This window comes from Caretta caretta, chromosome 3 (genome assembly GCF_965140235.1).
Source record: "Caretta caretta isolate rCarCar2 chromosome 3, rCarCar1.hap1, whole genome shotgun sequence".
Classification (NCBI taxonomy): Eukaryota; Metazoa; Chordata; order Testudines; family Cheloniidae; genus Caretta; species Caretta caretta.
Window position 1 is genome coordinate 157,081,159 of NC_134208.1, and position 243,937 is coordinate 157,325,095.

General features: G+C 41.7%; 1 protein-coding gene across 3 annotated transcripts; it reads left to right on the forward strand.

The window, feature by feature from the left end:
- The first annotated feature begins 35,243 nt into the window (after positions 1–35,243).
- On the forward strand, positions 35,244–240,665 carry LCLAT1 (lysocardiolipin acyltransferase 1). Of its 3 annotated transcripts, XM_048843402.2 has the most exons (7): positions 35,244–35,440; positions 40,501–40,634; positions 119,646–119,814; positions 127,495–127,693; positions 141,397–141,543; positions 165,389–165,505; positions 236,452–240,665. In XM_048843402.2, the coding sequence occupies exons 3-7, from the start codon at positions 119,650–119,652 to the stop codon at positions 236,952–236,954; spliced, it is 1,131 nt and encodes a 376-aa protein (XP_048699359.1). In that variant the 5' UTR covers positions 35,244–35,440; positions 40,501–40,634; positions 119,646–119,649; the 3' UTR covers positions 236,955–240,665. The 3 variants fall into 3 exon arrangements, with proteins under 3 accessions (XP_048699359.1, XP_048699358.1, XP_048699360.1); XM_048843401.2 differs by lacking the exon at positions 40,501–40,634; XM_048843403.2 differs by lacking the exons at positions 35,244–35,440; positions 40,501–40,634 and adding an exon at positions 126,925–126,989 and having other exon boundaries at positions 119,725–119,814.
- Positions 240,666–243,937: the final 3,272 nt, after the last annotated feature.

The window sequence follows — 243,937 nt, forward strand, 5'->3', positions numbered from 1 at the left end:
AAAAAAAAGATACCTATGTCAGACACCAGAAAGTTTTAGACCAATTGGTGAAAGTTTCAGAAAGCTATGAACAACTGAAAATAGTGGGTTTGAATGGAAACTCTTATGTAGCCTTAAAGCATATCACATCCAGAGTCTTGATGCAATTATTCTATGTTTGGGCTTTTTTATATTTGATTTCTTTTGCACCTCAGTCAATACCCTTGAACTAGAGATGGGTCCGAAACAAATTGTCATATCCAAACACCCCCAAACTTTGGTAAAGTTCAGATCTGGAAGGGATCTTAACCCTGGCACTGGCCTGTATTTTTATAATGGATGAAACAAAAACCTGGATCCAAAATCCCCTGAACTCCAGAAGAGTTTGAATCTAATCCAGATCTGAACTTTGGCTTTTGAGTAGGACCACTTCTTTCTTGAACTCATGACATGCACAGTGCAATGGACTAAATTAGGTGGCGCAGACAATGTGACATAGAATACAATACAAAGAAAAATGCTAATATCAGTAATTATTGCAGTATGTCACTGTGCTATTTAAAGGCTGCCCACTGCATGCCAAAGAGTGCTCTGGGCAGAGTTTTCATTACAAAATCCTGCCAAAGCACTTCCTAAGGGGATAATGACAAATATAGATAACAGAGAGCCAGTCTCAATCCATTGCAGTGTATAGCAGCAAAGCACATGCCTTAGGGTCCATAAGTCTCATAAACCAGCAGATACTTGGGTTGGCTCAACTCCCTGAATTGTTTCTGAATAATTTGGCAGACTCCAGTGAAGGATTTTCAGGTAGCCTTGTGATATCATATATAACTCTCACGAGGGAATTAGCCACAATCTCACAGCACCAATGCTGCAAGGTTCACCTTTATTTCTAGACCTTGATTAATCAAGATGGACTCCTGTCACATGTCATAGGTCCAGTCATTTATTTTAAAATATATTTTTTTATTGTTTATCCAATGTATAACTCGGCTCTTTGTACCTCATCACCACAGGAAAATCAACAGCAAGAAAAATGTTGTAAAAAGTCATCCTTTGTAATAATATCCAGCATGATTCCCACTCATTTGCATGGGCACGAGTGCTGGTAGTTTTGTTACTGGTATTCTGGTCTCTTCTCAATCCCCACGTTAGTGATGGGGGCCCTGCCCCTGCTATTTGATCTGATAGTGCCAACCCTGTCCTTATGCGGAACCTTAAGGGCACAGGGGTTCTGTGCCAGCAGCTCAGATTGTAGGACCAGGGCCTGAGATTATTTTCTGCCCACAGAAAATAGTGCCAGTACTTACAGAGCAAAATGCTAAATTGTAATGGGGCACCACTGCAGTCATAATCACTTATTTTCATGGCCAGCATCAACCAAACTAGAAATGCTTCCTAACAGAATGGCGGAAAGAAAGCAGAGGTGGTATAGTCCTTGCATTGATGCAGTGGCAGAGGGATAGAAGGGAAACAGATTGTGCATTCTCTGTTCGGAGACTAATGGAGGCAGGTGCAGTACCTGCCACAGATGAGTGCAGCTCTGAGGGTTGTTGTAACTTGTGCCATTGCTTCATTGCCCCTGATGGGACATTGCCAGGGTGCAGAATCAGTGGGGCATAAGTCTGCCCCTGAAACACATGCTCTTCCACTCTGATCCACCTGCACCGTTCTCTGCTCTGCCTGCATCCCAGAATAATCCCTGTGCCTCAGGTTGCTGTGGAGATGGCCCAGAACTGCCTCTGCACCTGACATGTGGATGGGCCTTTTCATTTGGGAAAATTCCCAAGGGCAGGGGGGTGCAGGAGGGAGGATTATGTCTGCTCTAACGCCAGCCTATCTGAATACAAAGCATCTCTAGGGCAATAGCCCCAAGAGTTTTCATTCACTCTTTAGCTGGACAGTTCTTTATTCTGAAATACTCTTACTTTAAAGTCTGTCACGTTTGTCTCCAGAGGTTTGTCTCTGTCAAGAAGGGTATCCAGAACCTACCTGACCTGAGGAGAACTTATTCAGAAGTGTGGGGAGAGGACCAAATACTCCTTTCTTATCCTCCCATCCATCCAGAGAAACCAGAGGAGGTTCCCTTTCTCAGAAGTCCTTGCGTTTTTTAACTATTCAATTTCCTGCCTTATAAGTGGTTTAATCTTCAGCAAACAACTGAAACAAGGGATCTGCCCTGCAGACTAGAACACCTGGCGCAGAAAGAGGAGGAAGTTAAAGAAAATACAGACGTGTAGAAGAAAGGGGCCATCCCTCCTCCAAGCAAAGAGTGCTATTGCTTTAGGAAAGGCAGGTCCTCTTTCTCCTACATTCTTGTGTTTTCTTTTCCCTTCTTCCCACATCACATTAAAGTAATGTGGCCTGTAAGGCTCAGCATGAAATAATCCAAGGGAAGGCACAGCAGGCTTCAATCAAGACCCTTCTTTCATCTGCCTCCTCTCCTCCCACTCCACTGTTGTTGCAAGGTAGGTCAACACTTATGGCAGCATGTACAGTATAGACACTGCATGTCCAACTAGCACATGTCTAAACAGCAGTATAGACGGTGAGGGACTGCTTAGGCAAATAGAATAAAGTGACACCAGAACCTTAGGGTATTTACCTCATGGGGCTCTCCACAAACCCAAGCCATGTCTTGCCTGTCTACACTGCTGTTTTTAGCAGTATGGTGTCCCGTGGCCTCCCCACTGCTGGAGCCTTTCCCTGCCTCAGTTAAAGACTCCAGCAGAGGCAAAAGGCTCTGGCAATGGAAAGGCAGCGAGGAAAGGCTCCAGTAACTCCCAATGGGAGCCTTTCCCAGCTGCCGGAGCCTTTCACTGCTACGAGCAGCTGCCCACAGCAATGTGGACACAGTCTGCCTTTCACTATGGCATGTAGCTAAACATACTCTACATACTGCTGCAAGTGTAGACAAGGCCTCAGTGAGATGGATTGCTCATCATATTTGTATTTCAGGCTTCTCTCTAATGCATGCATTGTGAGCAAAAAAATGGTAGAAAGTCAAAATTTCACATTTTCATGGAGATTTTGTTTTTTAAATGTGTTCCACAAAATACATTATTATTGTGAAAATAATAAAGCCATAATGGCCCTAAATGTTTGAGAAGAAAAACTACTAGTAAGTGTACTGAAGGGAACTATTTTGCATTGGCAGGGCATATGCTGGATGACTCAATAAGTCTTTTGTGTCTCTTACATCTGTGATTTCATAGACCTGGGGACTATAGAGAATGGTACTAGTTCCACTCGTCTAATCTTGGGAACAAAAACCCTGTTCCCTTGACTTTAGAGGGCAAGATAGTACCTATGACTTCATATACTCCGTAAGCTATGTACTGTAGGGAGTGTGTGTATATTTTTATTATTATTATCTTACTATCAGTGCCCAGAAGCCCTGATCAGGATCATGGACAATTGTGCTTGGCTCTGTGCAAACACAGAGGTAGACATGATCTCTGCCTCAAAGAGCTATCTATATAATGTATGAGAGATTATAAATTGCCCATAAACCTGCCTAAGGGCAATGTATGCAGAATACAGCTGAGTAATCAGTCTGGACAAAAATGCAATAGAGGATTTTTTTGATGAGCTGATGATGACTATTTGCAGCACCTGCAGTGATTTAAGTATTATGAACAACAAGAAATTCTCAGCTGGGAAAATGTCTACTGTAGCAGTTCTGACATTAGAACTCTATAACAAATTCTTTGTACCTTCTGAAAGTCTGCCAGGAGAGCTGGATTAGTTGTCTGCTGCTTGCTTTATTAAATCATCTGCTTTTCTGAGCTCTTGGAGCTGGAAAACAGGAATAACAACATGTTTAGAGGTGTGATCCTTTCTCATGACCTACAAGGATTGTTTCCACCACTCATTCCAGAGGGAGTGTTGCAGGTAGAGGAAATGGAAAAAGCTATCAGGGGAGATAGCTATGAAAGTTGGTTTGGACACATTGATTTGAGGTAAAAACAATGATAATTTCCACTGCCCTCCCCTTCTGCTCGAAACAGCAAGTGGACCCCTCAATTAAATTCTAAGATATGTCCTTGATATACTTCTTTCCCTTCATGTTCATGACAAAAGGTAGGTCCCATCCTAGGTACTCTGAGTGAAAAGGGGATCTGGTGTTCCCTGCTAGTCCCCATTCACCAACCCACCCAACCCCTGGTCTCATTTCGGCCTCCAAAATGCACTGAAGCTCCTTTGCATTGTGCTTCAAAAGAAGCATCATTGCAGACAACACAAAGGATTCCTGGTTATTCTAGGACTCAGAGGCCCCTGACACCCATGGCTATGCAGAAACAAGGATGACACATTTTGTGGGGAGGAGAGGACTAGATGAACAAGAACTTTTGAGCTAGAAAAAATCATCCTGATTCACAGCTGGCTGTGTTACTCCAGTTTTATGCCAGTATTCCTTTGATTTTATATAAGTGGAGGAAAGCTGTGGTGACTTAGGTCGGAGATGCGCAGAAATGGTTTTGGTGAGAACCACCGCTGTCCCAACGTGATTCTGGATGTGGTGGTCTAGGTGACTTATCTTGTACCTATGGACATCAATGGCCAAGTAGCCTCCTGAAAAGGTGACCCCACCATTGATCTCAGTGGTGCAAAAAACATGTTTTTGTGGGAAAATCTAAATATGGGAAGCAAAATCTTGAATTTTGGTGATGGGGAGAAAATAGGGCAGTTAGCCAAATTCAAAATACTGCCCCAGGAGAATGTGATCATTTTTGCCACGCAAAGCTGTGTATTGGCAGATCCCAGATTAGTGGAGAAGCATCCAGACTTGAGGTTACTTGTGTAAACCAAAGGGCACATTTTGAGTTTCGCCCTTCATTGGATAGAGTGCCACCCAAACTCCACTGTCACCTGCCTGGAAGATCTTCACATTGCCGAAGAGCAAAGGCTGAGGAAGCAGCAGCTGGTTGGTTTTTTTTTCCAGCTCCTGAAAGCTCCCAACGTGCAAAGAGTTGCTGCCCAGGTAGAGTGTGAACTACGTTTGAAATGAGATCTTTGGCTATTTCTGATCTTCTTTTGCCATGGCAGTGCTTTTTTCCAAGGGCTCAGCATCAGGATCATCTACCAGTTTTCATCCTGCTTTATCACATGTTCAAGAATTTAAAAAAAAATGCTTTCATTAGTTAAGCAAAATGTCTAAAGTGTTTTTTTGCTGTCAGAGTTGACCTGGTGTATTTGAGTCTGAAACGGCATCAAGGTCACTGTGACCATTAGGTAGTCATGCCAGACTGATCACAGTCACTTGGCTTTTCCTGCTTCATTGACATAGAGCCAAGGCAAAGCAAATGAAATTCATCTTGGGGAAAATGCAAGCTAATACAGTTGGAGAAAAGTGATGTGAAACTCGCAGACTAATGGAACCAAGAAACCCGTCCCTTCTGGAAGCAATGAACTGAATACAAGGCTGGGTCTCTTATGTTCGAATCTTGGCCCTGCTGATGACCTGCTGAGTGATCTTGGGCGAGCCACTCAACCTCTCCAGGCCTCTTTTTCCCCATTTGTAAAAGTGGCATAACCATAGTTACCAACCCAGAAAGTTGCCCATGGAAGAGCCAGTACATTGCTGTCAAAATTTTGATCCCTTCCGGTTCTACAAATGTAGCACAACAACCCGTTTCAGTAGCTTTAGGGAGCTGTGAGGATCAGTGAATATTTGTTTGCATAACAACTTGAAAATGTTACACACTATTCAAATTCTAAGAATGATTATTATTAATTGTTATTATTCTCTCCTCTTCTCCTCCTTCCTTCATCTTTTTTCCTTCCCTCATTTTTTTTCTTATCCTCTCCTCTCTTGTCTAGTAAAACCCACCCAATAAGTCTAGGAGAAGGACCACAAGATGAACGGAGCCTCTGCATAATTACATTCTTTGTGCACTGTAGTGATCCAAATGGAGCTTCATTTGCAAACACTAGGTTCTGTCAGCCTTTGATAAATTTGGAGTCTAGTTCACTACTTAGCACACATTTGAGGCTACACAACTGCATAATAAAGAAATTGATTCACATATTACAGCTCTAAGGCACATGCTCAGAGTTAGCAATTTACAAGCCAAAGTCTGTGGTAGCCTGTGGCTTGAGTGCGGGTTTCACGCCTTCCCCTTTTCTCATTCAGAAAGCAAGTGCCAAAAAGTCATTCTGATAACAAAAACAGAGTTGAATCTGCAATTGCTGCCATTCTCTGTATCTAGTCTGCAGGCTTCATTTTTCGTAGGCAGCTGATTTGCCCACAGTCCATGTGGTTTTTCTACAGCGACAGAAACTGGCCATTGCTTTGTCAAATTGAATTAGTACACCACTGTGGGGGTGAAGGTCAAGGTCAAAGTGTATCTCGCTGTGTCAATTGTGGAAGCAAGAGGTGTGGGACTAGGTGTGGGACTAGGATTCCTAACAGGGTAGGGGAGAAAGACAACACTCAATTTTAGATCCTGGATAACTCTGATGTTTAGGATCCCAAACAGCATTCAGAATGGCATAGAGTTCTGCTCTGTGGAGGTCACGGTAGCACAGATACTATAATACTCGCTTATAGAAATGGGAGGATTTATTGGAACACTGCACGTAACAATGCAAGCACACACAGGCAAGAATTGACTTCCTCCTAGCCCCTCCTCCCCAAATCAAAACAACATCATGCCAAAACAAGACAACAACCTAACAATAAGAAAAAGATACAACACTACCTATTGGCGGGGGTGCTGTCTGCATTGATCATTACAGCTTTCCCCCCTTTCGTTTAATAAGCATTTGAAACTAGTTACAAAGATGCCTATAGCTGGACAGATGGATAAGCAGAGACGCCCTGTTTCATAAATATTATCCAATTAATCTTCACCGCACCACTTCAAGGTTGGGAAGTGGATATTATCTCCATCTTACCAGATGGGAAATTCAGTCACAGAGAAGTTAAGGTCAAAGTTTTCAAACTTGGAAGTCAGAAATTAGTTGCCTACTCTACATTTACGAACCTAAATCAGCAACCTGACTTTCGGAGGTGATGAGCACCCACAGCTCCATTGGTTTCAATAGAAGTTATGGGTGCCCAGCACCCCTTGGGTGTTACCCTAAAATTATTCAACAAATTAATCAGAAAAAGAGAATCAAAAATGCGTTCCTCACATTAAACATTGACTCTGTAGTTGATCTGACCACACTCCCTCCTGGAACTTGGGCTCTCGGCCACATGCAGGAGTGTTGGAAGCAAGACACGAGGAGTAATTCTTCTGCTCTACTCTACACTCGCTGATTAGGCCTCAGCTGAACTGTGTCCAGTTCTGGGTGCAGCATTTCAGGAAGGATGTGGACAAATTGGAGAAAGTCCAGAGAAGAGCAACAAAAATGATTAAAGGTCGAGAAAACATGACCTAGGAGGGAAGACTGGAAAAAATCGGGTTTGTTTATTCTGGAGAAGAGAAGATTGAGAAGAGACATGATAACAGGTTTCAAGTACATAAAAGGTTGTTACAATGAGTAGGAAGAAAAATTGTTCTCCTTAACCTCTGAGGATAGGACAAGAAGCAATGGACTTAAATTGCAGCAAGGGCGGTTTAGGTTGGACATTAGGAAAAACTTCCCAACTGTCAGGGTGGTTAAGCACTGGAATAAATTGCCTAGGGAGGAACTGACAGCTCTGCCAACTTGGAGTCTCTGTGTTCCCATAACTCCTGGATTTCTCCCAGTTGTAGAATCTGTTTTGTGGTATTAAACCTCCACTTTGCCCGCCTCCCCCTACAGGGCTAAATGAATAATGAGAGGCTCTTGCTCACCCTGTCTATTTTGGGATCTCAAACAGTTCTCCCGATAATCACTGCACTAAATGTTTACACTGATAGGAAGCTGGCCCATATTGTCTGGAGATAATAACAGCACGATTTGATATTCAGGAAGTGCTGATGATCTCTAAATATAGAAATAGAGTAATTATTGCTGACATGATTGGTTTGAATTCAAAAGCAGATAAGAAGAATATCCATTTCTCCATTTATTTGTAGCAGTTTTTGTGGGGAGAAGGGGGTGAAGCCCTTGTTAGGCAAGCATCAGAGCTGCACAGTGCAAGGGTTCATAATGAGGGGGTTGTTAATGATGGCGCATGATACTTTATCACTGCAAAAAAAGCACAGAAGCCACCAAAAACTATATTTACCAGTGCATGGCACCTTGTGCAAAGTGACTTCAAAACTCTGCCAAATCACTCCAGTGTCAAGGACTGCACGTGGTGCAAGGCAGCAAGGAATTCCACCCAATCAGACCTTACGCTGTAGGATGTATTGGATCTACTGGAAATACAAAATGTTGACGTTAACTGTAGAGGGAGTTACAGAAACCCATTGTACAAATCCAAGTCCTTGGGGAAGTTGCATAGCCTTGTGCTTCAACACGTAGGTCTGCAACTGGATGAGGACAGCCAGGGTGTACTAAGAACACATCAGACACAGACCGATGCCCTTGAATGCTACTCACTCACAGGGGTTGCAGATGGTCCCTCAGTGCTTCTGAAATGCCACACAATAGAGTATTATCTTATCCCTCGCTGCTGTGGGTGGAGTACATACTCACTGTCATAGATGGCATCACATGCACACCATGTGTGTCAGTGGAGGGTTTTGGGGGAGATAGTCTTTCTGACCCTGCATGCAGTCTTAGATCCTTAGAAATCAACTGTCCTACAAAGGTAAGTCCACTGAATAACACTGAATTGTTGTTGGCTTGTTGTTGTTTTTTAAAGACTCTTCCTTCCTGTAACATAGATGGGATTTTGATGCTCCAAACTTGCATACGCCACTTGTCCCTGCTGCACTGGAAATAAACACATCTAAAGCTCCAGAGATCAGTTAGAGGGATAAGTGGCTTTATTTCAAAGTGATGAGTTTAGCTGCTCTTGTCTTAAATATAACCTTGTGAGGAAGAATTCAAGTTATATTTGATTCCATAGAAACCTGCCCCCAAATCTCTCCAGGAGGGCATCAAGTTAAAAGCATTACATCAAACCCCTCATTGGCTGCTCCTACTTTGAGGGTATAACATTGTTGCTGGCTGCTTGTGGTGGCAAAAGGCTTACACAAACTATTCCTTTCATAGGTGTTGCATACACCACATTCCTCTAGCCTGGTCTGCAGGCTCCAATTGTGGTCCGTCCTCCACAAGATGGAAGATCTAGCCTGCATTTATAACAGTTCCCCTGACTCTCAGAGGTAACCCACACACCATCTGCTCTTGCCTCATCAGCAGGGCTGTATTAAGCTTAGCAACTAGGTAAAATTGCAGAGCTCCACCTCCTTAAAGGTACACAACCCTTTTCCACAGAAGTGTTGTCACACATTCAGAATGTGTGTTCTTCCTTTGATTATCTTGGACCACTGATTCTTTCAGTAGTTGCCATATGCCACACAGCACTTGTGTACCTCAGAAAGTTAACAGGCCCCTTCCGCTGTTGAGAGCAATACAGTTGGAATGAATTTGGCCTGCCTGATGGGTCTTCTATGGTGACTTGAAATTAAACCCTCATCCTGGTTGTGCTCTGAACTCAGGCAAATAGCTGTTTTGCAGATGGGATCATAGTTAGATTGCACTGTTACATTAAGGATGCGGGTGAACCCCCATGTATTTTGCAATCATCTGCTCTGCTGCTGAAATGGAACTCCTGAAATGTGGTAAGGTGGGTTGTTCTAGGATGTGTCTGTGAAAGCTAAAGCTAAGCAGCAGTGGCAGTACCATAAGAGACCCTGTTCTCAGGTTCCCAGCCTGATTCTCCAACTAAAGAGGTTCTAATTTAAGATGAGGCAGGTTGAGTCTAAAACTGGAGTGGATCCTGTTTTCCACATGCAACCCAAAATGGCAACATCTTGCGAGAACACCTGATACTGGGAGAATACCAACATTTTGGGCTTAAATCTCACAAGAAATTGAAACCATTAAATGAGAACACAAGCCCATGCCTTGGCCGCCAACCCAAATCTCCATCTCTTACTTAAACCTAAGCCAGATCCTAACACCATTTCCTTGTTCCAGCTCTACTCCAGATAGATCAGGATAAACTTTGGATAAAAATCCAGATGGTTGGATGAGTATCAGAACCCTATCTCTGGAACATCTGAAATATACCCCCCACGGCATCTCCATACCAGCAAGCTTCTAGAATTAGAAATCCTTTCAAAGAAACCTACTGCATGAAGAGGACCTGACTATGTAACAGGGGCAGCTTAGCTGCAGCAAAGCTGTGTAATAGCGTGAGCATAACATAGAAAGCATAACTAGTTATGTCTCCGGGTGTACTAGCTCTCAGCCAATAAGTGATCCTGTAAAATAGCTTATCTAGAAAAACAAACAAAACACCAAAACAGGAGTTAGGTGCCGTGAACAGTCCTTGGCGTTCTTAACCCTTACATCTGTCTCATGAGTGGATGTATCTTTCCTCTTAGGGTGTGGGGGTGTGTGTGTCTTTCCTCTTAGGGTTGTGTGTGTGTGTGTGTCTTTCCTCTTAGGGGGTGTGTGTTTGTGTGTTTTGTAAGAAAGCTTCCTACGTTTAGTTGCTCTCTTGACAAAATCTGAATCTAGCCCAGTAATCCTTCCACACATCTCAATGGCCAGATTGGAGCAGCCTGTGGAAAACATTCCTGTCTATTTTCAGAAACAGATAAAAGCATTCAGATTACAGAGCACAAATCTCAGCTCGAACGGCTGGAAAAAGCCACTCAGCACCGCTGTCACTGACCCCCACAAACCCTTTCAAGTAATGAATTTCAGTTGCCTCGCCCCCTCCTTCCCTCCTTCTTCCCCTCCCCCATCACCAGTCCCGGAACGGCTTGCGCTTCCAACATCTGCAAAATGTCATAATTCTGTCCAGTTGTTTACCTCACAGGGAACTGGGTGGGAGGTGTTGTGTAAAAGAGGAGAGTTTGTGGAAATTACTATTGATTCAGTTCTATTTTTAGGGCCTTCAGTAGGATCTTTGTTTTGTTTCAGGTACAACAATAAAAAGGCCAAACAATGTTGATGGCCTATTGAGGAAATACATACACTCACAAGGATTACCCCAGGAACTGGGTACAATAGAAACCTCTCAGAGATAGCACTATACAATGGAGACTGTTTGACCCAGGTCACAACAAAAGAGCTTTCCAGCAAGTTGGAAGAAGATATAAAAGAGGGGAAGTGACAACATGAAGGAACCTCACTCTCCCTACAACACAACAGCTGAAAATATCAGAGGGAAAAACTGAACTGAGGGGAAGGGTGAAATTTGTTTTGTTTTGTTTGTTTTGAAATTCCATCTATCTCAAAAGCTCCAAGGAGGGAGTGCTCTTTGCAATCAGAAGATGACTGGAATCTGCCCTTTCATCTGAATGCATCTCATGCTCATAACAACTTCCTGCGCTAGTTCCAAAGTCAAATGCTCCATTGTCATGAGCTCCCATGAGCCTTTCACATCATGTCTTAGTTCTTAAGATTAGGGATTCAGTAGAGGAAATTATCCCTGATTTAAATGGGTTGTGTGTTTTAGGGAACCCCTGCTGCTTGACGACTCCTGTTCACAATGGATTAATCACACTAGTAGCACACAAAATATTGCACACAATTGTCGCGACCTTATATTGCACTAGCTTGCAGAGTAAGCATTAGAAATTATCACCCAGAAGCAGGGCATCCAGCTGGACTCCACCCCTCAAAAAATTAAACTGGATGAGGATTTACTTTTTAATTGAAAACTTTTATTTCTTTCTGATAAGTTCTGAATGGACCTCAAATAGTGGTGGCTCTTGCCAACCAATAGCAGTGCCCAACATTCATTCCTGACTTCTCTTCAGGGAGATTCTCCCACTTCTGCACACACTGCATGCCTATTGTTTCTAATAATATTGGGCCTGTTCCTGACAGGTGCTGAGTAAGCACCAACCCAGAAGCTGAAGATGCTCAGCACTTACCTTCTTATATACCAGGGCAATGAGCATGGTATAAAAACCTAGATTGGTATCACACTACATGATCATGCCATTAGCAAGGGACTGCATTCTAATAACTGGAGCAGGGATTCTAGAAGCTAGAGCTCTTGATATTTAGTCTTAGCTTTGCCTCAACAATGTGACCTTGGAAGAGCCCCTTGTCTTGTCTCTCCTGTAAAATGGATACAATAATACTGGACTATCTGATAGGGCCTTTGAGAGGCTAAATTAAGTAAGAGCCTGTCCATACTACAGGTATAACTGGCCACTAGTACAGCTTTCTGCCATGGTGAGAGGCAGGTTACATAGCCTAGGCTGTATTGCTGATCCCTACCATAGTTACAGAATTGTGTTGAATTGATCAAACTAGCAATAAAAAAAATTGTTAAAACATGAAACTCCCAATGAGACAAGAAACGCTGTGTTACCCCATGATTATAAGTGTGCAATGGATTATACTTGTGATATTAAATGTCTGCAGACACTTTGAGATCTTTAGTTAAAAGGCATTATAAAGTACAATATAAGCACAAAAAAAACTGTGCATATTATTGTATGGATGTGTATATAGATGTGTATGTATAAACACATACACACCCAAATATGAGCCCAGCTGAATAAGTGAGTGTGCATGTATAGAAATATGTATATACTATATATATTATGGATGAAGGCCCACATGCGCACATGCTGCCTAAAAGCCTAATATTGAGGATACATCCTTCTTTTCCTCTCCCTGACTTGCTTTTAATTCCTAGGAAAGCACTATAGCTGGTCAAAATTTTATAAATTTTGAATTTTTATAATATTGGCGGGGGGTGGGGGGGGCATTCAGCCAGCTATAGAGCTGGTTGAAGTTTTTCAACAATCGAAAAGATTTGTTGACGTTTCAAAAAATGTCAGAATCACAAAATTTGAACAATCATTAAAATTGGAAAAAATCTTGCAAAATTTCATACTTATTTTTGACCAGCTCTAGCAAAGACCATTTCTGTATAGCGAATGCCATATCTCAGGGAATGCACACAGCTCTGATTTTTCAGCATATATGGTACCAGTGAGAGATGGTATAGAAATTCCAGTATTGCTTATGTAACATTATCTTAATTTCCTTTAATGTGGACAACAAGATTTGTTGCCCTGAGAGATAAATACTGACACCAGACAATGTTTACCTGTAACAATAAATTAAGATGTTCACAGGACTGTGAAACCAATATATCTGTTTACTCATATATTTTGAATGTTTTCATCAGAAAGATCTGAAGATTTTCTGCATTATGGACATGAATTTCAAACATAGAACAGCTTTTTATATAAGCAAAAAACCCTAATGTACTAAGGGCAAGATGAAGAAAAAAATGAAGAAAAAGATGAAGAAAAAATGTTTATTCTCCTCTGATCCAGTTGGAAGCAAAAATGTGCCAATGATAGCTGTTGGTTCATTGAAAGAAAATAATACTTTTCACTTAGCAGTTACAGCTAGTCAGGATACATACTTGCTTAGATTAAACTTGCTCTAGACTTCAGTATATTGACTTCAGAAGAGATGAACAATCAAAATTTACAATATCATCATTCCCTTTGTGCATAACAAAATTAAAAATGTATTTTATTTACATAACACCTTTTCAGTCTAAAAGCTCTCAAAGCATTAACGTGTGCTCCACAGAGAAGAGTCATTTTAACTACTGCAGACACGCTGTACCAGCATGGAACGTGGCAGCAGTTTAATAGTGCACAGCATCATTGCTCAGCAGGCAAGTACAGTAGGGCTGTTTGGATACGTGCCTTTAAAAAAAACGTTTGTTAACAATCCACAGAAATAAAAACAAATAGCGTAGTATGGATGGGAAAATGAATCTTGAAATTATCCAGCTAAATCCTATTATCTTTAAACACATCACCAAATGTGTTTGGACAGCCAGGAGAACGGAGTCCCATTGATTTCAATGAGCTTTGGATCAGACTCTAAATCCGGGATGAGGTGGACCGAATAGCGGGTAGGGGAGAGGGAGAAAGGGAATTTCACTCCATGGCTAAATACCCTTCAGTCTCTGTGGTTAGATTGTTTGGGGCTCTGAGTTGAAAGCAAAACCTTGTTCTTTCCCTGGAAATCCGTTGGAAGTAATCGTAAATCATAGGGCACAGGTGTAATGTGCTCCTTACAGGAAATACTGCTTAGTAAGTAGACCCCATTCTGCACTAACTGGGTCTTCCGCTCCAGGTCTTTGGTGGCAATTCGGCAGTGGGGCTCCTTCCGCTCCATGTCTTCGGTGAAGTGCCCCAAAGACCTGGAGCGGAAGGACCCCCGCCGCCGAAGACTCCAGGCCTCCTGAATCCTCTGGGCGGCCCTGGGGGCGGGGCCTCAGAGAAGGGGCAAGAGTGTTCCGTTTTCTGCAATCAGAAAGTTGGAAACCCTAGCGGATAGGGAAAGATACAACCTCCTGGTCAAGCACAAATGGGGAAAAAATAATAAAAACACTCTTGGCAATTACCGCTACCCTCATCTGTCTGTCTGAGTTCCCAAAGCCTTTCAAACCCTTGTGCCTCCAAAGTGTACCAACATGGCCGTACCTTCTCTCTGATGGATAGTCAGTATTCATCCTAATATGTTAACACATCCTGAATGGTACATTCTAATGAGACAACATCACAATCACACACCATGAAAAACTGGGCCTACCTACACAAGCTGAATTGCTCTACAGATGTTTCATGAAATGCAACTATTGAAATGTTGCGTATAGTAGGTCTGATTCCTGGGGCCACTGTGTCCCCTTTGTGCTGCTCGACTTGTAGCCATTAAAGATTCCATGGCAATATTTGGAAAAAGGAGGGGTGCTTTCCATATTCCTTAGCTAAAACAAATGACCAATGTAGTTTAATTACATTCTGCTTACCTAAATCCCCCTTGCGGTATCAGCTGAATGCTGCAGTTGGCCTGTCCCAAAGAGTGTTGTGTAGGGTTACTCTGTGTTATTAAACTGCCCTTTGGTTCCATTGCAGGGGTGGGTAAATGACTTTGGTATTTGTAACATTTATAAGGTATTTTGGGATTAAATACAAACTATTATTATGTAAACATATGACCATAAACTCCAGAGAGGAAAAAGCTCTCCAGTAACCCTTTTGGTGAAAAGGGGAAAGTGCTGCCATACAGAGTTTCATTTGCATATGTAACCCTTCTGCCAGTCAGAGTTGGCAGCAACAAGGGCCGGGTTCAATATCTAGGGGATCCATTCCAATAACACAATGCAAACTGGCTCGAGCCCCCACCCAGTGACCTGGGACAAATATATACCACCCCCGCTGGGCGCCTCCAAGAGGCGATACTTCCCCTCTCGCAAGCACATAGTCTGAGTGTAGCAAAAGCCTTTTAATACCAGAGAGAAACAATGTGGCATTATGTTGGGGAAACACCACCAACAGGATTCATAACACAACCCATGAGCAAAAAAAAACCCACCCCAAGCAAATTGGGGCATGCCCTTTTCCCTTTGGTTCTTGAGTCCAGCAACCCCAAATCACCCAAAGTCCCAAAAGTCCAATGCCCCAAAAGTCTCTGTCCCTGGTCAGGGCAGCCCCAGAGTTCGAAAGTTTATCTGCGGAGCTTTACCTCCCAACCTGGGTGGAAATGGGATGGGGGTAAGAGGCACCTTACATGATCTGAAGCTAACCGCCCCATAGCTCCATAGCGGCGCTCCGCTCCGCCAGCCGCCCCACAAACTCCTTCGCTCAGCTGCGCTCCGCTCCGCCAGCCGCCCCACGAACTCCTTCGCTCAGCTGCGCTCCGCTCCGCCAGCCGCCCCACGAACTCCTTTGCTCAGCTCCACGGCCCACAAGCAGCTCCTGCCATCCACAAACTGCTCCGCGTCGAACTGCTTCACCAGCCGGTCCGCAAGGCACTCCAGCCGTCCCGCAAACTGCTCCACAATATATCTTCAGGCTCCCCCACTACTTAACACAACACTCAGTGATTTCAGCTCTTAGGTGAATTCAGCTTGTAGTAGGGGAGCCCCAGTTCTGGTGCACTGTCAGCCCAAAGTGAGCTCAGCAGCCTATAACTAGACTTCTAATGAAATCAAAATTAGCTCTGATATTCCACAGTGGAGAGAGGAGGAAGTGCAATTAGCATGTAAGGCCCTCACCAAGGGGCCCATACCACCAAGTATTAATACTTGTCCCCAGCCTCTCTCCCTTCACACAGTTTTGGAACCCATGACCCTTGCCTAGCGAGTGCTACTTAGTTGATGGTGAATCCCTCCATCATAACAAAAGGCCACGTACAGTTCCAAGCACAGTTCCCATAATCAGGGTAATAACAATTTATTCTTCCTGCCCCAGTAACAGAGACACTGGGGATCCCACAGCAGCCAAAGTGACCATTTGGGCAGCTATGGTCTCATTCTAGGCGTGGTGGGTGTGCCTATGCAAATGAGATCAGCCCCTGAAGTTCTTTTCCACAACTTGCCACACCTCACCACCAGATGTCAGGGTGGAGCTCATCCTGACACGGCTTACACATAGATTGCCTACCCACAATTTCTCTAGTGACACTTGGAGAATCACCATAATTATACATGAACTAGAATTTTGTGGGCTGTGGGCTCCCAGAGAGGCATTTATAAGTTATGGTGAAGAGCTTATTTCTCAGTAGCCAGGGTTGTAGGTGCTCTTGGGTTCCTTTGGTGGGGGCTTTACTGCAGGAGGTAATGCAGGTTGAGGATTTTGTTATGAGAGATGGTACAGAGGACTCCACGGGAAGAGACAATGCAGACTAACAACTTTGCTGTGAAAGGAAGAATAGAAGATAGCCATAGAGCTGAGCATCAGGACCAGCTCTTAAAACCAGGTTCACTGGGTTTTTGGGAAGTAGCCCTGGTCATTGTGCCACATGGACACATTGGATTACCAGGGAATTCACAGACATGGGTAGGCCAACTTCTAGGGTTCTGAAACCCACTTCCTGATTGGCTGATGATTATATATAAACTTCCTGCTTCCCTTGTGGCTTTGTTTGAGCAATAAGTCGTTGCCTGCTAGTTGCTATTCATACCTGCTTCCCCCTGCCTTGTTGTCTGACCTTGACCCCACCAGCTGCCTGGCTGTACCTTCCCCTTGGGTTGGATTGCCTGGCATGAACTCAATGACTTGTATGAACTCAATGGCTGTTTGGGACTGCCCTTTGACCTGCCTGACTCTTAGGCATTACATTCAGTGGACTCTTATCCAGCACCCTAATAAAGCTGCACCACTAAGCTTGGTTCAGTGGTGGTGCCTCCAGGCAGGTCCAAGCAAGCAACTCCCTTGTGACTGGACTGGAGACTGACACTTGGAGTACTCCTACTTGCTGATCCAAACTGTGAGTGGGATGACACAAAGTGCCCCCGGTGCTACCCGGTGTGCCATGCTGCCTAGTCCTGTTCTGGTGCCTCACACTCACAAACATGCCCAGGCTGTTTGCCTTCCACCGTGTGTATCTTTTATTCCTCTGCACTTTTACACACAGACCATAACATGGGCATCTTGTAGCAGGAGCTTTCCATGCAGCCTTCCTTCTCAGGACAGCTCACCGTCTGAGTTTCCCCCATGAGCTCCCCTTGCTACCTGTTCCTTCTACTGATATCCCCCAGTTACATCATTCGCCCAATGATTACCATGCTGGTGCTCATAATCCCCCAACAGAAAGTGTGTAGTTGCCCGCAGCTGAGGTTGCAGTCTTCTTCACAATGTAGCAACCTCAGTGATCAAGGTGTTGCTAATAGCACTCTGTCATATGGGGATTGGTGGATGGGTGAGGTGGCCAAGGCCCTATTATCTGTGGGATGTTCTCCCTGGTAGCTGAGAAGGCAGTTAGATGGACTGTGGCTGAAGTTAGTGGAAGGGGAGGTATTTTACTCTCTATTTGCATTTATATTCTGTTGCTGTGTTTTCCCAAGTTTCTGACACCATTTCCTGTCCCCTAATAACGATTTACATGTTTGTATACGGCTGGAATGCTTGCAAGCAGGGACGTGCTGCCAGGTAAGGATCCCCAAGGGTGTGTGGTTAATGTTCCTAGGTTTCTGGGTGGAGGTTTGAGTTTAGTTATTTGTCAAGAGGGACCTAGATATTTTGAACCTGGCTCTTTTTGCTGCCATTAACCACCTGGCAGAAGAGTCACAGTAATTGCAGCTGGCTAATTTCCTAGGTTTTATCAGCTTCTGCTAAGAGTGGTGTGCTGATGCAGAAGTTTTTCTGGTTGCTAGGAGATGCAGCAGGTTGGGACTTGCCTCGCCTCGTGCCCCACCTTACCCTCCTCTCAGTTCCCAACCAGACAAAGTTGCTTCAGGAGATGAGAATGGGGTCAAGAGAAGAAGAGGCATGGAGCCAGAAGTGGCGGCAATGTAAGATGGGAGGTGATTGTGAGGCGAATGGTCTGACGGGTGGGACATTGTTATGAGAGTGCTCTGGGTCTCTACAGTAGACTTTTGATTATCTGAATAGCACGGGGTATGTGGATTTTGTTTGAACAACAATTGAGATGGCAGGAGCCATTCAGCAATGAGGTGGCCTCCTTGGCAGTTGGGGGCTCCTCCTCTTCCTCCTCACAGTCCTGACTGGGGATCTCTCCTCTCCCCCGCTCAGCCCCCAACAGCAGGGCTGCAGAGGGATGCAGCCTATGCTGCTGCAGGCACAATGTGTGGGAGAGAGACTGCGATCTTGGAGGGGCAGAGTAGAGACCCCTTGCTGAGACGGCAGCCTTCCCTGCACCTTGCGCCTCCAGGGATTGGGCATCACCAGGCCAGCAGCAGTCCAGGGAGAGCTCTGCTCTCACAGACCCACTCACTCGGTTCCGTGACAGTGGGGCTAAGGACGACGTCTTGTGCTGCGCAGGAAACATTCAGCAGCAAGGTGGCCTCCCCCACAGCTGGGGACTCGTCTTTCTCTTCCTCACAGTCCTGGCTCTGCTCTATTATCCAAACCTCTACAATATCCAAATCCCTTCCTTATCCCCCAGCATGAGCTACATGTCCGCTGCAGCATGGATCTCATGCTGGGGCTGGGGACAAGGACATCATTCAGATAATGTGGAGGTTCATAGAAAAGGGTTTTGGATAAACGGGAGTATGCCGCATATATTAGTTGATAAGGCGCCGTCGAAGATGCTCAAGAACATGGAGTATAGTTCTTGGGTTTTGTAGGCCCAGTCAAACTTCTTCTTGTGCACTGCAAATGGCTCTCTCTATACAGTTCTTTCCACCAGCTCGTAATAGATGAGTTCCAGCATTATAGTGGTGGGAGTGATGAGAGCAGTAGTCAGGGGGCTTGCTTCTTTAATGGGACAAAGAGACAGGGCAGGGAGCAAGGGTACAAGAGTCAGCGCTGTGCTTACTGAAGACTTAGAATACTCCTTTAATAATTCAGTGCCCTTGTAATAAATACCACTGTATTCTACAGCAACCGCCCCAGACCTGCTGCATCAGTAGTGTAAGTGGGAGTCTTTGGCCCTTTACTATCGAGTATTGTTGTAGTTGTAGGACACATCATAGCATGGACAAGTTTATGCTGTAGACTAAACTGTTAGAGAAGTTGAAGATGCTGGTTTCATTCAGTGAAGCTGCAATGCTAATTTTTATCTCCATCCAAAAATAAATTGCCAAAAGGCGAAAAAGACAAAAGCAATTTGTGGAGGAAACGGAAAATATTGTCATGTCAAGGAAATATAAACAGGTACTGTTAAAAGTGGTGGGGAGAAGAAGAGAGAATAAAAATGATTTGACCATGGCCTTTTAAGATGAGACTCATGCATATAATTGCTTTGTGGGTTGAATTCTTCTATGTAACGACAGGCCTTTTGTCTTTGTTCAGCTGTCTTCTTATACAGATTGGAAATGAGCAACAGGGAAGAAATATGGTATTTTCTTACATGATGCAACAAGATGTTATTCTTCCTGGCCACATGTAAAATAAATGTATGGCAAAAACATGCCAGAAACGCCTGAGGAAAACATTAGCCTTAGCAGAACACTGGTGTATATATATTCTTTTCAACACTGAATAATGGAATTGAAAGCCATTTTTCTTAAAACAGAACCAGGATGAATGGCTGCATTTCACTGGAGAGCAAGATCAAAGTTACACATGTTTCATATGGTGCATCAGGAAAAAGTTATTAAGAAGTAGAATTTCACATGCAACAAAGATAGATATAGATATATATAGGTTATTCAGTATGCTGGGAGCCCATAGAGAGAGAATTTGATTGTTTTTTAGGTTATTATTATTGATTATCAGCATTACCTGCAGCAACTGGACATGCTTCACATGGTTTGGACTGAGTGTACTTAAAGTTCCACAAATAAAGGGAAAAAAATCATTACTCTCTGCAGCGTTGTCACTAAAAGAAGACAGAGTTGGAGAAAACTAAAGCCTTAGACTAGGGCTCTGATCCAAAGCTCACTGAAGTCTATGGCAAGACTCCCATTGACTTCACTAGGCTTTAGATTTAACTCAAAAAGCCCAGGAAAACAGGACTCACAGTTAGTGCAAAGACTGGGTAAGAGAGAGAGACATCTCATTAGGAACGAGCTTTAAAATTTGGTCAGGTTCAGGCTTAGATGTTTCTCCCACAGGAATTAATTCCAGTGGGGAGGGTCCATTAATGACCTGCAATATTCAAGATGAGAGGTGATGAAGAGACAAGAGGGCCAAGGTGTAGGTCTGTTACACCAGTGTAAATCTTGAGGTAACTCCATTGATTTCAGTGCAGTTATTCCAGACTTATGATGGTGTAACTGAGAGCAGAATATTGCTCTCGCCTGCACCTTTTAATAGAGGTATAGGTAAAAATAAAATACACTAGAAGAGAGAAATTAAAACAACCCTTCCCAGACCACTGATATACACATGCCTCATTACCATAGTGCAATCCAAAGCCTCCATGTTGGTTAAAATTTCATCATTCACACTCTGGGAATTCTCATTTCCTCTGGACATGCTGACAAAGCTCATTGTTTATTGCTCACAGCATGTCATAACTGCTGGTTTTGCTTTAGATTGCAGTTTGTTTGAAAAGCCACATGCCTATTCTGAAGCCAGCTTGCAGTTGTAAAGTCCCCCAGCACCTCACTTGGCTGGTGTTCTCTCTCTCATTCAGGACACTAGATCCTGTATCAGATGAGCTAGAACAGAACTACCTTCAAAGCAGTTCAGGATGTCAGATTGAAACAGACCAAACAAAGCTAGATTTTCATACAACCAGGGACAAATTCTTGCTGGCAGCTGCATTTATAGCTTTTCCAGAAAAGCCACAGACTAAGGGGGAAAAGATGGATGGAGCTTTTTCTGCCTCATTGTTGCTCCCCTCCAAACCCACACAGAGTCTACTTCAAAGGCCATTCATAAACTGAACCACGGAGAGGTGATTTGGAGATATGCTCTTCATGTTTTCAGTGTACCATTTTCCTGACCCATCAGTGCTCCCCACAGACATCCTGTGCAGATTATTCCTCCTCCTAGCAAGAATGCTATTCAGAGAGGGGCTATCCCTGGTGGAGACTGCTGCACCCATACTGGTGACAAGTTGGCAAGGGTCCAGAACTTGGTCTTTGGGACTGAGGACAGGAGTGGAAGGGAGCAGAAATTAAACGGATGTGCTGCAGCAACAAAAAAGGAAAGAGAGGGCCATATAGATTATTTTGTCAGTAATAATATAGTTACCATTAAAGCCCCCCCTCCACACCAATGTGTGGGGGCGCAATGCAGATGTTGAGGGCTAAACTGTGCACATCAGCAGATTGATAGCAACCTGCATGCATAATTGCGTATGAGGAGATAAGTGAGCTTGCAGAGCTGGGATTTGGGACTAAGGACTTGCTTTGTGATCACAGGCCAATCAGTTAGGTCTTGCACTGGACTCATTTTTTTTCAGTGTCCAGCTTGAGATAACAAGGACCTGATTTTCAGCTGAGTACCTGCAGCTACTACTGAAGCCCCCTCAGCAACTTTGGCAGGTCAGTACATTAAAAAATTAACAATAATGTTATACCTTGCCTGATTATAGTGTTTTTTATCCAGGGAGCATCCGGAGCTGCAGGTTATTAGCACCGCTGAATATCAGGCTCTAGGTGTCTCAAGCTGGGCATCCAAAATTAATGGATCCTTTTGAAAATGTAGGCTCTAAGCTCTCTGTGCCTCAGCTTACGCATTCATATATGGGGATAATACTTATCTTGCTGCGGTGTTGTAACATTTAAATCATTTGTGCTTGTTAAACACTTTGAGATTCTGGAATAGAACATGGCAATAGAAAAGTAAAATAATAATAGTGATTTCATATCTGCCAGGATCTGTATTTCCCCTTATTGCTAATCTCATTAACACCTAAACCTACTTCCTTAAGGCCAGGGAGGGATGCAGAGTGTTTTCTGTTATCAACTTCAGATCTGGATCCAAACTTCCCCAAATTTGAGGACGATTTGGATCTGAGGTTTTGGCTCATCTCTAGTTATCACCTGTTACACAGAAAACACTGAACTCTGAACTTGGGTCTCCACAGATAAAAGCCCTTTAAGTTCGCCCTGAACCATAAGTGCGGGAACTAGGAGAGCTGGGGGTGCTGCCGCATTCCCTGGCTTGAAGTGGTTTCCATTATATACAGAGTTTACAGTTTGGTTCAATGGCTCTCAGCACTTCCACTATAAAAATTGCTCCAGCACCCCTGCGCTGAACAAAGTTTTTCTGCACGCAGTAGGTATGATAGGTGAGAACGCTCGAGAGAGTGGTTATCCTGATGCAAAGGATATGAAGTCAGTTGAAGGCAAACGGTGAAGCTTTCTGTCTACATAGAAATAATGATGGACACACAGAGTGAGACAGTCAAATGGCTCACTAACTGATCTTCCAAATCTAGCTATAAATCAGGCTTACTGCTGCCCTACCTATTTAGTAGCTTGTTGCGAGGACTGAACAAAATATTGTCAGCAAATCTGATAAAAAGAGGGAAGATGTGCTGTAAGGCACTGAAGGTCTCACTGTACCCAGTAGCAATGCTCACTATCTGTATCACTCTGAGGTGTAGTGAGGCTTCCAATGTTAACTCCTTAAATGCCTACCAGCACAGGATGGCTCAGATGACTGGACATGGGATGCACAGACTTCCATCTCTAGGATGTTGATCTTAATCCAGTCCAGGTCTGTAGTGACCAAAAGCTGTTACCACCAGACAGGTATTGGATGGCTTTGTGAAATGAGCCAGTGGTCTTATACCTGTTCTTAATGAATGGAAGTTTCCTGATAGTAAACACCTGTAAGATTGGCATTAATTCAGCAGTGAAGTTCTGAGGTGGTTCTGAACTGGTTATATTCTAGTGGTGGTCCTTGCTTCAATCACCCTTTCCTAGGTCCTTATTTTATCTCATTTTACTGCCGTTGCATGCCATGACTTTACATTTCCTGTCTTTCTCTTTCCTCCAGTAGCTTGTTATCTGATGCATTACACTGCATCTGCCCTGGTGACTAAACAAAATATTTTTTTTATTTTTATTATTATTGCATGATTGCTTTGTCCTTTGTTATTGCTTTGTCTTTCCTGTTAGTATACTCTCTGGAAACTTGGATAGGACACCTTTACGAATATCATGCAAAGGTAATAAAACTCTGGAAACCAAAGTTCTCTTTTGTACATCACCAACCACCTCTTCCCAACTCAAAATCGCTCTGATTTATTTCTGGCCCTTTTGCTAACTTGCCACCCAACATGACAGTTTTCTTGTGTCCCATAGACCTGCACATGTGGGAAGCAGCGTGGCCTAATGGTTAGAGGGGTCTAGAGCCATGGGTTCTGTTCCCTTCCTCAGATCTCCCCATCTGTCAAATGATGGTATAACATTTTCCCACCTTTTTGAAGTGTTTTTAGATTCCTGGGCCAAATTCACTATGAAAGTGCAAAGTATTATTATTTTCCTGGGTGTAACTTTGAGAAACAGTTTCTGCAATAACAGTCCATTGTCCCTTCTCTGTCTATTGTTATGGTGCTATATCCTCAAGGGATTATAATAATTCAATTGCAATTTTTCACTACACCCACAGGCCCTTACCTAGGTCATGGAGCTTGGGTAATAACAATCCAATCACCTATACTTCTATCCAGGGCTCTCCAGCTCTTGAACTTAATGAACTTTCTGTTTCTATGGCTGCTTTCTGCATCTCTTGTTAATGTTTTTGTGTCTTAGTTTCATATCTGTTTTCGGGTCCTGTGGCAGGATCCAGTCTCTATGATCAGTAAGCTTCATTATATGACATTTCTGGAAGCACCTGATCTGCGATATCAGTAACTGTTTCACTTGTAAAGACAGATGCACAACAGTTATCTATTGACTCAGCTGTTTGCTTATCTTTCTGAAATTCAGGCTGTAATTATCAAAGAGGATGTTTGTGACTTTTGATCCCCATGCTATCACAGGGTGATATCCAGCCATATGTCTCAGGCTAAGGAAGGTGGAGCTCTATTGGTAGCTAGATAACTATCTACATTCTGCAGAAGGAAGCCCTTTCCCTTCTGTACCATTTCTGAAGAAATAATCCATTTTGGTACTGGTCAATATCTTGACCTCTTAATGTTAAACAGCTGCTATGTTTCATGCCAGAAGTGGCTGCATTTGGGTGATGAGTGAATTGACTCCTGTGACCGAGTGCCGGATTCTGATCTCATTTACAGTGGTGTCAGCCTGGAATGATTCCCATTAACTTCAATGGTGTCACTTCAGATCAGAATTTGGCCCATCATTTGTAAAGCTCTTTGGGATCCTGAGCCATGAAATGTAAAGTGACTATTTCATTATAATGGATCCATTTATTCTGTAACCAAATTAACTCTCTTCTCACACTTTTTTGTTCTCACTCTCACAGCCAATTATTTAGAGGAGAAATGATGAATCACAGAAATGGTTTTATACTGTTCCCATATGACCACCAGTAATTTTCTAATGGTGTAACCTAATCGCGAATATTCTCCTAAAAGGACTGTTGGAAGCCCCACAATAGGAGACCTGAGAATCAAACTTAAAAACTAAACAAACTGCCTCAAAACTTGCATCTGCAAATTGTTGTGTGTCCTGACCCTTTGCATTTGCACATTCTATCATGGGCATGCCTTTTGTAAGGAGTAGTTAGAAGTCTAATTGCTATGCATTTGTGTGTGCAAGTTTGAAGACTGGATTTGAAGCCCTTTTGTAATTTTGCCTTTCAAAACTGACTGGACAAAACATTAAAAATATGTATATACTGGAGGAGCAATCCTGCATTGCCTGGGAGATGGCATGGAGGACTTAATAGGTCTTTTCCACTTCAGAGTTCTATGATTCATGACAAATGGAATTTCTTAGTATTTGAAACAGGAGAGAGACAGATTTAAAATGACCAGAGAGGGCTGCAGTGTAAAGTCTTTGTACTATTTTAAAAAAAGGCAGTGCAGGATTTTAGTGCCCTTGCTGAGAGTCTAATCGGAACCAATTCAAATAAACATTCCTGAATTAAGCCATATTGTCTTAACAGATGTGCGTGTGTGCGTGTGTGCGTGTGGGGGGCAGTTAAATAAATGATCAGTTATTTTATTGTACTGCCTCTCACATGTATACCTGAAGATACCTTTGTAATCTGACAGCAGAAGCACTAGACTCATATTGCTCTCAGACTCTGGTGTATTCATTATCCCACCCGTTTCAGTCACTGGATCTGTTGTACAACAAACAGTGGATTTTATTGTTTGTTCCTATGCATGGTCTAGTGAACAACAATCTTTAGTGTCTCCAGAGATATGCACCTTCCTTATTGGCACCAGAAAGATTATACCAGATTACATTAGTGGAGGCTTCCAGCACAGTAAGGATGGTCATGGCCTTCCCTGTTTTGAATCAATGATGGCTTTTTACTTACTGCTGTGCTGATGTCTTTGAGTCAGTTCTGATGTCTCCAAACTGGTTAAATAAATGTTGGTTATTTATGTTATAGATAGGATGGAAGAACACAATAATTTGATAACTCAGTTTGCACATCCTGGGAGATTAGTTACTACTTTTGTTTTGAAATGTATAACATAAGAAGGGTAGAGAATATTACTGCTTTGTATTGTGGGCATCATGGAAAAGGTGAGTTTTCAGGAAGGTTTTCAGGAAGACCTATTTAAAAAGGTGAGGAGAGTGGCTTCATAGACCAAAGTACAGAGAGTGTTTCACATATAGGGGACAGTATAAAACAGGCACAGAGATGCCTTTGGGGGAAACAGGTCACAGGCACATCTTTACATCTTTGATTTCTTTGGCAAAGCCAGAGGTAGGGATAGCAGGTGGTGACAAAAATAAAATAAAATAAAAAAAGACTAGTTTGGAGGAAAAGGTGCAGGGGCAGAATTATGTGAGTCCTTGAAGGTGAAAACAAGGAGTGAAATTCTGGTTCCGCAGAAATCAGTAGCAAAACTCCCATTACTTCATTAGGGCAACGATTTCTCCCAAGATTTAATTTAACATAATGGAGAAAGGGGAGGCAGTGGAAACCTTCAGTCAGGACCTTTGGATTTGGCCCTCTAATAAGAAGACATTTATAATACCTTACATTTTCCAGCTACGTTATGAACATCAACTAATCCTGACACCACTCCTATCAGGTACCTAGATGGTTGTGTTTCCATTTCACAGATCAGAAATGGAGATGCACAATCATGCAATTATTTGGCCAAGGATATGCAATGGGTAAGTGGCAGAGCATGGGTTAGCACATGAGAAATCTTGGCTCCCAGCCTTGTGTTCAGAGGCCACAATTGTTAAGATGTTACAGTTGTGATCATAAAACAACACAGTAACTTGGTAATCAATCAATTGGAGAGATTTATTAACCCATGGGAGCAGGGATCTGTTTTGTCCTACAGGCTTGATCCTGAGAGAGCCTAAGCACTTTCACCCAGTGTCACTCCAAATCAGGCCCATGATGATCTGTGACCTTCCCTGCCTAACCTTCAAGGGGCAACATGTTAATTCACCCTGGCTAGCAACTTTACACTGCAGCTAGAATGGTCCTCTATCTGAGGCTCTCAGGTTTCACCCCAGGGGCGGCGAGTTATATGGGCCTGTGGTGCCCAGGCTCCAGCAATAGTCAGGGCCCAGGAGTCCAGCTCCACCAATGTTTGGGACCAGGTCTCTCCCCCTACCCTGCCTGCCGCCTCACGCACCTCCCCCGAGTGTCCCCCGGCCCCCACTTGCTGCCCCCCCGGGGCCCCAGAGCATCCCTGCCTCTCCCCTGCAGCTCCTGCTGCCTCCACTCTGCTGGCTCCCCTCATCAACTGCCACCGCAGGGTCCTATTGCCCCCCATCCACTAGTGCCAGGGCAGGCTGACCCTGCCCCTGCCCTTCCACCTCAGGCCATTCCCTTTTCCAGTGGGACCTTCCACCAGCACAGCCCCCTCCCCCTGCAGTCACCGCTCCTGCCCCACAAGGGCAAGGGGCAGCCCCACCCCCAGTGAGGCTACAGTGAGGGGCAGCAGCAGGGGAGGAGGCACACATGTGATGGCAGCTCGCCCCACCAGCACCCACCACAGGGGAGGCGAGGGGGCTTCCTGGACCTGAAAGGGGCCCTAGGAGCACGTGCAGTGACAGTGGTGTGAGGTGAGTGTGCTGCCAAGGGGGTACAGGGGGTCCCCTCTCTCAGAGCTCACTGCTGCTGGTGGGGAGAGGCCTGGGGGGAGTCCTCCTCTCTGGCCCCAGCCCTGGGGCAGCCTGCCTGGACTCCAAATGCCTCATCCCTAACCCCGCCCCACCCCAGAGCCCGCACCCCCAGCCAGAGCCCTCACCCCCCGGACCTCAACCCTCTGCCCTAGTCCTGAGCCCCTCCCACACCCCAAACCCCTCAACCCCAGCCCCAGCCAGAGCCATCATCCCCCCCGCACCCTAACCCTCTGCCCCAGCCCTGAGCCCCCTCCTGCATCGTGAACCCCTGATCCTCAGCCCCACCCCACAGCCCTCATCCCTGCACCCCAACCCTCTGCCTGAGCCCATCCCACATCCCAAACCCCTCATCACCAGCCCCACCCCAGAGCCCTCACATTTTTACATTATTTTAAAATATATATATTGGCTTACAAGGCAGGTGTGTGGGGGCGGGACTTGGACCTGTTCTGGGCACCATCAAAAATTATACAAACCAGCTGCCCCTTTCACCCCTTTGATAAGCTGTAACGCTGTGCCACCTAAACACACAATAGTTCTAGTGTAAAAACTCTCCTTCCCTGTGCTACTAAGGGCATCATTCTAATATACTTTCCAGGCTATTTGTTAGGTTTTTTTCATGTGTGGATGGTGAAGCTACAGAAGTCAATTTCATTTTTTATTTGTGGCCCATTTCACTTATGATTTATCATGGGCTAGCCCAATTTGCAATTCAGGATCATTTTTAAATCCCTCCCAAAGAAGTTTTCATGGAATATTTTTTTTCAGTGTACAGTAAACATGCCCTCCCCACCATGCTCTATTTATGTATTTATTAAAAATTAAACCTAGATTCAGGCCATTAATTTGTTAACCTTTGAACAGATCTAAAGCTTCCCTTCAGCTCCAAACAGCTTTCCATTTGTGGGGTGAAGCCAGTACCTTAATATTATTGCAACAAAGCGATTTGAATTATGCATGCATTTCCAGTCAGTTGGATCCTTCCTTTTTGCTGAATACCGAAAATTCTTTTCTTGCCCTCGCTGTTGTCTTTGGCTGTAGAAATTGTACTTTCCATTTTCACAGAAACCATAGGGGTATTACAAATGCATATATAATTTCGGAGTAGATATTTTGGTTTCTAACGCAACAGCTGCACTAATTCATATTATTGGAAGCTAATAAGTTTTAAAATTATTTAGAATTAGCACCATACATTTACAAGGCATCTAGGTGCTTACCTACATGCCCTGCTTTTTCAATTGGATATGACATTCTACTTCATTTTCTGTAACAAAGTGCTACTGTAAATTGTTAAAAATCTGCCATGTTCTACCTCAGAGGTGGCATTTCAATGTGGTGGATAAAGCAATACCTATACAAACTGTGTGACATTTCTTTGGGATCCATAAGGATGATAGACAGAGCAAGAAGTTATTTTAAATCTTCCTGGACAAATTGTTTTCCTCTCAATTATGGACAAAATCCTGATTTCAGTAGGAGTTTGCCAAGTCAAGACCTTTGGATTTGGCCCTCTAATAAGAAGACATTTATAATACCTTACATTTTCCAGCTACATTATGAACATCAACTAATCCTGACACCACTCCTATCAGGTACCTGGATGGTTGTGTTTCCATTTCACAGATCAGAAAATGGAGACACACAATCATGCAGTTATTTGGCCAAGGATATGCAATGGGTAAGTGGCAGAGCATGGGTTAGCACATGAGAAATCTTGGCTCCCAGCCTTGTGTTCAGAGGCCACAATTGTTAAGATGTTACAGTTGTGATCATAAAGCAACACAGTAACTTGGCAATCAATTTCTGAGAGATTTATTAACCCATGGGAGCAGGGATCTGTTTTGTCCTACAGGCTTGATCCTGAGAGAGCCTAAGTACTTTCACCCAGTGTCACTCCAAATCAGGCCCATGATGATCTGTGACCTTCCCTGCCTAACAAACACGAAAAATAATACTTAGATATGGATTATAAATGTCCCCACTCCTCCCTCCCTTACATGCAAAGTGAATATAATTTCTAGATAATGAATTTCTCACACTGTTTAATGTTCCTGACTTTTTATAGGCAGAGTTTGTCTGCCATAGGTGCACATTTGAACCTGCCCAGGAGGCCTATAATTAGTCACCTGTGTAATCAATGGTTGACACTTGCATTTTAATCTGAAGTGTATGTGCCTTTGAAGTCATTCTGTATATACCACTTCTTCCCCTAGCTATTTCTCTCTACCACTTCTAATACTGCAGTTTGTCATCCTCTCACTCTTATTTACACAATAAATAGACATTGCATTTAACTCGGCAATAAACAGACACTGAAGGGACAATAAGATCTAATGGTGTCCAGGCTCTTGGGTGGCATTCCCACCTCTGCCACTATCCTACTGTGACTCTGATTCTGAGCAGTGAGGCACCGAGCATCTCTTGATTGATGCTGAGCATCCACAACTCCCTGTGATTTGAGAGGGAGATGAGGGCACCCAGTGCCTTGCAAAATCAGGCCCTGTGTATCTTAGGAACAGTCACTTATGTGGGAATTTTCAGAAGTCTGTGTGTGCATAAGTGGCCTGCTGAGTGCTCCAACTGAGGCTCAGCTCATGGTTAGGCACTTAGGATTTTCAGAACAGCTTGTTAGTCATGCCCCAGTCTCTTGAGAAATGTGAGGACTAAGTGCTCCCAGAAGGCAGGTCTGGAGCATGGTTAAGGGGCGGGCCACTCAATCAGAATTTTCAAAACTGCTAAGAGGTCCCCGTGTGCTCCGCCAGATGCTGCTGATCTAGTAAACCAGCCTTGACTGACACACAACCAAACACTGTTGCTTGGCAGAGAGGTCTTCAAGAGGAGGGTAGTGGCATTACAATTTAGAAAGGTTGTGTGAGAAGCTGAAGAGGCAGGCATTGTTGCCAGAGTGGAGGAGCGAACGTAAAGAGAAGAGAAGACAGGCAGGGGAAGGAAGAGTTGTGGTTGTGTAGGGTAGGACTTTTTATCAGCTCTGAAAGCATTCCGAGACTTCAAATGGGTATTTTGTCGTAAAAAGTGCAGCATTCCTACACAAAATGAGTAGAGATGGAATTCCAACCATTCCCTTTTTTTGGCTGAAATTCCTAGAATGTCCAGTTACTAGTAAACAAAACTAATATGAACTTCCGCATTGTCATCTGTAGATCTCAGAATGCTTTACAAAAGAAGGGATGTAGCAATATCCCAGTTTTACAGATGAGGAAGCTGGAGCCCAAAGAAGTGACGTAACTTACCCACATTCTCTCAGCAACCTAGATCAAGTTGCTTGGATTTTACTAGATTTATTAATTTTGTAACATAAATATGGATGGATGGAAGGAATAAATGAAGGTTAATTAAGTCACAGGACAAAGAAAGGCACTAAAGGTCAGTACATTAAAATCTGAAAGTTTTGGCAGTTTCAGGGAAAGTTAAGAATAACCATCTCCAGTACTTTGTTTTAAAATACTAATGGCAGTGGAAATCATTATATGATGATTTTTATATTTCTTTTATACTTGACAGACTATTTTATGGAAGAATCCATGCCTAATAGTAGTAGGCTTTCCCTACCCCCGCAATACAGCACTATGGGGCTTGATTAATCATGGTCCCCATCCGTTTTAGCTGAAAACTAATTTAAAGAAAGTATGAGGAGGAGGGAGGGTTATTAATTCCCAATACTTTTTCTTACATTGGCAGGCTTATGGAAACCAGACTGGTTCCATTTTCTTTTCAGCCTTAAACCAAAGCCCATAAAGTTTGAGGATCCCAATGAAAAACTATAGAAACGTACTTGTTTTTAATGGGATGATAATAAAAATCAGGTGATTCCCTTAGTGAAGAAAACTGTTTCCAGATGCGGTGGAAAATATGGAATGTAGCTTATTTGGGAGGGAGGGAGTGATGGTGGTGGTGGTGGGGAGGTAGAGATGGGAACTGTGAGACAGGCTTTAAAAAAGGGACATACTCACTTTTCAAGGACACCTGAGTACCTATGTGATTCATCTCCTCATATTTTGCCAAATAGGAAAAGAACAAGTTAAAGAATATTTAGATAAGATAGATGTACTCAAGTCGTCAGGGGCTGATTTAAATGCATCCTAGGGTACTTCAGAAACTAGATGAAGCAATCTCAGAACTATTAGCAACTGTCTTCAAGAACTCCTGGAGATTGAGTGAGGTCCCAGAGGACTGGAGAAGGGCAAACAGTACCTATGTTTAAAAAGGGGAACAAAGAGGACCTGGAGTATTCTAGACCCGTCAGCCTAACTTTGATACCTGGAAAGATTCTGGTACAAATTATAAAACAATCTATTTGTAAGAACTTAGAGGATAATAGGGTTATAAGGAATAGCCGGAATGGAGCTGTTGAACAAATCATGCCAAGCCAACCTAATTTTCCTCTTTGATAGAGCTACTGGCCTGGTGGATGGGTGGGGTGGGGTGGGGTGGGGTGAGGGAGGGAGGAGTAGACGTGATATATAGAATAACAGAAATGTAGGGCTGGAAGAGACCTGGAAGGTCAAGTCCAGCCCCCTGCACCAAGTAAACCTAGACCATCCCTGACAGGTGTTTGGAGGCTTTTTAAGAAAAGGTTGGACAATGATGGGGATTCCACAACTTCCCTTAGAAGCCTGTTCCTAATATCTTGGTTTTAGTAAGGCTTTTTGACACCATTTTCTCACTGTTTATAGAATCACCACTGAAGCATAAATCTGAACTGTAGTTCCTAATGGAGATCTAGATCATACCCCACCATGGAAATACCTGCATCATCATCATCATCACTCCCATAACCACATTGGCCTGCATGGGGACCAGGAAACTCTGCAAAATTCCCTTTACAGAATTTCCTCTAAATGCTTCTGGTGGGGAAAGAAGGGTGGTAAAAAAAGAAGGAAAAGGTAATATTTAGCCTACCAATTTTATGGATCCCCTGAGATTTTCACAAGTCTGCTAGGGGTACGGAGTCCTATTTACAGAGATGGAGCTCAGTGTATGTTCTGGGCTTTCTATGGGTATGTCCCTGCTTCCTAGCAGTATGGCTCCTATCCACATGCTAATTTGTTGTTGGAAGGTTGTACCTGCAGGGTGGGCTCCACATGTTGGCCCAAATCCTGCCTCAGGACCATTGAACCATAGAATCATAGAAATGTAGGGCGGGAAGGGACCTTGAGAAGTCATCAAGTCCAGCCCTCTGTGCTAAGGCAGGACCAAGTAAACCTAGAACATCCCTGAAAGGTGTTTGTCCAACCTGTTCTTAAAAGCCTCCAATAATGGAGATTCCACAACCTCCCTTAGAAGCCTATTTGGGACTTAACTATCCGTATAGTTAGAAAGCTTTTAATATCTAACCTAAATTTCCCTTGCTGCAGATTAAGCCTATTAATTCTTGTCATATCTTGAGTGGACACGGAGAACAAGTAATCACCATCCTCTTTATAACAGCCCTTTACATAACTGAATACTATTATCGGGTTCCCCTTCAGCTTGGGTCTTGGGGGAAAAGGCAGAGAGGGAGGTGGGCCTCGGGGTGGAGCACGGGCAGGGCCATGGTCTGGGTGCCGGTGGCTCCCCACCTTCTTGGGAGCTTCCGTCAGCAGCGCTCCAAAGGCGGTGGTCCAGCATACTTCCAAAGGGAGGTGTGCTGCATCTGACATTTCTTGCCCCATTTGGGGAGGCTTAGCTGCCCTAATGCTTCCGGGGGTAACCCAGGCTGAATCTGTGAGTTGGATCTCAGTAAGATTTGCTATAATTTTACAGAAGTCAGTAAGATTGAGACTGGTGGGGGAGGGGACGACATACACACACACCATAAAGGAGGAACCACAGACCGAAGGCCAAATATTTTCAGGAGGTGCACTGCATCATTGCGCCAAAGATGTGTGTGAGCCTAACGGCTACACTATTTGTCAAGTTTTCTTTTCTTTCTTATTTGAAGTTGTGTCTGTGCTCAGTAGTAAGGATGCTGAAACAACTGGCTATGTAATACAACTAAATGTTTTATTTAATTGTCAATATAATATCCAAGGCGACCCTATGTGAAAGCAGAAGATCTCCGATTGTCAGAAATCCCAATCTCTATATATTTATTTTGTAAGGTGTTGTATATATTTGGAGGTTTAGGCACTGTGTTATGGTCTTCATTTTAAAGGAAAATAACAAATCTTTAGTTAGTGATGTTAGTCTAGTTAGGGTGTATTGTAATGGCTGTGCTGTAATAGGTTATCTTTTGTACTATTGTTCATAAAAAGGAATTTGAAATCATTGTGTGTGTGTGCGCGTGCGTGCGTTTGTAATAGTCTTACGGTAAAGACTGGTATTGGATTCCTAAGAAAAAAAAGAAAGTGAATTCTCCTGTTAAATAATATCTACTTTTAGTATGTGATCCCTATAGAAAATCCATCTGCGGCCTCTTGCACAGATAGGAATTCATGGTCTGTGCAATTACTTTGTCAGACAGAGGAATTCTGTAGCATAGAATTGGTGAGTAAATTGACTTACCTCCCCTCTACATAGGTAACATTCAGAATGCATATACATTTCAAGGGCAATCACCCCCTTGGTGTCTTGGGGTTGCCATCCTAATATCCTCACAGAACTCTCATAGGCCCAGATCCTCAAAGGTATTTAGGCTCCTAACTTCCATTTATTTCAGTGGAAGTTAGGAACCTAAACAGAGGCGCCGAGTTCCCCAGTTCCCTGAGGGCTGCTTGATCCCTACCCTGCCCCACTCCACCCCCTGCCCCTTCTTGTCCCCTCCCCTGCCTCTTCCTGCCCCTGCTCCTCCCCCTCTCCCCAGCACCTCTTCCCCTCTGCTGATCAGCTGATCGCGGGGGGCAGGAGGTGCTGGGAGGAGCTGCAGATTAGTGGGGCCCACTGGTGGGCGGGAGGGCTGGGAGTGGAGGGGGATGAGTTGATCCGCAGGGCTGCCCGGTTGGCATCTATGAACCTAAAAGCCTCTGAGCATCTGGGCCCTGCCATCCAAATCCATAAACCTGGGCTTGTTTGGACCATCAAATCCACAGCATGGCAGGGAAGTTTGGGTCTGAATGTGCCATTCTGCTGAGTGGAAAGAAAGGCAACACTTTTCTCTCCCCTCCTCCCCCGTGCCCATAGAAATCTATCCCCTGGCACTACCAGTGTCTCCGTTTTTTATACTGAGGCTGCATTGCCAACTCTTGTGATTTGAGGGGGAGTCTTGCGGCGTTGGGTGATTTTCCTAAAGCCCCACCGTCTGGAGTCAGGGGATGACGTGAGACTCGCAACTTGCATGTAAAATAAATACGGGTGGAGCCCGTGATGGTTGTGGAGAAAAGCAGGAAACGGTGACCACCCTCCCTCCTCCCCGCCCCAAGGCCCCCAAAGGCAAATATAAACAGCCCCCGGAGTGTTGTTTCTGACAAGTCTCTTGATGGCTTTTAAGCCAGGCCCAGGTCTGTTGCGGGGGCCGGGAGGGGAGGGCCAGGCTCGGCATGTGTCAGCACTTGGGTGTTAGCAACACGCGGTGGGTGACCGCCTGGCCCCCGAGCTGGGCGCTGTCCCTTTAAGCAGGGAAAGTGGAAGACCACATCTGGCACAAGTGACCCGGAAGTGACCTTTGGGAAGAGGTCGGAGGTCAGGGGTGATCTCGTGGAAGATGGCGGCGGCCTGGCTTGTCTCCCCCGCACCGCGGCGGCCCGGCCGCTGTCACCAGGCCCCCGGCTCCATGAGGGGTTGAGCCTCCGGCTGCGAGGGTGTGAAGGGGGCGGGGAGCCCCGGGGGCTGCGGCCTCCTCCCGCTGCCGCGGCGCAGGTAAGGGAGCGCCCCGCCCGGAATTGGGGCCGGTGCTGCGGGGCGTTCCTCGCTGCCCCTGCTCCCAGAGCGGCGCCGCTTCGCGGGGTCCCGCTGCTGCGTGGTCTGGCACGTCTGCTCCGCCCCCGGTCCCGCTGCGCCGCGGACACTGACACACCTAGCGGGAGACCCCCGCGCCCGGCCCCCGGGTGCTCGTCTCCCCGGGCCCGGCTGGCCTCCGCTGCAGGCTTTATTCGGCCGCGCGCCTGGCATGCTCTTGGCGGGCGCCCGAGTGACTCGCGGGTGTTGTTGCCCTGGGGAAACAGCTCTCTGGAGTTGGGCTCCGTGGCGGGAGGCTTGATCTAGACAGTCTTACTGTGTATTCACTGCTGGTTTTGTCGTCAGTTTTTACGCAGCCTGGGTTTTTATAATAAACTCTTAAAACTTTTTGGACCCCATGCTAAATCTCTGTGGTAGGTTGAGTTTTTGCGGTTTTTGTAAATTTAGTAGAATAAGGGGCTGGTACTTCTGTGTTTTGTACAGCAGTAAGCAGTTTGTCTGTGATAAGCAGACAAACTTTAGTATCAGAGAATGTATTTCCAGGTAGGTGTCTAATTGCTGAGTTTATTTGTTTCCTTAGTATTTTAGTCATATGTCCTATCATCCAGATTTCCCCTGGTACTTGATTCTTTTTATCCTCTTAGTTTTCATCTATTAATTTATAATTACTGTCTACTTAATTCTCTTATCTGCAGACATATTTTCCTTTAGGCACATTCTCTTTAGGAAGGCTGAAACCCACAGAGACACCAAATGAAGGAATGTTGAAGGAGAGAGCTTGACATTAAATGGGGATACAGTTTATATTTATGAAATTAAAAAAAAAACCCTTTCATTTTAATATTCTTATTTCTGACTGTAGTTTATAGGAATAAATTGAAGTTTTAGGTTTACAATCTTTTTTTATAACGTCTCTTCTTCCAAATGAATTAAAAGCACTGATTATGATTTACAGTATATATAGAGATGAGTTACAGTTTCCCACATTTGTGTTGCCTTACACATACCGACACGGAAGAGAAAAATTTCTTGAATATTACGACAGTTATCCATTTAGTTCTGCTCACTTGTGAAATCTCCACTGACTGGGTTTTTGTGTGTGAGGAGTGCTAATCTGGTCCCAAAACAAATAAGGCATTTAAAACAGCTACTTCTGTTAAACACATAAAAACTGTTGAAAATGTTGTTAAGGTTGCAAAGTCAATCACTCAGAAGTTAGGAAATGCCAGTATTAATGTGCAACTTTAATTCAGCCCCCCTTGTGCATATGTCTTACGATACAGTTTTAATTACATGATCACATACTATTTTTTCCACAGGACCCCTCCCTTATACTGTGCACAGGATGGAAGGTCCTTATTCAGTGAGCAGCAACTGAATATTTTGTTTTAACTTCACTGTTCAGTGTGTGGCCTGAAGCCTTATTCACTGTGCTTCATCCAAATCCTGCTCTGGAGACTCAATTAATTTCCTTGTCGGCTCTTCTGTGGTGTTTGTCACTGTAGTATCTGAGTGATTCACAAACATTAATGAATTCATTGTCACAACTCCTCTGTGAGGATGGGGTAGTATTATCCCTGTTTTATAGGTGGGGAGCTGAGGCACAGAGATTAAGGTGAAAAGTTTCCACTCCTTTTGAGTACCGGATTTGAGATACCCAGGACTTGACTTTTTCCTAACACTGAGCATTATATAGCACTTAATGTTCAAAGCACACCACTAATTAACTTCAGTTGCTTCTGTGAGTGCTCAGCACTTGTGCAAATCAGACACTAGTGTCTCATGTTAGGCATCCAGAAAATGAGCTACAACAGTTAGTGACTACCTGTGAAAAGTTTGGTTTGAGAAACTTGCCCATCATCACATAGGAACTCTGTCACAGAAAGGGTTAGACTCTAGTTCTCCAGTGCATTATTCAATTGGCTTACCTATGAGACTGTCCTTTCTGTTCCTGCAGTCTCCTGCCTCATTCACTGCAAACCTTCCAACAGCTCATATTCGCACCCTAGCTGTGGCCCTACAAAATTGTGGGAACTCCTCGTCAGGCTTCTCCGGGCACTAACCAAGATGGTCATCCAGCACTCCAGGAGGAGGAAACCTGGACGGGGAGAGGGGGATACTCTGTGACTGCAGAGCCTGTTTCTGCTCACGTCTCCAAGCAGAGTTTGTCCGGGCAGTGTCCACTGACTCCTTGAATGCCTTTGAGGGGCAGTGGGCGCTGTCTGGGCTTCTCTGCTTGGTGTCTCCCTCTGGATCCCTGATGTTTACCGTATGACTTTCCGTCCTGATCCTATTTTTTCTCTTGTTGTCCTAAGAAATAAATCGTGGCTTGGGCACAGTGGTTCCTCCCTCTTAATTGAGGGGGCAGGCCTTTACTTATGGTTGGGCCTAGACCCATCTGCTCCAGTTGAACAAATAGCACATACATTCCAGCTTATGCAATATATGAGACTGAGGGCCTAGAGATCAGGGTGTAGTGAAGGAGACTGATTTATCCTCAGAGAAGGTCCATCCTGTGCACTGAATGAGATAGGGGTCCCGTGGGGGGCAGTAAGTATGTGATCAGGTAATTAAAGATTCTCCCACCCCTGTTCCCCTATGCTGGTTCCTAGTCCAAATGCCTCTCCATCTCTGGTTCCTACTGTGTTCCTTCCACCCCGATTCCCCTCACAGCTCTTAGTCCCAGCCTCTTCTTGGTTTCCCTTCCTACTCCTTATTGCCTCCTCCTTTCCAGTGTCCTTGCCCGGCTAGTCCCTGTTTCTCTCCCCACCCCCGAAGTCTCAAGAGACTTCTTTTCTCAATTTGCTATCGCCCTCCCGCTATCTGACTTTTATGTATTCTGTATTAAACTCTGTGATTTGCTTCTTCTATGCTGTCTGGACACTGCGGGTGGGAGGTTGGGGGGAAAGGGGTAAGGAACTGAGCATCAGTTCCACTGTCCATCTCTATCCTGGTCAAGGAAAGTCCAGCATTAGCCCTGGGCTGGAGATGACTTAGTCCGTTACTGTGTAGGGATGGTGCATGCACAGTCTGCTCAGTGTTAGGAGCTAAGAGAAGCTTGAGATGCTCGGCAAGAATATCTTTAGAGATTTTACCTGATAAAATCAAAGTCCTACTGATGACAATGGACCTTGTGTTTGTGTGTATGCAGCGGAGGGGTAGGACTCATAACATCCCAGTTGCCGCCATAAATGTGGAACCATAGTATTGGGTCCATAAAATGTTTTAGTTTTGTCTTCTAAATGATTTGGCAGGTCTTGAAAAAAGTCTGCACACCAATGATGGTGTGGGAAAATTTGAGAATAAGCCATCAATGTAAGCCTTCATTGAAAAACAAGTTTCTAGCCCTAAGAATCATGAATAAAATATTCCAAAGGTGACCAGATGCACTGTTGTTTCTGGATAAGTAGCCACTGCTCACAGTTCTCTCATGGTACCTATGAGTAAAAACTCGTTCACTGTGCACTTGCTTAGTGTTTTTTTTGGGGTAGGGAAAATCTTTTTTTCTACATTATAAAAAAACAAAAAAGGCCACAACCTCTCTCCTATCAGGGCAAATTGAACTCTTTATAGGAAAACCTACAGTAGAACCTCAGAGTTACGAACACCAGAATTACGATCTGACTGGTCAACTACACGCCTCGTTTGGAACTGGAAGTATTCAATCAGGCAGCAGCAGAGACCCAAAAATACCCAACCAACCAGAGTACTGTTAAATATAAACTACTAAAAAAACCCAAAAAACGAAAGTTTTTAAAAAAAAAAAAACATGACAAGGTTTGGAAAGTGTTTCTGTGCTTGCTTCATTTAAATTAAGGTGGCTAAAAGCAGCATTTTTCTTCTGCATAGTAAAATTTCAAAGCTTAAGTCAGTGTTCAGTTGTAAACTTTAGAAAGATCAACCATAATGTTTTGTTCAGAGTTACGAACATTTCAGAGTTATGAACAATCTCCTTTCCCGAGGTGTCTGTAACTCTGAGGTTCTACTGTATATGCACTTATTTCCTATTCTCTCCTGAATGCAGTGTGAAGCAAGCCAGCAAGACTGAAGACACAATAGACTTGTGGGGCATTAAGGAATGCTTGGGTAGCTTGTTGCATATTACTTGTAAAATGAGAAGAAATCTTCTCAGGACCTTCCCGAAGTCAGCTTCCCCTGACTTCTCCAAGGAGGAGAAGCTCTCCTGGAGCACAGGTCTCTCTGTATCCCAGCTCTGTGTGGGTGGGTGTGTGTTGTGGTGTGTGGAGAGGTGATGAAGAAGAAAAAACACTTCAGATTAAAATTCTTGGGTTTCTGTGTATTTAAAACAAAATTTACAAAACCTTTAGACATTGCCCACCACTGCTTGTGGACCTAACACTTTGACTTTGCACTACTGCAGGGGTGGGCAAACTTTTTGGCCTGAGGGCCACATCGGAGTTCCGAAACTGTATGGAGGCTCGGGTAGGGAAGGCTGTGCTTTTCTCCCCCCTGCCACCCTCCCCGGCCGCTCCCTGCCCCTTCACCGTACCGCTCAGAGCAGCAGGATTGGTGGCTGCGCCGCCCAGCTGGAGTCAGCTGCACTACCCGGTAGGAGCTCGAAGCCCCACTGCCCAGAGCACTGGCAGCACGGCGAGCTGAGGCTGCGGGGGATGGGGGACAGCTTGGGAGGAGTCGGGGGCTAGCCTCCCTGGCCGGGAGCTCAAAGGCTGGGCAGGATGGTCCTGGATGTGGCCCGCGGGCCATAGTTTGCCCACCTCTGCTCCACTGCTTGAGAACATGAAGTGAAACTAACCATAAATGAATGGGCTAGTTTTACTATTCAAACCAAGTGAAATGTAAGAAAATGGCATCAGTAGTAAATAGGGCCAAGATATTTTTTTAAACCTAGATGCCCATTACAGTTAATCTCCTAAATAGAGCTGTGTGAAATTTTTTGCAGTTTATTTGTTGAAAAATGCAGTTTTGGATCAGCCAAAACTATTTGCAGATTTGATATGAATTCGCTGTATAGTTTGGGCCAGATTTTTTTTTTTTTTCAGGCTAGAGTCACAGGGGGATGTCGGCATCATGTACAGATGAAGTCAGTAAGAGCAGCTGCTCGCTACCTCTGAAAATTGGACCCATACGGCCTTATATCTCTGCAAAACTTAATTTACACCTTACAGTACCTTCTGTGAGTTAAGAATTATTTCCATTCTGTTTTCTTATGAAACTGGTGGTAATAAACTACAAATTTGTCAGTAATAGGTATGGCTTTGGTTAGTTTCATAAGAAATTTAAATAACTTTTGGAATCTGATTTTATAAAAAGTGTTAGTATTTAGATCCCAAAAATGAGTCATTAGTTTGGGAAGTTGAATTTATAAACAATGTTTTGTTAGTTATGGGCAACAAATCAGTAAGTATGTGCTGCCTCTGCTTTATTTGTTGAAACTAAAGTATTTTATAGTTGATCTGCTAATCAAAAGGCTACAAGATTGAGTTACAAGTTCAAGAGTATCTGAAAACAGCGGGTACATGTAAATCTCGTGGTCTGGCTTTCTGCTTGGTAATAAAGCACTTCCTCAAAGATTAATTTTGGAGACTCTGGTTTATTTTCACACAGACAGACAGACACCCCCCCCCCCTTTAGTTACCATATACTGCTGACACTTAGAATCATAGAATCATAGAATATCAGGGTTGGAAGGGACCTCAGAAGGTCATCTAGTCCAACCCCCTGCTCAAAGCAGGACCAATCCCCAATTTTCGCCCCAGATCCCTAAATGACCCCCTCAAGGATTGAACTCACAACCCTGGGTTTAGCAGGCCAGTGCTCAAATCACTGACCTATCCCTCCCCTCCCTACCAGAGCTGGTCCGGGAAACAGCAGGGCCGGGAATGGAGCACCAGGGCCAGACGCTGCAACTGGGGGTGAGGCCAGAGCTGTGGGCAGAGAGGAGGTTGGGTGGCGTTCCCTCCCCACCCCTTCTGGGGACTGGCCTGGGCCGCAACGTGGCCCCTATGCAAATATTCCTCCGTTCCCCCCCGAGGGGGGCATGCCCCATAGTTTGGGGACCATTTTCATAAAGAAATGTATGGGACACATATTTGAGACTCCCAATGCCTTGGAAGAATGCGAGAATTCTTGTGCAAACACGAAATGCAGCAATAAATGAACTTCAAAAACATGATCAAAATTCTCCATAAGGATGGTTCATTATGGTAACCTTCTAAAATAGGATTCCGATTTGATTTCATTCTTTCCCTTTTTAAGAAACATAGGACTCTATTGTAAACCTTTAAGAAACTGCAGTGTGGTTTTGAGAATGTATAAAGCTGTTTGCCCCATTTCATACAGTAGAGTGTTTGGAAAACTTACATGCAAAGAAGCCCTTCTCCTGAAGTATACATTCTTAAACGTAGCTAAATAATTCTAATCTGAGTTTGCTCTTGATATCAACCATCTTGCAAAAAGGTGAGATCTTATTTAACATCAACAATAGCAGAGAAGTGTCAACCTAAACCAATTCTATCCTACATTAAACATGATCTAACATATCAAATTAATCATTGCAACATTTACAGTTGTAAGTGATGCAGCATCATTAAATTATGGTGGAACGTGATTTAGGGCTGGTCTACACTACACAGTTAGGTTGACATAAGGCAGCTTACTTTGACCTAATTATGTCAGTGTCTACCAGTACTGCCTTGTCCTGCCAATATATGTTCCCTACTACAAGGTCATAACTCCACCTCCACGAGAGGCGTAGGGCTTATGTTGGTGTAGTTAGTTACAGTCTCTACGTAAAAGAATAAATGGACACAAATCAGATGTCAAGAATTATAACATTCATAAACCAGTCGGAGAACACTTCAATCTCTCTGGTCACGCAATCACAGACATGAAGGTCGCTATCTTAAAACAAAAAAACTTCAAATCCAGACTCCAGCGAGAAACTGCTGAATTGGAATTCATTTGCAAATTGGATACTATTAATTTAGGCTTAAATAGAGACTGGGAGTGGCTAAGTCATTATGCAAGGTAGCCTGTTTCCTCTTGTTTTTTCCTACCCCCCCCCCCCCCCGGATGTTCTGGTTTAACTTGGATTTAAACTTGGAGAGTGGTCAGTTTAGATGAGCTATTACCAGCAGGAGAGTGAGTTTGTGTGTGTATGGGGGTGGGGGGGATGTGAGAAAACCTGGATCTATGCAGGAAATAGCCCGACTTGATTATGTAAAGAGTTGTCACTTTGGATGGGCTAGCACCAGCAGGAGAGTGAATTTGTGTGTGGGGGTAGAGGGTGAGAAAACCTGGATTTGTGCTGGAAATGGCCCACCTGTTGATCACTTTAGATAAGCTATTACCAGCAGGACAGTGGGGTGGGAGGAGGTATTGTTTCATATTCTCTGTGTGTATATAAAGTCTGCTGCAGTTTCCACGGTATACATCTGATGAAGTGAGCTGTAGCTCACGAAAGCTCATGCTCAAATAAATTGGTTAGTCTCTAAGGTGCCACAAGTACTCCTTTTCATTATGGAAAGCGAAAGTTAAGGTTCAGAACTCCCTTCCTTGCTCCCTAAAGTTTTAAATAAGACCTGCTTCTTGACGCTTCTGCTTTGGATTGCTTTTGTGCTGAACCACTCACCACTAGTCAGAGTGAGTATTGCCTGCCAGGGTGAGGAAAATGAGGAGAGTATTGCATGGTTTCATGAAACGATGCATATAGGATAATGGCACTGTATATGTTATACCAATAAAATAAAAACCAGCAGGATCTTATTAAAGGGAAAAAGGCAAAATACCACATTTACTGTGAATACAGAAAGAATCATAGTAAGCAGTTAGTTATAGTTATAACATTCCATTCAATCTCATATTTATTCACACATTCATTCATACAAACATACACACACACACACACACACAGGTTCTGCAAGGTTGTTATCATAGTTACCAGCCTTAGAGTTGCTCATGCCAAGCCACTGGCCAGGTGGCCTGGACATGAGGAGGGAGCAGGGCCTTGTCAGATGCTCATCTGATGCTCCTGGAAGTTGGTTTGCAGAATCAGACCCCAAAGTTCTCACTTTTTAGAGTCTATTTTTATAGGAATTTCTTCCTATGCCAGTCTATGGGAATTGCTTCATCATGCTGTTGCTGAATCAATCAGCAGATAGCACATTCCTGACGGCTCCAAGATGTTATCTTGTTCTTTGGTTCTCCCATTCTTGAGGCTGTTGGGTGGATTCCAGTCTGCCCTCTGGGGGGTCCTCTGGTTATTTCCACTTGACGCCTTCTTCAGCCGATGGACACTGGATTCTTAGGCTGGCACCTCCCTTATCATTCAGTTATTATCCACACCAAGCATCCATCCACATACATCCTCTATCTCTATTTTAATCACAATTGTTAATACAACAAAAGGGCATGAAAGTCTCTGGGTGCTGTTTCTGTTGTTAGAGTATTGCTTTGAGTCTCTCTCTCTGTGAATTGCTTTGAGAATAGACTCTGTCTTAGAATGTACTAACACAATTAGCAGCTTGCAAGTTTCACACATAGAGGGAGAGAAACAGTACCAAAAACCAAGAGACCTCTTAATTAGTAATACCCTGGAATTTGAACTATGGGGAATCAAACTCATTTGTGATTTTAATACAGAACTTCTTTAATATGATCCAACATATACTGGTGTGACGTTGCACTCATTAGCATATTTTTATAAAATCATATAGAGTGTGAATATAATGTAATTGGAATATGCTTCATGCAAAAAGTCTCTTGTAAGGTATCATTACAAAGCTTACAATCTGCTGAGTGTGGTCATCCTATTTGTATAAATGTATCTGAAACTAGAAATACGAAATATACCTCTGAGGTCCTATTGTAGTTATGCAAAGTGTGGGCCATTAATGGTGGTTTGGAATCTTAATGGCTCCCATTAACCAGGACAATTGACTGTAGATGGCCTGTTTTACTTGTAAGTCTTCCTGTATATGTGTGTGCTGGCAAGTGGGTAATGAAGTCTAACAGTGACATGTGATCATGTCACCGGAACTGGAATCCATCTTTAACCAGGTGCTTTTCCATTGAGAAGGAAGGGTGGGAACCCAGAGGGACAAAGGATTCCCACTTTATGCAAAAGATATATAAGTGGGTGGAACAGAATAAAGGGGCAGCCATCATGAGAAATCCCCTAACTACCACCTGAGCTGGAACAAGGGCTGTACCAGGGAAAGGGTTGTGCCCAGACTAGGAAAACATCCAGTCTGTGAAAGAAACTTATTGAAACATCTCTGAGGGTGAGATTTTATCTGTATTTGGTTTTATTATTGTACTAGGCTTAGACTTGCGTGTTTTGTTTTATTTTGCTTGGTAATTCACTTTGTTCTGTCTGTCACTACTTGGAACCACTTAAATCCTACTTCCTGTATTTAATAAAATCACTTTTTACTTATTAATTAACCCAGAGTATGTATTAATATCTTGGGTGGGGGGGGAGCAAACAGCTGTGTACATCTCTCTATCAGTGTTATAGAGGGCGAACAATTTATGAGTTTACCCTGTATAAGCTTTATACAGGGTAAAATGGATTTATTTGGGGTTTGGACCCCATTGGGAGTTGGGCATCTGAGTGTTAAAGACAGGAACGCTTCTTAAGTTGCTTTCAGTTAAGTATGCAGCTTTGGGGCATGTGGTTCAGACCCTGGGTGTGTGTTGGAGCAGACTGGCATGTCTGGCTCAACGAGACAGGGTGCTGGAGTCCCAAGCTGGCAGGGAAAGCAGGGTCAGAAGTTGTCTTGGCACATCGGTTGACAGTCCCAAGGGGGTTTCAGTGATCCAACCCATTGCAGCTGGTACTATTGTTTATAAGCCGAGGTGGTTTTAGCTAACATATGAATCCCGAGGGTAACAAAGCCATAGAAAGTACAGGTTCTGCTGGCATCCCAAAGCAGTCTGGGCCCAAATACTGCTCTTCTGTGTACCACAATGGTGCCTGCCAAAGTTATCGCCAGCTGGTATGGGAAAGTGTCCAACCATGGAGGAAGAGATAAGGCTGCCATTCCTAAAACCTTTGGGAGAGGATTGCAGAGTGCCTCCATGAAAGTTTCATTGAGATCTCTCAGGAAGATTCAAGGGACATCGCTGTGTACATAAGCTGCTCCACATGGCCCTCCCTGCCTAACTGTACAGGGGATTGAAAAGCTGATAATGCTACCTCCCTTTGTTATACCTCTACTTTTTCTAATAAAAAGTGGGTAGCTGAGTGTATCTCCCCTTAGAATGATGCATTTACACACTTACCTGAAGGGTCCTCCAAGGTACCATGCTTGACTGACTGGACTGCAGTGGAGTCATAAACAGGTCCTGGCTTGCAGCATAGCTGGAACCCCTAGTCCCATGTCCCTTCTCCTTGTCCTTGCTGTTCATAGCAGGAGTTTTTGCCCTTGGAGATATCCGCGGTGGTCTCCAGTATGGTGGTGGGCTCTCCTCCAAGTATGGCATGCAATTCTTGGTAAAAGCGGTAGGTCTGTGGCTTGGCACTGGGTTGACTTTTGGCCTTTCTGGTCTTATGGTATGCCTGCTTCAGTTCCTTCACTTTCATGCAGCGCTGTTGCCGATCCCCATCACTCCCCTTCTCCTACATCTCCCATGTGGTTTGCCTGCAGATGTCCTCATTTCTGTCTGGTTTGTAGTTGTGCCTTTCTCCCTGAGGACCAGGAGATCCAGTATCTCCTGCCTGTGCCAGTCCAGAGTGCGTCTGGACAGCTGCATGCAACAGTGGAGAGCTGCTAGGTGTGCTCACCATGCTGGGCAATCAGTTTGTGTGACAGCAGCTGGAGGACTGTTGGGGTCGACATAGGTAATGCAGTGTCTGCACTTGCACTGCGTTGATCTTAGTATAGTGACTCTGTTCGTGGAAGTGGTGTTACTGTGTCACTGTAATGAGGCACTTACATTGGTGGGAGATGAATTTAAGTGTAGACACATGCACAGCTAGTTTGATGCAAGGTTGTTGTAACCTGCCTAACTTTGTAGTAGAGACATTAAACTGTTTTAACCCATGTGTCTATTCATGTTTAGCATCTGGGTTAAACTGGTTTTTACATTAAGGCATTGTGCTCATTTTAACTAGACTATTTTAAAATTAATTTAATTAAACCGGTGCACTTTCCTAATATAGACAAGCCATAGCCAGAATAAAATTAAGGTAATTACATTGTACTTAATTCACTCCTGCATTTAGGGATTCTTACTACTTGCACAGAAAACTGCTGTACAGTGTTAAACAGTTACTGCATCTACACCATCTTCCTTTCCTACTGTATCCTCTAGGCTGCTTGATTTCTTTGTGTATCCATTTCAGTTTGTAGAATGTTTTGAGATCATTTTTGATAAGGTTATATTTTGTTTCAAAAGAGAGAACCCAATTTAGTGGGTTCTCTTTACATTTTTATTCTTTTGAAGTTTTTCGGGTCACTCTAAAGTAATTACACAAACATATATTTGAAAGTTTTTGATATAGAAAAATTAGGCTCTAATTTCCATCTGTAAGTGAAAACTTTATTCTAACAAGTTAAGGGATATAGTGAGACATTAAGACTTTTGTTATGTTAATTAGGAAACAATAATTTTTGTTAACTTGAACTGCCTAGCAGGCATTAGGAATGGGTGGAGTCAATAGTGGTTGAAGCAAAGGATGTGGCTAGTAGGTGGAATCAACTGCTGAAGAAATGGATAGCTGGAGTTGTGGACTGGTTTGGTAGACCCTACGAATTTTTGATAAGATGCTCCAATGAAAAGCTGGCTAGTCAGTTTACTTTTCAGTGTTGGATTCAGTAGGTGGTGGTTTCTCTTCTATACCTTATTAACATGAAGGCTTATCATACTGCAGACAGGTGATTAGTGATTGAATCAGCATGCTTAAAGATGAAGGAATTTGTAGGAAACAAGAAACTGAATGGATTAAAGTAATGAAAACAGATTGTACATTTTTCTGTAAAATAATTTACTACCAAGAGTTGTTAGCAGCAAAATAGAAAGCATTGGTGCTCATCTTAAAATACAGACATTTCTTTGGATTATTTTATAATGTTGTTTACATAATTTTTCTTGGCTGTGTTTAGATTATGTCCCGGTTCTGGCCTTCCAGCAGCTTTTTAACATCAGCTTCATCCTGGAGCAGTCTGTTGCCATTGTTGACGCTTCAGGTTCGCCAAGATCAATTTGTGACTATATCAGTTTTAAGAAAAAACAACCTGAAAGGCAAAGACTTGAAAAGAGAGATGGTGCCTTCTCGGTTGCCTTTGATAGGCTGTAATCCTGTGTTTCTTCCTTTGCTGTTTGCAGTTAAAATAGACAATCCAGACTTCTACCCCACATCTCTCACAAGAGTTTGTGTCATAGTTAATTACGGAAAATTGTAGAAGTATTGCAAAACATGAAAGGACCGGACAACTGATTTTAGAATTGTCAAGTTTTAAGAGCTCCGTGTTCCTCTCTAGCCAGCTGAACATCAGCTGAGCATGTTTTTGACAACTTTGAACTAGTTTGACTGTAACTTCATAATAGCCATGAAATTTCAGAAAAGTATGCTTATTGGTAAAAGTGTATTGGGATTTAATCATAGATGCAAAAGAATAGTCAACCTGACTAGTAGATAGTACTACTGTATGTGATTTATAGAATTGCAAGACTTTCATTTTGGGCAATACCTCTTTAGGTTTCAAATGTGCATATGTCTGCAGAGTGCCCGTAGCATGTGTATGGTGTTCCATTTAATAAAACCTTCATTTTATTTAGTTTTTTTATGGGAGTAGGCCTTTCACTTCCCTCCCATAGTACTCACCCTCCAGTTTGGGTAAAATCACAACAACCAGAATTTTGCAAGACAAGAACTGTCAAAATTTGGAGGTTGTCTGAGCTGCACATCTCTGGGTCACGATTGGAATCTACTTTGGGAATTTGTGGCGCTCTGGTTTCCTTTGACTTCCTTTTTTTGAATCTTACAGGATGGATTGATTTAAATTGGTGATCTAAATCACCAAATGGAAAGCCTCAATGTAAATCATAGGTTTTTAATCAATTTTCCTATTTTTCTACTTCATTTATTTTCTAAAGAAAAGTGCATTCTCCTTGGTTGATATAGCTATTTAGAAAAGGTTCATTTACAATGATGTAGAGCCTTTGTACCAAATCTAGTGTATTTTTTTTTCTACCTATGAGGGCACACTATATGTATATACATTTATTTAAGCAATTATATAACTTAATATTTTTAGATTCTTCTTGTACATTTTTAGAATGTTAGAAAATGGTGAATTATGGGGTGGAGTCATAAATAGTAATAATTTGAAAACTGAGCCAGTCAGAGCTCAGGTAGAGAGAACCTATAAAATAGGAGTAAGAGACCATTACAGTAGTTGATCCTGATGAGATGCATGGTGGTGTCTCCTGGAGTCAGAGACCTTGTTCCAACACCTGTGATGACTTTGCCAGTCTCTTGCACCCAGTAAGCACAGCTCCTGGGTCCACCCACAGGATCAAGCTCCTAATACAGTACGTGACCTATTGTACCGTATTGATAAAGATTGACATCAAAAGTTATGTTTTTCCCCCCCGATTCTTTCTTTGTATAGAAAAGTAGCCGTTAAAGTTTTTGATAGAGGTTCATGGATTCAGCATATTTATTTTTTATTTAAATGTTTTAAGAGATTATAATAATTTTATGCCTTCACATATTTTGTATTAAATTCAGATTTCATTTTTAAACAGCATTTTTTGAAAAAGAAAAACCTATTATAATTTAAATAAAAAATCATTTTAAAAAATCTGTTGGTTTTTTCCCAAATCAATTTTTATCCACCTTGAAGTCTTAATTTGTCTACTACACATTATGTGATGCCTGGTTAAACTTCTTTATCCTATATTGTATCCAAAGCGCACACTAGATCAGAATTAGCATGGGGCCAGAAGACTTGAAGTGACTTCTCAGTCTCTTGGAAATTGGTTTCTTTGTAGTTAGAGGGGAGGCTTTCCACTAAACTTCATGTTTTGGGTCCTTTCTCTAGTGGATCTCTTCCTATTAAGGTAGTTGTGTGGTTCTAATTTAGTTATTTCTCTTTGAGTGACAAATTAACTCTCTTTCTGGACATCTTTCCCTCTCCATCCCCCTCATCAAGTTAATCAAATCAGACTGGGGTAGTTGTTAATGGCCAAAATGTAACTGTCGGCATAGGGTTGAGCTGGTCCAAAAATAACTGGTCAAATATTGGTCAGATATTTAAAAGCATTAATTTACTAGAACAGTAACAACTAACCAAAAAAAGAGCAAGGTTTCATGGTTTCCAGTAAGTTTAGCCTTAGATATTTATGGCTAATTATGTTCAAATAAATTTGTTAGTTTCTAAGGTGCCACAAGTACTCCTTTTCTTTTTGCGAATACAGACTAACACGGCTGCTACTCTGAAACCTAAAAAACCAAGTTACTTTTAATAGTTATTTAACTCAGAAAAATGCAAAAGACAATGAAATAAAGTTTTAATAATTACATTTTTAGCAGTGTTAGGTTAGCATTTAAATGTAAGCATCATTCAAGACTGAATAGTTACAAAAGGAAAATGAAATTAAAGAAATAAAACAGACACATAGTGAATATAAAAGAAAAGTCATTTTTATATGTACTTATGCTAGGTAGGCAGCAGGCCAACTCTTCAAGCATCTTGTTTTCGTTATTTTCTTTATCAGCTTCAAATGCTTCATTTATGTCTTGTCTAGGACTGTCGATTAATCGCAGTTAACTCACGCGATTAACTAAAGAGAGTTAATGACAATTCATTTCAGTTTCTATCACACGGTTAAACAATAGAATACCAATTGAAATTTATTACATATTTTGGATGTTTTTCTACATTTTCATATATATTGTATTCTGTATTGTAATTTAAATCAGTGTATATTTGATTATAAATATTTGCACTGTAAAAATGATAAACAAAAGAAATAGTATTTTTCAATTCACCTCAGACAAGTACTGTAGTACAAGCTGTTTGTTGTGAAAGTGCAACTTACAAATATTGATTTATTTTTTGTTACATAACTGCACTCAAAAACAAAACAATGTAAAACTTTCAGAGCCTAGAAGTCCACTCAGTCCGACTTCTTGTTCAGCTGATCGCTAAGACAAACAAGTTTGTTTACGTTTACAGGAGATAATGTTGCTCTCTTCTTATTTACAATGTCACTAGAAAATGAGAACAAGGCATTCGCCTGGCACTTTTGTAGCCGGCATTGCAAGGTATTTACGTGCCACATATGCTAAACATTCCTATGCCCCTTAATGCTTTGACCACCATTCCAGAGGACATGCTTCCATGCTGATGATGCTTATTAAAAAAAAAATGCGTTAATTAAATGTTGTGACTCAACTCCTTGGGGGAGAATTGTATGTCCCTGCGCTGTTTTATCCGCACTCTACCATATCTTTCATGTTATAGCAGTCTTGGATGATGACCCAGCACATGTTGTTCATTTTAAGAACACTTTCGCTGCAGATTTCACAAAATGCAAAGAAGGTACCAATGTGAGATTTCTAAAGATACCTATAGCACTCGACCCAAGGTTTAAGAATCTGAAGCGCCTTCCAAAATCTGAGAGGAACAAGGTGTGTCACATGCTTTCAGAAGTTTTAAAAGAGCAACACTCCGATGCGGAAACTACAGAACCCGAAACACCAAAAAAGTAAATCAATCTTCTTCTGGTGGCATCTGACTCAGATAATGAAAATGAACATGCGTCAATCTGCCCTACTTTGGATTGTTATATCAGCACCCATCATTAGCATGGGCGCATGTCCCCTGGAATAGTGGTTGAAGCATGAAGGGGGACATATGAATCTTTAGCGTATCTGGCACGTAAATATCTTGTGATGCCGGCTACAACAGTGCCATGAGAACGCCTGTTCTCACCTTCAGGTGACACTGTAAACAAGAAGCGGGCAGCATTATCTCCTACAAATGTAAACAAACTTGTTTGTCTGAGTGATTGTCTGAACAAGAAGTAGGACTGAGTGGACTTGCATGCTCTAAAATTTTACATTATTTTATTTTTGAATGCAGTTTTTTTGTACTTAATTCTACATTTGTAAGTTCAACTTTCATGATAAAGAGATTGCACTACAGTACTTACATTAGGTGAATTGAAAAATACTATTTTTTTTACAGTGCAAATACTTGTAATCAAAAATATAAAATGAGCACTGTATACTTTGTATTCTGTGTTGTAATTGAAATCAATATATTTGAAAATGTAGAAACATCCAAAATATTTAAATTATATTCTATTAGGGCTGTCAATCGATTAAAAATCATGATTAATCACGCGATTAAACAACAATAGGATATATTTATTTTAAATATTTTTGGATGTCTAGTCTTTTCGTCCTAGGCACCAACTCCGTGAGTGCTCTGGGGCTCAAGCATGCATCCCCCCTCCCACCAAAATGGGGGGTGCTCAGTACCTGCAGGGGGAGGGAGAGAGGAGAGCAAGCACCTGCTGGCAAAAACAAAAGTCAGCACCTGTGCTTGTCATCATCAAATTCCTCAGTATCTCCTTATTGCTCTTCATCTGATGAATATTGAGTCAGCTGTCACGTGCCATTTTCTTCACTAATCTTAAATTGTGATATGTGGTCACAAGATTCCTAGCAGTGGAGGTCTTTAGACTGTTTCTGGTTTTTGAATATATGATCACCCAAACTGACCAATTTCATTCCACATGTAGTAGTACACAGAAGTGTTAAAATAATTTGTGCCACTGTAGAGTGCAACGACACAATCTTTCCCACCATGATGAAGGAGAAAACAAGCTGCTTTGATTCAACTGCTGGGATTGCACTCTGCATTGTTTTATGACTGAATGGGCTGCTTCTTGCTTTAGAACTTGTTACCTCCATCAGAATCATTTGTTGGTTATAGCCTTTAAAATTTGCAGTAGTCACTGAGGTCAAAAGTTGGCTCTGGAAGCATGGTCAAGAAGGTAGGTAGCATTGTGTGTGGGAGTGATCACTTGATTTTTCCATGATATTAATTTGTCTGTTTCTCTTCAACTTTTGTAAGTGGGTTGTTCAGTATTCTCACAAATGTTTCTTAATGTTCAGTAATTTGTTCTTGGCGTCAGGCAATGTAGAACTATAATTTTTCCATATTCAGAATGGATTGAGCTACAGATTCAAGTAGTGAAATGAATTTTGAGTTTCACATCCAAAAGACACCATCAAGAATGTCAATGGGATTTACTCAGGGGCAACACCTGGCCACCCCTTCTTCAACAGCAACTGGTTGTAGAGCCTTCTTGAATATTGGAAGATCTTTGAGACATTTAATAGAAGCTGCCTGTCAATTATGAGAAGTCTTAGTTGGTGTGGATGAAATTGAGCTGTACTAAATGATGCTGAAAATCGCTACTGATGCTTGGTTGTTTTTTTGAAAACCTTGACAATGCTGTTCACTTTTGACTTGTGAGGAGAAAGTTGTAAGATCTTAAACATCACGAGTGAAAAGCTGCATGGTGTGGGCTGCACTTCCATAACACGGAAGGTGTGGATACTCATTTTATCAACTAAGGCCAAACAGCTTTCATATTAGCTGTGTTTTCAGTCACAACTGAAATAACCTTACGTGGACCCAATTCATTAATTATATGTTTAAACTGATCAGCAATGTATTGAGATGTGTGGTGAGGCTCAGTTGTGCACTGGAATTAGCAAAACACTGGTGGTGGAGTTAGCGCCATGACACTGATGACACCCTTGTTGTGAATACTTCTCCATCAGACACTGACTAGAGACTCATGAGGAGCTTGTGCAATAACAGCAACTTTTTTCACACCCTCTGCTTTTGGCATTCGGAAGCCATTTCCTACTTGTGACTTTGTGAATTGCATACTTGTGGCACCTTAGAGACTAACCAATTTATCTGAGCATAAGCTTTCGTGAGCTACAGCTCACTTCATCGGATGCATACTGTGGAAAGTGTAGAAGATCTTTTTATACACACAAAGCGTGAAAAAATACCCCCCCACACACCCCACTCTCCTGTTGGTAATAGCTTATCTAAATTGATCACTCTCCTTACAATGTGTATGATAATCAAGTTGGGCCATTTCCAGCACAAATCCAGGTTTTCTCACCCCCCCACCCACCCACCCACACAATCTGACATCATAATCAAAAAGGCTGACAAGGAGGTGCTGTTGTTCATATTCCGACCTATTCATGATGACAACAGCACCTCCTTTGTCAGCCTTTTCGATTATGATGTCAGAGTTGTTTCTGAGGCTGTGGATGGCATTGTGTTCTGCACAGCTGAGGTTATGGGGCAAGTGATGCTGCTTTTCCACATTTTCAGCCCGTGCACGTCGGCGGAAGCACTCTGTGTAGAAGTCCAGTCTGCTGTTTCGACCTTCAGGAGGAGTCCACCTAGAATCCTTCTTTGTGACTTTACCCATAACTATTTTACATTTGGGGACAATGTATACCTTCAGATCAGCGGCACTGCTATGGGTACCCGCATGGCCCCACAGTATGCCAACATTTTTATGGTTGACTTAGGGGACGAGAGCTGAGGAAGCGTTGTTCTAACGCCCCTACTCTACTTGCGCTATATTGATGACATCATCATCATCTGGACCCATGGAAAAGAAGCCCTTGAGGAATTCCACCACGATTTCAACAATTTCCATCCCACCATCAACCTCAGCCTGGTCCAGTCCACACAAGAGATCCACTTCCTGGACTCTACAGTGCTAATAAACGATGGTCACATAAACATCACCCTATACCGGAAACCTGCTGACCGCTATTCCTACCTACATGCCTCCAGCTTTCACCCTGACCACACCACTTGATCCATCGTCTACAGCCAAGCTCTGCGATACAACCGCATTTGCTCCAACCCCTCAGACAGAGACAAACACCTACAAGATCTCTATCAAGCATTCTTACAACTACAATACCCACCTGCGGAAGTGAAGAAACAGATTGATAGAGCCAGAAGAGTTCCCAGAAGTCACCTACTACAGGACAGGCCTAACAAAGAAAATAACAGAACGCCACTAGCCGTCACCTTCAGCCCCCAACTAAAACCCCTCCAACGCATTATTAAGGATCTACAACCTATCCTGAAGGATGACCCAACACTCTCACAAATCTTGGGAGACAGGCCAGTCCTTGCCTACAGACAGCCCCCCAACCTGAAGCGAATACTCACCAACAACCACATACCACACAACAGAACCACTAACCCAGGAACCTATCCTTGCAACAAAGCCCGTTGCCAACTGTGCCCACATATCTATTCAGGGGACACCATCACAGGGCCTAATAACATCAGCCACACTATCAGAGGCTCGTTCACTTGTACATCCACCAATGTGATATATGCCATCATGTGCCAGCAATGCCCCTCTGCCATGTACATTGGTCAAACTGGACAGTCTCTACGTAAAAGAATAAATGGACACAAATCAGATGTCAAGAATTATAACATTCATAAACCAGTCGGAGAACACTTCAATCTCTCTGGTCACGCGATTACAGGCATGAAAGTTGCGATATTACAACAAAAAAACTTCAAATCCAGACTCCAGCAAGAAACTGTTGAATTGGAATTCATTTGCAAATTGGATACAATTAACTTAGGTTACCTTGCATAATGACTTAGCCACTCCCAGTCTCTATTCAAGCCTATTTCCCCTTGTTTTTTCCTACCCCCTCCCCCTGACGTTCTTGTTAAACCCTGGATTTGTGCTGGAAATGGCCCACGTTGATTATCATACACATTGTAAGGAGAGTGGTCACTTTAGATAAGCTATTACCAGCAGGAGAGTGGGGTGGGGGGAGGTATTTTTCACGCTTTGTGTGTATAAAAAGATCTTCTACACTTTCCACAGTATGCATCCAATGAAGTGAGCTGTAGCTCACGAAAGCTTATGCTCAAATAGATTGGTTAGTCTCTAAAGTGCCACAAGTACTCCTTTTCTTTTTGCGAATACACACTAACACGGCTGCTACTCTGAAACCTGTAAATTGCATGTTACTTGCAAAAAAAAAAATTCTAGCGTGTAAAGAATTTTGGACCATATGAAGTGGTGTATTACTGTTATAAATACCTCTAGCAAATGTACGGTCAAATTAATTTTTCTGGTCACGGGATGTTCTGTTCAAATTGTCTTTGTACCAATTTGATGAACATCTGAAGACTTTGCAAGAGTAGGAGTTTTCGATGCTGAAGGAGGCAGAGTAGCAAAATTCTTATTAGAAGATGAAGAAATGGAATTAGCTTCACTTTCATTGTTACTCATCACTGACTTAATTGAAAGACTGCATGCTTCATACTAGTACTGCTGAAGACATCGGGGAAGGAGAATGTACAGAAGAAAACAAATTTTGATGCAGACCAGCCTTTTCTTTTTTTGTGTTTTGACTGCAGTAATCTAGCTTTTACAGTAGTTGGACACAACACAAGAATTCAGCAAGTGTTTGTCCGTTCTAGCTACATGCGTCACACATTCAAAAGAACAAAATTTGCACTTAGCTTTAGCTTTGCAGTTTTTCCATGTCTAATAAAAAAATTTTCTATACAAATGATTTTGGCTTTCCCAGATTCTGCATAATTTGTAATGCTACTGTTAATTTCTCACTGTTTTTGGAATGTTCTCTAGATTATGAAGTATTTCTAGTATTGCAATCAATCAGTAGCCATTCACTTCTATTTTTAATTGCTGCTGTTCCAGCCAATCAAAATGTTTTGAAGATACCATTTTTATTCTAGAACATTCCAGCCAATCAAGATGCTCAATGTTCAGTTAGTTCACCTTTTTCCCAGCAGGTGGCATTAGCATATACTAAAATGAGTGATCAAGACTTAAGGGCTTGTCTACACAGCCCAAACTATGGGGATGTGAATTGTAGAGCGTTCTAAAGTGTTGTTGTCTAACTGCTCCACGTAGACCCTGCTGGCGTGAACTAAAAGGTACCTAGTTCATGTTGATGTAGTCCCGAACAGGACTTGAGCTGGAAACTGTTTGGACTTCTTTGTTTCTCCTTTTGGTCTCTTTTTAGCTAGGGACATTTAGCCTGGGTAACTGACATGAATCATCTGGTCAATGCTGCAGTTTTAACAAAACTTTAAGTGCCCGGGGGCTCCATTCTGTAGAGATTAACATGTCCAAGAATGTATAACCCCATCAGGCTGAATCAGTGAAAAGCTAATTTTTCAGGAAAAAAATACTTTTGTCTAACACACTCTTTCCACATCACTTGGTATATTTTGCTCTAAGATTTCATTATGGTTTCTCTTGTCTGGTGATATTCTAAAATTTTAATTGGCCTGCATCCTACACTGATTTCTTCAGTACCTGCATAAGCTGAAATGGGTAATTTGCATTTTTTTATGGTAAGTATTAACATTGTATGTATTTGAATTCAGAAGATAATTGCATATCTTGCAAATTACTCAGTGGCTAGTTCATCTTGAAACATTTAGAAATCCATTTTGGTTTCTCATAATTACAGTGTTTTAGTAAGACATCTAAATGTGGGACAGCATTTGGTAGCAAGATGCTTGTTTTTCTAAACTAAGCATGGTTTCTGTGGCTAAATTTTCCTTTCATTTTATAAATATAGATTTTAATCAGTATAGATCAAACTTTTCCAGGCATGTTAAAATTAACATAAACCATACCCTTTCTAAAATATATATTACGAACATAATTGCACATATCTTTGTACAAAATGAAAAAGTGAAAAAGTTACGATGTTTGTAAACTAATGAGGTTATATTCAGCACTTTTGACGCGCCTTTATGGTTTCTGTGAAAAATGTTTGAGAAATTGTATCAAAAATATAATTTGGTATGGTACTAGAAATCTTGTATTAGTACGATTGAAAACATGAATTCTCTGCTGTTGAAGTTTGAAAGAAAGAAACTGCATGGGTTCACTAGTCTTAAAACCAGATTATAACCCCAAGTAAAGCAACGTGAAGCCTATCTAGTTCTTTCCAAACATGTCTGAGCATCTTAAAGACATTTCTTAAATTTTCAATTTTTATTTTGCTCCTGCTTTAACAAGCTAGTGTATAATTAAATTATTTGTGTTCTTAAAAAAAAGTTTCTATGCAAATGTACAGTAAGCACTAAACTTTTTATAAAAATACTGTTGAATATAATGTGTTCTTCTTCTGGGAAGAGTGAGATGTATGTAGCAAGAGAGAATCAGATGGCAATGTTGAATGGATTTGGAAAGCAATCACAACTCTCTTAATTATTATCACAGTTCCAATATCACAGTTCCAAATCCAGCCTGACTCCCAGCAAGCTATAGCCAAGCAAAATAAAAATTAGAACAATCCCCATCCTGTTCCACTAGTGACCACACCCTCATTTTCCTCTTTCCCAAAACTAGGAAAAATTGAAACTCTTTATAGTACCCCCCAAATCAACAAGATTAGGCTATTTTGGACCAAGTGAATCCAGGGACCCTCCCAGAGTGTATCCTGCCAACAGCCCTCTCTCACTTATACCTAAACAGTTTCAGCTCAAGTATTTCTCCTGATCCTAACTGTGATGGTATGGGATCAGGGAGATAGAGATCCTCTCTGAAGTAAGTTAGAGAGAGAAGATGAGTGAGGTAATATCTTTTATTGGACCAGTGTCTGTTGGTGAGAAAGAAAACTTCTGAGCCACACATAGCTCTTCTTCAGGTAACTAGCACTCTATCTGGTCTATGACCTAACTTTAGAAAAATGCCTCTAACTTCCTGTGGCATTTATCAAGGAGATCAGTTGTATGTAGTTCTACCATATGCTGCGACTAGCAGAACAATCTTTCAAATGGGATTAATATATTTTAAATAGTTAATTTTAACTGGGAATTAAATAACATTTTGCCTTTTTAGCGGTCTCATTCTGAAAAGTATAGAAGAGGACTGTCTTCAGGGTTTAAGCATAGTATTGGGCGGAATCTAATAGCTGTTGAAGTCATATGATGCTCTTAAACTTTCTACAAGTTTGAAACATGTCCTTGGAGAAAGCATGTGACCAATGCCAGACAATCAATGACAAGTGGAATTCATGTGATAGTTGGGAATAAAGGTGCATGATTGTTTCCGTTTCATGTTGCTTTACCTATTAGAATGTAAAGAATATTGTTTGAGAAATCTAATCATGATACCATTTTGACTACAGCAGTAGAAAATATTACGATGATTTATATCATACAAATTGATTGGAAAATTTCTTGGAACCCTTCTTAAATTTTTCCTTTCCTAGCAGGCGTTATTGTTGCGTTAGTGGCCTTTGACTGTTCCACTTAAATATGCCTTCAAACAATTGTTCAAAAGTTAGACTTGTACCTTTTTTCTTCATGATACAATAAAGTATAAAAGCTTGCGGGGGGGTTCTGTTTTTGCTTTAGAATTCTCAAAATTTTCAACTATAATCTTTCCTAACTTTGCTGTGAATCTGTAGGTTTTGGTGTGATGGAGCATTGAGCCACATTCCAGTGGGAGATGGGGCTGTACAAACAGGGCAGCCTGCCTTTCACAAGTGCGGGGGGTGGGGGTGGGGAGGGGAGGGTGAGCTAACCTTCTTGGTTGGAAACTAACTGAGGATGATACAGGGTTTTTTTTTTTTTCTAGGAACAAAATAAATCCTAGCATGGTAAAACTGTTGATAATGATGCAGAAAAGGCAGAATTTTTGAATAAATATTTTTGTGTTGGAAAGATGCAGGATGATGTACTTTTATCACATGAGGATGATGAAATACTTTCCAGTCCACTTGTAAATAAGGAGACTGTTAAGACAACATCTGCTAGGGATAAGCATTTTAAAGGTTTGTCTACCCTTAAAACGCTGCAGTGGTGCAACTGCATCACTATAGTGCTTCAATGTAGACACTACCTTTGCCTACAGGATGGCTTCTCCTGTCAGCATAGGTAATCCACCTCCCCAAGAAGTGGTAGCTAGGTCGATGGAAGAATCCTTCCATCAACCCAGTGCTGGTCTACACTGTGGGGTAGGTCTGTATGTGTCATGGGGGTGTGGATTTTTCACACTGCGAGAGGCAAAGCGACAGTAAAGTAAATTCCTAGTGTAGACCAGGCCTTAATCCAAAGGACAGGATAATGTGCCCTCAAAAATCTTAAAGGGGTTGTGTGGTGTAATATCTGGCCTGCTGGTGTTACTTTTTAATAAATCTTAGAATACTGAGCTAATTCCTGTCAGCTGGAAGAGTGCTGATTTTGTGCCAATATTCAAAAAGGGCAATGGGATGACACAGGTAACTGTAGGATGTTTAGCCTAATGACAGACCTAGGTAAAATAGTAAAAAACTCAATATGCTTTATTCAATTGATAAAGAACTAAAGCGTTGGAATATAACTAAAGCCAGTCAATGTGGTTTTATGGAAAATAAGTTTTGTCAAACCTGATTTTATTGAGCTTACAAGTTTGATTGTTAAAGGTAACTGTGTAGCTGTAATAAACTTTTGTAAGGCATTTGAGTTGGTACCACATGACATTCTGATTAAAAAATTAGCACTATACAATATCAGTAAAGCAACATGAAATGGATTAAGAACTGGCTAACTGACAGATCTCAAGTACAGTAGAACCTCAGAGTTACGGACACCTCAAGAATGGAGGTTGTCCGTAACTTTGATATGTTCGTAACTCTGAAAAAAAGCACAGTTCAGGCTCCAGATCTAGCAGCTGACACTCCAGGCCAGGCTTCAGCAGCAGCTGAGGCTCCATACTCAGCCCCCTCATGAGTTTGCAAGCTTATCCTCCTCCTGGCAGAGGAATGTGTGTGTGTGTGTGTGTGTGTGTGTGTGAGAGAGAGAGAGAACAGCGCATCACCTGGCAGATGGGGGGTAAAAACAGCTCATCCCCCTCCCTGCGGGGGAGGCGGGGGGTTTGAAAGTGGTGCAGATCCCAGCCCTGACACTACTCTGCTGGTCTGGCTCCAGCTGCCTTGGGCTGGCAGCTCCAGCATCTTGCTGTAAGTGGCTGTCCTGTGCGTGGGAGTGGGGATGGGGACAAGGATAGGCAGCCCAGATGTGCCTACCTTTAAGATGCAATACAGGTACAGTATTTCCTTTTTTTTTTTTTTTTTTGTCTCTGCTGCTGCCTGATTGGTAACTTCCGGTTTCACTTGGTGTCCAGTTGACTGGTCAGTCCGTAACTCTGGTGTTCGTATCTTTGAGGTTCTACTGTCGTTTATAAATTATATAGATTATATAAAAGAATGCGTCTTCAAAAATATAGAAATGCGCAGTGTAAACAACCTGTGACATTTATTCAAGAAAACTGAAGACCTTGGTTTAAAGCAGGGTTGGATCTATTTTCATAGCTATTAAGGAGGATGTGCATATGTTGTAGTATGTTGTAGTTCTTAATTATTTTTCACATTTTCCTAAAATATCTGTACTAGAAAACACATGTGCCAAACAAGTCATTAATAAAATTAAATAAATTTTTGCAAGGAATGATATGGTAATGACTGATAATGGAACTCAGTTTCACAGTTAAGAGATTTTAAAAGTTTTGCAATAACATATGGTTTCAACGCTATTACATCAAGTCTAGGTAATCCACAATCTAATGGCCTAATTGAAAATGATGTTAAAATAGTAAAAAGATAACTAACAAAAACTGAAGAAATTAATACTATTTTATATATGGCATTATTAAATTACAGGTTTATCCTGTAATTACAAGGTTTATGCCATTACAACAAGGTTTATCACCTGCATAGTTGTTGTTTAACAAAAGCTTAGAAACAGATTACCTATGTTTTTTCAAGAAGGATGTAAGGAAAAGAATAATTATAAATATCAGTCAAGTTTGTGTCAAAATAATTGTTATGATAGAGGATTTCATGAACTACCTTATTTGACACTGCATGGTAGAGTACATATTTATAATGGTACAAAATGAGCTCTGAAAGCCACTGTAATTAGAGGTCATGACCTTATGATGCCATGACTAATAATGGTCAAGTCTATAGTCAAAATCTAAGATACTTGCAGTTGTTACCTGCAAGACCAGACTCTGCTGAAAGAAGAAATGATATAGTTCAGCAAGAAGGGCAGCAAGAAAATGAAAATGCTGTCATTCCTCTAAGTAGTAAGAACAACTTCCATAATATAGCAAATATAGGAGTTAGATGGTTATTGCATCATAAGAGACCTGTAAAAAGACTTAAAGAAAGTGTTAAGAGATATTTCTGCTATATGAATAAATGTGTGCTTTTAAAAAATAAATTAAAGGAACTGTGGTGTTTCTGTAACTTTAAGGACAAATTTCAGAGTAGCAGCCGTGTTAGTCTGTATTTGCAAAAAGAAAAGGAGTACTAGTGGCACCTTAGAGACTAACCCATTTATTTGAGCATAAGCTTCATCCGATGAAGTGAGCTGTAGCTCATGAAAGCTTATGCTCAAATAAAATGGTTAGTCTCTAAGATGCCACTAGTACTCCTTTTCTTTTTAAGGACAAATAGGATCTTCAGAGTGTGGGAGGTGACAGGGAGAAGAGGCTTTGGTTTTAGGTTAGGCTGCTAAATTGACCTTAGTTAAAATGCTCTGTATGTATCCAATAAAGACTGTTGTTAAGTTAGTAGCAATGAATAATTAAGTCTAGTGGATTTCTTGAATATAAAACAACACAACTGCAATCTTTGGATGTATAAACATGGGAGTAGTGAGTAGGAGTAGGGAGGTGATTTTTATCTCTGTGTATCATATTGGTGAGACCAATACTGGAATACTGTGAATAGTTTGGGTATCCATGTTTTAAAAAGGATATTTGAGGGAAAAACTGGAGAGGCAGAAAAGAGCCACAAAAATTATTTGAGGCGTAGAAAAAAATGCCTTACAGTGACAACTGAAAGAACTAACTCAATCTGTCCAATTTATCAAAAATGAGATTATGTGACTTTATTATAGCATATAAGTCTTTTCATGTGGAAGAAATACAGGGTACCAAGGGGCTTTTTCATCTTGCAGAGAAATACAGAAACAAGAACCGATGCCTGGATGCTGAAGCCATATAAATTCTTATAAGAAATTAGGCTCACATTTTTAACAGTGACGGTGATTAACCACTGGAACAAACTGCCAGGGGAAGTGGTGGGTTCTTCATCTCTCGATGTCTTCAAGTCAAGATGGGAAGTCTTTCTGGAAGATAAGCTTTAGCCAAGTTATACTTGAGTCAAAAACATGATCATGGCCTCAATGTAGGGGTAACTGGGTGAAAGTTAATGGCATGCAATATACGGGAGGTCAAACTAGATGATACAAGGATCCATTCTGGCCTTAACCTCTATGAATGAATGAAGAGAGCACAAGCCACATATTTGTTTTTTTTTTTCTTTTGCAGGTTGCTTTTAAATGATTTATTAAGTGGTTTATTATCAATGAGCAGTTGAATGTAGCATATCTTCAAATACGGGAAGCAGTTAGCTTTCTGAATTTAACATGTCTTATTAGAGAAAGGGGTGTATTTGGCCTGGTTTAATCTCTCTATTAATCTCTGCAAACTGTCTGGGAAGGTGGGAGTTTAATGTTCTTGTCTATGTTTGATCTTTTTGTAAAGTTTGGGACTTTTAATTTTTAAGAAAAGCACCAGTCTGAGTATGTCTTGCCCTCTCCAGTAGAAAAGTAGATTTTACACTATAGTTTCCTTAAAATCTACTTTCATGTCTATTTGATTTATAAGGAGTGTTTCTGCAGAATCATCTCTTTCTAACCATCGCAAGTGGTAGAGGGAGTGAAGATTTCTCAGAATTATGGTTTTGCTTAGAGGACAGAGTATTAGTTTATTAAGAACATAAGGTTTAAATTTATTCCACTTGAATACCAAGTTTTAAATAACAACTTGACAATTATCCACTGTTTCCACTGTTTGTATTTGGCAATATTTTCACTGAAATATGAACATTTTCAGTTCATTTTGTTCTTTGACATCAGTGGTTTTATCTTGGATTTCAGTTCCCAAAACTTGACTTAAAATAGCTGTTTAATTTATATAGGAACTAGAGGCAAACTTTTTTTCCACACTTACATTTGTAATAAAGCTAGGCATGGTGCCTGTTGCAATTCCCCTAATCTGAAGGGAGAATGTCTTACTTATTTCTTGACATGGAGAGACATCTTAGTTTTGAAACTCTACTGGGTGCAAATAGCTGTTTGTGCCAGATGTTGAGGTGTATTCTGGTAATTGTGTACAATAATGTCAACTTCAGCAAGTAAAAAAGCAAAAATCCCAATTGTAAGAGAATGAAATAACTAAATTGAATGAAGTTTCATTTGGGTCTTGCCTGTGGGTGAAATAACAATGGTTATATCCAATCACACATCTTAATAGCTCTTGAATGACAAATACATGCAAGCAATGCCCAGGTTTAAGCAGCTGTTTCCTATCCTTGTTATAGTAGGTAATTTGAAGGATACTTAGGAGATCGTTTGTCTGTGAAACCAAAACAGTTTTGTAGTTTTGCTGTTACGGAAATTAAATGTAGGCAAAAGTTAATTTAGTTACCATTCACTAGCCACCATTCCAAGGATCCTGTTCCGTATTGGTAGACCATCAGTATATTCAGTTCTGCCTCCCTTCCTCTTGAGAGGAAGATAGATTTAGCAAATTCTCTTAAAATGTATTACGTCTTACAGCATATAATTCTTATGGAAGATGTAATAAGGTACAGTAGCATATTAAAATATGTAGAGTGTGAGAATACTTTTGAGTATCCCGAAACTTTATGGTGGAATATTCCAGAATAGCTACAAAGTTCCCAAGTATGTTAGAGATTCTTTTCTTGAAATAGAAGCCTGAACCATGCCTCTGTGCGGAGTCCTGCACTCTGCTAGTATCTCCAGACTTTGCAATAAGATAGTCCCTACAGTCCAACTGCCATGTCCATTTAGAAGCGGTAGGTCATCAACTAAGTCAAAATCTTCAAGGTGAATTGAGGTTTAGGTGTCTTTGGGCACATGAATGCGCCTGGCCAGCTGTGCCAGACTGACTTGTTGGTGGAAAGTCCTTTCCACCAGATCTCTGAATGGTCAGTGCTGAGAGGCCTAGCAGCCCTCCATGGTGAGAGGTTTCTCATCCTTGTGGTCTGGCACTGCGGTGTTTAGACCTTCTTCCCAGAGAGGCAGAGAAAAGTCTCCTTCCTCTTTCTGAAGTTCTGCAGCCACTGCTGCTCATCCTGGTCTTGACTACAGCTCTGTCCCAACAGTCTGTAATCAAGGTCATCACTCAAAAGCTGTGCTTTGCTTGTTAAATGTATTTCACAGAGCCGGTTGAGGCTAGGGTTGGGAGCACAACATTTGTCATTGAGTTGCAGCATGAATTCCATGTATTTCTAGGCTATGTCTATCCCCAGGAATTATTGCCAGAACCCTTTACACCACCACTGAAGCCACATAATTTGCAAGACCTCAAGAAAACAACTGTGTCTGTGAACAAATAGTGAGCTCTAAGTTGTTAAGTCAATCCTCTGTTTTGAAAATAACTTGTGGAAATGACATAATTTCTTAGGGAATTTTGGGAATTTGACCCATTCTCACATAATTCCTTTGGCCTCCTGGAAACCCTTTCGAAATATATCACAAGCCAATGATTCAGGGAGCTGTCAAACTGTGGATACTCAGAAGGTAGTCCACCTCACTACTATGGTGCTTGTGGACATGTAACAGAATGGTAGATGAAATAGTATGTCTACTCTGCAATGCATGATTGCTCTTTATGTTGGTGCAATCATACGAGTTGAATTAGCTATGGTTTCATGCTCTAATATAGACATGCCAATGGTTTGTGTCATGTCTGTTGCAGAATCTCTTCCTGAGATGGGGTGCCCAAGCTCTCTGAGTCTTTATTCATGTCTTTCTTTTAGTTACCTTTGTAAAGTGTTTATACTGAGGAGCCTTCTATTCTGTGAGATAATAGTTGAACCTCACCTGTTTTGGTTGCATTTGTGCGTATAAATATAACATTGTAATATACTGTTATTAAGTAAGCTGTGTCTGCTCAGTTCAGTTAGGTTTATTTTAGAAACATCCCTTGAGGTTGTTAGACATCAGCAGTAGAAATCCAGAGAATATGGCTTCTTTAAAAAAAGAAAATTTACTTTTTCCTTTCAAAATTCAGCAACTATATACTGAAAATGTTATCTTGATAATTAGAAGTTTGAATATGTAACTTAAATGGTGACTTGTAAAATACACTATATAATTACATGTTAGACACTCACTTTGCTGAATTCACTAACCCGCGTGCCTCCCTCAAGAGGTTGGAAGAGAAATTCTGAGTCAGACTGTGTGTGTGTGTGTGTGTGTGCTGTTTTTGTTTGTTTGTTTTTTGTTTTTTTGTAGTTTGTTCTTGTTGTTTGGTTACAAATATTTACATCGGGAGCTGGTTGCAAGTATTTGTGAGCTTGTAAGGACCTGTGCTTATATTAGTAACTTGAAGAGCCAAAAACCTGAGCCTTGGAGTTTGTACCTGAATCCTGAAATAGCAAGAGACTAGAGTGAGAATCCGGTATATACAGGACTTTCAATTTGAAGGGATGAAGTTTGCTGAGGTCATTGGGGATTGGTACACCAAAACCCCACAAAAATCCCTACAAATATCAGTCCCCCACAGAAGCAATGGCCTCAGCCATGGTAGAGAGCTGGAGTATCAATGACAGAAGTGATCAGATATTCGAGGATAAGCCCATCTTCATTCTCTGTTGCCCAATCTGCCCTTTCAACTAGGTAACAGACTTGATGACCGTGTTGGGAGCCACATCAGAGCTGATTAGGAACCAGCAACCATCTTTGGGAGATACCTTACCCTGTCCTCTCAGACATGGTCAGCTATCACTTCAGACAAATGGTTGTTGGATAGAGGTACTGTCATACAGATTCTTCACAGCACTGAGAGTCTTTACAAAATGCCAAGCAGTGTGAGCAGCCTACCTGAGAAGACAAGGCATTCATGTCTATCCCTGCTTGGATGACTGGCTGATCAGAGGCAGATATCAGTTGCAGATAGCAGTGAGCTTGGAATGCCCTCTATCTCTTTTCATCTGGCTGGGTCATCTAGTGAACTATGAAAAATAGTCACTTACCACATCACAGATCATAGAGTTCATAGGAGAACTGATTGAGTCCAGATCACAGAAAACATATCTGCCTGAGGACAGCATCCATTCTTTACAAACACGCATATTTCAGTTATATCCAAACCAGCTATGATAGTATGGGTATGCATTGCAGTGTTAGGCCATATGTGGGTGTGCATGTAGTGATACCGCTTGCCAGACTTCACCTGTGGCTCCTTCAGCTCTGGCTCAGGTTAGTCTAATCTCTGAGATATCAGACAGAAAGGTCACAGTAACACATTGTCATTGCAGAACTGGCTTAGGGGCAGGAACCCACAAACACATGGAAAAGGGTATCTTTTTCAGTTTTCTCCCAAACAAAGCTGCTAATCACGGCTGTTTTAGGGACGGGTTGGGGAGCTCATTTGGAGCACTTACAAATTCAAGAAACTTTGGTTCCAGATGACATGGGACTGCACACGAACATCCTGGAGCTTGGAGCTATCAAACTGGCCTGTATGGTGGTATTCTCTGTCTTCCAACAGCAGATCTTCACAGACAACATGACAGCCATATACTAAATAAACTCACCTCTCGGCTTGGAGGTTATTGAATTCTGGACTTGGTGCTCTCAAAACAGGGTAAACACACTGGCACTTCATCTTCTAGGAGTCAGCAACAGCCTTGCAGACATCTTTAGCCGGCAGTCTGATCTGGTCATGAATGGCTTTTGTACAGATCCATCATGGGAGTGGCATTCAGTCCAGTTGGGATTCCCATTGTAAAACTGTTTACCACTAAGTACTATGCCAAATGTCAAACTTTTTGTTCCAGAGGAAGTCTGAGACCAGGATTGTTGCTGGAAGCCTTCCTCTACTGCAGTGGGACAGAGGCCTACTTTATGCCTTTTGACTGATTCCCAAGTCAGAAGGGACAATGCTGCAATCATTATTGTAGCTTCATAGTGACAGATATCAGCTAAAACTGTCTTGTTACAGATATCCATTCAGCCTCCAATCTAGCTCCCAGACCGTGGTGCTGTGGAATCGGGTTTGGACAGTTAGACATTCCATCCAGACCTGAAGTCTCTGTATCTGACGGTGTAGCTGTTGGCTGGCTAAGTACCACGGACAGACTGTTCCTACAGCCCTTGGTACTAAAGATTGTTTCTGCTTACTACATTTAAAACAAGGTGGTCGTTTGTCTGGGTCTCAGCTTGCCATCTGCCCATGCATTCATGTTCTGTCTTTTCTCACAGCACAATACCAAAGTATCTCAAAGGATTAATGCACACTTATCCACCAGTTAGAGAGCCTACTCCTGCCTGGGACCTCAATATAGTCTTCCTAAGATTCATGGAAACTCCATTTGAACCTTTCTCAGAATGCTGCTTACACTACCTCTCTCTAAAGGCTGTCTTCCTAGTTTCCTGTCACTTTGGCTGGAAGAGTAAGCTAGCTTCAGGTGCTTCTAGCGGAACATATTCCCCCCTCCCCCACAATATTCCTTTGAGAGAAGGTGGAGCTAAAGTCTCACCCAGAATTAATTCCTAAACTAATCTCTCTGAATTTAATCTAAAACAGTCAATCTAGCTGTCATCTTGCCAAAACCACACGCTGCACCAGGAGTAAAGGAATTGCACACATCAGATGCGCAGGACTTTCCTTTATTACATTGACAGTACCAAACCGTTTAGATGGTTGCCCCATCAATTTCTGGCTAGGACTGGGAGATCTAAAGGTCAGGCCATCCCACCACAAAGAATATCAAAATGCATCACCTTGTCTTATCAGTTGGCTGGTTTACCTCTCCCACCAAACATCAAGGTTAACTCCACCAGAGCTCAGGCAACATTCCTCCACCTGTTTCAGAAATGTCAGTATCAGAAATCTGCAAAGCAGCAATGTGGAATAACCCACTGAACTTTCTTAAACACTGTACTTTGGACTTAGCTGCTAGGTCAGATGCCAAGTCCAGAAGAGCAATACTTCAATCACTGTTCAACTGATGCAATAGATATTCCTGAAGAAGGTGGGAATGAGGAGCTACTGCTTGCCAGTCACCTACACTGGGTTCTACATTGACATATACTCCAAGAAGGAAGAATGGTTACTGTTTCCTACAGTGACTGTAATTCTTCAAGAAGTTGTCAGCATAGATCCTGTGTCCTGCCCTCCATCCTTACATTTTGGAATCCTCACCTATCACAGGCTTCAAATGGCTGCTCTACCCTTTGTGACAGGGTCAGGCCAGATGGCTATAGGAGAGTAACAGAAGGCAGATATCTACTTAGCCTGGGGCTAATATCCTTTTTCCCTGGGTAAGGTAACAGGGGAGGTTCCAGAACAATCAGGAGGTTCCAGAACAATTAAAACAGACAGGCTGATTGGCTGCAGGTGTTCTAATCAAGAAGCTGCTAGAATCAATTAAGGCAGGCTAATCAGCACCTGGGTTTAAAAAGGAGCTCACTTCAGTTTGTGGTGCATGTGAGGAGCTGGGAGCAAGAGGCGATAGGAGCTGAGAGTGAGAACATGGACTGTTGGAGGACTGAGGAGTACAAGCATTATCAGACACCAGGAGGAAGATCCTATGGTGAGGATAAAGAAGGTGTTGGGAGGAGGCCATGGGGAAGTAGCCCAGACAGTTGTAGCTGTCGCACAGCTGTTCCAAGAGGCACTCTAAACAGCTGCATTCCACAGGGCCCTGGGTTGGAACCTGGAGTAGAGGGCAGGCCCAGGTTGCCCCCAAATCCTCCCAACTCCTGGTCAGACACAGGAGGAGTCGACCTGGACTGTGAATTCAGAAAAACGGCCAAGCTGAAGGCTGCCGTGAAGCTCCAAGGTGAGCAAATCCACCAATAAGCGCAAGACCCACCAAGGTAGAGCAGGAACTTTGTCACACCTTGCACTGATGGACATGGCTTTCAAACAAATCTGATCACACACCCATGAGGCACCTGTGCACCCATAGTGGGATCCACACTGACAATGTCTTGAAGAACCAGAGTTACTCTAGGGGAAGTAACTGTCCTTCATTCTTTCCTGCAAATTGCACTTAGAAGTTTGCCCAGTAGTGCTGACTTTTCCCCCTTCCTCTGCTTGAGACCATATTTTTTTAAATTTTTTTTTTAAGATTAATAATTTCACCATGTTCATTATTTCTCCGCTCTGAATCTTGAAACACAGGGTGTAACAGCCAAAGAGAATTTTTGTGGGAGCTCTTTGCTAAAATATTGGAAGCACATTACATCTTTGACTAATTAAGAAATAGGAAAACTTAGGTTTAGAAAAGCTCCTTCTTGGTAGCTTTAGGATTTAGTGGAAGTTACTCCTTTCATATGAACAATAAGGCAGCTTTCTTACCATTCTACGTGGCAAAATAAAAAAATTATTGGGAACCAAATACCTAAAGTTTTTGCAGAATTTCAATTTAGGAAATTGTGCTTCATTTGTCTATATTGCATGTGCTTTATTCCTATATCAGAGGGATAGGTGTGTTAGTCTGGATCTGTAAAAGCGGCAAAGAGTCCTGTGGCACCTTATAGACTAACAGACATATTGGCGCATAAGCTATCGTGGGTGAATACCCACTTCGTCGGATGCATGTGACATGCATCCGACAAAGTGGGTATTCACCCACGGAAGCTTATGCGCCAATACGTCTGTTAGTCTATAAGGTGCCACAGGACTCTTTGCCACTTTATTCATATAGACTTTTATTGTAGAACATTGCTTTAAGAGAAATTTCCACTTACTGTTGACTTGAAAAAATGGTCTGATCTAACAAACTTAAAATGTTTTCATGAGAGCCAACGGGACAACACCCAAAAAAATTTAACTTATTGTTGGGGAATTCTTCTTTCTGCCAAGACTGATCTTACTGTTACAGCCTACCAGCCAGTTAGCTAAATGTTCACAATCTGTACTGAAGCTTACCAATTGCATCTGCTATAAGGACTGTAATAACCACCTTCTGCAAATGTGTCATTTGCCAGGATTCTCACTCCTGGGTATTAGTTTCTTTGCACTGAGACTGATAGAGTTTTCCCAACTCTAAAAGAAACTTTGCAACAGCAAACTTTGAACAGATATCAGGATAGAGTGTGAGGCAGGTATGCCGTCCCCTGTAAATGCTTCTCCTCCACTGAAGAAGGCTTCTCTATGCCAGTCCATCTTGTATAAAAGGTCTTAGTAAAGCTAGGAGAGATAGTGATTAAGAAGAATGCAATAACCTCGTACTGGTTCAGGAGGTACCAGTCTATTGCAAATGGCCAACATTGAGCTCATCAGGTTGAGAGTCTGGCCTTTGATCACTCAGAAATGAGGGCACCTCTCTTCATCTTACCATGGGAGCTCTTTCCTGGACATCCTTTTTACCCCTGTTGGGTAGAAAACCATGGACATGTTATCTTTGCATAGGTAACGGTAACAGAGTAGCAAAATCCCTACTCTTACTGTTTGCCCATCGAGGTTTAACATTATCAAGAGCTGTTGGGTTTCCACCAGACTTATGCTACAGAGGTAAGAACTAAGAGTGAAAATCCTGTTGGAATTCGATCTACAGAGAAGCAGAATTGCAGTTAAGCATTCCATTTTTCAAACACTAAATTACAGCTGGGTGAGCATTTCTACAAAAACATTCAGATAGTTTTAAAACAAAACTTGTTGGTATATCCCACAAGGCCTAAAACATTCTTGTTTTCTCTTGCTGTATTAACTTCTTACATAGAAAGGAAATGAATTTTAGAAAGAATGTTTTATATAAGCCATTTGAGACAGTCTGTTAAGGAAATACCAGCTGTCAAGAAAGATGCAGCCAATATTGAGTTATATTAAAAATATTCTTAAGGAAGTATGCGTCCAGAAAAAGTGGCTTAATTAAAGCATTTCAACTACTCCTCTGGAGCAAGGTCACTTAAATTCCAAGTAAATCTCATAAATGTGAAAATCAAGAGGACTTATTTTTTTCTCCCCCTCCTCTCACCTCTCCTTAAGGGAAAAATATTTTGTTTTCTCTTAAGATTGTCTCTTTTAGGTTCTGATTGGGAGGTGGTTCCCCAACACAGCAGAATGAGGAAATGAGTATCTGGTTAAAAATTTTAGTTAGCAGGAAGATCATAAAGGTAAACAGTCACAATGCTTTGTCTTTTAATCCTCAAACTCCATAAATTTGCATTCATCAATACCTTGTAGTTTTAAAATAAGATAAAATTAATGTTTTAACAAGAGAAAAAAATAGGAAGATTAAATTTCAGTATTATCATATTACCTTTTTTCTGTCTAAATCTGCACCTTAAGAGTAATTAATAGCACTATGCAGTATTGTGTTGCTGCAGCGGAAGAATATAGCAAAGTGTGTTAGATACCCATGTAAATATAATGAGCTAGGATTTAGATAAAAAGCTACAATTGGCTTGTGAAGCATATTAAAAAACGATTGGATTTACTGTTTTTTTTCCTTTACTTTTTTAAGTTCAGTCTGGTCTGTTGGTTAAGGGGTTATACTCTGAATACACAATTACACTGTATTAGCCTGAAACACAAGCTTTTGGGTTAATTACAGCTTTAATGTTTGGTTTGTGCACCCATTAATCTGCTTGTTTTGATCAGCTTTACTCTTTTCAATATGTTTATGGTATTTGAAATTATGCTTGCTTTCTTTCTAGGGGGTATTTGTAGAGCAGCAGTCACTGAAACATTTGTGTACAATTCTAAGCATAAAGAGAAAAAAATAGGTGCCGAGACCCATGTAAGTACCTAGATATTTATTTTAAAAAATAAATATACAAAGGGCAAAACTATAGGCAGAGTTTGTAGCTGTCTATCGTTAAGGCTTCCGAATGCTTTCCATGATAAGACTGTGTGTTTAATGCATTTTGCCATCCCTGTGAAAATCTGTCCAAGTTATAATAAGCCTCTGAAAATCTCACTTAGCACATGCTCCCCCATACCATCTATGCATCAACTAAACTGTGTGTGCGCCATCCTCACAGAGTGACTGAGCATGCTCTATCCCAGGGCTGAAGGGGTTGAGAAGGCATTTCCCTGCACTTCCTTCCCATGACTACCAGGGGCTGCTGTGGTGCGAGGCAGCAGAACTGACTGTAGGGAGACTCCTTCCTGTGCTTTCAGTGCTGTACCTGCTAGTGCCCAGACAGCATGGAGGAGGAGGAAACAGCCTGACTGGAATATAGAGGGCTAAGGGGCAGAGGTAGTAGGGACAGAAGGGGAAAGGGGGAAAGTAAGGGGGAAAGAAATAAGAGCCGGGGAGAAGGAGGGATAGGAACAGAGTGAGGCATGAGCTGGCTGGGGATCAGGGAGTCGGAGGTAGGGGCAGAATAGTCTGTAACCACTAGAGTACAATTTCCTCTAGAACCTGGAATTGAACCTAGGACACTGTGTGGCTGGCCCATATACAGGATAACAGCCTGCTGCTGCTTCTACCATTTACTTGATTGTCTTGCATTGTAGAGGCGTGTGCTGTAAATCTAAAGGTTCTGACTCTGCTGATGACCTGTGTGAGGATCGTTATGGATCCACAATATTAAATTCTTGGGTTTTTAGCTTGCTTTTTATTTTTCCACGTAATATCCTATGTATTTAATGTTAAAAGAATGTTGAGGTTGCAAAGTCAAGCACTCAAGATGCGAGAATTAGTGTTGCTTGTAGAATCTTAATTTGTAACTCTTGTTTGTATGTGTTGCAATTCAGAGCTGGCTGCACCTCTGATATTTTCGTGCATCACTGAGTGTGCCTTCTCCAGGTTTTAGACTTTTACCTTTCTGAGGTGGAATCTTGCAATTCTTCCACTTCAAAGGGTACTGGGCTGCAGCGCCTTGTGTACCAACTGTGATTACTCAGCAGGCCTGACTGGATTTGGCTGTCCATAGTCTTTGCTTGAGATCTGTGACCAGTGTGATCCAGAACAGGTTTTTCAAAATATAGTATTGTTTGTTCTTAACAGCAGGAAAAAAGCATTACAAGAAAAAAGGCTTTAACTGAATAGTCTATCTGCTTTGTCTTACCTAAAGCTTAGGTAGGCTTATCTTCTCCCAGGTACCCCATTCTGGAGGCTGCGGTTCAGTCTGTTCCTCTGTGGTCCCTATGTCATCCTCCCTGTGCTTCAATGTCTCTGAGTGCAAAGTTCTTTGTTCTATGTTCCTGCTTGAAGGCTCCCCACTTCTGAGGTTACAAGTGGGGACCTCCCACTGGGGTCAGCAGCCAGACAGTTGATCTCATCGGGAATAGATGTAAACTTTAAAGGGCGCGATTGAAGGGCACGATGTCTGCATTTTCCTGTTAAATACTGATTATTGGGGCAGTCTGAAGCTATGGTCCCGTTCCTTGGGAGCATGCCAGTACTCCTGCTGGAATTAACCCTTTGTAATTGTATATGAAACAATACAATAACAATGAAACGGATGGACATGTTTATAAAATGTTACATACATCTCCCACATTCTTCACAGTATGCAGTATGATTCAGCTGTAATCATATACTATTTTTTCAACAGGACTCCTGCTTCTATTCACTACACAGGATGGGCCAGGCTCTGGGGATGAATCAGGGTTGTGTAGTGAAGGAGATGGTTGTCTGTAAGACCCCTGCCTTATTTATTACAGATGTTGTTGGAAGGTGTGTGGTGAATGAGGTCCAACATTTCAGGAAGAAAAAGGATGATTTCTTGGTTCCAACAGTTGAGTGCCACACTGGAACATTTAATTCAATCCCTGGCTCTGCCAGAATTCTTATGTGTTGTTAGGCAAGTTATGTCAACTAAATGTTTCCCAGGTCATCACTAATTGTGTATTCCTTATTTTCTGAGTGCCCAGCTCTAGAGCTTGGTGTCTGATTTGCAGAAGTGCTGAGCACGCACAGCTGCAACTGAAGTCATTTAGCACTGTATTTTGATCATTAAGTGCTATATAATGCTAAGCACCTTGAAAAATCAGGCCATAGGCATCTCAAATTGGACATCAGAAATTAGTCTTTTGACCTTACTCTCTCTGCCTCAATTCTTGAGCTGTAAAATGCGGATTCTATCATCTTATCTCACAGAGGGGCTGTGAAAATAAACAATTGTGAAGCATTTGGATTCTATGGGTCTCATAACTCTATAGTAAAACATGAACAAATTACTAATTTTAATAGTCCAAGTGTGTGATTAGTGAGGATAAAACAAAATATTGAATAGCCACTCATTAAATGTGTGGTCCATTCTATGACGTGAATGAGGTGGGCATACTATGGAAAAAATAAAATCTGATCGAGTAGTTAAAGACGGTAGCACAATGCATAGGCAAGAGAAGCCTTAATACTGTTCGTTCTTATGTCTGCTTGACTTTTCTCAGTCTTAATATTCTTTAAATGTATTTTTGTGTGTAATCTAAATATATAATTTAAAACAAGTACGTTGGGTGAGGTTAAACCCATCTAAAGCTGACAGTGTTAGCACAGTGTTATGATATTAAAACTATTGTTTCCTAATGCTGAACTCTGGATGGTGGTATATCGAACCTAGAATGGTCAGTTTCAGACTAAACATTCTGTGGAAGCTTGCCTTAGAAATGGTCATAAACATGATCAGTCTAGAGAAATCTCTCATGTAACTTGTAGATGGAGATTTCTCTGTTCCAAAGAATGAGCATGGTTAGGCAAACTATTTCAGCATATACAAATTGTCAAGAACCATAAGACCATTACTGAATCTGAAGAGGGCTAACTAATTTGTGGGTTTCTTTATAGAGCAGTTGATCTGGACCTGAAAAGAGAAAGTAATGATGCTCTCCCGGTTGCCTCGCTTCTCAAATGCTTTGATGAACAGTAAAATAGCGAAAGCCATGTCTACGCTACAAACTTGGGTTGACACAAGTTATATTAGAATAAAGATGCTGCTGTCAGTGTATTGCTTGTGCATGTACATATTTGGCTCCTTGTCTGTGCTGTGTGTACTCATGAGGAGTGCTTGTGTTGATGCACAGTACGGTGCACTATGGGTAGGTATACTAGTGTGCCGTCTGCCACTGTCCAGCGCACTGTCTTCTGGGAAGTTTTGGCAATGTGTGGTAGGGCAGAAATGAGTTGTAAGTGGTGACTAAAATGGTTTCAGTCCTTCCTGAAGATAGAAACCCAATAAGTAACGATGGGAAAACTGGGCCCATCATAAACCTCACCATCTTTCACTCAAAGTGCATTTTTTTTATCTTTGCCTTCTCTAAAGTTCAGGGGGCTTTAAAAGGGACGGGGGCCTTGTGGTCTCTGTGACCAGATATTTTTTAAAAAAGCAAACAAAAAACCCTCCCCAAATCAGGCACTCTATTGCATACGCTTCACCACTAGGGGAGTGAACAAATATGTGGCAGATATTAGTCATGTTGCTTAATGCACTAACGGAAGGTGCTTACATACTATGGTGATGAGTGTGGAATAAGAAAACTTGTTGAGTAAACAGGCAGATGTCACTGCATAGGTGACTTAGTCACATTTTAAAGCATTTCTTTGCAACCATAGTGTTTTAAAGAAGATGGTACTCAAACAAAAGTACTGTTACACCCACCCAGGATAACAAGACTCTGTTTGAACCTGAAGTGAAGTGATTTCTCACTTTCTTTCCCAGTCAAGGTGAAGGATGCTTATCTATATTCAGAATTTATTAATAACCATATATTTGCATTGAATACATTTTCATTGTGTATTTAGTGCCAGTCAAACTAGCTTCATCTTTCATGCTTTGAAAGTTAAGGTAAGCCTAATGGCAGACATTTGATTTGAATGTATTTTAATTTAGATGACACATGGATCAAAACACAGTTTTATTAATAAAAGTGATAACAGGGCGAGAGTTCTTCAAACTGTAATCCAAAGAGAATTATTGATTTTTTTTTTTTTAACACGGTAGGGAAGTACTCTAGTTTTTTTTTTTTTAGTTTGTTCCCTCATCTCTAAGTGCTTCATATGACCCCAGGGTAAAGCTTTTCTTCAGTTGTTAGCTAAGGCAAAACTAATCATCTTTACAGTTTTCTCTGATAGTAAATTAGAGTAAGACTACTGAACTGTCTCTGCCAGTCAAAATATTGTATTTGGTCAGACTTCTTTAAGCTTTTCCTTTAGAGACGTAATGTGAAAAAAAGCTGCACCAGGGCTAGTTGTCTGTACATTGCTTTTGCCTCTGTCCTACAAGGCTGGTGGAAGTTAATTTAAATCACTTTAAGGGTCAGTCTGTATCACAAAACTAGATCAAAATTACAAGTTATGCAAGGCTTACAGAGCAGTCTCTTTGCTCTGCTCAGTTGAAGTATGTGGCAGGGAGAGGAATTATTTAAGCTCAGTACCAATGTGAGCACAAGAACAAATGGATATAAACTGGCCATTGGGAAGTTTAGACTTGAAATTAGACAAAGGTTTCTAACCATCAGAGGAGTGAAGTTCTGGAACAGCCTTCCAAGGGAAGCAGTGGGGGCAAAAGACCTATCTGGCTTCAAGGTTAAATTCAATAAGTTTATGGAGGAGATGGTATGATGGGATAACATGATTTTGGCAATTAATTGATCTTTAACTATTCATGGTAAATAGGCCCAATGGCCTGTGATGGGATGTTAGGTGGGGTTGGATCTTAGTTACTACAGAGAATTCTTTCCTGGGTATCTGGCTGTTGAATCTTGCCCACATGCTCAGGGTTCAGCTGCTCTCCATATTTGGGGTCAGGAAGGAATTTTCCTCCAGGGCAGATTGGAAGAGGCCCTGGGGTTTTTTCGCCTTTCTCTGTAGCATGGGTCACGGGTCACTTGCTGGAGGATTCTCTGCACCTTGAAGTCTTTAAACCATGATTTGAGGACTTCAGTAGCACAGACATAGGTGGGAGGTTTATTGCAGGAATGCGTGTGCAGGAGGTCAGACTAGATGATCATAATGGTCCCTTCTGACCTTAATAGCTATGAAAAAAAAAAGTATTTGAGTGCAAGATTTGGTTCCTATACTTAATAAATATGTAACAGAAGCTGCATTTAGTTTGGAAAGGTCAGATGTAATATGTCCTGGAGTAATTTTCCATCTGTATATTTGGTTTCTTTATCTGAGAGTTTGGAAGTAAAGAACTTTGAAAATAAAAAGACAAATTATTCTACTTCATTAAGTGCGACAGGAAAAGTGACAAATGGGTGTTATTACTCACCATTAAATTTCAAACTGCAGCCTGCCATTTTGAAATATCTAAAATCTCTCATATCCCTGGCGTAGCTGTTGGGGGACCTGTCTACAACATTACCACTAAAAAGGGCTTTTATTTATTTAATTGCATTGCAGTAGCACCTAAGGGCCCCAATCAGGGATGAGGACCCCTTTGTATCAGTCACTGCACAAAATGTCTGTTCAGTGACTAGTACAATGGGACTCTGATTAGAACCCTTAGGCACTACTGCAGTACAAAATACAAAAAAACAAACCCGAAAACCCACCAACTTTCTTTTTTAGAGGAATTTCTATAGAAAGGATGTTCATTCTTCCCCTAGGATACCTGATTACTAGAAGTCCCCCCTAGTTCAGTCCATGAGCCCTCCCTATTAACTACATGTTTGGTTATCATAATTTTTCCACTGAATGCATCCGATGAAGTGAGCTGTAGCTCACAAAAGCTTATGCTCAAATATACTTGTTAGTCTCTAAGGTGCCACAAGTCCTGCTTTTCATTTTGCAGATACAGACTAACACAGCTGCTACTCTGAAACCTATTTACAGAACTGTTAGTGATAGCTGGTCTTACAGGCTTTTTCATTGTTACTAGGAGGTTTAAGAAACACGTATGGGTTTCTAGTTTGCCAACAAAACAAGCAGTCATTATTTGAGATGTGGGAGATGTTGCCTCCTGTAATCATGACACAGCCTGTCTTCAGCTCTATAGCTGTGGATTAAGTCAAGATGCTGAAAGATTGTGAGGCAGTTTACACTGGGATGCCAGACTAGTTTTCTCCACTTGATTTCAGGAAAGCTTACATTCTAGAATCTTGGATTTATCCTTCAGTACACCAAACAACTTCTATCCTTCTCCTAGTCTTTTCTAAAATTTTACTGCTTCCATTACTAAATATCCACTCTTGCGGAGGGGGAAAAAGAAAATATTGTCAAGTAAAAAACCCATAATTTCATAAAATATGTATCATATAACCTGTCATGCTCTTGGCTGTTACATCTCTTCTTTATCCCATTTCCACACCCCATATCTCCTGTCTGTATTTGTTCATTTAGATCATTTTAAACTGACGGCTAAATATATGTAAATGAAAAGGAACTTAAAATAGTTTCTTTTATATCCTGTGGACCTGTCTAGAAAAGTAGACATTACATTGGTGAAGGAGAGCAAAGAACTGATATCAAGAAGGCTGACGTGTTTCATGCATGTTTTGCTTCAGCCTTCACTAAAAAAGGTAGATTATGACCAAATATTCAACACGATTAATATTAACAGCAAGGCGGAAGGAACACAAGTCAAACTAGGGAAGGAGTGGGTTAAGGAATATTTAGATAAGTTAGATGTAGTGTATTCAAGTCTGCAGGGCCTGATGGAATTCATCCTAGAGTACTTAAAGAACTACCTGAAGCAATCTCAAAACGGTTAGTAATTAATATCTTAGAGAACTCCATGGAGGACGGGTGAAGTCTCAGAGAAATGGAGAAGAGCAAACATAGTACCGATCTTTAAAAAAGAGAACCCCGAAATTATAGACCACTTAGCCTCAATTTGATATCTGGAAAGATAGTGGAACAAACTATTAAAAATCTATTTCTAAGTCCCTGGAAGATGATAGATTTATAATAGCCAGCATGGCTTTGTCAAGAACAAATTATATCAGCCAACCTAATTTCTTTCTTTGACAGGGTTACTGGTCTAGTGGATAGGAAGGAAGGAGTAGATGTGATACATCTTGATTTTTAGTAAGGTTTTTGAGACAGTCCCACATGGCTTTCTTATAAGCAAATTCAGAAAAATTTGGTCTAGATGAAATTACTATAAGGTTGGTACACAACTGGTTGAAATACTGTACTCAGTGTAGTTAATGGTTTGCTGTGAGGGTGTATCTCGGGAGGTCTTGCAGTGGTCAGTCCTGGGTCCTGTACTATTCAATGTTGTCATTAATGACTTGGATAATGGAGTGGGGAGGATGCTCATAAAATTTGAGGATGACACCAAACTGGGGGCGGAGGGATTACAAGCACTTTGGAGGACAGGATTAGAATGTAAAACAACCTTGACGAAGTAGGGAATGAGTCTAAAATCAACAAGATGAAATTCAATAAAGACAAGTGCCCAAGTACTTAATGCAGAAAGGAAAAATCAAATACACAACTACGAAATGGGGAGTAACTGGCTAGATGCTAGTACTGCTGAAAAGGATCTGGGGGGTGTAGTGGATCACAAATCAAGTGTGAGTCAAGAGCATGATATAGATGTGAAAAAGGTAAATATCATTCTGGGGTGTATTAACGGGAGTGTTGTATTTAAGATACAAGAAGTATTTGTCCCACTGTACTTGGCATTGGTGAGGGCTCAGCTGGAGTACTGTGTCCAGTTCTGGTTGCCTAACTTTAGGAAAAATGTGAATTAACTGAGGAGAGAGTCCAGAGGAGAGCAACAAAAATGATAAAAGGGTTACAAAACCAGATGTATGAGGAAAGGTTAAAAACCTGGGCATGCTTAGTCTTGAAAAAAGACTGAGGGAGGACCTGTTCTCCATGTCCACTGGAGATAGGACAAGAAGTGATGGGCTTAATTTGCAGCAGGGGAAATTTGGGTTAGATACTAGGAAAACTTTCCAATTGTAAGGCTAGTGAAGCTCTGGTACAGGCTTCCAAGGGAGGATGTGGAATCCTTATCACTGAAGGCTTTTAAGAACAGGTTGGACAAACACCTGTGGGGGATGGTCTCGGATACAGACTGACATGGCTGCTACTCTGAAACCGAGGTTTACCTTGTCCTACCTCAGTTCAGGGGGCTGGACTTGATGACTACTCACAATCCCTTCTAGCCCTACATTTGTATGATTCTATGATCTTTCTAACAGACAGTGGATACAGGAAATCAGCAACACTTGTAGCTGGATAAGCTGTTCCTTTTAAACAAATACATCTGCTTTTAACTAGTATCATTAAAAAAATATTTTGTTAGGCTGCATTATGATACAGAACTATTCAGACCTCACACAAGGTTAGAGAAGCTTTTAAACTAGAAACATTTCTGTCTATTTGTATTTTATTTTTATTCCTTCTTGTTTGTTTTTTTGTCAGTGACCGTTGAATGAAAAGTCTCATTTTACTGTGATTTCTTCATATTTCCACCCTGAAGACCTGATCCTCTGTGACATCACATTTTATTCCCTGAACAACCTCTTGCAATATCATAAACAGTATTATGGGCTACAATAGTGGTTCCTAAACTTTAATGTACCACTTTCTTAAAAAATTGAGGTTTGAAGTACCATATGCAAATTTCTCCTTTTTATGCACCTTTATTTTAGGCCTTAACAGGGTTAAATATTTCCAGACTCTTTAGTAAAATAAATGCCTACGGAAGTCTAAAATATTCCATTCTAGCAAGGGCTGGTTGGAAAGTGAAAATTCTGTTTTGCAAAAAAATGTAAGGTTTCAACATTTGTTTTCGTTCCAATATGGAACGAAACCAAGACCTTTTGGGAAATTTTTTGCAAAAAAGAGGCCAACCCCACACTAATCAGTGGTTAGGGTACTCTTATCTTGTTTTGACCAGATCTTCCATTGTGGACCTGAGAAGCCTTCCTGACGAAAGAGTCATCAAAACCTGTAGGTTTCCCTGAAAAGTTGTGGTTTTGATCAATTAGCATTTTCCAGCAATTTCTTTCATGTTACTCAAATTACAAGAAACAAACGACATTAGATATACTGGCAACTTAAAAATATGATGTTTTAAAACTTATTACCTGCTATTGTTAAAAGTGACATTTAAGATTTCTGATCTTTCAGCTACAGCAGAAAATTATTTTTCTCTCAGGTTTGTGCATTTGATAGCACTTGTATGTTCAGTTTCACTGCTTTGCTACAGGGTTTTTCATACAGTAACAAAGGAGAGAAAAACACCTTAAACCTAGGAAAATGTGGTTATAAAACCACAAAAATTGATAGAGGGTTTAGGACTAAGTATAGTAACTGACACCACTTTATTTGTGTTTTAAAAAAGAGCTAGCTTTCATTTTGACAGTGACTCTTTATTAAAGAATGAGAGCAAAGAAATGCAGAAAACATGACTTTTATAGACTTGTTTCTCAAGAAAAAACTGTTCAGTCTTTCTGTGAGGATGTCGCTGCTCTTTCAGGTCCCTGTTCTGAAATACTCCTTTTCCTACCCGGATAGAGCCTTTTGGTGCCTGTAAATTCAGTAAACTTTAAAAAGTGCCTATACATTTTAATTGCCCTTCTTGATGTACTTTTGTTTCATTTGATAACATTTTCATTGGCACATCAAAATATTCACCCCACCTATTTTCATTTGCTAACACTGAGAAAAGTAACATTAAATAACGTTAAAATAAATGGCGTGAGTTCTAGGGTCATTGCCCATCTGTTATTTATTTTGATACATGCAAGTCCACTAAAAACTGATCACGTCAGTAATATTTCAGCAGCTAAGCAGTGGCTTCAGAAACTAACCCTGGTGAAAATCCTGTGAGATGCAGTTTTGGACAGTGAACATATCAAGAAACTCAGTATCTTCAAACAGTACTTAGGACTCCCTAGGATAGTGCACATTCTACAAATGTGGTAAAGGTCACTTTCTGACCTTGAAACAACCTTCTGCTGTAGATTGCATTGAATTATTAAACCAAATAATATAAACAAAGTAAAACCTTTGATTAACCTTGCTTCTCAAAGTGTCTTGACCTTTATGGAGTCCTACTGGTTGACATTTTAAAGATTGTTTTAGTAATATTTCCTTCCTTTATAAAAGGTTTTATTTGTGTTCTTCCATCTTGTTTATATCTTTTTTTTTCATTTGATATTTCTTCACAGATAGAGCGGTATCTGCATTATGTATCTACTTTGTTACTGTAGGAGAGTAATGATGTGGGCCTTTGTATATAAAATTACAGTAATGTAATTTTATAAATAGACACATTACAAATAAAAGGTATAGCAAATAATTACTGAAAGACTTAAAATATGAGGGAAAAAAATAAAGGCAGATAAGCAACTACATAAAACCATTTTAAAGGTCAGATACATATCTACAAGTAAATGAGTGATAAAGCATATAACATCTATTTAATACTGAAGGTATTGGTGATAACTTTAAATCAGGAAAATAGTTTAAACAGAGATATGTTAATTTTACTTTGTGGTTTATTGCAACTTAATTTTTGTTTAAATTTTCTGTAATACTGCATAAAATACCATTGTTTCCTGATAACTTTGATTCTTACACTTCACTAGATTCTGTGGGGAAAATGACTGTGCAGCCACTTTGGGGAGTTATTCCATGTCCTGGCCACACCAATCTGAAGGATAGGTAGGATAGTGGTACTGATGAGACAGACTAAAGGAACACAGGTTCTTTGTTTGCCCATAAAGCAGAGCACCGTCTCCCTTCTGGATTTCTCCATTTGGCTTCCTTTTTTTTTCTTTTCCCAGTGGTAGCAGCAAAAGCTACAGAAGGCCACGAATGACCAGTTAGCAAAGAGTCACTGCAGGCGTGGTCTATCTACTACTCTGTACAAACTGTGGTTTTGCTGCTTGAGATTGTAGCTTCCAACAGCTCTTGAAAGGTCACACCAGCAGTGTCTGCTAATATGGCTCCACGCCCCTATCCTGCTGTGGCTCCCACAGGAAAGGAACTTTTCAGCACTATCGGTGGTTAAACCTTAACACTTGGGACTTAAGCCAGTCAGTAGTCCCAACAAGGCCTTGCTGTCTTGAAAGGACAATTCCTATGTGCCTGCCCTTGCTAGTTCTGTCTTATAAGAAGCCTAAGGAAAAACTAAATCCCTCATGAGAGATCAAAGCTTTTATTTCTCACTTCATCCACTGGTTTGCAGGTCTCTTGTCACCTTTTGTCCTAGAGCCAATCTGGAGGACTCAAGAGCTAGACCCACCACAGCATTCAGTAAGATAGTCCAGAGGAATGGCAATTTTTACTTAAACAAGTGGGTGAGGCCCTTAAAACTAAATGAAACTGAGCAAAATTAAGATGCTAGTTCTTGTTATCCCTACTCTCTGTGCCTTTCATGGTAGATTCCAGAAAGTAAAAATCATTGCTAGTCTTCTGTCACATTACCGATAGTCTTCTCTCTGGCACATTAGCATTGTAAGCCACCGACTCTTTGGGCTTAGTTAAATTGACTATCAAGCATTAAAAGATGACTGTGGAGCTTTGGGCTCTTAAGTAACTGTGTCCTCTAATGACCCTTAAGTATTCTTTTTTAAAAAAAAATCAAAGTACTACCAGATCCTTCACCTTCACTGGGAAGACTTTGTGATTTTGTCACTGGGTGAGTGAGTTATCTGATACTGATGATGGCAGTCCTTTTTTGTGGATCCAGATTGTTCAGTGACAGAGTGAATACTGCTTTAAAGGAAAATATGAGAATGACGGGATTAGATACGTGTTATGGATGACCTGAATATCAGTGTTGTAGTAAATAAACAAATGAGTCCCTCAGGAGTTTTAGCACATCTTTGTTTCACCGGAAATCACAAAAATAGTAAAGCTCACCAGTAGCTTCAGTACCAAAGATACGTTAGGTTTTTTATCACTTATTTAATTTGTAGGTATCTATCTGACCTTTAAAATGCTTTTATGTGGTTGTTTATCTGCTTTTAGTATTTTGTTCATATTTCAAGTCTTTCAGTAATTATTTGCCATACCTTTTATTTCTGCTTTTCTAGGTACTGGGTCTATTTATAAAATGACATTTCTGTAATTTTGCTTCAGGGCTTAAGATGACCTCTATCTAATGGAGCCTGGGAGGAAACTTTTCTGGGGGAAGGTTATCCCATAACTGCCTATTTCAGGGTTTCATGTACCTTCCTCTGAAGCATCTGGTATGGGCCACTGTCAAACTAGAGGAGTAAATGGACCACTGGTCTGATCCACTAGTCAAGTTCCTATGTTTCATCCACAGGTCACTTCCACTGAAGCACTTCTTTCATCAACACAGCATAAGAGATCAAGTCTTTTAGCTCTAGACACCACAGAGCCTCATTCTCCATAACAAGTTTTTTGTTAAGCACAGAGAAGTTGGATTTCAATTTCAGAATCAGCCCTTTCATCAACCAGGAGAGTCTTCCATATCCTGGTAGGGGAGGCAGCCCAGGAAAGAGTCCTTCAGACCATTCTAATCTCCCTCACTTCTCCAGAGTGAAACTCCGAAAACATCAACAGCATGGGCCAAAATAACAAAGGACGAATTGGGTATTGTCAATACTTTAAAAGAGTTTATTTAGTACAGTTCTTCTCCTTCCTTCGCCCTGGGATAATTTTATCAAACCTCCAATAGAATCAACAAAAGAGAAAAGTGTTTCTTCAGGCTCTAAATTATCTAATTTGGTTAGAGGCCATAATCTGTATCAGAAGGAACAAGAATTATCAAGAGTATACCAACCCTTCTGCAGTCCCCCAAAAAATCCTAGAGCATGTGCCTGGTCTTGAAGTGGTTCAGTGAATATATTTGTTGCCAGAAGATGAAGATAGTAGCTACTTGGATCCTATTCTGTTTTATATAGGTGTTCATACTGCGCACATCTGAATACCTTCTGGTAGTGCATTGAGCAATGTAACAACTCCTCTGTCATGTGGTGTTTGCTCTCTCCTCTTCTCCCCAGAGGGAGAAGCATGTGGAATGTCATCTTGTGGTAGGTTTTAGATTTGTTTTTGTGTTGGTTAAATATACCTGTTGCTATGTGCTTATATTGGAGAAGGCAGGGTCAAAGAAGTGCACCTTGCATTTGAAGCAGAAAGTGGTAAAGTTTGTGATAATCCTTAGTTCCTGGGGGAGTTCATTCCACAGTCTGAGACCAGCCCTGGAGAAAGTCGTGACTCCTGCACAGACAAGCTTTATTCTTATTGTTGAGAGTTCCATTGTGCCAGAGTGTGAAGTTGTTGACCACGGTCTTCATTCTGGAGCTTTAAATGGCATTTTAGATATCTTTGGGCCCAGGCCATAGAGCACTTTGAATATAAGGACTGAGACCTTGAACTAAATCCTAAATTCTATGGAAAGCCAATATAGAGAGCAGAGGAAAGGCGTGATGTACTATCCGTAGCGCCTGTTGCTAAGGAGACATTCTTCAGTGTTTTGTACTAGCTGGACTTTCCTAAGTGCTTCAGGTTTCATGCCCCGGTATGTTGCACTACTGTAGTCGAGCTGAGGGGTGACAGAGTCATGAATAACTGAGTCCACATCTTCGTCTGCCAGGATTGGACAGAGTTCCTTCCCAACTGGAGGGATAGAAAGCATTATTAACAGCTATTGCTATATGAGAATTCAGCATTAGTGAGGAATCCAAGAGAACTGCTAAATTAGACTGAATTGACCAATTTTGGCTTCAGTTCCATTGGCCTGTAGTTAGTTGGCTTTTGGCTAGATTCTCTGTGAGCTTGCTCAGGAATGACCGATTTGACACCTGGACAATAGTTGGCTAGGACTGAAGTCTCCAGGGTGAGTAGGGCAGCCTGTTGCATGTTGGAAGGAGGAAGGGAAGATTCTATATCTGTATGAAGTGTTGGTTATTTTGGAAAGGAGGGCATCAGTTGTTCATGGCTCTTTTACGAGCCAGGAAGGGCCTGAGATAGGATTCACAGCTTTTGGGTCAGGATTCTTTTAGGGTGTCCAGAACCTCTTGATGAGTGAATGTATTGAACTCAGGGACTGCAGATAAGCTGCTGTTTGGTGGGTGCCGACGGAGCGGATCGATGCTGTTTGAGAGGGCTTCCCGAGTGTGTGTGATCTTTTCAGTGAAGGAGGATGATAGCTCTTTGCAGTACTTGATGCTTGGATCTGCAGATTGTAGGTAGATACTCAAGGTTGATGAAATGATTTACTGTCCTGGATAGCTCCTTGAGGCAGGATTTGGCAGCATCAGGGAGGCTGATAGGAAGGTTTTCTTGGCTGTAATACAGCCTCAGCACAAGACTTGAGGAATTAATTGTATTTCATCCTGTCTGAATCAGTCTTTTTTCTCTCTTTATGGAGCACTGAGTGTCAGAAAACCAAGGAGCTCTGTGTGGACAGTGGGGAGGAAGAGACCATTGGGGGACCAGCATGTCAATGGCCAGGGACAGTGTAGAATGGTGATGATTCACCAGTCCTCATCTATGACGATGTTCCACTTTGTTGGAACTCTTAAACTTTTCATTCCCCAGCCACCTGGGAACTAAGCCCTAGTCTACACTACCAAATTCCTTCAGTATAACCATATTGCTCAGGGATGTGAATAATCCACAGCCTGGAGCGACATAGTTATACTGACCTAGACGCTAGTGTAGACAGCACTATGTTGGTAGAAGAAAGTCTTCCATCAGCATAGCTACTACGTCTCATGGAGGTGGCGTTATTAAGCCAACGGGCTTAGAGTGTCTTCATCAGAAGCGCTACAGTGGCACACCTGCATTGGTGCAGCTGTGCTGCTGTAAATTTGTAGTGTAGACCTGTCCTCACTCAGTCCAGGAACCCTCTTGGGCACTCTCTGTAGTCAGAAACCTGTGGTCTCCTGATTGATGTCCTGAAATGTTGGAGGGTAGAAGAACAACAATTTAATTTAAATTTTTAATCTATTCGTTGTAAACCAGTCTCATGACCCTTGGGAATCAGACTCTCACTGTGTTTGAACACTAGGAGTTCATGATACTGCATATAGTGCATTTTCTGTTCTAGGCACAATATCAGCAATGGTCAAATCTCCAGAGCCTCAAAATGTGAAACTAGGAGGGGCCTTTACATTTCTCATCTTGGATCAGGAAGATCTGTGTTCCTTGTCCTCTGCTGCTGGGGCAGACACCCTAGCGGGAAGTTTGAGCGTGGAAATGTTTATGAAATTGCTCATTGATTTACTTCTCACAGGTGAAATTTCTTTGGAATTTACCCCTTGACTCACTCCCTCTTTGCTTCTATTCAATTAAGTGCATTAAGCTGAGGTGTCCTTAGTGACAAACAGCTAGCTTTGCCTGCCTGCTGTGACCTTAATATTGCAAGCGTAGGTCCTTTGTGGAATACAGTGTGGCTGCTCTCCTTCCACTTACCGTGATTGGATACTACTCTCTATCCTCTGTAGGAGGGGTATGCCCTCTTCTTTACTCCCTCCCTGCTTACAGTCAACCTGTTGGTACAGATTGGACAGTTGCTAGAGGATGAAATCTGCTGTCAAGATTCCACAGAGCAAGTAGTCCCAGTGAGACACCTCCACCTGTTACCCTCATGGGGAATTGAGTGGGCTTTACCCCCATTTAAGTCAGCCATTACCCACTGATATTTGCAGTCTCTTGTGTTGAGCAAATGTGGAATGTGAGGGAATTCAGTGCAGTGTATAGTTACTGATTCAATGAGAATTTTGTTTTCAGTTCATACTAATTTCATGCTACCCGTTGGAATTTCAACACATTTCCTGTGTGTTGGATCCCTCTCTTACACTCCCCCAAACTCCATCTGACTGTTTTGTGTCTAGAAGCTGGCTCTTGTCAGATTGAAAGGTGCCCTAATTTAATTCCTGTTTCATGGCAGAAAGAACATTGTCCAGTCTGGCTGTGTTTTGTAGCAGTTTCACAAAATACTAGCTTACTCAGTTCATTCCCCAGCATATACTGCAGAAACCCCCCTAAACCAAATGATGAGAGCCATAAAATCCACTGCTCCTGCACCAATCCCTCCTGGTCAAACTCCTTAAAACACTCAAAGCATCTAGAACTGGAGTTCTCACAACAACATTTTTGGTGGCCCCAGAGTGCAGCCACGAGCTCTTGCTGGTGGCTGTACTGACACTCCTGTGAAATTGACAAGACAGCCAACAGTTGATGTAAGAGATGCAGTGTCTACACGGACACTGCATTGCCCTAACTACACCGACGTAAGCCTTACACCTCTCGTGGAGGTGGTTATGTTGGTGTAGTAGGGCACTTACATTGGCGGGAGGAAGGCTATAGTGTAGACACTGACATAATTAGGTCAACATAATCTGCCTTAATGTTGACCTTGCTGTGTAGATGGACCAGATGAACAGTCACAGTCTTACTAATCTCACCTCATATAGAAGCTGTTCCATACCCCAATCATTTTTGTTGCCATTCTCTGTACTTTTTCTGATTCTAATATATCTTTTTTGAGATGTGGTGATCAGAACTGCACACAGTATTCGAGATGTGAGCGTACCATAGATTTATATAGTGGCATTATATTTTCCGTCTTATTAGCTATCCCTTTCTTAATAGTTCCTAACATTCTGTTTGCATTTTTGACTGCTGCTGCGCATTGAGCAGCTGTTTTTTAAAGAACTGTCTGCAATGACTCCTAGATCTTTCTTGAGTCTAAATTAACTATTACCACTCATCATTTTGAACGTGTAATTGGGATTATGTTTTCCCATGTGCATTACTTTACATTTATCAAGTTTGAATTTCATCTGTCATTTTGTTGCCCAGTCACTCAGTATTGTGAGATCTCTTTTTAAGTCTTCACAGTCAGCTTTGGATTTGATTGTCTTAAGTAATTTTGTATCATCTGCAAACTTTCCCACTTCACCGTTTACCCTTTTTCCAGATCATTTATGAACATGTTGAACAGCACTGTTCCCTGTCCTGCTCCTTGGGTGACCCTACCACTTTCCACTGTGAAAACTGACTATTTATTCCTCCCCTTTGTTTCCTATCTTTTAACCTGTTACTGATCCAAGAGAGGACCGTACCTCTTATGCAGCGACTGCTTACTTTGCATGAGCCTTTGGTGGGGGGATCTTGTCAAAGGTTTTCTGAAAGTCCAAGTAAACTGTATCCACTGGACCACACTTGTCCACATCTTTGTTGACACCCTCAAAGAATTCTAATAGATTGGTAAGGCATGATTTCCTTTTACAAAAGTCATGCTGACTCTTCCCCAATGTATCGTGTTCATCTGTGTGTCTGATTCTTTACCAATTTGTCTGGTACTGAAGTTAGGCTTACCAACCTGAAATTGCCAGGATCACTTCTGGAGCCTTTTTAATAAATTGTTGCATTAGCTATCCGCCAGTCGTCTGGTGCAGAGGTTGATTTAAGGAATAGGTTCAGAGTTAGGAATTATTTTACTCTCTTACTTTTGATGGGGAGTCTGTTACTAACTGAGGAAGTCACTTCTGTAGTCCCTGCTTGATGAGCCACATGTGGAAATGAAGCAATGAAAAATGTCTTCTGCTACCTAAATACACACATGTATATGTAATTACATGCACAGACTACATTAAAAGAACATCAATTTTGCAAAGAAACACTCAAAAGTTAGGAAATAACAAAATTAAGGTTGCCTGTGCAACCTTAAATTGGCCCCCTTCACTGTATAAATTATTATTAATACAATCTTTGATTAAATGATTCCTTCCTTTCTCTGAAGTTATAAGCAACTGAAAATGATCCCTAAGTGGCGCGGATTGAGGGATGTGCTGGCCGCCACTTCCCACAGCCCCCATTGGCCTGAAGCGGCGAACCGCACGGCCAGTGGGAGCTGCGATCGGCTGAATCTGTGGACACAGCTGGTAAACAAAACCGGCCCAGCCCTCCAGGGGGTTTACCATGGCGGGCCATGTGCTAAAAGTTGCCAATCCCTGTTCTAGACTGTGACAATGCTGGCTGAGCTTCCTCTGTTTTAATTTAAGAGAGTTTTACCTGTACTTGGACAAAAATCGCTGACCATCTAGTTAGGTTTCTTAAAAAAGCATTATTGGTTTTGCTTAAATGTAAAGTATAAATGTTCAGGCCTCTAACTAGCTCAGTCTTTTAGTTTTGATATGCTTGCTGTACATTCTACTGTTCAAGCAAAAATCCTATCTGAGAAAAAACTTCTGTTAAACTTGAATTTTACAATCTTGTTCTGTGGTGCTGGAACAATTTTTATTGGGGGGATGCTGAAGGTGGAAACCATGTATTTGGATTGTTATTACTACTTCAATTCAGGGGGGGTGGCAGCACCCCTAGTTCCAGCACCTATGATCCTGTTTGTCTCTGAACATACAAGCAGATGTAACTATTTGCTGAGAAGCCAAGTTTTTGTAAATAAAATGCATTCTGCCTGGAGTGTCCCTCGCTAAATTAAACAAATGGAATTTCCCAGCTTGGCCAAGTGCTTTATAGTTCACGTCAGTGTTTACTCTGTGCATTTTAGATGACAAATACTCTGAAGTTAGATAATGCAGTTGCAGCTGAATTAGGAAAAAGTTATGTCATTAATGTGTTTCATGGAGAAGTAGAAGTAACTGGTGTCTTATTGTACTCAAGACCCTACACAGAAGGACATGTAAAATATTGCCCTTTAATGAATTATCATATTAAAAATACCATTCTTGAGATGGCCCAGTGGCAAACTGCTTTGAGACAATAGCTGCCCTATGGTATTTAGGATATAAGATGAAATGTGTATGTGGAAAAGTACTTGGAGCTCTGACAGTGATTTGGGTGACCCCTTTAGGGATGTTGTGGGTAATGGATTATTTTCTGACAAGGACACAAAGTGGAGTAGGATGCAGGTTAATTTCTAGGTGACTTCATTTTTAATTCTTCAGCCAATTTTCTTAAGTAACATTTGCTTTTGAAAAATAGAACTGTATAGCCAAATAAAAAATTTTGATAGTCTAGATGGTGCTTTTCAGAGATGGTTCTGGTTACTGCTGAGTTGCTTAATATGAAATGATAGGTCTGGAAAGCTTTTTATAACAGCTTACCAAAAGTGACGGGTTTTGATATGTGATTCACTTGTTAAAGAATTAAAGGCTATCAGTATAATTAATGCCAGTTGACATTATTTTATGGGAAATAGGTCCTTCGAACAAACCTGATTTCATTCTTTGACATTATAAGTGTGGTTGATGAAGGTGGGTGCATAAGTGTAATAGTTACACTTTTGCAAGGTGTTGCCTTAGTTCTGCATACCATTCTGATTTAAAAAAATTAGCATTGTACAATATTAATAGAGAACATGTTAAATGGATTGAGACCTGAGTGACCGTTCTCAAAGTAATTGTCACTGGGGAATCATTGAATGGGGGTATTTTCAAAGGGGTTCCACAGAGATCAGTACTAGGCCTAATGCTCTTCAGTATTTTCATCAATAAACTTGAAGGAAATATAAAATCACTGCTGAGAAAATTTGCAGTTTGGCGGAATAGTAAATAACAATGAGGACAAGGCGGTCGTACGGAGCAAGATGGTTTGCCTAATAACCTGAGCCCATTCAAACAAAATGCCTTTTAATACAGCCAAATACAGAGTTTGATGTCCAGGATCAAGGAATTCAGGCCATGCCTATAGAATGGGAAACTTGTATCCTGGACAGCAGTGTGACACTTTCTCAGGGTGCCCAGGACTGAGAGTTACCCCTGCCTTCAGCGAGAGGAAGATTTGCCTGTGTTTAACTGGGTGCCAACTCCCTGATACCAGCAGTCTGTTAGCCACTCAGCCAATCTCCTCGGGTCTCCTCGGGTTACTCGGGTCTTTGCTAGCCCTTACTTTGCTTTGCAGGTTAACAACAAATGCCTCCCAACCCCAGAGCCCCTAAAATCATTCCCCTGCAGTGTCCAGCCCCTGTCACTGGACACTCAGAAATTACCAGGTAAGCTGTCCCCAAAGGACCAGTGCACACACCAGCTTATTTGCTTTAACTGAGGATCAGCTCCAATATAACATCACAGCACTGAGATTATGTTTATAGCGAAAAGTCATGAGGTTTTTTTTTTAAAATCCAAGGCTAAGGTAATAGGGATAGTGAATAAGGCTAAAAAAAGAAACACATAAAACAAAAGTATAACACTCTTCTTAAAATCCAAAGTTACTTTAATAGGCTAAACCCTCATCTACAGTAGTTTCTCACCTAAAACAATCTTCCACCGACATGTGTGGGAACCCCCTTTCACTAAGGCAAAAGGGGTTGTCCTTTTTTGCTTCTTCAATGAAGGATAAAGAGAGGTTGTTTTGCCTACTTCTTATATCCCCAGTGTTCATAGTTTGGTCCCCAGAGTCACGATTTCCCATGGTATACTGGCTCCATGTTGCCTTCACATCCTCACGGTGACGCTGTGTGCAAATGGCCTTCCACTGTGTTAGCTTACAGTGCCACTTTTCTTGTGAACCAAGGCAGACAGGTGAATATACATTCTTTGTCTGGTCAAAACCTTCTTGACAACCCTGCTTTGATTCAGACTTTAAAACATATTATATATGTATAGCAGATACACAGTATATAGTATATACACAACTCCTTAAATATCATCAGTACATACATCTCACAACAATTATGAGGATCACTGACATAAGAGATCTTTGTATTAGAGACTTCACTTGACCCTCTTTGGAGAAAAACTGTGAAAGCAATGTGTTGAATGTAGTGAGTTTGTGAGGCTTGTCAGGAGTTACTGTTGCATTCGATGAAGTGAGCTGTAGTTCACGAAAGCTTATGCTCAGATAAATTTGTTAGTCTCTAAGGTGCCACAAGTACTCCTTTTCTTTTTGCGAATACAGACTAACATGGCTGCTACTCTGAAACCTGTTAAAGAATTGTGAACCCTTTGCCAGTTGGCATCAATAGGCCTCTGTATCACAAGCAATAACTGTGAGAAGGATTTAGGGGTCATAGTAAATAGATAACTGAGCTTGAACTCCCAATGTGATAATGTGGCAAAAAAAGCTAATGTGATCCTTGGATGTTTAAACAGGGGAGTAGTGAGTAGGAGTAAGGAGGTCATTTTGTATTTGTATACAGCATTGGTGAGACTGATCCTAGAATATGGTGTTCAGTTCTGATGTCAACGTTTAAAAAAGGATGTTGAAAAATTGGAGAGGGAGCAGAAGAGAGCAATGAAAAGAGATTAGAGGGCGGGAGAAAATCCTTCACAGTGATCAGAAAGAATATTAAGAGGTGACTTGCTTAGTGTATGAATACCTTGACGGGGGGCAATACTGGGATATTAATGGGCTCTTTGATTTAGCACAGAACAGGATAACAAGAACCAGAGGCTGGAAGGTGAAGCCTGACAAAATCAAGTTAGAAAATCCACCACTTCCTTTGGTAATTTGTTGCAGGGGTTAATCAAACTTGCAGTTAAAAAATTGTGCCTAGTTTCTATCTCTCATTGTCTCCAGATCATGACTGGATTTCTTTTCTGGAATATATTCTTTAGCCAAACACATTATGCTTCAGTCAAACACAAATTCTTGGACTCAATATAGGGGTATGTAGATAAAATATAATGGCTTGTGTTATATACAGAAGATTAAATCAGATGATCAGATGTCCTTTCTGACCTCAAACTCTGTGAATTTGCTTGTAAGCGAAGCTTAGGTGGATGTTCCAAATACATAATTATATATGTATGGCTAGGAACTGGATGACTCTGGAGACTGCTCTACAGTTAGGTAGATGCCTTTCACTTTCAGGTTACTGATTCTAATGAAGAGTTTATCAGTAGTAACCAAAATTTTACATCCAGTAAAAACTGCCAATTAGAAATTGAAGGCAGAATGCAGAGGTTTTCTTCATATACATCTATTAAATAACTAGGAATGCCTTTTTAAAAAGTGTCAGGAGTGCAAATAAGGATCATCAGCAGTCTCTCAATATCAGTTTTATAAACTGAAAATAATTTTTCGTACGGCTATGTATTAAGGGTTCGTATTTTTTCACTTTGTGTTTTTGCAAGTAGTATGGGTAGGAGTAGGCCCATGTCAACTGAATTATAATAAACAACTAGAATTATAACATTTTCCAAATCTTTTCAGGCAGTCATGTCATATTAACATAAATTCAGAGAGGTGAAGGATGTTCTTGTTTGTGAAAGCAGAGAACTAGACAGCCAACCACAAATCCACATTAAACTTAAAGAATATTGGGCTGGAAGGAATTCAGAGTACTGTTTTTGCAAAAATATCTCATTTTGGAAACCAGTTATTGCGTTAAGTTTTCTGTTCTGACTCTCTACACTTGGTTGTGTGTACTTTCCACCGACATACAAAACCGACGAGACCATGCAGATCGCTATTGGCACTTCTTATAAGTCCTTTTCATGTCAGTACTTATTCTGAGAACTCAGATCACAAAAATTAGTCTCAATAACAATATGAAAAATAGGTTATCGGAAACCCCAATTATTTTCTTAAACTGTCTTTATGGCAGTGGTTCATAGAGTGTAGGTGTGAGGCAACAGTAGCTACATTTGTCTTATGGGGAAACCTTTAAACAATAACAGGAAACCCTGTTAGGGTACCCTTTTCAAACAGATGGGACTTGTAAGATATGACTTACATAATGGCATTTTCCATTTGAAAAGATTTTGTTCTAACGTAGGTGGGATGGTTAGGGAAACCCTGACATGAACATCAGTTCAACTTTTCCTATTGTGAATGCAGATTTTGCTCAGTCTACAATATTAACAAGCATGGATTTCAGGCCTCTGAAGCTTTCGGCAGGTGAAGCTTATGGAGTTGTTGTATTTAAAAAAAAAAAAAAAAAAAGTGAAAGGTTTTCAAATCAACAAATTGCAATATGGACATGCTGAATTCATATGCTAGGTGACTAACTACAAAGCTGCTCCTGCCAGTCCAGTAATGACTCCTATGGCTGATGTTTAGTTATAGTTCAAAAGTGACCTGCTAAGGGACATAAATGTTTGTTGCCTTATGATGAATAAAGATGACTGGCATTCTTTTTCATTTTTTTTTCTGCTTATGATTTTTATATTAAAAATTTAAATCTTGTCTACTCTGGAAGAATCTGTAGACAACTCATGACACCTGGTAGGATTATGGCAATGTGTATACCAATAAAAGTGAAACCTGATTGAGGATGAAATAAATTTAAGACTCTCTAAACTCACTGGTTTTTGTTAACATTTATTTAACATAAAAGCTTGGAGAAGAAGCTGTTTCTTACATGGGCATGTAGTGGTCTGGACACTACTCAAAAAGAAAAGGAGGACTTGTGGCACCTTAGAGACTAACAAATTTATTTGAGTGTAAGCTTTCGTGAGCTACAGCTCAGTAGCTCACGAAAGCTTACGCTCAAATATATTTGTTAGTCTCTAAGGTGCCACAAGTCCTCCTTTTCTTTTTGCGGATACAGACTAACACGGCTGCTACTCTGAAACCTGGACACTACTCATGATTCACACCTACACATGATTCATTCCACCACAATGAAGGCAGTTTATGTGTATCCCTACTCACCCCTTTCTTCCTTGCAATTCACACTCCCCTTGTGGGACCGAACATTCAAGGTAAGAAAACCACTACTTAAAAATCAACACCACTCCCTTTTCAATTAAGGGCTGAAACAGCTGTTTGTACAAGGAGTTATTCAATTCTTTGAAACAAAAAATGGGAAGACCAGAGCTAACATTCCTGATATTTCTGAGGAGCAGAGCAAAACATTTCTTTTAAGATTAAACAAACTTTGAGATTTCTTTAAAAATACCTACAGTAAAGTCACTTTTTCTTTGCATTAAATAGACTTAATTTGAATTACTTATTAGAATTTATGACAATGAGCAACTCTTAATATATACACACAATTTTGTTTTGTTTTCTGCAAAGAATTAGAGAGGAAGTTTCTTTTCACTCAAACAGAAACCTCTATAGAAAAAAGAGAACTATCCTATTAACATTTTAAACGTTAATCTTTTGCCAGAGCTTTGCTTGGTTTTGGGACATCTTTCTTTTATATAGGTGCTTTTCTTGACACTTTTCGCACTTTCTCCATGCCAAGTTGTCCTCTGGATGCCTCAGAATCATTTGCAGTCTATCTTGAATATAGACTCCCATTGACCCTTACTTGCCTGAAAAAGTTTCAAGGTGGTGTTCTTGGTTCATTTACAAGTTAACACATTCAAGTTTGGGGTGGCTTTGCTGAGATGGTACTGTCTGCTTTCTGCATTGTTGCTGCTGTAATTTAGTCTCTATTTCTGTTACAAACGCCACACTTCCAGAGGGTTTAAACAGGGCTACACTATTTTCAGAAAGTTATATGCAGGGCAGGAGCAGTTACCAGTCAGGTGTAAGGATTTTGGTGCCCTGTAAGGATTTTTCTTTACTCCCTTACTTTGTCTCCTTAAAAGATAGGAATCAGTCGTAGGGAAGTGATCTTCAGCCACCTGGGCTGCTGTCTTGGATCCAACACATTGTGTAAACTATGCCTGTAAAGGCTTTTAAAAAAAAAATATCTAGCTTCTGTTTTCTGCAGCCATGTTTTACAAGCTTCTATACCTCAGTGCCTTCGGTTTACACTGTGAGCTTTCCCCGCAGCTGCATTATATCAGACAGCAGGAAGTGTGATGAAGCCTGAGGTAGGGTCTGGGTTTTTTTTGTTAACTTTGCATGAATACTGTGTGTATGCTGTCAGTATGTCCAAAAGGCTGAAGCATTTGCCTGACCATTTTTTAATTATGGATGTGCTGGTAATGAGCTCCATAGTTAAGGTTGGGTTCAGTTTTTTTACTTAAAGCAGGGACTGAACCTTCTGTGTTGCAGGAAGAATCTTCCTCAAATTTATAGCATGTAATCGATAAGCGACTGTTAATTTTCTTAATATTTTTAAGTAATTGTACGAATTAGTTTGAGTGAAAATTTTCTTAAAGGGCTCGATTTTAATTTTAAGAAATTACTCTTTTGAGCCTCATGGGTTTTTTGGGCCCTTCAAACTAACACTTCTTACTAATTCTTCAAACTTTCCCTATAACTAGAATTCAGTGGAAAGGCTGGGAATTGGCATGTTTTTTGGGGAAAAAAAATAGCCAGCAGAACTTTTTGCTTAATAATGAACAGTGTGATTTATAACTTTGTCAGGGCCAGTGCAGAAGCTTACCTCATTAAGTAGTAGTGTTGTGACATCAGAGGTAATTCAGCCAATGACTGCCATTCCTCTCCAGTTAACTTACATGCTGCAGTTCTGTTGGGTGGTGAAGTGATTCTGTGAAGTGATGGGACTGAACACGTCAAGAGTTTTCATTGGTAGATAACATGATAAAACTAAAAGATAAACTTGGAAATTGGTATACAAAACCATCATATTGTGTATCAATTAAGGTTGGTCTCTATATAACATACGTAACATAAACCACAAAAGCAAGGAAATGAACAATTAAGACATATTGTAGGTACCATTTACTGCTTCTCTTTACTGCTCAGAGAAAGTCTTCAATAGCACAATCAGCATACACCACACATTGCAGTCTTAAATCTGCCTCTGTGGGATGAGGGAAACGGGAATATGGGGACTTGGGTACTAAAAGTCTGGGATCCTCACAGGAGCAGAGTCAGTAGTGTGATGTGTTGGGCTATGTAGTGGATTTGACATTAGTGAAGTCTGTGTCAGTTGGTGGAAGGGTAGTGTGTATGTACTGTTAGATGTCTCAACTATTCTGTACTTGCTTTTATAGGGGGTATAGAATCATAGAATATCAGGGTTGGAAGGGACCTCAGAAGGTCATCTAGTCCAACCCCCTGTTCAAAACAGGACCAATCCCCAATTTTTTCCTCAGATCCCTAAATGGCCCCGTCAAGGATTGAACTCAGAACCCTGGGTTTAGCAGGCCAGTGCTCAAACCACTGAGCTATTTCCCTGCCGTCCTGCCCCCGTTATGTTTAGAACACCCTTAACTAATCACAGCCTCTTAATATTTTAGGAATCACTGAAAAGTACCATCTCAGTTTAGTTTTAAAAAAAAAAATCCAAACAAGCCTCTTGCATAGTTTAAATCAATTGTCAAAATTACCCACTTAAATCTGACAGGGTTATAATTGCTTGTGATCCCATTTAGTTATTTTACTGAAGATAATGTCTGTTTTAATCTTGTATCCTCCAGAGTACTAATTTTATCTTGTGTAAGTATCTAAGTGCATTGTGTTTCAAAGATTAATTAAAATCATTGTTGGCAAGGATGGGTGAAAATGGGGTTTGCTGAGGATCTAATCTTTTTCTTGCTTGATAAATGCCAGTGACTTATTTTGGAGAATATTGTATCCATGATGAAAATTTTTTTTCAGTAGTTGTAAATCTTAAATGTTGTTGGAAACCCTGTGCATACCAGTAATTCACTTCTACTCAATTTATCTTCAAATATCTTTCTCGTCACATCACTTTTTATGCCTTTACAACCAATTCCACCACTTCTTTCCCTCATCTAATTCATTGAAAGAAGGGTGAAGAACATGGTTTTTTTTTGTTCATCTATATAGTGCCTCAGTCTCTATAAATTAAGCTTCTGGACTGTTAATTGAGTTCAGGCTGATTGTGTAAAAGAGCACATTGTACTGCTTCATGTAACTGTGATCCAGTGCCTTTCCATCACTTTATCTTTTCCTTTTGGCATTGAGATGTTCCATTAATTCTGCTTTGTTTTAAGTCCATCACTTACTTCCCTCCTCGTTAACATATGGCAACAGCAGAAACAAATGGAAGCAATGATTTGTGGGGCAGAAAGTGGTGTTAAATTGTTGAGTGCCAAATAATTTTAAATAACAAAAATTACTAAGTATACAGTCCAGAGAAACAAAAACAAGCAAGCATTAAACAATGGTTACTTCCACTACAATCCCTTCTGTGTATCTTTGTGGAGAGCTTTTGACAGATTAGACTGTAAGAGTGGGTCTACTGGGTATGGCAACTCTTCTCAAGGCAAGTTGAGACCAAAGTTTATTAAACCCCAAATGGGTAGTGAGTCCTGTCTTAATGTAAGAGAGATAACTGAAACAGTTTATAAATGGACTAAGGAATTTTATTTAGGGGTTGGTGACTCCTGTCTGGTTTATCATGGATAACCTAAACAGTTTATAAATGGGCAGAGGTAAGTGATTTTAACTATAAAACCGAAGAAACACTTACTTCAGTTATATTTAATTAAAAAAAAAAAAAAAAGGCCACTCAAGGATTAGTCTTGAGACTGGCACATTAATGAATATTCAATCTTAAATTTACGTTAAATCTTACTGTTTCTCTCTGTTTATCAAGGTTAGCTTATGTCTCAGGAGTAAATGGTCTAAACAATTTGGTGTTTGAGGAGAAGCTGTTGGTGTCTTTTAACTAGAATAGCTAGTCCATATCATGGTAAAATTATTAGAAGAAAAATGTAAATCCAAATCCCTTGGCAGTGCTTTTGCGAGCACCACTCACCATGGATGGTGAAGTCTCTGTGATGCTGTGTTGCAAAAGCAGTGCAAAACTGGAAGGTTGGTGCTGCTTGGGATGATGGGTGGTGGCTTTTGATTCTTCTTAGCTATCTTGCTTGCTGCTGCTGCTGCTTGCTTGCTTCTAGAGATAATCATTGCAAATGTAATAATACATAAGAGAGTTAAGGTATGTAGGAGTGCATATAGGTAGGGGAGGGGAGTGAGAGTGTGTCAGTTCAGGGGAATTTATAATTTCTGTAGTCTCACTGAAGATGGAAGGCATACCTCTTTCAAATATCAGCTGGAGTTAGATATCAGCTGCTTCACATTTCATTATCTCAACACCTTCACGGCATAGTCATAGTGGCATCTGTCACTGTTACCAGACTAACTGCACTGCTGAGCACCCCTTCCATGTCTAAAGCCTTGAGCTGCCACCTTCTTTCTAAGTGGAGCCATGTGATTCTCCTCCTTTCAGAACAGGCTTTGGACTGCAGCCTCTAGGTACTAACTATGATTGTGTCAGCAGGTCCAAGTTATGTTCAGTACTTGCAGTTCTGTGCTATCTGGGAGTGGTTAACAGTGACCAGACAGCTTTCTTAAAGCAAACTAATTTATTTAGAGCCAAAGTGTTTAAAAGAAAAATACCTTTAAAAGCAATAAGAATATATAAATGTCTGGCTCACCAGTTGTCTACCTGTCTTGCACATGGCAAGTGTCTGTCTTGGGCTCCAGGGTGGTCTGCATGGTGGCGGTGGGATCTCTGCCAAGTAGGGCGTGCAGCACTTTGTAAAAGTGGCAGGTCTGCAGTTCAGCCCCTATTTGACTGTGTACCTGCCTCGCATTCTGGTGTGCTTGTTGCAGTTCCTTTGCTTTCACACACCACTGCTGCCGATCCCTGTCATGCCCCATCTCCTGCATCCCCATGCAGTCTGCTCACAGAGGTCCACATTTCTGTAGCTGTGTCTGCACAGCCTCTTCTCCCACAGGTCCAATGTTTCAAATAGCATTATATCACTGCATGATACGGAACTTAGCGCAAGGTAGCAGAGTCCATGCGTCAACTTAGTGTGCGGCAGGCTAGAGCGCTGTGCATTCACACACTGGCTTGCCATGCATTAAGTCTCTTCCTGGACAAACTCTTAGAGGCACAGAACAAAATTTCACCATTTACTGGTGCACATTTAGATAAGTATTAATACTAGCTAAAAATGCCAGATCCATACATCCTCTTGGCCATTTTGTTTTGGCCTTGTCCACACGACAAACAAACCAACAACTCCCCCTTGGTTTATGTGTCTCAGTATTTAGACCATATGCAAAGAAGCCAGCACTGTTTGTCATGGGAATGAAGCAACAGGGAGTTTCCTTCAGAAGTTTTGCTGTTGCTTCTGTGGCTGTTAAGTAACAAATCTATCATTTCTAATGACTGAGCAGTCACCTCTTAAGCATAAATGATCATTAGGAAAATATTGCAGTTTACATGGCGTTTGAAATTATTTTAAATTGGAACAAGTTTTAGTTTCAAAGTATTATGCATTTTAGCTTAATTTTTGAGCCTTATTCCTAATAGCTGGCAACCACCTGCCAAATTTCAAGTTTCTGCTCCAAAGCATAGAGCTTCTCAGTGCAACAGTTGTAAGAATTTTCTTAATGTTGGCAAAATAATTTCTTTTCCTCTGATACTATTTTTGGAAATGGGTGTCTGTCTCAGGTTTTGTTTTAGCTGACATGGAAAATTTCAGCCTGAACAGTGTGTTTGGCAAAGCAACTAAAAATAGGGTCTTATAATGGAAAATGTTAATTAAGGTGGCCTGCAGGACGCACTTCCATCTGTACCAACATGCTTAGTCAGCGTGACCTGTGAGATCAGTGAAGATGTCTTTAGTTATCTTTTCTATTCAATCTCTAAATTTTACTTGACATTGAAAACCATTCAAGCCCTGATCCTGTAAGTGGCTCTACATTGACTTCACTGAGGCTCAGTGCCATAGCCAGGGGTTTCCCCATAGAGATCTATTTGCAAAATTGGGGTTTAATTGCTGTTGTCACATGGTAAATTAATAGGCAGTGGGAACTTAAGCTGGTGGCATCAGAAAGGACCAGCCCAGTGGGCTTGCTTAACAGTAATTCTTTTAAGTGTTCTTATAATCCCTCCCCAAATGACTTAAAAATAAGTAAATGAGAGCTGGTTGGGTATACAAAGGTGGGGTCTAGTATGACCAGTCTAAATCCCCAAATTATTCATTTATTAAAACACACACATTAAAAAATGAAAAAATAAAGGTCAGTTTGGGTACTTGTTTATGATCTTGAATTTTTGTATGGCAGAAGGGGCAAAGCTAGGTACCCAAATTCCATTGAAAGTCATTTTGAGTAGGTTGCCGTACTCCCTTTTGTGCCTTCAAAAATCTTCCCTTCCATTTTCATGACTCTTGCACTTTTAGGCTACATGATAGCAGTCATAGTAAAATTTCCCATGACACAATTACAGCCTCAGTGATGGTTGATGGCTTTCATAGTCTGTTACACTGTCTGGGTGAACTGTGCTCTGACTCCTGGCTTCATTTTCGCCAATTCTCTTGTGTTAATAATGCTGAGCATAGAATGCCGATCAAAACTGGCTTCAAAACTTCTATCACCCTGTTGACCTTCTGCTTAGCAAAGTTATTAAAAATAAAGTAATTCCTCGTGGATGTACCATTACGAAAAGGGGAGAAATGCAAGTTATGGTTTCACAAGCTGTCAGCCAGACATTCAAAATGGTCAAACATAGCAAAGGCATTAGAATCTTGGAAACTCAAAACCTTAAATCAAGCTTAAGGAATGTGTGCTGGCTCAGATGCAATGTATGTAAGGGAGAGCTGAAGATCCTTTACTGTTTTTGGGGACATTCGTTTTGACCTTTGGCACTAGGAATTGAACCAATGTGCTGAGCATCAAATTTAAATCTTTGCCTCAGACTAACTATGCTTTAGGGCTTCTTTGTGTGTGTGTTTAGCAATGAAATCCTCGTTCTGGCGGAACAGAGAATGGTGAAACTGCTACTTTTAATGCCATTACTAGGTATAGCTGTGAACTGAGGCTCTAAGGGTACTATGGTAGAGGGAAGAACTGCTTATTCTAATAGTTCTTTCAAAAATGTCTCCCATTAAAGATGATAGCTTTCTTTGACAGGGCATAAAGGCTTGTGGATAGCAGGGAAGCAGTAGATGTGGTATATCTTGACTTTAGTAAAGCTTTTGATACTGTCTCGCATGACCTTCTCAGAAACAAACTAGGGAAATGCAACCTAGATGGAGCTATTATAAGGTGGGTACAAAACTGGTTTGAAAACTGTTCCCAGAGAGTAGTCATCGGTGGTTCAGTCATGCTGGAAGGACATAATGAGTGGGGTCCTGCAGGGATCAGTTCTGGGTCTGATTCCGTTCAATATCTTCATCAAAGATTTAGATAATGGCACAGAGAGTACACTTATAAAGATTGTGGACGATACTAAGATGGGAGGGGTTGCCAGTTCTTTGGAGGATAGGATTAAATTTCAAAATAATCTGGACAAATTGGAGAAATGGTCTGAAGTAAATAGGATGAAATTCAATAAAGACAAATGCAAAGTACTCCACTTAAGAAGGAACAATCAGTTGCACACACATAAAATGGGAAATGACTGCCTAGGAAGGAGTACTCCGGAAAGGGATCTTGGGGTCTTAGTGGACCACAAGCTAACTATGAGTCACCAGTGTAACACTGTTGCAAAAAAACCCGAACTTCATTCTGGGATGTGTTAGCAGGAGTGTTGTAAGCAAGACACGGAAAGTAATTCTTCCGCTCTACTCTGCACTGATTAGGCCTCAGCTGGAGTATTGTGTCCAGTTCTGGGCGCCACATTTCAGGAAAGATGCGGACAAATTGGAGAAAGTCCAGAAAAGAGGGACAAAAATGATTAAAGGTCTAGAAAACATGACCTATGAGGGAAGATTGGAAAAAAATGGATTTGTTTAGTCTGGAAAAGAGAAGATTGAGGGGGGACATGATAAGTTTTCAAGTACATGAAATGTTGTTACAAGGTAAGGTGTCAAGGTTCCTTCCCCACTCTGAATTCTAGGGTACAGATGTGGGGACCTGCATGAAAAACCCCTAAGCTTATTTTTACCAGCTTAGGTTAAAACTTCCCCAAGGTACAAACTATTTTACCTTTTTCCCTTGGACTTTATTGCTGCCACCACCAAGCATCGAACAAATATATAACAGGGAAAGAGCCCACTTGGATACGTCTTTGCCCCCAAAGTCCTCCCAAACCCTACACCCCCTTTCCTGGGGAAGGCTTGATAAAAATCCTCACCAATTTACATAGGTGAACACAGACCCAAACTCTTGGATCTTAAGAACAATGAAAAAGCAATCAGGTTCTTAAAAGAAGAATTTTAATTGAAGAAAAAGTAAAAGAATCACCTCTGTAAAATCGGGATGGTAAATACCTTACAGGGTAATCAGATTCAAAACATAGAGAATCCCTCTAGGCAAAACCTTAAGTTACAAAAACAGGAATATACATTCCATTCAGCACAACTTATTTTATCAGCCATTTAAACAAAACAGAATCTAACACACATCTAACCAGATTGCTTATTAACCCTTTACAGGAGTTCTGACCTGCATTCCTGCTCTGGTCCCGGCAAAGGCAACACAGAGACCGAGAGAACCCTTTGTCGTCTCCCCGCCCCCCACGGCCAGCTTTGAAAGTATCTTGTCTCCTCATTGGTCATTTTGGTCAGGTGCCAGGGAGGTTATCTTTAGCTTCTTAACCCTTTACAGGTGAAAGGGTTTTTTCCTCTGGCTAGGAAGGATTTAAAGGTGGCTAGCCTTCCCTTTATATTTATGACACGAGGAGGGGAATTTTTTTTTCTTAATCTCTGAGGATAGGACAAGAAGCAATGGGCTTAAATTGCAACAAGGGAGGTTTAGATTGGACATTAGGAAAAAACTTCCTAACTATGAGGGTAGTTTAGCACTGGGATAAATTGCATAGGGAGGTTGTGGAATCTCCATCATTAGAGATTTTTAAGAGCAGGTTAGACAAACTCCTGTTAGGAATGGTCTAGATAATACTTAGTTCTGCCATGAATGCGGAGGACTGGATTAGATGACCTCTCAAGGTCCCTTCCAGTCCTTTGATTCTATGAGTCTGTCAGTGTTCCATTATTTATCTGTTTTAATCTTCTGAATTACTGTAAATTCTTGAAGTTTGCTCAGCTTTTTTTGTTGTAGAATAACATTGCTGGCAAAGTAGGAGAAAAACTTAATGTCTTAGAATCATAGAATCATAGAATATCAGGGTTGGAAGGGACCTCAGGAGGTCATCTAGTCCAACCCCCTACTCAAAAGCAGGACCCATACCCAATTAAATCATCCCAGCCAGGGCTTTGTCAAGCCTGACCTTAAAAACTTCTAAGAAAGGAGATTCCACCACCTCCCTAGGCAACGCATTCCAGTGTTTCACCACCCTCCTAGTGAAAAAGTTTTTCCTAATATCCAACCTAAACCTCCCCCACTGCAACTTGAGACCATTACTCCTTGTCCTGTCCTCTTCCACCACTGAGAATAGTCTAGAACCATCCTCCCTGGAACTACCTCTCAGGTAGTTGAAAGCAGCTATCAAATCCCCCCTCATTCTTCTCTTCTGCAGACTAAACAATCCCAGTTCCCTCAGCCTCTCCTCATAACTCATGTGTTCCAGACCCCTAATCATCTTTGTATGACATAGGATATGATCTTCAAAAGCTCCATTCTGATTGGGACTTTTTGCTTGAATGGCTTTAGTTTGGGGTCTTGGGATCTCGTCACTGTACAAAATAAGCCCGTCTATGAGAACTAGTTTGTTTCCTTTTACTTCTAATATACATGTATTATGATTATTTTGAAACAGACTCTAGCTGTCTAGGGGGCAAAAGCTGTAAAACCCTCTTTCAGTTTAAGGATAACTTAGATTTACATTAAGGGCTTATTCATCTGAGGAAGAGTGACTTGCTTTTGGTAACTGTCAGTCAGAAGTAGCTTTTTCCTCCTGTAGACTGGACCTAGCTTTGAGCCTTAGATCTTCTATTATCTACATCATAAAACTTCAGAAAGTGCCCTCATTCTGTGTTTGCCTGTAGGTTATTTAGAGGTCACTCAGAACTGACATTTAGTAAACACTGAGCTTTTTTGACTGTTTCCAACCTTAAAAATAAACACACCTTGAGGGTTAGTACAGTAGCTATTTTTGCTGTGGTTAAACTTCCTATCCTTGATGCATGGGCAGCCAGGGGGCTCTTGCTTCCTAATGCTTGTAAAATGAAAGCTCACTAGGCCATAGTAACTTACAGGGTAGCCTGCGTAGAGTAGGTTTGTATTTCAAAAGCTGTGAAACAGATACTTGGAATTGTTCATGTATGATTCTGTCGAACTTAGGCAGTTTTATATAGCAAAAGTTAGAAGCCGTGTTTGATTAGTTTTTTCCTCCCTTGGCATTTCTGTCTACTGCTGGTCAAATGCAGATTGGACTAGATTTTGTGAATTTATTTAAGAATAAAAATAGGCTTCTTTCCATAAATCAGTTTTGAATTGAGCAGTTGTATTCTCACCATAGGATTGCCAACTTTCTAATTGCATAAAACCAAACACGCTTGCCCTGCCCCTTCCCCAAGGCCCCGCCCTTGCTCCCAGGTGGGCTCCGGGATGGGGCCAGAGATGAGGGGTTCAGGGTGCAGGAGGGGGCTCTGGGCTGGGGAAGGGGGTTGGTGTGCAGAAGAGGGTGCAGGCTCTGGGAGGGAGTTTGGATGTGGGAGGGGGCTCAGGGCTGGGGCAGGGATTTGGGGTGCAGGGGGGCTCGGGGTGCGGGCTCCCAGTCGGCAGCGCAGTGGGACTAAAGCAGGCTTTCTGCCTGCCCTGGCTCTACACTGCTTCCGGAAGTGTCAGCATGTCCCCGGCCCCACTCTGGCTCCTAGGCATAGGGGCCAGGAGGCTCTGTGCCCTGCCCACACCTGCAGGCACCGCCCCTGCATCTCACATTGCCTGCAGTTCCCGGCCAATGGGAGCTATGGAGTTGGCGCTCAGGGTGGGGGCAGCGTGTGGAGCCTCTCTGGCTGCCCCTGCGCCTAGGAGCCACAGGGACATGCCGGCTGCTTCTGGGAGCCGCGTGGAGCCAGGGCAATCAGGGAGCCTGCTGTAGTCCTGCTTCGCCGCCAACCAGGCTTTTAGCAGACCGGTCAGCGGTGCTGACTGGAACCACCAGGGTCCTTTTCCGACTGGGTGTTGTGGTCGAAAACCGGATGCCTGGCAACCCTAATTCACCACCTGTTGCTCTCATGAAGGCTGTATTAGTCTAATGAAAGGTTTTGAAGAGTAAAGGCAAACGAGTGGAAAAAACATTGTACCAGTTTGATCTTTTCCCAACTGAATTACCTACTTACAACATCTAATGGCTGAATTGCAAAGAATAGCCAGAATTCTTTACCATTGGAAAGAGATGTAATTGCTTAGCAGAACAAATTAAATATCCTGTTGAATCTTTTATTGAATTATAATAGTCAGATTAAGTCTTGGCAATCAAAGTGAGACGATACATTTTAAGATGAGGTAATATTTACTGAGGTTAGTTGTACTCTTTATTTTGTGCAAATGTAAGCTAGTGTCTATGCTGTGGGAGAGGGTCAAAGATACATTTACTGTTAATTATAAAAATATAGGACTGGATACATTTCTCTTAATCCTCTACTTTTATCTCTGATGCCTGGGTTTAAAAAAATTAAATGAAGTTAGTTTTAATGATGTGGCACGTGTTTATTCCACAGAAGCAGTTTGCCCCACAGGGTAACAGACTTGGTAGGCCTGTTTTGGAAAGGCCAGGTTTTAAAGAACAGGATCAGGAGTAAGATGTGTTGGAAAAAAATGGTTTGAGGAAACTTGCGAAGCAACTTGGTTGCATTGTGTGGGCTGCTGTGTCAGTCTGTGTTTGTAAAAACCATTGCGTGTTTTACAAAAGGGCATGCTACTTTGAAATCGTAGAACTTTGAGGATCTCAAAACAATATTGTCTGTCAAGTTCTCCATATAAATTATATCCATTTTACAGATATATGAACTGAGACACGGAGGTGAAGTTACATGCCGAAGTAGAGCTTGAAATGGAAACAAGTTCTTCCTCTCAAAGTGTTGTATGGAATTCTGACATTAAAACATGGTGCTGTCTAGGTGCCAGTCTCCTGTTCTAACCCCAAGGTTAATAAAAGAGCTGGTCAAAAAGTTTCTGACAGATCAGTTTTCCACCAGAACATGCTTATTCAACAGAATTGAAACATTCCACGGGAACGTGTCGACTCCGCTTAAACTTCCTGGCTGGTTTCTTGTCAGCCTGCCTCGCTGCCTGTCTCCCACGTGGCCTAGTTGGTGGGCAGCCAGTATCCCCATATCTCTGGGTTGACCGCTTGGTGGGCTGCCCAATTCCCGTGCTCCTGGAATTGTCCACCTGGCAAGCTCCCTGGGATTACTGGGCTATATAAACTCCAAGGCTTTCTGGCCATTTGCCTGGTGGGCTGTTGAGCTCCCCTGCTTCCTACCCAGCAGATGAGTGGAGCAGGCTGCCCCCTCAGGTGGCCATGGAACTGTCCAGAAATTTAAGAGGAAACCTGTTTTTCTTCCAAACCAAATTTTTCTAACATTTCTGTTCCATGAAAAATATTGCATTTCCCTCTTGTTCTGATTTGAAACTGATGTTTTTCAGAAATTCAGAATCCTCTATCAGAGGTGAATTTTGATTCCAGTACAGCTCTAGTTAATAGTTTCTGAAAGAGATGCTGGACTAAATAAACATCAGTTTGTAGCTAACTCACCTACTGCTGGATAAGATTTCTGTGGGAAGGTGCTGTAAATTGAGAGTGAACTGGGTTAATGAAAGGGATTCCAGGCTTGCTGTCAAACTCTCTGGTTGGTTTTAATTGAAAATTGTTTGTAGTATTTGGGTGCTTAATTAAATAACCTTTAGTCAAATAACTATTGACTAAAAAAGGATGCAATTGAATCCATAGTGTTCCCCGAATCAAGAGGATTAATAAGCAGGCAGTTTTATTGCCAATGGCTATCAAACTGAAACATTATACTGACTGTTAAGAATTCACGTTAGCATTGTTGCCTTAGTAGCAATAAAGAACATTGTTTTGTTTATTTAGTGATGTAATAAAACTTGATTTGTCAACTGTGAAATTTCAGATATTGGACCTGTTTGTTGGGCAGTGTTGCTTGATCCATATTGTAGGTTAAATCTTGTTTACAGTGAATTTGGCAGACAATGAAGCTTAATCTGTTCGACTTTTTTTAAAAAAATTTTCTTTAAGAACTTCAAATCATTCAGAAACGGGCAATGAAATGTGAACTCAGACTTGACTACTGTGTAACTTTTAGCCACCTTTAATTTTAGAAGCAGATGAGCCATTTATTTTTAACCAAATAATAGGAATATATTTCACATCCTCTCCTCCCTTCCAAGCCATGGAATTCTTCACGCCTCAATTCTGGTTTGTAGCAGAAAATAGACTTTTCAAAAATCCTGTTTTAAAACATTTTGGAAACATCATCATAACAAGTTCTGGTTTGGCAGTCATTTCAGCTGTACCTTGAACAAAAATATGTAACTAATAGGCAAAACATGAGCCAAAGACTGACCACAACAGAATACCCCTGCTTTATATTATTATTTAAAAAAACACTGTTCACATAAAATATTCTTAAGTGGTTCAATAATGGATTCTCGTAAAACTGAAGTTTACAAAAATGCAACTGTTTTGGAAAGTTATTTCTGTCCCATCTTAGCAAAGAATGTTTAAAATTAACCGAAATATAAAACAAAAATTATATTTTAGGAATTACTGTTGCCCGTTACCTGGAGACAGAAAATATTTTTGTTCTGCTGTGACAACAAGAATATGTGAATGACTCCAATAACTTGGAGTTCTGCCACAAAATAGGTGAAAAATTACAAGCCCAGTACCAGGGTAGCCTCTTTCTAATAGTGTGCAGCTTCAGACATGAATCGTAACCTAATCCTTTTCTGTCCTTCTGCATGCACCCCCACCCCACAAATGGAAAGTGATTTTGGAGTAAGCCAAAGCTTTTACGCATTACTGATAAATCAGAAGTGCTGAGAATATCATTCCTACCATAGAAAGATATGGTTGTCAACAGCAATAAAAAAGTACTTTTCTACTTGAAAAACATTTAGCTGAGGAACGGAACAGAACTTCCCTCCTGATCCTTTAACGCATGAAGCATGCATCTTCCTTATGAAGCAGTGATGATGATAATTGAATTATTTTTCTAGGTTTTTTTTGAGATTTGCAATTTTTAGTTCTTAAGTCAAAAACAGAAGGGACAGTTATTTGATCATGTTTTGCAGTTACAAACTGATGTTTTTGCATTATTTTGTATCTGGAATCGATGTTTGTTAAAGGAAATGGATGGGTAACGTAGTTCTCTGGGCTAAATATATATTTTTAAAAAAGAACAAGAGAGAGGGCCCCTCTCTGTTGCTGAATGTTAACTGTCTGAGCCTTGTGTTGACTGCATGGTCAACCGGTCTTCATAATGATGACCCATGCAGGTACTGTCTGGGAAAACAAATATGCTCCAAATCCAGAAATGCAATAGCCTGAGACTCCTAATGCAAAGTAACATCAAAAAGATGGTTGATCTTTTTTCTAGCTTAGTTGACAGGTTTGTTCTATGCCATATAAACCCCTTTGGTGGGAGAATCATTTATTAGTATCTGCTGAAATGTTGCCTTTAGAATTACAAATGTAATGCCTTAAGTTTATGGTTTTTGGTGGTGAGGGAGTTTAGATATTCATGCTTTCCATGATTTTGTAACACACATTAATATCTGGCCAATTTAAAATAGTGGTTATAAACTTTGCCTTGAATTTGCCTACTAGTTTTATATCAAATGTGGGTGGCACATAACAGTTCTGTATTTTTTGTAGCCAAGTTGTTTTTGCAATGTAGCAAGAAGTTAGTATGTAAGTGAGAATCAGATTTTGATAACCAAAGAATAGATTCCTAGTAAACTTACCTCTCCAAGTTGAAGTAAGAATTTGATTAGTATTTCTTGTATGGTGTGTTGTAGCCATGTGCATACCAGGGTATTAGAGAGACAAGGTGGGTAAGGCAGTATCTTCTATTGGACCAACTTCTATTCGTGAGAGAGACGAGCTTTTGAGCTACACAAAGCTCTTCAGGTCTGGAAAAGGTACTTAGTGTGTCACAGCTAAATACAAGCTTGAACAGATAGTTTAGCATAAGGGACATATTTTAAGGGGCTATTCAAGGAAAAGTTTGCCATTGACACCCCTAGAGTCACAGGAAAAAATGGAGGTTTAGTGGGTGACAAATTGTTGTAATAAACCATAAAGCCAGTGTCTTTCAAAACCAAGATTTTTAGTCTCTAGCAAAGTTATGAATTTCAGTTTCCTGGCTTGTCTTTTAAGAGTTGTGCAGGTTTCTTTTGAGGATGAGGACTGATAAGTCAAATACAGAGTGATCACTTCGTGAAAAGTGTTCGCCCACAGGTTGCATGGTATTTTTGTCTTTTATCGTTTTCCTGTGTGAGTTCATTGAGAGTGTAGTGTTTTGGTTTTAGATTGGACAGAGAAGCTTTGCAGAATGGTAAAAGATTGTCTGCCATTTTCAAATGTTTTGGGTTTATACTTGCTGCCTCTACGCCACTTCCAGCTGGTCGAAGAGATTTTATCCCAGATCTCTGTCTTGTAATAGTAAAATCACAAACTCACATGGCTGGTTAAAAATATCCATTTTGAAATGCACATCTGAATGCTATAGTTGAAATTTGAAATGCTAGATTAAAATATTTAAGGCTTTAAAATATTTTTAGGAAGTATGTGGAATGCTATATCTGACCTCCCTGTCCTAATCTACAAAGGAAACCTGCATAGTACCTTCAAATGATGAGCCTGGGAGCTTAAATTCAAAACTCTGCTAGACACCAAAAATCATGGACTCAATAGAGACTCTGGGCAGGTATACATTCCAGATTTACAGCAGCACAGCTGCACCACTGTAGTGCTTCTGGTGAAGATGCTCTAAGCCAGTCGTTCTCAACCTGTGGCCCATGGGCTGCTTGCGACCCAATCAGCGCACAGCTGCGGCCCATGTGACATCCTTAGGGCCATACAGGTAGTATTGGATGTGGCCCACAATGGTAAATAGGTTCAGAACCACTGCTCTAAGGGCTTGTCTACATGACCAAGTTTTGTTGACAAAACTTGTGTCAACACCCAAAAGTCGACAAAAATTGTCGAAGGGTGTTCACACCTGCTCCCTCTGTTGACAGATCATGTCCACATTGGGGACACCATCAACAGGGTGAGCAATGCACCCTGGGTTTGTATCCCACAGTGCAGTGTTGTGGGAAGGAAGAGCTGATCGCTGCCCATCTTGGGATTCTCTCCGAATTCTCCCACAGCCCCCTCAGCTGCTGCGAGCAGCATCATGAATAGCTCTGTGAGCTCTCCGTGCTGCTGTGTTCCTAGTGCAAGGCAGAACAGGAGCATTCCAATTATTTGCTCTTTGTTCGTTCCCCAAACGGAGCTTTGAAAGAGGACGGTTGCATGCCTGCAGGGTAGCAGATATCAAAACACTGAGCAGAGCAATCAGGGCAGGCATTGTGGGGTACTGATGGAAACCAGTTCTGTGGACAAAACAATCAGCAGTGTCTACACTGGCTGTTTGTTGGCAATAAAGGGAGGAGTAAAGACGAAAATCTCTCGTAGGGGTGGAAGTTTTTTGTCACCAAAACGGCGTTTTTCGCAACAAAAGTCCCATTGTAGTGTGTACGCTCTTGCTGTTTTGTCACCAAAAGGCAGTTTTTGGGGACAAAACTTGGTAGTGTAGACAAGGCCTAAGCTAATGGCAAAGAGTTCTCCTATCAGCTTAATAACTCCACCTTCACGAGAGGCGGTAGCTATGTCGGCAGGAGTCACTCTTTCATCGACATAATGCTGTCTACATTGGTGTTTAGGTCTGTATAACTACGTCGCTCAGGGATGTGGATTATTCACACCCCTGAACGACATAGTTATACTGCAGTAATTTTGTAGTGCAGACCAGGACTCTAGTTTGTTTTATCACAATAATCTATAACCTATTAATTCTCCTTTGTCCTATGACTATATTGCCTCGTCTTTTCATTGTGTGTTAATTATGTCGATTACTTATGAATCCCCAAGTGACAAATTAACAATCTGAGGTTTGGAAGGTTCTAGTCCCAAGATCAGGCACAGTGTTGTTAGAATTAATTGTAAATTGGGAATCCTGATATGTATAGTTGCAACATCTTCACACTTAGGAAAAAGCTTCAGAATTTTCAGTAGTTTTATTAACACAATTAGCAAAATCACAAACACTCCAGCCCAGCAAGGTAGGTAGAGATAATACACAAAGAGTATCTGAGCATCATATACTCACATCATCCCTTGCAGAAAAACCTAAGGGTTAGTTGTCACGATCATCATCATTATCACCACCACCACCAGTGGTTGTCAGCCTGGTATCTCCCATGGCACACAGGCCGGGATACAGCTTTTATAATATGTTACGCTGATGTAACTATGCCTAGTGCACATCCTTTTCCTTATTTGGACTTCCAGACCCCACTGATGTTGGGGTGCCCTTCTCCTGTAGGTTACTAGAACTTTTACCTCAAGCTTATTAGCATATATATTAATTCGTTGCCATAGCATTCTTGTGGTTGGACATCTGCTGGTGTTGCTATCTTAAAATATCCCAAGCTGATAGCAACTGGCATCTTGTGCCATCTTCCTGTCAGCAGTTCAGTCATTACAGTATTCTTTCTTGTGATACCTTATGATCTAGAATTACTTGTGGCTAGCTGCTTATGCTAAGGCTTTTTAGGCCTTGATTAGTTTAGCTAAGCTATTGTCTTACAGGTCTTGAAGCTTGTAGGCTCATTACTTTACTGCCTTAACTTATACCTATGCCTTACCTAGCAAATACCTATTCTATGGGCTACGCTGCAGTTGTATTAATTGCCCAATTCATTTTGGTTTCTTGCAGCATGTGTTAACTCCTTGTGCTTAACAATCTTGTATTTATCTGTGACCTCTGATTACCTTTTCCAGACCTGAAGAAGAGCTCTGTGGAGCTTCTCTCTTTTGCCAAAAGAAGTTGGTCCAATAAAAGATATTATCTCGCTTACATCATCTCTCTCAGAGAATCGGGACTCTTTTTAAGCACTATAACTTTCTGAAAAGAAAATTCCCCTTGTCTACTCTAACTTCCATTGTTGAAACATTCTCTAGTGTTCTTGTACTTTGCTATGTTGTCTTTCTTTTAATAGTCCATAGTCTGTTGTGTGATCACACAGTCTGATAATATTGGCTAAACCAAAGAAATATAGAAGTTTTTCAAAACTCTAAGGGAATACATTAGAGATTTGTTTTCTATTGCTTGCTTGCCTATTTCCTGCTACTAAATGTGATCTAAAGAGGCCGTACTCTATCTCTGTTCTCATACAGAAAGAAAGTTGAACTGGAGTTTGGGGTGAGCATACATATCAGTAATTTCAGGATAAAAAGCATATGAATGTTCTAACTCCAAAAACAAGTATTATAAATTCATGAAATTAAGATATAAGGTTAAGCTAAGAAGAAATCCAAACATGTAAAAGTCGTGAAAATTTACCATTAAGGTATCCAAATGATCTTAACTCTGCCTTGTAATGGCACCAATCATACTTTATCTGTAATATTTTTTTAGTTAAGGTTTGTAGGATAAGACCTTTTCTCATGTGATTGAAAGTAGGTCTACACGGCAATTAGACACCTGTGGCTGACCCGTGCCAGTTGATTTGGGCTCACAGGGCTAAGGCTAAGGGGTTATTTAAGTGTGGTGCAGATGTTTGGACACAAGGCTGGAGCCCAAGCTCTGGGGCCCTCTGACCTTGTAGGGTCCTAGAACCCGGGCTCCAGCCCAAGCTCAAATGTCTACACTGCAATTAAACAGCCTATTAGGCCAAGCCCCATGAGTCCGAGTCAGCTGGCATGGGCCAGCTGTGGGTTTTTAATTGCAATGTAGATATACCCTTAGTGTTTTTCAGAATCTTCTCCATACATTTTAGTATATGTTGTTTAAGATTAAGGACTCCTTTTTGTCGATCTAAGAATTTTATGTTTTGTAAAGCCAGTAAAAATATGCAGTGACCATAGCACTTCCATTGTCTCATCTTTCCTTTTTATCTTTTTGATAACATCTTAGAAATTCATATTCTGTGTCTGAAGAAATATTGAAAATCCCATATTTATATAGAAGGCTTCCCATCCAAATATTGTAGGGCCCATTTCTGTTTAATTGATATGATCTGACAAGATCAAAGAGCAAAGTGGTATGGCTGCAAGGTCTTTCTACAGGCAAATATAGATAGAAACCCTGGTGTTTTGAGCAATGTCCTATCCATGAATAAAGTGAATTTACTGTCTGAGATTCCATAGTTATTTTTCATCAATAGCAAGTAGTAACAGAACCTGTGAGCTAGATTGCTCATTCTGAACTGTGTTCGGATTCTAATGTAAGCAAAAGGCTTCTTTGGAAAATAAACAATTCTCTGTTCTCTACCTGCCCTCTATCATTTGCACTATATTGTCTGTGGGGCTATAGCCAGATGCCAAGAACCATCCTAATACATTAAATTAATTTGGAAAGAGAAGCCTTCCCAAAATTTTAACCTCCAATGATATTTTGTGCAGGAATTGGTATAACCATAACATGAATAGTCTGAGTTTTTCTTTTAAACTTTCTATGCTTACTTGACTTGGAAGCTTCAGCAGAATACTGTCCTTCAGAGGCACTTTTTGTGTAGTCTGTAAATTACTAAATAAGACATTTTTGCCACCTACATACCTTGGTACTTCTAAGAGTAAAACCTCTGATTTACGACAGCAAATATATTGTACATAGTATTTGACATACGTATCATCTTAAATTCCATTCATATTCAAATCCTGCTGGAGGCCCATCGATTTCAGTGGGTGTAGACTCAAGCTCGTCGAATGGAGCAGCTGAAGTGAGGGGCAGAAGCAGCAATACTCGTTTTGTACAGCGTGTTTGGTAATGTTGTTGCCACATACTAGGGCCCTACCAAATTCACAGCCATGAAAATCGAGTCACGGAACTTCCATGGGGGAGGCCAGCGTTTCCCGAAGTGGAGGTCCTGACCCAAAAGGGAGTTGCAGGGGGATCACAAAGCTATTTTAGGGGGGTTGTGGTATTGCAACCCTTACTTATAAGGTGACTTCAGACCCGGGTGGCTGGAGAGCGGCGGCTGTTGGCCGGGAGCCTGGCTCTGAAGGCAGCGCCTCGCCAGCAACAGCCCAGGAAGTAAGGGTGGCAATACAATACCATGTCACGCTTACTTCTGCACTGCTGCTGGCAGCGGCTCTGCCTTCAGATGTGGGCTACTAGTCAGCAGCTGCCGCTCTCCAGTGGCTTAGCTCTGAATGCACTGCCGCTGCCAGCAGCAGCGCAGAAGTAAGAGTAGCAGTACCGCAACCCCCCCGCCACAATAACTTTGTGACCCCCCCCCCAAACTCCTTTTTGGGTCGGACCCCTACAATTACAGCACCGTGAAATCATGACATTTATGATTTTTAAAATCCTATGACCATGAAATTGACCAGAATGGACCGTGAATTTGGTGGGGCCTTACACATTGTAGATAAATAGAATCCAAGTAATGAAATAAAAGGCTTTTTTGTCCCTTTTAATTAGGCAATTTCAGTGGACTTCAAAATCAGCGTGTGCTTTGTCTGTATAAACACAATGAAGCATACTGAAGGGCAGAAAATGTTGAGATGTAGATAGAAGTGAAATCCTCACTAAAACAGTATCAGTAATGGGTAGTGGTTGACTGTAGTCTTCATCTAGAAAAGTATACCTGAAGGCAAGAATAGTATCTGCATAATCCAAAAATGTTTTGATGGAAAAGTTCAGGACTTCTCCTAAAATTTTAGAAAGGGGTGGGAGTAAGCCAACGAATTACCTGTTCCAACACTAAAGAAAATGGGAAATAAACTGCAGTTTAAATGGTTGAATTTTTGGAATTTTTCTACAAGCTGGTGAGAGAGGGACATGTAGTTTCCACCCCAAGCAATCTTTCTACTGAAAGAGTAGTGTGGCCACTGCCTCTTAAGTATTTGGGGGAAATTTGAGTTGATTCCAGCTTCATGTCACACAGGCATATCTCTGTGCTTGGGGAATCCCTATCTGTCTGCTCTGGGCAGCTTTAAGACCCTTTGCGCAACTGGAAGAGTGTGCAGGAGACGTAGCAAAGCTGAAGATCTGTCTCAAGGTCTTTAATTTCATTGTCATATTGCTAAGGGAATCTAAGCCATACAGGGGACAGGGCTCTTAACATTCAGTAAGCTTTTTCTTCTTCCAGTCCAACTACAGTTAGCATGTTTACTTCTGTCTTCTCATCTCTGTGTGTGTCTCTCTCTAACCTTTTTTGCTTCCTGTATTTTTTTTTCTTTCCTTCCTTGACTTCCCTTGTCTTCTTTAATTTTCCCATCTCCCCCGCTACCATTACTTCAATTTGTTCCCGTGTAGCTTCTTCAAAGACAGAGAAACTCCATAACACAGTGTAGATGGGGAGATGCTCTTGCATGACAGTGCTGTTCAGGTGATACCAGCAGCAACAGTTTAAAATTTGAGAATTAATCCTAAATTGTTTTTTTAATTGATCTTGGTTATATGACTGGGCATACGCTCCAGGAAGGCAACCTCAATTCAGAGTTATTTCCCCAGAATACGCCTGCTTGAGTGAGTGAAAAAAAATTCTGTGAAACTGTGGGTCCAGTTCAAATAATTGAAGGTGACAGAAGAAAAGGTCTTAAACCTGGTCTCTGTAGAATTTTAGAGCAACACCATGAAATACCGAAGCTAAGTTTGCATGCATGACCTTAACCCTGCACTCTTTTGTGAATGCTTTATGACAGTACTTAATTACATGGTCACTACTTTTTCTCAAACGCAACATATGCAATTTTATAGCCTTAACTAGATATATGTAGCAGCTTGTAACATTTCATTATTGTATGCTTTCAGTATTGTCACTGTCAGAATAGTGCCACTATATCTTGGACATTTAATATGAATTCTCTTTTATCAAAGTATTAAAGATAGGCACTTTAATAATTTTGTCAGTACAACTGTACTGTGGTCTTTGTTAGGTTTAGTTCTAGGTGTCTGAAGCTTTAATTAGAGGTTGTGTACAGAGCAACCTTAATGTTTGATTATTATTGCTGCTATGGAATATAAATAAGGCTTGAAAAGATGCTTAACATCAAATATGTGTATTGCAGTGTACAAGGCTTAATGGCTTACTTTTCCATTGCTCATTTTAAAATTGAAAGGTCCAGCTTCCTGTTTTCCTTATCCTAAGTGATTGTCTGTCTGAGCTCTTTTATAATTCCTAAAACTGCCTGTTGGAGAGGAATTTAGTAAAGTGGCTGAGAAATCTGACTTCTACTTAACCGTTCATCTCAGAAACAAACAATTTGGTCCTAAATAGCTGAAAACAGACTATTTTTAGATTCTAATTTAGACAACATTTCCAGATTTGTTTTGTCATAGCATGGTGTCTGCTAAATTGGAAAGGCTCAGAGCCAACAGAAACCCTTGGGGTTTGCGTTGATTGTTCTACACTAATCCATTAAGAATCTCTCTGCATTATATAGTTTAGATTTATAACAAATAGCATGGACACTAGAATATTTTAAGTCTAGACTACTGATTTATAAAACCAAAGGCCCTCTTATGTATGCAAAGATCAGAAGTTAGCTATAGTGAGTCATTGCAACCTTTTGATGATGATTCTCTTCATCTGATGGCATAATCTGGAAAATAATAGATAGGACCACAGTAGAAATGTGGAAGGAGCTTCAAACTGGGTCACAAGCTCCGTTGGCCAGAGTGGGCTTGGAATGTTGCAGAGGAAGTTCATTTAGTCCCTATACAGTGTCACGGGGAATAACACTTTGTGTTGCTCTTTACTGATCCCTCTAATCTTTACTTGGGGTGTTGATGTGTTCTGAAGAAAGCCACATGTATTCATTCTGCAGGTGGAAAAAGGGGTTATTGTAACTTTGGAAGAGAAAACAAAGGGGGAAAATAGGAAAACCTTGCAGGAACCTCCCTGTCCTAACCTCTCCCATCAAATAAGCTTAGTATTTTGGCAGTGTTAGAGGCAATTGATCAAAAGTGTTTGACAGGACAAATATCCTTCTGGTTTTCTGTCCTCTTTGTAATTTTATTTAATAAAAAGAGCATTGAGGAGACTTCAGAATGCAATGCATTTTGTATTAAATGGAGGAACTAATTGAAGATAAAGTTGATATAATTTTATGGCTCTCTTACTGTCCCAAGCACCTTAAAATTGTGTTTGTTGATCTCAATACCACTGAAGTGTTGCCATATCTGAGGTAGAACATTGCAGTTATTTAATAATGCATCACAACATTATGTAATATTTTAGGACAAAAATGAAAAGCACCATATCCAACTGAAACTGTAGGTGTGAGATGGTTGAAGATTAAGTACTGTAGGCAGAAAGTAATTACAAGTGTTTATCTAACTGAATGCTCACTTTGTCTTTCAGAGCCATGGTGTCATGGAAAGGGATATACTTCTTACTTGCCCTGTTCTTGGCAAGTTTTTTTGGGAGCATTTTCATGCTCAGTCCTTTTCTACCTTTGATGTTTGTCTCCCCGACCTGGTATCGCTGGGTCACGGACCGCATTGTGGCCACCTGGCTCACACTCCCAGTGGTAAGTTGCAAAGTCTGTGTAATAATTATAGGGGGAGCTGTTAGTTTCCCTGTATTTAAGTTGCCTAACACTTTCCATTATAAAAGATTCTTGTGGATCTTAGTTCACTGTATTATACTGTTATTCAGTATTATTCACTGTGGATCAGAGTTCACTGTATTATACTAGATTTCGCTCTTTGAACCATGGGAAGATGGAAAGTATCTCCCTTGTAGTATTGGAACTATCCCTCTTGTACGTACATACATACAACATATCAAACTTTTAGTATTACTCTCAATGAGAATACCGTTCAGTTAAAGCTTCTCTCCTTTTTGGCACTTTTATCCTTCAGTGATTAATTCCTACTTTTCCTTCCTTTCTTTCCTCTACCCCAACCCTCATCCAATCTCCCCAAAGCAGTGCAGCTGCAATCACAACAGCAAGTGGATATCTGATCATGTGACTTTTTTAAAAAAAAAAATCTGTTTTGAGTTTTGAAAAAGAATGATTTGATCAAGGCCCAAAGCAGGGTTGTAAGAGGGGACATGGTGGAGTAGCTCAGCGAACCAAAGAGAACAGAGCATAATATAGTACTTAACTGCTTGGAAGTAAGTGATGCTGCTTAGTGAGAATGGCTGGAGTACTAGTGAACAGGTGTTTTTTACTTCAGAACTTACTAGAGAGGGTCTCTTTCCCATGCCCCAAGCTCCTAAGAATCATGCTTGGATACATGTTGGTGACCTTAGCTGTTCTTAGTTTAATCCTTTTAGGATCTACACAAGCATTTTAGTTCCTCCAGCCAAATTACAAAGGCAGATAATATCAGGTCAGCAAAAGGAACCTTGTCTCAGAAGTGACTTTTTCCTTGGTTACTCTACAGCTATAAGAGTCAGCAGACCCATTAACAACACACTTTCCTCTGACTCTGTTACAGTACTGAAAGTTACTGTGGACAGGACCTAGCTGTGTCCCTATGGCTGGGCTTAATCAGTACAGTGGTTCTTTTGCTTTTTTGTGCCCCTTCCCTCAGTTTGTGTTGTCTTTTGAGGGCATTTGCACATGCAAATGCACCATTTGATGTTTCCTAATTGTGAAGAGGCTTTTTCCCTTCAGGTAATGAACAGAATCTCAGGAGGTCTTTTAATCTTTCTGAAATAAAATGCTACTATGGCTATCAGCACTTTGTTGCTTCCAAGGCATCCATTCCTCCATAGGAAGATTAATATCTTTATTGAGTACAGATCAGTTTCTATTTTCTCTGCCTTGAAGTATTTGGGCTACTTTATGTGCAGCTCATAGTTTGTTTATTCTTCCCACCATTACAAGGATTATTACCATGCTACAAAATCAGGAATTAAAAATTAACAGCTGGACAAAAACATTTCCCGTTAATAGTTGAATAGTATAGGCCACTTTAATCTTTTGTGGACATGTTTCAAATTCAGTTGGTAGTAATAATGTCAGAAGTCTGACCCTGTGCTTGTCTACCAGATTTCTTAAAATAGCTAACTCAAGAAACTAGGTACCAAATTTCCATTCAATTGTAGAGTTGGTGTTTTTGTGTTTGGAAATCCATAGAAGCTCCAAAGTTTCCAATACTGATTATGACATAGCTGCTTTTAAGATTTTTTTCCCTAAAATGTCCCTTCAACTTAGAATACTATTATGTATTAAAATTTCAATGTGAATGGCAGCTTAGTATCTGGAAATAGTAGCAGTGGTAGTTAGAAGTATTGCTGAGAACTATCTTAAAGAGCCCTTAAGGAAAGACAGAAATAAAGCTCTGACTCCTTATATAATGGAGCTTGGTCTTCATCCTGCATCATATCCAGCCTTGTGCGCCTCCCGCCCCCAGACATCGGCCACTGAGCAACTGCAGTGCCCTATCAACTTCCATGGCTCACTTGTCCCCCCAGGTCTTCAAGGGATAGACCTGCAAGCAAATCTGGAAGACCTTCATCCAAGAGGAGTGGGGCCAGGTCTCCTCAGAGAGGCCATTTGAAAAGGTCTATGACTCCAAGGAGCCTAAGCCCTGCAAAGTTTCCACAAAGGCTTCAAGCAGTCTCGGTACTGAGGAATCTTCTGTATCTAAGTCCTCGTCTGCTTCCAATGTACCCATCACTCAGTATTGAAGCCATTGGTACCATTGAACAGTACCCATCACTCAGTATTGAAGCCATTGGTACCATTGAAACTTGGACTAGAGTCTACTGATCCTCAGCACTGTACTAAGAAGGCAGTATGCTCCACATCTTCCACAGCCTCGTCGGTACCAAGACTATTGGTACAGCAGGTTCCGGAACAGTCAGTAAAACACTCAGTATCTCTCACTTCTATGGCTGGGACTTACCAAGTCACCATGCTGGCTCACCCAGTACCGCAAGAGTTCCGGTTCTCAAAGGACCTGCTTATTTCCGAGGAACCTGAGTCTCTTCTATTGAAGTCAAGATTCCTGGTACCACAATCAGCATTATCCTGGTATCCCCCCTTTCACCGGGATTGCCTACCTCCCTGGTACCAATACATTATGAAAGATGGCTGATTCCTCCTCCACCACACTATGAAGAGGAGGGTTCTTCAGATTCCCAAATTTTTGTTCAGGGTTCTGCTGACTACCTACATTTGACTACCTGGAACCTGCACCTCCTTTGAACTTCTTTCTCCCTAGATGAGGCTATCGTCCCCCCTGTATCACATTGATGATTTAAAATACTTCCAAGATCCAATGAAGAGGGCAGCAGACACCCTTCAGATCCCATTAGAGGAAGTGCAGGAAACATCGCACAAATGGCTTGATGTCTTGCAGACATCATCTTCAGCATGGGTTGCCTTCTGTATAAATGAAGCACTATTAAAACCTGCCAAGTCCATGTGTCAGTCTCCTGCTATTGTGTCTCCCCACCACCACCCAATGGCAAAAAGACCAGACAAAAAGTATTATGTCCCATATAAAGGGCTTGAACTTCTTATTTTCCCCACACTGAACCAAATCCTCTAGATGTGAACACAGTAAATGAGTGTCAGAGGCAATACTGTTTGGAGACTACACCCCATGACAAGGACCACAAATCCCTGGAGTATTGGGGTGCAAGAGTTACTCTTTTGCTACTTCACAATTTCAAATTGCTAACTTTCTGTTGATTCTGGCAAAATACAGTCACGTTAATTTAATTAAGTTTAGCTCTTTCATCGAACATCTACCACAACAGCACAAAGAACAGTTCCAAGCCTCCATTGCAGAAGGGTGGCTCTTGACTAGAACAACCCTGCAGGCTTCTCTGGATGTGGCTGATATGAAAGCTTATTCCATTGTTATGGCTGTTATGCAGGGTATCAAGACGTCAGTCCCTTTCAGTGGTTCCTTTCATGGTCAGTGACACCATGTATAATTCGGTGAATACTTTGAAGCTCTCCAGGGTGATCCTTTGTTTGCTGGATTTATATATATAAATAGATATATATATATAAGCCTGTAAACAAAAAGAGGCTTAATCTATCTCAGGTGGCGCAAAGATAATCTCCTTCTCAATTCTCCACTTTCCATAGAACTTTGGAGCACCTAGGGAAGAAAAAAACGCGTTTCAAAGGGGAGAATCTTCAACTGCTACAGCAAACTCGACTCAGCCGCTAATGACGGCCAAATGTTCCTTTTGACTCCTTGGTCAAGGGCCACAATGTGCTGATTTCAGACCTTTGTTGCACCATCTTACACCAGGCAACTTTCCTCCTTTTGGGAATGGTCTCTCCCATTTTCACGCCTTAGAAGAGCAGATTACCTCTGACAGATGGGTCTTGGAGGTTATAACTTTGGGAAACTCCATTCAGTTCCACTCCATGGCTCTTTCCTCATCCCTCTTCAGGTACCTCTCTGAAAGCAAGAGGCTCTGTCCCGTCTCTGTGTAGGAGCAGTAGAACCAGTTCCCACTTCACACAAGGGGAGAAGGCATTATTCTAAGTACTACTTAATTCCCAAAAAGAAGAATGGATGGAGACCAATTCTAGATCTATGGATGCTGAATACCTTGGAGTCAAGATGGCGACATTCTCAGTCATCATCCCATCTCTGGATCCCGGGGACTGCTTCGTGATCCTCAGCCTTCAGGATTCATATTTTCATATCACAATACACCCTTCTCACAAGAATTTCTGCACTTCATGGTGGGGCAGGACCATTACAAATATCAGGTCCTTCCCTTCAGGATAGGCACTACTCCCAGGGTATTCACAAAACTCATGGCAGTGGTGGCTTTAAAACTTCTAAGTGGGGAGTAATAGACTTCCCTTCCCTTGCTGATTGGTTTATTAAGGGATGTTCCTTCACCATCAAACTGGCATTCAGTACTATGATTCTGTTAAACAGTTGGTTTCCAGCTCACCTTCATGAAATCCTCCTTCCCACTGATTCAGAGGTTAGAGTTTATAGGGGCCATGCTGGACATCTCCACAGCCAGAGTTTATTGCTAGACAATAGATTCCTTACACTGTCACATCTGATGATGTCTGCAACTTCTCAGGCATGTGGCAGCATGTACTTTTGGCACACTTCATGACTGATCCTCTATATGCTGTCTTTTTCAAAGATGGTTTCTCTTTGACCACATCCATACTTTTAACCCAGAGTTACTTCGGATTTTCATATCAATTCATCTCCCAGTATTCTACCCCAAGCCTCGCTGGTCAAAACACGAAGTGATCCTTCATAACTTTTATGTCAGGAGAGCATTGGTTTAATTATCTGGACAGGACTAGACTTTTTTGATCCTCCCTAGGGTTGTTTGTTTCTGTTGTGAACAAAACTATAGGGGTTGCTGTGACTACCCAGAGGCTTTCTAAGTGGGGGTTTCTATTTACATACTCACCTCTTGTGTGGATGCTAACATATCCTGCCCCCCAAAGTCATCGTTCATTCTACAAGATCGTACTCCACATCTGTAGCCCTGCTGGAGGGCGCGTCTATTACAGAAATTTGCAAGACTGCTACATGGCCTTTGATTCACACATACTTGTCACACTATGCCTTGCTTGATGCATCCCAAGCAGATGCTGTCTTTGGCTCTATAGTCCTACAGACAGTCTTAGACCGAGCTCCAAAGAACCTCCTTCCTTTAAAGGGTGCAGCTAGGGAGTGACCTCAAGTGGAACACCCATAGGGACACTACTTGAAGAAAAAGAGGTTACGTAGCTTGTTCGGTAACTGAAGTTCTCCAACCTGTGTGTCCCTACAGGTGTTCCACTACCCACCCTCTTTCTCCTCTGCTTTGGATTCTCATCTTGGGGCTTTGCAGTGCAGAAGGAACTGAGGGCATTTAATCTGCGTGGCCCTGTATATCCTCGGTACAGGACAGGAGAATGTGTAGGATGTTTGCACGAGCCAAATGACCACTGCTACTGAAAATCTCTTATTGAAGGCGCATGCAGTATGTGTACACCTCAAGTGGCATGCCCATAAGGGGACACATCTCGAAGAATTCCAGTGACTACACAAGGTAGAAACCTGTCCTTTTGGCAAAATTCCATTTAGTTGAAAATGTTCCAACCAGCTCTACTTAGGTTCTTAAGTTTCTAATCACTTATTAAAATGATACTTAGGCTTCTAAGTCACGTAGGCACTTCTGAAAATTTTATCCTACATCTCTTCAGATGTGGCAGAGCTGCTTTAGTCTGAGAAGAATCTCATAAATAGAATTGTTATTAGAACAGTGTGTGGCCAATATTGTAATTTGCTTAGAATGTTTTTAAAATGCTTAGAATGAAAGCTGCTAATGTCTCATTAATAAGATATAGAGAACTATTAGTGTTTCTCATAGACTTTAATTGCAGGAAGTTCAGATGATTTATTTTTAAAATGATCCAATAATTAGTGTTTTCATCTAATTCTGTAAAAATAGAATTTAAAGTAATTAATAAGTATTTCAGAGTTATAAGCAATTCATGGTGTGGCACTTATTTCCTTAGGGAAATATTACTATGTAGGGAATATTCATCATAATTTGACCATTACTTTGGATGCGGGAATAATCTGTTTGACTCCTTCAGATACATTATTGCATGGTAGCAGACTGGCTAAATTTCCTTTTCTGTGTTACCTTCCCAAACATTTTCACAAACCCACAAAATAGCTTGGGTTTCCAAAATTTTCTTCTTGTTTTGAGAAATGAATTTTTAATTTAAAATATGTATAAACACAATCTGTGCTTCAGAACCCTAAAGGAGCTGAAAAAGCGGATAACAATTTTTGTCAAACTGACTGCTTTTTCTTGTTGATTAACTCCCCTAAGCCTATATTAAGCCCCTTCTTCCCCACTTCCCAGGGACTTTCTCCTGCTTCAGGGTTTCCTCAAGACTGATAACATCTGGCAGAGAGCACACAGCTCTCTTATTGTTTAAGTGATATATGTACACACTTTCATCAATTTGGTCAACATCTAATATGTTTATCAAACCCATCCAACAGAAAATTAAATTAGTTTTAGCGATGAGAAAGATCACACACTGCAATCAATACATCTTAACTGTTTTCCACTCTGAGGCACGTAACTTGCTCTACTTTTACAATTGTTCATTACTATCCTTTAACACCAACAAGTTGCCTGTACTATAGTTGGTTGAGTCACTTGTCATTACTATTTGGGACTTATTATATAGTGCTTTTCATCCAGGGATCTCAAGCTATTTGCAAATATAAGCATTGTACCAGTGTTACAAATGAGGCATGCTGAGACACAGGAGCTAAATTGTCTAAGGACTCATAGCACGCCAGTGGCAGAGTCACAGACAGAAACCGGAATCTCCAGACTCCCAATCTTGCATTCTCGCCTCTTTTTTTTTGAGTCCGAAGTTTTCCATTTTGTATCAAGGACATATGAGCTTGAAAGCACTTTTCCACTTTGGTTGTTTTACTTTTTCACAAATTGCTCTTTTCACTGTAATTAGGTGTGTGGTAGGTTATTCTTTAAAAAAAGGCTTTCTTTTATTGTGCAATAGAAGTGGCTGAGTCACCCGAATGGATGGTCACCAGGCTGTTGTAATTGTTACAATTTGAAACTGACATAAATCAGTCCATCACAGTGTGTTCAAGTTTGTCTGGGATTTCCCATTTTCAGACTCATTTTCTGTCTTCACTTCTAGCCATTCTTGGGGATGAGAGTGAAGCATGCTGTCGTGTTGACCCTTCTGGCTGAGGGCATGACTTGGTACGTTCTAGAGCTCTTCAATGCCATGCTAGTATTGACCGTTCAGTCACTCACATGATACATGAGGCACTTTCCCTTTTCTGCTAGGGAATTTTTGCCCTGCAATGCTCCAGACCCTGCTGGATCATATTAAAAGCTGCATTTTGATTCCCACATACCAGTGCAATACACTATTGGGTTCACAACTCATTTTAAAAAAGATTATTTTTAGGCAAAAAAGGTATTTGTATATGATATCCAGATCAGCAAAAAGTGGCTATTTGAGAAGTTCTGATTATCGATTCCACCTCTTTAATTAGGGACAATAGCAGAGAGCTATTGTGTAAAAATTGACTGACCTTCAATAAGAAAACAGTTGAGAGAAGTTCACTGTTTTCTAATGAAGTTGTGTGTTAAGAAATTAGTCAATGAAAATTTATATCTGTTGTTAATAGACTAACAGACTTGCTTCCCTTCCTCCCTCCGCCTCGAGTGGAAAGTCATAATATCAAAATCTTTCTTCTAGGCTTTGCTGGAGATGGTGTTTGGCGCAAAGGTGGTTATAACAGGTGATGGGTTCATCCCCGGAGAAAGAAGTGTCATCATCATGAACCACCGGACACGAATGGACTGGATGTTCCTATGGAATTGCCTGCTGCGATACAGCTACCTCAGACTAGAAAAAATCTGTCTCAAATCCAGTCTCAAAAGCGTTCCAGGATTTGGTAGGTCATCTACAGTTTTAATGGATAAAAGAGAATTAGTAATAAAATACAATATTTTGCTTTTCTAATACCACCCTAACCTCCTCTTCAGCTTCTACTTCAAATTTAAGATCAGCGTTTTCCCACTCTGTACAGCTGCACTTGTCAGGCTTCTTGTTTCATTAACTAGCATGTGCTACCAAAAGAGTGAGTGTGTGTGTTGTTGTGGTGGTGGTGGTGGTGTTGTTGTGTGTGGTTTTTTTGTTTTTAAAGCTTCCTGTGGACAGGTCAGAAAACAGTGTTCTTTGTAATAGCTGTAGTTTTAAATTCAGGTGACAGAAATACACTGTACAGTATATTAAATAGCTTAGTTTTGTCCTTTTGTTTGAAATTGTTACAGTGACGTAGGCCAGAAACTGGTTTGGGCTGAAGATACTGAACAGATAATTTTTTTGGCTGATTTGAAATAATTTTTCATGCAAGTCGTTTCAGAATAAATATGCAGATTTATCTGAACTAAACATGTCTTTTTGCATTTTATTAATTTTTTTTAGATTTGTTTGACATCTCTCACAAAATTACTTTGTACAGGATATGTATCAGCTTTCTGAAGTCCAAAGAGTAACCTAATTTGTGATTCCCTTTTATCAGTCCATGTACTTGAACAGATAATTTTTGGCAGTAGTGCATATAATTCTGGGAATAGTGAGTGATTTGCTGAGCAGTAGGGGGAGCTCTCATATTGTGCCACACCAAAATTACTTAAAAAAAAAACACGGTTTAAATAAAATTGTGACTGTATAAGCGATGTTTTCGACCAATATATATAAATTCTGTGGTAGAGTAAATAGTTGTTTATTCTTTTAAGTTACAATAAGTCAGGATATAGTAGATGCATCTTGTACTCTTGTATTGCATTACAAAAGATTTTGAATTTTTTTCATAATTTGAAAAATGATTTGGAAGTAAATTAGAATGGGCATATTTTTATCTTCAAGTGACAGCTGTACTTGTTTGTTTGCTTCTATGATATTTTCCAAAGGAATTTTAGGACATGGTCCATGTGTACAGTAGGCATGCGGATCCAAAGGATATTCTCCCAGTTAAGTACTGTATATTTTTATAACATTCAGGGTTTGACAGAATTAGAATTCTCTAAACATACATTTGAAGAACAGATCCTGAGATTGGAGGTTATCCATGCCTTCCAGTCATGTTTGTCAGTGAACAAAAAGGCTAAGAGGTTATTAGGAGGCTCTGAAGGTAGCTTTTCCGTCCAGTCTTCAGTGTACAATAATTCCACACATCTAAATGTACCTTCCAAAACACATAGCAGTCTCTTGTGTATGTCCGTTATAATTTCAGGAACAGTAATTTATTTTTAAATGACATGGAGCTAACACCATATTGATCAAAGCAGGAGATTTCAGTTAGACTGCATCCTTACCTTACAACATAGTTGTGATGGTCTTAATTCAGTGCATGATCTGACTTTAATATAACACTGTAGCAGAATAGAAGGTTAAAAGACTCTGCATAGGATTACAAGGCTCCCATGCTGAGCCAGCCTAAATTCAAATGCTTGAACACTTCAAAAAAGATGCAGAATATTGTGACATACCCCTGGGGTAGAACCTGAAACTGTGGGACCTCTGAGTCCCCTTAAACTCTTCGTCCTGGGCGTGCTCTCATAATGCTGTGCTAGTGATAAGCGGCAAACCCCTCTAGATGCTGTGATCAGTCAGCCATCAACATGTGGAGGCACACATCTACCTAACTTGCATGAATGCTTTCTAAGCCACTCATGAATTATACACGGAGAGACTCCAGCCAAGTTCCCAAGCCCCCGCCCCCCTTGCATCCCTGTGATGTACCATCTTGCACTGCTCAAGACCTTCTCTTGAACAGTGCAAGCTCATTAATTAGTTTGCCACTTTGTCAAAGGAAAGTGGACATGCACCGGCCTTCGTAATCTGAGCAGATTCCCCAAACGCTCTCTAGACAAACTTAGTGGTAAGGATAAAACATTACAATAAGTTTATTAACTACAGAAGGATAGATTTTAAGTGTTAGACATAGAGGTCAAAGTTGGTTACATAAGAAATAAAAATAGAAATGCAGTCTAAACTTTCACAGACCAAGCAAGATTTGAATCAAACAGCTTTTCTCACCCGACTGGATGTTCCGGGCAGTTTACAGTTCTTAAAATGCAGGCTGAATTCCCTTCTCAGCCCGGGACCAGTCTCCCCAGTTCGAGATCTTGTCTTCCAGGCAATCTTCCAGGTGTTGAGATGGGGGAGGAGAGAGACCAAGTGGTGATATAATTGACCCTCATTTACACTTTCTCTGCAGGTGCTAGAAAGATCCTTGTTGTGATGTGGGGGTTAGGTAGCCCCCATTGTGTAGTGCCTTCTCTGTGGAATCTCTGGGAGAGTAGATTCTTCTTGATGAGCCATCAACACGTCTGGCTGGTCCTGATGTATATCTGTCTTGTCAGTGTTAGTCGCCCTTTTGTTGCCAATGAAAGGCTAGCTGTGGGCGTTTTCCACTTACCACATATTTCAGAAACAAACATATAGCAATATTTCATAACCTCACATACAATGATAGTATGTACAATTCAACAGGATATTAATGTTCAACAGATCAAGACTTCTTAAATGATACCTCACAAGGCATGCACTGTACAAAACATATAATCATATCACAGGGGTGAATATAGGGTTTCCAGGGTGCTATTTTGAGATACAGTGTCACGAATACTTACTGCTGACACATGCAAGCAAGTGGATTTTGTTCCTTCCAATCCTTATCTAAGGGGGCAGAGAGAACTAATAGCTGACATAGAGGAGGTTCTGCAGGGAAAGCTGAGGAACGGCCAAGTGTGCAATTTTAAGTTTAAAGCCAAACTCTTGGAAAAGGGAAGTTTGGACAATTCTGTGCGTAAAGCGGGTTGGTTTGTTCAAAGCAGGACAGGCACTGCACCTCTTTCAAAATAGTTGCCTCCTCTCCTTTGTTAGCCTGTGAGAATTCTCCCTCATTCCTGCCCATTTTACACGTAACTAGTTACTGTTGCATATTTTGTAAGATATATGGAAAGGAAATTCATACAGCAAAAACTGTGTGTTTAATGAGTTCAGGATACAGCAGGATGCACTCCACGCAACCAAAACCTTAAAAGTCGGGAAATGAGAAATTAAGTCTCAGACACCCTTTGCCACCTTCACGTTGCCTACAGTTGTGGAGGTCAGTAACACTCAGCACTCAATAAGGTATTCACTTTCATCTAAAACAGATAACAGAGCAATACATACCCCAGCTTAATCAAACTCTTGTTCTTAAAGCAAAATCTTAACTTTCTTCTTACTCTGTTATACCAAGAAATTTCCTGACGTGAGCTGCAGAAGAACTAATGTTCTTTGTGTACATTAATCTAGAGAAGAGCCACATGGAGTATCTTCAAAGTAGGCTTGATGAATTATTAGAATATAAGCTAATGAATAGACCCCAAAATAGAAGGGATATACTTCTGGCCCTGTGTTTAGAGACCGACTAGTAAATCGAATGCACGGCTAAAAAGGCAGTGCTAATAGTAGGGTATTAGTTTTGTGGCACAATGGAGTTCATTTACAACAGTTCGGCTGGTTGGAGCTGTACTTGCTACTTGCTGTGAGATGCTTTAAATTAGCATGCAAGAAAATGCTGTGCAGAATCTGGGAAGGAGTGAATGAAAAGTGAGGTCCATGAATCCAGCAAAGATATGCACATGGAGACTTTCTATAGGAACTTGACTGAAACACAGTGCAGCAGCAAAAGCTGGTGATGGTTAAATACAGAAGAGTAGGGATTGTTAGACATCAGTGGGAGCAGTTTATGCTTCATGTCAATCCTGTGCTTTGCTTTTCAGTGCAGATTTTTAAATCCATGTCAGGACTGCAAATGTATATTCAGTAGGTCTTGTGATAAATATCAGTAGGAAATTGTGGCCAAGGAGTGTAATTATACATTCAGCCAGGCAGTGTAGAAAATCTCATATTTTACCCCCATGGCCCTACCATGTGATATGAAAGGCTTTTAATTGGTACTAATAGCTGAAGAAAAGTCTTCTGCAGTTCTGTTTTAAAAAGCCTTTGCCCATTTTGTAAGCCTTTAGCATTTAACCAAATCTTTTAAAGGTCACAAGGAAAGACCATTTAGAAATCCATGCAATGCCTCATCAGTGCCTTGCAGATGTCATTGCCCCCGTTTGTTAGTCGTCAAAGTATAATATTTCAAGCCAGAAATTATTTAGAATTCTGAAATTAAAATAAATTCTTCTCTCCTAGTACCTTTCAGTTTAATCTTTTCAGATGAATACCTTTACATGAACTAATTGTACTTGATTAAAAATAAACAAATACAGAGCATTTGATACATTTACAAAAGGCAATTGTTTTCATTCTTAGGCAGCTACATGGTGATCAATACTTTAAGTATTTCATTCAGAATTGTGTACAGCATGGGGTTATGTGTAACACATTCATCTGAGTATCTCTGAGTACTTCATAAACATTAAGCCTCGCAACATCCTGGTGCTAAGTACCATCCCAATTTTAGAGTGGGAAAATAAATTTGAGAGGTTAAGAATATTACCCAAATCTGATAAATTAGGGGCAGACCTAAGGCTTGAACCCAGGAGTGCTGATTCCTAGTCCCCATCTTTAGCTAATGCACTCTTTGTGCTTGGGGTTTTATTTGTATTTGGAGGCTTAATATGCAGAGGAATGTATGTTTGGAGGTGAGCAGAGTTAAAATATCTGCAACATGATTTAACGACTGCATACTGCACATATAAGGACTTTCTATTTAAGAAATTTATATACTTACTTTGCTGGTAGATGATGCCTCATTAGGAGTTTTTGGGTCACTTTTTATAGATGTTTACAAATTATTAATTTACAGTACTTTAATATACAAAAAAACCTTTGAATTGATTATATGCGAGTTGTTTCTTTTTTAATGAATTGTCTTTTTGTTCCCGGAGACTATATCTCTGGTTTAATAATGCATGCAATAAAGTTTCCAAAATGCTATATTAAATTTCAGAAATCTCAATTTCAGAAATATTACTGCAGCATTTCTCTACTACTTGCCAAAGGCATGGTCCCCAGGAATCACTATTCACTCTGTTGTTCAGCTGTTGCTGCAGTTTCTTATATCAGTGGTTCTCAACCAGAGGTCCGGGGCCTCCTGGGGGGGCCGTGAGCAGATTTCAGGGGGTCGCCAAGCACGGCCAGTGTTAGACTCACTGGGGCCCAGGGCAGAAAGCTGAAGCCACACCACACAGGGCTGAAGTCCGGGGCTCTAAGCACCAATACCTGAGGCCGAAGCCGAACTTAGCTTCACGGGGGCCCCTGTGGCATGGGGCCCTGCTTGCTACCCACTAATGCCGGTCCCGGCTTTTATACGCAGAAAACCAGTTGTTGTGGCACAGGTGGCCCGTGGAGCTTTTTTACAGAATGTTGTGCAGGGGGGCTCAGGGGGGAAAAAAAAAAAAAAAAGGTTGAGAACCCATGTCTCAGATGACATCATCAAAAACTACTCTGGCACGTTTTGCAATCGCAGTTCTCTAGGAGGGTTTCTAACAGCACTGGCAGTTTCTTGCATATTAAAATCAAATAGAATTTCCCTAACTCTAGTCTGAATGTGCATATACAAACCTCTGTTCTCACCTCGCTTTTTAGCAAAGATTTAATAGCAGATTCAATGATAAAGTGCAGGGTGGGCGTCTCGTATTACTAAAACTTGATTACTTTCTCAAAATATACTGCAGAATGCATACTAAAATTCACTTACTACTTAGTAAAGTGTTGTAAATAATTGGCAGTAAACTGTAATATCAAACAGATGGACAAAGAATGATTTCAAGTATTGTCTGTCTTTTTTTAATCACTTAACTTGCCAGTTCTCAAAACTTCTGACGTTCAGAATGCGTCTCCCTTTCACAAATATGAATCAGTGAGGTTCTGCTGGAAGCAGAATGTGTATTTTAACCATCAGTGATTTTCATAGGGTTATAATAGTGGATGAAGGGACTGCAATGATACCTGGATTTTAGGGGAGCATTTGGTACAGTATCTCAAGCCTTAATCGAAAAAATAAATTAAAATTGGCTTTAATCTGAGCACAGTTATATGAATTGAAAAGTGGCTGAAGGACCATAATCCAAGTATATGTCAGTGAGTGAAACGAGGTATCCAGTCGCAGCTGCCTGGATGCGTATTGGGCCTTGTTTCAGTTTGTCTTTGTTAATGAGGTAGAAAAGATTAAATAGTACATTGATTAAATTCACAGATGATAGGAAAGAGGATGGTGCTGCAAACATCATTGATGAATTTAAGAGAAATGAGGAGTAGTGTCCACTATGGGCAGTTATTTGCAAATCCTAATTGCTATATTCAGCACTCAGGTACTACTATGTTGACTTCTAAAATGGTCTTCCATACAAAGATCTCAAAGCATTTTACAAACATTAAGGACTCCATGTTTCCAAACACCCCAGTGAGATGTGTGTGTGTGTGTGTCTATCTACAGATAGATAGATATACACACACACACACACACACCATTTTAAAGATGTGTAAACTCATGTATGGGAAGGTCAAATGATTTGCTCAAGGTAACACAGCAAATCTAGCAGAACTAAGACTAATTTTTTTCCCCAGACTCCCTTTCCTTTACCTCTTGACTATGCTTCCACTTCATTGACCAAACCTTTGGCTCAGTTACATAATCGGAGTAAGGGACCTGTTAGCTCCCTGTTCCTAAGTATGGTGGTTCTGTAGTGGCCTGAACACGATGATGATTGGTCTTGCAGAATGGAAAGAAAGGACTCAATGCCTGCTCTATGGGACCAAGGTGCAGTCACAGGACATAGATTGCTTGTAAATTGTATCCTCATCTCCCACCCATTAGTCATCCCTTCTCCACAGAAACCCTTTCTCCCCCTTTCCTCATAAAAGGGCTGTGGAAGTAAATATAGACCCATGACTCCAGTAATATCTGAGGAGCAATTGAAGGGGGTGATTCAGGGTGCAGGGTCATGGACTCTTCTCTGATTTTTTTTTTTAAACCCATTTTTGTGGATTCACTAAACAAACCAATCCTCACTTATTTTTAATTTCTCTATTGCAGAGGAATATGCCTGTAAGGAATAGAATTTTTATGTAGAGTGGGAAAACACAGGAGTTACTTCGTTTCTAGTTTAAAAAACCCAAAATTTACTGTATGTGTGTGCACATGTGTGTAAAATGCAACTCTCAAGATAATGCTGTCAAGGTAATTTTAAATATATATATTGGAAACAAGGGTGAAAATAGCATTTTACATTCAACTCTGGTGAAAAGGGCCAGGCAATGTGTAGCAAGATTGTGCTGGTGTTCAGAAACACAACTATTATGAGATTGAGTATCTACTGTACCACTAGGCAACTGGAAGTGATATGAACACTCCTGAGTCATGCATTTCCTCTCTCAACTAATTGCTGAGTGATAATTCATTAAAGGAATGGACCAAGTCAAATGACAACTGTTCAATTCATTATATACCTATTAACTAAGCATTAGAGATGAACATGGTAAAAACATTACCATGAGAGGATACTCTGTATCACAAAGACTGGTACAAGAAGAATTTCTTAATTAATGTTTTACATGCGTCAAATTAGAAAAATAATTTAAGAATTGCAATGTTTTAAAATGTGATTTGATTATGGTACTTAGAGCTGACACTAACTAGAGGAAACAGTTAAATATCTCAATTGAAGTGGCTTTTCAAATCTATTTATAACGTTCCTTTACTAACCAGAACTTGTACAAATCAGAATTAAATACAGTGCAACTCTGTGTTCCCATCTCAAAAACCACATGATAACATTTTTTCACTGTAACATTCTTCTCTTTGGCAGAGCTTGTAAATGGGAAGTATAAATGCTGCTGAGAGTTACTTTTAAATCAAGGAGATCCACAGTTGTGCCCCATTTATAACCGTCAGTACAATGAAACAAATTACATAACTGTTAATGAACCACTGCTATAATCAATATTTTGTGTACACAGAAATCAGGCATGTGCAAGTGACTTCTACCGATCTTTGTGCCTATGTGGTGGTGGTACATCAGAGGCACGGATTAGAATCAGGCTCCATTGGGCTAGTCTTGAACAAACTTATACTTACTGCCCTAAAGCGTTTCTGATTTGAAACAAGAATCAACAAGTGTGTCTGACAAACAATAGAAGGGAAAGGAAGAGAGAGAATGGCTGACAGTGATAAGATCCCACAGCTACATATGTTAGTTCTCTGCACAACTTGGTAAGTCAGAATCACTGATTTATGGGGGAAACGTTTTTGAATTTAGTATCCGATATCCCAGCGGCCCAAAACTGAGTGCCTGCTGGTTTGCTGGGTTTCTTATTGACCTCATGGCTTTTGAGGGGTTTGAAAGAAGAGAGTGTAGTGGCTGTATGGGTTCATTCTGTGAAGACTTTCAATGTGTAAGGGACAGCTTGGAAGAAAGTATGGAGACATGCAAGAGCGAATTGGACAGCCAGTTCAAGATTGGCATAATTGACAGAATGGAGGAGGAAGGTGTGAAGTATGATTAGAAAAAAGCAAATAGTTTGGATGAGGCAGAGTTGTGAAGAGCCTTAAATGTGAGCTTAACTTGTATTTGGTGTGGTGGAAAACAGATTCTGGAGAAAGGTGTGGGGGTGACAGACCAGGAAAATGAACTTAGTGGCTGTGTTTGCCCCCTCCTCCAGTCTGCACTAATCTGGGGGTTGGAGAGGCCAGAGAGGTTGGCAGTAACCAAGATGTGAGATTCTGAGGTCTTGGACAAGAATTCTAGCTATAGGGACAGGATTCAGTTTTGCTTTAGAAAAATATGGAGAAAAGAGATGCCAGGACTTGAGCAAAACTTGGATCTCTGGCTTGCTGAAGAGAGTCAAGTCAGATGATACCCTGGATGTGGGTTTGAGGGTTAATGTTAACAGTGCCAGAGAATAGGCAGAATAGAGAGGATTTAGGAAGATATATACTATTTTGTGTATCACATTTTAAAATTTAAGGTGGTGTATCATGTTATAGTAATTCCTATAGGAAAACCACAACTTTGAATTTCCTGCCATATTTTCTGGTTAAATATCAACAATAAATGTTGCAATAGGGGAGGCTTTGGCATTTAAAATTTTTTAAAAAATCTGTTTTTGAGACACTGTCTTAAAAATGTTCAGTGAACTTCAAAGAATGACTGGCTGTTTTTTACCAAACTTCTCCCTCTCTGTGCTCCCTTCTCTCCTCCCACCTCCCCCCCCCCCCACAAAAAATGAAATGTTTGGATTAAGAACAAACATGAGAAATTTCATCCTGAAGTATGTTTTGTCCCTGTCTCCCTCCACCCATTGAAAATAATGTTTTTTGGGGGGAAAGGGGGCTTTGAAATTAAAATGTTTCCTCAGTCGTAACTATAGAATTGTTAATGTAATAATGTTGTGTGACTACTGGAGAGTTATGTATGCTAAAGTTGTTTTATCCTCACCCCAAGTCCCCAGAGCAAATTACTGCCTATATGCAATATATTTCTCCAATTCAATAGTAGCATTTCCTCTCCCTTGCATGTATGATCATGTGATGGACTACAGTATGTAGTCAAGCCACAATAAAACCAAGATAGGTGTGAAAAATAGACTGTGAGCATATGTGTGCTACTTACTCTAGCAAAAAACAAAGGTTAAATGTCTTTAATCAGAATTACCCTGGAATTGAAACCAGTGTCTATCTTTTGAGTCACAAAAAAAGGTTGATTGAAAAGGTCATTGTGCCCAGCTGCTGCATGTTTCTACAATGCTAACCACATAGCAAGCTTTAGCGAGAGTTATATAATCTATGTTAGTGAATGCTTTTGAGTACATCTGTGAGTTAACATTAGTTATCAGAAATGTCAGGTATTACAGTCCTAGTATTTGTTTTGGCAAAGAAATGGAATTGCATTATTTGGTTTGGACTAACTTCCCTGTTTATTTGTGTTCCATATTTTCCCGTTTATCTTTCCTGTGAACTTACAAACCCAAGGGCAAGCTTTTGCTTTCCAGTAAAAATAAACATTGATTTCTTTCAGACTAGCAAAATTCCTGATGGCCAGGAGTCCCAGACAACCAAAAACACAGTCCATACAAGAAAAATTTAATTACTGCCTATTAGACAGTATGTTGAGCTGAGCTTTACAGGTGACTGAACAGCATGCCTCACCTCAAACTGCAGATGAGAAGGTGCTTCCTACTTGTTTATTTTTAAATACCACTTATAAGCAGCAGTTATCAGTTGACACATTAATGAATTCCTCCCATAGATCTGCCCATCCTATTTCACCCCAAAATACATGATGTACGTGTTCTTCCAATGGTGCAATGTGGGCCCGTTTGCCTTCATGTGACGGAGACAAGAAAACCAAGATGGCACATTTTCACCTTACTTTTTTTACTGTAACCTTACTGTTAGTTTCCTGTCTCCCCTGTAAACTCTGTACTTTTAAACTCCAGGCAGAGCTCTAAAACCCTCCCAGATCTGCAGGATGTTTTGAGTTTCAGGCGCAGCTAGTACCATCCACATAACTTCTAGGGCCTAAGCTGCCTGGAGGAAATGGTGGGGAAGGTTTAGTGGCAAGTTTTCTCCCGTCTCTTTCCAGCAGCAGGTGGGACCAGAGATACGTCTCTCCTAGTGGGTTGTTGTCAGCACACTACCAGCAGGTCTCCAAGTGAGCACTTTCTTTGCCTCTCGTTTTCCTCAGGCTCTGTAGCTGTGAGAAATCTTGTTCTGAATAACTCAGACCAGACAAGCTAGTTTCAAGACTCTGTTACCAACCAATATAATAATTTCATAAATTGTAGTTTTGTATGAGTTAATTTAGTGGTGGTAGTAGCAGGATATTAAATGTATGAAGTGTATTGGCTGAAATAATTACACAAAAGTGAAAACTACCAGAAGCAAAAGAGCAACATTTTTCTTTCATTAAGGTGCCTCTTTCCACCTTGTCCCACTTGCCTGTTACTTCCTCAAAGTTCTGCAAAGGGTATTCGTTTTACGTATATTCCCAGTTTTGCTTCTGTGGGGTTTGTGTGTGGTTGGTTTCTAGAACTTGGGAGAAATTTGAAACTTTCCCTTTCTTAGTAGGGTGGACCTGTAACAGGCAAGACACAACTTGCAACTTCTTACCCTGTAGTCCTCCTCCTCCTCCTTTTGTTGTCACATTGTGTCAAAGTTGATGTTAATCACTGTGTTGACCAGTGACAAAAAAGTAATTATGCAAGTAATTTTGGGCAGCATTTTGAGGCGCAACACCAGTTAGCTTTTCCCTCTGGTGCACACTGAATGTCCAGTTTTGGCATCAGTTTCTTTGTTGTATAATATCATATATGCTCAAATAAATTGGTTAGTCTCTAAGGTGCCACAAGTACTCCTTTTCTTTTTGCGAATACAGACTAACACGGCTGTTCCTCTGAAACCTTTAAAAAGTGTGTGTTCGTTATTTTCCCCGTTTGATTAAGTACATCCTTGTAGTTTCAGTACACTCTTGTATACAAATTATGGAGTTCAGATAAGATGAGAACAACAAAATGGGATAGCTTTTAGCCTGTTTGGGAGAGAAAATAGGTTTTTGAAACTAGCACAAGGACTGTTTAAAAACTAAGCTCTGAATAGTTCATTTAAAATATTTATGGCACATTCTTACACTATAATAAAGGCCAGTGCTAAGAAGAAATTGTAAATAAAGCTACAACTTAATTTGGGCATGGTCATGTGAAGGAGTATATTAAAAGAAAATTTTGTTTTAGTTTGTCCTTCTAATTATCACCCCAAAATGATCCTTCTAAACATTATATCCATATGACCAGGTCTCTGTTCTTAACTGCCATTGTTTTGGCACAATTTGTACTGATTGTAATATGTTGTTCACGTTGAATGTGGAAAGCTGACTGCTTCCTTTTGAAAGCAGTTTCTTCTGTATATCCTGAGCCATGTCACTGAAAGTATAGCATGGACATTTAGGCTCTGTCTACGGTTAAAATACATACTGAACAATGTTCCCTCTAATTTTTGACAGGCCATGTGCGCAAAAAATTTCTTCTGTGCAAATGTTTGTGCGCGCGGTGTTTTGCCATGTGCGCTGGGTTTAGGATCTGTGTGCTCACGCACACACACGCACAGCTTAGAGGGAACAGTGGTACTGATACAGCAGTGTCAGTCAGGGGTATGAAAAAACCCATGTCCCAACAGACATAGTTATGCCAACAAAAACCCCAGTGTAGAAGCAGATATGCTGATGCAAGAGTACTTCTGTCAGTGTAGCTAACGTCGTTCAGGGAGGTGGAGTCCCCACACTGGCTGGGAAGTTCTTCCTGCCAGCGTTTGTTGCATCTACACTGGGAGGCTATGCCAGCATAGCTGTTCCATCATAGACTCTGTCGTGTAGACTAAGGCCTGGTCTACGTGGAAAAAAAATTAGGTCATCTTAACTATGTTGCTCAGAGGCGTGAAAAATCCACACTCCTGAGTGGAGTAATTAAGATTCTTCCATCAACCTACCTACTACCTCTTGGGCAGGTGGATTACCTGTGACAATTGAAGAACCCCTCCCATCAGCATAGGCAGTATCTACACTGAAGCACATATTGTTGTGTAGTAAATCATGCCAAAAAGATGCACAAGTGGTTTGAAAGAGAATTGCATGTGGCCCCTAACTTGGAGATTATGTATGGTTATGTCAATTCCACTTGTTTAATATATCATCTTGATGTTAGGCATAAATCCTCACAACTGTATTGGGACTTGCATGTGCATGAGGAAAGCTATACCTCAAATTATGCTATAAAGTAGTGCAAAGGGAGTACTGCTTTATATTATGACCTATTAGTGATAAAATAATTTATTGGAAGTTGTATGCATCAGAAATCTTGTAGCACAAATTTCTTGTAATGTCATAAATATTTTCAGTATGACACCTATTTACAAATATTTGAAATCCACTTGTATATACTTTTTATTTAATTGAGAAAATGTTTTAAACAAAATATTATGCTCTTACACTTTAAAACTTGCATTGTGCCATCATAACCACTTACATTTATATAGTGCCTATTCTTCCAAAGCACTTTACAAGCTGAAAGTGACATGGACTTTGCTGACCACTGAATAGCAATCACCTCTGGTTTAAGAATGTTATAGCAACTTTGCATAACAACTTCAGACAGAAAGTGAAAAATACAATATCCTATTGAATTTGCAGTGGAAATATAGGTTGGCAGAACTTGGTTACCAGAGTTAGAAATTGTTTAGACACAAAGACTAGTGTCACTGTTGTGAACAGTGAATTGAGGTCTTTAATACCACATCCGCAGCATAGTGTCCCCTAACTCTGTTCTGGGGCTTGGGTTTAATAAAGGGAAGAGTTTTACCATATGGGTAATGAACACCTCTTCCAGCAGCACCAAAGTCCTTCTTGAAAGTCCACCCCTTCAAGTAAGGCCCCTATTACAATACAAGATGGCTTTTCTTATGAAATTCCATTTAGCTGGAGGCACAGTTTTTCTTCAGTAGTTGGGAAATAAAAGTTTAACCTCATGGATGCAAGCAAATGAAAAACATACAATGAAATGTTACTAAATATATATATATTGTTAAACTTACTCTAGGTTGGGCAATGCAAGTTGCTGCCTTTATTTTCATTCAGAGGAAATGGGAAGATGACAAGAACCACTTCGAAAATATGCTGGATTATTTCTGTGACATTCGTGAGCCACTGCAACTCCTCATCTTTCCTGAAGGAACTGATCTCACAGGTAAATTAATTGTTGTCTCCTCTTGGATGTAATTAGGTAGAAATTTGTATGTATTAAGGAAATAGTTCCAAAATGTAAAAAAAAGTAGCAAGTGACTATGGATTCTCATGAACAGTAAATGTTAATAGATAATCTAGTATACTAGTGTGACGTGTTGGATCACAGAAACCCCTTGGGACTGCTACCTCATGTGCTGAGACTACCTCTAAGCCCGTTTTCCTTGGCAGCTCGGGACTTGAGTACGCTGCCTGGTTGTGCCAGACATGCTAGCCTGCTACACACACAGATCCAGGTCTGAACCACATCCCCCAGAAGCTGCAGGCTTAACTGAAAACAGCTTAAGAAGTGCTCCTGTCTCCAACATCCAGATATCCAATTCCCAATGGGATCCAAACCCCAAATAAATCCGTTTTACTCTGTATAAAGCTTATACAGGGTAAACTCATAAATTGTTCTCCCTCTATAACACTGATAGAGAGAGGCACAGCTGTTTGCTCCCCCAGGTATTAATGCTTGCTCTGGGTTAATTAATAAGTAAAAAGTGATTTTATTAAATATAAAAAGTAGGATTTTAAGTGGTTCCAAGTAATAACAGACAGAACGAAGTAAGTTACCAAGCAAAATAAAATAAAAACACCCAAGTCTAAGCCTAATACAATAGGAAACTAAATGCAGTAAATCTCACCCTCGGAGATGTTCCAATAAGCTTCTTTTACAGACTAGACTTCCTCCTAGTCTGGGTCCAGCAATCACTCACACCCCTGTAGTTACTGTCCTTTGTTCCAGTTTCTTTCAGGCATCTCTTTGGGGTGGAGAGGCTATCTTCTGAGCCAGCTGAAGACAAAATGGAGGGGTTTCCCAGGGCCTTATACAGTCTTTCTTTTGTAGGTGGAAATCCCTTGTGTTTTCCTGTGCAGAATCACAGCTACAAGACAGAGTTTTGGAGTCACATGGGCAAGTCACATGTCCATGCCTGACTCAGTTCTTTACGGCCAATGCCATTGTTTACATGAAAGCTCAGATGTGGATTGGCGTCTTTCAAGGTCCATTGTTAGCTAAGTACACCCAATTACTTGAATAACCCCTTCACACTATGTTGACCAAATCTGCCTTATGTGCTTCCTACAGCAAACACTTTAAATACAAGCATAGAGCCAATGCTCATAACTTTAGATATAAAAATGATACATGTAGACAAATAGGATGAATACATTTAGTAGAACATAACCTTTCCAAAGATATGTTACATGGCATATCTAGCATAAAACATATTCCAGTTATGTCATATTTGCACTCATAAGCACCAGTATGTTTCAAATTGGTACTATATATGACTTCACTCGGGGTTTAACCAATATTTTCTACTTCAGATGAGTTTTTGGTAAACTTCTGTTAAAACTTTCAGTTCCATTTGGATGTATGATGCTTTGAATAGGATAGGTTGTTTTTTAAAGTCTGACAAGATTGTGCAACCAAGGGTAAGTCTTTTGGCCTATCTGTTCTTGAGTTTTCTCCACTGGTGGGGGTAATAATGCTTACCTCCTTTTCTAAAATGCTTTCAGACCTATGGAGAAAAAGTGCTAGATAAGTGCTTATTACCTTACTTTTCTCTGCTTGATGTTACAGGGAAAAACTGCCTCAGAATATTGGATATAGTTGTTCTTAGAGTTATACAAAAATTGTATAGCTATCTTTTTTTGTAAAAGGCAAACTTTTTAAAAGCATTTCTCTAAATCAAGTGTTAACACATCTACTCCACTGAACTAATTTATATTGAATTAGAAGTTAGTAGTATTTGTTGAACTGACTATATAGTATATAGTATTTGTTATTTGTTCAGTAAAAATAACCACCTTTTAAATATAACTAGTTTAGGAAGTCCTGTGGTAAGGTGCTAACCAATGTTGGATTGAAATGCTGATTATATTATAGCTCTTTTTATAAATTCTTTTTTTCCTAACACTTTCCCATTCTTTAGGTATGGCTTAGGCTGTGTCTACACTAGGGAGCTTACAGCGGCGCTGCTGTACCAATGCAGCTGGGCTGCTGTAAGCTCTATAGTGTAGACGCTCTATGCATAATCTACTCTAATCAACATAATTAATCCACCCCCAATGAGCAGCAGTAGTGCTATGTGGGCAGGAGTTCTCCTGCCCACATAGCACTGTACGCACTAACGCTTATGCTGGTGTAATTTATGTTGCTCAGGTGGTGGAATATTCATACCCCTGAGCAACATAAATTTTGCTGACATTAGTGATAATGTAGACATAACCGTAGTAGTTGCTTTTGGTAGCAGAGTCATGAGGATTTGACTAAGCTGGTCTTTCACCAATGAGCATGTGATTTAAGAGCTTTGCTCTAGATTCTACTCCAGCCACATACTCTGATTGGATTTTATTTTGAAGCCAGGTCGGAAAATATTTTGCTTGATTTATCAGTATCTAAAGTGTATTGCTAATTTTTCTCCCACTCCCCATATCCCCAGTGAGTTTATAGTTGTTTCTGGCAGATGAGCATTTATAGTGCCCGAAGGTACCGTAATCAGATTTTAGGAGGTTATAGAAATTTTCTTAATCTGATCCACGCTCCCAAAGGATAATGAATTGACTGACTATACTTAGACAACTTCACCTGACATCCTCTTGTTTAAATTTAATAAATTTGCATGTAGAGCAAGGAAGGAAGATAGAAAAAATAAATGCATCCATTCATCAACACCTTGCTGTAGGTTTTTTCTTCCATGGAGGGAGTAGCTTTCCAAATTCTAAATTCCTGGAGAGAATTCCCTTCCTTTAGCTTAGATCCATGGGTTGAAATCCTGGTCCCATTAAAGTTAATAGCAATCCTCCCTTTGACTTCATTTGGGTCAGGATTTCATTCCTGGCTTTCAGAGCTATTGTTGCCTCCTCTAGAATCTTGAAAGACTTTTTTCCCTACTATGCTTCCAGGCCACTTCACTTCTAATCCTCATCATTCCTTTGCATGAAAAATAGATTTTAAAGAATGGGGAAGAGTTTCCTCTTTGTTTTTCTGATTTGTAGTTAATAAGGAATTGGTTGAACACTGAGACAACAATAGCCTCTTCACATCCATGCTGCTAACGTTGACCAAGGGCATGGCTGCCTTGAAGGATTAAGTAAGTCACTGAGAGCCCATACATTGAACCAGTTAAGGAAAAGAAAAGGGCAATGCATATGCCCTCTGCAATAATAATACAAAGACCATAGCCTGAACTTAGACAAATGGCACAAAGACCACCAAATAAGAAATTCATTGTGGTCAGATGTTTCACCTATTATCAGAGTTTCTGTGCATATTGTTTTTGCTGCAAAGAATAGAAACTCAAGAAGAATTAAGCTATTTCTCTAGTAGCAGTTGTCTTTTGCTAATGTGCACATATACTTACATCTCTCTGGTTCTGATCCTGCACTGTGTTCCATGTGGGCAACTACCTGCGCCACCCAGTGTCCCATTGTAACCTGTCTAACCTTCCCTTTCTGGGGTAGGTTATTGAAGAGGTATTGAAATTCCATCTTCAGCAGCATCTGATTATTCTCCATTTTTTAACATTCAGTTTTGGTCTCATTAGTTGACAGACTGCAAGGCAATAGACCAACGTCATACTGATATTGTTTAGACTATCAGCGTCCATCAATACCATTGACCTTATGGTGTGTTTGTCTTGTATCACTGCTCTTGGAGAAGTCCCAGTGGGTTGGTGGGCAAATGCTCTTCTTCCCATAGGGACGTTAGTTAAATCTCATGGGATTAAATCTAATGTTCAGTTTCTTCTGGCTAGCACGCTTCTGTCGGCTTTGGCCCTTTCAGAGTAGTTGGATTGCTCATTCTGGGCAAGTGAGTGTGGATGGATGGATGTGCTCCATAGTCTTGGGGAAATGTTGAAGTCTCTTTATCTAAATGTTGTGAGGGGCAACCAGATCCTTTAATGGTCTGAACCTTGATGGACCAGCTTGTGAACTCCTTGCTCATGCTCATGAGCAGTTGTTAATACAAATAATCCCTTTGATTTCAGTGAGTTAACTGCTTTCCAGTGAAGGCTTGTAGTCTGGCCCTGTGTGTTTAGTAGTGATAATTGTTTTTAAAATGGTTTAATGTTTATTCTACACATCTATAGTTTTCTGTGTGTGTCTTGTTTCTTATTGGCACCTGAATTACTAGTACCCTCAGTCTTCACACTTCGCTCCACCAATCAGAAAATCCCTATGCCAAAATTTTTCTAGAACAATCTTACTTCTCTGTCAGAACTGAGCATGTCTACACAAGAAGTTATATAGGTGTAATTACAATGATGTAGTCTGACCTCTATAAATATACTGATATAATCCCAGTGTGGGCACTCTTATTCTGGTGTAAGAATGGCTTTTTTCCAGTTTAGAGACCCAAATTAAACTGGAAGAGGCACTCTTATACCAGAATAAGAGCGTCTATATGGGCAGTTATACTGGGTTAGCTATAGCATTTCAAATCCACACCCAGCCTTATACTGATATAACTTCCCCATGTAGTTGTTCCAATCACAAGTTAGAAGCATTCCACAGAATCATGTCTCATTGTGTACAAAGCAGTCATTTTAAAAAGCTAAACCTGATGTCTTGCGTTCTAAACTACCAAAGTGATTGCTACCTTGTACAATATTAAAAAAAAACATTCTGGAGTTCTTGCTATTAAAGTAAATATCTCTCCCTGTCTACCAGTGATTGTCTTTTTATGTGAACCATTAAAGTACGCATTTTAAGATGGTATAGAAGACTTGGCAACACCCCTTTGCCAATTAATTCTGAGCAAGAAAAAAGGTATGCGAAAGTTATCAGTGATATTACATTTAAATGAAACATTACGTAAAAGTATAGAAAAATCACTTTCAGGAAGTTGTTATACTATTAACATATCACCACTCATTTAAACCCCACGTTTCATTTTTTAGATGATATAAAACAGAGTTTCTGTACTCTTGTGGTCACTACAGATTCCATGGCACATTTTGCAAGAATAGAGGCATTGTCCTGGCCAAATTATGAGTTTGGTGGCTACTTCTGATACTGGGGATTATAAGTAGAGAAAACTGGATACAATAATCTTCATGTACTTCGCTGTATGATTGCTGTGCACTGTTAAATGGCTGCCATTTTCCATCCAAAGGTTATCTTCATGACAGTGGTAGCTGAAGTGACTTCACCTTACGTAAAAATTTTATAATGCTTTAAGATCTTTTGGGCAGGTCTTACATAAATATAAGGCATGGCTGTGTTTTACTGTTGAAGTAATGATCCATGCATAAAGTTTGTAGGGCACTTTTAGAATGAAATATGCTATATAAAAATATGAATAATAGTAACTGTTTTCTTTTTCATAAACAATTTGCAAACTATATATATAAGGGCTGGGGAGAAAATTTTTTGTTTGGTCATCATTTCCACTTTGAAATACTTTGAGTTTGGGCAAAATGCATCAGATTATTTCCCCCTTCTCTTCTCTTCCCTCCCCCCCCGCCCCCGAAAATTCTGTTGCAAACACACTACAAAAAAGAACCCCCTAACAAATAACAGAAGAACAAATAGTTACTCTTTCTGAAATCCAGAGCTCTACAAGAATTCAAAGGAATCTTATGTCCAGTGCTTCAGAAGCTTCAGCATAGCCCACCTTTTTACGTGTTCTCTTGCTTGAACTCTTTGCCCCCTGTCCCTCAGCCCCAAAGAATTTTTAATGACTCCTTTCTATAAAACGGTCTAGTGAGGCACAGTGTAGCCCAGATCTCTTCAGGAGTGTTATGATATGAAATACAGGCTATACTCTCTTAGGAGTAACTGCAGTGCCCCATTTGTTCCCTCTCTTTATGGTTTTCCATTGAGCACTGCGTGCCGTGGGACTACAGTGAATGTTCTTATGTATTCAAGGGCGCTGGTAATACACGATCTGATGCGTAATAACTAGAAAATGGCATTAATGTCTTCAACAGTTCTCAGATAGTAAAAATAAGAATAGTTGCACAACGTGTCCTTAAGTAGAATGTTAACTGTGCATAAATACGACTGTGATGGACACTGTGCAACCTCCCAAAATAGATGGATAAATGAAGCTCCTTAATTAAAAGGGAAACCTAACTGAGAGTGGTCAGTTATTCAGGTTTGTTATGTGGGACCAATGATGGTTGGAGAGTATATGAAGTCTTGAGAGTAGTGGCATGGGTTTTCAGCCAAGGCCAGATAGGAGGAAAAAATGTGGTGCTCCTATACTTAATTCTACTGGCTGGTGATGCCAGAATGAAATGCCGCTCACAGTTAGTTGATCAGCTCTTCATGATATGGCTGTCCTCCTTCTTGATTGCTCTGATCAGGACCACAATAGCTGCATTTAAATGGTCATAATTGAACTTCAGCTTGAACACCTAATTCAGATGAATGGGGCAGTTCACAACTCTTATGTTCCACTTAAATAAAGCACATAAAAATGTGCATAATTTTAAGCATGTGAGTAGTTCTGTTGACTTGAATAGGGCTACTCAAGTGTTTAAGGTGAAGCCTGTGCTTAAGTGCATTGCTGGGTGGGGGTTGTGGAACTATTGTTTTAGGTAATCTGCAGATTATGCATACACAACCTCATGGGTTACACATGGTTCATGTTTTGAAGGCTTTTTCTGTGACCCTGAAATGTAGAGAGTTACATAAAAAAAGTAGATCGTGGATTACAAAATTAAGCTATCAGGGAAAAGTGTCAGCATGCTAAAATGCTCTGAGTTTGTACATTGTTCATTGTTTGGTTTTCAGTAGTAAAACCAGCTTAATGGCTCATAAAAGCCCATAGCTCCCAAAGTGAATTGAGCCCTGAGTGATTACTATGAATTTCTTCCTCTAGCCTCTTGAAAAGTTCATGAATTTCTTGTTGCACCCTATATAACACTATCCAGAGTAACACAACAAAATTCAGTGAAATATGTGGATTTCATTATGATAGTCTCAAACTTTGAGTGCAGGGCTTTACAAAATCCCACAATCACCTTTCGAGGTAATTATCCCGATCTTACAGATGATAAATTGAGGCACATAGTGAATAAACTACTTTCCAAAAGTGGCAGAACCAGGAATAGGACTCTGGTCAGAATACCCAGATCCTTATGCCGCTATGTATTATTTAACATTTATACTGTAGTAGCACCTAAAGGCCTCAACAAGTCTGGGTCCCATCTTGCTAGGCATTGTACAAACATAGAGAAACTGATAATTCCTACCCCTACGATTTTATAATCTAAAATACAAGATATAACAGCTGGATGAGACAAACAAAGGTATCAGAGTAAGGGCAGAGGGGATACTTTTTTTTTAGTCTAATAGGATGTGTGAAATTTGTAGAAAAAGTAATCTCAACTTACCCCCTGGTTATTTACTGTAAGCATTAGAGATGAGGCATTCTAACCATTAGAGACACCCCCTCCCTTTTATAGTTACCCATTTAGACTGCCTAGATCAAATGTATTTCTGCCTATGTGAGTCACACTTTTAATACAATAAATATTTTAAAATATACACAGATAAAAATAACAGTGTACGCACTGAAAGACATCACAGAAGCAAACAGACTCTGACAGGAGACACCCGCAAGCCTCAAATAATGTCAGTGTATGTTTCTATCAGACAGTGAACGTACCCATGTACAATTTGAGTACACAAACTCAAATGCAATGTGCATCTTTGTTTTTAGGGCATGTTTCTTTAGGATTTACTTTATAGAGAAACTGAAACAATCCTAAAGGCTTGGTCTACAATACCAACTTATGTAGGTATAACTATGTGACTCAGGGATGTGGAAAACACACCCCTTAGCAATGTAGTTATACCGACCTAAGCCCTGGTGTACACAGCGCTGTGTCGATGGGGGGGCTTCTCCTGGTGGGGCTTCTCCTTCTCGGGGAGATGGAGTATCTATGCCAGTGGCTCTCAACCTTTACAGACTACTGTACCCCTTTCAGGAGTCTGATTAGTCTTACATACACCCTAGTTACACCTCACTTAAAAAGTACTTGCTTACTTCAGACATAAATCAGATATAACAATGCAAAAGTGTCACAGCACACTATTGCTGAAACATTGCTTCCTTTCTGATTTTACCATATAATTATAAAATAAATCAATTTAAATATAAATATTATACTTATATTTCAGTGTATAGTATATTGAGCAGTATAAACAAGTCATTGTCTATCTGAAATGTCAGTTTGTACTGACTTTGCTAGTGCTTTTTATGTAGTCTGTTGTAAAGCTAGGCAAATATCTAAATCATAGAATCATAGAATATAAGGGTTGGAAGGGACCCCAGAAGGTCATCTAGTCCAACCCCCTGCTCGAAGCAGGACCAATTCCCAGTTAAATCATCCCAGCCAGGGCTTTGTCAAGCCTGACCTTAAAAACCTCTAAGGAAGGAGATTCTACCACCTCCCTAGGTAACGCATTCCAGTGTTTCACCACCCTCTTAGTGAAAAAGTTTTTCCTAATATCCTTTTCCTAAAATGAGTTGATGTAACACCCTGGAAGACCTCTGTGTACCCCCAGGGGTACATGTACCCCGGGCTGAGAACCACTGATCTAACGCCAATAGGAGAAGCCCGCCCATTGCTGTAGGTAACGTTTTCACTAAGCACTACAGCAGGTCAGCTGCACCCGGGCTGCTGCAGTGCTGCAAGTGTAGACAAGCCCACAGTTAGCTTTTGAGTCAAACTGCTGCATACTGTATGTTTAATTATGTTGTCAAACATTTACTAACTTCAGTGACAGTTGTAGACAGGAGGCTCAGAAATACTCTGTTACTATGTGAACTTGAAGATTTTATAATTAATTCTTGTAATCTATTTTGGTATAGTTCATAGCTTCCAGAACAGAATTTTCACTTAGAAACCAATACTCCATGTACTTTTTCAATGCTCTGTCATCTGAAGTTCTTATGCCAACACTTCAGACTGCAGTTCATAATACCCATCAAAGTGAGTCTTATGGATATCCCTGTTACATTTTAGCTTGGAAAAGACGTCATTAAAATTCCATGGAATGTTTAGTCTGTTTTACTTGTAAACGGTGAAAGTCTTAAAAGAATGGGAACCATTTTGGCTATCTGATAGGTGAAGGGTAGCAGACAACCTCAGTTACATTGTACATTTTAGTATTTGAAATGTTTACATACCAGACATTCATTAAGTTCCAGTTTTGCTTTACTTTTGAAACTGCAGCTCATTGATTTCCATAAAAATAGATCATTCTGCTTATTGCTTCTCTCCTTCTTCTTAAATATTTACTGTATAACTCGAGCTTCCTGTATTTAATTATCTAAACTATAATGCCTCGGTAGAAAGGAAGTATCATTAATATGAACTACCAAGTTAATGTCACTTGCACTCCCTTCGTCTTGAGGGTTGCCTTGCATGTCACTCTGGCTGCAGCAATGCTTGGGGGATGCACCTTCTTGTTCATGACATTTTGACATTACTCTGAATGGAGGTAAGATTCCACACACTTTTTTCCTCCCTTATCTACCTCTAGGACAGTTTGTTGGAAATGAACCAAGCAGAAGTCTGAGTCATATTCTTTTGATAAAACAAGCTTTATTATTAATAGAGGGAAAATCAAATTAACACAGAGAACTTTGCATAACATACCTCATCTGAATTCTTTGCAAAGCTCAGTGCAGTACGTGCACCTGGCTTAGTTGCAGTGAAAAAAGAAAATGCCTTACGTTTCTAGAGACTACTGTCCACTCTTTCCCCTTTCATCAGGCAGCCTGAGCCACTTGCTCTTTCTGTTTCTTAGGCCTTGTCTAAATGTGCAAATTGACAGATTTGGGTTAAACTAATGCAGTTTGCATGTGTAGACAAGGCCTTACGCCCCTCTACCAAGACCTATTTGTCAAATCCCTACTCAGTAGATTTATTTGATCTTGGAGGTGTTCTTTCCTGACCCTTAGCCACCTTAATAAGGCAAGGTGATTGAATTTTGATTTGTGTGTCCATTTTTCTCAGCTTAGGTGTTAGGTCATGTTAACTCAGTCTATCTGTACACATTGAATGTTAGTCTCTCATCTAAATAGAATGTATTTGCCTCATAAGTTTCTCTTACCAATGTTTCCACTTGCTATGAAATACAAATTGACAGGTATGAAATTCTGTGTCTGGTGTGATAGATATGGCAATTTCCTGCAATATCCTGAACAAATCTTGTTGAAATAACTTTCATGTATCTTAAGAGTTTGTTATATTAAAAATGAAAATGTTCATGTATTATTGTGGGATTGTATGTTACATCTCTGGGGGAGACACGACTAATGTAAACCCTGAGAAGTATTATAAGCTTCAGGGACACTTTTATTCAGGGACACTTGTTTTTAATATGTTTTCTCTGTGCTTTCATCTGAGGAATAAATGTGCTTGCTTAGAAGGAGCTGTGTGGTAACTTAACTGTGGGCAATTATGCCGTTTATAGCTTCCGGAGAAAAGGCAAAGCAGGCCTGTTTATGCATCTGATTTGCTGGAGAACTCACAGTGTAGGCAGGGAACTTCTGCAACCTGGAAAATCAGGAGGGAGACACAGAGACAGAGAGTGACAGCTGAGGAGCCAGGAGCCTAGAATGGGTGCCCTTGCTAGACAATAGAGGGGAAATACCAGCTGCAGTTACCCTGAACTATGGTGGCAGTGTATTTGGCTCTGTAACAGTGTGAATTATATGCCAACAGCTGTGAAAGCAAATATCCTAGAAGGAAATAGCACAGAGAAAAGTCTTGATAGTCTTTTTGGGGAAGGAATAGCAGGAAAAGAGAGAGGGAAAATGAATTATGAACAGCTGAAGAAATATCGGCTGGTTGAGCTATGCAAAGAAAAGCAGCTCAAAACTGCGGAGCGGACAAAGACACAGCTAGTCGACTTGCTGTATCCTAACGACCAGAGGAGGAATTATGGTCCAAGTTCATGGGGAACATGAGCCCACTGGCAGAGGGTTCAGCAGGCAGGGAAGCTCTTGGAGCTAGAGCGACAATGTCAGCTCACGTGAGAAGAGGAGAGCAGGAGAGCCAGTGCCAGCACAAGGAGAGGGAGAAGAAGGATCATCAGCTTGAGATGTAAAAATTGCACCAGCAGGACTATAGTCTGATAGATGAAGCCAGATACTAGGAGCCTTTCCCAATGGGTGGCATGGACTCCAAATTACTTCCCTGCTTTAGGAAGGGGGTTCACATGGATGTGTTTCTGAAGGTTTTTGAAATGTGGTGTAAATTGAATAAGATGGGGCAGAAGGAATGGTACAGTATCTAGCTCCACTACTGTTAGGGACAAAAAGCCTTGTCCATTTTCACACATACGGACAAAGAGGACTATAAAGATTATGAGCTCAAATTAGGAGTTAGATAGCGGTTTCAGTTCAAATTAGGGGTTACGTAAGGAAATGGGGAACTGGTTGGGGGGGTGCAAACTCAATGAGGCCTACGAATTAACAGGTATTGAACGGTTCTATAAACTCTGCACCTCGCCGCTCCATTCTTCTCTCCCCGCTCCCTGAAATCATGATTAATAGACAAGAATACTAGAGAAGTGACCGAACCTGGGAAATGAGCTAACCAATATGCAGACGGTCTGAGAGGAAAATCAAGGGAGATGGGGACAAAGCTGACCCACCCAGAAGGAAGAGTCAAACTGGTTAAACCAGACCTGGGGAGGAGGCAAACCCTAACAGGCCCAAAAAAGGAACCTGGGGAGTTGATATATTTTTGTTGCCACAAGTCTGACTTGCTGGGTAACATACAGTGTAGGCAGGGAGTTGGGCAGCCTGGAAAAGATAGTCAGGAGGCAGAGAGACATGGGTCTCCATCCAAGAGTGGTGTTGGCTGAGGAGCCAGGAGCCTAGAGTGGGTGTCCTTGCTGGCCCATGGAAGGGGAATACAGGTGATAGCAGGTACTACCATATGTTCTATCATTGTGCTGTCAGAGGTAACCTTTTTTCCCCCTCTTCGGTCTTTGACTTATAAATCAATTTGTGTGCGCTTTATTTAGTAATTTAAGGCACAGTTTGGCAGTCTGTTCTCCCTATTCAGCCCTCCAGAATATGCTAGGTGTCCTCTCAGTATGGATGGGACATGAGGCCTGCTCCAAGCTCACATCTTAATTACCAGGAGGGGTACCAAGATGTACAAAGGAGTAGGGGAGGTGGGATGACGGCAATATCAGTAACATGACCTATTTATTCAGTGATGACTGTTGCACGGATCCTGGGTGGGAGGGAGGAAATTAAATGTCACAACTTTAACGTTAGTACCTACTTTTGATCATTCAACTAAAAATTAACTCCTAAAAGTAGCTTTGGGCTATTTTCTTTACTGTTTCATTTGAAATGGGTTCTTTGATTTTGTTGTTGTTATTATTATTATTATTATTATTATTATTTTGTTATGTAATTCCACAATAGAAGATTGTAGTGGTGATGGGGAGTCCTGAGAGGTGGCATGGTGAAACTAATACCGAAGTAACTGCAGTCCTTTCAGATTAACTTATTACTAAAGTTCCCATTTGATATTAAACACATTTAAATAACATTAGTATAATTTCTAAAGTATACTCAGTCCTGATCAGTGCTTCTCTCCCAAAGACACATGAAAGAGAAATCCATATTGAAAGCCATGGAAAAAATTGAGGTCTGCTGCCTTTAAGCCCATTAGGTTCAGTTTTCAAAAGCATCTTAAGTGACTTAAATCATTTAAGGTATACTTGAAAACTATATCCATCACCAGTATGTGTCTGTACCTCCGTTTTTTTTTTTAAATACATCAACAGGTATTCTAAACACACTAGTAGGTCTTGTCCCATAAATGTCAATATACAGAAATACTTTGTGAAAACTCTACTGGCCTATTTGATATTGCATGTGGGAAAGGTGGATCAGGTTGCCCAGCATTGCTATAATATGCAGCAGTAAGGTATCAAGTGTATATTTCTCCCTTTACATGTGCTATTATGAGTCAGTAAAAATCATTATCCAAAATTAAATGTTCACAGTTTACACTGTTAGTACTTAGAATTATTTTGAAGCCAAACTATGAAATGCTGAATGGCCACCAACAAAAAGATGGATTGCAAAGACTTTTGAATTTCTTTCCAGCAAAAATATGGCAAAGGCTAGGAAAGACTCTCATACAAATCTTACCATAATCTCATGAGCAATGCGAAATCCAAGTGTGAAGTATTTCCATGTGCTTCAGACTTGATGTTTGTTGTAGTTTCACGAGATTGATACTATCTTCTGCCAACTTTTTCCTTTCTTGACTCTTTACATCTTTCAGTATTCTTTTGGGTAAAATTCCTGTATACCCTAGTTGGCTCCATAGATTCATAGATATTTAGGTCAGAAGGGACATTATGATCATCTAGTCTGACCTCCTTCACAACGCAGGCTCCAAAGTTTTCTGAAAAAAAAATAGTTCATTTTTTTAAATAGCTGAATGACATCTGACTCTCAATGAGCAAAATTCATATTTTTGCCTCAGCAGTTTATCAGATCACTACATTTTTCTATCTTTCAATTCAGAATATTCAAATTAAAGGATGTCTGACAGTAAATCAGCTCCAGTTCCAACTTCTGTGGTGGTCTTAGCATATATAATTTTAAAGTGACTTCTTGAAAAACACAACGCTTAATTTCGAAATAAATCCATTGGGTGGAATGGCAAATAGCATGCTGTCCGTCCGTCCTTCCTTCCTTCCTTCCTTTTTTATTTATTTTTTTTTAAAGTAACTTGTTGATTCCTGGTATTCCAAGTGGCAGAGTCTAAGAATAACAGAGGTGTGATGCTTACAGTTTCTATGATAACTTTTATGTATATTAAGAGCATCACCTAGCCACCCTTCAAAATCGGCATGGAAACTCCCTCAATCTTTGTCACTTGCTAGTATAAATACTGATCCCCAACAAACGTATGGAGAGTGCTCACTGAATGAATGGCTGTTACATTTTAATATTAATTATTTGTGTTACCATAGCACCTAACCACCCTCATCGTGGACCAGGGCATCTTTGTGCTAGGCACTGTATAAACAGAACAAAAAATGGTCACTGCCCCAAAGAGTGTATAATTGAACGACAAGACAAGAGACAACACATGGATACAGACAGATGAAGGAGAACAAGGAAACAGACCTTCTTCTTCGAGTGCTGTCCCTGTGGGTGCTCCATTCCAGGTGACGGTGCGTCCCAGCGCTGTTGATCGGAGATCTTCGGTAGCAGTGCCTGGTCGGGACTCATGTGCTCAGCTGCTGTCTCACAGTCTCGTTAGAATCTGCCTGAGTGCGTGGGTCCCGCTCCACCCATAGTTCCTTCTCAACCGTCCTCGGCTGAAGTCAGGACTCAGGGCAGTGCTAACACTCTTCCCTGGTCTCTGAAGGAGACAATCACAAAAATATAGCAGTAGTTAGTAACATCCCAATTGTTTCCCTTCCTTTAGAATAGCTACTTAGTTAAAAACAAAACAGAAACAAAAAAACAAAAACTGTTTTCCTCAGGCTTGTCTCCCGCGGAGAGAGACTCCCCCAGCACTTCAAGTTCTATAATGCCAGGGGCTTCAGGATTTAAGAAATGTGTCTCTTGTCAGGACTCTATGCCAAAGTCCAATGGACATTCATGCTGCGTGAAGTGCCTAGGTGACACACACGTCCCTGCTAAGTTCCTCCATTGCACAAGCCTCAAAACCAGGGCTCATTGTGACAGGGACCTGTGGCTGAAAATGATTCTTATTCAGAAATCCCTGCAGCCACCTCCGGAGAAGGGCACCTTTAAACCCTCTCCCTCAGGCTGCCTGGCCAGGTCTGAGCCTATTGGGAGCACGGCTTCATCCTCTCAGGCAGGGCAAGGAGTCCAACTGTCTCAAAGTGGAGACTTCCACAAGGGTAAAGGGTCTCCTGCGAGATGCTGACACTCAGTGCTGTTAACGCCGAAGACAGGAGTCTCCGACCGTCCCAGCACTTCAGCGGCTTTCGCAGAGTGCAGAGGCAGGGACACAACTTCCCATGCAGGGAAGATGTCCTCAGCACCAGACCCCTTGGCACCAAAAATAGACCCAGTGCCGAAAGCATGCTCTACCCCGGTGCCAACAAGAATGTCGGCACCGAGTCTGCCCGCTGCTCATGCAGCAGCAGCGGACCTCCTGCAGGGCGCACACAAAAGATCCGCGGCACCGGGGAAAGCTAAACAAAAGTCTGTGCATGCCTCTGAGCACAGACCGCGTGCAGCACACTCAGACCCTAGGGAACAGCAACAACGGTTCCTGAATCAAGATGGTCTTTCACTGGCACCTGAGCCTAACTCTCCGCTCCTGGATACACAGTGCTCACTCTTTGACCAGCCACTCTCGCCACCTGACCTGACCACCTTTACTGACAGCGAGCCTGATATGCAACAGCGGGAGTTCTCCCCACCTGCCTCTCCTACGGCACCGGATTCTTTTACACCTCAGACCATGGCAAACAACCACCAGCCTCAGTTTCCCTACTCTCCCCCCCGGCCCCATGGGCTATACCTAACTTCTGTCATCCAATGCCTTGGCCTCATTGGTACCCTTGGCCAGCTCCTACTGCCACTCACCCTCATGCTTCTTCCACCAGACCACAAGTTCCTTCTGCGCCTCCAGCTCCATCTACTTGTAGAGGGCCTGAACCCCGCTCTGAAGACGTGGGCCAGGGACCATACCATGATTCGCCGAACCCCAACTCTCCAGCAGCTCCAGACAGAGCCCTGCCGCCTCCGCCTCCACAGCATTTGGACGACCTGAAACAGTTCTAGGAACTTTTCAAGAGGGTGGCAGTCAGCCAAGACATCCCTTTAGTGGAGGTCCAGGAGACACAACACAAACTCCTCAAAATCCTTCAACCCTCTGCTCCCTCAAAGATCGCGCTTCCCATAAATGACGCACTCTCTGCATCAGGTATCCCCAAAGATCTGAAGACCAAAGTGGAGGATCTCCCCTTTGATAAAGACAAACAAGATCTTTCACACCATGAAAGACTCTAGAGCAACCCTACGCACCTGGGCTTCTACCCATCAATTCCCAGGAGACAATGGTATCAACCTTACCAAAGACCACGTACACAACAGTATCACCGGCCTCAGATCAGACCCTATGACGTGCCTAGGAATCGCCCTAGACCTCCTAGGTGCAGACAAAACCAAGCGCAAACAGCTACTTCCCACCCACTGGGAAATAAACAACAAATTTGAAGCATTGGTCGAGGGCCTGCAGGACCACTCCTTGACTCCACTGCCTACTTGCTCATTTGGCCACCGCCTCCAGGCTTTCCATCATTCCTGGCAGCAGATTACACAGGACCATTGGGTCCTAGAAATAGTTCAGTCCAGCTACTCCATCCGTTTTATATCCCACCCTCCTACCCTTCCCCCTTTCCCATGCCTCTTCAGAAACCCCTCTCATGAACACCTACTTCGCGTAGAAGTGGATCACCTTCTCTGGATAGGTGTAGTGGAACCCGTGCCGACACAATGTCAAGGAAAAGGGTTCTATTCCCACTACTTTTTGACCCAGAAAAAGACAGGGGATGGAGGCCTATACTAGACCTACGCCGACTGAACAAATTTGTAAGAGTACAAAAATTCAAGATGGTCACACTGGGCACAATAATACCTGCGCTGGAACAAGGGGACTGGTTCACAGCCCTTGTCCTACAGGATGTCTACTTTCACATATCCATTCATCCGGCCCACAGACGCTTCCTATGCTTCACAATCAGACACAACCATTTCCAATACAGGTGTCAAGGTTCCTTCCCCCCCACTCTGAACTCTAGGGTACAGATGTGGGGACCTGCATGAAAAACCTCCTAAGCTTATCTTTACCAGCTTAGGTCAAAACTTCCCCAAGGTACAAAATATTCCACCCGTTGTCCTTGGACTGGCCGCTACCACCACCAAACTAATACTGGTTACTGGGGAAGAGCTGTTTGGACGCGTCTTTCCCCCCAAAATACTTCCCAAAACCTTGCACCCCACTTCCTGGACAAGGTTCGGTAAAAAGCCTCACCAATTTGCCTAGGTGACTACAGACCCAGACCCTTGGATCTTAAGAACAATGAACAATCCTCCCAACACTTGCACCCCCCCCTTTCCTGGGAAATGTTGGATAAAAAGCCTCACCAATTTGCATAGGTGACCACAGACCCAAACCCTTGGATCTGAGAACAATGAAAAAGCATTCAGTTTTCTTACAAGAAGACTTTTAATAAAAATAGAAGTAAATAGAAATAAAGAAATCCCCCCTGTAAAATCAGGATGGTAGATATCTTACAGGGTAATTAGTTTCAAAAACATAGAGAACCCCTCTAGGCAAAACGTTAAGTTACAAAAAAGATACACAGACAGAAATAGTTATTCTATTCAGCACAATTCTTTTCTCAGCCATTTAAAGAAATCATAATCTAACACATACCTAGCTAGATTACTTACTAAAAGTTCTAAGACTCCATTCCTGGTCTATCCCCGGTAAAGACCAGCATATAGACAGACACACAGACCCTTTGTTTCTCTCCCTCCTCCCAGCTTTTGAAAGTATCTTGTCTCCTCATTGGTCATTTTGGTCAGGTGCCAGCGAGGTTACCTTTAGCTTCTTAACCCTTTACAGGTGAGAGGAGCTTTCCCCTGGCCAGGAAGGATTTCAAAGGGGTTTACCCTTCCCTTTATATTTATAACAACAGGGTACTCCCTTTTGGACTCTCCACAGCACCAAGAGTATTCTCCAAAACCCTAGCCATAGTTGTGGCCCACCTCCACAGACACGGGATCATACTTTTCCCCATCAAGATTATTGCCTCATCAAGGGCAGCTCATATGACGAGACGCTTCGAGTTACTCATTTCACCATCTCACTCTTCCACAGCTTGGGCCTATAAATAAACATCCAAAAATTCACCCTGAAGCCAACACAGCAGATCTAATTCATTGGAGCTCACCTGGACTCAGTTCGAACAAGAGCCTCACTACCACACAACAGATTCCTCACTATCTTACACCTCATACGCTCTCTGTTTGTCCCAGGATACTGGCAAGAATTTGCCTACAGCTCCTTGGACACATGGCAATCACCACCTACTTGGTCAAGTATGCCAGGCTGCACATGAGATGTCTTCAGGGTTGGCTCAACTCAAACTACAAACCCAGCAGGCACAGCTCTGCACGCTGCTAACTCCTCCAGCGAATGTACTAGCTTCCCTGCAATGGTGGACAAGACCAGAGAACCTTCGCATAAGCGTTCCCTTTCAACAACAATTCCCCATGCTCATGCTCACCATGGATGCTTCCCTGATCGGTTGGGGAGCGCATCTGGAGGGACACGTGGCACAAGGGTGCTGGTCTCTTCCAGAGACGCGTCTACACATAAACCTCCTAGAGCTCAGAGCTGTGAGACAAGCCTGCCTCCACTTTCTTCCCCTTATAAAGAACAAATCTATCCGGGTCCTAACGGACAATATAGCGTGTGTGTTTTACATAAACAGACAAGGGGGAGCTCGATCACACTCCCTCTACCTGGAAGCCATCTGATTATGGAATTGGTGCATAGAGCACCACATACAAATTGTTGAGTCATACCTACCCGGCTGTCACAACACTACCGCCGATACACTCAGCAGACACTTCTCTAAAGAACACGAGTGGGAATTGCACCCCACGATACTACAACAGCTCTTCTCCCAATGGGGCACCCCATCAATAGATCTCTTTGCCACAACCCAGAATCGCAAATGCCACCTCTTTTTCTCCAGAGCGGGATTTGGGACTGCATCCCTAGGAGACGCATTCCTCATCCCGTGGAACAGCTCTCTCCTGTATGCCTTTCCACCGATCCCTCTAATACACAGGGTCCTACGCAAGATCAAAGAGACAACAAGGCTCAGGTCATACTCATTGTCCCGTCTTGGCCAAGACAGACATGGTACCCTTACCTGCTCCACATGTCCACCCGTCCTCCACGGACTCTCCCCAACGGACCAGATCTCCTTTCGCAGGATAATGGACAAATTCTTCACCCCCAGCTCCAGAAACTCTACCTGACAGCATGGTTCCAGACCCATGAATTAGCCTGTTCTGAGCAAGTCCGATACAGCCTCCTGCATAGTAGAAAAGACTCCACTCGTAAAACTTACCTGCAGAAGTGGAAGCGATTCTCCTTGTGGTGTTCAAACAAACATTTATGACCCCATATCATGACCCTTCCTAACATCCTAGACTACCTCCTGAAACTAAATCAGGATGGACTCTCACTCAGCTCCATCAGGGTATACCTAGCGGCTCTTACTACCTTCCATGATTCGTTAGACAGATTTTCACTCTTTGCCTACCCCACTATAAAACGCTTCCTCCTGGGCCTACAAAATCTCTACCCCGAGATTTATCCATCTGCAGCTGCATGGTATCTCAATCTCGTTCTTCACGGTCTTATGAAACCTCCATTTGAGCCCTTAGCTACTTCATTTCTTCTTCTTATGTCCATGAAGGTAGCCTTCTTGGTTGCTATAACATCAGGAAGGCAGGTAGGGGAAATCAGCACCTTGATGGCCTCCCTTCCTATACAACCTTCTCCAAAGACAAAGTTACCCTGCAACCCCATCCTAAATTTCTCCCTAAGGTGGTATCAACCTTCCACCTTAACCAACCAATATACTTACCTACATTCTATCCCAAACTTCACAAGACTCCACACAAGGCAATGCTGCATACCCTCGATGTCAGACGAGTACCGGCCTTCTATTCAGACAGGACTAAATCATTTTGTAAGTCCTCCTGCTTATTTGTCTCACTACCGAGCGATCAAAGGGTGCGGCACTTTCTAAACAATGACTTTCCAAGTGGATCTCTGACTGCATCAGATCCTGTTATTGCATTCAAAATGCTCAACCACCCGAAGGCATCAGAACTCATTCTACTCGAGCCATGTCAGCATCCATTGCTTTCCTCCATAATGTACCCATTCCTGATATTTATAAGGCGGCCACTTGGTCATCTGAACACACATTTAGTAAACACTATGCTATCACACAGGATACCACGGCAGTCACAATAGTAGGCCATACAGTACTGTCTACAGTACTCACTGCCGCAACTCCAAAGTCCCACCAGCCTTAGTGGGTACTGCTTCACATTCACCTGGAGTAGAGCAGTACCCACAGGGTACTTCGTGGGTACTGCTTAACAGGGACAGCACTCGAAGAAGAAGAGAAAGTTACTCACCTTGCAGTAACTGAGGTTCTTCGAGATGTGTCCCCCTGTGGGTGCTCTGCTCCCCGCCTTCCTCCCCTCTACTTTGAAGTTCTATACTGATTTCTCCACGGTAGAGAAGGAACTGAGGGGGGCGCGGGATGCGTGCGCTCAGGCAGATTCTAACGAGACCGAGAGACAACAGCTGAGTATGTGCGTCCCAACCAGGTACCTCTACCAAAGATCTCTGATCAACGGCGCCAGGACACACCGTCACCTGGAGTGGAGCACCCACAGGGGGACACATCTCGAAGAACCTCAGTAACGGCAAGGTGAGTAACTTTCTCATACTGGTTAGTCTGAAAGGCAATGGTATCCATGCACCAATGGTTAATTAAATTTTTTGTAGGCTTTTATAGCAAAGGAGAGTTTTGAAGGAGGATAATGAGGTAGCATTGTGGATGTTCACAGAGAGCTCTTCCCAAGTGAGAGGGACTTCCAGGGAGAAAGTACAGAGGTGGTTGGTTGAAAATGTAACAAGTGATGGAGGCCCCAGGTCTTATTTACTGCACACTATTCAAACCCTGCTCTGAAGATAGAATTAAGTTCCTTATGGGCTTTTCTGTGACGTCTCACTAAAATATGAGTGCTTCATGAACAGTAATGAATTTATTTTCACAACCCCACAACTTTTTCACAACTGTGAGGTGAGATACTATTTATCCCCATTTTACAGATAGGGAATTGAGACATAAGGAGACTACGGTCAAAAGTGACCACTAATACTGAGTGCCTAATCTGAGATGCATGGGGCCTGCTTTTCAGGCTACATAGCAGTATGTGATACTTAATATGTTCAAAGCACAACTCCCGTTGATTTCAGTTGTAGCTGAGTGCTCAGCCCCTGTCTTAAGTTGGGGATCCAGAAAAGGAAGAACATACAATTAATGACTACCAGTGAAAAGTTTGGTTTGTGACTTGCCAGATGTTACATAGGGACTCTGTGGCAGAGATAGAATCCAGTTCCCCAGGACAGCATTCAGCTGTCTTAACCGTGAGACCACCCTTTCTCTCCCTGCATTTCCGTGCCTCATTTGTTACACACTTCCCAACTTCTGCAACAAATAAAGCAGGGGTCCTAGAGACAGCTGTCTCCTTTAATACACAGACATTACTCATTCTCAGAGCAAATTTTCCAGTGGGAAAAGCAGTATGTGACCATGTAATTAAAGACTGTATCATAAGGCATTTGCACCAGGGGGTAAATTAAGTTTGCACATGCAACCGTAATTCTGGCATTTCCTAACTTTTGAGTGCTTGACTTGCAACCTTAATAAAGTTCTTTTAACATAGCTCTTTTGGAATGTTATATATAGATATTGTCTGCTCATCATCCTTTTCATTGACTGATCTTTTTCTAGTTTTCCAGTTTTCAAAATGTCAGGAACACAAATAGTCAAACACCAGCTAGAACCCTCAGCAACCAGTTCTGTGTCTGCTTGCAGCTCTCTGTTGTCATATGCACTCTGACTGCACTAAGCCAGGACCACTCTTGGGCATCTCGTCACATCAGTCTGAAGTTCCCCCTTTTATTTAGCAATATGGGAAGGATAGGAAGGCTGCAACTTCCCAAACACCCATTCATGATTCCCCTCCCATTTGGTGCAGAGACGCTGCCTAGATTAAAATTGTTTCTCTAGACCTCTTTCAAAAGTAGGGTATTAATGAAGTTAGCAGAACTGTTTTAAAACTCTTTAAGCATGGACCAGTTAGCCATTGTGGATGAGGGTTCTCGGTGAAAGATTTTTTCAGCTATTTTAATGTTTCTCAGATTTCTTAGGTTTGGAAGCTTTTCTTTTAACTATAATGTTTTTTTTAATGTAGCTTTATGCGTTGGCAAATTGGAAGAAAATATGTTTCGACTCTTTTGGTTGCATTAATTACTTGTTCCCTGGAAGTACTCCATAGTATGCCATAGTGGTCGCTGAGTAGTAGCTATTATTGTCTCCAAATTAGGTGGTCAGTAAGCCTCTGCTCCACTGTTAATTTTTTAAGGGCAACATCCATGAAAGATTGTATTCTGTATCGTATGTAATGCATTTTTGCTTGTTAAGTTGAAAAATTATTTAGCACATTGCTATTGCAAAGTATGTTCATTAACCAACAGGAGGTTCTCTGTATAAAGTAACATATCTACCAGTGAGCAATAGAGAGAGCATGTGGTTTAGAATAAAAAGAGGCAGACTTGGCACAAATGAGCAGAGTGCCTTACTAACACAATGATTGGGACTAATCTCTACACTCATGCCTTTGGTTTTTGTTTGACAAATGAGTTAGGTGACAAAGCTTGACGAAATTAAAAGGAAAAGATATTATCTGTACTTGATCAATTTTGCTAGCTTATTAAGCAACAATGGGCTTTCCATTAGCATTCTCATCTTTATTCTCTGTTAGCCGTGGTTGATTCTAATAAATTCTACGTGCATTGGGTTTTGTATTGATCAGACACAGATCTTGTTCCACACCTCTGTTGCTGGACTGTCCCCTTTTGAACACCAAAAGTGTTGTATAATAAATACATTCAATTAAATTGTTTTTCCTCATGTTGGCATGGGGAGATCCTAGGTGTCTTTTGTCTTAGGGACCCTGAAGATGCAGTGACACCAATGGAATGCAGCAAGCAAGGCTACTTTAATTTGAGCAGACAGTTTGAAGAATTCTCCCACACATGCTATAAAACAAGTGGCTTCATGTCCACTCGTCAGTTTTTCTTTTTTGTATCTGTTTTGGTTTGCTGAGTGGGATGTGTAGTAATTATTTCTGAAGAGTTGTGCAGTTACCTTGCATACAGGATTCTTGCTGCCAGACAGTGAAAATCTTTACTTCACCAGGTTTTCACCAGAACTGCTTTCAGGTGGCTTGTGAATACTGTGCTTACAATAGCAAGCCCGTATTGCTGCAGAGGGGAATTGGTTGAAAATCTAATGTACTGTATATAAGTGCAACTCAAATTTATGACTAGACTAGTGACTAAAGCCTGTCAAGTTAAAAATGAGTAAGCTGACTGTCAAGTGTTGATCTAGTGCAGTTGACTAATTGCTGCTTGTCTACATTTAGAAAACAAAGCTTTTTTTTTTTTCCCAGCTGGGAATAAGGTACTTATAACAATTCTGTTTGACACAAAACGTTGATTTAAAGGTTCTCAATTCATAATATCAAAGCTTACACTATTAGAAACTGTACCTTTTGAGTTAAAATGTCATTCCAGTTTCCGGCACTTATGTAACTTGTACATTGCAATAATCGTTTTATTATGTCTTTCATTATCTAGCTTTGGTAAATGTGAAAGACAGGTTAATTAAGAGTACACCAAAGAGTAAAAAAATTTTTTAAATAATCATATAAGGAAAAAACCCTCACAAGTTGCTATATCTCATGGTATTATGAATCTAACCAAAAGCACTGTTATAGTCTGCTGCCTTCAGAACAGTGCTACAGTGATGTACTCTGTGTGCTGCTGTTGTATTGGGGGCTGTTATAATATTATGAAACTTTATAACTCCTTCTAATATTCATGTTGTTAATGTTCTTTTTTTTAAATCTTTAGCCAATACCAAAGCCCGCAGTAATGAATTTGCTGAAAAGAATGGACTCCGGAAATACAAATATGTCTTGCATCCACGAACTACTGGTTTCACTTTTGTAGTAGAACGTCTAAGGGAAGGTAACATTTCTTTATATATATATATTTACCTTTCTCCTCTGCAGCTTCAAATAACTAAACTCAGGAAAGCCAGATAATTGACTTCAATAAACTAACTACTCCAAAATAGTATTAGAAATGCAATAGATACCTCATATGAGAAGACAACTTTCTTGTTTTCTGCCATGATTACGGGGTTTGTAGTATGCTGAGAATAGCGGCAGTCTTGTGTTTATAAGATATTAATATAATTTAGAACATCCACAATGAGACAAGAAACCACTCCCTTGCTCCAAAGTTTTTTTAATACTATGGCTTGGTTAATGATTCAGTGCAGGAAAATAACTTTGGAAATCTCTAAGTAAGGCTAGCCTTAATGTCTGTACCTGTACTTAATCCTGGGGGAGTATTTATTTGTATTACAGTAGCATCTTGGGACCCCAGTCAGTGATCATGGCTCCGTTGAGCTAGACACTGTATAAACATATAGCAAGACTGTCTCTTCTCTGAAGAGCTTATTGTCTGTCTATAAAATGGGACACCAAGTGACTACAATAAATAATCAAGGGGAGCATAAAACAACAGACTACTATGAACAACATAAGCAGTGGGTCACAACACACCATTGTTGAAATTTTAGTAGGCATCTTAGGTTTTCACATACATTGCATGTTCTTTGTCTAACTTATGGTAGTATGTAGTTCACTGTTTCGTACACAGTTTAAAGGTTTGATTTGCTTAAAACTTCCAACAGTTAGGTCTTTCTTTGCTGTATTAATGCTATTATCTTGGGATCCTTTTTCAATTAAAGCAAGATTTTCAACTTGAAATCTAGTCAATTAAAAAAAAAGTTTAAAATCATTTCAGGTACTATACTTGTTGAGAGGTCACCTCCCCAATCCTTGTGGTTTTAAGTAATTTTCCTGTATTAAAAAATTGTTTTTCTCTCATGTTGCTGTGTAAAAAACATGCACAAACAGGGCAACTGATTATAAAGGGAAAACACTAAAAGTGATTTTATATGAAGTTCTGTCAGATGTACAAAGTTGGAGAAAAAACCTGAAAAAACTAGTTTTTCTTCTGGTGTTTCAGATGCTGTAATTTTAAGTGTTACTTGTTTCTATAGGAGGCACATTTTCAGACAAATGAAATGTTAAATTGAAATGTCCTTCCAACCTCACCATTAACATTAAAGTATCTATGTAGCTGTAGGTACGTCTACACAGCAGCTATACACATGCTAGCTCCGAGCTAAAATAAGCAGTGTGGCTGTGGCAGCGCTGGTGATGGCTGTGGGTAGCCAACTGGCTGCAATCCCATCTGAGAAGTCTAGGTATGTACTTGGATGGCTAGCCCAAGCGGCTGCCCTTTCTGCTGTGTCACACTGCTATTTTTAGCACATTGGCTAGATCAGAGCTAGTGTATGTATGTCTATCCAAGCTGAGAATTTTACCTCCGAGCTGCAGTGTAGATGGACCGTGGGGGAGTAAAAGGGGGGAGAGCACTCAACTCTTAGGTAGTCTAGCCTAATACTTCCCATTATAAAACCTTTATTTTCAGTTGCATAGAGTTGTGAAGAAAATTAAGACCCCTAACGTTAAGGTGCTAGCCCTTTCTTCACTGTTTCCACACGATTGTAATGGATAGCAGTTACAATAACCCCAGAAATAGACTAGGATCTTCATTCTTGCTTGTGATTGCAGACTGAAGGATGGTGTGTGATTTTAAGTTGGGGAGGTGGTGATGAAAACTTAAACATCATGTTTGTGTTTGAAAATATTCTTGCGCCTGTATGACAACCTTAATGCCCCATGGTTTCCCTGTGAATAAATTTTGGCTCATGGCAGTTTTCCATTCCTCATGCTGAAATGCCTTCACTTCAAGCCTAAATACATTATTTAGTTCCAAAATAGGTCAGTGAAGAGGGGGAGAAATGCCGTGAAGTTTAATTGCCTTTTTAACTTTGAAAAAATAAATTTAATTTGGCAAGAACCCTGATTAATATGCATTGCAAGCTGTATTATGAATGAATTACCTGTTACGTTATAAAAATAGCTGTTTGTGACCAATAAAAGTACTTGGAGAAGAAGCTGAAATAATAACCTTCAGGAAAAAGTTACTCACATCTCTTTGCATGAGTTTGGGTCTTAATGTGAGGTTTTCCTGAGTTTTATAATAGGAGGCAGATTACGGACGCTAATTATTAGCACTTTCTGTGCAGCTCCCAAATCATGTGAATGCACTTCTTCTTCCAGCATGGACTTAACTTTTAGACTCTCCTGGTTTCCCCAGCTCTCTTTTATGTGGCCACGACTTACATCTGCTTTGTCTTATGTGCTCCCTATGTGAAACTGCTGCTAGTGTGGTTTCTGACTCCTTGCTGGGATTATGGGAACTACGCAAATCCAACCTAACCTTCCCTAGCTGCAACAAAAATAGGCTGGCAAGTAGGATTGTTCTGGCAGAGCAGCTTCCCCTCTGAGCGTGAATGCATCACGTTTGTTGCATATCCCAGCTCTTTTATAGCTACAGGAAGTGACCCCGAGCTCACTCTCAGACTCAGGCCCTCATACAACCTGAAGATTGCTGCTAATTTTTGTCCTGATCGAATTCCAATAAGAGGGAGACATCTTGTCATCCCAGTTCTAACAGGTTACATTACTGTTTTTCCTCAAGTAGTATTAATTTCATTCCTGTAAGCTTAAGTGTACCCTAGAGTAAATATAGACAGAGTGCATTAGATGCATAATTAGTGAAATATCTGATAAAGGGGTGACTGCAATTCCTGCTGCTTTTGAAGCATGAGGAAGACTTAAATTTAAGTCTGAATTAATTCTTGGAGAAGTGTTTTCAGTTTTCTGCTTCTACTCTACAGTAATTGTAAGCAGAATGATATAGTACAACTTCAGTCATTATTTTTCTCTACATCTTAAAAGAAAATGCAGTTCCAAATTAGGAAACTGAAGGAATGCTGAGAATATATGTTCTGTACACAGGTGCTGGAACTAGGGGTGCTGCCGCCCCCCCAGCTTGAAGTGGTTTCCATCATACATAGGGTTTACAGTTTGGTTCAGTGGCTCACAGCACCCCCTCTATACAAATTGTTCCAGCAGCTATGGTTCTGTATGCTGTTAGTTTTAATTTTAGTGACTGTCAGATGAAGGCATGGGAGATGAGTGAGGTGGCAGCAGAAAGCTGTACGAGAAATGAATAGGTGGAAAAAAGAAGTGTGGAGTACAACTAGAATATATGTACTTCTCATATTCAAGTAAAGAAAAATCATCTGTATCCTGTTAGTAATAACTGTGTTCTCGGTGATGTCTGAGTCTCAGCAATAGCTAATGCAGCTTTGTTGTCGCCTCCACTGATCTTTGTTGATGAATAGCACTCAAGCTATCATATTAACTCTTCTTCCCAACAGGCCACATCTGGGAATCGATTTTGCAAGATACAGAGAGCTCTGGACCCCATCTAGCAAAGCACTTAAGCATGTAAATAGTGCCATTGACTGTTCATGTGCTTAAAGCACATGCTTGAGCATTTCACTAGATGGGAGCCAGAGTGCTTAGTACTGTGGAGGATCTTTGTTGAGTGGACTAACCTCTGAAATACTGTCTGACATACTCAAAACACAGTGGCTTTCATTTGGTTTGCCATCGGCAAAAAGCTGTATCAAAAAGAAAAGGAATGTGTGATTTTTTTGTTTCTAAGCCCTGGTCTACACTAGGACTTTAGGTCGAATTTAGCAGCATTAAATCGATGTAAACCTGCACCCATCCACACGAGGAAGCCCTTTATTTCAACTTAAAGGGCTCTTAAAATCGATTTCCTTACTCCACCCCTGACAAGTGGATTAGCGCTTAAATCGGCCTTGCCGGGTCGAATTTGGGGTACTGTGGACACAATTCGACGGTATTGGCCTCCGGGAGCTATCCCAGAGTGCTCCATTGTGACCGCTCTGGACTCTCAACTCAGATGCACTGGCCAGGTAGACAGGAAAAGAACCGCGAACTTTTGAATCTCATTTCCTGTTTGGCCAGCGTGGCAAGCTGCAGGTGACCATGCAGAGCTCATCAGCACAGGTGACCATGATGGAGTCCCAGAATCGCAAAAGAGCTCCAGCATGGACCGAACGGGAGGTACGGGATCTGATCGCTGTTTGGGGAGAGGAATCCGTGCTATCAGAACTCCGTTCCAGTTTTCGAAATGCCAAAACCTTTGTCAAAATCTCCCAGGGCATGAAGGACAGAGGCCATAACAGGGACCCGAAGCAGTGCCGCGTGAAACTGAAGGAGCTGAGGCAAGCCTACCAGAAAACCAGAGAGGCGAATGGCCGCTTCGGGTCAGAGCCCCAAAGATGCCGCTTCTATGATGAGCTGCATGCCATTTTAGAGGGTTCAGCCACCACCACCCCAGCCGTGTTGTTTGACTCCTTCAATGGAGATGGAGGCAACACGGAAGCAGGTTTTGGGGATGAAGAAGATGATGATGATGAGGTTGTAGATAGCTCACAGCAAGCAAGCGGAGAAACGGGTTTTCCCGACAACCAGGAACTGTTTCTCACCCTGGACCTAGAGCCAGTACCCCCCGAACCCACCCAAAGCTGCCTCCTGGACCCAGCAGGCGGATAAGGGACCTCTGGTGAGTGTACCTTTTAAAATACTATACATGGTTTAAAAGCAAGCATGTGAAAGGATTCCTTTGCCCTGGCATTCGCGGCTCTCCTGGATGTACTCCCAAAGCCTTTGCAAAAGGTTTCTTATTGCGTCCTTCATGGTAGGACACTTTACCACTCCAGGCCAGTAACACGTACTCGGGAATCATTGTACAACAAAGCATTGCAGTGTATGTTTGCTGGCGTTCAAACAACATCCGTTCTTTATCTCTCTGTGTTATCCTGAGGAGAGTGAGATATAATTCATGGTCACCTGGTTGAAATAGAGTGCTTTTCTTCAGGGGACACTCAGAGGAGCCCATTCCTGCTGGGCTGTTTGCTGTGGCTAAACAGAAATGTTCCCCGCTGTTAGCCACAGGGAGGGGGGAGGGTTGAGGGGGTAGCCACGCCGTGGAGGGAGGCAAAATGCGACCTTGTAACGAAAGCACATGTGCTATGTATGTAATGTTAACAGCAAGGTTTACCCTGAAAGAGTGTAGCCACTGTTTTATAAAATGTGTCTTTTTAATACCGCTGTCCCTTTTTTTTCTCCACCAGCTGCATGTGTTTCAATGATCACAGGATCTTCTCCTTCCCAGGGGCTAGTGAAGCTTAGAAAGAAAAAAAAACGCACTCGAGATTAAATGTTCTCCGAGCTCATGCTGTCCTCTCACACTGACAGAGCACAAACGAATGCGTGGAGGCAAATAATGTCAGAGTGCAGGAAAGCACAAAATGACCGGGAGGAGAGGTGGCGGGCTGAAGAGAGAAAGTGGCGGGCTGAAGAGAGAAAGTGGCGGGCTGAAGAGAGTAAGTGGCGGGCTGAAGACAGGGCTGAAGCTCAAATGTGGCGGCAGCGTGATGAGAGGAGGCAGGATTCAATGCTGAGGCTGCTGGAGGACCAAACCAGTATGCTCCAGTGTATGGTTGATCTGCAGCAAAGGCAGCTGGAGCACAGACTGCCACTACAGCCCCTGTGTAACCAACCGCCCTCCTCCCCAAGTTCCATAGCCTCCACACCCAGACGCCCAAGAACGCGGTGGGGGGGCCACCGGCCAACCAGCCACTCCGCCACAGAGGATTGCCCAAAAAAAAGAAGGCTGGCATTCAATAAATTTTAAAGTTGTAAACTTTTAAAGTGCTGTGTGGCATTTTCCTTCCCTCCTCCACCACCCCTCCTGGGCTACCTTGGTAGTCATCCCCCTATTTGTGTGATGAATTAATGAAGAATGCATGAATGTGAAGCAACAATGACTTTATTGCCTCTGCAAGCGGTGATTGAAGGGAGGAGGCGAGGGTGGTTAGCTTACAGGGAAGTAGAGTGAACCAAGGGGCGGGGGGTTTCATCAAGGAGAAACAAACAGAACTTTCACACCGTAGCCTGGCCAGTCATGAAACTGGTTTTCAAAGCTTCTCTGATGCGTACCGCGCCCTCCTGTGCTCTTCTAACCGCCCTGGTGTCTGGCTGCGCGTAACCAGCAGCCAGGCGATTTGCCTCAACCTCCCACCCCGCCATAAACGTCTCCCCCTTACTCTCACAGATATTGTGGAGCACACAGCAAGCAGTAATAATAGTGGGAATATTGGTTTCGCTGAGGTCTAAGTGAGTCAGTAAACTGCGCCAGCGCGCCTTTAAACGTCCAAATGCACATTCTACCATCATTCTGCACTTGCTCAGCCTGTAGTTGAACAGCTCCTGACTACTGTCCAGGGTGCCTGTGTACGGCTTCATGAGCCATGGCATTAAGGGGTAGGCTGGGTCCCCAAGGATACATATAGGCATTTCAACATCCCCAACAGTTATTTTCTGGTCTGGGAATAAAGTCCCTTCCTGCAGCTTTTGAAACAGACCAGAGTTCCTGAAGATGCGAGCGTCATGTACCTTTCCCAGCCATCCCACGTTGATGTTGGTGAAACGTCCCTTGTGATCCACCAGAGCTTGCAGCACTATTGAAAAGTACCCCTTGCGGTTTATGTACTCGGCGGCTTGGTGCTCCAGTGCCAAGATAGGGATATGGGTTCGGTCTATGGCCCCATCACAGGGAATCGCATTGCAGCAAAGCCATCCACTATGACCTGCACATTTCCCAGGGTCACTACCCTTGATATCAGCAGATCTTTGATTGCGTGGGCTACTTGCATCACAGCAGCCCCAACAGTAGATTTCATAGAATCATAGAATATCAGGGTTGGAAGGGACCTCAGGAGGTCATCTAGTCCAACCCCCTGCTCAAAAGCAGGACCCATACCCAATTAAATCATCCCAGCCAGGGCTTTGTCAAGCCTGACCTTAAAAACTGCTAAGGAAGGAGATTCTACCACCTCCCTAGGTAACGCATTCCAGTGTTTCACCACCCTCCTAGTGAAAAAGTTTTTCCTAATATTCAACCTAAACCTCCCCCACTGCAACTTGAGACCATTACTCCTTGTCCTGTCCTCTTCTACCACTGAGAATAGTCTAGAACCATCCTCTCTGGAACCCCCTTTCAGGTAGTTGAAAGCAGCTATCAAATCCCCCCTCATTCTTCTCTTCTGCAGACTAAACAATCCCAGTTCCCTCAGCCTCTCCTCATAAGTCGTGTGTTCCAGACCCCTAATCATTTTTGTTGCCCTTCGCTGGACTCTTTCCAATTTATCCACATCATTCTTGTAGTGTGGGGCCCAAAACTGGACACAATACTCCAGATGAGGCCTCACCAATGTCAAATAGAGGGGAACGATCACGTCCCTCGATCTGCTGGCGATGCCCCTACTTATACATCCCAAAATGACATTGGCCTTCTTGGCAACAAGGGCACACTGTTGACTCATATCCAGCTTCTCGTCCACTGTAACCCCTAGGTCCTTATCTGCAGAACTGCTGCCTAGCCATTCGGTCCCTAGTCTGTAGCGGTGCATGAGATTCTTCCATCCTAAGTACAGGACTCTGCAGTTGTCCTTGTTGAACCTCATCAGATTTCTTTTGGCCCAATCCTCTAATTTGTCTAGGGCCCTCTGTATCCTATTCCTACCCTCCAGCGTATCTACCTCTCCCAGTTTAGTGTCATCTGCAAACTTGCTGAGGATGCAATCCATACCATCCTCCAGATCATTAATGAAGATATTGAACAAAACCGGCCCCAGGACCAACCCCTGGGGCACTCCACTTGACATCGGCTGCCAAGTAGACATGGAGCCATTGATCACTACCCGTTGAGCCCGACAATCTAGCCAACTTTCTACCCACCTTGTAGTGCATTCATCCAGCCCATACTTCCTTAACTTGCTGACAAGAATACTGTGGGAGACCGTGTCAAAAGCTTTGCTAAAGTCAAGAAACAATACATCCACTGCTTTCCCTTCATCCACTGAACCAGTAATCTCATCATAGAAGGCGATTAGATTAGTCAGGCATGACCTTCCCTTGGTGAATCCATGCTGGCTGTTCCTGATCACTTTCCTCTCATGTAAGTGCTTCAGAATTGATTCTTTGAGGACCTGCTCCATGATTTTTCTGGGGACTGAGGTGAGGCTGACTGGCCTGTAGTTCCCAGGATCCTCCTTCTTCCCTTTTTTAAAGATTGGCACTACATTAGCCTTTTTCCAGTCATCCGGGACTTCCCCGGTTCGCCACGAGTTTTCAAAGATAATGGCCAATGGCTCTGCAATCACAGCCGCCAATTCCTTTAGCACTCTCGGGTGCAACTCGTCCGGCCCCATGGACTTGTGCACGTCTAGCTTTTCTAAATAGTCCCTAACCACCTCTTTCTCCACAGAGGGCTGGCCATCTATTCCCCATGTTGTGATGCCCAGCGCAGCAGTCTGGGAGCTGACCTTGTTTGTGAAGACAGAGGCAAAAAAAGCATTGAGTACATTAGCTTTTTCCAATTTGCCCACTCCAAATTGATTCCCAACTGACCGGTAGCTGTCTGGCATTGCAAGCTTCCACAGGGCTATCGCCACTCGCTTCTCAACTGTGAGGGCTGCTCTCATCTTGGTATTCATGTGCCTCAGGGCAGGGGAAAGCAAGTCACAAAGTTCCATGAAAGTGCCCTTACGCATGCGAAAGTTTCGCAGCCACTGGGAATCGTCCCAGACCTGCAACACTATGCGGTCCCACCAGTCTGTGCTTGTTTCCCAAGCCCAGAATCGGTGTTCCACAGCATGAACCTGCCCCATTAGCACCATGATGCATGCATTGGCAGGGCCCATGCTTTCAGAGAAATCTGTGTCCATGTCCTGATCACTCACGTGACCACGCTGACGTCGCCTCCTCGCCCGGTATCGCTTTGCCAGGTTCTGGTGCTGCATATACTGCTGGATAATGCGTGTGGTGTTTAATGTGCTCCTAATTGCCAAAGTGAGCTGAGTGGCCTCCATGCTTGCCTTGGTATGGCGTCCGCACAGAAAAAAGGCGTGGAACGATTGTCTGCCGTTGCTCTGATGGAGGGAGGGGCGATTGATAACACGGCTTACAGGGTTGGCTTCAGGGAGCTAAAATCAACAAAGGGGGTGGCTTTACATCAAGGAGTATTTCAGGCAGGACTTCACGGAGGGTTCCAATAAGAAATGGTGCACCTATGTTGTTGTTCTTATTGGAATAAGGAGGTTAGCCTGGCCTCTGATTGATACATGGCTAGATTTACCTCGCTGCACCTTCTCTGTGAGTGACTGCAGTGTGACCTAGAGGAATGAGTCCCCTAGACGGGGGAGGAGGCAAATGAGTACAAAACAAATCTGGTCTATTTCTTGTTTTGACCCACTCCATCTATCTTTTACATCTTTGGCTGGCAGCAGACGGTGCAGAAGCACTGCATGCCATCCGCATCTCATGGCTGCTCGGCAGAAGATGGTACAGTACAACTGCTAGCCATCCTCATCTCTTGCCTGCCCGGCAGAAGATGGTACAGTACGACTGCTAGCAATCCATATCGCCTGCCTGCTCACCATAAGATGGTTCAATAGGACTGACTGCAGGACTAAAGAGAATGACCTGGTCAAGTCACTCCAAATTTAGTCCCTGCGCCCATGTCTGCCCAGGCACTCCCAGCTGACGTGGCCAGGAGCACCTCAGACACGACGAGGACGGCTACCAGTCGTACTGCACCGTCTGCTGCCAGAAGGCAATGGATTGCTGCTACTGTGTAGCAATGTCGTACCGCGTCTGCCAGCACCCAGGAGACATAGGGTGACGGTTACCTGAGCGGGCTCCATGCTTGCCGTGGTATGGTGTCTGCACAGGTAACTCAGGAAAAAAGGCGCAAAACGATTGTCTGCCCTTGCTTTCATGGAGGGAGGGAGGGAAGGGGGGCCTGACGATATGTACCCAGAACCACCTGCGACAATGTTTTAGCCCCATCAGGCATTGGGATCTCAACCCAGAATTCCAATGGGCAGCGGAGACTGCGGGAACTGTGGGATAGCTATCCACAGTGCAATGCTCCGGAAGTCGACTCTAGCCTTGGTACTGTGGAAGCACTCCGCCGAGTTAATGCACTTAATGCACTTAGAGCATTTTCTGTGGGGACACACACACTCGAATATATAAAACCGATTTCTAAAAAACCGACTTCTATAAATTCGACCTTATTCCGTAGTGTAGACAGACCCTAAGTTAACACATTCAATAAGCTGGACCAATGTGCTTTCCTCTGCTGTTTTAAATTTTCTAGGCAAAACGACTAATCATTGCTTCCAAGATTTTTTTAATTGTAAATGGGTCAAGTATGTTGATGCAGCAGCCTTTTTATTATTTTACTTCAAGGGACACTGCCAGGTTTGCTATTTCTAAGAAGTCTGTCTCATGAGTTCTGAATTGGGTTAAACATGGGATTTTAAAATGACAAATTTCCATTTTAGTAATGCAAGATGCTCCTAACAGAGGGAAAAGATTTTTTTTTAAAACACAAACAATACTATTTTTCATCTTATATATACGGTTTGCTTTTTGTAATTCACTTGACTTGCATAGTGAAAAAAAGTAGTCTCACTTTAAGTTACTTTTCACTTTAAGATTCTTGTACAAACAATGCTGGAGTATTTGTCTTATTTAAATCCAGCTAAAACTCTTCACCCTATATTATTTTTAATAAAATGAAGACACTTCTATTTGTTTTTGTAAAATCCTTTTCATCAAAACTAAATTTTGAGCCTAAAATACATCACAGGCAAAATGTTAAGGTGGGAATTTCATAATTGCTCAGCGTTGGTCTATATCTGCTCCTGTTGAAAGCAATGGGAGTTTTACCATTGAATGCAATAAGAGCAGAATTAGGCCAATGCTAAGTGTTTTTGAAGATCCCACCTCAGGGCACATTTTGTGCTTGTGAGTGAGTGTCAGAAAAGAAGCTCCTAATAGGAATCATAATTAAGTCTGTAACTGATTTTTCATTGTAAATTTACAGTTTTGGGTACCTTCTAAATTGCTTCCAAAATTCCTTCCTGCTAAGAAGTTTTGAATGGGTGGTCTATCTGAAGAATATTTTGGCAGAACTTGGATTGAGTCAGGCAAATTTATCTCCCAAAATATGGGATTTTGAAAATGAGATGTACAGGAACTCATTCTTCTTTTTTTTTTTTAAAGTCCTTTATTGAGCTCTCTCTCAGAAACAGCTTGAAATCTGGTTTTGTTTTTTTATTGTTCTTTCCCAGATCTAGTATGTGCGATTACTTCTGAAAAGGTCAAAGTTTACTTTTGATTACAGGCTATTGGGTATTGCTGGGTTTTTTTTATAAAGCTTGTCTAAAGCCAAGTTGCATTGAAGTCTCAGCAAGTTAAAATGCTCAATTTCAAGGAGATTGCAAGTCCATAATAGTTGATTTTGACTTTTGTGGTGTTTAATTTCATTGAATTACATGTATTATCTTGACATAACATCTATAATTATTGTAAATAGTCTGTCAATAAAATGGCTGTTCACAAATGTTTTCTTAAAACCACCAAATGATTTTTAAATACTTTCTGAAAACTCAGGAAATTCCCAGATTCAATTTAAGATATAGTTAAGGTTGTAAATAAATATTATGTGAAAATATCATTAGAACATAATTATTAAAAAATTGAATAGATCGTTTATAATTGTTTTTACAAACAACTTTAACTGGCAGGGCTCATTTTCTATTTGTCCATCAACAATCCCTCACACCCAACGCTTGCTCCTCAACCACATTTCAACACCACAGAGCCTCAGTTATCATACATTAAATATGGTAAAGTATAAAGATTCATAGCTGATGGGGTTACCTCAGGATTTCCGCTTCAAATTTTAGCTCTGGTTCATACTAAAACTAACATGAACATGCTGCAGATAAGATCTTCCAACTGCCAAAAAAGCAAAAGAGATCAAATTTAACATGTGCCTTCCTCCACTTCACTTGCTTGTTGACAGCAAGAAACATGAACATCTCACGTATCTCTCTACAATCAGTCCAAAAACAAAAGTATTTTTTGTCTGAAAACGAGTAGATCTCATATACATACACACTCTCATCTGTTCAGAAATGAAAGTCGATATCTTCTGGTATCTTTGCCTGAGCAGTAATTGAATTGCCTTTCAATGATAGCACTGAATACCTACATATAAAGAAAAATGTTCTTTTCTTGGCAATATATTTAGATATTTATATGCAGACTGTAATTCCTGTCTGCAAACAGGGTTAGACTCCAGTGGAGCAGTTGGTTGGCAATTTTGTAGATTCCTACAGTACTTCAGAGATGCTTTCTGGAAACTATTTTGCAAATTCCACCAGTGTATGTAAAGCATATTTATACACTTAATGTTGGCACCAAATATTAGTGCATAATATTCTGTACTTGTGTAGTATCTTTCGGTATGTCCACAAAGCAGTTAAAAACTCACAGCTGGCCCATGCCAGCTGCCTTGCTTTGTAGATGTTTAGGCTCAGGTTGCAGCCTGAGCTCTGAGTCCCTCCCACCTCATAGGTTCCTAGAGCCTGGGCTGCAGCCTGAGACCAAATGTCTACACTGCAATTAAACAGCCCCTTAGCTTGAGCTCAAGTCAGCTGGCACAGGCCAGCCATGGGTTTTTAGTTGCATTGTAGACATACCATTTGAGCCAAGATCTAAAAACACTTCATATAAACTTATCCATAAATAAATCTTGCAACATTATCCAGGACAGGTAATTGTTGTTAATAATCCTAGTTCATTATTTCCTAAAAAGTTGTCACAACTCTGTTACTGTTTACATCTTCTGGTGAGATCTGGAGTGCTCAACCAACTTGGCAGCATATGCATAGAAGTGGAACCTGATTGGCTGTCGTTATAGTCACTTCCCAGGATGTGAATGTAAGATGTTTATTTTAACCTGTAAAGTCCTAAATAGTTTAAGATCTAGCTATTTGAGGCACCACTTTCATATTTTTATGCCGTGCCACAGTTATAGTCAGCAGAGTCACTCAAGTAGGAACCCCTTTGTAAAAGAAGGAACTACAGAAGGGTGTTCAGGGTCTCAGCTTTGGAATTTACTAACAGGACCTTCATGTCCTGTAACAGCCAAAATATTCTGATCTTTGGAATATGGTGCAGAGCCTGTTTTCTTATTTAGGCTTTTGAAGAGAGCTGAGCATAAGGGATGTTATTGTGGGTGTGATGGTGTATTAATGGGGAATATTAACTTAATAGCTCTAGATGGCCATTTTCTGATTATGAAGGAACTTCTGGTCTTTGTTTCAATATTATGTCAACGGCACCTAAAGCCTAGGATGCATGCTATTTAAGACAAAATCGGAGTGCATTTTTCTCTTAGTATATTAGTTTTAAAAGGAAAACTGTTACACTTTTGGATTTCATAGCCATAATAGAGAGATTTCTGTATATATCAGATGAAAATGCTGAGAATGTATAGAGCATTAAATGTCTTCCTGTAATTGGTAAATATCTAAGGTTTATTTCCTCTCCCAAGTAAATCTTGGATGAAGCACAGAAAACTGGATACCAAAGGAGAAGTCAATATTTGCTTATTGAACAACATATTGTGAGGTGCTGAAATCCAATAATTACACCAGGCAGTTTGCAGGATTATGCCCATTTTTACTTCTGGGTAAATTAAGGCACAGATGGTGTGACCAGCTCAACACTCCACATCAAGTCAAAACTGGGAATTATGGAGAGAAAGTTGTATTGTTTAGTGAAAGCTAGGTCATTTTTTATAATAGAGTACTGACTCCTGAGGTGATATTCTGACCCCATTGAATTCAATAGTAAAACTCCCATTTACTTCAGTGAGGCTAGGATTTTAGGACATTCAGTGTCCCGCGGCTAACCACTAGATATGTGTATGTTCAGCAGACTTGCTCAGTATGGGCTCTGGCCCACTCGTGGGAACCGGTCAGTTTTTGTGGAAACTGAAATGAGTCTGTTTTGAAAATAAGAACATGCAAATAGATGCACGGGAATTTTTTAGGTCCCCTGTCTGCTTGATCCAGCTTCAAGTAGAATTTCTCATTCATCCAGCAGGGTTGCAGGACTGAGCAAAGTTTCCCCTGCAGTGACTCCCAAGACTGGCCATGAAGTCAGTGAAACTCTCCTCTTCTATTTACAACACACCCTGTGATGGTACCCATCCAACGTTGCCACTAAGGACGACAAAGGGAGCAGATGTTCAAAAGTTTGAGAACTATTAGTGTACAGCTGTCAAGTGTACATTTGTCCTTCCCCACTCTGAACTCTAGGGTACAGATGTGGGGACCTGCATGAAAAACCCCCTAAGCTTATTTTTACCAGCTTAGGTTAAAACTTCCCCAAGGTACAAACTAATTTACCTTTTGTCCCTGGACCTTATTGCTACCACCACCAAGCGTCTTAACAAATATAACAGGGAAAGAGCCCACTTGGAAATGTCTTTCCCCCCACAATCCCCCCAAGCCCTACACCCCCTTTCCTGGGAAAGGCTTGATAAAAATCCTCACCAATTTGCATAGGCGAACACAGACCCAAACCCTTGGATCTTAAGAACAATGAAAAAGCAATCAGGTTCTTAAAAGAAGAATTTTAATTGAAGAAAAAGTAAAAGAACCACCTCTGTAAAATCAGGATGGTAAATACCTTACAGGGTAATCAGATTCAAAACATAGAGAATCCTTCTAGGCTAAACCTTAAGTTACAAAAAGACACAAAAACAGGAATATACATTCCATTCAGCACAACTTATTTTTTCAGCCATTTAAACAAAACAGAATCTAACACATATCTAACTAGACTGCTTATTAACTCTTTTCAGGAGTTCTGACCTGCATTCCTGCTCTGGTCCCGGCAAAAGCAACACAGACAGAGACAACCCTTTATTTCTCCCCCCTCCAGCTTTGAAAGTATCTTGTCTCCTCATTGGTCATTTTGGTCAGGTGCCAGCGAGGTTGTCTTAGCTTCTTAACCCTTTACAGGTGAAAGGGTTTTCCCTCTGGCCAGGAGGGATTTAAAGGTGTTTACCCTTCCCTTTATATTTATGACGACAACAACATACAAATATTGTTCTTAATAAATACTCTTCTGTAATTTTCAAGTAGAAAGAATGGTGTTAGAGCTGTAGTGTATGTCATCATAATTGGATTGGTGCATATTTAAGTGCTGGAACTAGGGCTGTAAACGGTATTGCCGTAGATATATAAATAATCTGCTTGCAAATTGGAACGTGCATGCCTTGTTATGTCTTCTGGTTTTAGTAGAAGACTAGTAACAGATTAGTTCATAAAAAAAAGGACCTTGTTTAAAAAAATCGTTTTATCACTAAGCATGTCCCTGAAATTCAAAGCAGGCTGTTGTGCTTTATTACAAACACTGAAAATTGTCTGAATAATCTAAAGTATGGGAGGATTTAGCTTTCCAGGTTTGTCTGTTAACTGTGAATAATAGTTTTCATGTCTTTCTAACAACTCTGTTGAATTTTATTGACTGCATATTTTGCATTTGGTGCTGCTAGTTGTAAATTAGATTGCCTTGGCCTTTAACATAAGAAGTATGTGACAGTACAGAAATGAAGTCATGAAGCTGTACTGCCGAGGGTCCAGCGTCTAAAGATAAGAATAGCCATGCGGAGTTGGAATAGTGATCTATCTAGCCCAGTTTTTTGTCCTGACATTAGTCAGTACCTACTGTTTCAGAGGAAACTATCACAGGGTGACACTGCCCTTTAAGAGAGAGCAGGGCCAATGCACCTGTGCTGCATGCTTGGACCAGGTTAGATTTTAACAGCGGGCCCCTGGGGGCGAGAGGAGACCCAGGGAGTCAAAGCTAGGAAGCTGCAGGAGGCAAGAGCAGCAGTAATGCCAAGGTCTCCTGAGAGAGGTGGCAGTGAAAACGTGAGAGGTGCTGTTCTGAAGAAAAGCCCTGACTGCCGGTGCTCAGGGAACAGAGCACGGGAGCAGGACTGCCAGACTCCCTGGGTAGGGGAAACAGTGAGAGCCTGATAGATAAAGGAGAAACATCCCAGGAGCTGGCTGTTTGGACGATAAAACTGCCTAAAAAAGAGAGTGGGTGTGACAGTAGATCCTTTACAAGATGGGGAGAAGCCCTGCTTTGTTACTCTACTGTAGGCAGTTAAGGGATAACCTGTGCACTTGAAAATCTCTCTCCAATGCCCAATCGTTAGAAGTTGGTGTATGCCCTGAAGCATGAGGTTATATCTTTCAAAATTCTTGGGTTGTTTTTGTTTACAGCTATAACTCTGGGTATACTTGTAATCCATATCAATGTGTAAACCTTTTAGGAATCCAGAAAATCTTAGTCTCAATTATATATTGTGTGGGGAAAGTGTTTCCTTTTCGCAGTTTTGAATTTGACACCTCTTTAAATTTCCTTGAATACTCCCTTGTTGTATTATGAGAGGGCAATTACAAGTTTCTAAACTACCTCTTCTTCTTCGAGTGATTGCTCATGTATATTCCACAATAGGTGTGCATGGTCGCCACGTGCACCGGTGCCGGAAGTTTTTCCCCTAGCAGTACCCGTAGGGGGTGAGCGCCCCAGTGACCCCTGGAGCTGCGCACTTCCCCCACCCTCAGTTCCTTCTTGCCGCCAGTGAAGGTGCGTTGGAACTACGCTGCTTCAGCTTTGCTGTAGCTCGTCCCCAGAACTGTTCGTTCGTTCAGTGTTGGTACCTGTAGTTAGTTAGCTGTTTAGTTAGTTCAGTTAGTCAGAGAACCCGGGCCGGGGCATGCCCCCTACCACGGGTTTTAAGTTGTGCTGCACTTATAGGCGATCTATGCCAGGGAGTGACCCACATGCAGACTGTTTGCGCTGTTTGGGAGAAACCCATATAGTGATCGTTGCAAAATTTGTAAGTAGTTTAAGCCTCGGACCGAGAGAGAGAGGGACATTAGGCTCCGGGCCATTCTCATGGAGTCGGCGCTGACCCCAACTCTGACGCACCGCTCCAAGTCAGCACCGGGCACCGTGGTGTCGGTGCGCAGCAACCTTCCTGTGCAATCAACCAGTCGGCACCGCTCCCCGTCCACGGGGCATGCCAAGAAGGCCAGAAAGGCACCTTCTTCACAGCGGCACCGAGGGAAACTCAGGTCAGAGGCTAGACCCATGTCAGGTGGTCCTTGATCCCCACTGGCCTCTAGGCCTCCAACTCACATAGAGCGGAGTAGCCCAGCCCCTTCGGAGCAGACCTCCCCAGATGTCTGGATGCCACCCACGGCAGAGGCCCTGCAGGTGGCCCGGGACATTATGTCTATGCCAGAACCAGGAGCACCACCGATGTTGGCCCCATACTTCAGGGGCAAGCCACTGCTGGGATCTCCACAGTCACCTCCAGCTCAGTACCGGTCTCGGTCCAGGGAACGTTCCCAACACCATTCGCCGCCCAGTGACTGTTCAGGGCAAGTCCACGTGGATTGCCCTTGACTCCCACCAGACTTTCTGGTTGGGTTCCGTCAGACCGAGACTCTCAGCACCGCTCCACATCAAGGAGCGAATACCGACAGGACCGAGGCAGACATCACCAAAAGTCCGTGTCTCAGAGAGTTTATTGCAGCTGGTCATTGCAGCCAGTCACGGCACAGACATCGACGCTGTTCCCGCTCGGAATCCCGCTCCAAGACTCTGTCAAAACATCGCCTCTGCAATCCCGGGCGTCGATCGTCAGCGTCTTGCCATCGCGGGTCTGCCCATCGGAGCCGATCGCAGAGCAGCTGTTACCAACGGTACCAGTCCTCCACTTCGGGATCGCGGTCCCATGGTCGGTGTCGCTCCTGGCACCACCGCTCCTCTCTGTCCGGGGACAGCGGCAGGTCGTACGTCAGCCTGGTTTCCATTCGTAGTTGTCCATCGATGGGCCAGGCCGAACAGCAGGCCCCGCTGGTGTCACAGCAGGTGCAGTGGCACCGGGCTCCATGGCCGGCCCAATGGTACCAGTGGGCACAGTGGACCCCGACGCAGCCCCTGGTGGGTGCTCGCTCGGTGGCCGGAGCCTCGGAAGCACTGTCAGACCCCCTCTCCAGACCTCCAAGGAAGGAGTCGGTGGGACATACATCCTCAGCACCATGCCCGGAGACCGACCAGGTGGTGGACCCTCTGGTACCGGCGGACACCCAGAGTACCGCACCAGCCTCCTCGCCCTTCCCGGATGAGGCGATTAAGGCCGCGCCCCCCTCTGTCCTGCAGGAGGACTTTAGGGCCCACCAAGAACTTTTAAAAAGGGTGGCAACAAGCCTCCACCTCCAGGCAGAGGAGATGGAGGAGCCCTCGGACTCCCTGTTTAATGTGCTGTCTTCTTCAGCACCAGGCAGGGTAGCCTTGCCTCTCCATGAAGGGGTGGCAAAAATTTCAAATGCCCTGTGGCAAACACCGGCCTCGTTGGCCCCATCTCTAAGAAGGTGGAACGCAAGTACTTTGTACCTGCCAAGGGACACGAGTACTTATACACCTACCCGGCGCCCAACTCCCTGGTGGTCGAGTCGGTCAACCACAGGGAACGGCAGGGCCAGCCAGCCCCTACCCCGAAAAATAAAGATTCACGGAGGATGGACTCCTTTGGAAGAAAAATGTATTTGTCCTTGAGCTTCCAGTTACGAGTGGCAAACCACCAGGCTCTCCTGGGCCGGTATTAGTTCAATCTGTGGGGCTCCCTGCCCAAATTCGAGGACTTGCTCCAGGAGCGAGATAGGAAGGAGTTCAAAGCGGTGGTGGAGGAGGGTATAGCAATTGCCAGGGCAACCCTGAAGGCAGCTTCGGATGGGGTGGACACAACTGCGCAGTCCATGGCCTCTGCGGTGTCCATGAGAAGGGCATCGTGGCTCCTGCTCTCTGGGCTGTCCAGCGAGGCGCAGACCTCCATGCAGAATCTCCCGTTTGACAGCAAAGCTCTGTTTGCAGAGCAAATGGATACAAGGCTGCATGGCATGCAGACTCTGGGTCTCTATGTTCCGGCTCTGGCTAAATCTAAGTTCAAGCTGCAGCAGACTCCCGCTCAGGCCACCCACCCAAAATACGAGGCCGCCCATAAGAAGTCGCGGGACTATAAGAGGCACCCTCAGAGGCAGTCTCAGCCTGCTCTCCAACCTAGGTCCTCCAAGGGCAAGCAGGCGGGGAAGGGCGTTTTTGACTGGACACTCAGGGGCACCCTGCCAGTTCTCATCAGGGATCCACCCTCAGTAAAGCTTCCCGTCTCCAGTTGGTTGTGTGCTTTCCTCCCGGAGTGGTCGCAGCTGACCTCGGACCGATGAGTCCTCAACACCATCTCCCGGGGCTACACCCTCCAGTTTACTTCCTCCCCGCCCAACCATCTCCCGCCCCCGTCCCTCCTGGGGGACCCCTCGCACGAAGCTCTGCCCAAGCAGGAGGTGGGGAGGCTCCTGGGCCTAGAAGCAGTGGAAGTGGTGCCCAAGGATTTGAAAGGCAAGGGGTACTACTCCTGCTATTTCCTTATCCTGAGTGCCAAAGGGGGACTCAGGCCCATCCTGGACCTGCAAGGTCTGAACCAGTGCATGGTGAAGCTCAAGTTCCGCATGGTCTCCCTGGCCTCCATCATTCCCTCCTTGGATCCCGGGGACTGGTACGCTGCCCTTGATCTGCAGGATGCGTACTTCCACATTCATATATTCGAGGGGCACAGACGCTTCCTCCGTTTTGTGGTGGGGCAGAATCACTACCAATTTATGGTCCTCCCGTTTGGCCTGTCCACTGCCCCCAGGGTGTTTACAAAATGTATGTCGGTGGTAGCGGCCTACCTCAGGCACCGGGGGGTCCAGCTCTTTCCCTATCTGGACGATTGGCTGGTCAAGGGCAGCTCCCAGTCACAAGTGAGGGATCACGTGATGCTTCTCCTGTCTACATGCACCACTTGGGGCCTGTTGGTAAACAACACCAAGTCCATGTTCGTCCCAGTTCAATGCTCCTGGATACCTCATCGGCCAGAGCCTCCCTCCCACCGCACAGATTCGAGACCCTGAAGGGGCTCATCAACATAGTCACAAGATTCCCGGTGACAACAGCCAGCGCGTGCCTCCAGCTCTTGGGTCACATGTCAGCATGCACATATGTGGTCCGTCACGCCAGACTCAGGATGAGGCCCCTCCAGCTCTGGTTGGCGTCGGAGTTCTCCCAGGCCAGGGACAGGATGGGCAAAGTCCTCACCATACCTGACTCAGTGATTACCTCCCTATGGTGGTGGTCCGCCCCAAGCAACATGCTCCAACGGGTCCCGTTCAGGGACAGGGCCCCGTCGCTGGAACTGGTGTCCAATGCGTTGGACCTGGGTTGTGGGGCCCATGTGGGGAACATTCAGACCCAAGGCCTGCAGTTGGCTCAAGAGCTGACCCTACACATAAATGTCAAGGAACTCAAGGCGGTATGGCTGGCATGCATGGCCTTCCACTCACACCTGGAGGGCAGGGTGGTCAGGGTCCACACGAACAACATGGCCTCGATGTTCTGTATCAACAGGCAAAGCGGGGCCTGCTGCTCTGCCCTCTCCCACAAAGCCCTCAGGCTGTGGGATTTCTGTGTAGCTCACATCTGCCTAAAGGCCAGAACAAGTGGGCAGATCGCTTGAGCAGGGACTTCTCCTCTCAACACGAGTGGCCTCTCCACCCGGAAGTGGCTCACAGGCTTTTCCGAGTGTGGGGGACTCCCCAGGTGGACCTGTTCGCAACTTGGCAGAACCGGCGCTGTCCCCAGTTCTGCTCTGATGCCTTCCTCCTGTCCTGGTCAGGCCAGTTTCTCTATGCCTTCCCCCCATTCCCACTGATCAGCAAGGTCCTGATAAAGATAAAGACAGACAAGGCTCAGGTCCTCCTGATTGCCCCGGTGTGGTCCAGGCAACATTGGTACGGGACCCTCACGGCCCTGGCAGTTGTTCCACCACGGCCGTTGCCATTCCACCCGGACCTGCTCTCCCAGGACCAGGACCACCTTCTCCACCCCAGCCTAGCAGCTCTCCAACTGATGGCGTGGCTGCTCAATGGCTAGGTAGGGAGGAGAGGACATTCTCAGAAGGGGTTCAACACGTACTCCTAGAAAGCAGGTGGCCCTCCATGCACCGTGCCTACTTGGCGAAGTGGTCCCGGTTCTCTAGATGGGTGGGTGAACGGGGTGTTTCCCGGTGGCTGCTCTAATCCAGCTTATCCTTGACTACCTTCTCCACCTTAGAGCCCAGGGCCTGGCACCCTCATCAGTCAAGGTGCACCTGGAGGCCATATCGGCCTTCCATCCACCAATGCACGGCCACACGGTATTCTCCCATGCTGTGACTGGCTTGTTCCTTAAGGTGTTGGACCGTCTTTTTCCGTATGCTAGGCCCCCGGTCCCGCAGTGGGACCTGAACCTGGTGTTGGCCTGTCTCACGGGGCCCCCGTTTGAGCCACTAGCCACGTGCTCCTGGTCCCACCTCTTGTGGAAGGTGGCCTTCCTGGTCGCGATCATGTCTGCCAGGCGGGTCTTGGACCTCAGGGCCCTGAGTTCCAAGCCCCCGTACATGGTTTTTCATAAGGGCCAGGTCCAGCTCTGCCCACACCCTGTGTTCCTCCCGAAGGTGGTCTCTGCCTATCACATGGGTCAGGACATTTTTCTGCCGGTCCTCTGCCCCAAGCTCCACGTGTCCAGTGAGGAGAACTGTCTCCACACGCTCCATGTGCAACGGGCTCTGGCTTTCTACCTCGAGCAGACCAAGCTGTTCAGAAAGTCCTCTCAACTGTTCATCGCCTCGGCTGAGCGCATGAGGGATTCGTCAGTCTCCATTGAGCGGCTTTCCAACCGGATCACTTCGTGCATCTGTACCTGTTAGGAGCTGGCGGGTATCCCCCTGCCACCGATTGTGAAGGCACACTCGACTCGAGCGCAGGCCTCGTCGGCTACCTTCTTGGCCCACGTCCCCATCCAGAACATTTGTAGGGCCACACGTGGTCTTCAGTTTACATGTTCACCTCACACTATGCGATCCTCTCCCAAGCCAGGGATGACGCCGGGTTCGGCAGGGCTGTCCTCCATCCTGAAAACTTGTGAACTCTTACCCACCTCCAACAGATATAGTTTGGAATCACCTATTGTGGCATACACATGAGCAATCACTCGAAGAAGAAAAGACAGTTACCTTTTCCGTAACTGGAGTTCTTCGAGATGTGTTGCTCATGTCTATTCCACATCCCGTCCTCCTTCCCCTCTGTTGGAGTTGTCTGGCAAGAATGAACTGAGGGTTGGGGGAGCACGCAGCTCCCCTTATATCATGCCATGGAGGCGCCACTCCAGGGGTCACTGGGGCACTCCCCCCTATCAGTACTGCTAGGGGAAAAAATTCCGGCACCGGTGCACGTGGCAAGCACACACACCTATTGTGGAATAGACATGAGCAACACATCTCGAAGAACACCAGTTACGGAAAAGGTAACTGTCTTTTCTTTACTGTCCATTAATTTGTATAGTTTTATCCTGTTCACTCCTATCTGCTTCCTTTCTAAGGCAAACAGTCCCAGTCTTTTCACACATGCTTCAAAAAAGTGTTTCCCATCTCCCTGATCATTCTCTTCACTGGTCTCTGAACTGCTTTTATTTCTACCGAATTCTTTTTGTGAGCTGAACACAGTACTCCATTTGAGGGTATAATATTGATTGATACAACTTGATGTTGTCAGTTATATTTGCAAAGTATGACAGAAGCCATTTTCCCATTTCTCCTTGTTGCACACACATTTTAGGTGCTCATTAGAAACTTTGTAGAATCAATCAAAACATGTCTCCTGAAGCAATGCTCTTGGGCTTCCTTTATATTTGAATCCTGGCTTGTGAGTAGCTGAAATGCCATGTGGCAAATCAGTTTCTGTTTACCTCTTCTCGGGTTATTAATAGTGCCTCTGGTCTCCATTTAAAAATAAAATCAGCATTTGCCAGTAGTTACCACATTGTGGTATTTGAGACTGTGTATTCAGAACAAATACTGTATATGATAACTGTGTTGTAATGTTGACTTTTCAATTGCTTCATCTGAAGGTCTGGAACAACATTACTAGTCAAGTCACATGTAAAAGTGGGCTGCTCGGTTGGCTGCAGCTGAGGTCAGGAAAACTGATTAATCTCTTCCAAAGTGAAAAGATTTTTCCTCTGTATCTCCAACTTCATCTCCTCTTCAAAACATTAACAAATGATGATATTACAGCAGTTTATGCTGTTAAGAGAGTTTGCCTGATCAATTGAATGGGAATGAATCTAACAACTTATACATTCTTGTTTAACTTTGGCCAGCGCTTATCTCTTGTGTTAATTCAACCTGATACTCACTTCAGTGTAGGTCATCTGATTCAAAGATTGATTCTGTCTGTAAGTTTTTCTACAGTAGCCATCACAACAGTATAGCAAGAAGAAGTGCAGTAGTATCTTTAAAATAAACAAATACCTTGGCTTTCAGCACTCCATTGGGAAGTGGACCCTTCAATAAGTTGTAGAACGTCAGTCTCTTTTTTGTGAGTTTATTCACAGCAACACCTTGTTGGCTGACTCAGTCCTAATGAAGTTTGCAAGCATTTACTCAAATTAATCTTAAGGAGACTTTTTGACAAACAGAGTAGCTACTTGTGGTCAGGAAAGACAATAGCTGAATCTTTTGCGAAATTATTCTCCTTAGCAGGCAGCTGCTGCTCTACCATGTTGCAGATAGGTGGTGGTAGGGTGCAATGACTGACTGAATTATTGCTGGAGTTGGGATTATTTCAGCTAAATGGAATAATAATGCTGTGGTAGAGAATATATTTCCCCTGGCATCGCCGGAAGATCTGCCAAGACTTCCCTTGTTTTGAGCTTTGATCATTAAGGCAGAACAATTGTTTCAACAGTAGCTCTCAAGTAGAGAGGAGGCTAAATGCACTTTCCCAATACTAAAGACCATTGTAATTTTCAATTGGAATAAGGTGCTTACATATGGCTTCATTAGATCAGTAGTGGCTTGTAGAAGCTGATCATGCTCATTCTAAATGATGAGAGCCGCTATGCCAGGGATTTTCAAACTGCTCCATAAACCATTGATGCTGTGGAGACCAGGCTACTCCTAGATGCATCTGTTATTTTCAGCTGTTAAATTGCATTCAGACAGCTACAAGTATATTGCATACTTCTCCTGATATCACTTTTTCATATAAATAATTGCTGTAGTCATTGCAAAGATGTTATGTAATTGTGAATGGGAAGGAAGATGGGATAATGTTTCATTTAAAATTATGTCCACACTATGAAAAAGTTTGAGCCCTTGAACTACGAATATTTCCCCCAAAATCTATATCCAAGTGAGTACTAAAATGAATTCTTTAAGAACCTTCTCTACAGCAACATTTGTCTTAAATATCATTGTGTTAGTGGTTTGTTTTTTCTGTCCTTCTTTTACTCCCAATGCACACAGAAATTAGCCTAGTGCTATAGTTTTCTGAGCTGACTCACATCCTTGAGTTTGACAAGCCATTTGCAGAGCTCTGCTGCGGAGATGTTGAGAGCAATGGCTCATTCATGTTGTCTGGATGTTGCTATGGGTACTGGAATTGAAAAGCCAAAAACATAGAGGGCAGGGGAGCTTGGGAAAAGGTTACAGCAAAGTATAAACTTTTTAAAAATAGATTTTTTTCAGAACACAAACTTCAACATAAATTCAACTCTTTACCTAGTTCACCACCTCAGATTGTATCTGAAATATTGTCATCTTTCTGACTTTATTTTACCAACCTTTTTCTGAACTGTTGATAACTTCTTAGGGTGCTGGAGCACAATAAGCAAAATAAGGTCTTTGCTCAGAGTGTTCTCAACAAACACTAATAAGTATGAGAGCAGTTTTCCATAATGTATATTGCATCAGCAGGCATACCATGGTGCTTATGTGAAGCACTGTGCGAAAGGAATAGCTTATATTTATACATCACCTTTACTTCTGAAGACAAGTGTTTTACGGACTGTAATGGCATATAGTTTGAGTAGGATTCTTCAGAAAACATTCATCTTAATTTCTGTTTTCTAAACAATAGTTTCCAATTATGAATTAGAGGACTGGATTTATATAAGTTTTACAAGTAAAGGGGCCACACAATATTCTTTGTCTCCCCGAGTCTACATTGTTAAAGCAAATGGTTACAATTTAAAATACAAATTTCTATTTCCAATTAATATTTTTAGATCTGTACAGAAATGTTAGTATTTTTGTTTGTTGACCTTGTAGCATAATATTGTAAAGTGGTTTCTCTGAATTATTAAATCGTTTTAGGACTTTTGGTCCAAGGAACATTTTCTTTGATTCATCCCAATGGTCAATTACTAATTATACCACCCCTAATGCAAACAGCTTATTTTTGTGTGCTTTGTTTTTGTTTTGATTTGTTGGCTTTTTTGTTGTTGGGTTGGGTTTTTTTGTAGTAGCATAGGGTGTAAAAATAACAGCCAAATAGATTAACTCTTTATTTAAAGGTAGGTCTTATGAACATAGTTATAATGGTAACTGAAAATATAGGAAATCCTACCAAAAAGTGTGACCATATTATCACCAACTCCTGTCTCAGATGCCTTGACATTTTGTTTGGTTAGTGCTAGCCCATATGATGCACCCTGATACTTCCAGGAATACTTAGGACTGTACCTCTTAAATACGATGCTGTCCAAGTACAGGTATTTAACATGCACAGTAGTCCAAGTACAGGTATTTAACATGCACAGTAATAGCACTCTCTGTACAGCTGTGTAGAGGGCAGTGATCTCTGAAAGTGTTCGTTAAATCAGACCTTTAGAGAAATGTATGCATTACATAGAGGGCCTAGTTACATATAGGAATGCTATAAAAAGAGTATCCTTGTTTCGCCTAATAACAGGTTTGACCTTGTCTGCATTTATTCTTTTTCTAATTTCCCAAAGCAAAGTTAGGCAACACAATGGTTAAAATGCTAAGTACCAGTCTACAATAATGCTCTTATCATTGTTTGTACTGGGAGAGCTGTAATGGTGGGAAATTTGAAAGAAAAGTCTAGCATAGGCACACCCTTTTAAGACTTCCTTTTCTTTAGGAGCTTACAGGTAAATTTAGTTTTTTCTTGTTTCAGTTTCCCTTTGTTCCATCATCATCCCAGTCACCCTGTTTTTGGAAAAGGTAAACAAATTAGGTTGATCTGCTAGGATCCACCCTGTGAGGTTATTTTAAATGTGAACATTTGGCTCTATCCCAGTGAGAGAACGAACTGATGGGTCAATTTGTTTCCCCTGTCCTTTGAGACATTACCCTTTGACTCACTGCTGTCCAAGAGGAGTGGAACATTCAGAATAATGGCTGTTCTGTCAAAAGACTATTAACCTGGACCGTTATAAGATAACCAAGGAGAATGGTTCTGGCTATGTGGCAGTTTTTTCTGTGGGGGTGTCTTGATGCCTCTTGAGTCAATGACACTCCTTTTTTTACTAATGAGTTTTTCTCCCCCTCTATGAGTTGGTCAAAAGGCCACACAGTGTTATTCTGGGATAGTCCACGAATGACTGGAGCCTGGCAGTCCTAGAAGCTGAAATTAGGGTGCAGTGGGAAGGAATTAAAATTCCAGTCAAACCTGTCCATAGGGGCAACAGAGATGGCTAGGAGGAGTTGAGCATAAATGCAAAAGACTAAGGGGAGGTTTTCAAATGCACCTGATGGATTTTGGAGCACACCGTACCATTAAAAATCATTCCAAAGAAATTAAAGTCAGTGGGACATGTGCTCCTAAAAAATCTTCCCAAAAGGAGTCTGCATCCACATGTTCTCTAGGTTCATGCATGCTGTCCCTTTTGCTTGGGATCTCTGCCATGACCCAGCCCCCACCATAGTTCAACCTTCACCTTTCTGAAAATGCGTCTCTTCCAAAAGTCCTATAAACTCCAGTTTCCTGAATGGAAGTGTTAGTGAATTAGGAAACTGAAAATTAAAATGCAAGCACCAATCAGGGAACTAAGCAAGGTGCATTCTCAACTGCCATTTGGATGCAGTTTCTCATTATTTTTCATACCTTGTTTATACTTCATGTAGATAGCAAACTATCCAAGGTATGGATCTTGTTTTCATATGTCTGTAATGCACCTAGCATGCTGTTGGCATGAATAAAATAATATTATCTGTATTGTGTAGTGGCAGGAGGTAGCCAATAGTCCAGGTCAGACTGCTGGTCTCAACCACAGACATACGGAATTCACAGGTCATTAATATGACTTAGTGGTAGAATCTGCAGTACTGCAAATATTTAATAAACCTTTTAATAATAAATTCCAAGTCATACTGAGAAGCGGTGGAGATCCATCAGGATTTATGATACCTGTGGTGTTAATGAATGCAGCTGGTTTCCCCCACACACTTCAAAAATATATAAATATTTCCATTTCATAATAGCAATACGAGAGTGCACTTCCAGGGGGTTATTCTACTTGTGTGGCTAAATTCACTTTGCATTCAGCCTGGAACCTCTCAGTACCACCTGACGTGTACAGTAATCACCCAGCAATGAATTCCTGTCATGTCTTTTCATATAGATAGTAATGGACAGAACAAAATTCATTAAAATCTAACAGTTAAATGCTAAAAGAATGTAATAAACCTATGGCTCATATGCTAGTTTTCTCTTTAGGGATACAATGTGCTGTAAAGAAAGCTGTGCATTTATAGAAGAGTCTTTGAGACTGACTTCAATGGCATGATGTTTCCTTTAGAAAGTCTGGATTGGAAAGCTCAGTAAGAGGGACCTCAAATGAAAAAACATACTAATGCAATTATAGCAAACAAATATTGAACCAGTACAGGTAGATGGAGTAAGTCAAGGCATCAGTACCAATACAGGAAACTATCATGGTCTCTTGCTAGAAGCCCATGGTTACTTGTAGTTGGTATAAAATGGACCAGATCATGGTGCCTAAAGAAATTCCAGGCTCCAGTATGAGATGCTCCATCTTCATCCAAAAGGCCAGTAGTCTCCAGGGGCTTCACTTCTTTCAAAGGTAAAATGAAGAGAAAAAAAAAAAGGTGAACATTTAGATTGCATAGTTAAGATGGAACTCAGCCCCCTTGTGCTGCATGCATTTCAATAATCCTTAATGAATTATCATATTCTTTTTTAAAAAATACTGTGCCTGACATACATAGATCAGCATACAATACACACATCATATCTTGTAGTACTGAGTTGGTGGGGAAAGGTTTTGTGTTTGTTGCATTTGATCAAGTAGTGAAGATTGGTATTGGGGGGCAGAGTTAAGGTTGTACTTTCCAGTTTAACTCTGGCATTTCCTTTCTTTGGAGTGATTAACTATGAATCCTTAATGTTCCCTTAAAATAAGTTTTTGTGTTTAATTTCCTAAAGTTTTAAAAAGAAAGTGAAAAGTAAACTTAGATGGAGAGGCTTTTATCTTCTAGGCTTTGGAGCAATTCTACCTTCCAAAAAAACAAGTAGACCAAGCAGATTCTATCAGATGGAACTATCTCCATGGAGTTGTATTGAAATAGTTAGATCAGTTTGTTTTTCAAATTCAACCTTATTTCCCACCTGTGATCACGTGATTAAGAGGTTTTAAGTAGAGCTGGTTGGGAATTCAGTTTAGTCTAAAAATGTCAGTTCATGAAACCTGAACTGTTTCATGATAACATATCAGGTTTGAACCTTTAATGAGCCACAGGCAGCATTCCAACAGAATCCTGCCTGGCTTCCCATTAGCCCTACTGCCAGGGTTCATGGCAACCCCACCATGCAGGCTATCCTAGGGTCAGAGACCCTGGAGCTTCCCTACATTTGGAGCCGGGAACCTGAAAGTTCTGGGATGTGGTTCCAGGGCAGCCCTGCCATGTGGAGTGCCCCAGGTCATAGACCCCCCCAAAGCTTCCAGACTGTGAAGCTAGCTGGCTTTCTGGGCTGCACCAACCTGTATCAGTATGGCAGCACAGGAAGGCAGCCTGGGAGCTCCAATCCAAGACAGTCTGGAAGCAGGGCTACCCCAGAGCCACAGATCCAGGAAGCCCTGACAATTTGAGTGAAATTTGCATGAGTCTTGTCAGTTTCATGCTGGCCACCATTGATAATAGGTGTGAAACTGACATGGATCATATCAATTTCACTCAGCAGCTGTTGGAGTTGATTCAGAAAAACTATGTCCATGTTTCTGAAACAAAAATATTTCAGAATTTCTGGTTCATGGGAAATGTTGAAAAAATCAATTGTGGTCTGAATTGGAACCAGATTTTGAAACAATGACATTTCTTGTGAACTGGAATTTCAAGTTTTGACCAGCTCTAGTTTCAGGTACATCTGATTTTCACTGCAGAAATGCTCCTTCATCTGATTGCTTTCTGTACTCCTGCTTCTGGACATATGCTGTCCCAAGATACTGTGCTACTTAAAGACTGTACTAATATTTCTTCAGTATTGTAGCGTGAGAGTAGTACTAGATACCACGGGACTGCAGTACTGGAGATGAAGTAGTGTGCTCTGACACACAAAAACACAGGCACCTAAATCTTTGTTGCTATCAAATCCAGATGTTATACCACAGTAATCTAACACAGAAATCTGTTTTAAAATATGTGGGTAAACAGATAATATACTGTAGGAAATAATCCTATGCTAGTCTGAATGTTTGGACAAGATAAGATAATTAATAGAACTTGAAATGGAAGAGATTTATCTGTTAAAACACTTTATCTTTAAAGTGACTTTGGTTCCTCACTGACTTTCTTCACTGTGTTGTGCTGCTACTTTATGGGGTAAAAAGTCTCATCCTGCCTCCTTCTGCATGGAATTTGCTATGCAAGTAACCAAATGCCACTGTCAGCATTGAGAACCATCATATTAAACGGAACACCAGCTTACTTTAAGCCTGAAATAGGATAATTTTGCTAGGATTTTCATTTGAAAAAAATTCTAAGTAGCCAATTATAAACAAATAAAACATGAGCAATATGTTGGTCAGACCTTTTTTCACAAGATCAACAAAAGCTGTTGAAAAGCACATGTATATTTTATTCTGTCTGTCAGTCATTGTAGTTAAAATGGAAAATTCTGTAGAGCCGAATGATAGTACTAAGTAGATTGGCATTTGTGCTTAGTTTTCCAGTGGTTTGGCTGTATTAATAATGCAACAGAAGGACAGGATATCCTCCAACTAAGTCAGTTTGAAATAAAGGTTTTCATTAGCATTACAATGAGCTATGCTGAGTACTAAACATACTCGCTCATTAGAAAAAAATTTTTTTTGGTGTTTAATAGAACTTCTGGATGATTTGAAAGAGTATCTAAATGTGACTGTTACAGGAAATGTTTTTATCTATAGTGGAAGGATAAAAAATTTCTTATGTTGTTGTAATTTATAAGATGTAATTTTTAGCTCTGTTTGTTTCAAAAGTATGTTCAAAACCAGCTAAATACACTAGGGAGGCCAGTTAAATAGAAATAAAGCATACTTTAAATAATTCCTATCTTTAATTCTTAAGATCTGATTTTATTTTTTAAATTACAAGCCTTAAATGGCTGACACTGATGTGAGATGAATTATTCTCTACTTTCTGTACTACTATGCCTTGGTCAAAAAGGCATAGCAACAAATGTTTGGTGTCTTATAGTCTGTGTGCAAATCTGGACAAAGATAGCAAATGTTTTGATGTATCCACCAAGGTAAAATGAGATTGCAGCCGTGTGGTCTGGAAGCACTAATGTTTATCAGCAGAACTTGAGAGCTACAGCAGATTCTCTGGACGCATCATGCTCAAGATGAAAGACTTAATGGGTAAAATGAGGAACTGGATGCCTTTTTTAAAACAAAAAAATTGTCCCAGACATCAGAACATTTGAGATGAGAAAAATCCATATTTATTGATAGCGGTCAAGCCAAACCAAACTTCAGAACAGAGTGCTCTGTTCTGCTAAAACAGAGATGGCCATCTGGCAGCCTGTAGCATTTTTGAGATTTTTCACCTCCTGCAGTATACCCCATCTCAAGCCATGAGTTTAAAGGTTAGCTTGATGTCCACCTGCCTCTGTGCTAGGCAGCAGTGCCTCCCAATTGAATTGCTGTGCATTCTGATGTACAAGAACTTGGGAGAGCCCAGTTTTTCCCTTGGGAGACCAGTGGGATCTTTTGTGGGTGCCTCTAGACTCAATTACTATTCCTACCTGCCTACTAGGCCAAAAGTCCTAATACAGTCCTCCCCACCAAATCACTTTTCACTGCCCACTCCCAGAGTTCTGCCTATGGAATGGGCTTGATTTTTACTACGGTGTGTGCGCATATGACCTCTCCACACCCCGAGAAGATGGAGCTGGTTATGTTTTTCTCATTCCTTATCCTCCACTTCCTACACCATTCTTGTGGGGTTTTTTTAAACTTAGAGCCAAGAAAAAGCATTTAAGAGCACCAAAAATCAAGGGAAACAGCAAAGTAAACAAAATTCCAGAACTCTTGCCTATTAGAGATTTTCTCCTCCTACTCCTTGATCATCTTTGGAGTCAGTCTGACAGTGGTGTTGCTTTTTTACTCTGAGGACCCAGAGAGTCTAATAAAAAAAGGTGCAGTATACCCGGGATGATAGCAAATCAGCCAGTAATCCCCCCAAAAATTCCAGTAAATGAAGAAATAGGATTGTACTTGGATGGTTGTACCTGTCGAGACAGATCCTGGAAGGAGAAAAGCTATTTGAAAGAGTTTGGTCCTATCTCAGTGAGGGATTTGAAGATAGGCTGCAAGAGATGGTCTTGATGCAGGTATTACGGGGTGAAATTCTGTCGCCTGTTATGCAGGAGATCAGATGATCGTGACTATTCCTTCTGACCTTAAAATCTATGAATGAAATCCTACCCAATTGAAGTCAGTGGGCGTTATGGCATTGCCTTAAATTGCACTAGGATTTTATCCTGTGAATATAGGGAAACCCTGATGATGGAGTGAGGGGGTTGGTAGGTGAATGTGGATCAAGATATTTGACTTTTTTATTATGCCATTTGTAGCTATCTTTTAAAATACTTGCATATAACAAAACGGACATTGATGTGGGTTATTTTTAATGTGATCTGGTTTTCACTGACCTGAACCCTATGTGTATTGGCCTGCCTTACGTAGCTGTGACGTTAGTAAGGTATGCTGGGATATTGGACAATATGGGAGCCAGGTAGTATGGCTTCAATGATAATTAAAATGAAGGAGATGCAGGGGGGAAATCAACATTAGGTTGTTTGTATTGAATCCTCACGTTAGCTTTGATGGAGTAATCATTCTGTAGATATTTCTGTAGTGAATAAAATGTACCCACTTAATTTACTCATCTTCTATAGATATGTGACTTAAGAAAAAGAGTAGCAAAATAGAGAAGGGGAAAAACTGCAACTCATCTATTGAATGGAAACTTGATGTTAAGATCATCTTATGTTTCACTGTCTGAAACCCAGTAGGAGTTCCAGGAGCTAATTACCTAGCAGTGGTCGGTGACATGGAAATATATTAAATATACATAGATGGCTAATCGTGAATACTTGATGCAAGCAAAAGAACAGTCTAGTTAATTTTTATGCAAGTTAGGTAAATTTTAAGGTGGTAGTATAATAAATAGACAAAGCAATAAAATTGCTTTGCATTAAAATAATAGCACAAAGCAGCAAAAGCAAAGAAATCCAAGTTGAAGTAGACCCTTTCTCCGTAACTTCCCCTGTTGTGTGTAGGTATTTTAACATGTAGTGCATGCTCTAAGATTGCACTCTACCCAGAGGCATCTGTTATCTAGAAACAACTAAACAAGTTAACTCTTTGGAAGCTTGGTCTAATTCCGTGGTTGATGATCTATTCAGATTGTTGCAGTGATCCAACAAATCGTTTCTTTCCTTGAGATATTAATTACTTAATGGAAGCCTTGTAAACGGTACCCAGATACCACTGATTGGCACCATTATAAATGCTTGCATTGTAATTAAAATATATATGTGGTAGCTAGCTAATTTCTCAGGGTTTGTGGGAGCAACTAGGGGAACCAGGGAGCAGAGAGGATTTCCAACTTCTAGGAATAGGGTGGACTGAGAATTAGTTTTGTCTTGACATCATGAATATCTGGCTGTGAAATGGCAGGAGAGGTTGTTTAAACTCAAGGTCAGGCTGAGGATATGGAGGACCACAGTGGATCACTGGGCAGAGAAGCAGATCCAGAACAATTTAAACAAGGAGAAGGAGGCAGGCTGCCATCTTGGGTACTGGAGATTCATTCTGGTGTTTGGTAGTGGGGAAGAAAGGGAAAGGATGAGGAGAGGTGGTCTGAGGGAGTTGATGCTCCATGGGAAATGAGGAAAGTTCTGAAAGAAAGTTTTATTTCTCTTTAACTCCTATCTACAGAACACTGAGTGGATGGAGGATACTTCGGAATGTTGCTTCTTATAATTTTATTCAAATTCAAGTATAATTTGTGGTTTTAGTGTGTTTATTTGCAAGAAGTCATGGTAACTCTCCCGGAGAGTTACAACTCTAGATTGTAGATTGAGAATTTTTAAATTCCTCTTGGAGCTGTTAATCCCTCGTGTGCATACTGAGGTAGTTTTTAAAATGTGTATTAATGTGTATTACAAAAAAACCTCTTGAAAAAGTTACAGAACTAATACCTGTGTGTCTTTGCCTTCTGTTGTGTCTTGGCCTTTTAATTTTGAATACAAATACCAAAAGCATGTAAACAATGGCTGTCAACTTGTGGCTTATGACAAAGTGCTCGGCATGGAACTGCAAATCTGCTCCCATTCTTTCTCTCTCCAGTCTGCTGATGAATTAGATTTGTTTAGCCACCACTCAGATGCCAGAAATGTCCTATAAAGCCGCAGTTGTACATGCTTTTGAATTACATATGCTATTGTTGAGCACATTTTTCTGGCACTACATAATGAACTTGCATGTGCAAAGGTCTTAAGACTTGTCTACACTTAGTGCTGCAGTGGTGCAGCTATAGCACTTAGTGAAGATGCTACCTACACCAACGGGAGAGTTTGTCCTGTTGGCATAGATATTCCACCTCCCCAGGAGGCGGTAGCTATGTCAACGGGAGAAGACCTCCTAGTGACATAGTGCTGTCTACACCAGGGTTAGATCGGTATAACTGCATTGCTCAGGGGTGTGACAACGTAGTTACAACTGACCTAAGTTTATAGTGTAGACCAGAGCTTAGACTAATAAAAGCTTTAACACTCATAACTATGGCAAAATACAATGTGTTCTTCTTAATTTGTCCAGATCTTGTATGTGAAGTGTAAGCCCAGAATAAATTGATGACCTGGTTATATAAACACCTGAGAACAGTTTGACATGAAAATAATACCCGAACTTAACTGTATGGTTGCTATTGGGTGCTCCTCTAATAAATAACAAGAAAGGTACGAGCTGGTCAGTGACTCCACCAAGTTGGAGTCCTACCACAAGGAGTAGATTTGGGCTTCTAGGCTAAAGGCGAGTGAAGCACTCTGGTGAAAGCTTGATATGCTCCCTCTTAAAAGATAGGGAACCCTGTCTCATCTTGCATCTTCCTTCAGCAGCCATTACCAGCAAATCCAAGAAGCTGTTTTCTTCGCGCTCCTCCCCTTGGTGGCATTGTAGTGTTGCAGAAAGGCCAGCAATGAAGAGGATGGCTGCTGCCATTTGCAAATTGTAGCACACAGGCACAAAAATACTCTTTGAGCTTTATTTTTAGATCAAATCACCAAATCTGGGCTGGTGGACAATTTTTACTCCTGGATCACAATACTGTATGTTGGCATTACACTACACAAGCAGAATCTAACCATCTAAGGCCAGGTTGTCTTGCAATATGAAATGTCTTTTCATAAAAAGAATGGGAGGAATTTTATTGCTAATAATGTGTTATCCCTTTATGGGTAAAGCTATTTTGTTCTCTTCCAAGACGAATGCAGCTTTCACTGGTTCTAGGAAGGGATTGCTGTTGTGCTACTTGCATAGACTTTCAGGGTAGGGATAGATTGGTGTAGCTCAGCTAAAGTCCATGGAGCTTTGCTGATTTATACCAAGCAAAGTGGCCTTCGGCTTTGCATTCCCTTGCTTTTAACAAAAACATTAGGAAACAAAAACAAACATTCTAATTTTACTTTCCATCTTAGCTTGAGGAAAGCAAATATAAATCAAGAAGCAATGTTTAAGAGATTCATTGTCTGCTTCTGAACAAGTCCCATGATTTGGGAGGGAGGATTCACTTTTTCATTGAAGAATTTTGTGTGGCTGAATCACCAAGCCAGACAAAGGCATAGGTACATAGTGGAATTTTCAAAGGTGCCTAAATTGGTTAGGCACCTGACTCCCATTTAGGTTTCCCTTTCAATAATCCCACTGTCTGCGTTTGCAGGTGCCGAAATATCTTTGTAAATCTGGCCCGTGGAAAATTAAACTATTTTTTATGCTTCCTATTTTTTTCATCCACCTTAACTACATCCCTGAAGTTGCAGGCATTCACTGATGGCTCCAGTCTGGAGGTTGGAAGAGGTTGCTGAGATTCTAAAGCTTTGTGTATTAGTCAGAGGAAAACATTAGTGCATGGCAAGTCAGAATTAAATATTACGTTCCAAACTTTGGTATTTCTAAATTGCTAGTACCATTGTAAATATACGATCTGGGGACAGTTGAATATAGTCACCATTTCTTTCTTTTGTCAGGGCAGACTTTTTTCCGACTCTTACTGAAGTTAACAAAAACAATATGTAAATCTTACTCCTGAAGTACATAAATAAAGTGAAAGTGGTAATTCGTGACGATGTTTAATTTTTATTTTTAGTCTCTGCTTGAGATTGTCCAGTACTAATAACGTATAAAAAGGCATTTTGTTGCTTGTATGTAGTTTTAAAAAAAAATTCATTTGCAAGTAATACTATCCATTCTTTTTTGGGGTATTATTTGATTTTTGTGTGTGTGTGTGTGTGGTAAGCTATGGAAACTGCCTGGAGTAATCAAATGTTCTGTTCTCTGGAACTGTTAATCCAGGCATCAAAACCACTTAAACTGAAATTAATAAGCAGGTAACAAACCATAAATTATACTGTTCAATAGACACTGTTCTGATCACAACACAGGAACACTTTGATACAATCATCTACGTGGTTTGTGCACACCTCACAAACCTCACATGGTCGTTCTCAAGAAAAAGGGAATACAGAGGAGATCGCTGTTTTTCTTGCTCTACCTGAACCGTTCAGTATATTCAGTAATTAGAGTTAAAATTTTTGCAAAGATTATCAACCAATGAGATTCTATAATATTTCAGCCCATCTGTACAAACGAAATTGCTGTGCTTGTAATAAACTCTGTGGAAGCAATGGACCCTTTGTATTTTACCTATCTGGCTGTATGACCCAAGCAAGCAGGTGCCTCTTCCAGTCAAAAATTGAATGATCCATGTATCTAACCAATCAAAAATCATCCTCAGAGGATCTTTGCAATCTTCTAAAAGTAAACTTTTATTTTTACTTACCTACTGGTTTTTTTTTACAATTCTTATTCTGCTAGAGATTCAAGAAATCATATGGTTTTATGCTAACCAGTATAGTTCATTTGTAAAGACGTGATGAGTTTGGACTCTTGAACAAATACGATACATTCTGTTATAGTGGAATATAAAAGGGAACAAATAGGTTTTTGAGAGTGAGTGAGAGAGAACTTGTAAAAGGGCAATAAACTTTCTCCTTCTCTTTCAGTTTCAAAAAGCTAGCCGCAATTTTCTGTTCTCCACTGAAACTTGTCATTCAAAGCCTCAGCCAGCAAGCTGTTTCCTTAAACCAGTTTCTTAAGTCAATTCAGCCATTTCACTAGTTGATACAACTATAAGAAATATGTCTAATACAGGTTTCAGAGTAACAGCCATGTTAGTCTGTATTCGCAAAAAGAAAAGGAGTACTTGTGGCACCTTAGAGACTAACCAATTTATTTGAGCATAAGCTTTCGTGAGCTACAGCTCACTTCATCGGATGCATACTGTGGAAACTGCAGAAGACATTATATAAACAGAGACCATGAAACAATACCTCGTCCCATCCCACTCTCCTGCTGGTAATAGCTTATCTATAGCTTATCTAAAGTGATCACTCTCCTTACAATGTCATACACATTGTAAGGAGAGTGATCACTTCAGATAAGCTATTACCAGCAGGAGAGTGGGATGGGACGAGGTATTGTTTCATGGTCTCTGTGTATATAATGTCTTCTGCAGTTTCCACAGTATGCATCCGATGAAGTGAGCTGTAGCTCACGAAAGCTTATGCTCAAATAAATTGGTTAGTCTCTAAGGTGCCACAAGTACTCTATGTCTAATACAGTTTCCCATATATAGAAATGTATGGAGAGAAGAATGAAAAACTGCTTCCTCTGCTTAAACTCCTTGCTTCCTCTGGTCAGGAAGGCACTTAAATACCTGCTAACTTGAAACATGTGCTTAGCTGCCTTCTTGAATTAGGGCCTCTCTCTCTGTCTCTTCACCTTCCTTTCCAACTTGCTCACTTCTCTGAATACAAAATTGACAGAATCCAACAGGTTCTCTTCAGTCTGTACTACTCTTCCTTTTCTAGTCACTTCCTCTTCACTTTTGAGTTTAAATTGTCTCTCTAAACCAGTGGCTCTCAAACTTTTTCACTGGTGACCCCTTTCACACAGCAAGCCTCTGAGTGTGACCCCCCCTTATAAATTAAAAACACTTTTTAATATATTTAACACCATTATAAATGCTGGAGGCAAAGCGGGGTTTGGGGTGGAGGCTGACTGCTCACGACCCCCCATGTAATAACCTTGCGACCCCCTGAAGGGTCTCGACCCCCAATTTGAGAACCTCTGCTCTAAACTATCTGTAAGACCCAGTGCAAATTGTGATAACTTCTCTCTTTCCCCCTCCCACCCTCATCCCATTTAAATGTCCTTAATGCTTTGGGGTTGCACAGGCTTTGATTTCCAGTGCTGCCCAATTTACAGACTCAGATGCAGTTTCAGCATCTGGTTTTTCTTTTGAAACCTGTTTTTTGTGTTCAGCTCTTCCAGCTGTCACACGCTGGGTTCTTCAGGGAAGACTGTAGCTTTGAGGCTCTGGAACAAAGACTGTGAAAAATGTACCTGCTTTATGTAACTCACTTTGGCTCATCACCATTGTATTAGGAAGACTCCTGTCTCCTTTAAAGCTGTTTGTGTATTCTTTGTGTCTTTCTTTTGTCCAACGGAGGTTTTCATATATTGAACTCCCCTAGCAACTTCTCCTATTATATTAAGGAATCTTGCAGGTGAGCAATATAGTTGAGACCAAAAAGACATTGTCTTTCCCAGCTTGACCAGTTAAACATTCTGATATGGGGAAAAAAACATTGTTTTAAAGCAGTTAATAGCATAGTACAAAACCCCCTTTCTCCTTACCCTTTCCCAAACATCTTATAGTCCTCTTAAAATTAACCAACTTAAATACAAATCTGCCCACATAGATGACAAATAAAGTTTTATTCGTTTCAAATTAAACCATATAAAAGGCCTAGTTCAAGGTCTAGGCACCGTGCTATCAGTTTAAAATACAGACCAGATGCTCAAAAACAAAATAGCAGCACACTGCCACTGCCACCCTCAGAAAGCAAGTCAGCAAGAAAAACATTGTAGAAGAAAATTCCCCACTGTTCATATCCCCTCTTCCCTAAATGCCTGTGTAAAAAGATGGATTTTGCAGCCTACCCAGAAGGTCAACAGACTGGGGAACTGAATTTTGAATCTGAGGCCCCTTCACAGAGACTATCCTTCCAGCAGCTCTCTTAAGGTATGTCTACACTGCAGGTAAAACCAGCAGCTGGCTCAGGCTGTAGGGCTGTTTAACTGCAGTGTAGACTTTTGGGGTCAGGCTGTAGCCCAAGCTCTGGGACCCTCCCATCTCTCAGGGTCTTAAAGCCAGTCTCCTGCCTGAGCCCAGAAGTCTACACTACAGTTAAACAGCCCTGCATCCGGAGTCCCACAAGCCCAAGTCAGTCGGCACAGGTCGGCTGCAGGTGTCTAATCGCAGTGTAGACATGCCCTCGCCTAACAAAGGAGATCTTGCTCAGATGTTTCCACTGATCTTAACTATGGCAGTATGCATCACAGAGACTGCCTCAGGTAGGCTGGTCCCAAGCCACTTCTGGTTTTATAGGTCCTCACTGACATGTTAAAATCCACCCAAAAGCAAAAAAACAGCCAGTACAGATCCTGGAGCACTGGTGCCACAGATACATTATGAGGAACTTAAGAATACGGTGGGTTTTGTGTTCACTAACTTCAGTTTCCAAATTGATACAAGACCATGGTAGAGCCCATGGCAGCAGTCTAATCTAGAGATAACGAGGTATTGATCAGAGTAGCGGAGTCTGCATCTGAGAGCAAAGATTGCAATGTTTTGGCCAAACACTACTGGAAGAGGCACTTTCTGGTCACTGCTACTATTTGATTGTCCAGAAGTATGGAGGAATAAAAGCATTTATTAATTGAGAATCCCATATAACAGCTGCTAAATACCCAGCGGAGGCTACCAAACGTACAAAGAGCCTGAACTCTTGCTGGAAAGACCATGAGAACTGAAGGTGTTTGAGAGAATGGCAAAGATCTGAATTGGTTCTTAATTTCTCCAAACTGCTTCACCCATCACCAATTATAGCCCCACAACTGAGAGTTCTGCTTTTTTGTCGCAAAATAATTTGTTTCTTGTCTTCCTCCTATGTTTTTGTTTTGTTTTGTTGGTTGTTTTTTTTTTGGCCTTAAAAGGGATGTTAATATTCATGTATTGTCTGTTTTTATTCAATCTTACTTCTTCTGACTTTACCAGTAGAGGCCTCCCACTGTAGATACCGTATATTGAAGGGTATCGCTCCAAGACAGAGGTTACCAAAAAGGGTGTGACTTCGCGGGGTAAATTTAGCGCGTGCACATCTTATTAAATTTATGACTCATAAAATATTCAACTTAATATTTCACAGAATGGCCAGCTGACCCTCATTTTGTTTGTGCTGATGGATGCCCTGAGCCTTTGCCAAATACTTTTGGAATTACGTTCTCTGGAAAATGTGTTATAGTCTATTAAAAACTGGAAAATGGCCTTTTCTCCTCTCTTCTCTCTTGCCCCTATCCCCAGCCATGTCCTTACTGACTTCTTGTCTCCTGATCATTAGGCAAAAGTGTTCCACCTCCTGTACCCTCCCCAATAGTACTTGGTATTTACATTTAGTAAAATGTTGTTTTTTAAAAAACTTTTCATTGAGTGTCACTTTAATAGTGGCTTAGCATAACATTATTTAGGACTGTAAACTGCTTAATAGCCTATTATTAAAACCACACTGGCTATAAATTTGCCAGGATGTGTATGTTTGCAACATATGATCCTGCAGGATTCTTAACCATTTGTTTCCTGTTTATGGACTGAAGTATGCCATCAGTGGGAGGAGACCAGTTGGAGGCTGAGTAATGTCACCATTTTCGGCTGGAATTTGAATCATATCATATATATTAAACTTTTCCTCTTCAGCTTCTGTGTATCAACATTGTCTGGTTTGATGATTTAATACAGATCCATTTAGTGTAGATTAAAGATTTGATTAGGAAATCATTTTTTTAAATTTTTCATTGCACGACAAAAAAAAAGATGAGAAGGCTTTTCTGCCTGCTGATAGAATTTAAGAGTATGAATTTAAAAGCAATGGTTTAGGATTCTTTCCAGCAGTAAAGCTTGTTGAGAGACAATCAAGCCTGGCAAAAGATAGTATGCTTAACGTGTAACACTTTCAAAACTGCACAGCTAATTTGCAGTTGTAGTTACTATGATTGTACATGAAAATTCTGAGATCGTGCACACAAATAGCCAATAGTATATAATTGACCCATTGTGCATGTAGTTACCCAAAATCCATACTTAACTACAGTAACTGCATATGCAAATTATGTGTTAAATTATGATTGTATTTTTTCATATGTAACTATGTGCATCCATCCTCAAAAATCTAACATAATATTTAAGAGAATAAGATTTACACAGTTCAATGCCTCTGCCATTAACTTTTGTCTCTGTATTGGTATACTTCAGGTTTTGCATTATTTGTGAATGACAGGAAAAACACAGAAATGAAAGATGTAGTTTAAACAGTGCAAATGAAGAAGCAACTAAAGCTTGTACACTGGAGCTGGGGGCATGATTTGCAGCTTGTGGAGATGTAATCATGCTACCTTTAATCTAGCTAGCTCACTAAAAATAACAAAAGTGAGGATTTGGTGGCAGGGGCTAGCAAAGCATACCCCAGTGGCTGTGCAGGCTTGTACAGCCCGTGCTGGAAGCCTGCACCACAGTGGCCTCATTTTTAGTTTTAGTGAGCTAGATTAAAGCTTGTGCAGATAGGTCTAAAGGAGCTGAAAATTATATCCTTGGGTGTAGTGTAAACACAGTCTAAGTGGAAATAACATGGTGATCAAGACAGCGGTGGCTGTCCATGTAAATGCATGACAGAGTTTCAAATTGCTCTTTTTCAAAAGTGGATATTTGGCTCATGCTATTGCTTTTTTCCTTAGGTGGTAGTTGAGAGCGCAGTTTTCCATTTCCAAGTATTCAAGTCATTTAATTTGATTTTATGTAAATAATAGTTTACAGGTACAATTATGAGGGTTTTAAAAGTATTCCTCAAGCATTGAGACCCCAGTCTAGCAACCAGGTCTATGTTTGCGGCTCTGCATAGATGTAGAGGGCCATCCATGTGCTTACTGACTCCAGGATCAGCGCATGGACAAGAGGAATCAGGTTTGGGTTTTATATAATTAACTTACTTTTAGTTTCATAGACACAGAATCATAGAAATGTAGTTCTGGAAGGAACCTAAAGAAGTCATCAAGTCCAGCTCCCTTAGTAAACCTAGACCATCCTTGGCTGGTGTTTGTCCACCCTGTTCTTAAAAACCTCCAATGGTGGGGATCCCACAACCTCCCTTGGAAGCCTATTGCAGAGCTTAACTACCCTTATAGTTAGAAAGTTTCTCCTAGTATCTAACCTAAATCTCCCTTGCTGCAGATTTCTTGTCCTTGTTCTTGCAGTGGACATGGAGAACAATTGATTACAGTCCTCTTTATAACACCCCTTAATATCCAGTCTCCCCTCAGTCTTCTTTTCTCAAGACTAAACATGGCCAGTTTTTTAAACCTTTCCTCAGAGGTCAGGTTTTCTAAACCTTTCATCATTTTTATTCTCCTCCTGACACTCTCCAGTTTGTCCACATCTTTCCCAAAGTGCAGCACCAAGAAATACACAGTACTCCAGCTGAGGCCTCACCAATGCCAAGTAGCGCGTGACACTTACCTCCTCTGTCTGACAACACGCCTCTTAACCCACCCCAGAACATTAGCCTTTTTTGCAACTGCATCACATTGTTTACTCCTTATGTGGTACACTAAATCACAGATCATGTTAGAGATTGATTGTAGTGAAACACTAGGATGACTGATAGCTGATAGTCTACATTTCAGAAATTATAGTAAGCGGTCCTGTAACATAACATCACAATTCGCAAGACTGCCTTTGAAAAAATAATCAGACTATAAACAGAAGCAAGTTTAGCATTCCTAGCTTTCCCTGCCAACTGAAGGGCCAGGAATGAAAAGCCTGAAAAATTGCCCCACACAGAGATTTTTAAATCAAATAATATACAAAAATCAAACTGTGTTTGAGGCAAAGCACAATTTCTTCTTGGAGGGGACAACATAGCTCTGCCTTGGTTCAGCTCCTTCCAGGAAGCCCTGGTCTTTATTTCTTGTTCACCTAAAACTCCCTTTGACTTTAGTACGAGTTTTGCTTGTATAAAGAGTTTACAAAAGGTGGTGTTTAGTCCATTTTACTTTCTCCCTAGGGGCTCTCAAATGCAGGATATTGCAGAATTTGAAATTATCACCCCTCTTGTTCGATGTACATGTAAGAATATTGGATTGCAAACCATTATGGACTGCAGTATCACTACTAATTGGATACCTCCCAGCCCTGTTTCCTTTTCATCCAACTCACGCTCTCGTTTCTGTGCTTTCAGTGCTGAGATTTGGACGTGGATGGGAGCAAACTAGGTGTGATTGAATTTGCACAAAGTTAATGTGGTGATGTGGGGGTGACATGGGGGAATGCATCTGGAAGAATGGAATAGGATTGTGCCTACACCTTCAATTGGATTTGGGAAGGAATGCTGCTCTTTTTTCTTATGGTCCGCAGCCTGGGGGGCTTCTTGCATCTTTCACTGCCTCTGGAAATGTAGCAGCAGTTGCTCTCAATGCCGTCCTCTCCCCATGCATCTGTGGCTAGTCAGGAGTTTGTGACCTTCCTTCTCAGACATGGATTTTGCCATGTTTATTCATGTCTTTATCACCTCCTAGGCTGGAATAGTATAATATGTTCTCCTTGGAGCAGCTCTTGACAAGCCTCGAGAAGATGAAGCTGGTGCAGAATGCAGTGACATGCTTTGTGTGTGAGTAACAACAGGCTTGATTTTTCAGAAAGATTGAGCCCCTGTGACTCCTAATGAAGTCACTGGGAGCAGCAGATGTCCAGCACCTCTGAAAATCAGGCCTTGTGAGCCAATGACACTAATGGCCATCCTCTGCTCCAGCTATGTTGCTTGTTCCAGATGTGATTCTAGATGATAAAATAGTAAAGAAAAATTGTTTCCCAACTCAAGATCCAGGTGCACTGTAGGAGAGAGCAAAGTTTTGCTCATCTCTCTGCACTTTGTCCACCAGCACAGAGGCTACAAGCTGGAGCCTGGGTGCCCTGCCATAAAAAGACCAGGCTGCTCCCACATTTGCAGAATGCTAAACCTCTTTGGTGGGTGAAGGGGATCGTGTGAGAGTGTACTGGAAATGCTGAATCTAGTGGCACTGGAGACAGGACCCGATCACGAGGAACTGCTGATGGAGGGAAGAGAGCTTAATGGGTGAGTGGGATTCTGCCTTATGTTGCGGGAGGGGGAGAAAAGAGCTGGGAAGGGAGCTGACAGGAAATGATTGGGAGTCCAAGTGTTGTAAGCTAGTGTTAAGCATGAGAAGGGGAGTCAGGAATCCTCTGCTCTCTCCACTAGCCACGTCCGCTGCCAGAGATCTGTAGTGAAGTACATAAATCCGTGATAAAGGGGACCATGTGTGGACGGCAGTATCATACTCCACAATAGTGAGTGATGTTTTGGGCTTTGGGGCACTTCTGTGGGGTGAAAGCAACCACCAGCATTTTATTCTAAGAATGTAAATTTTTAAAACTGTGTTTTCTGAAGTGGGACAAGACAGGTCTAAATAGTATATGGGTTTTTATTTACATCACACTTGAACCAGATGTGAGATCCAGGACATAGCAAGCTCCCCAGTAGCCTCAGCTCTCTAATATGAGGACACCAGATATGAGGACTTCACATTCAAGCTTGTCCCATGGGCTAGATTGAAATCCATTGGTCAGATGGACTTATTTGCATGTGTAAACAATCAGTAGTTTTACTAATACTGTAGCTGGCATCAGAAGGCCTTTAACTCCCAGCTGTTCCTCCTGACAGCTTACTCCAGATAGTCACTTCCCCTGATCCCTGGAATTTCTATCTCAGGGCCCAATGTGATTGTCACAAATTTCTTCCAAACTTTCTTTTTCAGCCTTGCTAATGAGATCTCTAGCTAGAGTTGGAGAATCCCAGAAACCCGACTGACATGTAGGAAAATCTCCCTTTACTGCATGGTATCAGACGTTGGAAGTTACTTCTGGCATTGTATTAATGTTGCTATGTTACCACGCTTGACGTCCTTTAAATCTAATTATTGAATCCTAAAGTCCAGCTATGTGCTTTTGCCTCTGTCTCTAAAGAAGGGGAATGCAGATGTAGGTGCTAGCATTTCTCCAGTCTCCAGAGGCACAAGATACAGCAGTTGCTGGCATAGGTGCTGACTCCGTGGCTGCTCCGGGGCTGGAGCACCCACAGGGAAAAATTGGTGGGTGCTCTGCACTGACTGGCAGCTCCCCGCCCCACCCCCCTCCGCTCCGCCTCCTCCCCTGAGCATGCCATCTGCCCACTTTTTTCCCCCTAGCTCCCAGCACTTGCGCTGCGAAACAGCTGTTTCGCGCGGCAAGCTCTGGGAGGGATGGGGGACGAGCTGGAATGCTGCATGCCCGGGGAAGAGGTAGGGCTGGAGTGGGGATTTGGGGAAGGGATCCAATGGGGCAGGGAGGGGATGGAGTTGGGGTAAGGACTTTGGTTAAGGGGTTGGAATGGGGGTGGGGCAGGGAAAGGGTGGAGTCGGAGCGGGGCCGGGGCGGGGGGGCGCGAGTATCCACCAGTGCCGGGGAAAGTTGGTGCTTATGGTCGTTGGTAGCTCTTGCCTGGAAGGCTGGTGTCCATGGAAGACCTGCAAGCAATCTGCTATAGGTGATAAACAGCAGCAGCTATAGCATACAGAGAAAGTCAGGGCTCACACAGGAAGTTTTCTGTGAAATCCAATTTTTAAAGCAGCAAAGAGGTGGTAAGAAGCTATGCTCAGTTCTCTGTATACCAGCTCTGTGAATGTACAACTCCCTATTCTGTAAAAGGGAAAAGACTCCACATGTAGAATAGACTTTGCTGGCAATATCACCATTGCCATTCATCAGCACTACAGAGTGGAGATTAGAAAGGTCCTGGCATGGATTGGTGAATCAACAAACTTCCTTTACTTCTCTTATCATGCTCCATTCTATAGTGCTGATTGGTTGTGGTAGCAGCAGCTGACTGCATGCCAGGACACCTCATGAAGTGACAAATGATGACTGGGGGATTGGGACTGCATCATCATAGACCTGTAAAAGTGGGGACGGAGTCGGAATTAATTTTAAATTGAAAGGTGGGAGGAAGTGGCCTGTAATGATTAAGCCTGTTTTGTGAGACTGAAGAATATGCTAGAGGGTGAAATAGTGTAAAATTTCTTCACTAGGTTTCACCCATATTCTTAAAGGTATCCACCAGCATCATTACTTTGATGTCAACGTTAAAGTCTAATGCTTGGGAACAAATGTATTTATTCATCTCTATGAAGATAGAAAAGTAATAAAATGTTAAAGACATTTAAGAACAATGTGCTATGTATAGTATGCTGAGGTTATGTTGAAGCTGAGCACTTCAGAGTATCTGGTGGTTGTGCGTTTCCATCAGTCAATCCTAGTGTCTGACACACTTTCTGTGCCAAAAAAGTCATTTATACAGAGGCTAACTTGGATTTATGATTTCCCACTTCAGCTCTGTGACACCATCATTGGACCTAATCACATTAGCCACGCCATCAGGGGCTCGTTCACCTGCACATCTACCACTGTGATATATGCCATCATGTGCCAGCAATGCCCCTCTGCCATTTACATTGGCCAAACCGAACAGTCTCTACGCAAAAGAATAAATGGACACAAATCTGACAGGAATCATAACATTCAAAAATCGGTAGGAGAACACTTCAGCCTCTCTGGCCACTCAGTAAAAGATTTAAGGGTGGCAGTTTTGCAACAGAAAGTCTTCAAAAACAGACTCCCAATAAGAAACTGCTGAGCTTGAATTAATATGCAAATTAGATACCATTAAGTTGGGTTTGAATAGAGATTGGGAGTGGCTGGGTCATTACACATATTGAATCTATTTCCCAAAGTTAAGTATCCTCACACCACCTTGTCAACTGTCTAAATGGGCCATCTTGACTAGCACTACAAAAGTTTTTTTCTCCTGCTGATAATAGCTCATCTTAATTAATTAGCCTCTTACAGTTTGTATGGCAACTTCCACCTTCTCTGTATGTGTATATATATATATCTTCTTATTATATGTTCCATTCTATGCATCCGATGAAGTGGGCTGTAGCCCATGAAAGCTCATGCTCAAATAAATTTGTTAGTCTCTAAGGCCACAAGTCCTCCTGTTCTTTTTGAGGAGTGTTTCTCTGTATTGATACATGAATGAGCATATCTTGCAGTTAAGCCCCACATTGGGACTGCTGGAAACCAGAAGAGCTACTGCTTTATCATTTTCCATAGCATACAATGACTTTGTTTACATGTTGAAAAATGTGTTGGAGGAAATAAGACTGAAGTCCCTTTTTTAACTTAAATATTTTAAAAAGGCTACTTACCAGCCTAGACATGTTTGCACACAGCAGTATCTTCTCATTTATATTCAATCATAGTCACAAAACAAGCCTAGCTTAGACTAGCTGAGGATATAAACTTCATTTTCATCTCATTAGGCCACCTGGAAGCAGCAATCAGTGAGTAGTCCTGACGTCAATGGTCTCTCTACTTCATTAAAATGTTAATTTCATGACTTTAATTCCCTTTGTAAAACGTGCTGCTGCAGGACACTATATGCAGATTTATTCCGAACCAGACAAATCTGCATGCCATATTCATTTTTATTGCCCTAGGTTTCCTTGATTGCTATATTGCTATTTTTAACCATTCCTGTTTTTACAAACTGCTGTAAAAGGATGTTTGTCAGACCAACAAAAATGTAAATATTTTTTAAACGGTGAGCCCTTTGAGAATTTATCAAGATTCATGAATTCAGAATGTCATACATATAATGGTATTTGTGTTCCCCCTCACACACACACACTTTAAAAAAAAAAAAAAAGTGCTCAAAGAATGAGACAAGTAGTGTTACTGGCTAACCAGTTCAGACAACAATGGATCATTAAGGAAAAAGCTCTGTAAATCAAAGATCAACATAAGTCAACTTTTATGTCTGCATTTTTTTTAAAGAACCTATTGATGTCTGGACAGAATGGTGTCCTCAAACTCTCCATCAATTTTCAAATATCTTCTGACAACATATATCTTTCTCTCTGGCCACACTTAATTTCTTCCTCTGTTGCTTAACTCTGTAAAACATTTTCATTTCTATAGCATATTTCAAATGTATAACTCATTGAGCTAGCTCAGATGCTTCTGACAGAAGCAAGCTTCCAATGCCGGAGAGGAAAAGTAGCCACACTTCCTTCTGTCCTTCTCCCTATATCCCTCAATAATATGGAACACTCTTATATATTTTCAAAGTGGTGTACAAACAAATTCCTTTCAGTATATCAGTGATGTATCTAGATAAGTAGTATACTTTTATTAAAAATGGTAACATTGAGACAGAGAGATTATGTGCTTGTCCAAGACCACTTAGTGTCGCGTAGCAGGGTGGAGCTCCTGCCTCTGCTGCATTAAAAAACCACTCCGAGACCTTGAGGTTCAGCAATCACTGGTGCAGTTTATTTACAGCATGCACTCCCACCACCTTCTCACCATATACAGCTTGGGTTATAGCCTTAAGGACTTCTCTGATTCTGCATGCAGGAGGGAAGAGCTACTGCTCTCCTAGCACTCTCTGGCTTCCCCTCTTCCTTCCTTCTTCTGGGCTTGTATGTAGCCCCAGGCTAATTAGACTGGCAGCTGTTTCCCATTTGCCAATCGGGGGCAGATTTCTCTAGCCAGCTCCAATTTACCTCCCTTAATTAGAGCTGGCATGACAGAGGGCTGGCTCAAGAGTTCCTGCCCACAGTCTGAAACAGGATTATAGGGGGGTTCTGGTTCCTGGTCTCTCATTTAGTCACCAGATGATTCTACTTCTCTTCTAGTTCTCTTTTAAGTAGCTGGCATAGGGGTATCTCCATTGGGGAGTGCCATATATTCGCTGCTTTAAGAAGCTGCCAAAATAGCCTTTAAGAGACAATACAGTGGCGAGTACAGGAACTACAGTAAAACTGTTGGACAGACCATTGCATGATCCCCTCCAAACTTTTGTTAGTAATTAGACTAGTGCATCTCAAGTCATCATCTAAACCAATCAGATGGCTCAATGGAAAGTGATTACAAGATGAAGCTAATGAGCACAACTCTCTAATGACATTACAGCAGCTTTGTCTGATCTTGCTGGCTTGACTACTAGTGCTAATGTAAATAGTGAGTGGGTGACTTTTCTCAACCTGGTATATTCTCACAACTTTGGGTACAGCAAAATGACATCATTGAGATTGGTTTGACTAGAATGATCCAGAAATTCAACAGATACTCACTAAAAACGGTGAGATGCATTGTCCAATTCTTGTATCCTATGTCCCTGTCGGCACAGTTATGACATATGACATCCAATCTAAGCTTAAAGACATGCAGAATCAGTGGTGAAATGCCACAGCAGATGAAATGTAGTGCTATGCTGACCATCATGAGACCAAAGATTTCTATGCCGCTTTAAAAGGCGTATATGGTATTACACATACCACTACTGTGCCTTTGAAGAGCGTGGATGACCTAACACTGATCGCTGACAAAGGAGAAATCCTTCAGAGGTGGTGACAGCATTTCAGTGATCTTTTGAATGCGTGGTCCAACATCACAGACAAGGCACAAATAAGGTGATCAGTCAATGTGTAATGAGAACATGGACACAGCCTCATCCCTTAACAAAGTCAGCACTGCAGTGAGGGACATGAAGAATTGCAAGGCCCCTGGATCTGATGGCATTCATGCAGAAATATTCAAGTATTATCAAATGACGTTACTACAGATAAGAAGCTGACAAATCAGATCAACAAAGCCAGCTAATCATTTGACAGATTATCTGGCAAAGTCTGGTAGCAACATGGTATTAAGATTCAAACTAAGCTAAATATCTCTAAAGTGGTTGTGTTGTCCAACTTGTATATATGCAACAGGCATCACATTAAGCTTCTGGATAAGTTCCATGTACAACTTATTTTGTATCAAGTGTATCAGGATAAAGTTAACAGTAATGAGGTTCTGGAACACAGTCATGCCACAGAGGTTGAAGCCATGCTTAGCCGGGCTAGTCATTTACGAGGATGGATGACACCAGAATTCCCAAGCAGTTGCTGTATTGTGAACTGAAAGTGGGACGCCACATATGAGGCAGCATTCAAGAAACGCTTGAAGAACACACTGAAGCCAAACTTGAAACAGTGCAACGTTGACAACTGAGAGTCATCAGCAACTGACAGCTCACACTGGCAAGCAGTAGGCAACAATGGGGTGACAGAGTTTGAGATTACCCGCCATATGGATCTTCAGTCACAGAGGCGGAGTTGTAAACAGAGGTAGGACTCAGCAGTCACAGATTACAATCCCTTCCTCAGCATCAAGCTACCGAGGCACTTCATGCAGAAAGGACTGCCACTCGCGCATCGGTCTTTTAGCCACAACCGTACTCGCAGGATATAAAACCATCATCAGCATCATCTCAGGTCACGAAGGATAACAACAACAAAAACTCGACAGCTTTGCAATTGTTATCAAAGCACTAGCTGCTTCCCAGGTCGGGGGAAGAGGTGAAATAATTGAGCAAAAAAAGTCTATCTAGAGTGTCACTAAATAAAAGATAAGACTTTTTATTTTGAAAGTTGGTGCAAACCCATGGACTCTTGCCAGCCTTATTCCATTTTGGGTTTACTGCCCACAAGGTCATTTCATCATGAACACTGTCATAATTCAATGTACTAGGCACTTGAAAATGCAAATATGTGCCAGGGTTTTAGTCTTCTGATGGAATTATTCATTCATTACCACACTCGGTAAAAATAATGCTGTGAAGACCTCTCAAGTTCATAGCACTGGTATGCTAGAAAAATATTCCATTATCTAGTCTCTTTATGTGAGACGTCTGCTATTGCAGCAATGCGTATTCACCCCACTAAAGCTAGATGCTGATTAGATGGTATTTGACATACAATATATTCTAGAAACTGATCGAGAATTTGTCATTTTGGTATGAAGTCCACTTAAACACACAGTACTATGATATTTGAACAGAAATTATTAGTGTGCTAAATGGATTTTGCTGTCAGCCTTGACATTTGAAAGGCCATTTTTAAGATCATATACCATAGCTAAAGTTGCTGTAACCACTTATCTGTTTTTAACTCTAGTGATACTATTATGAGAGAAGAAAAATATTAGGAAGTCTATTATATCTATTGCCTTTGCCCCACTTGCAGGTTTCAGATCACTCCAGTATTACTTCGGTGAAAAAATAAAATCAAAACAATTACAGCTAATGTCAATGACTTGAATGAGAGAGCAGATAAAAGTATTCTCTCAACCCTATGTCTCTTATTTTAGTGCCCCCCAAAACAGAGGGGACACGTGTTGACAGGATTGTGGAGTTACTTTGCATTGCCATTGCTCATGCAGAAAGTATCCTGAGGACTTCCCTTTCCAGCACTGTTAACTGGATATTTCTTCCCCCAGAACTAGATTAATTTTTTCACTTAGGAAAGTAGATCAAAGCAACCAAAGTTTCCACGGTTGCAATGTATCTGTTGCTAACCTGCAAAGGAGCAGAGCCTGCCTAGGCTAAGAGGGGAGCACTTGTGTTGTCCATGGCTGGTGAAGTCAGAGAGCTGGTTCTTGGCAGGCAACAGACAAGGCTTCCGCACACTAAGGGCAGGGGGTAGAATGGTGCCTCACGATCCTTATTACCCCAGGGAAGTGTCACATGTCCACTGGACATGGTTTTTTTGGTAAAGCTAAATATATCTAGACAGTGGAAAACAATCCGACATCAACAGGATAGACTAGATAACTTAAACAGGACATTTCCATCTCAAATTGCTATGAACTAAATTGAATCAAAGCCCAAATTGATTTCACCTATAGTTAAGGCCCTACTTTAATCGCAGAATGATTGTCAAATAATTGCAGCTGAGTTGAGAACAAGATGTGGAAAATAATGGAAAGTAATAATGGACTTTTATTGTCTGTAATTGGCGGTAATTTGGTAAAGCTAGAGAAGACCTGTGTTGTAAGAAAAATTTGCTGGAATAATATAAACACTCAAGTATTATGTGATGCCTGCTAATTTTTTTTTTTTTTTTTGGATAACCAGACATTTTGTTGTAACTATATTACAGTCATGTGTGGGGCTGACGGCAGGATCCACACCACTGTCAGCTCAGATAAATCGGGTTTTACAGTACTAAGGGAAAAAAGTGTGTCTTGCAAACCTCAAAATGTATGCAAAATTGTGGACTGTGCAAAGTAAGCTAATTAAAGTCAAAGTTGTGATGGAAGCCTAATATTGCGGGATCTGCAATATTGCAAATTAAGTAGGGCCTTACTCTCATAGTAATTTAGGGGTTTTATATATGTGTATACTATATATATTTGCTATTGTGTGAAAAATCTATGATAAACATGTTGCTATTAACCACCTTTAGAGCTGTGGGGTTCCAAGCCAGGTAGGCTACAATGCCCCATCTGGACTCAGAAAGATGTGAGTTTATAGCAAGTGTTTTCATTAAACACAGTGAAGTTTTTTTGAATTCTGTTCGAAGATGACTCGAGAACAATAGTACCCAAAATTTTCCCAAGTGAATCTAGCTTGGCTAGAGCCTGAAGTCATCAACTAATTTTCATTAAAATGGAGCAGATAGCACCACCCACATCTTTAACATGGAGGGGACAGTCCAAAGATTGTAAGACCTGACAGGGAATGATTCTATTTGATCTGAACAACCCGACCCACTTGGTTCAAGAGGGAGCACTGTGTACTGGGACAAATAGTCTCTCTAAGCCTTGCCACTTCTCTTCTAATAATGAGGCCATACTAAGAGATGTATATTTAGCCCAGGGCCTGCTCTTTGGCCACCGCTGAAATAGAGGCTCATTCTTTCCTTTCCAGATGGGCAGTCTGACAGTGTCAGTTTTGAAAACAAAGGAAGATCGAGGCCCAGAAATTAACCTCTGTCTGGTAAAGATATAACCATTTAGGCACTCTCAGCAGGCTTCAGTTGCTTTAATTTAAAGGAACTGCTGAGTGCAACGTTGCGTTAGAACACACCAAAGACAGAATATTTTTTTTCTACACAGACAGACTTTTCCACTGCTGTTTGTATAAACTGCTTATGATCACGCATTCACATATTTGGTAGCAATGGCAACTGCCTGATATTTTCATGGGTCCTATGAATTGCAGCATTCTACCCCCCACTCGGTTCCTTGCTTTCTCAGGACAGGTTTCTTGCAGCTCAGGATTTCTGACAGAGCTAGAAATAATGCATCAGTTCTGGCATCTTGATGCAACCAGTGGTGAGCTGGAGCCGGTTCGCGTGAACCGGTTATTAAATTTTGAAGCCGGTTTAGAACCGGTTGTTAAAGGGGTGGGCAAACTACGGCCCGCAGGCCATATCCGGCCCACGGGACCGTCCTGTCCAGCTCGCCTGAGCTCTCGCCCGGGGAGGCTCCCCTGAGAATCCCTTTTTAATTTTTACTCACCCAGCGGCACTCCGGGTCTTCGGCGGCACTTTGGCGGCGGGTCCTTCAGTGCCGCCAAAGACCCGGAACAACTGAAGGAACCAGTTCTTCAGCTTTTGGCAGCTCATCACTGGATGCAGCTATTGGTAGTCTGAGCTGCAAGCACTGGCGTGCAGTTCTGACTGCCGCCAGCAGGGAAAGCTAGCCCTTGCCAGATCCTGCGGCGCCTGTGCCCTGGCTGAACATGGGGGAAAATGCAAAGGCAGCTCCTTCACTCCCCACATAGTGCTGTACTGGGGTGGGAGAGGAGCGAAGGTGACTAGTGGGGAGGGGGTTCAGGAGCAAGCCCCTTCCTTTCCAGACCAAATGTGCTCTTCTCACATCTTGCACTATCACTAGGCTCATAATATCCACTATGAGAGGGAGCAGGGACAGTGGCCCGGGTGGGGACAAAGAGAGCTGAGCAGAGCAGAGCAGGAGACCGAGTCCATTGGAGGGAAGGGGCTCAGCAGGGCAAGGCCTAGGGGACAGAACCAGGGCATAGGGCAGCACCCTGTGGAAAGAACAGCTTGAAAGTCCTCAGGGCAGGCGCAGGGTGGGGGCGTTGGTGACATGCCCAGGGGGACACAGGAAGATGCTGGGGAAAAGTCCTTCCAATCAGTCAGAAGGGAAAGGGGGGTGTATGTTTTCCTGTGTGAGTGTTGTATATTTCAGATTACGTCCCCTGGGATGCATGCGCACACACAAAGGAGCAATTACCCAGAGAGTTAAAAAATCAGAAAAGACCCCCAAAAATTCATTTAAAAATAAATCATGATTTTTAAGCCAATTCCCTGAGTTTTGTGGGGGATCTCTTTCATGACTTTTAAATTTGCTGGATTGGCAGCACTGCATGTGGGCGAGAATTCACTTGGTAGCAGAAACTTAAGGTGGACTGGGGATTTTTGTTTGATTTCCTAATGCTGGTGCTTTTTAGAGTTTATGGAAATAAAACCAGGACACACTACAATAAACTCCTTAATCTGAACTCATGACCCTGAATAGCATATTTCCATGTGGTGATCAAACTGGTAAGGACTATTGTGCCGATAGTTAAAGATTGTGGCCAGGAACTGAACTTTGCATTCAGTTAAAAACAGAAACAGCAGAAGTTAAAAACATAAAATATCTACAAACCATCCCATCAGCTTTGGATTTATATTTAAAAGTAGCTCTAGGCCCAAAATTAAGACTTGATTTTAAAAATTGTTTTATAAAATTTAATCTGAATAGCAATGTCTTCATTTACTTCTTAAAGTGCAATTCTCTGAAAAGTGATTCTGTAAAAATAGCATTGTGGTGCTCTAGGTCAATGACTCCCTATCAAATATGCTGTGTATACATGTAAAACTGTTTCTTCCCACTCCCTTTACCCTCCAAACTACTAGTCCTGCAAACTCAGCCAGTGATCAGAGAGTTAAGCTGGGTTCTTTCCTTCTTGTGCATCATCACCAGTAATTAAAATTCTACATTCCAAAAGGTGCCCTCAATTACACCTTTGGAAACTTTGTCGTCAGTGAGTTTGCAAAAATGAAATTGAGTCCACCTTTGGCTCTTCAATTGCTACTTAGTTAACAACTGTGTGCATGAACCAAAATAGAAACTAGCTCATCCTGCATAGATATTTAGGCTCTGGTGTGCCAATAGGAATGAAAAGTAAAAAATATTTGTCACTGAGGACAACAGTTAAAATTTTGAATATACACAGGAATCCAGATATATATGTTGAATAAGTTTCATTTTTGCATAGCGCCTTTTCAGAATAGAAGCTTATTTCAGTGTTTGTGTCTGTAACATGTGGATTTCCACCATGCTGGGGGAATCCTAAGGCAGCTGTATCCTCTAGGTTTATAGCTGGTTTACACCTGTGGACAAGCACAAAGCAGCTGGAGTGGGGGGCCCTACTTTTTAGTAAGGAAAATGAATGTATAGCCACTGCCTCTTTTAAGGTTTATAAAAATATACCTGTAGGATTAGCAGTGCCCTGTTTAACAGAAATAACGGGGCGGGGGGAGAGAGAACCTTTAGCACCAGATGGTATTCATTTTAGAAGCTCCAATTTGTCAGACTTTTTTTCTTTTTCTTTTTTTAGTGTTGCATTTTGTTTTACTTTCCCTAATGAGCCTAGTGAAAAGCAATTGTACTAAATAAATCATGTGCCTACAAAGCAATATATCACAATTAGGATTCCATTATAGTTTAATTAGCCATTCCATTATTAAATTGATGTCTTCGGCTTCCTCCAGGTCTCGGGCTAAACTTGAAACAAATTCTTCTTTGTGGACAAATAGTCAGTCATAATTAAAGAGTATTCATCGTAACTGAGGCTTTTCATTAAATGCTTTTCTGATTAAGATGGCTCCCCAAGTATCAGACTGATTGAATGAATTTAGTAAGATTTGTGCACTCATGTATCGTGGTCTGGTAGAAATTGTTTTAGCACCAGAGGATTAAGGACAAGATCATCTCTCCGTCCATCCTGTCATGGACCTAACTGTCCTTTATCTGCAATGTTATATAAACTGTACTCCGTGTCACTCTATATTGTCAGGCAAGTGTATCATATACCTAGTCAGTCAATCATCAGAAAGAAAGGCATATATGGAGTAGTAATGATGGCTGCATTGGAAAATCGGGGGGAGGGAGGGGAGGGTGGAAGGGGGAGTGTGTTGACATTAGCATATCTTTATAGAGTTCAGTGTTAAGTGATTTTAGAGGATCTGTTCTGTTGACTAGTTCAGCACCAGAAGTTTGCGAGTTAATTGAAGCTCAAGTGCTTCATCTGCCTAAAACTGATTTAATTCAGGGAGATGCATAGATAAGCCTGTTTGTGTGTAAATGCAGCTCAGCTAGGAACTCAAGCTACTAAACAGACGTGCTTATTTAGAGGCATTTCTAGTGGAAGAGTATGGAATGTGTTCAGAACAAAATGCTTGTACCGCATTTAAAAGAAGGAAGGGCAAAAAGATGACCTGTTTTTAATATACATACATACATTCAGAGAGCGAGAGAGAGAGATGTTATAAGCCTATGATTGATCAGATACCAAAATTATGCTCTGTGTTTTCATAATTATGGGTGCTGTTCTGCATTCTTCTCACTGCGTATGCTGAAATGAAAGCAAGGCCACTGTGGCCAAGAATGGGAATTAGAGAAAATTGGTGAGGCATGAAATTCAACAGATTAGCTCAGGACATTGGTGGAGACAGTCAGTGTGAACATTTGAGGTAGCTGCTAGCATCTTTTCACATCTACTTCTTTTTCAGCAGTTCACGTTTGTTTTTGACTCAGTATCAGCTATATTTTTAACACTGGACCTCTCTGCATCTGAAAGTGTTTTTTGCTGCTGCTTATGTAGGCCAAATGCAATGCCACTGTAGACATCCTCTAGCCAAGTGATACTCAGACTGAGGCTCGCAAGATGCAAGTGGCTCCCTAATGTGTCTCCTGAAGCTCTTTGCAGCACTTGCTTTCAAAACAGTGTGATTTAATTATTAACCAATCTAAGTTATTAACGAATCAGGATGCTTTTTACTATGTTATTAACCACTTGTTTAGGTAACGTTGATCACTAATTTGGCTCCTGAACCACTGAGGTCTGAGAATCACTGCTTTTAGCCCATCTATAATAATTTGCAGTGCCTAAACTTCCTGCTGATTCAGGTTTTCCCTGTAGGGCTCCTGAAGGTTAGACTGATCTTGAGTGAGGCTTGGGACAGTCAATGAAAGAGGGCACGGTTTGAAACGGTGTAAGGTCACTGGGTAGCTAAAGAGTACTCTCTAGTGGTTGACTTGGGGTAGTGAAAGAAGTTTAAAGCAAAGGATGAGGTGTTAAGAAGAGATAAAGAGTTTGGCTGGAAATCTAGATAAAAGAAAAATCCAGAAAAAAAATCAAATGTGAAGTTCATATCTGGAGTCTTCTAGGGAATTAACTTAATCATACTAGAAGGGTTTTAAAATCTAATTCTACATAGGCTGGTTGTTTTGCTTATTGTTGCAGTGCAGTATTCAGAGTGACATCCTTCTGTTGATGTGTTAAACTAAAGTTCCTTCTGTGTGTCTGATGGAAGTTAAAAATTCCTTGGCTCTTTCTGAATAGTGTTGCCAGGTGTCTGCTTTTCGACCAGAATACCCGGTCAAAAAGGGACCCTGGCAATGCTGGCTGGGCCATTAAAAGTCCGGTCGACGGTGCAGTGGGGCTAAGGCAGGCTCCCTATCTGGCTCCGCGCGGCTCCCCGGAAGTGGCGATATGTCCCTCATCTCCTAGGCAGAGGCATAGCCATGGAGGCTCCGCGCACTGCCCCCATCCTGAGTGTCAGTTCCACAGCTCCCATTAGCTATGGTTCCCAGCCAATGGGAGCTGCAGGGGCAGTGCCTGTAGGCGGAGGCACCGCACAGAGCTGCCTGACTGCGCCTCCGCCTCGGAGCCAAGAGACATGTCGCTGCTTCTGGGGAACTGCCCGAGGTAAGTTCCACTTGGAGCCCTCACCCCGAACTCCCTCCCGTGCTCCAACCTCCTGCCCCAGCCCATAGCCCCCTCCCACACCATATCCCTGCCCCAACTCAGAACCCGCTCCTGCCCCTGAACCCCCTACCCCAGGCCAGAGCCCCCTCCTCAACTCCAAACCCCTCATCCTCGGCCCAATCCCAGAGCCCACACCCCAGACGGAGCCCTCACCGCCCTGCACCTCAATCCTCTGCCACAACCCAGAGCTCCCTCCCGCACCCTGAACCCCTCATTTCTGGCCCCCTCCCGGAGCCCTCACCCCCGCCCACATCCCAACCCTCTGCCCCAGACCGGTGAAAATGAGCAAGTGAGTGAGCGACAGAGGGAGGGGGGAATGCAGTGAGCAGAGGCGGGGCCTCAGGGAAGGGGTGGGGCAGGAGCGGAGCCTTGGGGCAGGGCAGGGCAAGGATGTTCGGTTTTGTGCAATTAGAAAGTTGGCAACCCTATTTCTGAAAAGAATAATGTGACTCTTGTGTCCTGGTCAATATTTGTTCCATTATTTTACTGATACAGTAATTGCGAGGATCACTCTCTTCTGAAGATCTGTACCATGCTGTTTTTTCCCTCTAATCATAGAATCATAGAATGTCAGGGTTGGAAGGGACCTCAGGAAGTCATCTAGTCCAACCCCCTGCTCAAAGCAGGACCAATCCCCAACTAAATCATCCCAGCCAGGGCTTTGTCAAGCCTGACCTTAAAAACTTCTAAGGAAAGAGATTCCACCACCTCCCTAGGTAACACATTCCAGTGTTTCACCACCCTCTTAGTGAAAAAGTTTTTCCTAATATCCAACCTAAACCTCCTCCATTGCAACTTGAGACCATTACTCCTCGTTCTGTCATCTGCTACCACTGAGAACAGTCTAGATCCATCCTCTTTGGAACCCCCTTTCAGGTAGTTGAAAGCAGTTATCAAATCCCCCCTCATTCTTCTCTTCTGCAGACTAAACAATCCCAGTTCCCTCAGCCTCTCCTCATAAGTCATGTGTTCCAGTCCCCTAATAATTTTTGTTGCCCTCTGCTGGATGCTTTCCAGTTTTTCCACATCCTTCTTGTAGTGTGGGGCCCAAAACTGGACACAGTACTCCAGATGAGGCCTCACCAATGTCGAATAGAGGGGAATGATCACGTCTCTCGATCTGCTGGCGATGCCCCTACTTATACATCCCAAAATGACATTGGCCTTCTTGGCAACAAGGGCACACTGTTGACTCATATCCAGCTTCTCGTCCACTGTAACCCCTAGGTCCTTATCTGCAAAACTGCTGCCTAGCCATTCAGTCCCTAGTCTGTAGCGGTGCATGAGATTCTTCCATCCTAAGTACAGGACTCTGCAGTTGTCCTTGTTGAACCTCACCAGATTTCTTTTGGCCCAATCCTCTAATTTGTCTAGGGCCCTCTGTATCCTATTCCTACCCTCCAGCGTATCTACCTCTCCTCCCAGTTTAGTGTCATCTGCAAACTTGCTGAGGATGCAATCCATACCATCCTCCAGATCATTAATGAAGATATTGAACAAAACCGGCCCCAGGACCGACCCTTGGGGCACTCCACTTGATACCAGCTGCCAATTAGACATGGAGCCATTGATCACTACCCGTTGAGCCCGACAATCTAGCCAGCTTTCTATCCGCCTTATAGTGCATTCATCCAGCCCATACTTCTTTAACTTGCTGGCAAGAATACTGTGAGAGACCGTGTCAAAAGCTTTGCTAAAGTCAAGGAACAACACATCCACTGCTTTCCGTTCATCCACAGAGCCGGTTATCTCGTCATAGAAGGCAATTAGATTAGTCAGGCATGACTTGTCCTTGGTGAATCCATGCTGACTGTTCCTGATCACTTTCCTCTCATGTAAGTGCTTCAGGATTGATTCCTTGAGGACCTGCTCCATGATTTTTCCAGGGACTGAGGTGAGGCTGACTGGCCTGTAGTTCCCAGGATCCTCCTCCTTCCCTTTTTTAAAGATGGGCACTAGATTAGCCTCTTTCCAGTCATCCGGGACCTCCCCCGATCACCATGAGTTTTCAAAGATAATGGCCAATGGCTCTGCAATCACATCCGCCAACTCCTTTAGCACTCTCGGATGCAGCGCATCCGGCCCCATGGACTTGTGCTCATCCAGCTTTTCTAAATAGTCCCGAACCACTTCTTTCTCCACAGAGAGCTGGTCACCTCCTTCCCTTGCTATGCTTCCCAGTGCAGTAGTCTGGGAGCTGACCTTGTTCGTGAAGACAGAGGCAAAAAAATCATTGAGTACATTAGCTTTTTCCACATCTTCTGTCACTAGGTTGCCTCCCTCATTCAGTAAAGGGCCCACACTTTCCTTGACTTTCTTCTTGTTGCTAACATACCTGAAGAAACTCTTCTTGTTATTCTTAACATCTCTTGCTAGCTGCAACTCCAGGTGTGAGTTCTGCTACCTTGCCCTCACTTCCCCCCCCAAGTTTTCAATGACTTTGAAACAGACAAGGGACAAAATAGGTTAAAGGGTCATCCCTGATTAAAAAAAAAAACATTTCTGTACATGTACATTAGATACACTCAGGAAGTTCTTAACCAGGATGTGACTGGATCTCAGAACTATAAAAGGTAACTGTATCTGACGGGAGTGGTTTTGGAGGAACTCGGAGAAAATCAATTCAATTTTATTGACTGAACAGGGAAATCAGAACAAAGTGTAGTCCATTTTACTCTGCTTATTTTAATTGGGAACAGTAAAAGCTATCTTTCACTGTGTAGTACAGTGTGATGATCTGTCTTTCACGCAGTGGAAAAAAGGTATTGTTAACAAAGTGAAAATGATCTCTGATTTTAAACATGGTTAATATGGCAGTTATATAATTTTTTCAGAAAAGAAAACTTCATCGGTCTTTGTGTATCCAGCCTTTTGCAAAGCAGACAATTGAGTTTAACCATTAACAGTGTGAGGTCAGACAGAAATGAAAGTGGAACTCTTAGTTCTAACAAGTGCATAACAATACCATTTAATTACCCTCCAATGACTTTTACTGTGTGTTTTAGTTCCAAAGAGTGGTACCATTAAAGTTTTGTGAGCTTAATTCAGTATACAGGATTATTGGTGTAAGGTGACTGGTTGCACTGGCAGAGGGGAAAGGATTTGGAATGGGTGGTGGACTTGATCAGCCAAGTACATGTCTTTGAAATCAGTACCATAAAACAAGAGAGGAATAAAGTAATGCCCTGGACATTGTTCCCAGAAATTCACAAAATTAAACTAAGAATAAGCTTGAGTTGTTTATACATGTCAGGGTCTTAGTGATTAAATATCTGTAGCCATCTATCACTCTTGAAGAATGGTTTGTTCATTTGGTTTTTTTACAGTACTTGCGTTTTAAGAAAATACCTGGAATTCCCAGTTTAACTTTTTTACTCAACTTTTTCATTTTGTATATTCTTCTACAAATATTTCTGTTTGGGTGCAGGTGTAAATCTGGGGACTCTTTGCAAGGATTGTATTGCAGTAAAGTGAATTAATCACAGTTATTCTTATCTGAGTTTATGGGGTGTTTGCCAGGCAATTCATATTAAAACTTAGGAGAGTTGGGCAGATGTATACCAATACTTCAGTATCTGACTAGTCCTCAGGTAAAACATCACCGTCTTATTAATAGAGAACATTCCACAATTAGTTTGTGATAGTAATAGGGACATACTGTGTTCTTAGAGATGACAATGTAATGGGGCTATGAAAGCTTTTATCTTACAAAACCTTATAATATATATGTATGTAAAATAGACATTCAGCAGGGGAGGCTGGGAAAGAGCAATTACACAACATGGGGGGGATAAACAAGATATTTTCATTATCTGGGATTGACAAATGTAGCTTACAAGTGATAGAGTAAAGACCAGTGAGTTAGTTATGCCTGGTCATCCTTAGTGACTGAAAATAATGTGCTCCTTTTATTGTCCCCTCCCCCTCCCACACTCTCCCCATGTGTTTTATTTATGCCTCAATCAGCTCTGGCTCTGTAATTCATACAGTAGCACTTCCGAGACAGGGAGGAAGGAGAGAGTATTGCTCTGAAGACTAAAGTGCAGCTGCCAGGTTGTCATTCTCATAAATGCAACCACTGTGTCAACAGCAGAGCAGCCAGCTCACCACTCTCCAGAAACTCTTCCCTCCCACTTGCCCTTAAGGGTCTCTCTTTCACACCGCACGAGGTACATTTCTAAAGGCAGCTTGGATTTGCAAAGCTGACAATTGTCAGTGCATGCTCTTGTGGGCAAGTTGACCGTGGTATGGGCTATAGTCTGGTCAGAAGGCCCAGGTTCTCGAAGGAAAAAAAAAAAAGGAGTAGACATTAATAGAACAAGTGAGATGATGCTCAGCAAATTGAATTGAGTGCTGTAACCCAGCCTTCTTGTTCATTCTGTAAATGGTAGGTGAACGTAAGAACATAAGAAGGGCCATACTGGGTCAGACCAAAGGTCCAGCCAGCCCAGTATCCTGTCTACCGACAGTGGCCAATGCCAGGTGCCCCAGAGGGAGTGAACCTAACAGGTAATGATCAGTGATCTCTCTCCTGCCATCCATCTCCACTCTCTGACAAACAGAGGCTAGGGACACCATTCCTTACCCATCCTGGCTAATAGCCATTAATGGACTTCGCCTCCATGAATTTATCCAGTTCTCTTTTAAACCCTGTTATAGTCCTAGCCTTCACAACCTCCTCAGGCCAGGAGTTCCACAGGTTGACTGTGCGCTGAGTGAAGAACTTCCTTTTATTTGTTTTAAACCTGCTCCTCACTAATTTCATTTGGTGGCCCCTAGTTCTTATATTATGGGAACAAGTAAATAACTTTTCCTTATTCACTTTCTCCACACCACTCATGATTTTATAGACCTCTATCATATTCCCCCTTAGTCTCCTCTTTTTCAAGCTGAAAAGTCCTAGCCTCTTTAATCTCCCCTCATATGGGACCCTTTCCAAACCCCTAAGGAGTTAAGTTGATGTAAGCCATCTTGCATCGCCCTAGTCATGCATTTGTCTACACTTAAATTTGTCTTCCACTAAAGTATGTGCCCTGTAACGGCGACACAGGAACACCACCTCCCCGAATGGTGATTAGCCATGGTCGATGTACTGAGGTCAACATGACGTGAGTGTAGATGCTGCTTTACCTATGTTGACCCTAACAGTCCTCCACCAGACATCCCACAGTGCCTGACACTGACTGCTCTGGTCACAATTGTGAACTCCACTGCCCAGGGGTTATAGAGGCCGGAAGCTACCCCGCCTCCCTTTAAAACCCCCCATACTGTTTGCTTGTGCAAGCTTACCACGTGGTCCAGATTGCTCTTTATCAATCTAAATGGCAAACCAACATTGAATGTGTGTGTTTCTAGTAGGGTGCTACAGGGATCGATTCTTGGCTCTCTGTTATTTAACACTTATCAGTGACCTGGAAGAAAACATAAAAACATCACTGATAATGTTTACAGATGAGACAAAAATTTGGGGAGGGGTAAATAATGAAGAGGACAGATCAGCGATCTGGATTGCATGGTAAAATGGGCACAAGCAAACAATATGCATTTTAATGCAGCTAAATGTAAATCTGTGCATCTAGGAATAAAGAATACAGGCCATACTTACAGGATAGGGACTCTATCCTGGGGAGCATTGACTCTGAAAAAGATTTGGGGGTATTGGTGGATAATCAGCTGAATATGAGCTCCCAGTTTGATTCAGTGGCTAAAGGGTTAATGCAATCCTGTGATGCATAAACAGGAATCTCAAGCAGGAACAGGGAGGTTATTTTACCTCGGTATTTGGCACTGGTGCAACCACTGCTGGAATCCCATGTCCAGTTCTGGTTACCACAATTCAAGAAGGATATTGATAAATTGGAGAGGGTTCAGAGAAGAGCCATCAGAAAGATGAAAGGACTGGAAAACATGCCTTATAGTGATAGCTTGAGCTCCTTGAGTCTATCTACCTTAAAAAAGAGAAGGTTTAGGGGTGACTTGATTGCATTCTGATCACATGGGAACAAATAATTAATAATGGGCTCTTCAGTCTAGCAGAGAAAGGTATGACATGATCCAATGGCTGCAAGTTGAAGCTAGACAAATTCAGAATGGAAATAAGGCATAAAGTTTTACAAGTGAGAGCAATTAACCCTTGGAACAACTTACTAAGAGTTGCAGTGGATTCTCCATCGCTAACAGTTTTTAAATCAAAATTGGACGTTTTTCTAAAAGCTCTGCTCTAGGAAATATTTTGGGGAAGTTCTGTGGCCTGTGTTATACAAGAGATCAGATTCAATCACAGTGGTCCCTTCTGATATTGGAATCTGTGAAAATCTACTAAATGAAGGGTTTTATAATGGACTTCAAAATCAGAGTATAATTTCCTAGTATAATTTCTTTTTTTTCTTTTTCTTTTTTCCCCCCTGGCTGGCTTCAAACCGAGGTAGTTCTGATTTACATACTGCTAAATCTGGTGTTAGACTGAAAGCCTACATGCTGTTTATATTTGTTTAACATAGGACGCAGGCACAAAGGTATGCTGATAGCCAAGGCAAATTTGGGATATAGCATATATCTTTTGTTGACATCTAGTCTGGAGACATACAGTTACAGTTTATAATAGTCACATTTATAAGTGTACAGTTCCTCTTCTTCACCAGTAGTGAAAATAGTCAAAATTTTCCATATTGGAAGAGAACAGGCCTCATTTCTTCGAACTCCTTCCTGTAGGCGGGTGGGAATATCTTCGGAGCCATCATGTTGCTGCGGATGTGGAAAATTGAAGAGGTTCACTTGATCGCTCTAGAGTCCGGACTGGTACAGAGACTTCCTGTGTTCTGTTTATCAAGGCTAGCATTAGCATTCTGCCTTTCTTGTTTGCTTATTTGACTGCTAAGTTTCTACAGAAAAGAATCCCAATAACTATTGAATTGAAAGTGGTTGAGATGAACTCAGACTGCCATGGCTGTTTTAAAGAGGGATGCTTGAAGTTATAAATCCTCCCAAAGCTTATACTATCCATCGGTGGTTGTAAATCCGTGAAGTTGCTCCCCTCAGATTCTGTGTTTATAAAGGAAAATAACCGAAAGTCTTTCAGCAGCCAAGGCAGTAACGTTTTCCAGTAAGCAGGTTTTGATAGCTTTTGTTTTAATACCCAACACCGTGTGTGGTTCAAAGTTAAGACATAACAATCTTAAATCAGATATTGTCAGATAGCAATTAGCCTCACTCTGCTAGTTACCATCTATGTTTTGATTATGTAACTGATCAGTTTGTTCAAAGGAATGCCTCAAAATGCATGGACCAGCTCCACTTTTTAAATCTGACAGTCATATGTATATATTTTTAATTGTGGTAGTGCCTAAAGAACCCTATCTGGACACAGGGTTCATGGCATTAATGTAGCCAACCCCCCCCCCCCCCCCCGCAAAAAGAAAAACTCAGACACATTGTCTTCACCATGTGAGCTATACAATGCAGAGCCCTGCAGCCACACAAATTGGAATCAACGTGACCATGTATCAAGTACCACGTTGTGATGTAACGAAAAATTGGGATAAGATCTGAAGTATCACGATCAGCTCTGACCCGGGGGGTCGTGATTAAGGCTACATTTTAGTCATGGGTATTTTTAGTAAAAGTCATGGACCATAAATAAAAATTCATGGTCCTTGACCTGTCCATGACTTGTACATATAGCTTTGACTAAACCTTGGGTGCTCTGGGGAAGGGGGCGCCGCGGCTGTTCTGGGGGAGGCGGCGACGGCATATGGCCCGGGATCTCCGCTGCTGCTGGGGGAGGGGCAGGCTGCAGCACACAGCCCAGGACCCCAGCTGCTGCTAAGGGGCGCGGAGGGGAGGGCGCATGGCAGCAGCTGGTGCTGCTGGCCCAGAGATTGGCCGAGCTACTTTGGCGTCCCCCAGGCCAGCCACACTGGCTGTTGCAGAAGTCATGGAGGTCCCGGAAAGTCACGGAATCTGTGACACTCCGTGACAGACTCACAGCCTTAGTAATGATATATGTGACTGAAATTGAACATAGTGCCAGGGACAGATAATGTAGGGACAAATAACCTCTGAGGGCCTCACCTGGGTTGAAGATGGAATAGCCACCAATGTGATTGTTTACACTAGTAATCTGCACAGCATTTGGACTCAGATTTTAAACCTCTAACATTTTGAATAGTTCCATTCCAGTGTTTAGGCTTGGGTCCACCTCTAATTTATGGGCTCATTGAAGGGCACTTTGGGAAGAGAACGTCTATTCAGCATGCCCTCAAAATATCTGCTTATAAAACAAACCTTTTACTTCGCAGTGACCAGCTTGGTGTTGGTCACTTACAAGTATCTACAAAAAATGCCCCTCGTGGTAACCTGAGTCACATCTGAAGAACTCCTGTCGGTGCTCGAACTCCCAGTTGAACCTCATACCACACATAATAGGTCCATGGAATCATTCTCCTGTATGTCTGCATGGTCTCTGGATTGTGTTATCTTGAGGGTTCCTCCCTAAGAGCTGAATGTTGCTTTAAGCAGTTCACAATACTTATACTGGCTCTGTGTTGTTCTCTTGATAAACACCTTTGAGAGAAGTTTAAAATATTTAAAATCCTGACCCTGTCTTCATGCTAAAAAAAGCTCCCTAGAAGTCAGGCTGACATTATTTAACACAGAGATTTAAATGTAATTTCATTCTGCCTGAGATAAGTTTGTTTTGAGTCTAGTAAGAGGCCCTTGGTTATAAAGATTGAGAAGAGAGAGATTTGAATCGAGCATCTGGGATAATGAAAGAAAAAAATGCCTTTTTCTCTCCCTCATAAAAACACTTTTTTTAAAATAGAGCAAGTGAAGTTTTACTGCTGATGCTATAACTTTGGCCACAAGCCCAGTCGGAATTACTTGTATCACTTTTACCAACTTATGACTATAAGGCCTAAAGCTATTGACTTCGCATTGCAGTTATTTGAAGAGAAATGTCACACACTGGTCAATCCTGGCATATGAACAACTTTAAGTGGAGCACCAGTATATCTCAAAGAAATATTTATAGAAAGAAATGGAGAACTAGGCTTTCAGGATGTTTTGCAGCTTAGTAACTGTTAAGTAGCTGGAGACTAAGATACATATTACTCAACTGTTTTGGCTTTCTTAGCTGTGTAGGAATGATGATGAACAAGCTTTCAGAATCAGTTAGCATCTCTCTGCAGCAGTTTCTATCCCAATGCACTGAGAACAGCATCACTCGCTGATAATAAGGAGCCTCATTCCCATTATTGTCTTAGAGCAGTATTTCTCAAACTGGGAGTCCCGGCCCAAATGAAGCCCACAAGGCTATTGGAGGGGAGTCACAGTATTGCTGCTCTTACGTCTGCATTGCCTTCAGAGCTGGGCGGCCAGAGAGCGGTGGCTGCTGGCCGGGCACCCAGCTCTGAAGGCAGGCACTGCCACCAGCAGCTGCACAGAAGTAAGGGTGGCCTGGGATAGGGGAGGAGGGTCATCACAGCCTCAAGTATTTTCGAAGGGGGGCCCAGCAAAAAAAAGTTTGAGAATCCTTGTCTTAGAGGGCTCTGAAAGCTGCTGAAATTTATGTGTGTGTCCTGATCAGCTGAAATACCCGTCCATCAACTTTTACTCTCACTTTCTTGGTTATCTTAATTTAGAGAGTTGTTAAAATTAGATTTCAGATGTGAAACACCTATTTGGTTCCCCCCTCCCGCCCCACCCAGTAATAATATTCATAGCTGCATAAAAGTAAAGAAGGATCTTCAGAAGTTAATAAATGCCAGTTGTCCCAAGCCTGCCTCATTAGGCACAGGTAACTAGTCTGAGCTATAAACAAGTAGTCCTGTCTTTCAGTTATTGTCTCATTGGAAACAGTCTTAGTGGTAATTAGAGCAACATGACTCTTAAGCCGCATTATGTCTTGCACTTGAAATGTGCGAAAGCAGGTCCCTTAAGAAGGGATTTAAATTCAGTGGGGGAAAATACTACCTGCTGCCTGACTAACCTAGTTGTGTGCCCCATAGTAACAGTAAGCTGCAGTTTGATTCAATTCTCATCAATGACATTCTGCTAATGCCCCACTTACGAGGCCACTCTGCTATCTTCCCATACTAATAGAGATGTGGGCCATCCTCTAGAGCGATACGGTAAGATATAGGATGTAACATGCATGAACTGAAACAAAGCCCAGTAATCTAAAACTTCTCCATGTACTCAGCCCTAATACCGCTCTCCTCCTGGGGTGTCCTGCCTTCTTTAAAAATTAATTCTGATGAGCTACAGCTTAGTTTTCTCCTTTGTACGTAGTCTCCTCTCCCCTTTCTGGTTGTTCCCATCTGTCATTCCTTATTTAACCACTGTAATCCCTTCTTAGCTGCTTCTAGAATACGACATGTCCCCATTGTATCTTGAGCCTTGTCCATTTCTGGTTCCCTGCAGCTCTCCGATACCCCACTCTGTCCACTGTCACCTTCCTTCTTTTGTTGGATGACAGGCAATTTCCATTCATTCTGATCCATAGGCTGTTAGTAAGTTTCCACTCTACACGTGGGATGAGCCTGCATTGGCGGGGGGGAGACAGAGGCAGCAATAAGGAAATGGTTGCTGTGAAAGTGTGCTGAGGTGAGTGCCCTGCTCAAAAATTCACTGCCCTAGCAGCTGTCATTAAAGGAGCTTCACCCCCTCCAAAGGGTTTTTCTAGTTTCTGTTGCAGTAACATTTGAAAGCAGGTTCGTTCAGATAGCACCTGGCTGTGATAGTGTTGCCCTTTTCATGTTAATAGATGTCACTGATGAATCAGTGGAAAACATTCAGAACCTTTTTGTTAAAGTGTGCAGTGTAGATCCAGCAGCTTACTGCAAACAATAATAGGAGAAGGCACGCTCCTTTCCATAGCTATTAAATAATTGGCTGGAAATTGCCATCGCCACATGCTTGGCCTGCCAGAAAATTAAACCCTCCAAGACAAGGGACACGTTTAGAAGGCTCTAATCCTTCTGCATATTAAATTGTATATGTCTGTATTTCCTATATCTGATGTGTTTCTATGCTTTTTGGTATGTTGAGCCTGTCTTTGAAGTGCCCGAGTCATTTCTTCTGAAGTCGCTTTGATGTGCTTATCACCCTGCTATGTTGGGGAAACAGTGGTCTAGTAGTCTAACCATGTGACTGGGAGTCAGGAGAGTTGGGTTCTGGCCTGAGTCACTGTGTAAGTCTTTTAGCCATTCTTTGCCTCAGTTTCCCCATCTACAGCATAGTTAAACATTACTGGTCCCATTTGTGTAAAATGCTTTGAGATCTGCACTATATCATTAATTTACAGAACCAAAGGCAAGCTCGGCACTTTGCAGTATAGATAAGACCTGGTCTCTGCTCTGAAGGTTTCTGTCTAATGTCAGACATGATGCAACAAAGCAGGTGGGGAATTTAACAAAATAGCAGTGCCGAGTTTTGTAAGAAGAACAGAATGGGCATCAGTAATAATACATGGATATTCAGCAAAGGCTAGTACACAGCATGGTACAATAAATAAAACAATGTCACAATGTGTGTGGAATATTATCTATTATTTGTGTAGTATCTTGATTATTAAAAACATCTGCATCATGCCATCTAGAAAGGGTGATGATTGCTCAGCAGACACATGGTGGAAGTGATGGAGAGGGAGTGGAGAGCTGTTGTGTCTTCAGTTAGAGTGGTATCTCTTCCTTGGTATAGTATTTGCCTGTTAAGGGTTTTGCTGGGTCCATTCCGAAGTTGGATTCGCATTGAGCAGTGGTGTTCAGGCGCTCTTGCCTTAAGGCCTTTCCTCTGATACAGATCTGGTCATAGTTATTGCACCCACGAACAACCCTTCGTCTTTTTAGTTTCTAACTCAGCCTATTCTGCTCTGAGACAACCAACAAAATAAAAGCAGCAACGCCCGATAAATTACAGTGCTGGCAGAACTTAACTTTAATGTCACGTCGAGTGCACTGGGCAACTATTTTTAGATCAGTTCTAGACTAGCCAAGTTTGCTTTATCAAATCTAAAAAGAATGTTGTCTGGTATGAAGCAGCAGGCTGAGAGGATATATGGAATAGTGCATTGTTCTAAAGATTAGTATTAATGCACAGGTACAGCAGTAAAACTCATCTTAACAACATTGGTCCACACAAGTGGATTGATTAGATTAGACATAATGATAGAAGGGCTGGGTCCTTTTGTCAGTGTCCCCCTTTAATTGCTAATCCACAATTGCTTTTAAAAGTGCATTCAAATACTTAGCTATACCCAGGTTAACCAAAGCTTTATCTCCCAGGTTTGTACTTTGTTGTTGGGTTCTCCTAATCTGGAATCCCATGAAGAGTCCTCAGCCTCTAGCAAAGGCCATTTCTAGCTGGCACTCAGAGCACTGACTTTTTACGTGTAAAGGGGCTGTGTTAATTGCAATACAGTCCTTGGAAAGCTGTCCCCCATCTTCTAAAATGCAGTAAAGGGACTCCTGATTTAATGAACTTCTGATCATTTTTCTGCTGTATATTTGTATGTGCTCTCCTCCCCCCAAGACCGGCAATAAATTAGAATTGTACTTGTACTGCTTTGAGTCAAATTTTAAACTGGATTCTTTTACAACCATTATAGTTATTGTACTGTGTGTTACAGTTGTTAGGTCAAAGATAATTTCAGTTTGCAATGTAATGAATGTTCTTCAAAAGTATGTGACCACAGTAAAATACAGTGAATCAAACCCTATTTTGATTTGAAAAAGATCAGGCATGTGTATCCTAATCTCTCATTGAAATAAGACTTTATCCTTTTACCTATTCTGTTTTAGAATCCTGGATTAGTATTTCTTCTAGTGAATGTTATTTTGTCCCTACAGGTCTTCGCTGTAACCCAGAGACAGAAAAAACAGAACAGTGATTAGGAAATATTGACCTGCTAGCCTTAAAATATTATATTTATATGAGTAGAATACTCTGTACTTGCTAATGAATCTTTGTGAATTCTACCATGATTTTGAGTTTTCAGTTGTACCCTGAAGCTCTAATCCGTGATAATTGTCATAGAAACTGTCCATTGTAGTGTCTATATTTATCTTGTTCTCAAAAATGTTTCCTATAGGTAATAACCTTGATGCTATCCATGACATAACTGTGGCATACCCTCAAAACATTCCGCAAACAGAGAAGCACCTTCTGAATGGAAACTTCCCAAAGGAGATACATTTTCATGTCCGTAGGTATCCAGTACGGACTCTGCCAACTTCCAGGGAAGAGCTGCAGCTCTGGTGCCAGAAGCGTTGGGAAGAGAAAGAAGAGAGACTCCAGTTGTTCTACGAAGGTGAAAAGTACTTTGATGTAACAGGGCGAAGCATAATTCCACCTTGTAAATCTGAACTCAGGGTCCTAGTGGTTAAATGCATCTCGCTTCTGTACTGGACATTGTTCACACTAGCTATGTTTGTGTTGCTGTACTTGTACAGCTTTGTGCGATTGTATTGTGTGACTGCAGTTGTCATTTTTGTTGTGCAACAAAAAATATTTGGTGGGCTGGAAATAATTGAACTTGCACGTCATCAATATTTTAATAAACGACAGAATGGATATGGCAGGAAAACAGAATAACAAGTCTAGTGCTGTTATAGGAGAAGGAGGTAAAGGATGTTTTTGAGACTTACCACAGACTTTGTAAACAGGGAAGTGTTTTTGCATGAAAATTGTCTTTTTTTTTTTTACACTACCGCCATTATTTGTTAAAGGTATTTTGCACTTATTCTGTGAAAAAGAAATATTAGTTACTGCTATGTGTGAAAACTATCGTTTTTATCTTTGAATGTAATTTCTATATTGCTCTTGCAAGCAGCTAGCAACTGCTGCATACTGTAGCTATGAAACAACTTGCTGGATTATTTAACAATCATTACGATGTTAATAAATGTGAGGTACGCTGAACTTTTTAAAACTGCAGTTCCAAACTGTTCAGCTCAGGGAGACAGATCTGTGGTTCCTGTACAATCACGTTGGCCTAAACTAAGCACCAGACTTGCTCATTTAGCAACTAACATGTGTGCGCACGTGCAGTCCTACCATTTTCACATTTATTTTAAACCCTTTTCCCACACACTTCCCCAAACAGGACTGAGCATACTGCTACCCAACCCAGCTGAAAAAGTGAGAAACTAAATGGGGATTCTAACTCGGGTGTGTCATGTTGTGGTGCAGGTAGGGCCATCCACTCTGCCCCACTCTGACTCTAAATTGATTTTTTTGCAAGACCTACATTTCTGGGTTTGGCTCCCTCAGTGTGCTGTATGGCTGTCACCTGTGTAATAGCCCTTACCTCTGGGAGACTTGCACGTACTGTAGTACTTCGAGTTGGTCCTTCTGCTGAAGCAAAACCAGCTGGGGGCATGTTGCATTTGCTAAACAGCGAGCAGATGTTAACAGTTTCTCTGTATAGAAGAAACTTGTCTGAAAACAATATATCTTTTTTGGAGAAAGTGAGAGGTCTTTTAGTTGAAGCTGCTACTTTGGCTTTTAAAATGTTTTCTTCGTCGTTTTAATCTTTAATGTCTACAGTAGGAAGACTGCTTTTTTCTGTTTGCACATCAGTGTGACCCTCTAAAATTCAGCCAAAGCCACAGCTGGTTATCTACGGTTATATGGCAAGAGAAGTGTCTCAGCCTATTATAGCACAGGACAAGCTACACTATTTCTCTTCCCAAACACAATATCCTTCTTGACTACCCAATCACGTCATTCCTCTTCTACTCAGGCCACTCCTCTGCACAATCTTTCACTGTTTAGACTCTCCCATTGAAAATTTATCCATGGCCCTCTCCTTTCATGTGGCATTGGTGGAAAGTCAGAGAAATCAAAGGTTTTAGGCCTTTCAGACCCTTACAGGGTAGCGGATGCTGGATTTTTTGATGGGGCTGGTTCCTTGTCAGATAATAGGAATAACATTCATGGCAGCAAAGTATATGGAATAAACAATTCCAGCACTTAAATTCCCTTGCCTGACTTTGGCGGTCAACCTCAAAACAATGTATTGCTTTGTATATTCCAGTGCCACAGAACACCCCTTACTTACTAAACTTGCTGCACAAAAGAGGTCGAAAATGCTTGTCTATATCAAGGTAGTCTGGCTCACTATGCGGAGTTATATTACTTTGAAATCTAGACATGTGCAATCAAGAGTTTGTCATGTATAAAGCAGAACCACTCAAATATTGGTTCATCATTGCAGACAAATCATTTTTCTTTTAAATCTCAGTACTAGGCATGTTCTTCAATGCGTTTGAATCTAGGGCCACTGTTGGATGAAATTGCCTACCTATATTTAACTATCCCTTCCAAGGTGACAGCTGTTTTTAATCCCCGCTCATAGCGACTAATTAGTTATTATGCACAAGTAGTTGAAGCCATCTGTTTTACTCCATGAATTTTTTTAAAACCTTTTTTCCTTTCTAAAAATGGCTTCTAATTGAGGCTTAAGTCTCCTTACAAACTTCCTCTTGTTATATTTAGAAATGCATGAATAAATAGCTTGATAGCTGGCATTGCATTGTCATGAATGCAGCAGAAAAGGAAGGTCTTTCTACACTTTGGAGGGGGGCGATGTTTTTAATGCAGTTCTATTCTGGCAAAAATATGGTTGCTGGTTGCATTTACATCCCATCGTTTTCTTTAAGATAACACTCAATTTTGGTCAACTCCCTGCATTTCCAGCTATCTCATCCTGCAATGGGAAAAAAAAGTCTTTTTTGTCTAATTTAAAGGCTTTTTACCTGTCCAAGGCTTGGGCTCTTCATTCATGCCTGTAATAACGATTGCCTGCTCCTAGAGCCGTAACATAGAGCCCGAGTGAGGATTGCAGAGTGCAGACTTCTCATCATTAACACACAGATCAGCTGCATTCCTTTCTGCCCTTACATGAACTTTGGGATGTCTTAAAGTGAATCAGAAACCTAAGCTGGAGTCTTGTTCGCTCACATTTCTACTACATTTTTTAAGTCTATTTTGTTAGAGTTAAAAACTCTTCAAAATTCTAACATGAAACTGTAATGGATAGTGGCCTTTAAATACATCCCATTGAGGCCAAATCTGTAATAAAAATAAAAAATCTTAATGTGGGAACCAACCTCCAAATTGTAACTTGAATTTCTCTCATGTATTCACCATTCTTTTTTATTATTATTATTATTTATTTTTATGAAGAGCCACAAGTTTAGTGGCATGTAAATACTACATGTTAGGATTGCCTGACCCAACAACACAGTGCTGCACAAGTTAAGTAAAAACCCCATTTCTCACAAACAGAGTTGAACTCATTTCTGAGGCTGATGTACAAACTTGGAAATTAACCAGAAAGCCACATCTATTTCCAGATCAATTTGAGACGTAAGGAGGAGAGATTGTTTGGAGCCCAGGTAATAAAAAAAGAGAAAGTTGGTAGGAGGCAGGAGAAGCGTTGCTCAATAGATTTGATCAGAAAATGGGGAAAACTCTTTGGGAAAATATTCATTTTCCACTTTTTATTGAAATGTCACTTTTATCCGGCCAACTTCCAAGAGATGTTTTTTTCATTCCACCTTGTTTGTTTAGTTGAAACTCCACACACAAAAACTGCCAGACCGCTCTCTTTTTAACATCTCTTTCCTTTGAAATGTTTCCATTGCTGCTGGATTGGAAGGCTCTGGTGCTCTGGGAATCAAACACACTGATCTTTCAAGGGAAGCATATTGGCAGCAAGAGACCTCTCACTTCATTAGCACAATTTCTCAGAGCTACCGTTCTCTTTCCTCCCAATAGCTATGCCCTGTGCGTTTTACCGTCACTCTCCTGGGTTAACATGTCTGTTAGATAATACATTTCTTGAGATAAATGATGTGCTTAACCTGCCTTTAAGGGTGCTTTCATTTTCCTTAGTCAAATGTTTCCTTATCAGAATTATGGGTCTCTTTCTCTTCGCTCAGACAGAAGGTTGAACTGTTCAGTCTATGTTTGTCACCAAGCTCATTCATCAGTCTGAGACTGATCTTTTTTGTGTTGAATGTTAGTAACACAGGAACCATTCGTGGGTCTGTAACGTGTTGTGTTGATCATACTAAACGTAGTCTGTAGTTCTGTGCGCTACACCAATCTCAAATGTTTCCAAAAAGGAATCTGTGTTTTTATAGCTTCATTTTATAAGTACGTTGTATGAAAACAAACACTAGGATAGAACAAATCTACAGAATAGCCTTAGTTTTCAAAGTCCACCGATACGTTAGAATGTTTTAGCCATGTATCTGTTACTTTCTGTACAGCAACAATAAAGACTTAGTGCATTTACATGTTTCATTTAATTGTTTTCTTATGCATAATATCAGTTCTATCGGGTGAAAGTATTCCACATACATCTCTAAGGGACAAACCTTCTCTCCAGTCCTACAGCCTTTTATTAATGGAGAGTGATTGCTATTAAGAGCCTCAGTCAATAGGGTATGGCTGTTGAGATATTTAATTATATACCTGTTTAGTTAATAAATATGAAGCTGGAGAGAGACACGGTCTCACCTAAAGTCTTCCTTTTAACTTGTTTGTGGAAACCCGACACAAAAGAATACAGAGCATCCCACAAGTACAGCTCCAATTTTTGAGCTTTGTTCCCAGGACTGAGACACCAAAACTGCCAGGAAACAGCTGTGGCCTGGAAGATCATGCTGGCTATCAGCATACAGATAAGCATCTTGTTTCAGATGTATCCTATCCATGAGACTTCAATGTGTTTTCATTATGGGATGTTAAAAGGGTCTGTCTTATTGTTACCAATAGCATCAGGGCCAAAAAAGTCTGACAAAAGGTTCTAAAATTATTAAAAACCCCATTTTTAATTCATTTTAACTCATAAATTAATTAACTAATTTACCTGTCAATTTTCAGAAAATTAATTCAGTACCCAAAGAGTAAGTGCTCGAGGGGGATGCACTGTGTTCTTCATATAAAACAAAGGGGTTGAATCTCTGTGTCAAGAGCAAAACTCATCCTTTACCACAGACATGACTGGCAATTCCACATTAGAGGAGTCCTGCCCCCTCAAGTAGAAGGAACGAGGACCCTCCTAGCTATTTTAAAAACGGATAAAATCTAATGACTTGGGACTTTTTGACAGGTTCAGGGCATTCAAATAACTCAACACAAAGCAATTGCTGCTGTACCGTTGAATGGGTTCTCACCTCTGAGAAGATACTGCTACCTCCCTTTCAGCCTAGATTCAGTTTCAGGTAGCATCTTGGGTGCTGTAGATCATCTGCTTCACATGACATTCAAGAAAACTGATGTAGCCCAGGGGTCCCGCTTTCCACAGCCCCAAACCCTTTTTACTTGTTAAAATTCCTTGCTGCTAACCAGTAGCAGGTGAGCCCTTCAGTCCCCAGGAGCATCAGCTCTGACTGAAACTGGTTAGGTCAGACATGTTTCCCAGATGAATTTGTGGATGTCGGTCTCTGCACACAGGAGTTGGTTGCTTCCCAACGAGGGAGGAAAAAATTGGTTCCTATTAGTTGCCCAACCACAGATATGTGCAAGAGTCTGCAGCCAGCTGACTGCTGAGCTCTTACAAAGATGACAGCCAGCCTCCACGTCCATCTCTAACTCGGTTGGAAGGATTGCCTAGATCGTCTGGATGAACAAGCCACTGAGACTGACAACTGCCCTGTATTCTAAGTATCATCAACGGGACTCCAGTAACATTTCTCTTAATTAAAAAAAAAACTTTGCCACAGCATTAAATATGAAAAAGGAAACTGACCCTTTCCTTGATTTATTGCAAGGGAATAGGGCATGAGCCAGATGCTTTCTTACCTGTTCTTCTCATGCCTCACTGCTAGCTCAGAATTGTTCCCTACAGTTATGTTCCCATGTACTTTGCACTCTTGTTTTATATGATCCACAACTTCCTTGGGAGACTATTCCACTGCCTCATTGATTTCACCGTTAGGAAACCTTGACTAACAATCAGCCTAAATTTTCCTTTAAAAAAAAAATGTAATCCTTGGCCCTACTTTGTCATTCTTTATACTATGCCAGGAAAGTCTTCTCTCACCTTTGGTCAAGTAGCTGTCAACTGTTATGTTTCTGCTTAGTCAAACTATATATAGAGAGGGCTCAGTGCTGCTGTTATTGAAATCTCTGTCAAAACTCCCAGTAACATCAGTAGGAGTTGGACTAGGCCCTTAATTTTTACATATATTTCCTCATAAGTCAATCTATCCAGCCCCTACATGTTGTTTTTTTTCTCATTATCCTCCAATGTGTGTGTCTGTCTGTCAGGTGCTGAGGTTCCCAGAACTGCGTGCAATATTCGAAAAGCAACCTCACCAGAACCAATGAAAAAGGGGCTGTCTGACCCACCCAGGATGTGCTACCTCTGCACGGGAGTTGGGAACAGGTGCTAGCAGGCCTGGCACTCCTACAACAAGGATTGCTCACCAACACAGCGTCAGGAAGTGAATGCATTTTCTTCCCTTCCTGCCCCGAACCCTGTCCTAGTATGTGTCAGGTTAGTGAGAGCAGATCCTGGGCTGGAGGGAAGTGAGAACATGTGGAGAGACCAGTGCTGAGTGCAACATTTCTGGCGGCCAGAACCGGCTGGCCTGAATTGCCTTCTCACCTTGTCTGTCAGTGGGGAGGAGAAGAGGGCAAGAGAAAGCTTCCCCTGGTCTGCAAGAAAGAGAAATAACCCCCTGGTCCTTTAGAGGGAAGGACCAGGCAGGACAAAAGCTCCCCACTGCCCTGGCTCCTGCTCCCCATCCCATAGCCATCAGAGGGATACAAAAGCTGCTTTGCTCCAGTGTGTCTCCATGGACAAGAATCCCGGGGGAGGAGGAGAAGAAGGTGGATGGAGCAGGGAGTGAGATGCATTGTGGGGTTAGAAGGAGAAAGCATGAGTGACACTCCCTGTCATGTTCCTCAGTGACCGGACTCTGGAATAACACCCTGAATGATTTTGTTGCCCTTACTTGCCTGCAGTGGTCCTCTCCTTCAGTCACTTTCCCTGCAGATCAGCTAGCAAGAGGAATGCTTGATGATGAGCAAAAAATACTCTGCTGGTTAGAAAAATGATTAACGCAATGAAATAAAGAGATTAATAGTTAGAGCTACTGAAAAAGTGAAGTATGGGGAGGAGGTGAATGAGGTAATCAGCTGCAGGGAAGGACGAAAGGATTCTAATTCTGCATCTGGACTTGATCTTGTCTGCGGTTTTGCTGCTGCTTTTTCAGCCCCAAATTTCATTGGCCTCTTGAGAGGCAGAGAGGTCTAGTAGACTGGGCACACGCCTGGAAGCCAAGAACCTCCCAAATTCTAATCCCAGTTCTGCAATCAACTGGGTGGCCTTGGACAAGTCGCTTTGACCCTGCTTCAACAGCACACTTAAGCATGTGCATGCTTTTAAGCATGTGCTTTAATGTTTTGCTGCCCAGGGATGGACTTTAACATGTGCTTAAAGTTAAGCACCTGCTGATCTGCCTTGCTTAATTGAGGCCTTAATCGCTCTGCCTCAGTTCCACCACACTTCAAATGGGGACAATACCAATTCCAGAAGTGTCATGAGAATTCATTAA

Excerpts from the sequence above, each read along its gene's own strand:
- LCLAT1 (XM_048843402.2), top strand. The coding sequence starts at position 119,650 with ATGGTGTCATGGAAAGGGATATACTTCTTACTTGCCCTGTTCTTGGCA. Across the intron at positions 119,815-127,494 it reads CCTGGCTCACACTCCCAGTG|GCTTTGCTGGAGATGGTGTT; the intron begins GTAAGTTGCAAA and ends TCTTTCTTCTAG. Across the intron at positions 141,544-165,388 it reads TGAAGGAACTGATCTCACAG|CCAATACCAAAGCCCGCAGT; the intron begins GTAAATTAATTG and ends TTAAATCTTTAG.